This window comes from Schistocerca piceifrons, chromosome 1, assembly GCF_021461385.2.
Source record: "Schistocerca piceifrons isolate TAMUIC-IGC-003096 chromosome 1, iqSchPice1.1, whole genome shotgun sequence".
Classification (NCBI taxonomy): domain Eukaryota; kingdom Metazoa; phylum Arthropoda; class Insecta; order Orthoptera; family Acrididae; genus Schistocerca; species Schistocerca piceifrons.
The window spans coordinates 753,715,775-753,959,567 of record NC_060138.1 but is presented as its reverse complement, the minus strand read 5'-3'; the positions used below and the strand labels follow the sequence as shown (position 1 = coordinate 753,959,567).

Here is a 243,793-nt window from a genome sequence, read left to right as displayed (position 1 = left end):
AACGAAGTCCACTGGGTGAATTTTGTTTACCCACGAAAATTCTTTGTTTTATACTATTCCAAGTACTACCATGTTACTACAAAAATTTCTACTGGCATTTTCTTCAAACTCGTTTACTTTTTCCATAATATTTGAAATATTACTAGCCAAGTTTATGTACCAACTAGCTCTGCAGATGACGAAGAAATTGAAGAAATGTATGATGAGATAAAAGAAATTATTCAGGTAGTGAAGGGAGACGAAAATTTAATAGTCATGGGTGACTGGAATTCGACAGTAGAAAAAGGGAGAGAAGGAAACATAGTAGGTGAATATGGATTGGGGCTAAGAAATGAAAGAGGAAGCCGTCTGTTAGAATTTTGCACAGAGCATAACTTAATCATAGCTAACACTTGGTTCAAGAATCATAAAAGAAGGTTGTATACATGGAAAAATCATGGAGATACTAAAAGGTATTATATAATGGTAAAACAGAGATTTAGGAACCAGGTTTTAAATTGTAAGACATTTCCAGGGGCAGATGTGGACTCTGACCACAATCTATTGGTTATGAACTGCAGATTAAAACTGAAGAAATTGCAAAAGGGTGGGAATTTAAGGAGATGGGATCTGGATAAACTGAAAGAACCAGAGGTTGTACAGAGTTTCAGGGAGAGCATAAGAGAACACTTGACAGGAATAGGGGAAAGAAATACAGTAGAAGACGAATGGGTAGCTTTGAGGGATGAAGTAGTGAACGCAGCAGAGGATCAAGTAGGTAAAAAGATGAGGGCCAGTAGAAATCCTTGGGTAACAGAAGAAATATTGAATTTAATTGATGAAAGGAGAAAATATAAAAATGCAATAAATCAAGCAGGCAAAAAGGAATACAAACGTCTCAAAAATGAGATCGACAGGAAGTGCAAAATGGCTAAGCAGGGATGGCTAGAGGACAAATGTAAGGATGTGGAGGCTTATCTCACTAGGGGTAAGATAGATACAGCCTACAGGAAAATTAAAGAGACCTTTGGAGATAAGAGAACCACTTGTATGAATATCAAGAGCTCAGATGGAAACCGAGTTCTAAGCAAAGAGAGGAAAGCAGAAAGGTGGAAGGAGTATATAGAGGGTCTATACAAGGGCGATGTACTTGAGGACAATATTATGGAAATGGAAGAGGATGTAGATGAAGATGAAATGGGAGATACGATACTGCGTGAAGAGTTTGACAGAGCACTGAAAGACCTGAGTCGAAACAAGGCCCGGGAGTAGACAACATTCCATTAGAACTACTGACGGCCTTGGGAGAGCCAGTCCTGACAAAACTCTACCATCTGGTGAGCAAGATGTGCGAGACAGGTGAAATACCCTCAGACTTCAAGAAGAATATAATAATTCCAATCCCAAAGAAAGCAGGTATTGACAGATGTGAAAATTACCGAACTATCAATTTAATAAGTCACAGCTGCAAAATACTAACACGAATTATTCACAGATGAATGGAAAACCTGGTAGAAGCTGACCTCGAGGAAGATCAGTTTGGATTCCATAGACATGTTGGAACACGTGAGGCAATACTGACCTTACAACTTATCTTAGAAGAAAGATTAAGGAAAGGCAAACCTACATTTCTAGCATTTGTAGACTTAGAGAAAGCTTTTGACAATGTTGACTGGAATACTCTCTTTCAAATTCTAAAGGTGGCAGGGGTAAAATACAGGGAACGAAAGGCTATTTACAATTTGTACAGAAACCAGATGGCAGTTATAAGAGTCGAGGGACATGAAAGGGAAGCACTGGTTGGGAAGGGAGTGAGACAGGGTTGTAGCCTCTCCCCGATGTTATTCAATCTGTATATTGAGCAAGCAGTAAAGGAAACAAAAGAAAAATTTGGAGTAGGTATTAAAATCCAGGGAGAAGAAATAAAAACTTTGAGGTTTGCCGATGACATTGTAATTCTGTCAGAGACAGCAAAGGACTTGGAAGAGCAGTTGAATGGAATGGATAGTGTCTTGAAAGGAGGATATAAGATGAACATCAACAAAAGCAAAACAAGGATAATGGAATGTAGTCTAATTAAGTCGGGTGATGCTGAGGGAATTAGATTAGGAAATGAGACACTTAAAGTAGTAAAGGAGTTTTGCTATTTAGGGAGAAAAATAACTGATGATGGTCGAAGTAGAGAGGATATAAAATGTAGACTGGCAATGGCAAGGAAAGCGTTTTTGAAGAAGAGAAATTTGTTAACATCGAGTATAGATTTAAGTGTCAGGAACTCGTTTCTGAAAGTATTTGTATGGAGTGTAGCCATGTATGGAAGTGAAACATGGACAATAAATAGTTTGGACAAGAAGAGAATAGAAGCTTTCGAAATGTGGTGCTACAGAAGAATGTTGAAGATTAGGTGGGGTAGATCACGTAACTAATGAGGAGGTATTTAATAGGATTGGGGAGAAGAGAAGTTTGTGGCACAACTTGACTAGAAGAAGGGATCGGTTGGTAGGACATGTCCTGAGGCATCAAGGGATCACAAATTTAGCATTGGAGGGCAGCGTGGAGGGTAAAAATCATAGAGGAGACGAAGAGATGAATACACTAAGCAGATTCAGAAGGATGTAGGTTGCAGTAGGTACTGGGAGATGAAGGAGCTTGCACAGGATAGATTAGCATGGAGAGCTGCATCAAACCAGTCTGAGGACTGAAGATCACAACAACAACAACAATAACTAGCGCATGTACCAACATCCCCTTTTACATCTGACAGTTCTTTGTTAAATATTCTATTTGTTTCACTCAATTTCAAATTAATGCCATCATCTTCATTTTTAATCATAGAATATAATATTTTTAAGCTCCTGTCATTGCTCTCTGCCTCACTGATCAATTTGCTTTCAACCTTCTCATTTTGTGTTCAACTTAAGTAATAAGTGTTTCAAATTTGGAATGCTTTGTGGTCACATGTGTTTTCAAATCATTCAAATCTACTTCCAGACCCTCAGTTGTCTGCAGTTTTCTCTACCTAAATTTTGATATCATCTAAATCTTTCATGATGCATTTTAATGCTTGTCTTTGCCTTGACTCTACAAGTTTTTATGCAAATTATCTAATTTTTTCACCTGTTGATCCAACTTTCTGTCTAATTTCTGACTCTGTTTTTAAAGTTTTTTTCTCAGTCCTGCTGTCTAGTATCTGAGTTTGTTTATTTAATTTCTCCCCAATGAGTTTTGCAAGCATATTAAAAAGTTCGGCACTATTTCCAAGTATGTCTTCATGACTGAAACTTTGAATCAGTGAACAAATACTGTCTGAATCTCCACCTACTTCTTCCCCTTCTGGTTCCATATCACTAACATTATTTTCAGCTGTCTCCTTATTATCTTGTGTCAAATTTTCTACTCTCAAGTGCCAACCCTACTGTCATCACACATCATGGAAACATTATATTCAAAACACACACAAAAAAGAAAAACACTCCCTAAATAGAAAGTTCTTCACATGGCCTACTGAATTGATGACATTGTATAAAATATGAGATAATTGTAGATGGTGTACCGTGGTTTTTATGATTTTGTGGTGGTTCACCTGCTTTTATTTCTTCATCCATTGTCCTCGGTGTCGACGTACTGACTGAAAAAATAGAGGGTGGAAGTGCAAGTACTGTCTACTGTAAATGATGTAGCTGACAGACGCACAGTTGTGCTTCACAGTCTTTTACTTCACTGTTCACAACTCCCCAATATTACACAGTTATATGGCCAGTGCACTTTTGTTTAACATTCAATAAGCCTCATTAATAGGTTGCAGGTTAACACCACATACTGCTGTAATAGTTTACTATTGAACATCTATGAGCAATAAAAACCTAACCACAAAGTTCACAGTTCTTGAAGAATAGAAACGTACATATGGAGCAGACACTGTCATTGATTTAACACATTGTCTATTGGTGTAACACTTATTTTACTGTTAAGTTGAGGCATTGTTGTCGTTCTAACCAACACAGGTTCCTCGTCTACAACTCGGCCATGGACTGACTGTCTTGAGACCAAAAATCAGGCCCTTATATATCCTCACAATAATAGGTACTGAAACTACACATTGTTTGAAGTTTAATTTACAGAAATTAAAATGAAAACTTAACTCATTAAATTAACTGAATACATCAAAAATTTCTGTCTCTTTAACAGTTTCTCCTAATACAAGGTTTAGGCCGAATTATTTGGTTAAATGATGAAATTAACATATATGGTTATGCAAACAATACTTTTGATGAAATTGGAAATTACTTTGGAATTAATTAAGGGCAGCTTCATTAACATGTATTCAAATAGAGCCAAAGAGATCCTTTAAGGATACTATTAGTTGTTCCTCCAAATATTTATAATTAGTACAGAATTTATATTTGTTTACACATCAACCTTAGAATTTAAGTTACAAAACAATTACTGATTTCACCCTATAATGAAAGATACCAACTAGGAATAGCCAAAATAAATTATAAAATCACTTACACACATAAAACTAAGCACAAAATTAGATCTGGTGTTCCCTCTCTTAAAACTAAGGGTCAGCTCTCCTCTTTTATGAAAATGCAGATTATACTCAAGTATGTTAATGGTAATCAGTTAAAATTGGGAGGGGGGGGGGGGGGGGGGACGAATTTAAGAAGGCACGTGGCAGAACAAGAGGAGAAGTTGATTGTAGCCGCTGGTATTCACAGTTCCACAGTCCAATTTCTTTATCCTCATATTTTTTGGTTTTAGAATGTTTCAGTGCCCTATCCAAAATTTTACTTCCAAATAAAATGGTCTTTTCAGTCTTGATGCTGAAAATGGTACACCTGAAAAATCATGAGCGACTTTAGCACTTTGACCCAAATTAAATCACTGTCCCAGCCCTTTCCACCATATTGTGGTGCAACTGCCTTGCTGGAGATACATGTTATCAACAGAAAATAATTCAAAACAAATGTCTTTATAAAATATTAATTTTGTCAATGGTAGCTGAAATAAATGTTCTTGAAATATGGTGGGTGTAACTCCGTTTGTTCAAAATAATAGAAGATGACCAGAACTTATTTTCATCTCATTGTTTCATTGCACCTAATGTTTCCTGTTGAGTGTCTTAAGTGAAAATTGGCCAGAGACCGCCATGGTTCTCAAATGACACATTCCAGATGCACAATTTATTATGTCACAGAGAGCTGCTCAAGGACTCACATCATAATGGGCCTCCTACAAGATTTCTCACAGGTCTTATATAATCTTGGTAGCAATCAATGTATTGTTGTGTATACTAAATTCACTAATAACAACTACAGAAGCTGTTGATAATTACAAAAAATGTTATAATCCCAGTGGTTAAAACTGAAATGCGTGGAATGTGATACAATGACAATTAAATATCTCTTGTTTTCATGGAAAAATAAGTGAAACAATGTGAATAAACAATGTTGATTTCATTTTTGTTAGTTGCACTGAAACTACATCATCTCAAGTATTCCTACCAAGTTTCCTGTTTCAAATATGAATACATTATTTTTTAGTGTGAACAGAATTTCAATACACAATACAGCAGCCCATATAAACACTTTGTTTACATTGTTAATCTGGTTTTATTTTATGGATTACAGTAATTATGAGGTAAGTAGATGTTGCTGTGTTAGCCAACAGCATAGCAAGCTGCCAATATGACAAACAGAGTTGTTCCAGTTTTCAAACATTATAATTACATTATATATGACATCTGTTCTGTTACTCAATTGCTCATAAATGGAAAGCCCTAATTGCAATTAAACTAATAGACTGTACGTGTTCCTACCAATTGATGGAAGTAATATTAGTGACTATTTTGACACGAAGTTGTTGAAAATTATGTTACAGAGCTCAGAAGGCGAAATTATTTATATGGATTTTACATAATGACATAACAGTTAATTATATGATCCAGTTAGCTTCAAAATCATATGGAAAGTAAACTGTTTTGTTTTGGGATCAGTCAGGACCAGGAAAACATTCGAAAATTTATGTGGGTAAAGGGAACCAGTGGGACCAATGTGTAGATGCGACAGTAATTTTATCAGCAGAGAGAATGTGGATAGAATTCACTGCATCTAAAGTTTGCATGGGCACATAGCCATGTGATATGTGCGGACAAGATCATTAATGATACAGGTTGTCTCAGAAGTCAGAGCTTCACTGGGTATGTGATAAATTGACGGAAAGGGTGTGCAGTTTTTAAGATGACAAGGAAATGTAGGAAAGTAGGGAATCAAAGGGATGAACACTGAGTAATGTAATGTGATAGAGAATAGGAACAAATGGAAGCAGAACTGGCTTGAAGGAGGAAGAGAAGCTGTTCGGTTAAATCAAACAATGTAAAATCTGGTACAGAATAACAACAATAAGAAAGGATGGATGCTACTCACCACACAGAGGAGATGTGGCACAATGAAAAAGACAGCTACAGATTCTTTAACTATCAGATCAAGTCCATCAGACATAGGCAACAAAACTCAAACACACAAGCATAACTCACACACATGGTCACTCTTGTTACTGGACACTAAGGCCTGAGCATTTTGCCTTGGCTTCTCTACATTTCCTATTTATTTTATTTCTAAGCAATTTATATTGTCGTATTCCTGCCTTCCCCTGCATAGTTTAGTACTTCCCTCTTTCTTTGATGAGTTTAAGTGTTTCTTCCTTTACACAAGGTTCTCGACAGTTACTTTTCTTTAACCTACATTTCTCTGTCCTGCTTCTATGACTGTCCATTTTAGAGATATCCATTCCTCTTCTACAGTGGTACTCATCATCACAGTATACACAGCCTCAGAGAACTTCAAATACACCTTGTTATTCCTCAGTACTTAAGTATCCCACTGCTCTCCACATTTATTCTTCTGGAGATTCTGTTAGGCTTCAGTCTACACTTAATCAGTACTTAATTCTGATCTGAGTTTGTATCTGTTCCTGGGTATGCCTCACACTCCAACACTCAATTTCTGAATCTCTATCTGACCATTATGTAAGCCAGCTGGAGTCTTCTCAATTCTCTGTCCCATTTGTAATTTTTTGAAAGCATATCCACTATTATTAGCCGAAATTGGTTGCATAACTTGATCACTCTTCCTGCTTTCACATTTGTGCTATCAGACCAATATTCTCCCACAACTCTGTCTTCTGTTTCTGCCCCTACTACTGCCTGGAAACCCTTGAGATTTTTAGGTATCATGATGAGGGGCTATTGAAAAGTTCTCGGCTCACCCAGGAAGTATTTGTCCTAGCCAAATGTCAGTTCAGCAACCAATAGTACATTCCTTTGCTAGATTACATACCACAATCTTCATTACTATCTTGCTTTTTGTTTCAGATATTGGGGTTTGAAGTGTCAAACATGTATGAATTTTGAAAAAAGAGAGCACGCATTTGGTCATCCAGTGTCCGCCAAAAAAGGGCTTGAATGCATAGGAGTTTGATGAAAACATTAGGGGAGGAGTCCCCTTCCTATTTCACTTGAAAAGAAAGTGGCGGAATTCAAGTGGGGCAACACCTCTGTCCAAGATGCAACTCACAGTGGAAGACCAATGATAGCCAGTATGGAGGAAAATATCACTGAAATCCAGGATATCATCATGGTAGACCAGCGCCTGACAGAATGCTACATTGCTGAGAGCATGGGTCCATCTAAGGAATGCTTTGGACACATAATAAGAGTTGTACTTGATGTACACAAGGTCTCAAGTCAGAGGTTCCAAAGAATGTTGACAGCAGAAAACAAATGCCAGAGACACATCATGTCTGACGAAAACTTGACCTTTCTGAGGTACTGTTCATCTAGAGACATTTCTCAAACGATTTGTGACAATGGCTGAAGCATTGATTCACCACTTTCAACTTGACTCTCTCAAAGTTCAATCAAAACAGCAGAAACACCCGGGTTGACGGAGAAGATAGAGAAGATCCAAAGAAGAGCGGCGCGTTTCGTCACTGGGTTATTTGGTAACCGTGATAGCGTTACGGAGATGTTTAGCAAACTCAAGTGGCAGACTCTGCAAGAGAGGCGCTCTGCATCGCGGTGTAGCTTGCTCGCCAGGTTTCGAGAGGGTGGGTTTCTGGATGAGGTATCGAATATATTGCTTCCCCCTACTTATACTTCCCGAGGAGATCACGAATGTAAAATTAGAGAGATTAGAGCGCGCACGGAGGCTTTCAGACAGTCGTTCTTCCCGCGAACCATACGCGACTGGAACAGGAAAGGGAGGTAATGACAGTGGCACGTAAAGTGCCCTCCGCCACACACCGTTGGGTGGCTTGCGGAGTATCAATGTAGAATGTAGAATGATCACCCACTGCCAAGAAATTCAAGACAGTCGCATCAGCTGGCAAGGCGATGGTTTGTGTGTTTTTTTTTTTTTTTTTATCCAAAGGGTGTTATCTTGGCTGAATACTTTAAAAAAGGTGAAACAGTGAATGGAGCCTATTACTTTGCTCAAATAATGTGTTTTGGAGGAGGCCATCAAATTGAAACTGTCAGGATGTTAACAAAGCGAGTGCACTTTCACCAGGACAATGTGCCCATGCATCTACTGTGATGTCTACCCAGTGTGTATACGTAGCCAAGGGAAAAAAATTCCCGGATTTTTCCCCGATTTCCCAGTTAAAAATACACTTTCTTCAGGATGAAACCACACTTTTTCCGTGTTATTAAATGACAGTATATTTTCCCTCGGAACTGTAAAACTAATCAATTCTTTGCACAATTATGTTTTTATACACGGGAATAGAATTTCCCAGCACTTTAGAAAATAAAACTCAGAGAAGAAAACTCCTTTTGGAAAGATTTTTGATATGCAGCAAAATGTATGCTGCATATTTTCGTATTATGAAAGTATAAATTTGAATGCAACCAAAACCCCGCATGTTACTTTTCAAACCGTTATAATCAAGATTGCGATGCGCTTTTGTAAGCCAGTCATAGCTCATGTCATGTGATTCCGTGTCCGCCCCGGTAGCTGAGTGGTCAGCGTGACAGACTGTCAATCCTAAGGGCCCGGGTTCGATTCCCGGCTGGGTCGGAAATTTTCTCCGCTCAGGGACTGGGTGTTGTGTTGTCCTAATCATCATCATTTCATCCACATCGACGCGCAGGTCGCCGAAGTGGCGTCAAATCGAAAGACCTGCACCAGGCGAATGGTCTACCCGACGGGAGGCCCTAGCCACACGACATTTCCATTTATTTATGTGATTCCGTCAGCTGATGACTGCGAATATTCAGACCACAGGATACATGACGTAGTCAGCTAATAGCAACATCACTGTGAAGAAGCATGGATACACAAACACGAAAAGTTAATGTTTTAAATTAATATACATGGTGTTGCTACAAGAAAAGAAAAGCTTTCACATATAATATTGGTCTCTAAGATTAATAAGCTGCAAGAGAAGCTAAGCTTTCACTTATAATGTTGATATTTTTTGCATGTGTTACACTTTAAGATATATCACACAAATTTATTTATTTATTTATTCATCCATAAACAAATTTCTTTGTATGGATGTAATCATTATTCATACATATGTACATTATTTTGTCATATAAGGTAATGTTATACAAGCTATATATAATAAATTCATATTATATATATAAATATAATAGAGGTAGAATGTCCACTTTATAATTGATTAACCTGATTATTTATTTATGCCAATTTTATGCTGCATGAATTCTCTAATCGAGTAAAAACTATTTTTTAATAAATTTTCTTTAAGGAATGCTTTAAATTTACATAGTTCCTTTATGCTTTTGATTTCTTTTGGCAATTTATTGTATATCTTGACACCTTGGTAAAACATAGTGATTTGGGTTTTAGTTTTATTCATTTTGTCTGGGAGCAAGCAGTTACTGTTTCTGGTTTGGTGACCATGTATGCAGCTGTTTGCTAAGCATTGCTCAATATTTTTGTGAATAAAAACTGTAGTTTTCAAGATATATTCACTTGGGATAGTCAGAATACCTCACTTTTTAAATAGCTCACTGCAGTGTGTTCTTTTGTGACTCTTGCTCATTATTCTGATAGCTCGTTTTTGCAATCTGAACACATGTTTCATATTTTGGGCATTTGCACCCCAGAATGTTATGCTGTAACTTATTATAGAATGTATGTGTGCAAACTATGTCATTCTCTGGCATGAACTATTGCACACAGTGACTAATATTCGTAAGGCATAGCATGCTGTGCTAATTTTTTTCCCAAGCATCCTAATATGTTCATCCCATTTTAATTGTTGATCAACATACATACCCAAAAAATTTGTGCTGACTACACACCCTACAGTTTCATTTTGAACTTTAAGTTTTGTCATATTTGGTTTTTTCTTTATATAGAAGTTTATGTTATTAGTCTTCTTCACATTAAGGATTACTTTGTCGTTATTTGACCAGTTGTGAACTTCCTTAAGTACCTTTTCAGCTTTTACATTTAACATTTCTGGTGTCCTATCTGTAAATATTATATTGCTGTCATCAGCAAACAACACTGTTTCTCCTTGCGTTACCCACTGTGGGAAGTCATTAATATAAATAAGAAATAGTATTGGGCCTAACACACTCCCTTGAGGTACTCCAATGTTAAAATATTCTTCATCTGAAAGCTGGGATGGATGCTACTCACCACACAGAGGAGATGTGGCACAATGAAAAAGACAGCTACAGATTCTTTAACTATCAGATCAAGTCCATCAGACATAGGCAACAAAACTCAAACACACAAGCATAACTCACACACATGGTCACTCTTGTTACTGGACACTAAGGCCTGAGCATTTTGCCTTGGCTTCTCTACATTTCCTATTTATTTTATTTCTAAGCAATTTATATTGTCGTATTCCTGCCTTCCCCTGCATAGTTTAGTACTTCCCTCTTTCTTTGATGAGTTTAAGTGTTTCTTCCTTTACACAAGGTTCTCGACAGTTACTTTTCTTTAACCTACATTTCTCTGTCCTGCTTCTATGACTGTCCATTTTAGAGATATCCATTCCTCTTCTACAGTGGTACTCATCATCACAGTATACACAGCCTCAGAGAACTTCAAATACACCTTGTTATTCCTCAGTACTTAAGTATCCCACTGCTCTCCACATTTATTCTTCTGGAGATTCTGTTAGGCTTCAGTCTACACTTAATCAGTACTTAATTCTGATCTGAGTTTGTATCTGTTCCTGGAACTTCATCTAAACCTGTGGATGATTTACTCTTGAATTTATGTACAATGCTACTGGTTTCATCTTCATTGGTGGGTAGTAGTAGCATTGAGTGAGATACAGAGTTCTTTGCCATTGTGTGTTGTGTTTTAGGAAGCTTTTCTTGCAGTTTTATTGCTATATTACTAAAGTAGTTATTTATAAAGTTAGCCAGGCCCTTAGGATTATCTATTAAACTACCTTTATTTCTAATTTTTATGTCCATCTGCTTTGATTTTGAGTTACCAGTTTCTTGTTTTAATATATTCCAAATGGCTCTGCTTTTATTGTTTGAGTTCTGTATGGTCTTTTCATTTTGGATTCTCTTTGCTTCCTGCAACAGTTTTCTGTATGTCCTCTTGTACCTAAGAAAAAACTGTATTAAGGCTGGGTCACTCTTATCATTTTTGATAGATCTCAGATATTTGAGTGTTTCAGAGGATTTACTGATACCTTTGTTACCCAAGTCTTCCTACTAGATCCCCCAACAGAAAGTACTATTTTAGGAAATGTTTCCTCAAATTTTAACTTGAATATATTCATGAATTCAAGTGACAGTAAAATTTTTAGCCGAGTCCAGTGACTTGTCCTCAAAGTTTTCCACAAATAAATCAGCTACCGCAGAGGAGTTGCTCATAATAACAACATGAATGTCTGATCTTCTGGGCTCGAAATACTTCTAAATGGCTCATCATCAAACGCTCTGTGATTTAAGAAATTCATCGTACATTCTCACACATTGTTCAACTTGCATAAAAGGAAATTTACTTTGAAAGTAACGCTTTTCAAACCACCATTCACAATATTTTCCTGTGACCTGTTAGAAATAGGTTTGTTTCAGTAGTTGTCAGAGCGCCAGATAATAGGCGACACCGCGCTTTGGCAGCTGCTATGACACAGGAAGTCCATATGTTCATACATGTAAAAAATTACAAGATCTTACATTATGTCATAAAAGAAAAAAGATATCAGATGATACTCCAAGAGCATCGGAATTTCATGAACCACACTACAATGGCACATTTAAAGTGCATACTTAAAGAACACATTCATATGTCCAGATTCCCAATGAAGCAGGCCTCGACTTGATATTAAGCATTTCAGTATGGGTTTCGGGATGTAAATTTTCTTGGAGTAGCCTACCAGTAATGTATTAACTCATTTTTGATTCTTTATTATGGCATAATGCCATACGTGCTAGAAGATGAAAACGTGCACTTGAAATGCAGCGAGCAGTTGAAATTAGCCAATAGTGTGTAATTAAACACTTTCTTTCAAACACATTGACTGCCTCAGCATAAAAGATTAATGAACACCAAATTTCTTTAGCAAACCGACAAAAAAACTTAATTGTTCTACAAGATGATTAATGCATGGCTGTCAGGAAATTGGAAATAAAATGAAATCTGAAACTAATAATGTATATTAGCCTTCCATAATTATGTGAATTTATTTTGTATGGAGTGTAGCCATGTATGGAAGTGAAACATGGACGGTAAATAGTTTGGACAAGAAGAGAATAGAAGCTTTTGAAATGTGGTGCTACAGAAGAATGCTGAAGATTAGATGGGTAGATCACATAACTAATGAGGAAGTATTGAATAGGATTGGGGAGAAGAGAAGTTTGTGGCACAACTTGACCAGAAGAAGGGATCGGTTGGTAGGACATGTTCTGAGGCATCAAGGGATCACCAATTTAGTATTGGAGGGCAGTGTGGAGGGTAAAAATCATAGAGGGAGACCAAGGGATGAATACACTAAGCAGATTCAGAAGGATGTAGGTTGCAGTAGGTACTGGGAGATGAAGAAGCTTGCACAGGATAGAGTAGCATGGAGAGCTGCATCAAACCAGTCTCAGGACTGAAGACCACAACAACAACAACAACAACATTTTAATTCACTTGATAGCTCTGGGTCACAGAAATTCATTTTATTTTCATTTGATGTGAGAGCAGTAAACGAAGAGGAAACAGCAAAATCACTAAATGTAAACATGGGTCATGTGGAGACTAAACACTTCCCCACTATAACTCGGACTGCTCTGTGCTTCAGCCCCAGATTACGATATTTCTGAACCGGGGCAATACTAAAAAAATAGTAGCGCTCCCCCCCCCCCCCTCCCCCTGCCACTCTCCCTCAAGTGTTAGAGACATGATGTCAAAAATTTTAAAAAATCGAATTTTCAAAATATGTTCATTTCGTAGTGCACATCTTTCTGAAGAGTCTGATACATAAAACATATATATGTTCGAGGAAATGTAAGACATGTTATTTGGTCTTAAGTGTGCCAGAGTGCAGTGCCACCCCTCTTCACACAGCATTCTTCTATCACAAATCACTGTATTTCGCTCCGTGGAGCTGAAATGTGTACATTTTGTACTGGATGTCATCAAACTATATTCAGTACAGTGGAAATTAAAATGTCCTGTGATGCCTCTCCTGCTCTCAGTCACCACGTTTGACATCCTGCCCCTCTTTTTTTAAAAAACAAATACTCACAGTTAATACTGGATGGGATTATTTGTAATCGAGAGAACAAGAACTCTTCAGAAAATTTGCACTCTTTATTGCCTGTTAGCTAATAATTTTCTGTTTTGGGTGACATAAAATTAAATATAGGATACTTAAAACCAGTAAAGACAAGAGACAAGCAATACAGTACACATTTATTCAATCCTTACTTCCTAGCATTGTGTTCTTTCTAATCTTGCTACAGCTTTACACGGCATGGTTTACTTTTTGCGAAAGAATCTATTACCTCATCAAAGTTTGTCAAATGTTTTGCTACATGAAAATTTGAAATATTGTTGTCTAATGCTGTGTAAGCTGTTAGTACAAATAGTACCCAAGACTGGTGTGGTTTCTGGATTTGATTTTGTCTATTTTGTCACTGTCTGCTAGATAAAACAAAATAGGCCTTTCTAATACTGCAGATATTGTAACACACAGCAAATAAACGAGACTGTTTTGGCACAAATGGTCATTTTTATAACACGACAGAATATAATTCATTAAGACCAACACAAAATGCCTATTAGGCCTACTACAAGCAAAAAGATTTATGTTAGAAAATAGTTTCACGTTCCATTCATACCCTCCAGTTTCTCGAGTATGAGACTGAAAAGTAGTAGTATGAGATTTTTATATAAATTTGGAGTCATGATATTCTTCCCTAATTTGTGTGATTGCCCCATTTCATCTCATTCCTCTTTCTAACAAACAATCTTCTCATGACCAATTCTGGAACTATTCCTGCCTTTGTCAAAACTTATTTGCTGGTTAACTTCACTAACCCTGCCAGAATCACCGGTTTAGTTATCCCTGATTATTCTCCATTTAGGTGTTGTTATTTTCATACAAACCATTTTCCGCACTACTTCCAGAATAGAACTTAAGCGGCTGCTAGACGGGGACTGTACAACTGGCCCTTACTAGTGTAACGATCTGGCCAAAAATTTTCTGACAAAATTTCATTTTGCTGGATACACTGAGAAGAAAATAAGTCATCTTTCTTACCTGTTATTCCTGTTAGTCGTTTATTTCCATTCTAGTAATCTGAATCTATGGATTTCCTTAGTAATTACAACAACTCTGATCATTTGCAAACCCAATCAACAGTATAATCAGACAGCGATTGGCGTTCACTCATTTGGTTTTACTCCACTCAGTTTGTATAGCCCAGTCCTCTTTTGCCTGCAGGAAAGTTTATTTCTACATGCAACGAGGATTCCCCTGACAGAGACATCATGTACACTATGCACGCATTCAAAAATCAACTTATGATTTTTTTTTTTTTTTTTTTTTTACTATGGCACCAGACTGCTGATGTCATCAGTCCCTAGGCTTACACACCACTTAATCTAACTTAAACTAACTTACACTAAGGACAACACATACACCCATGCCTGAGGGAGGATTGGAACCTCGAACGGGAGGAGCTGCATGAACCGTGACAAGACCAGATGGCTACCCCGCACAGCTTATGATTCATTCAGAAATCAACTTACAGAGTGTGTTCAAAAACCAACAGGGATGCACATCAAAATCATATGAGTAATCGATAGACCAATGTGCGCTGGATGTGAGGCGCTTTGTGAAACAAGTTTTTTTCTCCTCAAGAATATGAATTTGGCGCCGCACCCCACACCCCCCACCCTTACAGATCCGGGCTGCTGTGCATGCGTGAATCTGGCAGCTTGGGTGCAGCAGTAAAATTTTTCCTGGTTGCATCTAGCTGCTTACCGCAACTGTTTACACAGCCAACGGCCACATTTCTGTAGCCAGAAATGGGAGAAGGTACTACTCATACGCCACTCAACTGTGCATGTAAATGCGCATGAGCCCTCTCGTAACTGCTAAAACGAATCTAATGTAAACAGTTGTGACGTCATGCTATTGGAGGCAATTTGTTGTTATGAAGCATTGCATAGTCTTCCTAAAGCCTTTGACATGTTTGCTGTTGGTAAATGCTTGTATGAGCACTGTGTTTTTTTTGTTGTATATGGCACATTTCCTTTGCAATTTATGTTTTATTTTTGTTTTTTTTTCTCATTCACGTTTTATTATTGCAGTATTGTTTTGCAGTAGTTGGATACAGTAATGTCCTTTGTTAGAGTATCGATTCTTACCAGTCAAAATTACAAAAATTTAACTGAAAACTAAAACAACGAAAAATTCCCAGAATTCTAAAAAATTTCCGGGTTTTCTCCCAGATGAAAAAGTTCCCGGGTTTTTCCCGGACCTCCCGGTTGTCCTGGGTCATATACACCTTGCTACCATTGACTCCTGTGGCTTCAAACTGCTTCAGAACCCTCATTATTCATCCAATTTGGCCCCCTCTGACTTTCATCTCCTCCCTAAGCTCAAGGAACATCTAGCTGGAACCAAATTTTGACCGGACTATATCATGGCTGTAGTGGAGGGCTTTTTTGTCATGCAAGAAGAAACATTCTACAAGAAAGGTATAATAAGCCTGCAAAACTGATGGCAAAAGTGTGTGTCCCTAAAAGGGAACTATGTTGAAAAATAACCATAAACATTTGGTCTGCTGACAAACTTTATCGGGTGGGCTGAGCACTTTTCATTCACCCCTCATACATTGTCAATATCCTCATACACTTTCTCTGTCTCTTCATCTTCTGCTTGCGAAATCAGCATGTACACCTGACCAATTGCTGTTCTCATTGATTTACATAGATTCTGACGAGAGCAGCTCTATCACTGAGCTGTTCACAATAAACTCACTTTGTCCTATAATCCTATTTATAATGAATATTATGCATGCTATACCATGGCCTCATACCATATTAATCCTGCTTCACTCACCAGTTTCTTCCTGCATCCAGTTCCCCCTGACACCACACCTAACTGCCTCTCCTGATGCCACACCTAATTGCCTCTCCTCCATAGATACCAAGGCAATCACACATTTCCTTATTTGTTGGTAAATGGTGAAAGCTAGGTACTTATAGCTACCATTTTACAAAAGAAGCCAAGCTATGTTTGTCTCTCCTAAGATACCTACTCACAGTGTGGAAAAACCTAAGTAGTTTCATTTTATGTAGGTTAGAGTCCAAATGAGCATTATTGTGATCAGTAAGTGGAAATAGTTACTATACAATGACAGGTTGGTTCCCATTGTATCCATTAACCTCCATCGGCACCATCAAATCATCTGAGCCCAAGAAGAGGACAACTGAGATGTGGCATATGACAATCAATTTTTCATGTTGACAGACCTCTCATTACTTCCTTGTATGATCTCCAGGGACATCACCAAATCATTCGAGCCCAAGAAGAAGACCCCTGAGATGTGGCATATGACAATCAATTGTTCATGTTGGCAAACCTCTCATTACTTCCCTATATGATCTCATTGGCCTTTCCTGTCATTACTGTTTGAAAGATCCATTGCAGTTCAGTTACACCTTTGGTGATAAATTACTGAGAACAATAACAAATGTAAAATATCTGGGAGTAACCATTTGGACCTAAAGTGGAACAACCACATAAAACTGGTTATAGGAAGAGCAGTCACCAAGTAAGATCCACATTTTTTATACTTCTTCTTGAGTACAGCTCATCAGTCTGAGACCCTTACCAAGTAGAGGAGAGAGAGAAGATTTTATGAAGAGCAGCTTGTTTCACCAGGAATTAATTTAGGAAGCACAAGAGTGTGATGGAAATGCTCATCAAACCTCAGTAGCAAATACTACATATGAAGTGTTCTGCACCATCAGTGAGAGGGTTATTGTTAAAATTCTTGGAGTTCACATTCCAGGACAAATTGAGTGTCATGTTACTGTCTCCCACATATAGCAGAATGACCATGATGGAACAATAAGAGCAATTAGAGCTCACATGGATGCTTACTGAAAATTGTTATTTCCACACACTTTTCATGAATGAAACAGGAAGGGGGAAAATTATAACAATACCCACTGTTTTCATCACAGTCATCTACATCTACATGACTACTCTGCAATTCACATTTAAGTGCTTGGCAGAGGGTTCATCGAACCACAATCATACTATCTCTCTACCATTCCACTCCCGAACAGCGCGCGGGAAAAACAAACTCCTAAACCTTTCTGTTCGAGCTCTGATTTCTCTTATTTTATTTTGATGATCATTCCTACCTATTTAGGTTGGGCTCAACAAAATATTTTCGCATTCGGAAGAAAAAGTTGGTGACTGAAATTTCGTAAATAGCTCTCACCGCGACGAAAAACGTCTTTGCTTTAATGACTTCCATTCCAATTCGCGTATCATATCTGCCACACTCTCTCCCCTATTATGTGATAATACAAAACGAGCTGCCCTTTTTTGCACCCTTTCAATGTCTTCCATCAATCCCACCTGGTAAGGATCCCACACCGTGCAGCAATATTCTAACAGAGGACGAACGAGTGTAGTGTAAGCTGTTTCTTTAGTGGTATTGTTGCATCTTCTAAGTGTCCTGCCAATGAAACGCAACCTTTGGCTCACCTTCCCCACAATATTATCTATGTGGTCTTTCCAACTGAAGTTGTTCGTAATTTTAACACCCAGGTACTTAGTTGAATTGACAGCCTTGAGAATTGTACTATTTATCGAGAAATCGAATTCCAACGGATTTCTTTTGGAACTCATGTGGATCACCTCACACTTTTCGTTATTTAGCTTCAACTGCCACCTGCCACACCATACAGCAATCTTTTCTAAATCGCTTTGCAACTGATACTGGTCTTCGGATGACCTTACTAGACGGTAAATTACAGCATCATCTGCGAACAACCTAAGAGAACTGCTCAGATTGTCGCCCAGGTCATTTATATAGATCAGGAACAGCAAAGGTCCCAGGACTCTAAGAGAGCTTATAAAGTAAATGCATATATTTATTTATTTTATGTATTTATTTATTTATCCATCTGTAGACAATAAATATTGTATGGTTTAGATCAGGGCTTCACAACATACGTGCTCACGGAGCAAGCTGTGAGCAGCAAGGCGCGAGCACGGAGCAGCGTGAGCACGCTATCCCCACTATCGGACCAGAGCGGAGAGTGGGGAGAGTCACGTGGGGCACACAACAGCTGCCGCCAGTCAATGTAAATCCGCGGCCACCTGCAGGGATATCACTCACGAATTATTACTGCGACAAATGAAACAAATAAAGGAGAATGTACACGTGCCACATAATTTTATTAGCTTAGTGTATGCCTCTACATTCGTATTAATTTGTGAACTGTTACACAATAAAAGGTGTCACTGAAGTTTGGGGTTCTCGGTTATCTTGTACTTTTTGCCCTTTACAATTGCGTCTATGTTCGGAGTAATTGTTCTTGTGCATTGTAGGCGCAGCATGCAGTTTAAATTTCGATCAGACAATGCGTTTCTCAGGCGCGTCTTGTTACATTTCATTGCAGAGAACAGTTGTTCACAAACATACGTGGAACCGATCACTGATGTTATTGTAGCCGCCAGTTTGTGCAAACGAGGAAATCTATCCTGAGGGAAGCCTCTGTAGAATTCCAAAATGTTTTTCTTGTTCTGAAATTTGTCTCTGTATTCTCTGTCACACTGCAGGTCAATAATTTCTAGTTGCAGCTCAGGACGAATCTCTTCAATATTCGCTGAATATGGAGAGGAGAACAGAACAAAATCACTGTCTAATGCTGTCAGATCTTGAAAGTGTTGATCAAATTCTTCCTTAAGGGCATGTGTGAATAACGTTCACAGTCTTTGTGAACATCTTGCATGCATGATAATGTAGGAAAATGAGCTAGATTTCCTGTTTCCAGCTGACTCACCCAAAGTGTCAAATCCATTTTAAAAGCTCGTATTCGATCTATGAAATGAGTAATTAGCAGATCTTTAGTTTGTAGTGAAATGTTCAAAGCATTCAGATGGCTAATTAAATCTGCTAAGAACGCGAGATCACATTTCCATGAAGGCTCTTTCAGTTCAGGAACACGCAAATTATTTATTTCCATGAACATATTTATTTCATCTAATAGGCAAAAAAATCGATTTAATAATTCGCCTCGACTAAGCCAGCGGAACTCGCTGTAATAAGGCAGGCTACCATACTGGCTTTCTACATACTGAACAAAGCTTTTAAATTGCCTGTGTTGTAGCCCATGCTTCCTTATATAATTGGTTGTACGAAAAACAACACTCATCACATTTTTTGGAGTGATACTCTTTGCACATAAGTTTTCCTGGTGGATCAGCCAGTGAACGCCCCTTGTTTCATTCGGCACTGTCAGTTTTTGCATTTTCTCCTTCAACAGCGCGACGAAACCTGATTTTTTCCCTGTCATCGCTGGTGCACCGTCTGTAGACACTGAAACTAAAGAATTCCACGACAATCCTATATTTTCAACACTTTCTTCAACACTACTTAAAATATCACTTCCGGTTGTAGTTTTCTTCATGGCTACTACATCGAGGAGCTCCTCCCTCACCTGAAGATCTCTATTAACACCTCTAATAAATATGGTAAGCTGCGCTGTTCCTGTGATATCAACACTTTCGTCCAGAGATAGAGAATACGCCAAAAAATCTTTATAGATATTTGCAAGCTGGCTCTGGACGTCGTCTGCCATGTCCTGTATGCGACGCATAATGGTCATGTTAGATAATGGCACAATCCGAAACTGTTCAACTTGAGATGGACACAAATGTTCTGTGGCAACTACCAAACATTCTTTTACTAAATCGCCATCAGTGATGGGGAGCAGGGATTTTGCTAAAAGCAAAGCAATTTTGTAACTCATTCTGAGAGCTGCCTCAGTTGATTTTTCTTCGTCGTCCAGATCTTCTTCGGATAGCTTCCTTTTAAGTTTAATAACTTCCTGTGCACGATTTGGTCCATCACATTTTCCACTTCCGTAGTCTTTCACGTGGTATGACATATAATGTCGCTGAAAATTAAATTTCCTAAAAGAATTCAGCGTTTTGTGACACACTAAACATTTTGCAACATCATCTTTTTCTGTAAACAGATACAATTCCTCCCAATGGGGGTTGAACTGCGAAATCGTGGTTGGGGTTACACAACGGCGAAGTGACTGTTAGAGCTGATCGTAGTACTTTTAACGTTACACAGTCGGCGCGAATTCAATAGGCACGCTGCGGTCCTATTCATACGTGCGCGCGCTTTCCCCTCCCTCCCTACTCCTCGACCGTGCAGCTGCTCGCGAGCACGTGCCTGAGCAGACGCGAGTACTCGCGCTCAAAACCGGCCAGTTGTTAAGCCCTGGTTTAGATATAGACAAAACTAAGATTTTTCAGTAACGATTCAGCAGTGCTATGATTCAAAGAATGCTCTGTAGAGGGCATAACTAATCACTGAACTTTAGCATTGGTGGAAGTTGAGAACGGTCGCACTTATTGAAAAATCCCGGGACTAGCGTAGCAGGGGATACAACCCGTCGGCTTTGGACAATGACGTCACAAGTGGCCAATCGAGAAGCGATTCTTCTTAGTGTTGTAGCTCCCTTCAGTGGCTGATAAGTGTTTTTTGGCTTTAAAAAAAAAAAATCTCACGAGATAGAATAAACAGATCCACTTTATTAAGCAATCAGTAAAAAAACGAAACTGAAACATAACAGCAAAAGCGAAAATGGTAAACTGCTCTCTGGCGACTTGTGACGTCATTGTCCAAAGCCGACGGGATGTATCCCCTGCTGCACTAGACCCAAAATCCCTTATTGAAAAATCCGTATGTTCTCTGCTGAAGTGGTTCATGATGTTAATTCAGAATCACATGTTATGTGTTGATGTCTTTTTTAAATTATTGACAATAAGAGCTAGTGATGGTAATATTTCTGTGACCGATGTGGTACATAATTTTATCTCTCACAATCAGATTTTCTCAGTATGTTTCATTAATGCTGTGCTTCCAGGTTTTCAATGAAGTTGTTTGCATTTTACGCACATATTTTGGCAAACTACTCAGTCATCTCCTTAAGGTGCTGTGAGTTGTACTGTTACGTGTACTTGCTGCCCATGTGGACCAAGTAGTGAATGTATTCAACAACACAACTCACAGCACGTGAAGGAGACAAATGTCTGAGTCATTGAAATATTGTGCGTAAAATGGAAACAACAATGTGGCTGAACACCTGGAAGCACACTATTAGTGGTACTTAATCTGTTAGAATATCCATCCAGTTTCTGATAGCCCTGTGATATTTCCCCTCTCAAATGAGGCTATCTAATCATATACATAGCCGAGTATAAAAATTTAATCACTGGCTATTCTTTTGATACAATAATTATCTATCAAATTTCAATCATATTGCCTGGTTCCTTCAGGGTGCAACTGTTTCCAAGCTGGTAAGTGATTTGCAAACCACCATTAAAACAACCGTAAAGCTCCAAAATCTGAAGCTGGTGAAAATATTCGTGACACACTTCAATTGTAGTTCAGCTGTACATGGTAATACGCATTAGGGATCCTCTGAATACTGTCAGAAGTCAGATGGCCATATATTTTAAACTTTACTGATGAAATGTATAATCTAACGATCAGTACATGGTTTCAGTGCATTTAATTATGAGTTCCATGAAACTGATGTTTAAGACCGACGTAAAATGTTCAGAAATGAATGTTCAAAATTTAGAATGCTACTGGAGAGAAGTGCTACTGGAATTAGTCCACCCAGTTGAATGTGGAAGGAGCAAGAGCAAGAGCGGGTGTAGGGGGAGGGGGGTGTTTCATGATAGCAGAGACTGAGAGAATAAAGATTATAGAATTAAAGGTTGTACTGCAAGGACAATTGCTATCTACACAAATGAGACAAACTGGTATTTGGGGCAAGGCAGTGGTGTCCATATTCCATGGTCTGTAAAGCAGACACTGGTGTTGACAGTGCTGGGCCCAATGAAATACACTGCCACTGAAAGATCAAATTCACTCTTGTCCACAGTTTGAGGAAGTATAGGTGGCAAAATTTACACAAAAAGCTGAATAGAAATTGTATGATTATTCATAGGAAATTTTACCCCAACATTATCTCATGAGAAATTTGAGATTCACACTCTCACAGAGGCTTCATGGCAATCATTATTCCTGCAAACCATTTGTGACTGGAGTAGGGAAGAAAGGAAGTGACAGTGGTACACAAATTTTCTCTACTACAAAATGCAAGGTGGCTTGCAGAGTACAGATGTAGATGTCTTTAGAATTCTCACCAAATTTTTATGGTGTGTTTATATCAAAGTCAAAATAGTCCCATACTCTGGGACTTTGAATGTAGGGGAGCAGATCTAGCAACATTGCATCACTGTCAAGGTAATGTCATAGCAGATATGGCTTGCAATTGCCTTCCTCCAAGCTGCTATGGAGTGTCAAGCATGTATCTGTGTCATATGCATGACTGTGATGAGTGATTGTACAGTGCTGTGTTGGAGTACTGTTGTGGATGAAGAGAAGGGGAGGCTGGAACCCACTGCTGTTACATAGCCTATTCCTATCAAACAGCACCAAGGGAGTCATCAAGAATAATGTCCCCATCCAATGGACAGATTGCCAACAATAGCATCACATGCTGTCACTTCGTGTGATACTATTGAGAGGTTTGGAATCTAATCCAGGGCACTGGTGCAAAGACTGGACACCAGAAACTTTACACACCATTATCTGTCCTCCTCTTTCTGGCCAAATACTGGTGGTGAAAATGTTGCATCACCAGGATTCAAACCGGGTTATCTCTAAGTCAAGCACCATCTAAGAATCATGCATTAGTGACCTCAGTTACAGACTTGGGTGAATGTTTATATGCAAACAATAAATATTTTCTTTCAGACCAGTGCCCCAGAGTAAACAATTTTTGTTTGTTATGAGGAAAACAGAAATATTTAGGCATTGTTTGCTTCTGAACAAGAAATGTGCCTTGTCCTGGAGACAACACTCAGCTATCGAGAATCTGCAAAAAATATTCTGTCCTTATTCATACTTGGAAATATACTTTAGTATCATAACAAGACTAAAAGTTAGTACCAGTTAACTACATCAGTAACGAAAGTAAGAGTTTCAGATAGTTTTTTGTTAATTTTCTGGTACTTATTGAAATTATTCATGATATCAGTGACATGGAAAAACTTGAAGATGAATGAATAAATAATTTTTATACGTTTGGCTTGTCATATTAGAAAATATGAATACATACTGTGTAGTACTAACTAAAAATATACATGTTAAATGATACAAATAATATACAAAGGCACGCTGAAACTAGACATGTAATTATAAACATTTTGATAAATAAGTATTATGAAACCACTCGTGTATTATTTATTATTTGACCCATCAGTCACTCTGTAATACGAAGATACCATACGCTACCAGATAATATAGTTCCTTTTAAAATGTGTCTTAGAATGTTACATACTGTGACAGGTCACTTGCTAACTACTTCAAAAGAAATCTGTATAGAGGAGGCACTTATTTTTAAAAATTCAAGGACTGCCGTATCTACTGAATGACAAATAGTTACCCCTGCATTCATGAAACTCTGATGACCTTTAAGATATGGGGTCATCTGCAAATGCTTTTCTGTTTACAGAAGCGTTCTGACAAGAATACTTACTAAATATTTCCACATGACAGATATGATAAGTCAACTCAAAGAACAGTGTGTTTTTCATTACACCTCACTTATGGAGACCTCTTATATGTTTGTTCACTCAAGAAACTGATTCAGTTCTGTTCAGAAGGAGCAGCGATGTACATAATTTACTTGGGTATAGTTATTGCATTAGCAGTTTTAATATATTTTGATACCTTCAAACCACACAGATTTCCACCAGGTATACTGTTTCACTTGTCTTCACATTGTTTTGTAGATGATATGTGATGTGTTTCTTTTAGAGAGATACAAATGTTCTTTTTAGCATAGATATGCCCAGAAATAACTTTCATGAGCTGTTATATGAGTAGGTTTGTATTTTATAGAAAACTAATAGAACAGAATAGAATAGAATTTTTTATTTGCCTTTCAGTATTTTTCATACAACTGGCTTCATCAAAGTTTACAATGGAGTACAGTTAAGCACAATAACCACTTACATACACAGAATTGTTTAGCTTATTTAAGAATTGAAAATATTTCTTTATCACTTATTGAAAGCTTATATTATAATGAGTATTTCCTAGGAATTCTTCAATTGTATAGAATTCACTGCATTTTAACCAATTTTGCAATACACTCTTGAATTTATTAAATGGAGGTATATGAGCTGAGTATGGTAACTTCTTAAAAAATTTTATGCCCAAATGTTTATAGTTATTATGGACAACAGCTAGCCTCAAGAAAGGAAAATCCAACAAGCGACTATTTCTGGTATTGTGTGTGTGTACATCACACCTCGTGCTGAATTTGTCCAGATTTTCTATAGCATACATTAAACAGTTATATATGTACATGCTAGGTACCGTCATTACACTGAGATATTTAAAGTGGTTTCTGTAGGAATCTCTGGGTGCTAATCCTAGTATACATCTGATGGCCTTCTTTTGCCATCTGAAAATACATTTAGCCCCTGACGAATTGCCCCAGAGCAAAATTCCATACTCCAGATGGGAATGGAAGAAAGCAAAATATGGAGTAGCAGCTGTTTGCTCACACTGTTTCTCAGTTTGTACAGTAAAAAAAGTACATGGGCTAGTTTGCTGCACAGGGGATTGGTGTGTTCTTCCCAGGAGAGTTTTTGGTCTATGTGCAATCCAAGTAGTTTCACTGCTTAGTTTTTACTTTTTGTAGCTTTTAGATTAAAAATTATTTCTTCTGTTTTTGTGTTGTTTATGCACAGTTGATTGGCCTGACACCAGTGACTAGTCATTTGCATTATTTCTCTGTTGTTGACCAGCACAGTAAATTGTCACCTGAGGTTATCAGTGTTATATCATCAGTGTATAGTGTATTCTTACATGGTACATAATTCTAGAAATCGTTAATATAGACAATGAACGGGAAGGCCCAAAAACCGAGCCTTGGGGTATTCCTCTTTTTACAGGGAGTATTTCTGATCTCTGTTTATTTGCATATACTAGCTGTAACCTATTGCTTAAATAAGATTTGAGTAAGGTGAGTGGTATATCTTCAATGCCATAGTATTCTAACATTTTAATGATTATTTCATGAGGCACTGAATCAAATGCTTTGCTTAAATCAATAAGTGTTCCAGATATATGCAGCCTCTTTTCATATGCTTCATATACATTGTTCACCAAAGCTTCAATTGCTTTTACAGTTGATAGGTGAGATCTGAATCCGAATCACTGTTCATTTAATAGTTTGCTGCTTTCAAAATAGCTGTATAGCTGCATACGCATGCAATTTTCTATTATTTTGGATATGACTGGTACTATTGATATGGGTCTGTAGTTGTTTGGGAGGTTTTTATCACCTTTTTTATACATAGGTAGTGTAACTGTGACCTTAAGACATTCTGGAAAAATTCCTTCATCTAGTACTCTGTTTGACAGTGAGAGAAGAGGAATTTCGATTTCCTTTGCTATATGCTTTATGATGAAATTACAGAGTCCATAATAGTCTTCTGCTTTGGAATCACTTAGTTTGTTTATTGATTTGCAAATGTCATTTAGGGTGGTAGGGGTCCAAGTAAACTTCTCACTAGTCTCTTTTGTATGGATGAGTAGTGCTTCTGCATCTATGGTAGAATTATTGAGTGGAGTGGTACTGGCACTATTTACAAAATAATCATTGAGTGTATCACAGTCTATAGGGATATTGTTTTCTTTATTGATGTTATTAATTTCCTTATTTTATGATGTTCCAGGCTGCTTTACATTTATCTTTGGAATTCAAAATGAATTCTTCATTTGCATTGCACTTAGCCCCTTTTATTTCTGATTTGTAAAGTTTTCTAATATTTATGTAATTTGCCTTATCTTGATCACTTTTATTAGACTTATCCTTCAGAATTAGAAATAGTATCCTAAGTTTGTTAAGTTTTGAAGTGTACCACTTGTTAGTAGGACATCGCTTATGTGTATTATTAGGACGTTGTCTTTTGGTTACAGTGGGGCACGTCTTTTCTACAATGTGCTTAATTTCTGTGAGGAAAATAATAAATCATTTATCAATTGCCTTATTATTATTAATTTTATGAGACCAATCAATTTCCTGTAACTCATTAATCATGTTGTTTACACTGGATTCTCCTAGAAGTCTATATGTCACTTGTCTTTCTTTAGTGTTGAGTTTTGAATTTTCTATTTGAAGCCATATTCCTGCATGATCTGATATTCCTAATTCTATTACATCACATTCAAGAGTACCTTTATATACATTACTAATTATGTTATCAAGACATGCATTCTGTCTGGTGGGCTTTTCATTAAGACAATAATAGTTCCATGACTTCAAAGAATTGACCATATAGATAATATTTTTCTTCTTTGCCCTTAAATCTATGTTAATATCACCTAGAATTATAATTTTATGTTGTTTATATTTGGACAACTGCAAAATTAGTGTGTTAATTTTTTCTATAATTATATTAAATATCCCCCCCACCCCCCCCATGAATCATGGACCTTGCCGTTGGTGGGGGAGGCTTGCGTGCCTCAGCGATACAGATGGCCGTACCGCAGGTGCAACCATGATGGAGGGGTATCTGTTGAGAGGCTAGACAAATGTGTGGTTCCTGAAGAGGGGCAGCAGCCTTTTCAGTAGTTGCAGGGGCAACAGTCTGGATGATTGACTGATCTGGCCTTGTAACACTAACCAAAACAGCCTTGCTGTGCTGGTACTGTGAACGGATGAAAGAAAGGGGAAACTACAGCCGTAATTTTTCCCGAGGGCATGCAGCTTTACTGTATGGTTAAATTATGATGGCGTCCTCTTGGCTAAAATATTCCGGAGGTAAAATAGTCCCCCATTCAGATCTCCGGGCGGGGACTACTCAGGGGGACGTCGTTATCAGGAGAAAGAAAATTGGCGTTCTACGGATCGGAGCGTGGAATGTCAGATCCCTTAATCAGGCAGGTAGGTTAGAAAATTTAAAAAGGGAAATGGATAGGTTGTAGTTAGATATAGTGGGAATTAGTGAAGTTCGGTGGCAGGAGGAACAAGACTTCTGGTCAGGTGAATACAGGGTGGTTGTTGTGGTCTTCAGTCCTGAGACTGGTTTGATGCAGCTCTCCATGCTGCTCTATCCTGTGTAAGCTTCTTCATCTCCCAGTACCTACTGCAACCTACATCCTTCTGAATCTGCTTAGTGTATTCATCTCTTGGTCTCCCTCTATGATTTTTACCCTCCATGCTGCCCTTCAATGCTAAATTTGTGATCCCTTGATGCCTCAAAACATGTCCTACCAACTGATCCCTTCTCCTAGTCAAGTTGCGCCACAAACTTCTCTTCTCCCCAATCCTATTCAATACCTCCTCATTAGTTACGTGATCTACCCACCTTATATTCAGCATTCTTCTGTAGCACCACATTTCGAAAGCTTCTATTCTCTTCTTGTCCAAACTAGTTATCGTCCATGTTTCACTTCCATACATGGCTACACTCCATACAAATACTTCCAGAAACGACTTCCTGACACTTAAATCTATACTCGATGTTAACAAATTTCTCTTCTTGAGAAACGCTTTCCTTGCCATTGCCAGTCTACATTTTATATCCTCTCTACTTCGACCATCATCAGTTATTTTACTCCCTAAATAGCAAAACTCCTTTACTACTTTAAGTGTCTCATTTCCTAATCTAATTCCCTCAGCATCACCCGATTTAATTTGACTACATTCCATTATCCTCGTTTTGCTTTTGTTGATGTTCATCTTATATCCTCGTTTCAAGACACTGTCCATTCCGTTCAACTGCTCTTCCAAGTCCTTTGCTGTCTCTGACAGAATTACAATGTCATCGGCGAACCTCAAAGTTTTTACTTCTTCTCCATGAATTTTAATACCTACTCCGAATTTTTCTTTTGTTTCCTTTACTGCTTGCTCAATATACAGATTGAATAACATCGGGGAGAGGCTACAACCCTGTCTCACTCCTTTCCCAACCACTGCTTCCCTTTCATGCCCCTCGACTCTTATAACTGCCATCTGGTTTCTGTACAAATTGTAAATAGCCTTTCGCTCCCTGTATTTTACCCCTGCCACCTTTAGAATTTGAAAGAGAGTATTCCAGTCAGCATTGTCAAAAGCTTTCTCTAAGTCTACAAATGCTAGAAACGTAGGTTTGCCTTTCCTTAATCTTTCTTCTAAGATAAGCCGTAAGGTTAGTATTGCCTCACGTGTTCCAACATTTTTACGGAATCCAAACTGATCTTCCCCGAGGTCCGCTTCTACCAGTTTTTCCATTCGTCTGTAAACAATTCGCATTAGTATTTTGCAGCTGTGATTTATTAAACTGATAGTTCGGTAATTTTCACATCTGTCCTGCTTTCTTTGGGATTGGAATTACTATATTCTTCTTGAAGTCTGAGGGTATTTCGCCTGTATCATACATCTTGCTCACCAGATGGTAGAGTTTTGTCATGACTGGCTCTTCTAAGGCCATCAGTAGTTCTAATGGAATGTTGTCTACTCCCGGGGCCTTGTTTCGACTCAGGTCTTTCAATGCTCTGTCAAACTCTTCACGCAGTATCTTATCTCCCATTTTGTCTTCATCTACATCCTCTTCCTTTTCCATAATATTGTCCTCAAGCACATTGCCCTTGTATAAACCCTCTATATACTCCTTCCACCTTTCTGCCATCCCTTCTTTGCTTAGAATTGGGTTGCCATCTGAGTTCTTGATATTCATACAAGTGGTTCTCTTCTCTCCAAAGGTCTCTTTAATTTTCCTGTAGGCAGTATCTATCTTACCCCTAGTGAGACAAGCCTCTACATCCTTACATTTGTCCTCTAGCCATCCCTGCTTAGCCATTTTGCACTTCCTGTCGATCTCATTTTTGAGACGTTTGTATTCCTTTTTGCCTGCTTCATTTACTGCATTTTTATATTTTCTCCTTTCATCAATTAAATTCAATATTTCTTCTTTTACCCAAGGATTTCTATTAGCCCTCGTCTTTTTGCCTACTGGATCGTCTGCTGCCCTCACTACTTCATCCCTCAGAGCTACCCATTCTTCTTCTACTGTATTTCTTTCCCCCATTCCTGTCAATTGTTCCCTTATGCTCTCCCTGACACTCTGTATGACCTCTGGTTTAGTCAGTTTATCCAGGTCCCATCTCCTTAAATTCCCACCCTTTTGCAATTTCTTCAGTTTCAATCTGCAGTTCATAACCAATAGATTGTGGTCAGAATCCACATCTGCCCCTGGAAATGTCTTACAATTTAAAACCTGGTTCCTAAATCTCTGTCTTATCATTATATAATCTATCTGATACCTTTTAGTATCTCCAGGATTCTTCCATGTATACAACCTTCTTTCATGATTCTTGAACCAAGTGTTAGCTATGATTAAGTCATGCTCTGTGCAAAATTCTACAAGGCGGCTTCCTCTTTCATTTCTTCCCCCCAATCCATATTCACCTACTATGTTTCCTTCTCTCCCTTTTCCTACTGACGAATTCCAGTCACCCATGACTATTAAATTTTCGTCTCCCTTCACTACCTGAATAATTTCTTTTATCTCGTCATACATTTCATCTATTTCTTCATCATCTGCAGAGCTAGTTGGCATATAAACTTGTACTACTGTAGTAGGCATGGGCTTGTGTCTATCTTGGCCACAATAATGCATTCACTATGCTGTTTGCAGTAGCTAACCCGCACTCCTATTTTTTAATTCATTATTAAACCTACTCCTGCATTACCCCTATTTGATTTTGTATTTATAACCCTGTAATCACCTGACCAAAAGTCTTGTTCCTCCAGCCACCGAACTTCACTAATTCCCACTATATCTAACTTTAATCTATCCATTTCCCTTTTTAAATTTTCTAACCTACCTGCCCGATTAAGGGATCTGACATTCCTCGCTCCGATCCGTAGAACAGCAGTTTTCTTTCTCCTGATAACGACGTCCTCCTGAGTAGTCCCCGCCTGGAGATCCGAATGGGGGACTATTTTACCTTCGGAATATTTTACCCAAGAGGACGCCATCATCATTTAATCATACAGTAAAGCTGCGTGTCCTCGGGAAAAATTACGACTGTAGTTTCCCCTTGCTTTCAGCCGTTCACAGTACCAGCACAGCAAGGCCGTTTTGGTTAAAGTTACAAGGCCAGATCAGTCAATCATCCAGACTGTTGCCCCTGCAACTACTGAAAAGGCTGCTGCCCCTCTTCAGGAACCACATGTTTGTCTGGCCTCTCAACAGATACCTCTCCGTTGTGGTTGCACCTACGGTACGGCCATCTGTATCGCCGAGGCACGCAAGCCTCCCCACCAACGGCAAGGTCCACGGTTCATGTATGAGACAGGTGAAATACCCTCAGACTTCAAGAAGAATATAATAATTCCAATCCCAAAGAAAGCAGGTGTTGACAGATGTGAAAATTATCGAACTATCAGTTTAATAAGTCACAGCTGCAAAATACTAATGCGAATTCTTTACAGGTGAATGGAAAAACTGGTAGAAGCCGACCTCGGCAAAGATCAGTTTGGATTCCGTAGAAATGTTGGAACACGTGAGGCAATACTGACCCTACGACTTATCTTAGAAAATAGATTAAGGAAAGGCAAACCTACATTTCTAGCATTTGTAGACTTAGAGAAAGCTATTGACAATGTTGACTGGAATACTCTCTTTCAAATTCTAAAGGTGGCAGGGGTAAAATACAGGGAGCGAAAGGCTATTTACAATTTGTACAGAAACCAGATGGCAGTTATAAGAGTCGAGGGGCATGAAAGGGAAGCAGCAGTTGAGGAGGGAGTGAGACAGGGTTGTAGCCTGTCCTCGATGTTATTCAATCTGTGTATTGAGCAAGCAGTAAAGGAAACAAAAGAAAAATTTGGAGTAGGTATTAAAGTCCATGGAGAAGAAATAAAAACAGTGAGGTTCACTGATGACATTGTAATTCTGTCAGAGACAGCAAAGGACTTGGAAGAGCAGTTGAATGGAATGGACAGTGTCTTGAAAGGAGGATATAAGATGAACATAAACAAAAGCAAAACAAGGATAATGGAATGTAGTCAAATTAAGTCGGGTGATGCTGAGGGAATTAGATTACCAAATGAGACACTTAAAGTAGTAAAGGAGTTTTGCTATTTGGAGAGCAAAATAACTGATGATGGTCGAAGTAGAGAGGATATATGTAGACTGGCAATGGCAAGGAAAGCAATTCTGAAGAAGAGAAATTTGTTAACATCGAGTATAGATTTAAGTGTCAGGAAGTCGTTTCTGAAAGTATTTGTATGGAGTGGAGCCATGTATGGAAGTGAAACGTGGACTATAAATAGTTTAGACAAGAAGAGAATAGAAGCTTTCGAAATGTGGTGCTACAGAAGAATGCTGAAGATTAGATGGGTAGATCACATAACTAATGAGGAGGTGTTGAATAGAATTGGGGAGAAGAGTAATTTGTGGTACAACTTGACAAGAAGAAGCGACTGGTTGGTAGGACATGTTCTGAGGCATCAAGGCATCACAAATTTAGCATTGGAGGGCAGCGTGGAGGGTAAAAATCGTAGAGGGAGACCAAGAGATGAATACACTAAGCAGATTCAGAAGGATGTAGGTTGCAGCAAGTACTGGAAGATGAAGAAGCTTGCACAGGATAGAGTGGCATGGACAGCTGCATCAAACCAGTCTCAGGACTGAAGATGACAACAACAACAACAACAACAACATGTTAAATATGTGTATATAATCGAGGGAAACATTCCACGTGGAAAAAAATATATCTAAAAACAAAGATGATGTAACTTACCAAATAAAAGCATTGGTATGTTGATAGAGACACTAACAAACACAAACACACACACAAAATTCAAGCTTTTGCAACCCACAGTTGCTTCATCAGGAAAGAGGGTTGGAGAGGGATAGACGAAAGGATGTGGGTTTTAAGGGAGAGGGTAAGGAGTCATTCCAATCCCGGGAGTGTAAAGACTTACCTTACATCTGTCTGCTTGTGACTGTATATGTGTGGCTGGATACGTGTGTGTGTGCGAGTGTATACCTGTCCCCTTTTCCCCCTAAGGTAAGTCTTCCCACTGCCGGGATTGGAATGACTCCTTACCCTCTCCCTTAAAACCCACATCCTTTCGTCTTTCCCTCTCCTTCTTTCCTGATGAAGCAACCGTGGGTTGCAAAAGCTTGAATTTTGTGTGTGTGTTTGTGTTTGTTAGTGTCTCTATCAACATACCAATGCTTTCATTTGGTAAGTTACATCATCTTTGTTTTTAGATATATTAAATATGTGTGACATAATTGATGCCCTGCCTCAGGAAACTGTGATCTCAGTTGTTATAGTGAACAAAAACAACTGTTTGGAACACTATTTCTTTTAATATGATAATAATGACCAGTTTTGATCTGACTAGTGGATCATCTTTAGACCTGGTATGCAAAGTGTAGTTTGTCAGTAGTGATAAGAGTCTTTCTTACAAACTGCACCTTGCAGCACCAGATCTAAAGATGGTCAGCTGGTCCAGTTGAAATTGGTTATCCTTAATAAAAGAAATAGTGATCTAGGTGGTGTTTCTCATTCATTATAAATACTTGTGAGTCACACCATTACATTTTACAATCACATCTCACAATTATAATGATCTCATTATTTGGAATTCTCTCCATATATCTACAATTAAATATGGGAGATGTTAAATAGAACATTAGCAGCATTAATATTTTATTAGTTGACATGTTTTTTATAACAAGTGGTTAGTTAAATAACTGTTGGAAAACTTTGTATTGTTAGCCATATCAATATTGGAAGATGATCCTTGAAAAATTTCAATTTCAGTATCAGATCACCAATAATGGTTTCAATTTCTTAGAAAGTCATTATACAGTTTGTTTAAAAATGAAGAAAAAAGAGAATAGTAAAATGCTAGGAAACAAAATTACATAATCAAATTAACCCCTGTACACCTAAATGTACTACATAGTAACTGAACAAAGTACAGCTTAACAGGCCAAGAGAAATTTTTGCAAAGTAAATACATCTCTGCTCTGATTGTTTCAACTGAAGGCTACAGTTAACTGTGTCGGAGTATAAAGATGGGCACTTTTAAATTGCAAGTATAAGATTAAAATATTAACTAAATAAAGTTCTTTTGTTGAAGTGAGGCATAAGTGCATAATAAAAAATTTTTACTCAGGTTTTACTTCCTGTGTGTAAGAAATGCAAAACAAGTGACAGTACTTTTTTATATACTGATAGTCCCAGAACTTCTAAAACTACTTTTTATCAAAACAGCACATCCAAGGTATTTTCATTTTCAAAATGACTTTAAAAAATTGAGGGACAAATTCCATGCTGAATATCACACTGTAAGGAATCTGGCATGATTCTTGAAGTTTTCCCAGTGTAAAGAGTATTCAGTGATGTTTCTGGATAGCAGGTAGATGATGTTGACATCTTGCCACAATATTTCAGCTGACAATCATTCAGCCATTTTCAGGCAAAAGTTTTAGACTCGAGATTAAAGTGAATGTAGCTAACTTTAACCAAAAATTGTTGCAGAGACACAATCACATTGACAGCTGCTACAACATGACACCCTACTCCCCCTCTGTCAAGTTTACTGTCCTTTTTCAAATATGGCTCCATTTATCGTGTGCAGGCACATGGGTAAAGGTAAATGTAAATGCCGTGTGACTAGGGCCTCCTGTCGGGTAAACTGTTTACCAGGTGCAAGTCTTTCGATTTGACACCACTTCGGCAACTTGTGCGCTGATGGGGTTAAAATGATGATGATAAGGGCAACACAACACCCAGTCCCTGAGAGGAGAAAATCTCTGACCCAGCCGGGAATTGGAACCTGGGCCCTTAAGATCGACATTCTGTTGCGCTGCTCACTCAGCTATGGCGGCAGACATGGGTTAAGGTGATATTACAGGTACAATCTCTGTCAAAATGCAAGCTTGTGGAGTTAAAATTCAGATGGCAAATTAATAAAATTAATTTTCATTAGATGTGGTATTAGGCATAAAATATTTTTCTTCCACAGATATTAAAGAAATCACCAAGTCTCATGGCTTACCCAATCAAAAGCTGATATCACAATTAATAAGATCTTCTGCCAAACGTATTTCAATAGATTCCTTAATAATTGATTTCCAGAAGGATCTCATAGGGGTACAGATTTCCATGGCAGAATAATGTCCTGCTCTGTCCTGTGGAGATACAGTGATCAGCAGTAGCTGACTTGCTTGGCCATGGAAGGCAAGTGTGGCAATTGCGATCAGTGCAACTTTCATGTACATGTGTGTGCGGTCTGACAGCTGTAGGATCTACATCTAATCTACGTCTATACTCTACAAACCACTGTGGAGTGCACGGCAGAGGGTACGTCCCATTGTACCAGTTATTAGGGTTTCTTCCTATTCCACTCATGTGTAGGGCACAGCAAGAATGATTGTTTGAATGTTTCTTTGTGTGCAGTAATTATTCTAATCTTATTCTCACAATCCCTATGTGAGCAATACATACAGGATTATAGTATGTTTCTAGAGACACCATTTAAAACCGGTTCTTGAAACTTAGTTAATACACTTTCTCAGAATAGTTTATGTCTATCTTCAAGAATCCTCCAGTTCAGTTCCTTCAGTATCTCTGTGACATTCTCCCATGGATTTAACAAACCTGTGACCATTTGTGACCGAGCGAGGTGGCGCAGTGGTTAGCACACTGGACTCGCATTCGAGAGGACGACGGTTCAATCCCGTCTCCGGCCATCCCGATTTAGGTTTTCCGTGATTTCCCTAAATGCAGCTTCTTTCAAATACTAAATCATTATAGACAACTGTATCATCTGCAGTAAGTCTGATGTTACTATTAATATTGTCTGCAATGTCATTAATATACAACCTGAACAGCAAGGGTCCCAACACACTACCCTGGAGTACACCCAAAGTTACTTCTACATCTCCCAATGACTCTCCATCCAAAATAACGTGCTATGTCCTCCCTACCAAGAAGTGCTCACTTGATACCCATACGAGTGAACTTTTGACAATTGGCATAGATGTGGTACTGACTCAAAAAGATTTGCCACACTGCAGGGTATTCTGTAAATCCAGCCTTCCACAATCTCAGATCATCTTTTACTGCACCAAGAGGAGCATCTTTGTAAGGGCTGCAAGATTACTTTAATATAATCTTTTTTGAAGGATTCTAATTAATTTTGGTGAAATATTGCTGACATATAAGAGGAATGACTGCTTGTCCTCTTGATATCATTATTGGTCAAGTTTCTTCCTCCTTAAAGCTGTGCTGATGTGATGTAGAGAATATCCATTATATTTTAACACAGATTTCCAATTCCTTTGCAATGAAATTTCCTTTGCTGCTGGAAGAGCCACTATGTCAGCATCTTCCCACTCCTTGTGTAGTTCAGTCCTTTCCATGGAGCAAATATTGCTCTTGTAAGGCAGAGCTCTCATAAGTGCATGTCATGTTTTATGCCTTAGTTGTTCTTCTGCATCACTTGGAAGAGGTCTAATAGCTTCTTCAACAACACTAATCAGCTAAAGACAAGGTTTTAGGTGTTGGTGCAAGGTTCATGGCTTTCCCAAGCACTGACAGTGTCATATTGTCCAAAATCTTACCTGTAAAATTGACCCTTGAGCTTGAAAAAGCAGTATTTGCTGTGACATTGCTGACAGGTGGGTGAACTTTGTTGATTGTCTTGAAGCAGACTCACTATGGTTACAATCTGACCTGGCCCAGGTTACACTGCTGGCCCTCACCCATGAAAGGGATGAGAGATTTGATGCAATCACCACGTGCAGATAAAACAGCTGTTTTGGAATGACGTTCAGTTCATGGCAAATATAATGAATGCTCTCCTTCATGAGTGCTAGGCTTACCGTACATGTGATAAACTTCACAGTGGTTTTGATAATATGTGTCACTATGGAAAACTTCACAATGAGGTCACTGTCAAGGCACTTCAGTAAAAACACATCAAATTTAATGATGTGGGTTAGCAGTCACTAGTCTAAAACACTCACCTGAAGATGGCTGATTGGTTGACAGCCAAAATATTGACCTCATAAAGCTGCATTCTGAAATATCATACAATACTTTTTATGCTGGAAAAACGTTTTCCTCTTTGCAGAGAAGATAGCATCACACATCAAGAGGTTGGACAAGTTATGCAATAAATGAGCATGACTGTTAAAAGTTCTTTGGGTATTTTATTGAAGTGGTGGAACAATGGCCTCAGTTAAAAGTTTGCCAGAATGACACATTTTGTCAAGACCACTGCTATGAAGTTTATCACAAATTAGGTAAGCCTAGTGCCCATGAAGGATGTAACAATCTTTCAAATGTTACTACTTAACTTGCATTGGCCTGTTGTTCATCGATGTTGTGGATGCTGCGAATAATGAGAATATCACAAAAATTTCAAGCTTGACAAATTATTTATTGACATCAGCTGATTGACAGACTTGACATAAGTGCTAAACAACTGACAAAACTGGGTTAAGCCGAACTGAGCTGCACTGACTCAAAAAGTAAACAAAACTTGACTGACTGCCTACGCAGCCTTTCCACATCTCTTTAAATACAATTTTAACAATCACTACAGTTGTTAATTTATTACAAAATATAACTTGCAATTAAGAATAATTTCATATAACTTAACTGCTGTTACATTTGTACAGGCTATAAAATATAATGTCAAAAAACATAATATTTTTATCATCATCTCGGTTTAATGTGTGAAGATTAATTCACAACCTGATTTCAACAATTTTTTTGATTTAACTTTAATTTTGTAATTAGTGATTGTATGGACTTTATTGCTAATGTTTATTTGAAGTATACACATCGTGCTTCACCAGATTACATAAATTAAATACATACATGTTTTCTCAAATACCAGAATGAATGAAATTACATCACTGGATAATGATTGTTGTTTTCATTTGAATCATAATGAGGTTTTTGTGTTAACGAATTGACAAATTGCAATTATGGTAGTTAGAGTTGTTAGTTATTTATGCTAACATTTCCACAGCCTCTTAATATTTGTTGCTAAGCATTTATTACTTCAGTTTCATGATCTGATATTTAATTTGGCATATGTACATATTTTTGTTAATGACAACAATCTATTAACAATCACGAGAATGTATGTCATTCCAGAATATTCTATATGTATTTACAAAGAAGAATAAGTTTTTTTGGGCAAACTGAACGATACCTATAAAAATACACATAAAAGGCCCTAGGAAGCACTGAATCATATGATAAATACACATATGCGTATAAAACAGGTAGTATTGGACAGTTCATAATGATCTTGGGGGAGGCTATTGCATAATACGGAGAACGCTTGTTTTGCACAGCATGAACTGGACGCCATTTCAAAACAGCTGTTTCATCTTTACATGGAGGTTGCATCCAATCTCCCATCCCTCTTATGGGAATGGGACAATGGTGTGATCTGGGCCAAGTCAGACTGTGTCCATAATGAGTCTGCTTCAAGTCAATCAATAAAATTCACCCACCTGTCAGCAATGTCACCAGTGCCTTTTGATGCTCCGTGGTCTATTTTACGGACAAATTTTTGAATAATGTGTTGCTGACAGTGCCTGGGAAAGGCTTGAACATCACATCTATATCTAGAACCTTATCTTTAACTAGTTTTATTTAGTGCTGTTAGATCCCTTCTCTGTGACACAGCAGGGGGAATATGGCGAAACATGTCTCACACTTCAGAGATCTCTGCCTCAGAAGAGTAAAATTTCCTCCATGGGAAGGGCCACACAGCACAGGTAATGATAAGATCCTCATACTGTGGACCATTGAGTGGATAAGGGAATTGCCACTGTGAAGTTGCTGCATGAGATGTATGGCCAGAAGATTTATAGCTTGTTGAGTGAATCAATGTGCTGGGAAATTGATAGAGACCCAGCAGGGAGAGTAAAAGACAAATGTCAGCCTTGTTGAATTCTTCTTCTCTTCTACAAGTAGTTCCAAAAAGATTAAGCCATAATGGCTTGGTTCCATCAAGTTTATGTGATCTCCCAAAACTTCACAAAGAAGGTCCACAATTGCATCCTATTTTGAACCATATCATCAGTCTGACATATGAGTTAGCTAGACATCTTGCTTCTTTTCTGAGACCTTTGTGGGAAAATGCTTGCACTATATTCACAACTTTGGTGACTGTCAAAAGACTGAAATCACTATGACACGATGAATCAGACCTTTTACTAAGTTTTGATGTCACCTCATTCTTCATTCATGGATTCATTGTCGGTCATCAGCAGTAAGTTCAAAGTCAATATAACAATGCCATTTCATTATGCCCTTTCCTCAATCTATTTTTTATCCAACAATGAATGTCTTCAGAAAATTGACAGTGTTGTCACGGGTACTCCTCTTACTTTTCTGGTAGTCAACTTTTATTTTTGAAAACTTTGAGGAGAGGGCACTTGATTTGGCAGAGCTTAAACCAAAAGTATTCTGGCAATATGTTGATGATACTTTTGTAGTGTGTTTTCATGGAGAAGAAGAAGTGTCATGATTTTTGTAGCATCTGAATTCAATTCAAGAGAATATCCAATTTACAATGGAAATGGGGAAGGATGGCTGTTTGCCATTTCTGGATGGCTTGGTCAATCAGAAAGTGGATGGGTCACTGGGGCATCCCATTTTCCATAAGCTCACATGTACAAGTCTGTATTTGCAGGCATTACCAACTAAGGGCATCCTTGATGCACTGGGTACATGTGGCTGATAGAGACATCCTTGCAAAGGAGCTGGAACATCTACAAAGTGTGTTCAAAGATGTAGGAAATTCTCCATATCAGATTAGCACAGCTTTAAGGAGGAAGAGGCATGACCACTCACGAGATCAAGAGGAAAAGGAGCTGTTTAAGTCTAGGGCATTCCTCCCATATTTTGGCAATATTTTATCAAAATTATTTAGAATCCTAAGAAAACATTACTTTAAAGTAATTGTCTGGCTATATATGAAGACTAGCATTCTTCTCGGCTAAGATTACAGAAGGTTGAAATCTACAGAATACCTTGCTAGTGTGGCAAAGGCTACAATGATAAGACCAAACCCACAGTATTTGAAAAGTGCGTTGAACGTGATCACCACACTCACTTTTCACAATCCAGTACATCAGCCACTGCTGGGCATTGTATCTCCACAGGTCATTCTATGGATTATTCGCTGTTGAAATCTTGGCCCCTACACGATCTTCATGGGATTCAAGTCTTAAGAAATCTCTATAAATACATTTGGCAGAAGATCTTATTAATCATGATGGTGGCTTTCAGCTGAATAAGGCCTGGAACCCAACATTTTCTTTAGTACAGGGCCTCCCAACCTTTTCAGCTGGCAGACCCCTTCTTCAGTCGAAAATCCGTGGCAGTCCCCTAGTCAGTCAAGAGCACAGTAACTTTAAATTTCAGAGCGAAACCATGGGAACTGAAAACTTCTAAATGCAAGTGCCATGTTTCCAATGACCCCCCCCCCCCCCCCCCGGCCCAAAGTATTAATAGTCTTTGGCTTAGAGCTGAATGAAAACAACTTGAAATTAACGATCCAATTTGAATTCCCACTGTATCCAGAAACTTACTAGTGGATTTACCCCCTTTGTTCAACACATTATAGCCTGATTAAAATTGCTTGGTAATTGACATTTCACACGTTGGAGCTGCCTTCCTCCAAGAGCAAATGTCACGTCCAAACTGTTCGTTGTTGACAAGCTGTCACTTGTGGTCTGTTCACTTGCACTTTTTGGCTACTGTTGTGTAAGGAGCAAGCATATTTCGTAGGCTGTGAAGAAAAGAGGCAGACCCATGATTCGGGATACACACACATCACGAAAGAAAAGAGGCCAAGGAATTGCCTTGAAAGGACTATTGTGACATCTGTTGTGCAATGTGTGGGAATACATTCACCCAGTTTACATGCGTTTCCAAAACCGGATTTTACAAGCCGATGTCCCACTTCTGTTTTTGGTTGGTCAGGTAAACACTTCAAAATCGATTCTGGAAATCTGCTTTTATAAAGCCGTTTTCCAGTTCCACAATTGATTTTCATGCCAGTGTAAACAGCTCGGAAAGTCTAGTTATTTTTACGTCTTTGCGTATCTACTGAACGGCAGCTGTCGGTCCATAGCTGGCAGCTAGCAGGCGGCATTGCAACAGTATACTGTCAGTTGGTAGCTGGTAACTGGCAGGCAGCGTGGCAACAGTTTGGCCACAGCTGACAACTTCAACTACTACTTGGACACTATATCGTGGCAGCCAGCCTCGACTGTAAACAAATTAGGAAAACAAACAAACAGACTCTCTTATTTCTATATAAGAAGAAAAAAGCATTTCACAGAATGTAAGACTTTTTTTCTCAAAGGAAACAATTCTGGCAGAGGAGGTTTACCTTTTACAAGGTGGCATGTGAAAAGTCCTCATTTGTTTACACTCGCAGCCAGTTGCCACAATATAGTGTCAGAGTAATAGCAAGTAATTGTAATTGAAGTATAGGCAGGCCATATCTTTAACTGAGAAGATGGTATATATTATAAAGAAAAGAAATTAGCTTTAGAGATAATTTTAATTTTTGCAACAAAAATATCAATGCCAACAGAATTCACTTAATAATTATTTTGTAAATGATAGAAGACAGAAACAAAATTCCTACAGAGTTATAGTTCAGGTACATTCACTGAGCATCTATGAAGAAAAATGCTTTCTTCTTTACTATAATTGAGTCTGTAGGAATAATAATGGAATCCTAATGTGATGGTTGAGGATGCTTCAGCTGACACAATTTTGAAAAGTTGGGTCCAATTCTTGGCAACTGGAGACAGATGTCTGGTTCTGCATCTGCGTCGGTACTTAGTTTTGTGGGCAGCATAGATCAAGAATCCAGATTCACACATGTATGTTGCGGCAAACAGGAGAAGTACACATTTTGTCTTTCCAACAAGGGGGTAGTATTTCTTGTTATCCATATGGATCCAAAAGTGTGAGTAACTGTCAATGCCAAAAACTTGATTTCAAGGTAGGGTCTGTGGCGATTTCTGTCAACAACTCATATTCATATGATGATAGAATATTGGGCTTTTTGGGTACAGTGAATGCATTGACCACCCATTCGTATTTCTGCAGCTCCTCATCTTCAGCTGTTGGGAAATACTGCTCCAACAATCACATCAAGCTTCAGAGATGTTCCAGGATTTGATTAAACAAATTCTTCCCAAGCGCCAATGTTTTGTTTTTCAAAAACTCCTTGAGAAGAGGAAAACACTCAATCTCCCCCTCCTCGACACTCTCTGCCCAAAAACTGATTTTCTTCTTGAATGCTCGAACTTTGTTGATAGCAGTGACCTTTGTTTCACTTTGCTCTTGGAGTGAAATATTCATTTCGTTCATTTTGGAGAGAATATCTGACAATTTTATTGTTGTTAAACAACTTAGTGTTGTAATAGACAGCATCAAAAAATACAAGGAAAGGTACCAAAACACAATACAATACATACATACAGGTTTTTTTAAAGGTACCAATTAGTTTTTTAAAAAATATACAGAAAAGAAAAGTATTTACAGTTATACATCTCCTTGGATCAAATTTGTCACAGAATATGATACCGCTTATATTTTCACTAACTGCTATAATCATCATTCATTCTGGAGGCATCTCAAGTTTTCTTCTAATTCCAGAATGTTGTCGGTTGTATTCAGAATCAGCCAATTTTTTTAGTTTTTCCCTAGTTGCTGTACTCACATTTCCCTCGGTGTTATAGGCAGTTTGTTGAATAGCTCAATCCCCATGTAGCTATGGCAGTTTTGAATTTTCTTTAGCCTTACCTGGGGCATGTCAATGCAATGTTTATTTCTTGTGTTGTGTGAATGTACCTCCCCCCTTACTGTGAAGTTACTCTGGTTTTCTTTGATGTCTGTCAAACAGTGGTATATGAATATTGCAGAGAGAGTCATTATTTTCAGCTCCCTGAATACTGGTCTGCATGATTCATTGTCGGGTAAGCCCTTTATACTCCTAACTGTCCTCTTCTGACACTTAAAAACTTCCTGAGCCCCTGAAAAGTTCCCCCAAAGTATTATGCCATAGACCAGGTGCGAGTGGAAAAAGGCATAGTATGCTCTCACTGACACAAGTCCATTAATAAGGTCTGCTAATTTGGTGTTATGCTCCAAAAGGAAAGCTAAGACTTCCAATCTTAATTTGTACAACCGAGAGAGTGCATTCCCACATGAGAGCCACCTCACTTCTGTGTGGAGAAGCAGGGAACGATGAAGACTTCCCACATCTTCACACAGTATTGTGAAAATTCTTGACTTCAACGGCCTTGATTTTATGTAGTTAATGATTTGAATAGATTCATCAAAAACTTTCTTGAACAAAACAAGCATTTGTTTTGTAACTAAAGTGTATCTGTGGAGAGTACAATGACTACTGCTGCAATTCTTGTCGTTTTCTTTTATTTTCGTTACTGCTCCGACTGTAAGACCCATCATAGCGTTCGCACCGTCTATGCACACATCTATGCAATTAGACCATGAAAGTTCATTAGTCCTTAAAAAATCATCCAATAGACAGAATATTTCAGCACCTGTTGTGTTGGCAGGTAGTGGTCTGCACAATAAGAGGTCCTCCTCAAAACATCCAGAATATTCATAATGGACAAAAGCCAATAAAATCGCTAATCCTGCAACATCAGTGGATTCATCTATCTGCAGAGAAAATGAATTGTGTTGGATGCAAGAAACAAGAGTGTCTTTCACATCATTTGACATGTCAACAATGCGTCTCTTGACAGTATTGTTTGATAGATAATGGCACTGAAGATACAAGCTTGCTGCCTTTTCGTCTAGCATGCAAGAAACAATATCATTAACACATGGCTTTATGAGATTTTCTGCAATGGTATGAGCTTTGCTTGTTTTTGGCACTCGATAACTAACCAAGAAAGAAGCTTTTAATGAATTTTCATTGTTTTTGTATGAGTTTTCATGCAACGCTGAGAAGCAGCTAGTTCAGCACTCTTCCTTTTGAAAAGATCAATGTCTTTAACCTGGTTATCCAGGTGAATATCTTCAAAATGATGGCGCAATTTAACTGGAACCACTGAACTGTTCAGAAGGACTCGCGCACAAATTACACACTGAGATTTAGCCTCCTTTGTCTTCATAAAGCCCATTTCTAAATAGCTTTTGTTGTACTTACACTTCTTGGTTATTCCACTTCCACAGGATATTGCAACCAATGGAATACTTGCAGCATTATCACATAATAAATCCGGCTGTGGAGCTCCTTGTGATTGTTCTTCTTTTGGTCGTCCTCCCTCCTCATTCATTTCAACTGGAAACTTACCTTGTTGTGAAGGCAATGAGAAACTGCACCCTTCTTCAGTGATCCTGACTTCAGCCACCGATCCATGTTAGAAGTAATAAACTGGTCAACGACTTATGAAATAGGTAGTGCACTGACAAAGCAAGTTTAACATTTAATGATGCCTGGGGCCGCATACATGCCAATGAGCACTGTGATTGGTCAACAAAGCTCGCTCCACACATGCGTAAAAGGTTTCAGCACATCTAGCACCGTGAGTGGGCGTTCAAACGACCCCTGTATTGTTGCGAAACAGTCGATCAGAGAGGCAGCATTCTCCGGCACTATACTGTGTATGCGTTCTCACTTCGGAACCACAAAGGCTGCTTGGGAATACTACCTGAAGTAAAAGTACACGTTTTTCATATGGAAAAAAATAGTGATGAATTTGGTTTTCACATTTTTATTCAGTAATTGTACTCACTATTTTACATGATTTGGTGAAAGGTGGCCGCGGACCCCCTACAAAGAGCCGGCGGACCGCTAAGGGGTCTGCAGACCACACGTTGGGAAGCCCTGCTTAAGTATCTTCAGAAAGAAAATATTTTATGCCTAATGACATGCTTAGCAACAATTAACTTTATTAAGTGGACATCTGAATTTTAGCTCTGCAAGTCCACATTCTGACAGAGAAGCTGCATGTAATATCACACATGTACCTGTACACCACAGATGGGGCAATATTCAAAGAGGAACCAAAATCTGCTGAAAGGGGTCGTGTAGTGGCTACTATGTACGTGCATCTCTGCAGCAATTTTTGGCATAACATTAATTATGTGCACTAGCAATCTCCAGTCTAAAACACTCACCTGAAGATAACAGAAAGGTTGCAGTCTGAAATATCATGGCAAGTTGTCAACCTCATCTGGCTACAAATCCTAAAACATCAAGGAATGCCTAGAATCTGCAGGAAACTTGAGAAAATGAGGCCAAATTCTGAGTTTTAAATAGAGAAATGCCACAAAATTAATTTAATTGAACAGAGCTCTGAAAACATTTTAAACTTCGAAAGAATGGAAAATCTGGGATGGACTAATGACAACATTGTGAAAAGGACAGATAGCTTCTTACAATATAGGGGAGACATTGAGTCACAGACAGGCACAACAAAAAGACTGCTATACATTTATGCATTCAGCCATAAGACCTTCCTCTTTACTATCTTGCATTAATTTGATAATATCATTATTATAATCCTCATGGCATTGACAGACTGAATAGTGATAATGAAAGAGTCAAAATTTTTGTTGCATAATGGATGTGCTTAAATATTTTTTATGTTGTAGTGAAAAAAAAACATTTTAGTATACTTGCTATTTTAGTAAACACAGTTTCTTCTATTTTCCCAAAAGAAGTTTATTTACTCCAAAATCACAAAGAATATTTTCATTTGGAAACCACTGCAAAAGAACAAGAGAACAAAGTGCTATTGGGTCATTTGTTTTTCATAATTCAAATAAATTTTTTCCTAGTCAGTGGATTGGGAGAGGTGCTTGATTTGCATTAATGATTTTTTGAGGAGATATACTGAGACCTACTAAAGAGTCAACTGTGTCCTGCAGTAAGAGATGAGATGGTTGACCAAATCTGGGAAAGACGTCGATCACTGACAGTTAGCTATAGAGATAGACATTTTGAACCTTTTTTGAAATCAAAATGATTAAATCTGTTACACTGCAATCACTGCTGAGTTTGTTTTTAATCATCATTTTGGAGGGAAACACGTTTATGAAGATTGCACCCAATTTTATTTATCTGCACAAGCTGATATGCTATAAAACACCAGACTTTTCTTCAAACTGATGTGGCAGAGAGCAAAGAAGAAATAGTAGAGTTTAATATTCTCACAACTCAGAGGTGGAGCACAAGCATGTACTAGAGTAGTGTGAAGAATGAAATGGTCATTGCCTTTTGAGGGTGTCATCATGACACTCACACTACTTAATTAATTTAGAAGAAACATGGAAAACTTAAATCTGAATGCCTGGAAAAAGGTTTAAGCTCCACTCCTCCCAAATATGAGTCAAAATAGAGAGCAGCACAAACAAAATATAAATATTCCATTGCGAAGATTGTAAATCAACTCAACAATGATTATTAATGATGTTTTGTTTGTGTATAAAATATTATAAATCATAAGTCATGAAAGCAGCCTGCCCATGTAAATGTTTACAGCAAACATCTTCTGTGACTTTTCTGACTTTCCCAATGGGTCTGATACAAATACACTTCTCATGTTTGCTGCCAGGTAATACTTTGCAAGTCCCACAATATTTCATTGAAACAACTTTTCAACATCTTCAGGTGTTGGTAGTTGGTACCATTATTGCTGCAAGAAAGGCTGGTGATAATCAAGTAGCATCATTGAAATTCAGGTCAGGAACAGGAATTACGCATGTTCAGGAAGCAGCTCACAATTGAATGCAAGTGGCACTCACAGTATCCCCTACAAGGAGCTGAAGAGAAGCATTCCATGCATGCACAATGGGCAATGACTGTGCTGTTGGGTGCTCTTGTGGTTGAAAGATAAATTAACTCTCTGCATTGTAATACACCTGGTCATAAATTGAAGGCCCTTTCTTCTCCTATTTTAATCTAATGGCAGCCAGTGTTGGATTCCAGGCAGTGCTTGCAATTAATTGAAATCCCACATTCCTGTTGATAAGATTGTCCACCATATGGATATGTACAGTGTCTTTAAAAACACGGTCCTAGAATATTGATGCTGCAGAAAAAATTCAGTTATCTTGCAAAAATACAATGTCCCATGTACAGTCAATGCTCTGCTGATTTATCAAGATGGCCCAGGCATGTATATGAATGGTGTTCAACACAACATTCTTTCACAGTGTGACATGTCTGTCCAGTATAAGATTTCAGTGTAAGATTTCTCACCCTTGCATGGGATCTCATACAGGGTGGTCAGAAATAGTCTGAAAAGTCTGTAAGGGTGTTGCAGTGTAGATTGTGCTGTGAAGGGGATGAAATAGGGAATGAGAGGGTTTTTGGAAAATGTTGTTGTTAAGGAAGTTTTGAAGCTAACTCTGGAAATCAGTATTTGGTTTGTTGATTAGAAACAAAAAGACACATGTTCCAGAATTTTCAGAAATTAAACACCTAAGGAGGTGAAACAGTGGCTGGAAGTCTTTTATTAAATAAATCATTATTAAAGAACTACTAAAGTATTTTAAAGCTAAATCTATGAAAACTGCTATTTCACTTCTCAGTTATAAATAAAGAAATATGTGTTAGTGGACGAAAGTTTCAATGGAAATATCACCAAAAGAACTCAGAAGGTGGGATTAATGACAACCTTCAACTCCAGCTACCAGAATTGCTTTTTGGTTAGAAGCACATTCAGAAACGACCTAGCTTCTATGGGCTTAATTAGTATGAAACTTTCATAAAGTGTTGCAAACTGTCTACAACAAGTTATAAGCTATTAGCAATCAACATGACTAATTGACTTCATCAGAATTGCATAGAAAAAGAAACAAACGTTTCATACATTAATTTTTCAGTGGGCCTTATACATGTTTACAAAATTATTCTTGATATAATTACTACACAAACTATCATTAATGATGACAAAATAGATACTATGTTTAAACGGGTAGACCTACAGGAATATCTGTTTGAGATGAGAAAATTCAGTGCCAGTTGTGAAACTGACATAAATAATTGTAGAACTACTTCTCTGATTTGTCTCTTTCTTTTTTTTAACTTGTTACATGAAATTGAGTTAAATCCATTGGGACACTTTAATTATCTAAAGACTGGCAGCCATATAAAGGTCACTAATTCTTTTATTAAATTTTAATACCTTGTCTGAGCTTAGTTTGCATACACTATATACACTGTTTGCACAGTGTGTAGATTCAGGCATGAGCAATGGACATAACAACATACAAATTTGATTACAGAAAAAAAAAAATATCTGTGCAGTCTGCATGAACAAAGCAGTGGGTGCTAAACAAGTGTTCTCAAAATCAATAAATTTAATAAATGAAGTATAACAAAAACAGCAGCTGAGTAGCATAAGAGGAGGAGCAGTGCTGTCTTTCAAAGTGGCTGCTTTCCTCCCACTATATACAAATTGGTATCCAAAGCTTAAGGACAAAAGTAATTTTCACGTGATGTGTTATTACCAAGTAACATAGCTCAATGAAACTTGAGACATACACTAAGAGAAACCTATAGTATAGTACAGAGGTAACTGACTGAAATATGTAATGAGATGAACAGAAATGACATTTTTATCCAAAGACAATAATTAAACTGAAGTCAGACAGAAAGCAATACTAAAGAAAAGGTATTGAACTAGTATTTTTGGCAGCAACTGTATCAGATGCTCATTAAATGCCTCCAATTTATTGAAACCATTCTACACCAGAATAGTGTTCCACTTTTCAGAACTTATTGAACAAAAGCTCAGTTCCTCTTGCAAAAAGAATTCTCTATAGAGATAGACATATATCATCTAATAAATAAAGTCCTCGCATTGCTAAATAACAAAAATTATTCTGTGTAAGCTCAACAAGGATATTGAGTTTGTAGATTAGAAAATAATATTTGGGAAACAAAATTTTACATTATTAAAATTGGTACTGACATCCTCTTAGGTAAAATATTCTGGAGTTAAATCCCCAATTCAGATCACCAGGCGGGGTATACTCAGGATGATGATGTCATCAGGAGTAACAAAACTGGTGCTCTATGGATCAGAGTGTGTAATGTTAGAGCCCTTAATTGGGCACATAGGTTAAAAAATTTAAAAAGAAAAATGGATAGTTTGAAGTTAGATATTGTGGGAATTAATGAAGTTCAGTCCTCCTCAAGGGGACACCGCTTTAATGTAGCATGACCATTCCTATGACTTGTTCCTCTATTCTGTCTTGTGTGCTTGAGACATATCTTGGTGCTCTGCCTGTCCCCAAAATCAATTGTTGCAATTTGAGAATGTTTCCTTGTTCTTACGAAAAACAAAGTGCTGGTTTCCACATCTCACTGGGACCGATGACCATCGCAGTATGGTCCCTTTAATCCCAAAAACCAACCAACTCCTCACTAAGGTTGTAATTGAAGTAATGTTTGTCTAATTGGTCCCTTACTTGAATCTTGATGACTTCTGCAGTGTTACGTAACTTTATGCTTAATTATAGACTTACTATTTTATCAGTTGATTTGTTTTCACCACGTAATGCCCGCTCTTTACGTCCTTCTTCGTTGCTGAGCAATGTATCACTTTTTGTTCTGACGCCGCAACTCTTCCTTTCCTATATCTTTACTACTTTTTATCTATATAAATGATGAACTGTTGGTTTTGCCGTTTAACAACTTTTTAATAACTGTGGAAGTATTACAGGCATCGGGTCCCACCTAATGTGTCACCCGCCTATACATTTTACATGAACCTTTCAAGAATCGATCGATCTGTTTACAAAGAGAAAGCAGAATATCTCTTCCTTTGACGTTGTCCAACAATGACCTAGGAAGCTCGACGTCCTCGTGGCCCAGGCTCTTCCATGGCTCATGGTAGTTTGCAGCATTCATTTTATTCCTTGCCCTCTTACCGCTATGTCGAACATTCGTGGTGATTGTTGGGCAACATCTTCCACGTTATCTGCAACATAAATAAACCCTCTTCCCACAGTATTTCTGAAAACCCAAAAACAAACTTAAAGACCATAATAACAAAAACTGTTCTTACAATTATTTGTATAAGTCTTGGTCAATTTAATGAGAGTTGGGACAGGCCTACGCCTTGTGACACCACACTTCTTTAATCACTCAGTACCAGAATTTTGATATCTATGGCAGAACGTCAGTGTGATAATAATCCACCGCATATACTCCTGACAGTCACTGCTCTGTGGCAGACAGTTTGTCAGATTTATTGACCAGAAACAGGTCTTGCCAACCTCTAACTTGTTAAAGGATCTCTTAATGTTGACATATTTCTTTTTGGCAGCATTTATTGTGAGCAGAGAGAATGAATTCCTTACATATTTCAGTTCCATACATACAAACATCAACTTTACCCTAGAAGTTAAAGTGGTTAGAATGCTCTTCTTTCTGGATGACCTGTTAAAAAGAAGAGCATATGGTACAATGAGCCACACTGTATACTGCAAGAAGACACATACTGATTAGGCATGCAACGCATTGGTACATAGGGCTAAATACCCATTCAGAAACAGTATTATTCAAAAACTAGAAAATCTGGAGACAGTTCCTCACAAGAAAGGGTACAGAGAGTGGTAGCTTCAGTGATATCTACAACCTACACTGACAATACAACTAGCAAAAACAAAACAGGAGCTGAGAAGTTCTGAGTGATCAAAAAGTCAGTATAAATTTGAAAACTGAATAAATCATGGAATAATGTAGATAGAGAGGTACAAATGGACACATATGCTTGGAATAACATGGGGTTTTATTAGAACCAAAAAAATACAAACGTTCAAAAAATTTCCGACAGATGGCGCTTCATCTGATCACAATAGCAATAATTAGCATAACAAAGTAAGACAAAGCAAAGATGATATTCTTTACAGGAAATAATCAATATGTCCACCTTCATTCCTCAACAATAGCTGTAGTCGATGAATAATGTTGTGAACAGCACTGTAAAGCATGTCCGGAGTTATGGTGAGGCATTGGCATCGGATGTTGTCTTTCAGCATCCCTAGAGATGTTGGTCAATCATGATACACTTGCGACTTAAGGTAACCCCAAAGCCAATAATCGCACGAACTGAGGTCTGGGGACCTGGGAGGCCACGCATGATGAAAGTGGAGGCTGAGCAAATGATCATCACCAAACGACACGCGCAAGAGATCTGTCATGCATCTAGGAATATGGGGTGGAGTGCCATCCTGCATAAACATCATACGTTCCAGCAGGTGTTTATCAGCCAGGCTGGGGATGATGTGATTCTGTAACATATCGTCGTACCTCTCACCCATCACGGTAGCAGTTTTGCTGTCCAGCGCCATCTGTCAGACATTTTGTGAACTTTTTTTTTTTTTTTTTTTTTGTTTGTTCTAATAAAGCCCCATGTCATTCCAAGCATGTGTGTCAATTTTTACCTCTCTATCTACATTATTCTGTGGTTTATTAAGTTTTCAAATTTATACTGACTTTTTGATCTCCCTGTATGTAGCTATTGCATTTACTTCCTACAGTGGTGCATTTTCTGGGAATGTAGGATGCACTGACAGGAAATGCCATGTAAAGACAGTTTTCTGCCTATAGGCTAAAACTTGCGCTCTCGCCTTTGTAGCTGAGGTCACTAACATGTGCCTATGAGGTGACTCTCGACTCAGAGATATGTCATTTAGAATCCTGGTGGTGGATGAAACTTTCAGTGCCAATTTTTGGCCAGAAAGAGGAGGAAAGGTGGTAGCATTAGAATGCTGATCATCAGCCTTTGTGCCAACGTCCTGGATTAAATTTCAAACCTCTCCACAGAGACTCTTGAAATAAGGACATGTGACACTGTTGATGGTGATCCATTTGTCAGATGGGGACATTAAGCCTGGCTGCCTCCTTGGTGTTGTTTAAGAAAAGTATGTTATGTGGTAGGACTGAGTTTCACCCTTTCTGTTCTCTCAACATCATCATACAAAACAAACATAACATTATACTACACATGTACCCATTACACTAACCTACACTCCACAAATACACATCCAACACCCTTTCACTTATACAGAAGAAAAGTGGCCATATGCATGCAGGAAGAACATCTTTTCTGTTAGGTGAATCCATCCTATGGGATTTCATTGCCAATAATGCCATACAGCTTTTACATTTACATGTACATCGCTTGGCAGTGTCTATCAGATCATCTGGTAATGTGACATGTCATACTTTGCCAGATGGTGGGAACTGTTAATGATCACTTCCATGAAAATCAGCAATTGACCCAAGTACTACTGCCTAACAAGTTTTCAAATGCAGAGCACTGTCTATGGAATGGAACGGATTATGGCCACACTAAAGGTTATGGCAAATATGTCAAAATGCTGAGACTTAGTCATTAAAGAATCCACAGAGACTCAAGTAGGGGACTGGCTGATTGATTGTGACTGTGGCTGCAACTTTAGTAATCCATGGGAACCTGCACTTTATTTTATTAAGAAGCAGGAAGTAACCTGTGGTTACAACTTCACTGATTTTGGGGGCACATAGAGTACCAGTGGACATGTCTTGAGCATATGTCCCAGAGTGGAAACTGAGGACAGAGCAGAGAGTCAGAGTGATCATAGGGAAAGACATTTGCTGCATGCTAGCACCAAGGCAGTCAGTCCATTGGTGCAGCGGATGATGGCAACATGCTCATTTGCTGAAATAATGTTCTAAATCTACATCCACACTATGCAAATCACCATGAGGTGCATCTCATTCTACCAGTTATTAAGATTTCTTCCTGCTCCATTCACATACAGGGTGTGGTAAGAATAATTGTTTGAATGCCTCTGTGCATGCAGTAATTATTCTACTTTCTTATTCTATCTTTCCCTCATGATCCCTATGTGAGCAATACACAGGGTAGTGTAGTATATTCCTACCATGTAAAGTCAATTCTTCAAACTTTGTTAATAGATTTTCTTGTGATAGTTTTCGTCTATCTTCAAGAGTCCTCCATTTCAGTTCCTTCAGTATCTCTGTGGCATTCTCCAATGGATTAAATAAACCTGTAACCATTTGTGCTGCCCTTCTCTGCATACTTTCAATATCCCCTGTTATTCCTATTAGGTACATGTCCTACACGCTTGAACAATATTCTAGAACCAGTCACACGAGTGATTTGTAAGCAGCCTTCTTTACAGACTGACTGCACTTCTCCAGTATTTTACCAATAAACTGAAGTCTACTACCTGCTTTACCCATGACTAAGACTATGTCATCACTCCATTTCATACCTTTACAAGTATTTGTTTGAGTTGGCTGACTTCAACAGTGACTCATTGATATTATACTAGTAGACTACGATATTTTTTCTTTTTGTGAAGTGCACAATTTTACATTTCTGAACATTTAAAGCAAGTTACCAATCTTTGCACCACTTTGAAACCTTATCAAGATCTGACTGAACGTTTATGCACTTCTTTCAAATACTACTTCATTATAGACAACTGTCTGCAGAAAGCCTGATGTTACTATTAATATTGTCTCCAAGGTCATTAATATACAACATGAACAGCAAGGGTCCCAACACACTTCCCTGGGGTACACCCAAAGTTACTTCTACATCTGATGGTGACTCTCCATCCAAGATAACATGCTATGTCTTTTCTACCAGAATTTCACTTGACACCCCGTACGATTGAACCTTTGACAATAAGCATAGATGTGGTACTCAGTCAAATGTTTCTTGCAAATCAAGAACTACTGCATGTATCTGATTGCCTTCATCTATAGCTTTCAGTATGTCATGTGGGAAAAGTGCAAGTTGGGTTTCACATGATCGATGTTTTTGGAATTAATGCCGGCTGGCATTGAGGAGGTCATTATGTTCAAGATGCCTCATTATGTTTGAGCTCAGAATATGTTCTAAGATTCTACTACTAGTTGATGCCAAGGATATTGGATGGTAGTTTTGTGGATCACTTCTACTACCCTTCTTGTAGATGGGTGCGACCTATGATTTTTCCCAAGAACTGGGCACCGTTTTTTATTCAAGTAATCTACGACAGATTGCAGTTAGAAGAGGGGCTAACTCAGCAGCAAATTCAGTATGGAATCTGACAGGGATTCCGTAAGGACCTGGAGCTTTGTTCAGTTTTAACAATTACCACTGTTTCTCAACACCACTGACGCTAATACTTATTTCATTCATCTCTTCAGTGGTATGAGAATTAAACTGTGGCAGTTCTCCTGGGTTTTGCTTTGCAAAGGAACATTTGAAAACTGAGTTGGACGCTAAAATCTGGCTGTATGGCCATTAATTGTTTTGTTATACAACAAGGTATCTCACAGGATTCAATTGTGGGACTATTCCTGTTCTTGACAGTACTAGGTCTACTCCTGTTCTTCATTGACACAACTCGCCTATCAGAGAACATAAAACACTACTAAAATCTGTAATTCATGCTGATGATACATATGCACTTATCAGTAGTCCAATCTCAATCACACCAGAAGCATCCAAGATGATTGATGAATGATATTCTTGAGCACAAGATGAGTTAGTAGCAGTTTCAGATGGAAGTTGCTCTGAGTGCTGCAAAGGGACTGGAAGCTGCTGTAAATGTGTGTGTTGGGTCACCTAAAGAGAGCGACATACCAGATATACCAAAGATATTTCAAGTATTACATTGTTCTATGGATACTGTCTCCTACACAGGTAGCACAGGATCTATTGATGGGTTTTGAAGCAGTACTAAAGACTAAAGAGCAGTGGAGTTCACATGATACTAAGTATAGAAACTTGAAAATCTCAAAACTGATCATAGAGAAATTCCTGTAGTAAATTTAAGAGTGTAACAAAAAGAAAAGTTAATAGGAAACAAAGGTGGTGTACAATTAATTAGGATAAGTGATAGAGGTGACAAGATGTCATGCAAAATATTATTAAACATCTTCTCTGAAAACTACTTAGAACATATGGTTTGGAAGCTCGTTTGTGATGTAAATTTATTAGATTGAATGGCATCAAATAAACCTGACATTTTTGCGGATGACAATAGTACAAAGGGCAACTAAAACAATTTCAAATTGAATGTTCAGCAAACTCGATAGCAAGGTAGTCACACTATGTGTCAGGGAAGACTCTTGAATTTTTAGCTCTGGGCAAGGTCATGTAGAGGAACTGTGGCTGAAGTTTAGAAGAACAGCTAATTTAGTAGAAAATAAGTCTAATCCTAACTTTTAAAACTTCAGCTGTAGGAAAAGTTTTCTATCCTCAATCCCCAAACAGTTTTTGATGAGAATGACTGTCCACAATACACAGTTTCTGTAAAGGAACTGCAAAAGAAGCCAGTGTAACTAAAAGAACAGGGCTATAGGTACAGAGATCCTGAATGAAATATGCAGCTGTCAATGGGATGACGGGTGAAGCCTTCAACAACTACCATACCAGAATCTTATTGAAAGCTTGATCATATGATAAGGCTATCACTGGCACCAAAGTTAGTGTTCAGGCACAAATGAATGACATATGAATTGCAAGTTTTTCTTTTCAAAGGAGGATCCAGGAATATTGCCTTAATTGGATTCTCATGCCACTGCAGAGATGAGTGAGACAAGTAGTAGTATAAGTGGCATTGTGGAGCAGATAAAATTGCCAAAATTGATCAAGAACCCAGGACCTGATTTTATCTCTACCAGATTATACATGGAATTTGTGGCTGAGTTTCCCTCTTTTAACTATAATGTATGGTGTGATTACAGTTAAAGTTCTAGTTTTGAAATGATGTAAAAAATGAACATCTCCTCAGAATGACATCGAATTTAAGTAGAATATTATCAGAGAAGGGGGAAACACTATGGGAAAAATATAACGAAAATTTTACTACTAGATGGTACTCTAAGCAAAATAAAAGACGTGGGTTACATAGTTGTTAGTCAGTTTGCTTCTGAGATGCTTGGTGTGACTGTCTCAATGCAGGATCACACACTGCTGCTAAAGCTCTTTTACAAGAATGGTGACTGTGTGCCAGTAGCTCTGCAGAAGTTTTGGACATTCAAGGGTATGAAAACCGACACAGGTCCAATGTCTGCCAAGGGTCTGGAGAAAATGAATACGAATTTTGAAAAGACGGTTTGTTTTGAAGTGCAGTGTGACAGAGGAAGGAAAACAATTGATCTGTTGTCAGTAGAAGATGTGGCCACAGCATTGCAGGAGGGGTTGAGTGGTGGTGTGCAAACATGCAGTGTATGCGGAATTGCCTGAACATTGAATATGCCTGTGAGTACAGTGCATAGAATTCTATGAAACATATTGCATTACTACCCATACAAAATGACCAATGTTTAGGAATTGATTCATGCTGACCTGCCAGTAACACAGACATTTGATACAGAATTTCTTACTCATGTGGAAGTGAACAATGAATGGCCATGAAACATTCTGTGGACAGATAAATCCCATTTCTAATTCCAAGGACAATTCAGCACACAGAATTGCAAAACATGGTCAATGGAAAATCCACTTGGATTTCAACTGGTATCACTTCATTCTGCGAGAGTAACAGTGTGAAGGCATCATTTATCCTAGGGCCATATTTTGCCCCAAAGATGGGTCCTGGGGATCCTGTTATCTGTGTCATCATTTCTTCACTGGTAAATGCTACAAGAGTCTTTTGTGCATCAATGTCATTCCAGCCCTTCAACAGCATGGACGTATGGGCAGGATCAGTTTCACGCACGATGGGGCTCTTCTGCACATTTTACAGCCAGTGAAACAGCTGTTGAGACATTTTGGAAATACTTAAATTGTCAGCCACCATTTCCCTATGCCTCACCATCCACATCACCTAATCTTAATGTGTATTCACTTCTGCCTGGGTGGTTATCTGAGAGATGCTGTGTTCAGTGCTCTGATTAAATCAGAGAAGGGGGAAACACTATGGGAAAAAATAACAAAAGCTGAACTGAAGGCTCTGAGTGTGCAGCACATTCAGAAAATGACCCACAAGATACTCCAGTCTGTTGTGGGATGTGCTGTTTCTTGATTTCAACTTGTGGCAGAAAATAGTCGATAGAATACTGAACATAATATTAATTATAATAATAATAATAATAATAATAATAATAATAGTATTTATTTAACATCAAATAATCAAATACAATCCTCAGAAATAATACAGTTTCAGGACATCATACCGATTATTCTTCTGAATATGTCAATAAGTTTCAAACTAAAGATTTGTTTGTGTTGATAAATTTTACATTTTGCTGCATTTTGTTATTATCAAAACATTAGATCAGTTGTGAGTTATTTAAAACTATGAGCTTGACACACAAGATAAAGTACTCATCTAGAGAATAAAAAGGGTTTTAATTATAATTCTTTTTAGCTGCCTTTGTTAGTAACAAGGGCTGTGAAACTTTTCAGTACGGCATTGGCTAGCTTCATCCCAGCAGAAGTGCATTTGTTTTTTCACATAAAGCTGTTCTGTGAGCTGCACCAGTATGATACAAGACAAAAATTCAGGTACCATGTATGGTATCTGAATTTTTGTCTTGTATCATACTGGTACAGCTCACAGCTGGAATTTGGATTTACTGTTTTCACAATCAATATAACTTTCAATATTTATACACCTGTAGTGGTATGCATACCTAATTTTGAGAACAGGTTCTGACATGTTTCCCTAGGTGTGGCACCACAAATAATTCTGATAACTTATTCTTGTAGTTTTTATAATGTGCTTAGGGTGGTTTGAGTTGTTGCACCCCAAATTTCTACAGCATAGTTTAAATTTGATGAGAATAGAGTGTGATAATCAGTTTTTAGTACACACATATCCTTACAATATTTGCTAATCATGTTTATAGCAAATATATTCTTCAACAGCTTTGAGGCTAAGAAATCTATATGCATGTTCCATTTGAGGTTAACCTGGATTGTGATTCCCAAGAATTTTATGCAGTTTTCCTGTTTTACAATGTCATTTCCTATGAATAATTTCACGTCAAATTCTATTTATGTCCTTGTGTTAAATTCCATTATTGCAGACCCTGAAGCACTTACAGTGCCACTTACGGAAAAATTTTCATTTTTTTTTTCCATAACATTTCTGTCTTCTTCGATAATATTTCATTCAAGTTTGATCTCATTATGAGCAGCAGTTCTTTTTTTACAGGGTTTTGAAACTGGGACTTTAATTATAATCACCCCTTATTGTTTCCAGAATGAGATTTTCACTCTGCAGCGGAGTGTGCGCTGATATGAAACTTCCTGGCAGATTAAAACTGTGTGCCCGACCGAGACTCGAACTCGGGACCTTTGCCTTTCGCGGGCAAGTGCTCTACCAACTGAGCTACCGAAGCACGACTCACGCCCGGTACTCACAGCTTTACTTCTGCCAGTACCTCGTCCCCTACCTTCCAAACTTTACAGAAGCTCTTCTGCGAACCTTGCAGAACTAGCACTCCTGAAGAGCTTCTGTAAAGTTTGGAAGGTAGGAGACGAGGTACTGGCAGAAGTAAAGCTGTGAGTACTGGGCGTGAGTCGTGCTTCGGTAGCTCAGTTGGTAGAGCACTTGCCCGCGAAAGGCAAAGGTCCCGAGTTCGAGTCTCGGTCGGGCACACAGTTTTAATCTGCCAGGAAGTTTCACCCCTTATTGTTGATTCTTTGGAAAAAACTGTGACCTGTAGCTGGAAGAAAGCAAAGAACACATTCATCCACAAGATGGGTAACAGAAGTGATCCACAAAACTGCCATCCTATTAATTGATGTCCATCCATTGTAGAATCTTAGAACATATTCTGAACTAAAACATAATGAAGTATCTCAGACAGAATGATGTCCTCTTATGTGAACATCTTGAATTCTGAAAAAATCAGCAGTACAAAATGCAGAATGAGATTTTCACTCTGCAGCAGAGCGTGCGCTGATATGAAACTCCCTGGCGGATTAAAACTGTGTGCTGGACCTAGACTTGAACTAAGGACCTTTGCCTTTCAAGGGCAAGTGCTCTACCTCTGTTGGTAGAACATTTGCCCACAAAAGGCAAAGGTCCCGAGTTTGAGTCTCGGTCTGGCACACAGTTTTAATCTGCCAGGAAGTTTCATATCAGTGCACACTCCACTGCAGAGTGAAAATCTCATTCTGGAAACATCCCGCAGGCTGTGGCAAAGCCATGTCTCTGCAGAATACTTTCTTACAGGAGTGCTAGTTCTGCAAGTTTCACAGGATAGCTTTTGTGAAGTTTGGAAGGTAGGAGACAAGGTACTGGCAGAAGTAGAGCTGTGAGGATGGGTCATGACTCATGCTCGGATAGCTCCATTGGTAGAGCACTTGCCCACAAAAGGCAAAGGTCCCAAGTTCAATATAAAATTCAATTCACAATTTTCTCACATGACTTTCTGATATCCATGATCAAGGCAGTCAGGTTGATGTAGTATTTCTTGATTTCCAAAAAATATTTGACTTAGTGCCACACCACCAAAACGTATTAACAAATGTACTATCATATAGTGTATCAGATTAGATTCAATTTTTTTCCATAGACCCAAAAATGAGATGATTCTCATGGGTGTGGACCATGTCACTAAATATAACAAGGATATAGCATGTTATCTTGGATGGAGAGACATTAGCTGATGCAGGGAAGAATATTACAATTGTTGCTATTCACGTTGTATATTATCAATCTGGCAATCAATATTAATAACAATGACAGACTTCTTTAATGAAGTACCATCTGCACAAATATTCAGTCAGATCTTGACAAGACTTCAGAGTGGCGCAAATATTAGCAGCTTGCTTTCAATGAACAAAAATATGAAATTGTGCACTTCAGAATACAAAAAATGGAATATCATATGACTACAATATCCAAGAGTCACAAATGAAATCAGTCAACTCATTTGAATACCTCAGTGAAAAAATTAACAGGGATAGGAGAATTATAAGTTTAAATATCTGAGTTATTATCAATAGGAAACAAAAACATTTTAAGTTTACCTTTATTAACACAATATATACATGTTCAAAAGACAACAGCAGTAGAGTAGTAATACTTTTATTGAGCTTTTAAAAATACAGAAAATGAGAAATGCACACACTTTCGTTCCGCTGCACTTAAGAGCATGCAAACATGCCCAAAGAGTATCCATTTAGCAAATTTCACAAAGAAATGCAATACCAATCTCAAATGAAAAACATTGTTCATGCCATCGTCTCTCAACTTAATGCACTGGATCCAGTCTTCTGGATTGGCTTCTCATATTTCTTGTCACTCACTGGACAGAAAATAGCTGATCTGTCTGCTGTCTCTTCATGTGCAGTAGGTCTATTCTGTTTGGAACAGGATATGTCCTCAGAAGCAATGTTCCTTATGTAGCAGAATGTCTCCCCAGTATTAGGTCCATAAGATGGTATGTATTTTTGTATGTAGAGGATGTCATGACCTCTGATCCATCTGGCTTGTCATTTTCTCTTTCTTGTTTGCTTAGCTTTCGGTACAGGCAAGATTTCTGCTGGAGACACTGACGTTTTCTCACTTCCCACAAATGGAGAATTTCTACCTAGGTCACCATTGGAGGTGCTCTTCAAATCTACTACTTTAGGTGGAAGTTGTTCTGTTCATCGAGAATTCTGTATTAGATCTTCCTGGGGTCAATCACTTACATTTGATGGAAGGAGTACCTTATCTGCAAGCACATTGGGGTTAAGTGGGTGTTTACTTGTTGCATGGAAGGAGTGCTTTGTCTTCTGCAGAGTGATAACTCTTTCATAGGCATTAAGAAATACCAGGCAGATGTCACTTAACATAATTGCAGTCCCTGGCTTGTCATGTAGCCATTTGTCAGCTTCAGCTGCATAAGCAGTTTTCAGTGGTCCAAAGAAACAATTATCTAGGGGCTGAAGTTTAGGGCTGGTGAGTGGTGGCGTGGATAACAAAGTTATGATAATCTTGACAATAGAGAACAGCTTGAAGACTGCAATGCGACTTACGATTCTTAAGTATCAAGAAGAATGGATCATCTTTAGTTGGGATGGATAGCCACTGAAGTGCTTTAGGTAGTCAATGAAGAAACCAGAGTTTATGAAACCACTGTCTGAGATCGTGGGGAGAGTTCCTTTAGGTGCGTCTTTGAAGAGTGCAGGCTCCATCCTCTTTCATGGAAAGATTATGGCTGGCAGTAGGAAGAAACTGGTAGGGTTCATTGCACAGGCAACTGTGATGGTTTGCCCTCTTTTTGCTGACACAACCTTCACAACCAAATGTTTTCCTTTTGGAGTTATGATGTTTTGGATCTTGTTAGAGCAGAAAGTATTCCTGTCAAATCCATGTTACAGATGTGATGAGCAAGAAACTTTTCCTCTTCCGCTCCCTGCTTCAAATTTTTTAAAAATATCTCAGTTTGAGGTTTACTGAAACCAGTACACCTCCCTACATTTCATCTCTCTGGAGTCCGAAGTGTAAGGCAGTGGATTTTGCAGAAATCTTGAATCCAGTGCTGTCCAGCTGCCTTTGCATCCTTACTGAAGTAGGGATCCACCTTGTTAGCCTCTGTGTGCTCAAACGCTAATTGCATGAGCTGCAGTCTGCTGAGACCATAGAACAGAGCATAAAGATCCCTGACATGGGTTGCTAATTCCTTTTCCAATTCATCTGAGAAATTTTTTTTTTAAAACATCCCAGTGGTGATGGTCCAGTTCCCTAAAAGAAAACACTATCTGTAATCAGAATATTTTGAACATAGCCTATGCATTTGTATATTGGATGCTTAATAAGGGAATACCATAAACTATGTTCCCTACTCATTGCTACCAGTCTTTTGCTTAAAGTAAATTCCTATGTACCAAGAGCGGCGGCAATCTTTCATTTGCTTACCCCATTTTTGATTCATTTTCTGGCCTCATTGAGCAGCTCTTCAGTAAAGATGAACTTCCTGTCCAATTTTTGTACTTAATTTAAAGTCAGTCTGAAACAAAACCTATCCTTCAGACTCCACAACATATGAAAAATGGTATAAATTTGCAGTTGCGCCCTAAAGAGTAAGCACTCACTCTTTGGGGATGTAATTGTATTGCATACTCTTTCATACATTAACAATGATTCTACCCAAAGTCAAGAGATGGTAGCACATGGCACATTTGCAAAATATGTGGATGCATTATAGTAGACTGAAAGCCAACCTCTCAAAATGCAATCTAGAACTGAGGGCTATTGCTCATGTATTCTGTGAATACCTTTTGCAACACAGAAACAGAATTACACTAAGAAAGCTGAAAAGTGGTTCTTACCGGTTTCACTTCAGAAATACAGGGTTCCTTCACGCAACTTCTATGAGGAGTTTCTGATACCACTCCGGACACTACTACATAAGTGGCAAGCTGATCAGTTTAATCAGCTGTCAGCAATACAAGCTGCACTCTCTTTGAGACTGTGCATTCTTTGCTATATTTACCCTATGAAGCATTTTGATCACATTGTTTGTTAGTTACATGTTCCAAGGATAACTTTGCTTGATAGATCATAATGATGTGGAATGAGACATTTTACATTCACATTGCAAATTAATTTGTACATAGGCTCAACTATAGGTAAAGCAGGAATGTGACTTAGTTTCATTGGTAGGGTACTGACAAAATGCAGTCTATGAACTAGACTGCCTACGCGACACTAAGGTGATCCAACGTAGAACATTACCCAAGTTTATAATCAAATAAGACCAACAGGGGATATTTAATGTATACAAAAAAGGACAGTACAAATTGTGACAGGTTTTTCTATACCATGGGAGAGCATCATGGAAATGCTGATTCAGCTGAACTGGCCAACTCTCAGCTCTTAACAACAGATATCAAGTGTCTGACAAAACCTTCCCTATGAAATTTAAAGAACCAGTATTAAGTGAGCAACTTAGAACTATACTACAATCAACTATGTATAACTTCCACAGGGATGACAAAAACTACATTAGAGTGTTTCACAATGCATACAGTGGCTTAAAAGCAGTGATTCCTCTTGCACTCCACACATGCATGGAATGGGAGGAAAACATAATAATTGATACAGCGTGAAGTATCCTCTGCCACACTTCTCAGGAGTTTGCACAGTTTGGATGTTGATGTGTGTAGTAACACTGTTCACGTTTACGTCGCACTTCACTTAGCATAGTCCGGGACTGTGTCCTAGGCATGCCCGATGTTAACTGACTGGGCACAGCCCGTGCTGCCGGAGTTGTTGTTGTTGTTATGCCGGCAGAGGTCGCGTCTGAATTCTCGCGTGCCCTCTGGTGGATGAGACTCTACTTGCGGCAACTACCCTCCGTGACGCGCTGTGCTGATGTGCGCCTCCCGCGATCTTTCTGGTGGCTACTGCACTTCACCTCCTTCGGGGGGTGAAGCCACTGTGATCCACTGCATCGGAAGGTGGAGCGTCGGGCAGGAGCGATGACCTCCACATCCATTGGAAGGCCGGAGTTGAGGGGATCTGCCAACCCTCAAGCCGGAACCTTCGAATACGGCTGGAAGTGACCCACACAAAGAGGCCCCCGTCGTCCCACAACCGGAGCCCGGGACAGAACGGGCGACAAGCTGTCAAACTCCGGATCCTGTTCCACCTCAGGAGGGGCAAGACCCAGTGGCAAGGACGATGGGGAAGGGATGACCACAGGTGAACCAGTCTCCTAAGAAGCCGGGCCTGCGAGGGGGGCTGGCTCTCACTGGGTCATCTCGAATGATGGCGATGCCGGTGCTGGAGCTACTGGAGGCTGCCAAGGCTGAGAACCAGCACGGTGCGGCAGAGTCACAGCGGGGAGAGTCCTAGGTTGACGCCCATGGAGGAGCTCTGCGGGGCTGCGTTCTCCCATTGGTGTGGTCCGGTATGCCGTCAGGAAAAACGTCAATGCTTCCTCCGCAGGAAATTCGTGCACATACTTTTTCATCTGTGTCTTAAATGTGTGCACCATGCGCTCGGCTTCCCCATTCGATTGTGGATGGAAGGGGGAGAGCAAATGTGCCGAATACCGAAGCGCCTACAAAAATCCTGGAAGGTCTGCGAAATAAACTGTGGTCCATTGTCTGAGACCAGGGTGATTGGCAGACCTTCCACAGAAAAGATTTTTGCTAGTGCCTGGATTGCAACTTCTGAAGTGGTTGAGGAGCAGTGAACCACATATGGGAATCGGGAATAAGCATCAATCACAATGAGCCAAAAGCCATTGAGAAACGGGCCCGCAAAATCGATGTGAACACGTTCCCATGCTTGGGTTGCCGGCGGCCATGAAGAGAATGCTGCCCTGGGAGATGCCTGTTGGCTCGCACACTGGGAACAGGCGGCCACCAAGTGCTCAATTTCTCTGTCAATACCGGGCCAGTACACATGTCTGTGAGCCAAGGTTTTAGTACGGGAAACGCCCCAGTGCCCTGCATGTAATAATGTGAGGACCTCCCTTCGTAAACTTGCAGGAACAACCATGTGAGGAGCTGTATCATCGGTAGCCAGAAGGAGAACTCATTCCAAGACCGAGAGGCGGTCTCGTAGAATAAAATAATTATGAAGAGGGTCCAAGGCCCGGCCCGGAGGGCGGGGTGACCACCCCTGCTGAATGAGGTGAACTACTTGCCGGAGAACCGGGTCAGCTGCCGTTTCCCGAGCAACTCGAGAACTAGTGATTGGGAAGCCATCAACCGCTTGGTGGGACGCCACATCCAAATGAAAACACATAATCTCCTCTCGATCGAACGTAGGATCCGGGCCCACCGGGAGACGGGAAAGAGCGTCGGCATTGGCATACTGTCCGGTAGGGCGAAAATGATTGTCATAATGGTACTTAGAGAGGAAGAAGGCCCAGTGCTGTAGTCTGTGGGCCGCCCTAACCAGAATCTGAGAGGCGGGGCCAAATAACGATATTAACGGCTTATGGTCAGTGATTAACTGAAACTTCGTGTCATACAAGAAAGGGTGAAACTTGGTAACAGCGTAGACAATGGCCAAAGCCTCTTTTTCCACCTGGGAGTAATGGGCCTGCGCGGGACTAAGAGTTTTAGACAAAAACGCCAGTGGTTGCTCGGAACCATCTGCATTGCGATGGGCCAGGACCACCACCACCCCATACTGTGAAGCATCTGTAGCCAGGACCAACGACTTATGGGGATCAAAAGTAGCCAAACAAGGCGCTGACGTGAGGAGGCCCTTCAACGAGGTGAACGCTCGCTCGCATGTAGGCGACCAATCAAAAGGAACACCCTTGCGCAGAAGGCAGTACAGGGGGCGGGCTATGGTGGAAGCCCTGGGAATGAGCTGGTGGTAATAGGCTATCTTGCCTAAAAAAGCTTGTAACTCTTTCAGCGAAGGGGGTTGAGGAAGGTCGACGATACCTTGGACCAAACTTCCTAGTGGCTGGATGCCGTGCCGAGAGATGGTGTAGCCCACATACTCAATGGATGGTTGGAAGAAGTTTGACTTATGCAGGTTGCAACGCAAGCCAACAGACCTGAATCTGAGAAAGAGGGTGCGAAGGTTGTGCAAGTGTTCCTTCGTGCTGCGGCCTGTGACAATTATGTCATCCAGGTAATTAATACAATGAGGGATTGGCGACGTGACGTGCTCAAGATAACGCTGGAATATCGCCGGGGCGCTGGAGATTCCGAAGGCCAACCGTTGGTATTGGTAAAGGCCAAACAGGGTGTTGACGACCGCCAGCCATTTGGAGTCCTCATCAAGTGGTATCTGATGATAAGCCTCCAAAAGATCGATTTTCGAGAAATATTGGCCTCCCGCCATGGCGGAGAACAATTGATCAGCACGAGGCAAAGGATAGATGTCCACCACCAATTGGGAATTAATGGTGGCCTTGAAATCGCCACAAAGACGTAATTTTCCTGAGGGCTTCCTTACAATAACGAGGGGCGAAGCCCACTCACTAGAAGAAATGGGAAGAACGACTCCTAGGGATGTCAGCTGGTCTAGCTCTTCCTTTACCTGAGGGCGGAGAGCCAAGGGAATCTGCCTCGCACGTAGAAAACGCGGGCGAGCCGACGCCTTCAACGTTAAGTGAGCTTCAAAATCTGAAACACGCCCCAGGCCTTCCTCAAAAATATCTGGAAAGTCTGAGATCAAAGATTCCAATGATTGATAGGGAACGTCTTCGGAGACCAACTGTATGGTGTCAGCGATAGAAAAACCGAAAGCTTGAAAGGCATCCAGGCCAAAAAGGTTAGCGGAGCTTGCATCACTGACAACAATAAAAGTAATAAGCCGATTGACTGATTTGTAAGTCACGTCGGTAGTGAATTGACCCAGTAGGGGAATGAACTGTTTACCATAACTGCGTAGACGCTGGTAAACTGGCGCCAATGGGGGCGATCCAAGGTCTGAATAAGTTTGTGCATTCAACAACGAAACTGCCGTGCCCGTATCTACTTGCAGTTGTAACCGGCGCGACCGAACCGACACCTTGATAAAGAGTTTGCGTGCCGATGCGTCGGGAGCCTGGCCCGATGAAACTTCCTGAATGTCAACGTCCATGTCCTCTGTACCTGCTTCCTTCGATTCTTTTGCGGCTGAGCGGCAAACTTTAGCAATGTGACCTTTTTTATTACATTTGCGACAAACGGCCCAACGCTGGGGGCACTCTGACCGATCATGATGTATATAGCACGACGCACAGGACGGCAACAGGGGCCGGTGGCCAGAATTCTGTTTACGCGCCGTGCGGGAGCAGCCATAACGGCTGGATTGTACCGCTTGCACGTCGTCCACCCCGGACACAGTGGACGCGGCCGCGCCGCCCTGAACCGCCACGACGTCGCACCATGCTTCCAGCTGTTGACCTGCGGCATGAGAGACTTCATACGATTGAGCAATGGACAGGACTTCCTCGAGGGAAGGGTCTTCTAACTGCAGGGCCCATTGCCGGACCTCCCTATCAGGGGCCGAACGAACAATGATGTCGCGTACCATAAAGTGGGCATACGACTCTCGCGACTGCTCCGTGACAAAATGACACTTGCGACTAAGACCGTGCAGGGTAGCGGCCCACGCCCGGTAAGACTGATGGGGCTGTTTCTTGCATTGATAGAACTCGACCCTAGCCGCCACAACATGCGTGCGGTGGCGATAATATGAAGACAGCAATGAACACAATGCGTCAAAAGACAAGGACGAGGGTTCCTGCAACGACGCTAGCTACTGCAAAACTTGATACAGCGAGGGAGATATCCAAGACAAGAAGAGAGCACGACATACCTCCGCATCGGCAACATGAAATGCCTGGAAATGCTGCCAAAGGCGATGTTCATATGCGTCCCAATCCTCCGCCGTCTCATCATTCGGGGGAAAGGGAGGAGGGAACGGCGCTGGAACAGACGGCGTGGAGAGCAACGCCGGAAGCACTTGTTTCATGGTGGCCATGAGCTCTGTCTGCTGCTCAACCAAAACCCGCACTAAATCCTCCATGCCGTGGAGAAGCTACGAAACCAGAACAACTACGCAACACGCAAAAGAACGACCCTACTCGTCACCAATTGTGTAGTAACACTGTTCACGTTTACGTCGCACTTCACTTAGCGTAGACCGGGACTGTGACCTAGGCATGCCCGATGTTGACTGACTGGGCACGGCCCGTGCTGCCGGAGTTGTTGTTGTTGTTATGCCGGCAGAGGTCGCATCCGAATTCTCGCGTGCCCTCTGGTGGACGGAACTCTACTTGTGGCAACTACCGTCCGTGACGCGCCGTGTCGATGTGCGAATCCCGCGATCTTTCTGGTGGCTACTGCAATGTGGGTGTAACTAGTTTGAGGAGACATAGTGGTTCATAGGACCTAAATGGAGAATGGAAGGTAAGGTTTTGGAACAGAAGGATGATTCATTACTTCCTCAAAATGTTCAGACTGCCAATCATGTTCATTTTACAGCATAAAAAATGACTAGAGCCTACATTTGAACTATCAGGCATTTTACATGGGAGCCAATCACATTAGAGGATGTAGAGTAATGCTTGTAAAAATAAAGAACACTTTCTCTTGTGAGCATGACTGAAGAATTAATTGTAATAGCTTTACAGCCAGTTCTGGCTATATAAGGATTAACTCTCACTAGCTCCATCCAGTCCTGTTTTAGGAGCCTCAATGAAATGTTGACTCCCAGCATGTTTCGATGCAGCCACAGAATGGGCAGCATTTATGGTATCATTTTTAAATTATACAGTGTAGTTAGATATTTTTTTATTTGTAAATGTAATATTAATCTAGATGTTTTGTACAACGTTTCTTATTTTTTTAGGGCTACTGATCATGACGCTACAGTTGAAACTGTTATAGCCACTAAATAATTTTGTGAGCATTAACAGAAATAAACTATAGAAATTTTGAAGCAAATTTTCTTATTCCATGTGTTTCCAGTGTAAATAGAAAAACTGACTTGTTGTATTTCATTCATGTCAGTAATGCACAGATATTTAAATCTGGATGCACAGGCCAATGGCCAATTTTTGTGCTATTAAGTATACATTTGTATATGAAATGGCTGCTGTTAACTACTCTTGATCTTGTAGTCAAGAAGTATAGAACTTTCTATATTCTGAATCTAGTTCATAACTTTCTGTGACTTTTGTTCTAGTATTTTTATGTTTATGGAGTCCATTTTGTACACTTTATAGGGCCAAAATGGTTGCCACTCGTTGGAAATTATTTGCAGCTTCAGAAATTAAGACACCGCCTGGGTTATCTTCACCTTGTATGGGATGATTTGGCACTTTCTTATGGACCAATCATTGGTCTTAGACTTGGAAATAATCTCATTGCAGTTATCTGTGGGAAGGAAGCAGCTTCTACTGTTCTCTCTACAGATGCTTTTGATGGTCGTCCTGATGGTTTCTTCTTCCAGACAAGAACATTTAACAAACGATTAGGTAAGAAAATGTTTACATCACTTGCCAGATATTCAGTTTATAGAGTTTAATTATTTATTACAACAATTACTCTGATATTCTGTAAACTGAGCAAGCTTGGGCCTACTTTTTCTAGTTTTTCAAGATTTGTCCTCCATTTTTGTTCCTAAAGTGCAAAAACATTTTGTGGAAAAAGTGGTGATTTTGTATGTACATTTTGACACAGAGTGCATAACTAATCATTCTTGTGTGGAAAAAAAAAACTTTTTTTCCTAAACGGGCTAATGTTGACCCACTATAGGAAAACTTCAATTTTTAATTTTGGGAAAAAAGTTTTTGATCAGATGGCCAATATTGCTCATGATTTATGAAGAAATAATGTTAATGCAGGTTCTGTAAAGTAAAGTAAGGCAGAGAAAAGGCAGTTAAAAGTTATGTACTGGTACTTTACTAAATATTTTACTGAGTGAAAATGTTATAGATGGGAGTGTAACACAAGCAGAGGAAGTATCATTATGAGATTAGAAAAGAATTTAGTGACCCAGTTCCAAAACAGAGTAATATCCTCTCCTAATTGCTCTGGGCTCATTTTCCTTATTTTTATATCCGAAAAATTATAGGTAATTACATCTTCTTTCCCTTCAGCTGGCTTCTTCCAAAACTTCATAGTTTCCTCCGCGCATGACACTTTAACTTTCTTGGCACATTATGACTGACTACAATATAGTTATTTTCTTTCAGGTTCTTGTTCCATGATACATTATCTTTTTAAGTAGTGTTTTTATAAGTGTTACAGTCCTCCTGCCCACACTCCAGTTCATCACTTGCAGAATAATCAGCAATGAAGTCAGACTTGTTAGTAGAAGAGGTTACACAGCAGTAATTTTTTCTCTCGTTCCCATTTGCAGGTGATCCAAGCATTTGCACTTTCAAGTCTACAGGGATGACTCATTTTCCAGGCCTCACATTTATTAATTATCTTTTTCTTCTTAAAACATGCGCAGACTCTGCTCTCTTACCAATTGCTGCTTTAAGAAATGATTCACTGACACATTCAACTTTCATAGACCTTTCAACATCTGACAGCCTTTTCAGAACTGCATTTGCCTTAAAACTTCTAAAACCTGAAACCATGTTTTCTTCTTTGCCTTGAAGAGTCACTATTTTTTAAGCTATCTTGGAAATGCTTCCTTAGACAGATCTTAAATTTTTCTCCATTTGTGTTTTGCACCATTCATGTAGGATACTGTATAGAATAATTATGTAGGTGTATTTAAGTGAAACTGGAGCAACTTTGTGCTAAGACAAAGTTGTCCTAGGTAACCTATATTGCAACACCAAGCATAGTTTCCAAATTATATAAAAAAGTAAACAGAAATTAAGCTTTATTAAAAGGACAATGTAATTTTATACTACTTAATGTAAAGAAACTGATACTTATTTGAATTTTAAGGTTGAAATTAATGTTGTTACACTACTTTACCATGACCAAAGAGGGGAATTCTTGTAACAATGCTTCCAATAAGGAAAAAACATTTGGAAACCAGTGCAACCAACTTAGACTGAGACTATACATACTACCAAAGAGTATAGTGTTATAACCTTTAATCATCAATAATTGCGTGGATATTCAAACACACTCACTTAGAAACAATAGCTCATTACATGATAACAACTCAGTATCTCTTATTCGACTACCGTGCCTTGACATGCGGCCGGCGTTGTTCATAGCTAGGTGGCACTCCCACGCTCAGCCGAGTTGCGGAGCGCCTCTATCGCCGTTTGCGAGTACTGTCGTGGCGGCACTGTTAAATGTCGTAGCACTGTCACAACACTTTTCCCCCCTTGGAAAAAAAAACACTCACTTCCTTGGAGACATGGACAGTGTGGAGACATCCATGGCCTCTTGTGAGGCCCTGAGAAGATCCCGCGAAGAGACACGAGAGTATGGTCGAAAATGTACAGGACGGAAGCTCGTGCGTGGAATGTGCCTCCTGGACGAGATGATGGGTGAAAACTCCGGAGTAGCATCCATATGTGTCATGGACCTGGGGGTGTGCTCCAGCGAGATGGGTCCCAGAGAAGGCGGCGTTGAGACTGGGGCCAGTTCCGGCATACTCAGAAGCGGTAGCAACGTCGGCTGCATCAACACGTACGGTAGATCAGCAGCAGCGACAGGACTGGCTTCTCGGGCTGGTGGAGGCAAAGGAAGGGGCGGTGGCACCAGCGTGGCCACCACTCGTGGGCACATCTGCTCATAATGGCGAACAACCATTCCGTCGTCCGTACGTATTTCACAAAGCCAGCGGCCGCGAAGAGCCTTGACCACCCCTGGAATCCATTTAGGGCGAGATCCATATCCTCGTGCCCACACGTTGGCGCCCCCCAAGTATTTTCCCGCACTAGGGGACACAGCACAAGGCCTGAAAGGGTGAAGCAGGTGCAGTAGAGTGCGTGGTTGGCAGCCATGCAAGAGTTCAGCAGGGCTGCAATCACCCAGAGGCGTGAAGCGATAAGAACTCAGAAATTGCAGCAGAGCGTCATCTGTGGAAAAATCACTAAGGAATTTTTTCATCTGGCTTTTGAAAGTGCGGACAAGGCGCTCAACCTCCCCATTCGATTGCGGATGGAAGGGCGGTGCTGTAACATGATGAATCCCTTGTCCAGTACAGAAATCACGGAAGGCCTGCGAAGAGAACTGAGGGCCATTGTCCGTAACGATCGTGGATGGAAGACCTTCTAGCGCAAAGATTTTGGACAAAGCCAGCGTCGTAGCCGCAGTGGTGGGCGACGGACATCGAACAACAAACGGAAACTTCGAGAAGGCGTCAATCAACAGCAGCCAATAAGTACCGAGGAAGGGGCCGGCAAAGTCAGTGTGCACCCGTTCCCATGGCTGTGCCGGATCAGGCCACGGAGAGGGCATTGTACAAAGTGCAGCCAGTTGTTGAGCACACTGACCACATGCAGCAACCATGTGGGCCATGTCTGAATCAATACCGGGCCAATAAACATGCCTGCGGGCCAGGGTCTTAGTCCGAGAAATACCCCAATGGCCTTCATGCAACAGTTTGAGAACATCTTTGCAAAGAGAGGCTGGCACCATGACCCGTGGAGATGTGCCATCCATGGCCAGAAGAACAACACCATCACGAACAGACAGATGAAGGCACAAGGCACGGTAGTTGCGAAGGGGATCCGATGCCCGGCCTTTGGTCCCGGGTCCCGCGCAGTAGCCGATGTGACCTGCGAACCTGTAAGTGGAAAACCCTCGACCACACGACGTTCTTTCTCATCAATGTGGAAACAGAGTAGTTCATCACAATCAAAAACCGGGTCGGGGCCCATCGGCAATCGCGACAATGCGTCAGCGTTGGCGTGCTGGGCCGTGGGGCGATAGTGAATCTCATAGTGAAAACAAGACAAGTATAAGGCCCAACGTTGCAGGCGGTGAGCTGCCTTATCCGGAAGCGACGCCAATGGGCTGAACAGAGAGACCAGCGGCTTGTGGTCGGTGATGAGGTGAAACTTAGAACCATACAAAAAAACGCTGAACTTTTTTAGAGCATAAATGATAGCGAGCACCTCCTTTTCGATTTGAGAGTAACGCTGCTGCGCATCGTTGAGGGTCTTGGAAGCATAGGCGATGGGTCGTTCCGATCCATCCTCATACCGATGGGCAAGAACAGCCCCTAGGCCATACTGTGACGCGTCAGTCACCAGAACCAAGTGCTGACCCGGACGGAATGTGGCAAGACAAGGCGCCGACTGAAAATGAGCCTTCAGGTGGACAAAAGCCTGCTCACACTCATCGGACTAACAGAAAGGGACGTTTTTGCGTAACAGCTGATGCAGAGGATGAGCTACCGCTGCCGCAGATGGAATGCATTTGTGATAATAAGCAATCTTGCCTAGAAACACCTGAAGTTTTTTGACCATAGACGGCCGGGGTAGAGCGTTAATGGCCGAAACGTGCTGACATAGAGGTCGTATACCCTCACGGGACAAGTGGAAACCAAGATACACAATGGAGGGTTGGAAGAACTGTGACTTGTCCAGATTGCACCTCAACCCAGCCGAATGCAAAACCCGAAACAGTGAACGCAAATTGCGAAGGTGCTCCTCAGTGGAGGCCCCCGTAACAACAATGTCATCCAGATAGTTTATGCAGCCGGGAACGAAAGCCGTGAGCTGTTCCAAAAACCGCTGAAAAATGGCCGGCGCGCTAGCGACGCCAAATGGTAACCGCTGGTACTGATACAACCCACAAGGAGTGTTGATGACGAGAAATTCCTTGGAAGAAGCATCCAACGGCAACTGATGGTACGCCTCCGATAAGTCAAGTTTGGAAAAGAACTGGCCCCCAGCGAGCTTGGTAAATAACTCCTCAGGACGGGGAAGAGGATAAGTGTCAATGAGGCCCTGAGCGTTGACAGTGGCTTTAAAATCACCACACAATCGCAGACTCCCGTTTGGTTTAGAAACCACCACGATTGGCGATGCCCATTCACTGGAGGTAACAGGAAGGAGAATCCCTGAAGCTGTTAACCCGTCTATCTCAGCCTTGACAGGTGCACGCAATGCCACCGGAATAAGGCTTGCCCAGAAAAACTTAGGGCGAGCCGTAGGTTTAAGAGTAATGTGGGCTTCAAAATCCTTGGCACGACCCAGACCAGCAGAGAACAAGGACGAAAATTCAGAACACAATCCATCCAGCTGTTGATATGGAATATCCTCAGATATGAGGTGCACATCATCATCAATGGGGAACCCGAAGAACTGGAAAGCATCATAACCAAACAGGTTTTCAGTGCCCGCATGATCCATGACATAAAACGTGAGGGGCCTAACAACAGACTTGTAGGCAGTGGAAGCATCAAACTGGCCAATGATAGGAATTTTCTGTTTATTATAAGTTCTCAGATTTCGTGTAACTGGAGACAAGGGAGGGGAGCCCAACTCCAAGTACGTGCAAGAATTAATGAGAGTTACTGCAGAGCCAGTGTCCACTCGCATGCGAATGTCTTTATCCAGAACATGAACAGTAACAAACAACTTATTTGTTTGAGAAAGCACACAGTTAATATCCATGTCCGATGTCTCATCCTCGTCAACAGGAACTTTAGGGGACTGACACACAGAAGCAATGTGGCCTTTTTTCCTACATGAATTACATGGGGCCCAACGTTTTGGACACGCGGACCTGTCATGCTGTACAAAACAACGTGGACAAGAAGGAAGTGTGGAACGAACCTGCTTCTGTGGTTCCTGTTTTCGCTGCGAGCGTTGCGGCCCAACGTGACGTTGTTTATGCGAGTGAACTACCACCACATCTTCGTTCTCCTGTGAAACAGGCAAATTGTCCGTGTCGAAAGTTGACTGTACAGCGCCTACATCACACCATGCGTATATTTGTGCGCCGGCAGTGTGAGACACTTCAACGGATTGAGCGATGCTTAGAACTTCCGACAACGACGGGTTTGGCAGTTGTAGGGCACGTTGCCGAACTTCTTTATCAGGAGCAAGCCGTAGAATAGCATCCCTAACCATTGAATCAGCATAAGACTCATGATGAGTGTCCATGAAAAACTGACATTTCCTACTCAGACTGTGTAGTTCCGCCGCCCAAGCCCAGTAAGGTTGACGGGGCTGTTTACGACACCAGTAGAACGCCACGTGGGCGGCAACGACATGGGTGTTTTTTCGGTAATAGTTAGACAATAAGTCACACATTTCTTGGAAGGACAGAGAGGCAGGTTCCCACAGAGGGGCTAACTGAGATAGCAGCTGGTAGATCCGTGGGGAAATCCAAGATAGGAATAACGACTTACACATAGGAGCGTCGACAATGCCGAAAGCCAAGAAGTGTTGCCGCAAACGCTTCTCATAATCCTCCCAATCTTCAGTGGCCTCATCGTAAGGAGGGAATGGAGGCAGAGAAGAGGAAGACAGACGATGAGTAAGCAACATCGACAATGCCTGAATAGCAGCCGTCAGCTGTGTTTGTTGTTCAATGAGCGCTTGCATAAGCTGTTCCATGTCTGCCCCGTCACGAACACACAAATCCACAATGCAGTGAAAATATCCCATCCTCGTCGCCAAAAAGTATTATAACTTTTAATCACCAATAATTGCGTGGATATTCAAACACACACACTTAGAAACAATAGCTCGTTACATGATAACAACTCAGTATCTCTTACTCGAGTGCTGTGCTGTGACGTGGCCAGCACTGTTCGTAGCTAGGTGGCGCTCCCGCGCTCAGCCGAGTTGTGGAGCACCTCTATTGCCGTTTGCGCGTACTGTCGTGGCGGCACTGTTAAATGTCATGGCACTGTCACAACATACAGAACACCTATATTTCCAGAATCTTCAGGATAATCTCCAGAGGAAAATAATTTATCTTTTCCTTGTATGTGGGACAAAGTTGTTCCAAAGAGCCAAATCAGAATTATAATTCTGAATTATTAAGTCATGGGAGAACAGTACATGAAATAAGGATGATAGCAAACCAGCATATCAACAGTCTTGAGGAAAGATATACATCACTGTCACTTCTCAGTTCTACAAACTGATGATAAGGAATCAGCAAGGAAATAGAAACTCAGGATTTTGTCACAATGCTTGAATTTTATTCTTCTGTTTGTGAATTTACAAGTGGCTACCGTTAGAAATCCTATTGTAAGCATAGAAGAGCCAGTATAAAAACAAAGATAATAATGATACAAATTCCTCATTTTCATTCTCTAAAATGGAAATTGCTTTAATAAAATTTGGTAGAACAAAATATTTTTTTATTCTGTGTCCATGATAATCTGCTTGCCTTCATCACCAGAGATTGCTCCTTTCAAACAGTTGTAACAATAACATCAAAAAATCTTATTGTAGAATACTGTTTTAGATTATGATCAGAATCATTGGAATTTTAGAGACGAAGCTGTCTCACTCTTCTTTCAAAATAAATATTATGTTGTAATGAACATGTTCATAAGTGTTAGCTCTGGTAAAAGGGAGAGGGTGGGTGGCAGAGAGTGGGGATCAAAGGCTGAGTGTTCACAATGGATATTTTTTGCAATTTTGTGAAAGGAAGGCTCTGAACATGAACTCTGGACATGTTACACCATATTCTGTTGAAGGATATACAACACCTCACTATGGAACAAAACTAGCCTAATGTCTTTAAGTGTTTTATGAGTTATTTATACTTACCTTTTACTGAATGTAAGTGTAAGTACATTACCAGTAGACTGAACACAACTTTATTCCACATGAAAGCATTAACATCTTGAATACATACAATGTAGGCTTTCACGGCTGGCATTGTCTTCAGTTGAAACTTCCGGGCTGAGAGGCCATGGTCAGTGTATAAAATTTCTACCTAATGTTTCATCTCCATCTGCTGGTGCAATGTCAACTTTAGTTTTAAAGCTTGACAATCAATTACTCTTAATCGAGAATGATGACGGCTTCCAAAGATAGGCATACCGTCGGCATTGCGTGACGAATGGTGGTGTCCCCCATGCAGTCTATAAATGTGAGAGTACCTGGAGCCTCAGTTGCAGTAGCCAGATGTCTCAGAAGATGTCTCCCACAGATGGAGACAAAACGTTAGGTGAAAATTTTCACACACACACGTCTGAGGCGTTCTCTGTGGACAAGATAGCACTGTCACACACGCGGCCTTTGAATGTACATGGACACATAACTGCATCTTCAGGAGGTAAAGTTCACAGTGTAGCTGATAGAAACACATACAGGATGCTAGCTAGTCCTCAGGCAGGAGGCATGAGTTACAGGGAGCACAACTGCAGCTGTGTTAGTACTTTGTTTATGCTTTGTGCTCAATTTCCTTCACTAGACGTCAATAACAACCCTTTTTTTTTACTTATTTAGTACTTTTAATTGCTTTACTAATTTTTGTACTTGCAAAAATTAGCCTCATTTGTAGCTTTCAGTAGCAGATATGGCAAAGAACTGTGGTCCTTGAGAGAGCATGCTCATCACAAACACTTGGATTATATTCAATTACATTATATGTACTATTTTTTCCATAGACCAATAGTGATGACATTTTCTAGGCTGTGGGATGTGTTAAAACCTAAAATATGTAATACATATTTGCAGAGTAACTGTATTTGCTGAAGTTCCTTTCACAGATTCTAAGTGAGGTGGTCCACAACAATATGTAAACTCAAATATTTTACAAATGTTTCTTTTAAATCTTAATTAAGAAGTGCACTGGATATTACCAGTTCTGTTGTAGCTAAGCACTATCAAAACCAAAATCAATTTTCAAGGCTTACTTATACTGATTTGCATTACTGCATTGAAGTTGTATTGAAGCTAGATATTACATACACACATCACCCTGGTTCCCAGAACTCCTGAAGATAGATGTTGACTGTGGATATTGTATCACAGCCACAATCCCTTTGATGGTTCAGAGATGTCACTAAACCTGCCCTAAGATGTAAACAACCATGCATGAGCAGGGCCTAATAGACAGATGGGGTCGGACAATCAGTTCCAGTCATTCCACCAAGAAGGAGGTACACAGCTTGTGTTGTCTATAGTTATGCCTAGATGGTCAATACCACAGTTCAGTCATGTTCACATTGTTACTTTGTGCCAGGAAGGGCTCTCAACAAGGTAAGTGTCCAGGCGTCTCAAGAGTGAACCAAAGCAATGTTGTTCTGACATGGAGGAGATACAGAGAGACAGGGACTGGCAAGGACATGCCTCACTCAGGCCACCCAAGGGCTACTACTGTAGTGGCTGACCGCTACCTACAGTGGCTTGGAGGACCCCTGATAGCAATGCCACCATGCTGAATAATGCTTTTAATGCAGCCACAGGACATCATGTTACGACTCAAACTATGCACAATAGGCTGCATGATGTGCAACTTCACTCCCTATGCCCATGGTGAGGTCCACCTTTGCAACACCATGCAGCACTGTACAGATGGGATCAACAACATGCCGAACGGACCGCTCAGGAGTGGCATCAAGTTTGCTTCACCGATGAGTATTGCATATGGCTTCAAATCAAACAATCGTCAGAGAGACAGGCACTGTCAAGGACATGCCTCACTCAGGCCACCCAAGGGCTACTACTGTAGTGGCTGACCGCTACCTACAGTGGCTTGGAGGCAACCTGGTCAGGCTGAACGCCTAAGACACAATGTCCAGCATGTTCAGCAAGGTGGAGGTTCCCTGATGTTTCGGCATGACGCTATGTGGGGCCGATGTATGCCGCTGGTGGTCATGGAAGGAACCGCAATGGCTGTATGATACATGAATGCCATCCTCTAACCGATAGTACAACCATTTTGACAGCATATAGGTGAGGCATTTGTCTTCATGGATGGCAATTCGCACTCCCATTGTGCACATCTTGTGAATGACTTCCTTCAGGATAACAACATCGCTCGAGTAGAGAGGCCAGCACATTCTCCAGAAATGAGCCCTATCAACCATGCCTAGGATAGATTGAAGAAGGCTGTTTATGGACAATGTGACACACCAACCACTCTGAGGGATCTACACTGAATTGCCATTGATAAGTGGGACAATCTGGACCAACAATGCCTTGATGAACTTGTGGATAGTATGCCACGATAAATTCATTCTCTGAATTACTACAGAATTAAATAGTTTTCATAAATGCTTCCCTTTGTGGCCTTGGACACAAGTAGCTCCTACGGGGTTTCCCTATGATGTGTGTTCTCATCTGTCTCACTTGCATGCTACAGCAATTAGGCCTGATCAGCCTGGCCTTATTCAGCACAATAGATGCCTGTGAATTTCCCTATCTCATGGTGAATCTGCACTCTTTGTGGCACACTGTCCTGGACTGCAGGGTTTGTTTCACATTTCCTGGAAGGCTGTCTCTGTCGACCGTATACTTAAATGAGAGCAAAATGCTCGTTAACTCACAATGTGAAATGTGTGGTTTTCTTGAGCAATAAAAAGGGCGAAAATGATGTTTATGTTGATCTCTATTCCAATTTTCTGTACAAGTTCCATATCTCTCGGAACTGTGGTGATGCAAAACATTTTTTGATGTGTGTAGTATCATTTGTGTGATACAGTTAATAATAAGTACAGCTAATGGTTTTTCTAAGAAATCTATAAGTGGAGTAGAAGTTTGCCACTGCAATGGCTCGAAACTGTTTAGGGTTGCTTGCCAGTTATTGAAAAGAATGTGTTCCTCAAGGACGTAAAACTTTCTGGATGAAAGTGAGTGACCTTAAGCCCTTACAAGAATTGTGTTTAGTCCTGGTACTGCTTCAGTAAACTGACTTTTCATTGTATATGAAATATGTATTACTTATGACAAATTTTAGTAAAGAATAAATATGCTGAGAAACAATAGAAATTATACTCAATTCTTTGAACATGTTTCTCACAAACAGTTTTGCTTGACTTGATGAGTCCCCTCAAAATATGATACCATATGATATTATGGAGTGAAAATAAGCAAAATATGTCAGATGTTTCACTTTTACATCACATAAGTCTGATGGCACCCACACTGGACATAATGGTTTGTTTAAGTATTTTAGGAAATCTGTAATAGTCTCCTCTCAACTGAATTTGTTATCAGGTTATGATCCCAATAACTTAGCATCATCTTTTATTTATTTAGAAGTTTAAGCAATTCTTTTGTGTGTACCTTCTAACTAAATTTATTATTACATTTTAATCTCAAGAAGGCTGTTATCTCATTCTATTGCATGTCTTCATATTGTACATATATGTTGGGTGAAACTCTTTCAGATCTTGAAATGCACACAATTGGTTTTTTTCCAAAATTTAATATCAGTGACTTGGGTAACAACTTATCAATGTACATTAGCAGCTCTACATTTGACTTTCTATTGGCAATGTTTGTATCATCTGTGATCACAATGCAAAATAAATAGTAACAGCCCTTGGATGGAACCCTTTGAGATACCTCTTGTGATTAGTTCCCGTTTACATAAAGACTGATTACTTAATACAGGACACTTGCCTACTGATACCATTTGTTTCCTGTTAGACAGATACGATTCAACTATTTCAGAGAATTTTTTATGACATCACAATATCCTATCTTACTTAAAAGGATGCTGGGAGATTTAGTGACAACTGTTCAGTTGATGTCACAAATGCATCACGTAGCCTGCCAGGTTCTTGTACTACTCATGTGATCGACAGAGAAATCTGATCTGGCACCAATGACCTCTTGACAGTGGCTCAAAGATCATGCTCAGTTCTGGATCTGTGTGATAGAAAACCTTTTACATGGTAAATGGCCTAATGAGCAGTTTAGAGAGGTGATGATAAATGATAATAAGACAGAGCCAGAAGGCTTTGCCTCTGATGCTCGAACAGTGGCTTCTCTCTGACTGAGGCCCAAGTGGTAATAGGTACAATGTTAGACATGTGAAGGCATCTCTTAAGGAAAACTACATCACATAAGTTGAATAAAGCTAGCATTCAGTGAGTGTGCTTCCTGAGAGAAAATATTTGCCAGTTCAAAGAGGCTATCCTTGGAACAATTGAAGCCAAAGCATGAAGTCAGTTATATATCACTGCTCATGTCAGCGCCAGTGACATCTGACACATGAGATCATCCTTGGCTCCTTTCAGAAACTCACTGAAGTGGTGAAGAGAGCTTATTTCATCCTTGTGGACTTAGCACAGTTAGTGAAAAGAGGTATTTCACTCTTGTGGTCTCAGCACGGTTGTTGATATGCAGCATATTTCAAAGAAGTGATTTTAGCTCTCTGGAACTCAGTAGAAAGTCTGGTTAATTCATAAAGCATACTAGCAATGAATTATGGCTAGTGCCAATCCCATCATACTGATGTTTATCATAATTACTTCCACATTATACACATATATCAGTGTCAGTGTGGCGAATGTGATGGCGAATGTGATTCTTCAATTTCTCCAGGCATATTTTATGACAAAATAAATCTTGGGTGAACAGCCTGGTATGAGTGTGCACAGGACACAATATTTTGGCAATCGACCACGTTGCCATCATCAGGTTCACTGATGTACTGACCGGCGGCCAGCAACATATGCTGCAGCAACAGGCATGGTGATGGTGTGCACAGTAGGCCTTGCTTTATTCCATGGTGAGCCTGGTGCTCAGGTGACATGATGCCACGCCACCAGCCTTGGCGTTGTGTGCTATTGTACGTCAGTTTGCAGGCATAGTAGGGTGTGGTGTGGTGCAGCCCCTGTGGATGGTATACTGTGCACTGTCCTGTGTTGGTGTCATGGGCATCCACTGCAGGTATCCCTTGCTGGTTAGGCAGGGACATGCAACGCTACATGGGCATGCACCAGCACTGTAACAGTGGTGAATGACCTTTAGTGCCAGGGACATGATTTTTTGCCTGATGACTCGGGTGCGGTGGCTGGGGAAATGTATGGCTTTGGGGGCAGGGTGGCTGACATCATTGATGGCTCTGTCAGGTTGGTCAGTTGGGCAAACAGTAAGACAGTACCCACCCTGGAGTCCCATGGGCCACCATTCAAATCAGCAGTATTGGGTGAAGCACTGTCACCATTGCTTGGTACCACCTTGATCTCAGTGCCTGGTGGTACACACAGCCTCAGAAGGTCAAGTGTCTATGCCAACTTCAAGTGATCAATGGAGGACTTATGGGTGGTGCAGTGGAGCCACAGGGAAAATGTCTTTGTGCCATGTAAGAGGACAAGGTGTGTTCCTGAGTACTGTGGGTGGAGTAGTGGCTGACAGGCATCTACCTGGAGTATCACATGAGTACATGTGCTGAGATCTCGGTTCATGTAGGACTGGCAGTTGCTGTGTCACCTGGGAGGTACTGGGCACAGGCACTCCACTGAGTCATGTAGCTGCTGCATGAAGACAAGAATGCAGGGTGGCAGGAGGAGTGGCTTAATGAGTTTCTTTGGACAGATGATGTGCCCATATCCATCTTTCAGGCCACCCAAAAACCTAAGAGGAGTAGAGGCTGAGTGGAGGACCAAGTTGGACAGTGGCATATGAGGGCAGCTTTTAGAGACCTGTGTAATTGATCCACCATGCCATTAGCAGCAGAGAGGTAACTGGTCGTGAAGTGCATGAGTGTGCACGAGTTGCTTAGAGAGTCTTAAATAAACGAGACATGAATTGCCATCTATAGTCAGTGGTGACGTTGCAGAGGCAGGGGCACCCAAATCATGAGACCCATGTATCTATAAAGGCCTTTGCCACTGTGTCTGCAGTTATGTTAGGCAGAGATACTGTTTTAAGGCACCAGGTGAACTGATTGATAATAGTATGGAGATACTGGTGACTGTTGGATAACAGCAGGGGGTCTGTGATATCCATATATGTGTGGGAGAAGCAATGGTCCACCAGGGGAGGAGGGGGGGGGGGAGGGGGGGAAGAGGCGATGTGGGCATGCACATGTCTGCCAACTTTAGACCACTGGCACGGGATGCAGGCACTGGCCCAGTTGGTGCGGCCATGCTGAATCTTGGGCCATACTAAACTCTTATTCACAAGCATGGCAGATGCATGGATGCCAGGGTGGGCCACGCTGTGCAACTGCGTGAGGGCCACTTTGTGGACATCCAGGGGAAGTACAGACTATGTGCTCCGAGGGAGGGCCTGGGTGGTTGGTACTGGCATGGATGTTGCACCAGATGGGTTTGTGGGCACCTGGTTCCATGTGCAGTTGCAGACTGAGACCCATATTTATGTTGTTTTACAGCCATAAGAGCTCGGGATTGGCAACCTGCGCGTTGGCAAGGGGTGCATAGTAGAGGGGAGTGGTAAGGGCACATGATTGCCTAAGGCAATCGGTGATGCTATGTCCCTTCTGGCAAGGTGCCAGATGTCTGTGGTGAACTGCACAATATACTCCTTCTGTCAGTAATGGTGCAGCAAGATCTGTGTGTGCTGTTTGTGACAGAAACCCATTGTCAAGCGGCATTGGTTGGGTTGGTAAAAATCATGAAATGGCACTTCTCCACTGTGGGGTGGAAATACCTAACCACCTCATACATAGCAAGGAGCTCACACTCATATGTGGCCCAATGCAACTGCAGCACTGTAAGCTTCACTGAGAAAAATGTTAGAGCCTGCCAAGTCCCTTCAACATTTTGTTACAGGACTGCACCTCTGATAAACTGGCTGGTGTTGGTGACAACTGTGAGCAGAGCAGTCAGGGTGGACAGGGGGGTTGGAAGGGGGTGGGGTGGGGTGGGGAGTGGTTGCTGTGAGGGAAGCTTGCAAGAGGTTGCATTTTGTTCATTCAAAACTGATCGACATTTGTGTGATCCAGGGAACAGACCTTTTATCTTTTGTGAGCTCACCCTGAAGTGCCGTCATGAGCTGTGTTTGATTGCTCACAGCTTCCCATCCCAAGGAATCTGTGGAGTTCCTTGCATGCAGTGATATATGTAACTTGGGCCTTCATGTCAAGGGGTCGAGAGCCTGCAGATGATATCCATAACTGAGGAAGTTAATCTTCAGAATGCTGAAAACACCCTTCTCCAGTTTGATAATGAGACCAGCCTCCTGAAGGTGAAAGGATACATCTTGGGGATGGTGACGGTGCTCCACCAGATCACATGTATAAATTAGGATATTGTTCAAGCAGGCAAAGCACCCTGGACTGCTGTAAGGCAATGTCTGCAGAGAGAGATTCCACTACTTTGGTCCACTATGCTAACAGCTGATCTGCTATCACATGAATAAATCATGATGTTATTCAACTTGGTAAAGCAAACCAGGACTGCTGCAAGGAAGTGAACGTTGCAGAGAGATTCCACTACTTCAGTCCACTTTACTCATAGCATATCCAAGTTGTCTGCTGTTTTCATCTGCTGAAGCAGATGGCTCATGAGTGTGCATGCACTGTAGCATGTCTCCACATTAAAAGAAAAGCTATAACTTCACAGAAAGCCAATGTTTCTTCTCCTATGCTAGTCAGTTGCTGTTTTTATCCAACTCTTCAAACAAAGCACACAGACCACTGTCAACTGGCTGCACAACTGCAAAGTCAGGATTTATCTAACACAGGTATTAGAGTTACCAAGAGATCAGTCCTTTGTAAATATGTAAACAAGCAGAAGCAATATACTGAGACTTTTAAATATTGGACTTTTAAATATTGGTCTAGGGGATATTTTGTATTTCGCTTATTTTACTATCTTGACAATATTTTTCTGTAGTCTGCTGTATCAACTATCACTTCTACAACAAAGGGATGCTCAATAGCTAGGAAAAATACCAAGTCAAACTGAAGAAAGCTTTTGGTAACACAATCAGCAACAATTCTGTTTAGCAGAAGAAGAATCGAAAAACAGTACCTAGAGTAATGGCGAAATGACACAGTCTTACAGAATGTTTTGGCCCTGTGCCACATTGTGAACCTAAACATCAGAGAAGATCAGGAGTTCCATACTGTTCTGTACGTAGATAGGTATTAATAATAAATGTGCCAAGTGTCGTACTTCAGTGATGAGCCTGCTTTCATACTTGAACTTGATTGTGATTACTAAATGATATTGCTTGGTGGAATCACTATGGCTCCAATTAAGCATGTAAAAGTCATCTATGTATTCAAGAAATGAATTTATTGCAAAACAGTAGCAAGTTAGCTGCACATCAGGCATCCAGCAGTGTTCTCTAGAGACACTGGTCAGGACCTGGTGAAATGGCAGAAAGGATTTGACTGTGTTGCTTGAAACAACATGTGGGATCAGAATGAGATTTTCACTCTGCAGCGGAGTGTGTGCTGATATGAAACTTCCTGGCAGATTAAAACTGTGTGCCCGACCGAGACTCAAACTCGGGACCTTTGCCTTTCGCGGGCAAGTGCTCTACCATCTGAGCTACCGAAGCACAACTCACGCCCGGTCCTCACAGCTTTACTTCTGCCAGTATCTCATCTCCTACCTTCCAAACTTTACAGAAGCTCTCCTGCGAACCTTGCAGAACTGGCACTCCTGAAAGAAAGGATACTGCAGAGACATGGCTTAGCCACAGCCTGGGGGATGTTTCCAGAATGAGATTTTCACTCTGCAGTGGAGTGTGCACTGATATGAAACTTCCTGGCAGCTTAAAACTGTGTGCACTGACCGAGACTCAAACTCGGGACCTTTGCCTTTCGCGGGCAAGTGCTCTACCATTTTAGCTACCAAAGCACGACTCACGCCCGGTATGTGGGATGACATGAAGTGTTGTATGGAAAATGTGAACTTCTACTTTCATAGCATATCCCAGCAGTGGTTTGAAAACAACACCACCTGCAGCAGGTTTTGAATCAGTGTAATATCCAAATTTAACAGCTCGCGCAATTTTTTGTAATGTCATGTTTTCAGTGTTGTTAACTCTCCTAAAAATAAATGTTCAAGCAGTCACAATGATATCAGTAGAAAAATAATTAAGTATTGTTCAGCTGTACTTTGCAGTATATTAAGTTACTTAATGAATCATTTTGTAGTGATATTTCCCAGAGGAACTTGAATATACTTTTGTCAAGCCACTTCACAAAAAATGAAACCTTAAGAATGACGTACGGCTTGTGTTCCAATTCCTGCCCTTGCAGGCAAGACTCGTCATATTACTGCCAGTACTTACAAAATATTTTCAGAAGTTCCTGTAAAATAGAATTTTTAAGCAGTCATTACAGGAAATAATATCAGTTTTGGATATAAAAAAGGACCAGCATCTGAACAGGCAATATCTCAAACTTCATCTACATATAGATAGGTGTAGGCATAGATGTAGATGTAGATCTAAAACTTCGAAGAACATTAAAACTGTGTGCAATTGGAAATTTGTAGTAAGGTCTTATGGGACCAAACTACTAAGGTCATCGGTCCCTAAGCTTATGCACTACTTAATCTAACTTAGACTAACTTACACAAAGGACAACACACACACCCATGCCTGAGGGAGGACTCGAACCTCTGACGGGGGGGCAGCCCGGACCGTGACAAGATGCCTCAACTGTGTGCCTGACTAGATCTCAAACCCAGAACCTTGCCTTTTGCAGGCAAGTGTTCTTAATGACTGAGGTATTGGGTGCAGTTAATGAACCATCCTCACAGCTTAACTTCTGCCAGTATTTCCTACTTTCCAAACTTCACAGAAGTTCTTCTGGATACCTTACAGGTATACCACTGCTTGAAGTGTTAGTGCTGCAAGGTGTCCAGGAGGCCTGTGTGACGTTTGGGAAGGGGAGAGTATTAGTCGTGCAAGGTACTTAGAAGAATTTCTGTGAAAAAATTGAATGTGAGATGAAGGAGAGTGTGAAAGTGAAATTTATTTTGAATGAATATATACTGAGTGTGAAAGACACTGGACATAACAGTGTCTGGGAAATATTTTCGCCAGTGATTGATAAGGACGGAAGTCATACCTGCTTCTTGTCAGGTGCTCTGCTCTCCTGTATTACAGATCTAGCAACATAGATCTGAAAGCACCTTTTTGCAAAACAGAACAAAATTTGAGTTTCAAAAATTGAAGCGTGTGCATGAATTACACTGTATGGCACATTCTGACATTTCGTAGACTCACACGGAATAATGTCATATACAGTGGGCTGTATTTTCTGCTGTAATAGTTAACCCATTTTCTGTTCAAGGGCAGCAGTAAACAGCAAGGAGACTCATGCAGTTTTCACACCTCTGCACAAATAGTGCTGTATGTTACAAGAATGGCGGAGTGCAGCAAGGTGACATAAAATGTGCCACACAGCATTATTCATGCACACACATTCAATTTCCAGTTTAAGCTAAAGCTTCGGTAACTAAAAAGTGTGTAGAAATCTGTGTCTGAGATTTTTGTTCATTTGCATCAAAATCAGATGGAGAATTTTGCACTTTATGTCAGGAGGATGCAAATGTAGGTTCAGAATTGGGACATGTTGACACTTCCAAAATGTTGCCTAATCCTACAAAAGTAGCATGAAACATTAAAAAAGATAAGCCAAAGGAATACAGATGAGTATGATGCCAGCATTGTCCAGGCTATAGGCTTATATGCGTGTGCATGTACAGTGGACATGTGGACTAACTATTGTGTCTCACTGTTTAGAGGCACAAAATGTGTGGGTGTTTTCAGCTTGTTACTAAATGCAAATAAGTAGGAGGCTGAGTTGATAGGAGCTGAAGGAGTCCAGGTTGCAATAATATGCAGTATGGCACACTGTTAGAGAGAAGGATTATTATTCAAGAAACACATAGTACAATGAAAATTACTTATCTTCAGTAGTTTGTAGGACTGCAGCTACTGCTATAACTAATACAACATATTCTCAGGGACTAAGCCTGATGGGCCCTCCTCAGAGAATCAATGCAAACAGAACTGGCTGAGGGCCGATTATGAAAGTGCATCTGCTTAGGTTGAAATCTAGCTAAAAGGTGAATGAGGTACACTCCAGTTCCGTTGAGCTGCACAGCCCGCTAGAGTGCGCTGTGCTCGGCAGATGACAGGCTGCCAACCTTGTGTTGGCAAGGTGTTGTAGTAGTATCTGTGGCAATGATACTACACCCCTCCCCCCCCCCCCAAAACGTCGCGGCATTGTGCAATAAGGGTTGCGACGTCAGGAGGAGGGACCCAGGGGTGGCAGAACTGAGGGGGTGGACAGAGGAACTGCCTGGGATGACTGCCCACCCACGGTCCCGCATTCATGCGAGGGAGCAAGAGAAAAACCCAGTACAAAAACCTCCTCAGACCACACACAACCCCCAGGTAGGCCTGAACGGGACAGGGAGAGCTCAACATCCATGGGTGATGGGGGTGACGCTGTGGCGGTGGTGTGCAGCGGAATGACCGGCAAGGCGGAAGCCTCAGCCAGCAGCGGACCCAGCGCTGCTGGCGGAGGCAGTGAGGGCGGTGTTGGAGGTGGTGTCTGGTGGCTTGCCGATGTAGAGGTCGCAGCGGAAGGCCGACGGGTGGTGGCGGCTGCAGGCAGCAACAGCGGCTGAGGTGCATGCGCAGGAGGGGCACACTGGCCATGCGCCGAGGGTGACGGCGCATGTGCAGTGGGCACGCCAGGGGAGCGCACCATCTGTGGCAGCAGTGCGGGCTCTGATGGGGACTGCGAGATGTCAGCATCTGCCGACAAAGAGGGGGCAGCAGAAACCAGACGGCGGCACAACCGTAGCTGGTTCCTGTGCCGCTTGACCATGCCGGACGGACCAGATACAAGATATAGAGGTTGGCTCATCAAGTGAACGATGCGCCCCTGCTGCCAATGCCACCTGCCCATAAAAACTCTGTAGAAGACCATAGCATGCGGCATGAAACCGGAAGGAAGCGATGCAGTGGAAGTGAGTGGCAAAGGAGGCCGCACTAACTGCCAAAGTGACCTGTTGGCGTGACCATGATGCAATTCAGCCGGGGAGTGAGTACCATGCGGCTGGGAGCGGTAGGACGACAAAAAGGTCCGAAGAGCATACTCGCGAGAATGCATAGCACGCAATTTAGTCATCTGTGACTTGAACATTCGGACGAACCGTTCAGCCTCGCTGTTCGACTGCGGGTGGAACGGGGCGGTAGTCAGATGGCGAATGCCACTGGCAATACAAAATGTTTCAAATTCCTTGGAGACAAACTGGGGCCCATTGTCGGAGACAAGCACTTCCAGCAGACCCTCCAGACAGAAAAGCGACATCAACGTCAGAATGGTACTCGCCGAGGTAATGGAAACCACCGGGACAACAAAGGGGAAGTTGCTGTAAGCATTGATAACAATCAACCAGCGGGCGTCCCAGAACAGACCCGCGAAATCAGCACGGACACACTGCCAAGGCACATTAGGAGTCAGCCACACAAAGAACTGTTGGTGGGGAGCAGATTGATGCTCCACACAAGACTGACAAGTAGCGAGCAAAAAATGTCGCGATCAATACCAGTCCAGGTGCAATGCCGTCGAGCGAGCTGTTTCATCCGCACAATACCCCAGAGACCAACATGGAGAAGGCGAAGAATTTCCAACCACAAAGAACGAGGTACTATGACACGGGATTGATCATTTTCCGTTCGGAGTAATAGAATACCGTAGTAAACTCACAAACTATGGCGTTGTGCAAAATAACGCCGAACCAGGGGGTCAGGAATTTGTGAAGCAGACGGCGGCCATTGCATATGGGTGTACTGCAAAATGAAGCATCGGCGGCCGTCGCGGAAGCAATACGATGGAAGTCGACCGGAAAACCATTGGCAAACTCCTCGTCTTGAGACTCAACGTAGAGGCACGACACTTCAGAGGAGTCAAAAGCGTCGTCCGGACCAATAGGAAGACAAGACAATGTGTCAGCATTTCCATGCTGAGCCGTAGGCCGGTACCAAATTTCATAATTGTAGTCAGACAGAAACACTGCCCAACGTTGCAATTTCTGCACCGTACGGCCTGGAACGGGCATGGATGGATGGAACAACGATGTCAAAGGCTTGTGGTCGGTAACCAGATAGAACTTCCGACCGTACAAAATATTGTGGAACTTGGTGGCTCCATAGACAATAGCTAAAGCTTCCTTTTCTATCTGAGAGTAGTTTTGTTGCACTGAATTGAGCAATTTGGAGGCAAATGCGATCGGGAGATCGACCGAATGTACGCGATGTGAGAGAACCGCGCCGATGCCATGCAAAGACACATCAACAGCCAAAACCACAGGCCGGGAGGGATCAAAAGGAACCAAACAACGATCACTGAGCAACGCAGATTTGAGCTGGCAGAAAGCAGCGTCACAATCCGGAGACCACACAAAAGGCACATTTTTACTCCAGAGGCGATGCAAAGGCCCTGCTATCTGAGCGGCGTTAGGAATGAAGCGTATATAATAAGTAATTTTTCCCGACACAGATTGGAGTCCCTTCAAGTTCGTAGGTGCTGGCAAGTCTCTGATCGCATGGAGATGCGACAGTGAGGGGTGGATACCCTGTCCATTAATCACATGGCCTAAGTATTCTATCTCAGTCAGAAAAAACTTGCACTTGTTCTTGTTACATTTGAGACCAGCCTGAGAAAGGACACTAAACAAAGTTTTCAAGTTCTGCAAATGTTCTTCAGGGGTGTGACCTGACACTACAATATCGTCCAGATAATTAGAGCACCCTGGAACCGTAGCACACAATTGCTGCAAACATGACTGAAAAATAGCTGGCGCCAAAGCACAACCGAAAGGAAGTCGGTGAAACTTGAACAGTCCCAAGTGTGTGTTTGTGACAAAGTGGCACTGCGACGAGTTGTTGAGAGGAATCTGGAAGTACGCATCTCTCAAATCAGTCATAGAAAAATACTTTCCTGCACCCAACTTATTAAATATGTCCTCAGGGCATGGCAAAGGAAAAGTAGCAACAACAGTCTGGGGATTCACTGTGGACTTAAAATTTGCACAAATGCGGAGTTGACCATTAGGTTTCTTAACACACACTATATGTGATGCCCAGGGTGAGGCAGACACAGGTTCTAGGACCCCAACATCTTTCAAATGCATGAGTTCCACAGCTACTACGTTGCATTGCACATGTGGGACCGGGTGAGCGCCCCAGTACACTGGTATAGCATCATCTCTAACTACAACATGCGCAGCAAAATTAGAAGAGCAGCCCAAGCTGTCGGAGAAAAGTTCACTAAACGATGCACAAAGGGAGCCAGCACTGTCATTATGGTCACTAACTGAGATGGACAGGACATTGTCTTGCACCAAGAGTTCAAATGCATCCAATCCGAAAATGTTTGTAGCATCACACGATTGAACGACGTGGAAATTCACTGTTCTGGTGGTGGCACTGTAGGTGGCCTGTACACTACACACACCAAGCACCGAAATTTCTTGTCCTGTGAAAGCAGTCAGCTTGGAAAGCGAGCGGCAGAGCGGTGGTGAGCCAAGCAATGCGTATGTCTTGTGATTCAATAAAGAAACCGAAGCACCAGTATCTAACTGCAAAGACACAGCACGTCCATCAATGCAGAGAGTCACAAACAGTTTGTGTGCACCACGCTTAATGCAATTGAGAGTGTCTGAGGAAGTGTGGCTAGGCACCTGACTTGTGGGAGACGCACGTGGCATAGAAGCCCATTCAAAAATAGCATGAACATCCATAGCTTGCTCAAAATCAGTTCCACGGCGACAGCCATTGCAGTGATGCCGCTGCGAATTACGTGAACCTGACACATGTTTGGGGTGAGAGTTCCGTTTAGAACACATGGCTTGAACATGACCTGTTTTGTTACAGAGAAAACACAGAGCCTGATGGGAAGAGCACTTGTCCCGGGGGTGAGCACTAAAACACTTAGGGCAAGATTTGAGTCTAGGCGTGGAAGCATTGTTAGCAAATTGTTTACACGCCTGCTTGTGGTGCTGTGGAGCCGGCTGCCACGAAGCGGAGTGCGTGGGTCTGTTGTGAGAAGCTCTAACCGTGCACACACCTGGCATTGCCTTCAATACAGAATTTGCCCTGTCCAATGTGTCCTGGCAATCCAGCAAATATAACACTTCTTGCAAAGTAGGGTTCTTAAATTTGAGGATCTGTTCCCGGAGGCAATGATCCGCCACATTTTGCATGATAACGTCTCTGACCATGACATCTGCATAGGACAGTCTGCAGGTACACGGAAAGTCACAGTTGGATGTAAGCCCTTGGAAGTCTGCAATCCAGGAGCGGTTAGTCTGACCAGGTTCACGCCACAGGTGAAAAAAACTTAAAGTACAGTGATGACATTAACACTGTCCTTGTAATGTGCATCCAACTTGCGGAGCACGTCGTCATACAACTGTTCTTCTGGGCGGGAGGCGGGGAAGAGTTTCACTAACACGCGGTACAGTTCCACACCAGCATGGGCAATAAGGAAAGACAGCCACGCATTACCTGCAATTTTGTAGGCCTCGTAGTGTTCTTCAAGCTGCACCCAGTACTCGTCCCGATGTTTCGTGTCAGGGATGAAGCGTCGGAACGGCAGTGCTGGTGTTGATGGTATAGGTGCCAGGGGTGCTGGTGGTGGCGGCGTGTTTGCTTGTGCCACTGTAGTCTGCATGGCCACAAGTCCTTGTACCGCTGCAAGCAACTGCGTCATCTGCTGCATCTGAAATTGTAAAAGCTCGGGCAGTGAATGTTGTTCTCTTTGCGAAGCTGTGGTGCAACAAACAGGAAGCAAGCAAATCCGTGAAGCGGGTAGCAACTACCGTACCACAGACAAGGGCAAATCAGAAAAGTGAGCAAGTAAGTGTCCGCAGGGTGAAAGCACGTCGCCAACCTAGGCGAAACTAAATGGACAAACGTGAAAGCAAAGAACCAGAATCACAGCTAGTTTAATGAACTCAGAAATAAGGGACCAGACTTGTCACCATTTTATTTATTGTGTCTCACTGTTTAGAGGCACAAAACGTATAGGTGTTTTCAGCTTGTTACTAAATGCAAATAAGTAGGAGGCTGAGTTGATAGGAGCTGAAGGAGTCCAGGTTGCAATAATATGCGGTACGGCACACTGTTAGAGAGAAGGATTATTATTCAAGAAACACATAGTACATTGAAAATTACTTATCTTCAGTAGTTTGTAGGACTGCAGCTTTGCCTATAACTAATACAACATATTCTCAGGGTCTAAGCCTGATGGGCCCTCCTCAGAGAATCAATGCAAACAGAACTGGCTGAGGGCCGATTAAGAAAGTGCGTCTGCCTAGGTTGAAATCTAGTTAAGAGGTGAATGAGGCACCCTCCAGTTCTGTCGAGCTGCACAGCCCACTAGAGTGCGCTGTGCTCAGCAGACAATGGGCTGCCAACCTTGTGTTGGCACGGAATTTTAGTAGTATCTGTGGCAATGATACTACACAAACATTTTGGGAAAGGTGTTACCTGTCTGTTACTGCACACTTTGCTTATTGAGAATAGCCACAGTGACGTATGGTATTGGTGACCACTCACTTAACCAACAAGTAAAAAATCTGGTGAATTTATTAAGAAGGACATTGAGGAAATATTATTTAATCAGCATCTTAATAAGATTTCATTTGTCACTGACTGAGGTGCAAATTTATGCAAGGCATTGCAATTCTTTCACCATTACTCAAATTATGAACACAAGTGTGAAACACACTTTTGACAATGATTATTTGAAAAATGAAGTTGCAGTGGTTTCTTCCATGATTTATACTGCCAAATATACTAACTTTTCCATGAAGAAAACCAGTGATGTGACATACGTATAGATAAGCTTGAAGTCAGAAACTGACAAGGTGAAGTGCTTATCTAGAATACTACAGTCTGTAGTTAGCAGTATGATAAAATCATGGAATTGCTTGTGGAGAAGGGGGTCTCTGAAGAACTTGCTGCTTATGACAACAACACTGCAAAAGAACTTGAGCTATCTCTAGAGTCACTCCAAGATGCAACAGAATGGCTGGAAGGCAAGAAGTATCCTACAATTCAGTTTGTTTTGTTATAGGTGCACAAACCGAAAAGTCATTGTAATACATGTTCTGAAGACACAGAGTTGCAGTTTCCTGTTTAATATGCATGCTGCATGTCCAGTAAATAAAAGTCTTACTTAATTGCTAAATGACATTTTCAGTATCACGCATATTTCAGCAGTATAGTTTAATTGCCATATTATTGGTTACAAACTGTAAATACTATAAGAATTGAAAGAGGGCTTTCGCTGCCTTATAGAGGTGAAAGTCAACATTTTGATTTTATGCAGGATAGTAACATATCTGATCCTGCCTTTCTGATTAGCAAAATTTGTGTCTGTTTTTGATAGAGATGAATAGTTAAATATGGTGCAACAAATTTATGACAGTACATGAATTCCAGGTAAGCTGGGACAAAATTATAACATGATGGTAATATCTGTTTTTGTGACATATATAAATATTTATTTTATGTCATCCATGCTTACCAGCTAAAAAAAGGTAGTGTTTTCAGAGTCAATACACAGTGTGTCATGTTATACTCGATCTGCCCATGAGGTTAAATGGATAGTGGCAATCTCAGCGATCTGCTTGTGAGGTGGAAGCATAACAGTAAAATCTTTCCTAAGCTATCTAATTTAGTGAGAAGAAATTTTTGTGGTCCAGCTTCAAATGTGGCTAGTAAATATATTACAGTAGAGAGAGAACCTTATTTTGGACACATTAAGCAGACTTGATACAAAATGGGTTTGATGATATTCTAACAGTTCATTGTAATTATAATGCTAACAGAAGAATTTAGAAATGATTTTGTTCCTCCTAGATTTCTGATTTCTTATGTGATCGAGTTTACATATGAAAATCTGAATCAATAATGCAGATGATGTTATAAAAAGAGAACATTTTTATTTTTCACTCTTACACCAGCCATCATTGCAAAAATTGGTATCTAGTTAGTTACTTAATTATACTGTGAGACTTTAAACTGTTTCAGAATTTTTGTTATTGTGTAAAGCAAGCTATTTTCACTTATGGGTCATAAATACATCACAATTAGACATTACCATTCATGTTGAAATTAGACGCTACTATCCAGGAATATTCGTCTACAGTGTAACTAATTTGATCTGAATGTAGTTCCATATGGTGGTGGGACTGTATCAGAAGCAACCTGCAGACTACTACTACTACTACTACTGGTATTACATTCACAACAGCACTGCAGTGGGCGCACCAGGCCCAGCAGCCTCTGCCCTCCTCATCCCTTGGTGCCTCATTCAACTATAGCCTGCTCAGTCCAAGCATTCACACATGTGAACACCATGCCCGAGTATGGTGTGCTTGATTGAGTGTGAGTGAGCAAGATGCCAACTTGCAGACCTCTAGCAGGCAAAAGCATGACTCACAATCTGTCCTCACAGCTTTACATCCACCATTTCCTCATCTCCTACCTTCCAAACTTCTCACTAGCTCTCCATCACAAGTTTGGAAGGTAAGAGATGAGGCAAAGTTGGATAGAAAGCTGTGAGGACTGGTCCTGAGTCATGCTAACACAGCTCAATTGCTCTGTCACTTGCCCGTGAAAGGCAAAGGGCCAAGGTTTCAGTCCCAGTCTGGTACACAGTTTTAATCTGCCAGGAAGTTTCAAATCAGTACACACTATGCAGCAGAGTGAAATTTCATTCTGGAAGTCTGCAATATCATAATATTACCCAGTATTAAGTTAATACATTTTACTGAAATTCACCAAGACATAAACCAATCATTCATCACTGGATGAAGTTTATATTTTTCTGTCCTGCATTGTCTTCAGGTAAATAACAATTTAACTAAATCTACTTTGTACTACTAACAATAAATATCATTAAGAAATGAATATAGTGGGAACTATTGACTCCAGTTTAGCTCATTATTCACGTGGACTCAAGAATTTTTAAGCACAGAGTTTCATTTAAAATGTGATCATTGATGCCTATTTCCAGTACCAGGAGCTCATTTTGTGTGTTTTAAATTGCACAACATGAGTCTTTACGAGATTGGAGCTTATAGAATCTGCTGTGGAACAGTTGCAGGCCTATTTGACTATCATCTGTGCTTTGTATAGTATGATTCAGTTTGAGTCCTTTACAATGATTGGAATATGATTGGTGTAGGGTATCGACAGGAGTGGATCCAATACTGAAGACTATTTTTCAAGCCTGAAGGATTTCACTAACACCATAATAATTTAGTATTTAGTTAACCAAGTAGAATTACACACAGTTAAAGGCCCTGTTGGGGCCACAGAACATGTCTCCAGCACAGTTTATGTTGTTTATCTCTGTCAGAAATTCATTTGTAATATCATATATTGCCTTCTCTGCAGATGATCATTTACTAAATCCAGAGTTAGAGAGAGCAAGCTACTGTATGCCGTGAACAATGTGTCAGTTTTCTAATGGAGGAGACACTCTAAGAAATATTTTACATGTCAGAAAAACTTAAATGGATCTGTAATTGGATGTGATTTGCTTATCTACAATTTTATAGCATGTTTAAGTCCATCAGTAAATATTCCTTGAGTCATTGACTGATTACAAAGATAGCTCAAGGGTGGTTCTATCAAATCAGCACAATATTTTAATACTCTGATAGAAATGGCATTAAAGACAAATTACCACCATTCATCAGTACAACAAAAATTTCATTTAGGGTTGTATTTTTGAAATAATGTCTGTTGGTAGTGTAAATAGTGTTAGCTAGAAAAAAACTAATGCACCTCTATTTGATTGTTTATTAGCAGATAAAACATTTGCTATAATGATAAGAAGTAATTGTTGAGCAATGGTTTAACTGTATCATCAGTCTAGGAAATCAGTTTTATTTACCTTGACATGTTTGTTGTTGTTTAATAATGCTCCAGATTATTTTTAATGTAAGGAAAAGACAGACTGCTACTTACCATAAAGATGACACATTAAGTTACAGACAGGCACAATTAAAAGACACTTACACATTAGCTTTCAGCCACAGCCACCATCAGAAAAAGAAAAAGAAATACACACACATTCATTCACACAAGCAAGCACACCACATGCACACATGATGGCTGCCATCTCCGGCAGCTTGGACTAGAAATCCAACCTGGAATTTCCAGATTATTTTTGCTTTTTTCCTTAGAGAGGTTTCCTTGTGTACAGCTCGTGTATTTTGATGATAAATTTTTGTTGCTGGAGTTGAAGTCTAGCCACTCCTTCTCTTCATCTTCTTTCTTTCTCTCTCTCTCTCTCTCTCTCTCTCTCTCTCTCTCTCTCTCTCTCTCTCTCTGTGTGTGTGAATGCGCTTTAATGTTGTTGTGTGGTATAACAGCTTTCAAAAATTCTTCAAGCTGGTAACATTCATCAAAACAAATTTGTTGCTCATAGGTTGAATGTCATGAGAGAATCTGTTGTCTGTCAGTGGTGTCATTGGCTTAAATGTGGAAGGACATATGTTCATTATGATGAGAGAAGTGGCCACTACCCTGTAATCATAAGATAAATAGCACAGGAAATTGGCAAATAAAATTGTGAATATGGCCACTTCAAGATATTTCACAAGGTGGACAACTTTCTACAGTTTTCTTTCGGTGTTTAGTTGAAATCTAGACTAAACAGTTAGGGTGCCACCAGTTCTGTGTTGGTTGGACTCCAGAACTTCTTTCAGAGAAACATAAAACTCAATAAAAGATAGCTTTTATAGACTTTCTTTGTCTTTGCAATGTGGAAGGAGCTGGTGTCAAATTGTGACCAATGATGATATATGGATTTCCTAAACTAACACAGAAACAAAGTAGTCACAATGGTCTAAGGTCATACTACCTCACAAAACAAACCAAAAAAAGCATGTCATATTCTGTCAGCCAGAAAGAGTATGGCAACAATTTTTTAGGAAACTAAAGTAATGTTGTTTGTGGATTTTATGGACTGTGGAAGGACAATCAATTCTGAAATCTATTGTGAAGCATTAAGAAAATTGAGAAAATCCATTCCAAAGAAGCTATGTGTCCTCCTGTCTACCAGTGTCATGTTTTGAACAATGGTCCCCAGTCACCATCTCCACAGCATACAGAAGAATGAAAATGAAAAAGTGGCTTAGCTCCCAATGCTTTGACTCTGATGAAGAAATTCAGGATGCTGTCAAGGACTAACTGCAACCTCAGGTGTAAGAAAATTATGTAGAGGGTATTTATCAGCTTGTTCAGAAATTATGTAAATACTCAAATATGGATGGTGATTATGCAGGAAAGCAATACAAAGTTGTTAAGATTTTTCTAGTAGATTTACTTTAATTATTCCTGTATCTTACTTATTGTCTAATGAAAATTACTTCCCAGATAGCTTTCATATAATGTTGGAACAAATGATGCTGCCCCCTGGGCTTCCCAGTCATCCTTAGATCATTCTAGTGACTGACAGAGAAGGTTGAGAAGACTAGCTGTGCGCATGGAAATTCACCAAAGCTCTAAATTTGTGGCATTATCCACAGAACTGATCTTGGCCTTTTGGTTCTGAGTGGAGTGGAAGGTCTGAACCAGAGACTATGAAGGTTCTGTGACAGGCTAGGCTGGACTTGCACTATAGGGCTGAGACCTGTAGAGCCCCCTAAATGGGTCAGGTATACACTACACGTCAGAGGCTGCTAGTCTGTGTGTGAGGTGCATGCAAGGGTTTTTTAGATTAGGCTACACATCATCTTATCCTGATAACTGTAGCTGTGGGAAACAGTGTACTGTTGTTGTTGTTGTTGTGGTCTTCAGTCCTGAGACTGGTTTGATGCAGCTCTCCATGCTACTCTATCCTGTGCAAGCTTTTTCATCTCCCAGTACCTACTGCAACCTACATCCTTCTGAATCTGCTTAGTGTATTCATCTCTTGGTCTCCCCCTACGATTTTTACCCTCCACGCTGCCCTCCAATACTAAATTGGTGATCCCTTGCTGCCTCAGAACATGTCCTACCAACCGATCCCTTCTTCTGGTCAAGTTGTGCCACAAACTTCTCTTCTCCCCAATCCTATTCAATACTTCCTCATTAGTTATGTGATCTACCCATCTAATCTTCAGCATTCTTCTGTAGCACCACATTTCGAAAGCTTCTATTCTCTTCTTGTCCAAACTATTTATCGTCCATGTTTCACTTCCATACATGGCTACACTCCATACGAATACTTTCAGAAATGACTTCCAGACACTTAAATCAATACTGGATGTTAACAAATTTCTCTTCTTCAGAAACGCTTTCCTTGCCATTGCCAGCCTACATTTTATATCCTCTCTACTTCGACCATCATCAGTTATTTTGCTCCCCAAATAGCAAAACTCCTTTACTACTTTAAGTGCCTCATTTCCTAATCTAATTCCCTCAGCATCACCCGACTTAATTAGACTACATTCCATTATCCTTGTTTTGCTTTTGTTGATGTTCATCTTATATCCTCCTTTCAAGACACTGTCCATTCCATTCAACTGCTCTTCCAAGTCCTTTGCTATCTCTGACAGAATTACAATGTCATCGGCGAACCTCAAAGTTTTTATTTCTTCTCCATGAATTTTAATACCCACTCTGAATTTTTCTTTTGTTTCCTTTACTGCTTGCTCAATATACAGATTGAACAACATCGGGGAGAGGCTACAACCCTGTCTTACTCCCTTCCCAACCACTGCTTCCCTTTCATGTCCCTCGACTCTTATAACTGCCATCTGGTTTCTGTACTATCTGGTTTCTGTACTATCAAATGAAATGCCACCCGTATGTGAGAATATTAAAATCCTAAGGGTAAACTGCTGAAGCTTTTGTAACAAAGTGCCAGAGTTTGAAGCATTCACGAAAAGCAACAAATCTCACACATTATGAAGCAGAGAAAGCTGGTTGTAAACTGAAATTAATAGCAGAGAGATTTTTGGGGAAAACAGGCAAATGAGAAATGAAGGTGGTGTACTTGGCACAGTGGACAAGAACTCACATCCACCAAGATAGAAACTGAAGCTGCATGTGAGATTGTTTGGGCAAGACTCAGTATCAGAGATGGGTGTAAAATAATAGTTGCATACTTCTATTGCCCACCAGACTCATCTGCTGATGTAACCAAAAACTTTAAAGAATACCTCAGTTCACTCATATCTAAGTTCCCCAATCATACTGTAATCACTGGTGGACACTTCAATCATCCAACAATTAATTGGGAAAATTTCAGTTTTGTTAGTGGTGGGCATGGTAAGACATCCTGTGAAACATTACTAAATTCTTTATCTGAAAGCTACATAGAGCAGATAGTTAGGTACCCCAATTACGATGGAAGTACAGTATATTGGATCTGATGGATGCAACTACTCCTCGCGCAATGATCTCTATCTATTCGAATTCCGTCAGTCCATAGCCATCACCGACCTAGTCCTGTGAAACCATGTAAATCAGCCTAAATCTCATTGCATTATCTCTTCTCCATCCATAAATTTCTCCTGCTCTGCAGTCCCAAATTCCTGCAACTCACTCTTACACTGAAACTCCCTCCCACCACCAAACAGAATCCAGAGTCTAAACTGGTCCAAAATACTGTCAGGAACCTTTCCTCCAAAAGCCTCAGTCTAACAGAGTATCAGCTCATTTCAAAGGCCTTACCTTTTGCCCAACTTCCAAATTTATTCATGCTGGACTTGTTAAAGATCTTCTCTCCTTCCCCCAACCCCTACAGTGGATACACTTATTTGCCATCAACCCTGCCAATCAGAATTGGCCAAAGCCAATGTTGAGCACTGAATGACTCAGTTCACTCCTCCACCCAACTACAATCCATCTGCACTGTCCCTAAATCACTTGTTGTTATCGTTCCAGAATTTCTTGGCCTCAAAGCATGCCTCACCATCATTCCCCAAATCCCTCAACATGGAAGCTGTCATTACAACTGCAGAATGAACTGCAACCCATCACCTAAAAACTGTTCCTGGTCTTATAATCCTACCTGACGATAAAGGCTCTACCATTCTGGGTTTGAACTGTAGGTATTACCTGGCAAAGAGACTCCAGCAGCTGTCAAATCCTCCCATAGTGACCTAATTCCAGAAATCCAACATAATCTCCAGTCTCTCCAGAATCCTTATGCCCACCCCAGAACCTCTTCCTTAAGTCCATGTCTCTCCTCACTACTACCACTCCCTGCACTCCTGACTTCTATATGTTTCTTAAAGTCCAGAAACCCAATGACCCAGGATGACCCATTGTGGCTGGTTACTGTTCATCCATGGAGAGAATCTCTGCTTTCTTTGACCAACACCGTCAGGCTATTACCATAGCCTTCCCTTCTCAACAAAAGAAGCCAACCATTTTCTCCACCTACTCTTCACGCTTACTGTTCCTTTACCACATGGTGCCCTTCTCATTAATGTTGTTACAATCTCCCTCTACATCCCTAATGCCCATGGCCTTGCCACTATTGAACACTACTTTTGCCAACACCCAACTTACTCCAAATGTAGGACCTGATCTCTTTAAGAATGATCACATCAAAATTGGTATCAGTGACCATGATGTATAGTGGCAACAGTGATTACCAAAGTACAAAGGGCAATTATAACAAGCACAAAAATATACATGCTCAGCAAATGAGATAAAAAAATTGGTAGCGTTATATCTCAATCAAAAACTTGAAACTTTCAGCAGAGGGCAGGAGCACATGGAGGAACTATGGCTCAAGTTTAAAAGAATAGTTGACCATGCACATGATAGTTTTGTACCCAGCAGAACAATTCATAGTGCGATGTTATCTCCATGGTATACAATCGTTGTAAAGAAACTTCTGAAGAAACAGAGACTACTGCATAATAGATGTAAAACAATGCACATGACTGTAGATAGGGAGATGCTGAACAAAACACATTTGGCTGCCAAGAGAGAAACGAATGACAACTTCAATGAATATGGTAGGAGAATACTGTCAAATGATATTTTGTAAAGTGCAAAGAAATTCTGGTTGTATGTAAAGACTGTTAGCAGCACCAAAGTTAGTGTCCAGTCCCTGAACAAAGCTCCTGGGTGTGATGGAATCCCTGACAGATTTTATACTGAATTTGCAGCTGAGCTGGACCCTCTTCTAATTATAATATATCATAGATCTCTTGAAGAAGAACCCATGCCCAGTTCTTGAAAAAAGAGTGTAGGTCACACCTGTCTACCAGAAGGGAAGCAGAAGTGATCCACAAAACTACCATCCAGTATCCTTGACATCAATCTGTTGTAGAATCTTAAAATATAATCTGAGCTCAAGCATAATAAGGAATCTTAAACAGAATGAACTCCTTGATGCCAGTCAGCCTGAATTCCAAAAATGCCGATCATGTGAAACCCAACTCACGTTTTTCTCACATGAGTACTGAAAGGTTTGGATCAAGGCAGTAAGGTAGATGCAGCATTTCTTGATTTCCAAAAAACATTTGACTTGGTACCACACCTATGCTTATTGTCAAAAGTTCAATCATATGGGCTATCAAGCAAAATTTGTGAGTGGACTGAGGAGTTGCTGCTGGTAGGAAGGATGCAGCATGTTACCTTGTATGGAGAGTCATTGTCGGATCTAGAAGTAACTTCAGGTGTGCTCCAGGGAAAGGTGTTGAGACCCTTGCTATTCATGTTATAAATTAATGAACTTGCAGACAATATAATAGTAACCTCAGACCTTTTGCAGGTGATGCATTTATCTATAATGAAGTACTATCTGAAAGAAGCTGCATAAATATTCACTAAGATCTTGATAAAATTTCAAATGGTGCAAAGATTGTCAACTTGCTTTAAATGTTCAGAAATGTAAAACTGTGCACTTAACAAAATGAAAAAATTGTAGTATCCTATGACTATAACACTGTTGGAATCAGCCAAGTCATACAGATATTCGGATTTAACACTTTGTAGGTATATATAGATCACATAGTCTCAGTCATGGGAAAAACAGGTGGTAAAATTCAGTGTACTGGTAGAATATTGGGTAAGTGCAATCAGTCTGCAAAGGAGATTGCTTACAAATCACTCATGTGACTGGTTCTAGAATATTGCTCAAGCGTGTGGGACCCATACCAGATAGAACTATCAGGAAATATTGTACACACACAGAGAAGGGCGGTACAAATGATCACAGGTTTGTTTGACCTGTGGGAGAGTGTAAGAGAGATACTGAAGGAATTGAACTGGAAGACTCTTGAAGGTAGATGTGAACTATACCGAGAAAGTCTATTAACAAAATTTCAAGAAATGGCTTTAAATGATGACTTTAGGAATATAGTACAAACCTCTGCATATTGGTCACATAGGGATCCATCTGTAAATGGAATGGGAAGAAACCTTAATAACTGGTACAATAGGATGTACCGTCTGCCATGCACCTCACTTTGGTTTGCAGAGTGTAGCTGTATATGTAAACATAAGAATTCTTCATTTTTGGGTTAGGTATGGTAGATCAGTTCATTATAGAAAAGGAAACCAGGCTACGTACAGAAAATTTGTTTAAAAATATTCTAATACACAAAACACAATGCTGTCAGTAATAAAAGGATATATTGCAAGGAGAGATCTTATCTGTAGAATTCAGAAAAGCTGGAATTTGTAGGAAGGATCTACATGGTGCAGGCTCTGAAGAAGTCACTGGAATGAAGTGCATTCTGCTGAGCAGCATGTTAGCACCTGTGTGGTCCAGCTGTCTCTTCGATACAGTTTATCTTAGCTATACAAGTTGACTGACAGCTTGTTGGTTGTCATATCCATTAGAAAGCAGTACAGTGGTTGCAACTTAGTTTATAAATCACTTGACTGCTTTCAGAGAGAGTACTGCCTTTGGTGGGATAAGTGATGCTGGTGACTGGACTGGAATAGGTGACAGTTGGGGGATGTGTGGGACAGGTCTTACATCTAAATCTATTACAGGATTATATGACATGATACAGGGATGGAAAACAATACTGTGTAGGTTCCATGGGTGGTGGAATAATACTGTGGGTGGTGTGGGAAATGTAGTAGGTAGGCTATTCCTCATTTCAAGACATCATGAGAGGTAGTCAAAATGCTGGTGGGAATGTAATTCAGATGCTCCAGTCCTGTGTGGTACAGAGTCATGAGGAGAATTCTCCTTTGTGGCTGGACAGTGCAAATGTGGGAGGTGATAAGTAACTGGGAATACAAAAGACAAGGCACAGGGTATCTGTTTCTGTATGAGGTTTGGAGGGTAATTTCAGACTGTGAAGGCCTCAGTAAGTCCCTTGGTATATATGGAGAGGGATTGCTCATCATTACAGATGTGACAGCAATGGGTGGCTAAGCTGCATGAGAGAAACTTCTTGGCATGGAATGGGTGACAGCTGTTGAATTGGAGATGTTCTGGTGGTTGATAGATTTTATATGAACAAAGGTACTGCTGTAGCCATTCTTGTGAAGGAGGTCAACATCATGGAAGATAACTTATAGGGTTGAGGAAGACCAGATGAGATTAATTGGGGTGGAGATGTTTAGATGTTTAGGTTATGGAGGAAAATGGGTAGGGTGTTCTCCCTCTCAGTGCAGATCATGAAAATGTCATTAAAGAATGTGAGCCAGGTGGGGCTTGAGATTCTGGGAGGTTAGGAAGGACTCCCCTAGATGGCCCATGAATTGGGTGATATAGAACGGCACCTTGTGAGTCTCCATTAATCTGCCATGGATTTGTTAGGTGATGCCTTAAAATGAGGTCCTACATTTGGAGTCAGTTGGGTGTTGGCAAAAGTAGTGTTCAATAGTGGCAAGGCCATGGGCATTAGGGATGTAGAGGGAGGTTGCAACAACATTAATGAGAAGGGCATCATGTGATAAAGGAACAGGAAGTGTGAAGAGTAAGTGGAGAAAATGGTTGGCTTCTTTTGTTGAGAAGGGAAGGCTATGGTAATAGCCTGAAGGTGTTGGTCCAAGAGAGTAGAGTTTCTCTCCATGGATGAACAGTAACCAGCCACAATGAGTCATCCTGGGTCATTGGGTTTCTGGACTTTAAGAAACATATAGAAGTCAGGAGTTCAGGGAGTGGTAATAGTGAGGAGAGACATGGACTTAAGGAAGAGGTTCTGGGTTGGGGGTAAGGATTCTGGAGAGACTGGAGATTATGTTGGATTTCTGGAATTAGGTCACTATGGGAGGATTTGACAGCTGCTGGAGTCTCTTTGCCAGGTAACACCTACAGTTCAAACCCAGAATGGTAGAGTCTTTGTCATCAGGTAGGATTATATGGTAAGGAACAGTTTTTAGGTGATAGGTTGCAGTTCATTCTGCAGTTGTAATGGCAGCTTCCATGTTGAGGGATTTGGGGAATGATGGTGAGGCATGCTTTGAGGTCAAGAAATTCTGGAACTATAACAACAAGTGATTTAGGGACAGTGCAGATGGATTGTAGTTGGATGGAGGAGTGAACTGAGTCATTCAGTGCTCAACATTGGCTTTGGTCAATTCTGATTGGCAGGGTTGATGGCAAATAAGTGTATCCACTGTAGGGGTTGGGGGAAGGAGAGAAGATCTTTAACAAGTCCAGCATGAATAAATTTGGAAGTTGGGCAAAAGGTAAGGCCTTTGAAATGAGCTGATACTCTGTTAGACTGAGGCTTTTGGAGGAAAGGTTCCTGACAGTATTTTGGACCAGTTTAGACTCTGGATTCTGTTTGGTGGTGGGAGGGAGTTTCAGTGTAAGAGTGAGTTGCAGGAATTTGGGACTGCAGAGCAGGAGAAATTTATGGATGGAGAAGAGATAATGCAATGAGATTTAGGCTGATTTACATGGTTTCACAGGACTAGGTCGGTGATGGCTATGGACTGATGGAATTCGAATAGATAGAGATCATTGTGCAAGGAGTAGTTGCAACCATATATGAGTAATTTAATGGTAGAGACATTTGGCAGGGTCCCATGAGCATTACAAGAATGCAAGTACAGTATTTGGGGCTAGGTTAAGGCCAGGGATAAGGAAACTTTTCTATCGTGGTGATGACGGAAGAAGCAAGGATCCATGGTGGAGTATAAAAAACGCATAAAAATTTGTAAATTATGTAGCAACATGTGCAAAAGAACTCATAAAAATCCACAAAATATGTAAAAATACGTGTGAAAAATTGCAAATAGGACTGAGTGAATGAACCATGGCAAAAAGTGAAAGGTGAAAATGAACTAAAATTGACTTGATAAGATTAATGAGAAAAATAAATAAAAGATTGATAATGTGGAATCCATGTTGGTGGTTGAATATGTGTGAAGAGAGGGGACAGCAGATGTAAAAGGATGGATTGTGGTACGTATGTGCATGCTGGAATAAGGAAAGAGAAAGAGGGTGAGGTGGGGTTGGTTTGGCAGATTATAGTTCAACAAATTCATGTGGTACAGGAAAGTGCAGAAAATAAAATGTGAAAATTCAAGAGAATTAGGATGAAAGAATGATAATTTTGAAGTCTAGCGTCAGTTATACTGGTGGGACTAATGTGGCACATAAGATGTTGCATCAACAATCAGTGTGGTCAAGTAGCCATGTGTTGTGCACAGACAAGATGATTTATACAGTGGGAATCACAAGTCAGAGCTTGTGCTGTTTGGAAGGCAACATGTAAAACACAGGAATGACGAGAAAGAAAAGGATGGATACTGAGTAAAGTACTGTGTTAGAGGGTAGTACCAAAGAAAAACAGTGCAGGTTAGCAGGATGGAAGAAAAGCCACTAGGAAACATCACACAATGGGAAATCCAGGATGGAATAATGATAGTGTTAAGAAAAGGGCAGATTGCTACTCACCATATAGAGGAAAGATTTGAGTGACAGGCAGATGTGACAAAGCTTGCTATTCATTTGAGCTTTTGGCCAAAAGGCCTTCTTCTAAAGTAAAAAATACACACACATTCAGACAAGCACAACTCACACACCCACATGACCACTGGCTCTGGTCACCGAGGGCAGACTGTATACAGCAAATGTGCCTGATGGGAGAAGCAATCTGTGGGTGGTGGGGGTAAGGAAGAGGCTGGTACAAGGAGGTGGGGCGATAGCAGGGTAGTATGTCTGTTCTTTCTGAAGGCCTTAGTATTTTCTGCACTCCCAAATACAGTCATGCTGGACTTATTAAAGATTTTCTCTCCTTCAGCCGGTCCCTACAGCGCAAACAGTTTTTCACCACCAACCGCATGAATCCGATTAGCCCAAAGCCAATGTTGAATCCTGAATGACTCAGTTCACTCCTCCATCCAGCTGTGATCCATCCCTGTTAACATTCCAGAATCACCCATGTTAACATTCCGGAATTTCTTGACCTCAAACCTTGCCTCACCATCATTTCCGAAATCCTTGAACATGGAAACTAATCTTATATGTGCAGAAAGAGCTGCAATCCCCCACTTAAAAACTGATGTCGACCTTATAATACTATCTGCCAACAAAGGCTTGACCACTGCGGTTTTGAATGCTGTGATTACCTGGCAAAAGGGCTCCACCAGCTGTTGGATTCATCCACTTATGTACCCTGCCTCAGTAGCCCCATTCCAGAAATCTGAGAGGATCTCTATCTAGTCTCTCCTCAAATACTGAGGCCCATCCCAAAACCTTTTCAATGAGTCTCTCTCCTCAGACCTAGCACTTCCCACACTTCTACCTCCTATATGCTTCCTAAAATCCATAAACCCTCTCACAGCAGTAGTCCAAGGCCCACTGGATCTATACAATATCCTTGTCCATCTTTATCCCACATCTGCTCCCAAATCCTTGCCCTGTATCCCTGTAATAGACCTAGATGCAAGACCTGTCCCATGCATTCTCCCAACACTACTCACTCCAGTCAGGTGACAGGCAGGGCTGCCTGTGAAAGCAGTTGTGTGATGTACAAACTAAGCTGCAACCACTTTGCTGCTTTCTATGGTCCTCAATCTTCCTTAGTCCCTGTCCTTCACCTACCTGTCCCCTTCCCTGCTCCCACTCTTGCATTAAACAGCCTTCTATTCCACAAACGCACCCAGTAGTCTTTTTCCACTTCTCTACTTCTTTTCTACTCCCCTCCCCTCCCCTCAAACCTCCCAATTACACCTAACAGTCCTACAATGTCCCCATCATATCACTGTGCACTTCCACGAGCAACAGTACACCTTCCCCCACTCCTATCCTGTTATCCCTCTGCCTACCTGCTCCAGGCTCCCCTTAACCATCTTCACCCACATATTGGACAGCTGCTGTATGAGATAGTGGTCATGAGTGTGTGTTTGGCCAAAATTGCAAATGTATAGCAGTCTCTGTGTTGTGTCTGTCTGCGACTCATGCTCTCCTCTATACGGTGAGTAGCAGTCTATGCTTATCATAATATTGTCATTACTCCATCCTAGATTTTCCATTGATTGATTTTAAAAATTTTATATTGTGAATAATTTTTTTTATGTGTACTGTAAAATTCTCAAGGCCATTACAACTAGAGCAAAAGAACACTTTTACAAGGTTGGGGAAGGAATTGGACTTTGTTGTTTGAAGTATATCTGCGTATTCACTTAAAATTTTTTAAGAACTTCATGATGAACTTTAGGCATGGTACCTTCCAATAATTAATCACTATGGTATCTCATGCAGGTAAAACTTAATAACTTGTAACACAAGTCATATATTAACAATGAAAATATTATTGATAATATAATGTAAATGGACAGATAAAAAAAATATACATTGAGGATACTGTAGTGAACTGAAATTATATATTAGTTCATAAAGCAAAGACCTAATTTCCACTCTGCTGTGTCACCACAGGAGTGGTTTTTACAGATGGTACACACTGGCTTGAGCAACGTCGATTCCTGCAAAGGCGACTACGTGATCCAGATATTGCAGCTGAGGCCTGTGACCTTGTTGATGACTTGGCTAAGCGCTGCCAGCATCCTGTACCAATGCACACAGCTTTTGATATATGTGTCCTCAATTCACTTTGGGCAATGCTGGCTGGTAAACGTTTTGCATTGAATGATCATCGTCTCTCCGAGCTACTAAACATTGTCCACTCAAGGTACAAGCTATTAGTATTCAGCTTAAGAGCTGTCATTATTATTATTTAAAAGTACTTTTGTACTCAAGAGAACCAGTACAGTAAAGTTTATATTATGCAGTACAGTACAGTAAAGTTTATATTACACGCCACAATCATAATTGCAGCAAGAGTATCTGGCCCTTTAGTCTACCTACTTCCTTATATGTGCTTTGTTTGTTTATTTTTCTCTCTTTGTTATTTTTCTTTTTTCCATTGTCCCTTCCTCTGTACCCTCTACTACCCCAAGCTTCCTCAGTATAGCCCCACTCAGAATGTTTTATCTGATTTTATCGTGTTGGAACTTCCAGGAATGTGTAATTCACATATTATATAGATTTCCCAGTGATCATAATTACAAGCTAATACTAACCAGGCACATCCCATAATTAAGAGCAGGCAACTCACAGCTGAAATGGCTCACAGCAAGTATGGAGATGCCATTTTCACAAAACCTGAAACCCTGCTCCTGTCAACAGCATATACATTGAAGAATGAGATCAAAATTTTAACAACTGAACTTTCCAACTGCACAGTTACATCAGTCTATAAGCTACCAAACTCTGTTTTTCCTTTGATGAAACAGTGAACTTAAGGAATGAGAAAGTAAACTTTGTGGTGGGAGATTTTAATTGCCACAGCACTGAATGGTGATATGAACACAGTGGCAATAAATGGGAGCTGCTACAACATTGGGCAGGTGTTAGTGAACTGTCTCTTATTCATGACAATAAACTGCACCTTCCTTCAACAGTGGCCATTGGCAAAAAGGATACAATCCAGATTTGATTTTCATCACTAATAGTGTAGCACAACAGTGCTTTAAAACAGAATGCAGCCTGATGCCAAAGTCTCTCTACAGATCAATCCTGCGTCAGATTAATCCAGCTAACCAACCACAGTGTGTTCCCTTTCATTCTAAATATAACTTCAAAAAAGCAGACTGGTCAAAATTCTCTTCTGTACTGGATGTCATGGTCCAAAACATCAAACTAGTTCTGAAGGCATATGATCAGTTTACTAACAATGTCAAGAAGAGTTCCTGTAAGTGTTTTCTGCATAGATCAGGTTCATCTGAACTGTGCCCCTGGGGCATGAGCAGCTGCAATTGCTCAAGGTCACCACCCCAGGCAAATTCGTATGTTACTGTAGAGGCTGAGCTGTGTTGCTTAGCTGACCGTGTGGTCCGCCTCGTTGTGCCACTGTACGCGCACTTCGTACAAAGCAATGATACGACACAAAGTCATTAGTCAACAAACATAAAACTACAGTGGATCAAGATGGATGGTCAACAGCAACAGACAAAAAAAAGGAGTGGTGGCGCATCTGCACTACTTAAACCTGAGTGGGAAATTAATTTCTTTTTTATTGCTGTTGAAAGTCATGTCAAATGTTTAGTATGTCATTGGAGTCTCATGTATTTAAAAAAAGTACTTGACTGAATGGCACTTTAATAGCAGTTTAAAAATTTGTAGCAAGAGGAATGCCAGTCAAAGCTTGAAGAACTAAAAGAAAATTTCAAACAGTATTACAGTGAAGTAAGTGTTTCCTATTGTATGACTCTTTATTATTTATAGATATGATAAATAAAACTTTATTTTATAATGTGATGTCTCACTTAGCCATATGCCAATTATCGAATATCAGATTATCAGCAACAAGGAACATTTCTTTCATGTTAATTTTTATATTTGAGTTGCATTTCAGTTTCAGGTGCATTATTTTTGCCACTTTCTGAAAAGCCATCACTCACACTCCCTCAGGCAGCAAAGTGTCATTAAGAGTCATTCTTTGTTTTTGTGTATTTGTGTTTTGACAGATGGGAAAACATATATTGCAGTTTGATCTACATTTTCAATGAATTAAAATGCAAATATTCCAAGAGATTAAAACTTATTTTGCAATCACATTTAGCTATCCTCGCTAGCATCTACGACTGCTTTTCAGGGGAACAGGAGGAAAATGCACCTGAAACCAATCTTCCTTTGTTAGTTTTTTATTTGGGTTTCAATGAATGAAACAATTAATTGTTTAAATGATAAACATGTTTTAAAAACAGGATTGTACAAAATTAATTGTAAGTGTATGGCAGGAAAAGTTTGCATACAAGTTACAAATGCTAGCTGAGAATTGTGGAAGCAGCAAAACCCTTTGCGATTGGGATTCTCATCAAGGATCGCCTGGTTGACTCAGCAGCTCATATTTGTCCAGCAGACCTCATGGAAAAATTTGAAAAAATAGCTCTTTCACCTCAAACTGTTGCTCGCCAAGCCAAAGATATGGCCTCAGATATGGAGCAGCAATTAATGGAGAGAGCAGCAAACTCCATTTCATTTTCTGTCACTCTTGATGAGTCCACAGACATTGCAGACATATTTTAGCTCATCATATATATCTGGGGCACCAACAACAGTCTGCGTGTCATGAAAGAATTTCTCGACCTTATACCATTAAAAGACACAACCACAGGTTTGGATATCTTTCTAGCCTTGGAAAACACGTTTTAGTCAATGGGTTTAAAATGGGAATGCCTGACCAGTATAACAACAGATGGAGCCCCCGTGCTACAAGGGATACGCACTGGATTCCCGGGTTAGGTCAGGTGACAAATGGCAGAAGTCAGTTGTTCCTTGTTCATGGTAGTCCATTGCCTGATACACCAGGATGCACTTTGTGTGAAGATTGTCAACATAAGAAAACGTTATGGCCACAGGTGTTCGAAAGGTTAATTACCTTTGCTTGAATGGGCTCACATATTGCTAATTTAAAGAATATCAGGCTGATATTGAAGCGGAATACCCAGACATCCCCTACCATGCCAAAGTAAGATGACTGAGCAGAGGGAAGGTGCTTCATCAGTTTTTCTCCTTGAGGGATGGGATCAATACCTTTTTGGAAATGATAGAACATCCAGAAGAATTACTTTGTGATCCTAAGTAGGTGGCAAATTTGGATTCTTTTAGTGACCTAACTGGTCATTAAATACTTTAAATATTTCACTCCAAGGCGAAAATCACTCTGTTGTTGGTTTAGTGCAGACAATTCAAGCATTCCAAAAAAAAAAAAAATCTTATTTTGTGGGAAAAGAGTTGTGCGAGAAGCACTGTGGACACTTCCCTGCATTAGACAGTGTTAAGGAATGCTATTGTCATTTTCTAGAGTTTTGATTATTTGTTCATTGTAACACATTACTGCTGTTTCTGTAATTTTACCTGTCTAGACATCATGTTTTCTGTTTAGTAACTTATTATCATGTAGATATTTCTTGATCCTGCGCTTCATAAATTTTTCTAATATTCTGAAAAAGTAAGAAGGAGTGATACTGGCTGATTGTTTCCTACCTTATACTTGTTGCCATTTTTAAATAATGCCTTCATTGATGAGATTTTCAGTTTTTCCAGAAACACTCCTTCACTACATGTAAGTTGCCCTTGTAATCTGGGAAACTTTAATTTTATGATAGAAATAGGCGCCTCGTCTAATCCTGCCAATGTTTTAAGTTTCAAGCTTTTTATCAGTTTTAACACTTTGTGTTCCTTTGTTGGCTCCACCACATGCTACATGCAGCTTTTGAACATACTGGTTTTTCTTGATTTGTAAATTTACAGCTTCATGAGGTTGTTGAATTGATGAAGCAACTGTTTATAAAATTTGGCAATTTGTTTTTTAATACTGATATTTGTTACATTTTTAGAATGATATCCTTGTCTTCTCATTTCTTCCCTGTTATAGTCTTCACAACATCCTTATAGCTTTTGATTTGTTTTTGACTGTCTTATTAAGCTATCATTAATGATAAATTTTGCCTTGGCAAGTGTGAGTGTGTCCAAGAACAAATAGACAGTCGTATGTATCAATGCCCTCTCTGTACTTTTTTGTGCTCAGAACAAGATTTATTGCTTGCCAATGACAATGCCCCAGATTATCTGAATGAAGATTTTGTATTGTATTTTATTGTATTTAATTGAGCCAAGTAATCATAATATTGTACAATTTGCACATATGATATTGGACAAGTCAGTATATATTTTTACAAGTAATTTTTATAAGTTATTTTTACAATTATATTATTGCAATTTTAATTGTTTCATGAAAGTTTGTTCAGTATTACAAGAAGGTAATAGACATTACATTGTACTTTCACTTGTTCATACTTGAAGAGAACATGCTCTATAATAAGGCCTATGTGATCAATTATTAAGAAATCTGTTAACATTTATTACCTTTTGCAAAAATTCATTTACTGTGTAAAAGTTTTGTTCAAAAAGAATTTTTTTTAATTTATATATGAAAGCTATTGATATTTCTGTCTTCTTTTTGGTGCATTATTATACCTCAGTATCCCAACATGTAAGACACTTTTTCGGTAACAAATTGTTGTGGACTGAAACATATGTAAGTCAGACTGCTGTCTTGCTTTGTAGCTATTAATGTTCATTTAACATTAATGAGCCGTCATTGCTTAATGGGTAGGCTTTAACAAACTATATAATGCTATAAATGTAGACAGATGACAGTGTCATAATGCTACATTTCTTGAAATGTTGCCTGCATGATTAATTATATCTCAGATTGCATATTATGTGTACTGCCCAACCCTCCCCCCTTTTTTTTCATTTTAAAGATATTCTGTTTCAGGGTAAGTTCCCCCAGAGTATGATACCATACTGTAGTATGGAGTGAAAGTAAGAATAATATACTTGTGTGAGGACTAATTTGGTGATTGACTTGCTTAGTACCCTTGGAATATAACCCACAGTGGACAGCTTATTTGAAATATAACTTATGTGTGTGTTCCATTTTCTTTCTTCAAGCCATATACCAAGAAACTTAATGGAGCTCGCACTGGAGAGCTCTTAGTTGATTAGGAACAAGTTGAATTTTTCTTTTTTCTTTTTTTTTTCTTGAGATCAGATGCTGAAGTTTATGTAGGTTGTTTTTGCACATTTATGATGAGCTTGTTCTCACTGAACCACTCGCTCAATTGTGACATAAGTGGTTTAACCTTATGATCATGGTCAACTTTGTCTGTGCCTGTCATCAGAGTACTTGTGTCACCTGAAAACAGAGTAGTATGCCCTGATGTAAGCTTTGCGTTAGTGTCATCATTATATAACAGAGACAGTACACCATATTTAACAGGTGTTTTCTCAGAGGAGTGCACAGTTCACTGATGAACATTAGTATTCTCTTTTTTTTTTCAAATTTCATTTCAACTTTTTGCACTCTATTTGATAGATATGATTCTAACCATTTGTTTGCGGTTCCTCTCACATCTTTATTAGTTAACTTTCCAAGCAGTATGATGTACTCAATAATATCAAAACCTTTAGGCAAATTTTAAAAAATAGCAGTAATTTCCTTACTATCCAAAGATTTTAAGGTTGTGTCAAGATATTCATATACTGCTGTGGTTGTTGTTTTAGCTTTTATAAGTCCATGCTGGTGCTTCAATATCAAAGAGAATCTGTTAATAAAACTTTCTAATCTGGTGTACAGCAATTTCTCAAATATTTTTAAAATGTGCTGAGTTGTACTACTGGCCTGTAACTAGGTACATCATTTTTTCTTTTTGTGGAGTGAGATAACTTAAGTGATCTTAAGAAGGCCAGGGAAAAATCCATTACAAAAAGATGCATTAATTACAACTGTTAATGGTTCTATGATGTATTCCCACAATTATTTGCAATAAAATCTGGTATGTTGTCACTGCAACTAGAGTATTTATTTTTTTAGTGTTTTTATAACTGTGAGCACTTCAGTGTTCGAGGCTTTGTGAAGAAACATTGATGCTTTAATGGTTTCCACACAGTTTCAAAGTTTAGTTTACAGCACGATGTTTGTTGTTACTTTCAGTTTTTACATCTTTGCAAATGCCTTTCATTTTATTTTTAGGTGCTGTCATTAACTTATCATTATATAACTTTTTTGCTTCCTGAATTACTTTTCAGTAGACAGCACAGCCAGACTTACAGTATGTTCTAAACTTATCACAACATGGCAGACAGTGTAAATAACAAGTATGTTAGCTCTGGAAACATAAACGTAAATTGAGCAAAAAATGTATGACATACATAAAAATCAGTTTTTATTATTTTAAGTGCATCTTGGGTAACATTATCATTCAAGTGTCAGGAACAGGGCTCTAGAAATAGTGAACTACCGGCACTTATGTGAACCCAAATGAAATGGTTCCTGAGTGTGATGTGCATGTTGTTCCCCCAAATGGAATTACATCCATTGAAAATGAAAATATGCCATGTACTAAATGTGAAGCTGATATTGAACATTTGAAAGAGTGCATTGTAAATATGCAATCAACTCCTTTGCCTTGTTAATTTATGTATTTTTTGTAATCTATGTACATATAACTATGATTGTTATACAATCATATATGTGTTTAATTGTATGTATTTCGAATACTTCTGGGATGAGAAATAAATAAATAAATAAATAAATAAATAAATAACCCTTAAAAAGTGTGTCTACATGTGATCTGTAATTCTGACTGTAGCTGCTAATATCTACTTGTTTTTGACTACAAGTGAGACTTGCATTACTGCTAATGATTGTTATGCATAAATCTATGTGGTGTGAGTGACTCAGTACACCTCTTTTCCCTCCATGATGAGGAAGCTAATACTGCTGAAAGCTAGGATAGTTTCTTGTACTTTAGGATGTGTCTGTCAGCAGTTCTAAGAATTTCACCACCTGAAGGCAAGAAATGGCTCTGAGTACTATGGGACTTAACATCTATGGTCATCAGTCGGCAAGAAACAGCAAGCCATTCTGTCTATAATTTTGTAGTTTTCTCACATGAATTTTTATTTTCATGTTGTTATCATATTGCATATATACCCTGTTTTTTCCATTTAATTATATCTGAAATAGATAGAAAGGATTTATTTTCCTTCATTTGCTATATTTTACAACATAAGCCATCCAATATTATTTTCATAAACATAACAAGTCCAATATCATGAATGTGATAATATTTGTGCTAAATAAATAAATAAAAATAAAATCTGTACCAGTCACAGCCAGGAGAATAATCGAACAAGCTTGCAGTAGGTTTATGGCCAACAGCTTGCCCATTAATCTTACAAAGCTCATATTACAGGACTGTAAATGAATCAAAATGATTCACAGTTGTCAGAAGTAGAGATTAATGGGAATACAATGCATGTGTGAAGTTTATGGGTACCCTGATGGATAATGAACTGAGGTGGCACCAGCTAAGTTAACCACATAGCTAGATTCTGCCTGCTTTGCACATGGAAATATTACTCACAGTGTTGAACGTGCAGACAGAATTCTTTGCTTACTTTTATTCAAACTGCACTGTGGCATAATATTCTGGGGAAATGTAACTAAGGAGAAAAATTATTTATTCTACAGAGTCACACAAAAGAAAATTGTGTAACATTGATAGCCTAACATCTTATAGAAGCCTCTCCAGGGACCTAAGAATTCTTGCACTTACATGTCAATATACATTCTCCCTAGCTGTATTTGTGGTTAGAACCAATAGTGAACTTGGAATGAACTTTGCAATCCACAACTACAATACAAGAGGTAAAAGCAATTTTCATAAACAGAGTAAAAGAATACCTGATTTTGAACTCCTTCTGAATTTAACAGAAAATTTGTATTAGATAGTTCCTGACAGTTTATAGGCAGCAGACAGTGGTCTGCATAAAGTTATATACAGGCTTTCTTTGAGAATTTAGATAAAAACAGTGGATAAGTAGTAAAGAAGGAGCAGTGTTTTTTCCCCCAAAGCCAGTGCTTTTCTACACATATAAAGTAATCTATAAGAAATTACAATAACCAAACAACAGAAAATCAAGAATGGAATGTAACAATATTCCGAGATGGAAAGTTGCTACTCACCATATAGTGGAGATGATGACTTGCAGATAGGCTCATGGAATCCCCCCTAATGACCTTACCATCAAATTATCCATCTCTGGCTGCCACCCCTCCTTCCACAATGACATCCACCTGTTCAAATTGTGCCAATCCTTAGCCCTCACCAAAAAAGTCTGGCAAAACCATATCAACCAAGCCCAAGCCTCCTTGCAGTACCTTCTCTCCATCCGCAAGATTCCCCTACTATGCAATCCCAAATTCCTGAACCCATAACACACATTGAAACTCTTGCCCTACAGGAACTTGAGCAACGTGCACAATGCAACCTCAAAAAGCTCTCCATCCTGCTCACTTCCTGCTCCCGCCTTGGAGTGCCACTGTCCATCACCTTCATAACAACCGCCCCCACACTCCAACATAGCTGACAAACCATGTCTTGCAGACTACTACACTTACCCCACCCTCCAAAACTCCCTCCCACCACCACACAGAATCCAGAACCTAAATAAACCCACAACACAGTCATGAACCTTTCCTCCAGAAGCCTTAGCCCCACAGAAATATCAGTCCTTTCCCCAAGGCCTCAACTTTTGCCCCACTGCCAGATTCAATCATGCAGGACTTGTTACAGACCTTTTCTCCTTCTCCCATTCCCTAGTGGAAACACTTTTTCGCCACCAACCCTACCAATCTGACTCAACCAAAGACCAATATTAAACCTTGCCTAACTCAGTTCATTCCTCCATCCAACCGTGATCCACCACCACTGCCCCCAAACCACCCCCTGTTAACTTTCCAGAGTTTCTTAACATCAAATCTTACCTCACCATCATTCCCAAATCCCTTAACATGCAGACTAACCTTACATCCACAGAAAGCACTGCAGTCCACCATCTAAAAACTGATCATGACATTATAATCCTGCCTGTGGATGAAGGATCCACCACTGTTGTTCTGAACCGCAAGGATTACCTGGCGGAAGGATTCTGCCAGTTGTCAGATACTTCCACCTACAAGCCTTGCCACATTCCAGGAATCCAGCAGGATCTCCAGTCATTACTCAAATCCTTAGGCCCATCCCAGAATATCTCCCTGGAGTCCATCTCTCTATTCACCCCTACCACTCCCCGCACTCCTATCTTCTACATGCTTCCTAAAGTCCATAAAACTAACCACTCAGGAAACCCCTTTGGGTCAGTTACTGTGCCCTCACTGACAGAATCTCTGCTCTCATAGACTGACACCTTCAACCTATTACCTGGAACCTACCCTGCTATATAAAAGATACCAACCATTTCTTCCACTGACTCTCCACAGTTCCTGTCCCTTTACCACAGGGCGCCCTGCATGTCACTATTGATACCACCTCCCTGTACACTAACATTCCTAATGTCCATGGCCTTACCAGTATTGGACACTACCTTTCCCAATGCCCGACAGATTCCAAACCAACAACCTCCTTCCTAGTTGCCATGACCAACTACACACATCAAAAAATATTTTGCATCATCTCAGTTCTGAGAGTTCCGGAACCTGTACAGAATATTGGAATAGAGATCAACATAAACATAATTTCTGGCCTTTTAATTGCTCATAAATACCACACATTGCATGTTGCACCACCATATGGTGAGACCTTCAGAGGTGGGGGTCCAGATTGCTGTACACACCAGTACCACATCCTTCTGCATTGATGCATGACTGTATTCGATGTGGCATACTATCCGCAAGTTCATCAAGGCACTGTTGGTCCAGATTGTTTCACTCCTCAACAGCAATTCAGCATAGATCCCTCAGAGTGGTTGGTGGGTCACATCATCCATAAACAGCCCTTTTCAATCTATCCAAGGGATATTCAATAGGGTACATTTCTGGAGAACATCCTGTCCACTCTAACCGAGCAAAGTCGTTATTCTGAAGGAAGTCATTCATAAGATGTGCACAATGGGGGCATGAATCATCATCTATGAAGATGAATGCCTCGCCAATATGCTGCCGATATGATTGTGCTATTGGTCGGACGATGGCATTCACATATCATACAGCGATTACAGCGCCTTCCATGACCACCAGTGATGTACATCGGCGCCACATAATGCCACCCCAAAACAGCAGGGAACCTCCACTCTGCTGCACTCCCTGGACAGTGTGTCTAAGGCATTCAGAATGACTGGGTTGCCTCCAAACACGTCTCCAATGATTGTCTGGTTGAAGGCATATGTGACACTCATTGGTGAAGAGAACATCATGCCAGCCCTGAACGGTCCATTTGGCATGTTGTTGGGCCCATCTGTACCATTCTGCATGGTGTCATGGTTGCAAAGATAGACTCACCATGGACGTTGGGAGTGAAGTTGCGCATCATGTTGCCTATTGCCCACAGTTTCAGTCATAACACGATGTCCTGTGGCTGTACGAGAAGCATTATTCAACATGGTGGCATTGTTGTTAGGTTTCCTCCAAGCCATAAGCCATAAGTAGTGGTCATCCACTGCAGTAGTAGCCCTTGGGCAGCCTGAGTGAGGCATGTCATTGACAGTTCCTGTCTCCCTTTATCTCCTCCAAGTCTGAACAACATTGCTTTGATTCGTACTGAGACGCCTGGGCACTTCCTTCGTTGAGAGCCCTTCCTGGCAGCAAGTAACAATGCGGACATGATCAAACCGTGGTATTGACCATCTAGGCATGGTTGAACTACAGACAACATGAGTCGTGTACCTCCTTCCTGGTGAAATGACTGGAACTGAACAGCTGTTGGAGCCCCTCCGTCTAATAGGCACTGCTCATGTGTCGTTGTTTACATCTTTGGGTATGTTTGGTGACATCTTTGAACAGTCAAAGTGACTGTGTCTCTGATACAATATCCACAATCAATGTCTATTTTCAGGAGTTCCGGTTGGTTGGTTTTGGGGGATAAACGGACCAGACTAGGAGTTCTGGGAACCAGGGTGATGCAAAACTTTTTTTGATGTGTATATATCCTCATCCACAATTACTTCTTCTTTACTTACCTACAAACAAATCCAGGGTACGGCTATGGGCACCCACATGGCACCATCCTATGCCAACCTATTCATGGGCCATCTAGAGGAATCCTTTCTAAACACCCAGAATCCTAAACCCCTCACCGATTCAGATTTATTGATGACATCTTTGCTATCTGGATCAAAGGTGAGGCCACCCTATCCACATTCCTCCAGAACCACAACAACTTCTGCCCCATTTGCTTCACCTGGTTCTACTCAACCCAACAAGCCACCTTCCTAGATGTTGACCTCCACCTCAAAGATGGCTACATCAGTACCTCCATTTCAACAGCTGCGACCCTTTCCATACCAAGAAGTCCCTCTGTACAGCCTATCCACCTGTGCTCATCACATCTGCAGTGATGAGCAGTCCCTCTTGAAATACACTGAGGGTCTCACTGAAGCCTCCACTGACCATAATTATCCTCCCAACCTTGTACAAAAACAGATCTCCTGTGCCTTATCTTTCCAGTCTCTCACCACCTCCCAGAGCCCCACCGTCTGGTCACAGAGGAGCATTCCCCTCATAACTCAATACCACACAGGGCTGGAGCAACTGAATTACATTCTGTCCCAGGGTTTCAATTACCTGTCATTGTGCCCTGAAATGAGAAATCTCGTGCCCACTACCCTTCCCACCTATCCCACAGTGGTATTCTGCCATCCACTGAACCTAGACAATATACTCGTCCAACCTTACACGACCCCTGCTCCCAATCCCTTACCTCAAGGCTCATACCCCTGAAATAGACCTAGATGCAAGACCTGTCCCATACATCCTCCCACCACCACCTACTCCAGTCCGGTCACTAACATCACCTATCCCATCAAAGGCAGTGCTACCTGTGAAACCAGTCATGTGGTCTACAAGCTAAGCTCCAACCACTGTACTGTATTCTGTGTAGGCTTGACAACCAATAAGCTGTCTGTCTGCATGAATGGCCACCGACAAGCTGTGGCCAAGAAACAAGTGGACCAGCCAGTTGCTGAACATGCTGCCAAACATGATATCCTTCATTTCAATGACTGCTTCACAGCCTGTACCATATTGATCCTTCCCACCAACACCAGCTTTTCTGAATTGCGCAGGTGGGACCTTTCCCTGCAATACATCCTATGTTCCTATAACTCTCCTGTCCTCAACCTACGTTAGTCACTGTCCTCACCCATCCAGCCCCTACCCTGCTCCCATTCCAGCACTACACACTTGTCATTCCATCCCCACACCCAGCCTTTTTTTATTTATTTAATTTAATTTTTTTATTCATTTCTATTTCTCTCCTTTTCTGCTCCTCCCCCCCCCCCCCCCCCCCTCCCCGCCTCTCCCCTGCCTTCCTCCTAACCTCCAGCACTTCACTGTCTGCCATTCCCACCATACTATCACTCCCCCTCCCCACCCCAGCCTCCTCCTTTTCCCCACCCAGTCACCACTCCCCACTGCTGCTCACAGTGTGGTTTCCGTTGCCTGAGACTGCAGTTGTGTGAGTGAGTTGTGTTTGCGCATGCACGTGTGTTTGTGGCCTGTGTGTGTGTGTGTGTGTGTGTGTGTGTGTGTGTGTGTGTGTGTAGTGTGAAAATATTTTTGCTGTGCCTATCTGCAAAACAGCATCTCTGCTATATGGTGAGTAGCAACTTTCCTTCTCAGAAATTACAATAAATTTCAGTGCTAGTATACATACGTAAACAGCAGTTGTTGATGTATAATGTGAGTCAGTCTACAACCCTGAAGATTCTCCTTCATGTTGGGATTTGTAGAGCATGATGAGTGAATGAATTAAATAGTACTATGACATTATTCAGGATATATTTCTGTACAGCAAAATATACAGGGTGATTAGTAATCAACACACTATTGAAGAAATCATATAACTCTTTCAGTTCTTAATCAGTTTCCATGAAACAAAAAGCATAGCATACCTTAAAATGGCAGAATCACCTTAAAATGGCAGAATACATTTTAATAGCTTCACATAAAAAGCAAAACTGTTCATCAGTTCTTTCAAATGTTTAGAACAGACTTCTACAAATAATTCATTTTTAATTTAATTTGGGGTGTGGCACCTCCAGCACTAACAGATTCTGATGAACACAGAAATTGTAGTTCAAAAATTGATGGTAGCAGTTAAGAGGTCTTCAAAGACCCAAACAGTATTCTGGAAAATGGGCATTAAGCCACGCATAGACAGAAGTGCAAAATGAAGTGCAGTGCCAACTTGCATAAAGATTAGATTGTTCAGCTGGTCCCATGAGAATAAAATACCAATTATAATGAACCATAATAAGCTAATTCTTTTCATTCATTAAGTCACAAAAAAATATATCGACCTATGATTATCATCTGTGTCGAGACACTTTATATTGTTGCTTCAGAGTATAGGCGACTTCCCCAGTAATTATCCTCAAATAATATAGTGTGCAATAAAAACATGTGCATTGATTAACAACCTCCTTGGCACAAAATACAGCACACAGCATTTCTCAACACTCCAGACAATGGATTTATATTGATAAAGCCTACCAACAACAGTGTTACCACAGAAGAAATTTTAACAGAACAATTTAGATAATGTATTTTGAGACACTACAATCATGAAATTCTTGCAATGGCATAATGATTAACCCTCAAGCAGGTGTGCCTATATATACTGTAAAGAATGCCAATCTCGAATAACATAATACCATTCCACTGTTTTACAATTGTCAGCTCTTATCTACTCTTTCATTATTGCTTCAGCTAACACAGTGATAAATTGTTTAGTCATACATTCAAGTGTGCAGCAGTAATATAAAATAAACAGTGAGCTAGGTAAGAAAAAATTTGCAATTTGTGCAAAAAAGAAAAAGAAAAAAGACCCATGTTAGGAGCTAGTACCACAATCCAACAATGAAATAGTTGTCTACAAGGTAACTAATAACTGAATAAATGGTTGGCTTTGATCTTATGCAACTGTGCTGTTAAATGCTTTGAGTGAGTCATTTCTGGGGGGTAACATTATATGCAGCAACAGATTGATATAATGAAAGTTTATTGTTATTTAATTGAATGGTGCTTTCACTCTTATAACATAAGCTTATTTTATCACTGTTTAATTAAACTGTGATTTTGCTCATACAAGTTTACATTGGTAACCTAAAGAGAGCCATTCTTTACATGTATACAAAGTAAGCCACATGCCCGCTCCTGTTATGAAAAACAAAGTGCCCAGTGGAGAATAAAAACAATCTGCAAAGCCCTATAAAGTAAGCAGTTATATGCTTAGCATAGGACTTGGTTTAAAATACATTTCAGGTGTCAGTTCCAAATATTTGACCACAAATTTTTTTGAGTCACTATGCTCTTAAGTTAAGGTAAAGTTTGTTGTGTGTTATAAATATATTTGATCTTGTTTTTCTTCTAATGAATTTTCTGTACCACTAAAAACAGTGATTAATTTCAAATAAATTAAGATGAAAATAGAGCATGAAGCAATGTTTGTTACTGTTTTCATTCTTTCAGTTTTCGTGCTACTGATATGTCTGGTGGGCTGCTAAACCAAATGCCTTACCTCAGGTTTATTGCTCCCAGAGCCTCAGGATATGTTACCCTTGTGAATAATTTACAGCGAATGTGGAACTTCATGAAGGTTAGTTGTAACATTGGAAGAGCTGTGTAGTGTTATAGTTCAGTACCTAAGCCTCTATGTTCTTAGATTTAATTGCCCTCTGAATTATTTCTGCACAATTTGTTCACATTATCTTTTATAGGATAAATATATTGATATACGGACCATGTTAAGTACATGCTATGAGGGGTGGTGACATGACATGTTGTGCTTCCAGGTTTTGTCATATATGAAGCAAAATAATAAGCTGTTGTTTCAAAGTTATTAGAAGATAGTGCTGATCATAATTTCATATTCCTTTGGGGCAGATAGACAGACAGACAGACACTCTCTCTCTCTCTCTCTCTCTCTCTCTCTCTCTCTCTCACACACACACAAACACACACACACACACACACACACACACACACACACACACACACACACACAGTATACAGATTTTCACTTTTTCAGTTTGTGTGTGTACATATAAACTGTTTTAGAAAGGTGAAATAAATGTAATCTATGTACAGAAATTACAGGGTCCTACAAAACAGTAATAATTACTTAATGTTGGCGAATTATATTCACAGGCTTTTGTTAATTTAAAATATAGTGACTGAAGGTAGACACTGAAGGCAGATCTTTGTACTGCTTACGTGAAGACAATAAGAATGAATTTTTGTACTATGTAGACGGATGTACAGCTTTACAGAGGATGTAAGATCCTTGTGCAAGGGCTTTACAAAGCAGGATAACGTTGTGATAGTGTGTGGAGCAGAAAAAAATATTGATAGGGATCAGGGCTACAATAGTGAGTGACCTGGTAAAAATAGCTTCTGCAATGAACCCTACAAATGTTGGGTTGGTGCCTGCTTTCAAGTGATATTATCAGCTCCAATGAAATAGTTCTGTAAGAAGGGTCAATATGGAGTTGAACTGGCTGCTTCAAGTGGCTACTAGGGCAGATATGGGTGTGGTTCCTGTCGATGGTGTTGGTAGCTGGAAATTCAGTAGGCATGGCCTGCATCTCAGTAGGAAATGGAAGGGTAAATTGACTGGGTTGATAGCAGAATCTTTGGGGGGGGGGGGGGGGTGTACCTCTTTTTTAAGCTAAGGTTAGTGTCCAGTGATACAACACTGAAAGGAATCAAGCATAATGAGATCATATGAGAACAGTGAAAAATAATGTTTGTATATTGCCTCAGAATATCAGGGGATTAAAAACAATGCAGATGAACTTATTGTTTGTTTGGAAAATTTAGAAACTGAGAATGCAATAGATGTATTATGCCTATCTGAACATAATATAGTCACAGATATGGAAAGGGTAAATGTGAGTGCATATTAGCTTTCTGCACATGTGATTAGAGAGAATATGGAAAAATGAGGAGTTGTAGTATATGTTAAAAGTTATAATAGCATGAAAAATTTAGAAACTAAAAATAATTGTGTAGAGCGACATATACAAGTGCGTGCCTGTGAGCTTAAACTAAATAATGGTAACTATGTGTCCACTGAAAAATTTTCAACTATTTCTGAAAAACTTGGACTCCTTGTTGTGCTTTCTCTAAGACAGAGGGTAGCAAATTATTATTTGTGGGGATTTCAGTGTAGATTTTCTGAAAGAATCTGAGTGGGAGAATGATCTCGAAGTATTAATCAGTTCTTTCAATTTGACATCAGTTATTAACAATGTAGGAAAATGCAGATTGCTACTTAAAGTAAAGATGATAGGACAGACAGGATGGAAATTGTTGGATGGAGGGTGTGAGGATGGTAGTTTGAGGCCAGGATATTTATGGGAGCAGAGAATGTTTTATAAGGATAACTCCCATCTGTGCAGTTCTGAAAAGCTGTTGGTGGATGGAAGGATCCAGGAGGTTCAGGTAGTAAAGCAGCCATTGAAATCAAGTGTGTTATATTCAGCTGCATGTTGTGCCACAGGGTAGTCTACTTTCTACATCTACATATATACTTCACTAGCCACCAAACAGTGTGTGGTGGAAGGCACTATTTGCGCCAAAGTCATATTTCCCCCCTCTGTTCCACTCGTGTACCACGTGAGGGAAAAATGACTGTCTGAACGCTTCAGTATGATCTCTAATTTCCCTTATATGTAAATGGTGATCATAGCGTGATTTGAAAGTTGGTGGTAATAATATATGCTCTACATCCTTGGTCAAGATCGGATTTTGGAATTTAGTGAGCAGCCCCTTCCATTTAGTGCGTTGTCTACCTGTAAGTGTGTCCCACTTCAAAATTTCTATGAGATTTATAACACTCTGGCAATGGCTAAATGTACCAGTCACAAATCTTGCCACTCTTCTTTGGACCTTCTCAATCTCTTGAACCAGACCCAACTGGCAAGGGTCCCATACAGATGTACAATACTCTAAGACTGGACAAACTAACGTAATGTAAGCAATTTACTTTGTTGAAGGACACCATCGCTTCAGGATTCTACCAATACACCACAATCTAGAGTTCACCTTACTTGTGTAGTCTGATCTTTCCATTTGAGATCATTTCAAGTAATCACACCCAGATACTTGACGGATGCTACTGCTTTTTTCTATGCAGTAGGCTACACTTACTAATATTGAGAGATAACTGCCAGTCATTACACCACACATTTATTTTCTGCAAATCCTCAATGATTTGTTCACAACTTTCATGTAATACTACTTTCCTGTAGACTACAGTATCATTGGCAAACAGTCTAATGCCGCTGTCAATACGATCAACCAGACTGTTTATGTAAATTGCAAAAGCAGTGGACTTATTACGCTGCCCCGGGGCACACCTGATGTTGCGCTTGTTTCTGTTGAAGTCCCCCCATTCAGGATGACATACTGCTCTCTGATGTTAGAAAAATTTCTATCTAACCACGTATGTCACTGGAAAGGTCATAATAATGCTCTTTTTGGAGCAAGTGACAGTGCGGAACTGAGTCAAATGCCTTTCGAAAGTTGAGGAATATGGCATCAACCTGGGAGCCGGTATCTAGAGACTGTTGTATATCATGCACAAAGAGGGCCGGCTGTGTCTCTCATGACCGCTGTTTCTTAAAACCACGCTGGTTTCTGCAGATGAGCTTCTCAGAGTCTAGACACATCATTATATGTGAACGCAAAATATGTTCTATGATTCTACAACAAATCAATGTCAGTGAAATTGGCCGGTAATTATGTGCATCCAATTTTCTACCCTTTTCATAGATTGCTATGACCTTGGACTTCTTCCAGCCCCATGGAACTTTCTGCTCCTCCAATGATCTCTGATAGATGACGGATAAGAAGTGTGCTATATTTGTAGAATAGTCAACATAGAATCTTACGGGGATATCGTCTGGGCCAGATGCCTTCCTAGCATCTGAGGATCTTAACTGTTTTGCAATCCCAGATTCACTAAACACTATGTCAGCCATCCTTGAGTTTGTTCAATAATTGAAAGGGGAATAGTGCTGCAGACCTCTAGCATAAATGACTTTTTGAAAGCTCTTGACCACAGATTGGCAGTGGGCAATCATCCTGGTGGACAGTTGGTCAGTACTCATACCAATATAAAAACCTATGCAATGATTGCAGCAGAGCTGGTAAATGATATGGCTGGTTTCACAGGTGGCCCAGCCCCTGACAGAATAGGATAAACCTGTGACAGGACTGGAGAAGGAACTGCTGGGTGGGTGGATTGGGCAGGTTTTGCACCTGGGTGTTCCACAGGAATATGATCCTTGTGGCAAAGGTTGGAACTGGGAATGGCATAGGGATGGACTAGGATGTTGTGGGATTTGGGTGGGTGATGGAACACTACTTTCTGAGGAGTGGGAAGAATCTCAGGTAGGATGTCCCTGATTTCAGGACATGATAGATAATTAAAGCCTTGGCAAAGGATGTGGTTCAGCTGTTCCAGTCTGGGGTGGTACTGGGAGATGAAGGGGACACTCCTTTGTGGTTGGTTCTTTGGGTTGGTGGGAGGATTAGGGGTGTGAGGGGAAATGGCGTGGGAGATGTATTTGGACATTAAGTCTGGGTGTGGCACCTGTCAGTGAAGACCTTAGTGAGACCCTCAGCATACTGAGCAAGGGAGTCTGATCACTGTAGATACATCATCCCCAGGTGGCCAGGCTATATCTGACGGATTTTTTTTATGTGAAAGGGAGGACAGCTGTCAAAATGCGGGCACTGTTGGTGGTTGGTGGGTTTAATGTGGACAGAGGTGTGGATGGAGCCATCAGAGAGGAGAAGGTCAACATATAGGAAGATGGCACCCTCAGTTGAGGAGGATTACATAAAGTGGATGGGAGAGAAGGTGTTGAGTTTGTGAAGGAACAAAGAAGCCAACAGATTGGACCCTCTCTGTCCTATCATCTCCTACCCATTCTCATCTCCCATCCTGTTTATTTGCAGACCTCTGTCATTGCATCTACCTGTCTTTCCCTGCTCCTCTCCTTTTTTCTCCACCTCCTTGGCCCACAACCGCCTGTTGCCAGTCTACCCCCTGCCAACTCCATCAGACAATGTTTGTCTCTCTCCCCACCCAGGGACTACTATCCCCTTCTGCACCCCCTCCAGATTGCTGCTTGCATCCCATTTGATGGTTGCATTCCAGCCCGAGATGCTGGAGTTGGTGGTCTAGTGTGTGAGAGGTGTGCTTGCTTGTGAGTGTGAATGAAGTGTGTCTCTCTTTTTCTAATGAAGTCTGTGGCCGAAAGCCTTATGTAAGTATCTTTTAAATGTGCCTGTCTGCAACCTGATGTGTCTTCTTCACGGTAAATAGCAATCTGTCTTTTCCTACATTGCTGACATTCGTACCTGGAGTTTTCATTGTTTGACATCAGTTATTGATTTTCCTACTTGAATATTTCAGGAAAGGAGCACACTGATAGATAATATTTTCACAAATCAAGGTAAATTTAACCAAATAAACATTTATCCTGTTAAGAATAGTCTTTCTGAGCATGATGCTCAGCTAGTTACAGTATATGACGTAGCTCCATATAGTAATGCAAAACAGTACTCCAAAATGGTGCATTCAATTAATCAATTAATGATTTAATGATTCCAAATTTTAGGGATAGACTGCAGCTGTTAGACTGTAATGAGGTGTACCAGGAACCTGATGCTAATTTAAACTATAACTTATTTCCTGAAAAGCTTGTATTTTTGAAAACAGTTGCCCTAAGAAAACAGTGAAATATTACTGTAAGAAACTATGTAAAAAGACAATGACTTACTAAAAGGATAAAAATATCTTATAACCAGAAAAGGGAAATAAATCTAATAGCAAGAAAAGCAAAAACCAAGAAACATTTAAATATTATAAAAACTACTGTACTATATTAAGGAAAGTTATTAAAAAGTCCAGAAATATGTGTATTATGCCTGAGATTAACAATGCTGATAATAAAATTAAAACAATTTGGAATATTGCTGAAAGGGAAACAGGGCAACTAAGAGCACAGGAAGACTGTAAGAGGTCTGTCTAAAAAGTATCCAGCCTTTGATTTTCCTGTGCAAAATAGAGACAATAGCATAGCGCCACTGGACACAGTAAAGGAAGAGACCTTTATGTGCTTGCGTGAATTTTGTCCCTGCCTTCCAGCATGTCAGTCGCTCCCTGTCAGTTGCTGAGTGAGGTGCTACATAACGTGATCGTTGGGTTAAACAATGGTAGTGCATCAAATTTTGTCAAAAGCTTTGTGATTATCAAAGCAAAACAATTTTTAAGATTCAACAGATGTTTGGAGAAGATGCGATGGGTATAACATAAATTAAGGAGTGGTTCAGCTGAATCAAAAATGGCCGCACGTCAGCAGAGAGGGACCATTGTTCTGGCAGGATCCAAACTACTCAGAGTGCAGCTGTTGTTGAGATGGTGCAAAATTTGGTGATGGCAGATCATCATTTGACGATGTGGGAGATTGCCCAAGAGGTTGGAGTGAGTAAAGATGCTGCATATGCAATTTTGCGAGATGATTTGAACATGTATTGAGGGGCTGTGAAATTTGTGCCAAAGTTGTTAGCACTGGAACAAAAAGACCTCTGTTTTGACATTGCACAGGATCTTCTGGACACCACCAACACTTATCCCAGGTTTCTGAACACCATGATAACTGGAGATGAGTCATGGATGTATGGGTTCAACTCAGAAACAAAAAGATAGTCATCGCAATCGAAGAATCCCGAGTCTCCAAGGCTAAAGAAAGTGCAGCAATTGCGAAGCAAAATCAGGTGATGCTCACTGATGTCCGTGGAATTGTGCATCATGAATATGCACTGGAAGGACAAACAGTGATAAAGGAGTGCTATCAAGATGTTCTCTGGTGACCCCATGACATAGTTCGCCGTGAAAGACCAGATATGTGGTCGGCGAAAAAGTGGCAACTGCATCACGACAACACCCCCACACATTCATCCTACCTGATCCAAAATTTCTTGGCCAAACTTGGAATTACAGCTGTTCACCAACCTCCCTACTCTTCAGACATGGAACCTTGTGACTTCTGGTTGTTTCCAAAATTGAAGATGCCACTGAAAGGATCCCATTTTGAGAGTACAGAAAACATAATGTAGAACATGCTGACAGAGCTGAACACCATTCCAAAAGAAGACTTCCAGAAGTATTCCAGCAGTGGAAGGATTGGTGGGCTAAGTGTGCGCAAGCACAAGGGGCCTACTTTGAAGGAGATTAGGGTCTCAACCCTGTCAGGTATTCGAAATATTTTTTCTGGCCAGAGGTCGAATACTTTTTAGATAGGCCTCGTATTACCATAAAACTGAATGAAAAGTTTATTAACAAAAAGTCAGAGTTTGAAAATATTTTTAATAATCATTTTTATATGTTGTGGAGAAAATATGATCCAGATGTTCATTAGAAAAGGCAAAGATATATATGGAAGAGGCAATAACTATTCAATTTGATAAAATTGAAATTCCACCCACCTCTCCTTCAGAAGTTAGGATAATAATAAACTCACTCAAAAGTAAAAGGTTACATAGAATTTATGGTATCCCCAACAAAGTACTAAAAGCTTGTTCCCAACAGGTAAGTGGGATTCTTAACAACATATGTACTAGCTCAGTGAAACTGGGCATTTTTCCTGATAGTTTGAAAATGCTATTGTTAAGAAATTGCATAAAAAGGAGGATAGGTCTGATGCTAGCTTCTGACAGCTTTTTCCAAAATTCTTGAAAAAGTAATGTATTCTAGAATATATATGAAGATAGTAACTGTTCTCGAAAGAACAGATACCACTCATGACAGAGCAGCTTCTCTAGAATAAATGATAATTAACTGAAACCCTCAGCTGCTGATAGATGTTGCTGATATATCTCGATGGGGACAGCGGAAAATGTGTGCCCCAACTGAGACTCAAACCCGGGATTTCCTGCTTACATGGCAGGCGCTCTATCCATCTGAGCCACCAAGGACACAGATGAATAGTGTGACTGCATGGACTTATTCTTTTACGCTTCCCATGAGACCCACATTCCCAACTGTCCACAATCTACATACGTAATGTACCTAATAGATATTTGCCTATCCACTCATTACTCGTGCGCACTAAGGTGATGATTCCCGTAAGAGTTCGGGCAACCTGTGCACATTTGCACAGACAAAGGTCAATGGCTGAGTAGCCTTTAATTATATATATGAAGATAGTAACTGTTATCGAAAGGTATCAACTGTCAGCTGGAATAGCTGAACACAAACTGTAGGTCCTCTGGTAAGAGTTTGTGGGATACAACTTCAAAAGCTATTGTTAGATCCACAACGATGTCAACTAATATCTGCAGGATTTCTTTTCCCAAGAGCATTCATGTACTTTAAAAGGCTTTTACATAGTAGGTATGGTAGCTTCATAAAATTACACTGAGTTAAAGAAAACTGCCTTAATTTTCACAATGAAAAAGAAAAGGGCACAATCAAATGAACATTTTCAGAAACTAGTTACAGCATTGTGAAATGCTTACATGATTGTGCCTCCAAGACAGTTTTAATTTTTCTGAAGTCAACAATAACAGGCCTTTCTTGAAAAGTAGACCTATTTTTATTACAACGAAAATTCCAGAAGACAGTAAACAAAAATAAGAAAAAAGCAGACATTCAGATGCAACTGATAAATGCAATGCACACGTAATACAAATAAAATTTCATTATTTTTAGCATATTCAGAGAACAGGTCAATGGATACAAATTGTAAACATTATTCTATGGGAAGTTTACATCAGTTATACACTATTCAGTTATAAAATGAAGAAATATGATAACAGTTGATTTACAATATTTGTATAATTATGAGTGGATGCATTTGCAACTTCTTGTGTTTCATTGACTTTTGAATTTTTAGATATCTGCTGCATGGTTTTGTGTTCAAAGAGTACTTGTTTTGTTTTTAACTTTTTATTTCTTTGTATTTTTCATAAGTTGCTATAAAATACTTTTTATTCAGTCTTTTGACTTGCTGTGAAATTATCTTGTGGGTTTAGAGACATGTTTAACATGCTTTCTTGAGGAGGAGAACAATTATTTTTATGTGACTGAGTAGAAATTACCTTACTTTCACAGGAACTTTTTACATAAATGGTTTTGTTATGCATTATTGGTCAAATACTTTAACATAATAGGATATGTAGTATCATAGTATTACAGCAGCAAAGAAATGTATTTAAGAAAAATATTAAAACTTTTTGGCATCACCAGACTAGAATATTTCCTTTATTTTAGAATGCTTTTGGATCTTGTGAGGAATGTTACCAATTTTTTCAGACAGTTACATAGCGATTTCTTCATCTTTCCTGATCTATGTAGGACACCATTAAATCCACCATATAGATCATAGTTTTATTTGTAACTATTTAATGATTATCATATTTAACACTTCTGTTTTAGAAATAATAAAGATAACCAGTATTTTATTGATATTTACAGTTTCAACAGTTGCTAGCCTAAGTTTTTGATCTAAGTGGCATAGGGCACTATTATATAAGATTTCTGTAGAGTGTGGCAGCTATTCCCACATGAGTTGTGTAGCCAGGTGGCCTAACGAAATAAATTTGGTCCGCTTTCTGACAATGTTCAATAATACATAGGACGTCATGTAGCCTAGGTCAGTGTCAAACTAAGTTACAATAATTGAAAGTTTGTTAGTGGTTGGTTGAACATTTTTATGACATATAGGGAGTTTTTCCACTTATTACCGGATACATCTATATCTGTTTACATACTCTGCAAGCCATCACATAATACATGGTGGAGTGTACGTTGTGCCACTGTTAGTCATTCCCTTTCCTGTTCCACTTGCAAATGGACCAAGGAAAAAACGACTGTCTATATACTGTTGTATAAGCTCTGATTCCTCTTATTTTGTCTTCATGTGCTTCTGCAAGATATATACTGGTGACAGTCCATGCAGTGCTATGATTTTTTTACTAATTTATTTTGCATTATGTATCAGCATGTATTTGGTAGGGAGTTAGATCCGGTGATTATTAGTTACGTATAGACACTTTAATTAAAAAAAAAGAAAAATGTTGCACACCATGAAGGAATTACCTAACTGGGATGGAAATCAGTAGATGTTATGTACATGTATAGACAAACAAATGATCATAATTTCAGAAAAATTAGATGAGTTATTCAAGAGAAAGAGGTTCACAAACTGAGCAAGCCAGTAATACATTGGTCTACCACTTGTTCTTTTACATGTTGTTATTCATCTTGGCATTGACTGACAGAATGGTCCTCCTGAGGGATATCATGCCAAATTTTGTCCATTTGGTATGTTAGATCAGCAAACTGCTGACCTGATTGGAGGGCCCTGCTGCTAATGCTCCAAATTTTCTCAGCCTGGAAGAGATCCAGTGACCTCGCTGGTAAAGTCGGGGTTTGATGAGCGGGAAGACAAGCAGTAGAAACTCTTCCCATGTGCACGTGGACATTATCTTGCTGGAATGAAAGACTAGGATGGATTGCCATGAATAGCAACAAAACACAGCTTAGAATATCTTTGATATACTGCTGTGCTGTAAGGGTGCCACAGACAATAGTAAAGGAGTCCTGCTATGAAAAGAAATGGCACCCCAGACCATCACTCCTGGTTTTGGGTCTTGTAGCAGGTGACAGTCAAGTTGGTATCCCACCAATGTCTGCTGCACCTCCAGACTTGTCTTCAGCCTGGAACCTCATTGATTGGAGTAGAATTACCTGCAGTGATGAGCACTGCTTTCAATTGAGCCCTGATGACCAGTGAAGACATGTCTGAAGATACCCCAGATAGCGGTGGAATACCATCCTGACTGTCGTCTGCCATACGGCTCAATAACCAGGAGTGATGGTCTGAGGTGCCATTTCTTTTCATAGCAAGACCCCTACAGTTGTCACCTATCATGCCCTTAAGCACAGAGGTACATTGACAAGATTCTATGCTCCATTTTGTTGGCCTTCATTGCAAGGCATCCTGGGATTACATTTCAGCAATATAATGCCCACCCATACACAGGGACAGTTTCTGCTGCTTGTCTTCATGCTTGCCAAACTCTACCTTGGCCACCAAGGCCAAGGTCTCCCCACATGAGAACATTTGGAACATTATGAGTAGGGCCCTACAATCATCCTGGGATTTTGATGTTCTAACACACCAATTGGAAAGAATTTATTATGATACCCCTCTCAGGAGGACATCTAACAACTCTGTCAATCAATATCAAGCTGAGTAACTGCTTGTATAAGGGCCACATATGGACCAAGGGGTTATTGACTTGCTCAGTTTGTGAAGCTCTTTCTCCTTAATAAATCATCCAGTTTTTCTGAAACTGTAATCATTTGTTTGTCTGTACATCTCTCGCTTTCCATCGCTTTTAGAAAATTCCTTTAGGATGCATCATTTTTTCTTACAGTGCAATAGAAAGATAATTTTCATAAAACTACAGAACTTGTTTGAAGAATGGGAACATTCAACCAATGCACACTTAAAGTAAAGGAACTGTACATTTTAAAGAGTAGGACATTTGAATTAATTATCCTGACTCTCATAAGATTGACAAATGGTGTCCCTTATGTTTAATGGCATTGACCAATGGATGAACTGATAGTACTAGTTTATTTTCATCAGTGTTAATTTATTTTGAATGCATTCATGTCATTTTCATAATATCTGAGTAATATCTGATATGGCTCTGTCAGAATATCTCCTTTGGTATGTATAAGGCTTTGAATGCTATACCCACTAACAGATATTAATGTAATTCCTTCAATATGTTTTGAGTCTTCCTATATCAGAGTACACAAAGCACTATTAACTATTAGCAATGCAGGATCTAAAATTGGTCTCTTATTTGCAGGAAACTATACATGAACATGAGACAACATTAAGTGCAGGATGCCCAAGGGACTTAATTGATTCTTTTCTTCTGGAAAAAGAAGAAGATAAAAACAAAGCAACTTCATCATTCACAGGTTACAACATATGGCATTCTATGTTAAAAAAAAACCACTTCAACACTTTAAGTATAGCTATCTCTAGAGCTCAGTTGAATTTCATTCTTATCACATAGCACAAGGCCATTTCCAGCATCTGTATTCATGTGGTAAAAATAATAGTAATGCAGAATATTTAAGGGTTAGTAAGAAAACAAAAGTGAGAAAATAACATGCCAAAATAGTAATCTTGTCAGGTGTAGTCCCCAACAACCAGTCTTTCCAACTCATCCCATCCAGTAAGTCTCCCGTGACCTGGGACTCTGGGCAACTTTTACAAACCCTCCCCATCTCCTAGATCTCATGAGTCTTCCTCCTCCACACCTTCCCCTTTCCCTTCAACCCCTCTGCCAGAAGGAGCAACGGGCTTCAAAAGCTTGCAAATTAAAATACTTTTATGAGTGTGATCTGCTGCCTCAGTTTGATGAGTAGACTTTTTATCTATCCAGTAAAATTAAAAAAAACTGATTAAGTAGTTCATTTTCAAACTACTTGTTCTTACAGAATTCATCAAAACAATACAAAGATTTTCTGAATTAAAATTTTCAGCTTGACAAGATACAATGTATAAAACCACTTACATAAATTATTTTTTTAATTTAACTTTTATATAGAACTTCTCAAAACTGAGATGATCAATAATCAATAATAAAGGTACTCATTTTAAAAAGAACACACACTCACATGCTATAACTCACTTATGAATAACCAATGTCAATTACAATAGAATATTTACTCCCCCTTAAACACAATTACATACAATCGCAGTTGCGATAAAAAATTTATACAAATATATAGTTACTACATTAAGGTATTCTTACATGGATCCTTGCCTTATTATGTAAGTTATTACTTTAGTAAAGTACATTGTTATGAATAGAGATGTGGAAATGGATTAATAGTTGCTTGAATAATTGGAAAAATTGATTGGAAAGAATAGTTGAGTGAAAATTTTGAAGGTAATTTATGAATCTGTGCACAATCTTGGGTGAACTTTGACTGATACAAATATCAACAATCCTTTAATATCATTACATTCAAGGTCAATAAACATAATTTACATTACGTACTACTGCTTCCAGTAGTATGCGGTACCAAATAATCGCCGCAACCTTTGAAACTATCAATCTGTCACACAAAACACAATATTTTTAGTATAAATACAGAAAATTCTCCCAAAGAAAGCAGGTGTTGACAGATGTGAAAATTACCGAAGTATCAGTTTAATAAGTCACAGCTGCAAAATACTAACGTGAATTCTTTACAGACGAATGGAAAAACTGGTAGAAGCCGACCTCGGGGAAGATCAGTTTGGATTCAGTAGAAATGTTGGAACACGTGAGGCAATACTGACCTTACGACTTATCTTAGAAGAAAGATTAAGAAAAGGCAAACCTACGTTTCTAGCATTTGTAGACTTAGAGAAAGCTTTTGACAATGTTAACTGGAATACTCTCTTTCAAATTCTGAAGGTGGCAGGGGTAAAATACAGGGAGCGAAAGGCTATTTACAACTTGTACAGAAACCAGATGGCAATTATAAGAGTCGAGGGGCATGAAAGGGAAGCAGTGGTTGGGAAAGGAGTGAGACAGGGTTGTAGCCTTTCCCCGATGTTATTCAATCTGTATATTGAGCAAGCAGTAAAGGAAACAAAAGAAAAATTTGGAGTAGGTATTAAAATTCATGGAGAAGAAGTAAAAACTTTGAGGTTCGCCGATGACATTGTAATTCTGTCAGAGACAGCAAAGGACTTGGAAGAGCAGTTGAACGGAATGGACAGTGTCTTGAAAGGAGGATATAAGATGAACATCAACAAAAGCAAAACGAGGATAATGGAATGTAGTCAAATTAAGTCGGGTGATGCTGGGGGAATTAGATTAGGAAATGAGACACTTAGAGTAGTAAAGGAGTTTTGCTATTTAGGGAGTAAAATAACCGATGATGGTCGAAGCAGAGAGGATATAAAATGTAGACTGGCAATGGCAAGGAAAGCGTTTCTCAAGAAGAGAAACTTGTTAACATCAAGTATAGATTTAAGTGTCAGGAAGTCGTTTCTGAAAGTATTTGTATGGAGTGTAGCCATGTACGGAAGTGAAACATGGACGATAACTAGTTTGGACAAGAAGAGAATAGAAGCTTTCGAAATGTGGTGCTACAGAAGAATGCTGAAGATAAGGTGGGTAGATCACGTAACTAATGAGGAGGTATTGAGTAGGATTGGGGAGAAGAGGAGTTTGTGGCACAACTTGACTAGAAGAAGGGATCGGTTGGTAGGACATGTTTTGAGGCATCGAGGGATTACAAATTTAGCATTGGAGGACCGTGGAGGGTAAAAATCGTAGAGGGAGACCAAGAGATGAATACACTAAGCAGATTCAGAAGGATGTAGGTTGCATTAGGTACTGGGAGATGAAGAAGCTTGCACAGGATAGAGTAGCATGGAGAGCTGCATCAAACCAGTCTCAGGACTGAAGACCACAACAACAACAACAACAACACGAAATTCAATAGGTGCCTATCAAGTCTAAGTCATTACCTTCACATTAATTCCATTGTGTTTAGTCTTGAGTGTCACAATGTCAACATAGGCAGTGCCTTTGGTTTAAGCTCATTCTGTTTACATATAGTTTATGTATAAGAAAAGGAAAGAAAGAGAAATATTATGATTCAATACAATTGCTCCAGCCCGTGTGCACTGACATCATATGGAGGTGCACAGTGGCTGAGATTATTTCCCAGTTTATAAAGTTAGTACTGCAACCATAAAGACAATTTTAAATATACAATTTAAGAATGAATTTTCTTTTTCAATTACAGATGAACAGTTACTATCTGTATGTCTTGATTTGTTCATGGCTGGCTCTGAAACAACAAGCAACACTCTCAGTTTTGCTATTTTATACATGATGAGATATCCAGAAATACAACAAAAAGTGCAAGCAGAACTTGACTCTGTTGTTGGAAGGACCAGACTGCCATCTCTTGCTGATCGCTCAATGTAAGTTGGAAAAATTACACACCTGATGCAAGCATAAACAAAACACAGTCAAGCATCTATAAAGGACTAACAGAACTACGTTACTGTTCAATACTAGTAGTTTTATTTCATAAAACATACTACAAAGCTATGGTTGCAACATCCTTTGTCAGACAGTTAAGATGAAATATTTATCCAAAGTGGTAAAATTGCTTAATCGAATAGCTACATGTCTCACACAAAGTTCTATAGAACTTGGTGTGTATGAGGCTGAGTGGAGGTACAGTATTTTGTCAGTGTATGAAAATAGTAATAGCATGATAAGAAATACATGTATGTATGTTATACACATTCATGCTGTTATACAAAATTAATAAAACAGAAGGATAAAATTATATTTCAATTAATTTGATTTTGTGTGAACCACTGATGCACATGCTTGAAAACAATGAAGATCAAAACTAGTATAGTACGAAAAGTTCTGGCATAATGTAAATAATTTAAAATCAAAAGAGATCACTCTCTAGACAGTAGAAGTACTGAGTCGTTGACAGGTCCACAAAATGCTGCTTTAATCTGGGGTGATACTAAGTGATGAGTGGTGTGGTCATCTGTAACTGGTTCACGAGTATGATGGGAGAATTAGTGATGTGTGCGGATAAGGCTTGGAAAATCTGTTTGCAGACAAGGTATGTGAGGTAGTACCTGTCTGTGATTGCCTCTGTGAAACCTTCAGCATACTGGACAAGGGAATTCTTGTTACTGCAGATATGCCACCTGTGAGCGGGCAGGCTAAACCAGTTCAATTCTTTGGTATGTAAAGGATGACAGCTGTTGACATGCAGGTGGTTGGCAGGCTTGATACAGCTGGAGGTATGAGAGAGGTGGAAGTGAAATACCAGGAAAGCGGCTTTTTGCGCTGAGGAGGACTAGTTGAAGTGGATGGGAGAGTGGGTGTAAAGTTATGGAGGAATGGGGTAGTACATCTTGACCCTGAGTTCTGATCATGACAATATCATCAATGAAACTGAACCACACAAAAGGGTGCTGTTTTGGGAGGCTGGGAATGTTTCCTCTAGATGGCCCATAAACAGATTGGCTTAGGAGTGTGTCATTCAGGTGCCTATGGCCTTGTCACAGATTTCTTTATATTTCTTTCTGTCAAATGAGAAGCAGTTTTATGTGGGGATATAATTGGTAATCTGCATAAGGAACGAAGTAGTGGGTTAGGAATCAGAAGGATGTTGGGAGAGGTAGTGTTTGGTAGCAGCAAGGTCATGGGCATGAGGGATGTCAGCGTGTAGGGAGGAGCTGTCAACAGTGACAAGTAGGGATCTAGGCAGCAATGACACGTAGATGATCAAGAAATGGTGAAGGAAGTGTTATGTGTCTCTGATATGAAAGCACATAAACAGCAACAATGGGGCTTCCAGGATTGTTGGGTTTATAGAATTTGGAAAGCATGTAGAAGATGAGTGTGATAGGGGTCATTCAGGTGAGGAGGGAGGTGAAATTGGGAGAAATTCTGAGATGGGCTAAGGATTTGGGTAAAGGCTGGAGGTTGCGTTGGGGTTCTAACAAGGGGAAGACCTCAGACACGGCCAACCGATTCAGCTCAAATTTGGCTGGTCACTTGTGTACAATCAAAAACTATGGACTCTACAATATTTTGGGTCAACACCCCCACAATTTTGAGAAAATCACCCCTAAAGATTATAATGAGCAATCGACTCAAAACTGGAGTGATCGACAGATAATTGTACACAGAGCATTTTTCATCATCAGGTATGGGTTCCACAAATGCAAACTTTTCCAGAAATTGAGGAAAGAAACTTTTACAACTGCTGCTTCTGTAGCCACATGGTAAACGCTTTTCGCCGACAACGCCAACAGCGCTGATAGTGCAATGGCCAAGGTAACTGGCTGGGAATCGGAAAACCCAGGTTCGAATCTCAAAGAAACCTAGCAGATGTTATTCTTTTCATTTGTATTTTTCCATATCTCAGTTGATAGGGATGGGAGGGTTAATAAGGTAAGTAAATCAATAAGGGATGATAATAATAAGGTAGGCAAAATAATTATTCAAACGCTGTGAGTTAGTGAAGTATTAAACTTTTAAGCCTTGTCACATGATAACAACTCTGCGTTAGAGTGCTGCGAATTCCTCATGAGGGATCACAGATAGCCAACTGTGTGACACTTGTTTACAGTGAGGCATGGGACAGAATCCACGTGGGGAGAGTTATGTTGTCCCAGTTGCCTCTTCGTCATATCATAGTTGTGAACCTGGAAGAGAAATGTGTCCAGCATGAGCCTTACAGAAGTCAATCAGAAAGAGTTGTTTTCCATCATTAGGCTGTCGTGAACCTCACAGATACATGTAGTGATTTTTCCATCATTAATGCGCCCAATGAAAGACGTTTTGTGAATGAATACGGTGGTCTTCCATAAGTAACATATGACAAGTAACGTATGTAGTTTGTAGTAATTAATTCCTCTGTTTATGCCATAATAACTATTTATTGTTTGTTGTGTCATAGCTTTCAGGTGCATAATCTGAATAATGGAGGATGTACACCCTTCGACTAGTGCTGTAATATATGGTTGGGAGCCCGTCACAGACGATGGCAAGCGGGAAGTTACCAACGCTGTGTTTTGGTTTGTAGAAGTGCTGCAAGACAGATGCATTATCAGTGCACTACCAGAAGCAGGCAGTTCTGTTTCTTGGTGTTTCAGATTGATAGGAGTGGCTATCATCGAGCAATTTTTGGAGCTGATAAACGAAATAACTTTTGTTGATACTGAAGTACTATACCATGAAGACGAAGCAGAAAGGGATTCAGTGGAAGATATCCCAACTAGTGAATCTAAAAATGGTCATAACACTTTGGAAATCTCCACATCACTGGGAATATGTGCTTCATCTGTTCCCAATTAGAATTATGAACTGGTTACTAAGCGATTGAACTACGGTGCTATACTCCTTGAAGTAAAAGTAAAGGCAGTAGTGCTAGCCAGGAATCACCCAATTTGGAACTTACAAACACTGCAAAAGAATGGAGCAAGAACAGCCCTGAAAATAAAGGACTTGAAATTGTGGGAAAGTGATATCACTGAAGGAGGGACAAGATACGACAAATACCAGGTGATAAATAAGTGGACATAGGACCGATTTGTCGAATCACATTGTTGTAACGAGAATGTAACAACGAGAATACTTCAGGAGTGGGCTGCAGGTGCAGCATTTCAATATATGGCCAACAAAGATTTTATGTTTGCTGCATCATTATCTTGGGCAAGAAATTTCAAATCAGAGTATAAAATTTGTCAATGGCACATCACTAAATACATCTCTCATAAGGAGGTATAAAATATAGAAGATATACAGAAAGTGGCAGCTCTTTTCAGCATGCAAATGGCGTCACTTATGACCAGTTTTAATTGTGATTACGTGATCAACACTGATCAAACAGGATGTGAGTATTGGGTGAACATTCGATGTACATTATTGCATAAGGGAGAAAAACGAACCCTTGTTGCAGTTGGTAGTAAAAACAAACTAACACATTTGTACACGGCGCAATATGCCATCACAGCCGCTGGAAAAGTGTTGCTTAAGGTTTTCCTGTGTTTACAAGAAACGAATGTTACATTTGGTCCTCGGGTTATAGAAGAAGTCAATCGTTTGACTGATTGAAAAATGTTTGCATTACATGCTCCAAATCCGGGAAACTGACGAATGCTCTTTACAGAACATTTCTTGAGAATGCTTTAAAACCATACGTTTCTGATAAAAAGTTTTGTCTAATATTGGATTCTTGGAGTAGACGAATTAATACTACAATATATGACACAATGTTTATAGATGGCGAGGGTCAGCCGACATGCACAGTGAAAGTAATACCACCAAACTGCATACCTGTGTGCCAGCCATGTGATGTTTATTTCTATTGCCAGGTTAAAAACTTTATTTCCAGGCTTCAGAATTGCAGTGTGCTTCTGGAAACCCAGCAGGAATTGCACTCATTAGATGTTCTTGGTTCTGTGCGTATATTTGTTTCAAATGTTTATATGACAGGTAACATTCATCTAGTTGTTCAAAGAAAAGTGAGGACATGTAACAGTGACTGAAAGAGCCATTGTAAAGTGACCTGGAGTAACATTTTAGTTGTTTACTATCCCAAGAGGTTTGAGAAATTTGTTTGCCTACCTTATTTTTATCATTTGTTATTGATTTACTTACCTTATTAACCCTTCTATTCCTACTAATTGAGATATGGAAAAATACAAACGAAAAGAAGAACATCCACTAGGGTTCTCCAATTCCCAGCCAGTTACCTTGGCCGTTGCACTATCGGTGCTGTCGGCAAAAAGCGTTTACCATATGGGTACAGAAGCGGAAGTTGTAAAAGTTTCTTACCTCGATTTCTGGAAAAGTAGGCATTTTCGTACCCCATACCTGATGATGAAAAATGCTCTACTTACAATTATCTATTGATCCTGCCAATTTTAAGTCAAGTGCTTGTCATAACCTTTAGGGGTGAGTTTCTCAAAAACATGGGGGTATTGACCCAAAATATCTTAGATTCCTTCGTTTTAGGTTGTACACAAGCGACCTGCCAAATCTGACCCAATTCGGTTGGCCATGTCTGAGGCCTTCCCTTTGTAAGATAGGATCACTATAGCAGAGATTGTAGGTGGAAGAGTCAAGACAATTGGTGGAAGCCTTTTGTCAGATAGTTACTGAGATTCACGATGACAGTGTTGGAACCTTTGTTTTCAATGATGGTTTGTGTTCTTGAGAAGGGATCTGGGCTAGGATGGTGAGGTTAAGTTTGAGGTAAGGAATTCTTCGATGGTGACCAGGTGGCAGGTAGGTAGGGGGTCACAGGTGGATGGATGTATGAACTGAGAAAGCCAGAAGAACAGACACTTGCAATCAAATACACAAACACATAACTACAGTCTCATTGTGTTGTGGCCAAGGTGGACAAGTGGTAGTCTTGAGAATAGCTCGTAGGAACAGAGAAGAATATAGGGATGTGTGGTTGAGATAACAGTAAAAATAGTGTGCATGAGAGTCTACAGACTCAGAAGCCAAGCTAAACGTGGGAGGTAGAGTGAAGTAAGAAGTAAGTTGGGTGTTGGGAACAGGAAATGTCATGAGAATAGAGTAGAGGTAATTTTAGGACAAGAAGCAGCAAATATCTACATCTACATCTATACTTTGCAAACCACCATGAGGTGCATGGCAGAGGGTACATCCCATGTACCAGTTATTAGGGTTTATTTCTGCCCCATTCTCACATAGAGCATGGGCAGAATGGTTGTTTGAACACTTCTGTGTGTGCAGTAATTATTCTAATCCTATACTCACAATCTCTATGGGAGTGATACATAGGGGATTGTAGTATATTCCTAGAGTAATCATTTAAAACTGGTTCTTGAAACTTTGTTGATAGACTTTCTCAGGATAGCTTACATCTATCTTCAAGAGTCTTACATTTCAGTTCCTTTTGTATCTCTGTGACAGTCTCCCATGGATTAAACAAATGTGTGACCATTTGTGCTGCCCTTCTCTGTATATAATCAATATCTCCTGTTAGTACTATCTGGTATGGGGCCCACACACTTGAGCAGTATTCAAGAACTGATCACATGAGAGATTTGTGAACAGTCTCTTTTGTAGACTGATTGAACTTCCCCAGTATTCTACCAATAAACCAAAGTCAACCATCTACGTTACCCACAATTGAAGATATCATTTGGTCCTACACATCTCCTGACTTCAATCAGCTTATCTGCATGTCAATTACATTTTAAGTTATTATCCATTTGGACTCCAAGAAATTTTATGACAATTTTCTCCTAACAAGCTGACAAGTAAGCAATAATACATATTTCTGGGCTTTTTAACCATACCTTACAATAATAATCCCGAGGTGGAAATAAATAAGTGATAATGAAGCTTTGTAAATGATCACCTGCTAGTTAATGGTGGATATCTCATAGACACATTCAAAAATTGTAGAAACACACAAATTTCTGATCTTCCACTCTTCTAATTTTGCAAGTACATGCACACTCACACACTTCCACAGCCATGCCAATGATTTTATGATTGATGTACGTGGATGGATATCTTAAGCTAAAACTGCCTGACCAACATAAGCCTGTTACATAAGCCTGTTATTGTGACTGAAATATCAATGATTCACAATCAGAATTGGTCAAATCAGACAAATATCTGGATATAATGGTTTGTAGGGATATGAAATGCAATGATCACATATGCTCAGTCATAGGTTTAAAGGCCAGTGACAGACTTAGATTCATTGGCAAGATACTGGGAGAATGCAGTCAGTCTGCAAAGGAGACTGCTCATAAATTTCCTGCACATCCCATCTTAGAATATTACTCAAGTGTATGGGACCCAACTGAATATGACCAACACAGGATACTGGATGTACATATAAAAAGAAGGGCATTGTGAATAGTCACAGGTTTGTTTGACTCAAGGTAAGTGCCAAAGAAATGTTGAAGAACTCAAATTGGCAGACTCTTGAAGAAAGAAGCAAACTGTCCTGCAAAAGCCTACTTACAAATTTTCAGGAACCAACATTAAGTGAAGAATCAAAGAATATACTACAAGAGAACAATCTGATTCAATATTTTTCAGGAAGCTCAATCTGCAGAACTGATCAACTATAAACAGGAACTCTTGAACATAGATTTACCTTTGTAATATTATCATGAACTTTTTTAAAAATATGACAATGAAATCAGTATTTGAATAAAAGAATAAATAACGCATAGCTCAATAACAAAAAAATAGTCAATTATGGTAGTTTCCTTAAGTTAACTTATTTATCATGTAGCATAACATAAAAGAGAACTGTTATTCCATAATCACTTTTAAAGGCATTAATTTTTTTAAACTCCGTTATCTACAATCTGTATTTCTTAGTTTCAGCCTTCTTACTTTCATATAATCAGTTGGTCATTAGGATGCTGGAGGAATGGATAGTGTACATTAGTTCCTAGTTTTCCAATAAGAAATACCTATCCATTCAACGGCACCACTGAAGGTGCATATTTAGTCCATATGAACTATTTATGACAGTCACTGCTCTGAATGTGAACGGGTGACTGAGCTACCAGTACTTCATTTTTGACAATAAGCTCTGTGGTTATGACAGCTGGAGTTTCTGAAGGCACAATTCTGCAAGGCGCTTAATTTTGTAAGCGCCTTAGTCGCCAAGTGTTGGTGAACAAACAGAGAACATTTTCTACAGCTTTATGATGTATTCATGGGACCTCAACTCTGTTATGGGTGCCAGGTGTACAAAATAACCAAGACCTAAAGATCTGTAAATTTTAATACTATGCACTAGATTACACCAAGCTCAGAAAACCTGAAAACAGCTGGGTTAGTGGTGTACTGACACCACATCCCTCCATACCACATCCAGGGATGCAATTGGCAGAGAATTATGCAGTGGTTGCAGCACCAAAGGTCTGCCAGTGCCTGTGGATAGAGTTTACATTTTACTAGATTAGACCTAGTACAGCAGCTTATATGACTAGTTCTATACCTAGTTCCCACAAGCCACCTGATAACAAAGCAAAATGTACAAAAAATTTACTGGTTCTTGCTTGATCTGAACTCTAAGGCATTCCATCTGATTCTCCCCAAAACCAGATATATGGCTTTTGTAAATGACACACATACTACAAAGCAATTGAGGGCCTGTAAGAAAAACTTTCAGTTCTAAAATGACGTGCACTGCCACCCAGCAGTGTTAAGAGATTCATAGTTATTTTTGATATTGTGGAACCACATAGTGAAAGTACACCAGTTCATATTTTTAAGTTAACTTCTTTTACAGTAACAGCAGCACCACTGATCAACAAATTTTATGTTGGGGATAGCCTTTGTTGTTCCATGGTTTTTCCATAATCATATTGCCAATATCAACTTACTGAACACTTTCAGTGTTTATGACATGGAGTTTTGATGCTCTAAAATGTATGTGATGTATTCAAGCTACACAACTGCTCATTTGCTCCATCTTCATGAGTGCACTTTAAGCCATACATTGTATGTATCCAACACAGAAACTAGGTTAGTCCAACTGTTTGCTTACAACTGCTAGCAAAGGATGTGATTTTGTGCTTGGAACTAGGTTAGAGGAATTCTAACTAATAAAGTGGTTGATGTATTACCGAGAAAGTCCTAAACAGCACTTACTTCAGCACATTATAACATTCCCTTAAAGGTTTCCCAGTCAAGGCACAGGAAACAATTATGGCCAGAAATATAGGACACTATGCTATAGCTGGTAAGCCAACTACCTTAGTGCACTTCTTATTTCTCAGAAGTTTCTGAGTTTTTTATTTATTCATCTTTTTGATGAATTTGAATTCACTTTAACAATCTATTAATAAAGCTTGAGCATTAATGACCCTAATGTTGTGCTCTTCTAACCACAACAACAACAATCTTGGATCACTACATGCCATTAGAGATGACTGCCATTGCTGCAGTATTTTCAGATCTTCTAAAAACCGCCTTCTACATCAGTCAAATCATGATAACTTATAGTGGTATTTGTAAATGTCCTTTTGTAATTTATCAAGCATAATCCAAACACTTTGTACAAGAGTCACAACATTTATAGAACTGAAGTCCAAACGTCTTTAACATTCACAAAAGTCACTAGATGTAAACCTGAATGATTTGTCGGTGTTTTGATTACTCAAAGAAGCAGCAAATAGAAAATTTCCATTGTGATAAAAACATACAACACATAGTACATAGGTAGTTGTTCATCTTATCACTTCCTGAATAACATTTATAATATTTCTTGATATTCACATATTTTGTTTGATTTGCTCTTATGTATAAATTTTAACCAATACCAAGGAAATTTATGAATGCTTCATGATTGAACATAACATTGTATAGATCACAATTTAATTATTGCATATTTAAGAGTCATGAAAGAAGGATGTAGACATAGAAGAGACCATAAAATTTCAGAGTGATAGTATAATGGTAAGACAGAGATTGAAACCAGTTTTTAAACAGCAAAGCATTTCGCTCTCAGGACTGAAGACCACAACAACAACAACAACAACAACAACAAGCATTTCCCATGGCAGACGTGGAACTGGACATAATTTATTTGCTAAGAACTGCAGATTAAAACTGATTAAGGAGTTGTAAGTTGGATAAATAAAAATAATCAGAAGTTTTTGAGTTTGAAAGGGTTCATTAGACAACCATCAACACAAACAAGGGAAAAGAATAAAACAGAAGATGATGGGTAACTTTGAGAGATGATATTATACTGAAGACAACCAAATCTCAAACGGACAAAAAGACAAGGCCTAATAGATAATTTTGATAAGACATAGATACTGAATTTGACTGATGAAAGGAGAAAATATAGAAATGTAGCCTATGGAGAAGGCAAAAGCGAAGGGAAATAACTAAAAATGAGATTGACAGAGTGCAAAATGGCAAAGCATGAATGGGTTGAGAAGACATGCAAAACTGTAAATGATGCGTAACTATGGAACAGACAGATGTTGTGTATATGAAAAGTAAAGCAAGTTTTGGAGAAAAGAAGAACAGGTGACAATATCAAGAGCTCTGATGGCAATCCACTGCTAAGTAGAGAAGGGGAGTCTGAAAGGTTGAAATAATATTACACAAAGAAAGAAACTTGAAAATTATATTATGAAAAAGGAAGGAAGTAAATGAAGATGAGAAAGGAGATACAACACTTCATGCAGAATTTGACAGCACTAAAAGACTTAAATTGAAACAAAGTCCCTGAGATAGAGGTCATTTCCTCACAATTTTTGAGATCCTTTGGAGAACCTATCATAACAAAATTATTCCACCAGCTATACAACAAATATGTCACAGGCAAAATACATCAGACTTCAAAGAGATATGTAATAACCTCAATACCAATTAAAGCAGGTGCAGACAGATGTGAATATTATCAAATCATCTGTTTAATAAGCTATCGTTGCAAAATCCTATCATTAACTATTCACCAAAGAATGGAAAGACTTGTAGAATCTGACTTCAAGAAAGATCAATATCCTTTTCAGAGAAGTTTGGGAACATATGAGGCAATACTGATGCTACAGCTTAACTGAGAAGATCTACATCTACATCTACATTTATACTCCGCAAGCCACCCAACGGTGTGTGGCGGAGGGCACTTTACGTGCCACTGTCATTACCTCCCTTTCCTGTTCCAGTCGCGTATGGTTCGCGGGAAGAACGACTGTCTGAAAGCCTCCGTGCGCGCTCTAATCTCTCTAATTTTACATTCGTGATCTCCTCGGGAGGTATAAGTAGGGGGAAGCAATATATTCGATACCTCATCCAGAAACGCACCCTCCCGAAACCTGGCGAGCAAGCTACACCGCGATGCAGAGTGCCTCACTTGCAGAGTCTGCCACTTGAGTTTGTTAAACAGCTCTGTAACGCTATCACGGTTACCAAATAACCCTGTGACGAAACACGCCGCTCTTCTTTGGATCTTCTCTATCTCCTCCGTCAACCCGATCTGGTACGGATCCCACACTGATGAGCAATACTCAAGTATAGGTCGAACGAGTGTTTTGTAAGCCACCTCCTTTGTTGATGGACTACATTTTCTAAGGACTCTCCCAATGAATCTCAACCTGGTACCTGCCTTACCAACAATTAATTTTATATGATCATTCCACTTCAAATCGTTCCGCACGCATACTCCCAGATATTTTACAGAAGTAACTGCTACCAGTGTTTGTTCCGCTATCATATAATCATACAGTAAAGGATCCTTCTTTCTATGTATTCGCAATACATTACATTTGTCTATGTTAAGGGTCAGTTGCCACTCCCTGCACCAAGTGCCTATCCACTGCAGATCTTCCTGCATTTCACTACAATTTTCTAATGCTGCAATTTCTCTGTATACTACAGCATCATCCACGAATAGCCGCATGGAACTTCCGACACTATCTACTAGGTCATTTATATATATTGTGAAAAGCAATGGTCCCATAACACTCCCCTGTGGCATGCCAGAGGTTACTTTAACGTCTGTAGACATCTCTCCATTGATAACAACATGCTGTGTTCTGTTTGCTAAAAACTCTTCAATCCAGCCACACAGCTGGTCTGATATTCTGGAGGCTCTTACTTTGTTTATCAGGCGACAGTGCGGAACTGTATCGAATGCCTTCCGGAAGTCAAGAAAAATAGCATCTACCTGGAAGCCTGTATCTAATATTTTCTGGGTCTCATGAACAAATAAAGCGAGTTGGGTCTCACATGATCGCTGTTTCCAGAATCCATGTTGATTCCTACATAGTAGATTCTGGGTTTCCAAAAATGACATGATACTCAAGCAAAAAACATGTTCTAAAATTCTACAACAGATCGACGTCAGAGATATAGGTCTATAGTTTTGCGCATATGCTCGATGACCCTTCTTGAAGACTGGGACTACCTGTGCTCTTTTCCAATCATTTGGAACCTTCCGTTCCTCTAGAGACTTGCGGTACATGGCTGTTAGAAGGGGGGCAAGTTCTTTCGCGTGCTCTGTGTAGAATCGAATTGGTATCCCGCCAGGTCTGGTGGACTTTCCTCTGTTGAGTGATTCCAGTTGCTTTTCTATTCCTTGGTCACTTATTTCGATGTCAGCCATTTTTTCATTTGTGCGAGGATTTAGAGAAGGAACTGGAGTGCGGTCTTCCTCTGTGAAACAGCTTTGGAAAAAGGTGTTTAGTATTTCAGCTTTACGCGTGTCATCCTCTGTTTCAATGCCATCATCATCCCGGAGTGTCTGGATATGCTGTTTTGAGCCACTTACTGATTTAACGTAAGACCAGAACTTCCTAGGATTTCCTGTCAAGTCGGTACATAGAATTTTACTTTTGAATTCACTGAACGCTTCATGCATAGCCCTCCTTACACTAACTTTGACATCGTTTAGCTTCTGTTTGTCTGAGAGATTTTGGCTGCATTTAAACTTAGAGTGAAGCTCTCTTTGCTTTCGCAGTAGTTTCCTAACTTTGTTGTTGTACCACGGTGGGTTTTTCCCATCCCTCACAGTTTTACTCAGCACGTACCTGTCTAAAACGCATTTTACGATTGCCTTGAACTTTTTCCATAAACACTCAACATTGTCAGTGTCGGAACAGAAATTTTCATTTTGATCTGTTAGGTAGTCTGAAATCTGCCTTCTATTACTCTTGCTAAACAGATAAACCTTCCTCCCTTTTTTTTATATTCCTACTAACTTCCATATTCAGGGATGCTGCAACGGCCTTATGATCACTGATTCCCTGTTCTGTACATACAGAGTCGAAAAGTTCGGGTCTGTTTGTTATCAGTAGGTCCAAGACGTTTTCTCCACGAGTCGGTTCTCTGTTTAATTGCTTGAGGTAATTTTCGGATAGTGCACTCAGTATAATGTCACTCGATGCTCTGTCCCTACCACCCGTCCTAAACATCTGAGAGTCCCAGTCTATATCTGGTAAATTGAAATCTCCACCTAAGACTATAACATGCTGAGAAAATTTATGTGAAATGTATTCCAAATTTTCTCTCAGTTGTTCTGCCACTAATGCTGCTGAGTCGGGAGGTCGGTAAAAGGAGCCAATTATTAACCTAGCTCGGTTGTTGAGTGTAACCTCCACCCATAATAATTCACAGGAACTATCCACTTCTATTTCACTACAGGATAAACTACTACTAACAGCGATGAACACTCCACCACCGGTTGCATGCAATCTATCCTTTCTAAACACCATCTGTACCTTTGTAAAAATTTCGGCAGAATTTATCTCTGGCTTCAACCAGCTTTCTGTACCTATAACGATTTCGGCTTCGGTGCTTTCTATCAGCGCTTGAAGTTCCGGTACTTTACCAACGCAGCTTCGACAGTTTACAATTACAATACCGATTGCTGCTTGGTCCCCGCATCTCCTGACTTTGCCCTGCACCCGTTGAGGCTGTTGCCCTTTCTGTACTTGCCCAAGGCCATCTAACCTAAAAAACCGCCCAGCCCACGCCACACAACCCCTGCTACCCGTGTAGCCGCTTGTTGCATGTAGTGGACTCCTGACCTATCCAGCGGAACCCAAAACCCCACCACCCTATGGCGCAAGTCGAGGAATCTGCAGCCCACACGGTCGCAGAACCGTCTCAGCCTCTGATTCAGACCCTCCACTCGGCTCTGTACCAAAGGTCCGCAGTCATTCCTGTCGACGATGCTGCAGATGGTGAGCTCTGCTTTCATCCCGCTAGTGAGACTGGCAGTCTTCATCAAATCAGATAGCCGCCGGAAGCCAGAGAGGATTTCCTCGGATCCATAGCGACACACATCATTGGTGCCAACATGAGCGACCACCTGCAGATGGGTACACCCTGTACCCTTCATGGCATCTGGAAGGACCCTTTCCACATCTGGAATGACTCCCCCCGGTATGCACACGGAGTACATAGAGTAAAGAAAGGAAAATTTAAGTTTATAGCATTTGTGAATTTACAGAAAGCTTTTGACAATGTTGACTAAAATACACTTCAAAATTCTGAAGTTATCAAGGATAAAATTACTTTGGTGTAACACTTTGTAGGGATATGAAATGGAACAATCACATAGGCTCAGTCATGGGTAAAGTAAGTGGCAGTCTTCCGCTTATTGGTAGAATACTAGTGAAATGCAATCAGTGTACAAAGGAGACTACACACAAATCATTCATGTGGCCCATCATCGAATATTGCTCAAATGTGTGAGACCTGTACCAGATAGGACTCTCTGGGGATATTGAATGTGAACACAGAAAGGCAGCATATATGCTCAAAGATTTATTTGACACATGGGGGAGTATCACAGAGGTGCTCAAAGAACTGAACTGGCAGGCTCTTTAAGACAGAGATAAAATATCCCAAGAAAGCCTACTTACAAAATTTCGAGAACCAGCTTTAATTGGAGACTCTAGGAATATACTACAAGCCCTTACTTATCACTCCTGTAGGGATCATAAGGACAAGAGATATTCAAACAGTCGTTCTTCCCAAGCTGCATACAAGAAACGTATGTCCTATTACAGATCAGATTTGCCAAGCTGGAAATCCGCATGAATTGGGTACAGGAAGGTTTTTCATTTTCCCATTACATTACACTATGGGTCCTGATTTTTTCTCTGTCACAACAGGTGCTCTCTCTGTAGACACAGACTCAAAAATTCCACAATAAACCTACATTTTCTACACTAAGAGAGACACATCCTCTGTGTGCCTGCAATATCTACACTTTCATAGAGTGATAAAGAATGGGAAACAATGTGTTTACAAAGCTTTTGCAAGCTGGTTCTGAATAACTTTGGCCATAACTTGTACAAGAAGTATGATTGTCATGTTTGATAACAGAACCACATGAAATTTTTCTAGCTGAATGCACATAAATGTTCAATGCAAAAAGACAGTATTCTTTTATTAAAGCACCAACTGTGAAAGGGCCCCATGAAATTGCTAAATGTAGTGCAATATTGTAGCTCATCTAAAAGGCACAACCACTTGATTCTTCTTATTCTTGTTCTTCTGCAGAGAGCTTCCTCTAAGTTTTAAAAACCCTTGCACATGCTCAGGTCCTTCAAATTTCTGTTTCCATATTTTTTGATGTTACAAGGCATGTAGTGCCTTTGTAAATTGAATGTCCTGAGAGTTTGTAGCATCTTGTGATATGACAAACATTTTGTGAACCTGTATTTTTGTGTACAGTGATAAGATTCCTCACACTGTGGACTGCTACTGTTACACAATGCTGATTCATCATTTCTTCTTCTGGATGGTACCACTGTCAAAACTTACCCTCCTCCATTTCACAGTTGGCGCTCTTCCCATGTTGTCATGACCACATTATGCATGCTCATTTCCTTCACTCTCCTCCATGCCATAACTGCTCTGCTTATGAGCAAGAGTTTGATCTTCCAAATTGAAACTCTTGCCCTCCAACACTTGCAAGAGCACTCCAGACATCACCTCCATAATTTCTCAAACTTATTGACTTTCTTCTCCCACACTGGAGTACCACTACCTGTCAAAATATATCTTATACTTCAGTGAACCCCCTTGTCAGCAGGACTTAGGACCCACACCAAGCCTTGCTAACTTTTTCCATTTACGACATTCTCCAGAACTCTGTCCCAACATTCTGTAAAATCCACTAGGACCTAAATAAACCCAGAACACTGTTGTCAATATATATCCACCAGAAGTCTCATTCCTACAGAACTGTCAGTCCTATCCACAGACCTCACCATCAGCCCAACTCAAGTTCAGTCATGCTGGACTCGTACATACATACATTAATCCTTGTTCCATAGATCATGAATATGACATTTTGTAATGATGTCGAATGTGTCACTCTGTCAGACTTTTAATACTATTTGGCAAATGACCAAAGATTTTTGTGGTAGCATAATTCACCCCTTTCTGTGCCAAAGTGAGATTTAATCCAGAATAGTGAATATCATCCTTTCTTCTAGTGTTGTAACCATGCACTTTGCTGTTATTTTGGAATTGGGATGAGTTACTAATGACATATATCATAAGCGAATATATGTATTGCAAAGGTACTGTGAATATCCCGAGTTTCTTAAATAAATGTCTGCAAGGTGATCTTGGGTGGGCTCCAGCTATTATCCTGATTACACACTTTTGTGCATGAATACTTTCTCTCTTAATGACAAATTACCCCAAAATATGACGCCTATGAAATCAATGAATGAAAATAGGCCTAGTAGGCTAATTTCTGATATGTTTATCACCAAAATTTGCAATAACCCTAATAGCATAAGTAGCAGAACATAACCATTTCAACACATCATCGATGTGTTTCTTCCAATTCAATTTCTCATCAATGCACACACCCAGAAATTTTGAGTATGCTACCTTAGTCTATATTTATCAGTGGTGTTATGCCATTTACTGTACAGAATTGTATAAACTGTGTTTTCTCAAAATTTAGTGAGAGTCCATTTCCAGAGAACCACTTAATAATTTTCTGAAAGACATTATTTGCAATTTCCTCAGATGATTCTTGCTTCTTGGGTGTGATTACTAAACTTGTATCATCAGCAAAAATAACTAACTTTGAATCTTCATGAATACAGAGTGGCAAGTCATTAATATATATTAAGAACAATAAGGGACCCAAGACTGAACCCTGTGGGACACCATTCTTGGTACCTCCCCAGTTAGAGGACTCAGCTGGTTTTTGTAGACCATCTGTACTGTTAATTTCAACCTTCTGCATTCTTCCAGTTAAGTATGAATTAAACCATTTGTGCACTGTCCCACTCATACCACAATACTTAAGCTTATCTAGAAGAATTTCATGATTCACACAATCAAAAGCCTTTGAGAGATCACAAAATATCCCAATGGTTGATGGTCAGTTATTCATTGCATTTAATATTTGATCAGTGAAAGTATATGTAGCATTCTCTGTTGAAAACCCTTTCTGAAAACCCAACTGACATATTGTTAGTACTTCATTTTTACAAATATGTGATGCTACTCTTGAATACATTACTTTTTCCAGAATTTTGGATAAAACTGCAAGAAGTGAGATTGGGCGGTAGTTGTTAGCATCACATCTATCCCATTTTTTATGCAGTGGGTTAACAATAGCATATTTCAGTTTATCTGGAAAAATTCCCTGTTTCAGTGAGTTACTACATATGTGACTGAGAATCTCACTTATTTGTTGGGAATAAGCTTTTAGTACTCTGATGGAAATGCCATCAATTCCATGTGAGCTTTCACATTTGAGTGAATTTATTATTTTCCTAATTTCAGTAGGAGAGGTGGGTTGAATTTCAGTTTTATCAAATTGTGTAGGTACTGCCTCTTCCATATACTGCCTTGCATTTTCTAATGGACAGCTGGAACCTATTTTCTCTACAACACTTAAAAAATGATTATTAAAAATTTTTTCTACTTCTGACTTCTTGTTAACAAACTTTTCATTGTGTATGATAGAAATACAGTCTTCCTGTGCTCTCGGTTGCCCTGTTTCCCTTTTCACAATATTCCAAATCATTTTAATTTTATTATCAGATGTGCTAAGCTCAGACATAATGCACATACTTCTGGACTTTTTAATAACTTTTCTTAATACAGTGCAGTAGTTTTTATAATGGTTCATTTATTTATTTATTCATTCTTTGCCCGTGGACTCCAGCTGAAAATCCAGCTGATAGTATTGGGTGTGTCATACAATAGCCTATTAACATCAAACTTGATTTCAATATATATATATATATATATATATATATATATATATATATATATATATATATATATATATATATATATATATATATAAATGAAACTATATATAAAAACAAAGATGAGGTGACTTACCGAACGAAAGCGCTGCCAGCGTTTTCGTTCGGTAAGTCACCTCATCTTTGTTTTTATATATAATTTTTCCCATCTTAGTATTCACTCAAACTGTATATACATTTCTCTGTGAGATATAGTTTCAAATGATTTTTAAAACATTTTAGATCTGTTTCTTTTTTAATGATTTTGGGGAGTTTATTAAAAAACCTTTTGCCTGCTTCTTCTGGGGCAGTCATAGACAGTTTTAGATTTCTGTTTATCATGTAGTAATTTTCATTTCCTCTTGTACCGTGTTTGTGTACATCTTTATTTAGGAGGTGTTTATCACTTGACCTTACCACCATTATGCTTTGGTATATATACAGTGAATATACTGTCATAATATTATAGTGTACAAAAGCTTGCCTACAGGTCTGTCTTGGTGGTATTTTTGCAATGCATCTCACTGCCCTTTTCTGAATTGTGAATATTCTTTTTAGGTAGCCAGCTTGTGCATTTCCCCATATATGAACTGAATAAGACAAATGTAGGAAGACAAGTCCATAATACATTGATCTGAGGACTTTATCATCCACAGTCTTAGCTGTTTTATGCATGATGAAGATCTGTTTGTTTATCTTTTTACACAGTGCATCTATGTGCTCCCCCCATGCCAAATGTTTGTCTATTATAGTTCCTAGAAAATTTTTGCTGGTTACTTCTTTAATAGTCTTTCCATTTATATTAACATTTATATTATAATTTTCACTATGCTTGGTCTGAAATACTACATTCATTGTTTTAGACTGATTCATAAACAGGTTATTTTGTGTTAAATATTTATTTGCATTTTCAATAGTCAGGAGTGCTTCCTTCTCAAGCTCCTCCTTTGCATCAGCTGTGCAAATGATTGTTGTGTCATCAGCATACATTATAAGTTTCTGATTTATATAGCTAAGGAAGTCATTTACGTAGAGTATAAATAGTATTGGCCCAAGCACAGACTCTTGCGGCACACCGTGTTTAACTGTTTGTAATTCTGATATGTAGTTTGTTATATTTCCCCCACTAGTATGTCTGATTTCTGTGCATTGTTTCCTATTTGTAATGTATGATTTAAGTATGTCATAACATTTTCCTCTAATTCCATACTGATATAATTTCATCATTGATTTTGAGTGGTTCACACAATCAAATGCCTTAGATAGATCCATAAAAATTCCACAAGTCTTTTGTTGCCTGTCAAGTAAATTAAGAATGTGCTCAATTATATCTGTTGATGCTGTTTTTGTTGACTTCCCTTCTCTGAAACCATGTTGTGATGAATGCAGTATACTGTACTTTGTTATAAAACTTACAATTCTATTCTTTATTATCATTTCATAGATTTTAGCAAATGTTGAGATCAATGATATTGGCCTGTAATTTCCTAATTCATCCCTGTTCCCTTTCTTAAATATTGGCTTCACTTTACTTACTTTCAGCGAATCTGGAAATATACCTTCTTCTATCGCAGCATTCAGCATGTGTGTCAATGGTTTTAATATACATTCTCTGCATTCCTTTATGAGATGTGATGTGACACCATCCAAGCCAGAAGAATGTTTAATTTTAAGTTGTCTTATTAGGTTTGACACTTCTGCATCTGTTGTAGGTATGAAAACCATAATATGATTTGTATGTGCGGGGTGTAACAATTTACTTACTGCATTTGTTTTATTTTGACTTATTAATTCGTCTGCTACAGTAATATAATATCTGTTAAAAGTATTGGCTACTTCTAGAGGGTTTGTGTTGCTTTTCCCACTCATCAGTGGGCAGATGTCCTCTGCCTGATTTGTTACTTTTCCTCTCTCTCCATTAATGAACGACCATAAACCTTTTGAGTAGTTCTTTCCCTTATCTATAGACATCCTGAAGAATGATGCTTTAGTTTCTCTGATAAAACTACAGTACTCTTTCTTTTTTATTTTATACAGTGTGTTGAAGGCCTCTTTATTTTTTTGTTTGGAGAGGTCATAATACACTCTCAGATTATTTCTGGCATGGATTACTTCTCCAGTCACCCAGCTTTTCTTTTTTTGTTGCTGTTTGAAGCCTTTTACTAACAGGACATGTAATATCATAATAATAATTGAATAAAGAATAAAACTGGTTCCATTTGGTGTTTGCATCTTTAGCTGCATATATTGTTTCCCAGTTTTCTGCCTCTAACATCTTTTTTAGCAGATTTATGTTATGTGGGTAGTTCTGTCTTCTCATCTCCCGTATCTTCTGCACTGAATCACTAGTCTTTATATTTATGTCTATCATGATTGCAAAATGGTCTGCTAATGTGGAGTTTATTATCTGTGTGTCACAATAGCATGTAGGAATATTTGTTATTACATGATCAATAATAGTTTCACTATGCTTTGTTACTCTGGTTGGTTTATCTATTTTTATTTTTAGATTGTATATGCACAATAAGTCCAGTAGGGTCTTAGTATTGTCTGTATTTTTACTCGTGTCTATGTTCAGATCTCCTATTATGATCAAATAAGCATATGTTTTTGAGAGGTGTTGGATTATATCTTCCAGCTGTTCAAAGAAGGTTTTAATTATACCATTTGGTGATCGATACAAACCTAATACACAACATAAATTCCCAGCAATTTTAGTTTCCAGTGCTGTAGCTTCAAAGCTCAATTCTATAGCATATTTTGTTATATTTATGGCTTTAGTTGACTTATAGTTAGAAAAAATGGCAACCCCACCACCTTTATAGGAAGTTCTGCAAAAACTGGCTACTTTCACATAATTCTTCAAGTTGTACATTACTATGTGATTTTCTTTTAGCCCATGTTCTGTAACTACTAGAATGTTTGGCCTATACTCCTGTAATATTACCTCTAGTTCCTCTGTTTTATTGTTTATGTATTGAACATTTTGGTGAAGTATTCTAACAGTTGGCTTTAAATGTAATAGTTCCCCTTCCTGTAATATACTAAGCACTTCACTTGCTCCCTTTGCTTGTGGTACTATGCATTGATTTTTTTCAGTTTGTGTCATTAAACCTGGATCGTATCTTTGTCCGTTGTTTATATTCCTCTCACTATTGTCACACTGGTATTTAAGATGGACATCTTTTTCCATGTTCTCTTTCTGCTTACTCAGTACCATAAAAAATCCTCACTTAGTGTAGCAGGTCTCCTAGTTCTCAGGCATCTGTCTTGATTGGAAGCTGCTTCTGCTGTTGATCTCCCAGGCCTCAGGCACCTCTTCTGTGTGGTTGCTGTTGCTGGTGGCTCCTGTGCTCCCTGACTTGGTGACTGCCCTTCTTTGTTAGCTGCTGCGGCTAATGACCTTTGTATGTTTTCCTCACATGCTTTTTCATTGCCTTGGGGTAGTATTATGGGGTCTGCTGTTCTGGATGCTGTTGCTGATGACGACAGCTCTGCTGATGATTGTGGTGATTCTGCCGCTATTGGTTTATCTGACACTGCTGCTGAGAATATCTGAGCCTTTGCTGCTGCTACTGGTGTTTGTTGTAGCTCTACTACAGATAATGATGGTTCCACTGTTACAGACAACTCTTGTTTTGGCGGAATTGGGATTGGAGACACTTCCATTACAGATGACTCATTAATAAATTTAAGTATTTCGGCACTAATAATCTTTTTCCCTTTTACGTTCATGTGGAGACCATGTCTTGTGAGGTGCTCTCTTTGAACACTGTTTATCTCTACGAAAGTCGTATTCTGGAAACCTCTACATATTTTCTCAAATAGCCTGTTTGCTGTAACAATCTCGATGTTTACGCACGAGTTTTCCATCAGATCGTGCCTCCTGGGGATACTAACAATGTAGAAATGCACTCGAGGCATCCTTTTGATTGTTTCCTTTAGGATTCTCGTTGCACGCCAAGTTTCATTACAGTAAACATCATTTGCGCCTCCTATTATGATGCAGCTGTTACCCGTCGTTAATATGTTGTCACTGTTTTTCAGAATTTCGCGCAATGGCGCGCCTGGTTTGATGATGCCTGTTACATTAAGGTCTGGGTGATTTCTTCTCATAATTTCAGTAACTCCTCTCCCATGACTATCTGCAAAAATACATGTCTGTTGCTTGTATCCTTGCTTATGCATAACGTGGTTGTTTACTTTTTTTTCCTTACGAATATTTACCTTGCGTTTTTCTCCGTTTAATCCACTTGTATATTTTTGTGTGGATAGTTTGTTCATATTTTTATCCATAGACGCACTATTAACACTTAATTTTCTTGCGTTTAATTCACTTGTGTCTTTTAGAGTGATCAGTTCGTTCATATTTCTAGTTACAGTCGTACTGTTTACACTTTGTACATTTGGTTGTGCATACCTACGAATTTTATGGCTAGCATTAATGAGATCTTGTTGCCTTGACGATTCAGACAATTCCCGTATGGTTAGTACCAAATTTTCCATTGTTTTTATATATTTTTTTATAATGTCAAGTTCTTTTTGAAGTTCGTCATGCACGCTGTCTTCTATTCCCGCGTAGCACTTTTCACTCGCGATCTCGCGGCCGTTACACTCTATGTCACATTTACACTGTATTTGTAAATATTCTTGAGCATAACAGCGTGAATGGCACCATTTATGTTTAAACACGCATATTCTAACTCCATTTAGCACTGTTTCGTCACAAACAATACACTTGATTGAAATTAAGTCCTCAAAAACTGCAGAGCGGTTTAAAGTTACGTGTACACTTGCCGCCATATTGATACCCCCTCATTGTTTTGGGATCATTACTCCTCCTAGCTATAAGATACATTTCCCTTTTCTGTTTATCCCTTTAGTAAGCCATGGCTTTTTACGTGGTTTCTTACAATTGTATTTCACTGTTTGCTTATTAGGGAAACTGTTTTCAAATATACTCGCAAAGGTATCATGAAATAGGTTAAAATTTAAATTAGCATCATGTTCCCTGTACACCTAATCCCATTCTAAATTAGCATCATGTTCCCTGTACACCTCATCCCAGTCTAAGCGTTGCAAGCTTTCCCTAAAATTTGTGTTAAATCATTAATGGAACTCACTATTCCGGAGGACTGTTTTGCATTACTGTATGGAGCTATATCATTTACTGTAACTAGCTGTGCATCACAATCAGACAGACCATTCTTAATAGGAAACGTTTTTATTTGATTAAATTTATGTTGGTCTATGGAAACATTATCTATCAGGGTGCTGTTTTACTGTACCATCCAAGTAGAAAAATCAATAACTGATGTCAAATTAAAAGAACCAAGTAATACTACAAGGTCAAGCTTTCTATTGGACTCTTTCAGAAAATCCATGTTGAAATCTCCAAAAACAGTAATTTGCTTTCCTTTGTCTTACAGGTAGCACAACAAAGAATTCAAGTTTTTCAAGAATAGTTGAAAATTTCCCAATGGGGACCTATACATGGCTACAATTATAAAAGTGGATTTATTTAGTTTAAGCTCACATGCACATGCTTCTATGTGTTGCTCTACACAAAATTTTTTAGTTTTCAAATTTTTCACACTATGAGTGATTTTAACATATATGGCAACTCCTCCTCTCTCCATAGTGTCTCTCCTTACATGAGCTGAAAGCTTATATCCACCTTCATTTACCATTTCCATACCAGTGACTATATGATGTTCAGACAGGCATAGTACAGCTGTTCCATCCTCAGTTTCTAAATCTTCTATACAAACAGGAAGTTCATCTCTTTTGTTTTTTAATCCCCTGATATTCTGATGCAACATATTAACATTAATTTTTTACCATGCTTTTATGTGAATCTTGTGACATACTAACATTATTTTTCACTATACTGTTATGAGAATCTTGTGATATTTTCACATCTCTAGTACCTGCCTGCCTGAACTTTTCGTGAAGCTTAACTTCAATTGATTTAGGATGATTGGATACTAATCTTAGCCTAAAAAGTACTCCCATGAGCTACAGTGCCCCCCCCCCCCCCCCCCCTGCCTTAAAGATTCTGCTATCATCCCAGCCAGTTTACCCTTCCATTTCCTATTGAGATGCCATGTCTTGTGAAGTCCCACCTACCAATACCATCAACAGGAACCAAACCCATGCTTGACAAAGTAACTGTCCGAAGCACCTGATCTAGCTCTATATTGACCTTCCTGACAGAGCTGTTCAATTTGGGCCAGTCATACTGCATGAAAGCAGGAACCAAGCCAACATTTGTATGGTTCATTGCAGATGCTATTTTTACCGGGTCACACTCAATATTGTAGCCATGATCCCTGTCAATACTGTTTCCCGCTCCACCCACTACCACAACATGATCCTGCTTTGTAAAACCTTTGCACAATGATCCTACATCCTCTATCACTTGGCTAAGACACGCACTGGGCTTGAAAATACTTGTGACCTGTCACCTAATTTTTCCTGCAAAATCTGGCCCACACCTCTTCCATGGCTACTACCCGACAACAGAACTTTCCTCCTACTTTCTACTTTTTTTGCAAACAGTTGGTTTCCTAGTGAAAGTCTGTTGAGTGCTGACTACACTTACATCTACTTGAGCCTCTTCCTTAGCTGATTCAGATAGCAAGGCAAATCTATTGTTTGTGCCTATGATGAAACTGTCTGATACTGTTCTCTTTCTGTGGCCCCTGTTCTTTGCTACAACTTCCCACCTGTCTTCACCCTCCTACCTGCTTAACCTCATCAGTTCCTCCCTAGCACTATCCAGTTCAGCCTGAAGGGCTCTAATCTTCCCTTCCTGTTCCACTATTTTCCTACCCCTTGAACAAAATCTGCAATATCATGGAAGGAACCCATTTACTTCCCCAATTCCCATGCCACTACATTCACCCCAATGTAACCATCTGTCACAACAGCTGCACAAAACCCCAGAACTGCCTTTCCTACAGCAGCTCGAATACTTCTTGCTCATGGTTGTTTACAATATTTTTTACAAAATTTATCTAGGCAATAACAATAATATTCTATTAACTATAGATCACAAAAGCCACTAAAGTTATGTGGAACACTAATATATGCGTATATGTCAAAGACTGCTCTACTTCTACCAATTTCTGTAGTGGAAACACTTCTTTGCTACCAATCCCTGGTACCAAAAAGGAACTAGTTCCACCATTAAGTCTTGGCTTTCTCAGTTCGTACACCCACCCAGTTGTGAGCCCCCCTCCCCTCCCACCTACCCACCACCTGGTCAACTTGAGGTATTCCTTAGCTCAAATTTGGCCTCACCTTGCTTCCCCAGGTCCTTTCTCAAAAATATAAACCATCATTGCAGACAAAGGCTCCAACATTATCATGATGAATCTTAGTAAGTACCTGACAAAAGGCCTCCACCAACTATTTGACTTCAAAATCTTAAGATGTGATGTTAGCAGCTCCATGATAATCTACCTGAGTGTGCATAAGGGTGTAATTATTATAAAGAACAAAATCTCTTTAGCTGAATTACAATGTTCAGCTCTTTATTTATGTGTATATCCACTGTCTAACAAATAAAACTATATGATTAGCACTTGTCTTCATTTATTCTTTTGTTTGTATTCCATCCAACATTTCCCCCCGTCGTATATATATTTAGAAATTTTAAATAGTTTTGTAAATTCTTGTTTCCTTTTTGTGTTTCAATTTACTGAAAGTATATATGTGTTAATTTTCTTGTGTTTTAGGATGCCATATACTGAAGCAGTTCTAATGGAGATACAGAGAAGAGTAAACACTGCTCCTACCTCTGTTGCCCATCGAGCTGTTTTTGATACAGAACTCTTTGGATACAAAATACCAAAGGTAACAGAGCCTGATAGAAGGAATGGTTTTGGTAATAGTTTTATACCTAACATTTAGATACCATTCACAATATTTCTGAATGAACTGATGCCTTTGCACTCATGTTTCAGCCAGACTGAATGACGCTTGTATTTCACAACAGTTAATTTAAGGTCTACAGCTCACTGTCTAGTGGTTAGCATCACTGTCTCTAGATTTTGGGGACCCAGGTTTGATTACAAGCTGCCTCAGAGATTTTCTTTGCTTGAGGGTTGCATGTTTGTGTTGCAATAATAGTTTTATCTCATTATCGTGAACATGTACAGGTCACCGAAGTTGCGTCAAATAGAAAGACTTGCACAAGGCAGTTGAACAATCCTAGACATGGTCTCTCGGACAATAAAGCCATTCAATAATTTAATTTATGGAATTGTGGCCAACTGACTGACTCTCTCTGTCTCTCTGTCTCTCTCTCTCTCTCTCTCTCTCTCTCTCTCTCTCTCTCTCTCTTTCTGTGTCTCTCTCTCTCTGTCTCTCTCTCTCTCTCTCTCTCTTTCTGTGTCTCTCTCTCTCTCTCTCTCTCTCTCTCTCTCTCTCTGTCTCTCTTAAATGCTTTTCACTGACATGTCAATGAGTAACAAGTTATTTTTCAATTAGCTCTCCAAGTGGTGTTATCTATCAGTGAATATGAATAATATTTTTGCTTTTTCTTATTGCAAAGGCTAAGCTGCATTGCTAAAACCATTATTCAGTCTTCAGCTCATAATTTTGTTAAATCACTACCCTCTTCATGGCTTGAGAGATTTGTTCCCTATGTTTACCTGGTCACCTTTTACCAAGTAATTTGCCTTCAAAAATGCTTTTCACACACGTTACATCCAGGCATATGGCTAGAAAATTTTGTCAGTCTCTCATCTCTTTCCTTACAGCCTTCTTCATTTATTTTTGTTAGGACTTCTTGATTTGCTTCTCTATGGGTCCATTGAATTCTAAGTACTCTCATCCATATTCACACTTTCATTGCTAATTACCTTTTTACTTACTGTCCAGTTCTCACCATCACAGAGTAGCACACCACAGACAAAATATTTTGCAAATACCTTTCTTAGTCATGGATCAGCTCATTGAGAGACTTATCTTGACCTGGAACACTGATTCAGAAAACGCTGCTCACTTTGTAGTTTTCCATAGTGTGCTTGTTATGTCCAACACTGATTGCTTGCTAAATAGCAAAACTGTTTTATCTGTTCCATGTAACATATTCCAATTGTCATATAAGTGATGATATGCTGACCACTCTTGCCTGTTAGTAACAGTTTTGTTGTTTAAGCATTTACATTAACTTTACACTATTATGATGTGACTGCCATCACTTTTTGTATTATGTTCACATTCTTTTCTGTGGCCACCACTACAGCATTACAACGAATCATTTGCAATGGACTGTTCCTCAGTTTAACTGATTCTTTGTTGTTCTCTTTTTTAAGATGTTAGGCCTTTTCTCAATTAACATGCAATATATCACTTCTGGCTGCAACAGTCAGTGATTGCTGGTCATTATTGTGAGCAACTGCATTGATTCCCTGCCTTTGGGGGTCAGGAACTGTTCTCACACCTATAGATAAGTGTCTAGTTTTTGCTTAATCTAGCTGAAGGATGGTGGCCTGGCCTGACCTGACAATTTTCAAAGGTGAGTGTTTCCTACAGAAGGCTATTATTTCCTAATACCCTTTGGAAAACAAACTTCTGAACATGTCAGTAGGCAGCAGCACTTTACAGCAGTACTATGAATGTTAAAAGGGAATGGCCAACTGCAGTGCCTACTTGCTGCTCTGGAGGCTAATTGGCCCAAGGGCCTGCATATTAAAATAATTTTATGGAGCAGGTGGGAGTTGGAAAATTAAAGGAGTCAGTTGGAAGTGCTTTTGGAGGAAATTTGGAGCCCTCTGAGGTAGAGGTGGTGTGACTGTGTGTGTTTTGGAAGTCTGTAGTCAGGGATCAGTAAAGTTCTCTCAGTGTGGAAAGTTTAGAAAGTGTAGACAGATGGTTAAGGAAAAAGCCATCTAACAGAGTTCTGAGCATCTTGTTATCTGGGAGTGTTATCTAATGAATGACATGGATCTGACTTTCGAAAATCCTTATTAGCTTGTACGCCAACATGATAGGTACAATAAGCTGTAACATCACATTCAGAAAAGTCCCAAGACCAGGAAGATTACTTACACCACTATGTCCCCTAACTACAGCTACTGTAAACCAATCATTTAATGTATGTAGTTCTTGTATATGTCCATGCAATTTTTTACTTTAGACTGTTTTCCTGTGTTCTTTACAGAAAAGATTGTAGATATCAGTTGGTGACAGTTTAGCAACTGAGTGCAGTGTCTGTTGTCCAATCCAGTGGTCAGAAGTGGGAGCTTTTGAAAAGCAGTCAGACTGCTACAGGGTATTAGTTAGTGGTACAGCAGAAGCAACTATTTTAACCCCATCTTTTGTGTCAAGGCAAGGCAGGTAACCCTTATTTAGCTGGACAGCACATGTGTGACAGTGCACAGAAATTATTCAAGTCTGTCAACAAAATTTTCAAGATAAGTCTATGGAATAACACATTGTGTGATATGTCTTGCACACCACATAGCACTAAGAGTCTGTTGACTCTGGCCATGGCTGCAAATGGAACTTCACCAGGTGATATGGAAGGTCCAAGATCACAAAAAGCAGGAACATTTCGAACACACTGAACAACTGTGGTAAAAACAGACAGCCCTACTTCACACATTTCTTAATTTTAGTTTCCTTGCAATATCATGGGCGCTTGTATAGCTCCCACCTTTCCATTCCATTCCATTCCAGTTTTAAAAAATCCAATTTTCTGTGTTGAATGCATTTTTTACACCGATATAAGTTACAAACTCAGAGAGTTCACTTTCATTATTCTTTCTGTGTCATCTGTAATGTTAAAACTGTTTGCCTAGTTGCCTTCATCAGCATACTATACTCATGGCTCGCATTAGCATATGCATAACAATAATAATAATTATTATTATTATCATTTTGTTTTAATTTGGAGCATGCAATTATTGTTATTGCTATCATCTGATGTGTCAACAGCCTGTCAGTATTTTGCTGGCCTGTGTGTCATTTAAAGAGCCTCTGTGAGCTCGTAACATACGTCAAAAGCTACCTCTGGTCGCAACAGTTGGTGGGGGGGAGGGGGGGGGGGAAATCAAGAACACTGTTAGCTGTTGCTGGGAATGCCACTTCTTAACTCTCTCTCACTGAGCCTAGCTTGTGTTTTGGCAAGCTCTGTGGCTTGCATTTGTTACCATCTGTGGGATTCATTAGAATGAACAAAAATGGAAGTTCCTGGATGCAGCAACATGTAAAATATGGAAAAGGCAACCACTCACCTATAGTGGATCAAGTGGATTGATGTGTGGTGCACAGAAACACAAGTATTCACACTAGCTTTCAAGCACTAGCTCTTTCTCTAGCAGAAGTATATACACTCACACACACACAACTACACAGGCACCCAAACACACACTTAGTGGCCATGGCAAGACCGGTTATCAATACTCTATTACTGAAAGCAGTGCCTGAGCTGATGGAAGTGGGGAGGGGCAGTGAAAGACACACCGTTGGGTGGCTTGCGGAGTATCAATGTAGATGTAGATGTAGGGGGTAGTGGGAAAGAGACAAGTCTTAGGACAGATGACTCTGTGGATGCACAACAAGTCAAATGGAGTACATGGGAGGGGAAAGGAAGAGGGGTAAAGAGAGAGAGAAGTGATGATGAAGAGGGAGAAAGGGAGGTGATAGTGAAGGGCAAGGGGTTGAAAAGGGGAGAGAGGGTGGGGGGAAAGGAAAAGAGAGGGAGGGGGGGAGAATGTGTGTGTGTGTGTGTGTGTGTGTGTGTGTGTGTGTGTGTGTGTGTGTGAGAGAGAGAGAGAGAGAGAGAGAGAGAGAGAGAGAGAGAGAGAGAGAGAGAATAAGAATGAGAATTCCTGCATGGGTTGGGGAGGAAGAGTGGTGGGAGAAGGCAGTGCTTGATCTGCATGGAGAAGGAGTGGTTTGGACAGAAGAGAGAAGGGGAAAAGATAAGGGGAAGTGATGGGAACAAATTAGTGGAGGTTGGGGCATTGCAGGAGTGCAGGATGTATGTATGTTGGAAAGACAGTTCCCATCTGCATAATTCATAAAAAGTTGTGTTGTAAGGAGGTATCATAATGGCCTGCAGAGTGAAGCAGCTGTTGATGTCATTTCGTGTTTAGGTGTGCAGCATATTTAGCAACTGGATGGTCAGACTTGTGGTCCGGCCAGAGTTTGGTGATGGCTATTCATGTAAGTAGACAGCTGGTTGTTTGTCATGCTCACTTAGAATGGGGTACTGTAATTGCAGCATAGCTCACACATAACATGGCTGCTTTCTCATGTGGCCCTGCCTTTCATTGAGTAGGAAATGCCTGTGACTGACTGTGGTTGAAAGTGGTGGGCAGGTGTATGAGACAGATCTTGCACCAGGGCTGACCACAAGGGAATGACCCACAGGGTGGCAGTATTGGAAATAGGATTGGAATAGGGATGAGCATAGGCAAGCATAAACTGAGCGGGTGGCAGAACACTATTTTGGGAGATGTGGAAAAGATTTTGAGTAGGATATCCCTCATTTCATGGCAAGAGATAGTCAAAGTGTTGGTGGAGGATGTGGTTGAGCTTTTTAATGTCAGGATGACACTGGGTGATCAGAGGAGTGGCTGGTTAACAGGTTTACTAGTGTTACAGGAGCAGAATGGGTGATTTGTTTTTGATAAGCCGGATAGGGTCTGTAGGTAAAGGCTCTGGTAAGGTTATCAGTTAATTTTGATAACTGCCTTCCACTGAAGTTGCAGTATCTGTGGATGGAAAGGCTGTAAGAAAGAGGCTTTTGATGTGGGATGAATGACAGCTGTCAAAGTGGAGGTACTGTTGGCGATTGGTGCACTTGATGTGGACACATGTATTTGTGGAGCCATCCGAGAGGTGGAGATCAATTCAATAGATTTATATAACAGTCTGCGCCCAACTGTCAGATATGTCCAGTCTTGCTGTAAGAATCTTAATCCAGAAATATAGTATGACCTCCAATGTCTGCTAAAATCTGTGGGCCAATCAAAATACTTCACTTGTGAATCAAGTCTCCCTTCTTCAACATCACAGGTTTTAATGAACATAAAGTAAATACAAATAAACCACAGAAAAAATTGAGTCTGGAATTAGATTTCTAGAACTGGATATCTCTTGGCAGTTAAAGTACTCAAGAGATTTACTGAATAACTCAAATGTTATTGTTGTGAGAACACTGCAACTTTGTCAGCCTGGGTAAGCACTCTAACATGAACCACTCTCTCTGTCTAGTATGTGCTGTTGGTTCAAACACACAGCAGGCACAACATGTAGTTGCATAAAGACCACACTATCACACTATGTTAGGAAAATAGACAGGTCCATGTGCAAGCCAAATGTCAACATCTAGGAATAACAGAGTCCAAATCAATGTCAAAAATACTAAGTAGACCAAGGTCATCATAAATAAGCCCACTGTAAAGCATGTAGCACATGTCAGTGAGCTTAGACAAATTATGAAGCTAAAATGGTCTGGTTTGTTGGAATCCTTACAGTTGCTGGTGTTGTTACCCATAATGAGTTTGTGCCAGTGAATGTATCACTCTGTAATGTGCCTGGTGACCTCATGTGATGCATAATCCATTGATATATCCACTGGATTACAAGACCATCTCTTCTTTTTGTTTCACCCTCTTCTTTGCATACTCACCTACTTCTTAGTATCAATAAATGCAATCATCCAGGTGCCCAACTGCAATTGGCTGCCATGTTTCAATGGAGAGGGATTTCTGCTGTAGTGAACAACCACTGCCAACCCACTACCCTACAATGTTTCTTTACACATCAACAATAATAACTATAGCAACCTACACAACAACATCTTCCAGGCTTCCCCCCTCTCATGATTACCCCCTATATCTAAACATAAACAAAGCTTCCTGATTCACTGTGATTTTTATGGCAATATTTTATAAATTGTGCATGTCTTTAAAAAAGAACTAGCACATTAAACTGTTACAGAATTTTAACTGCAAATTAATATAACTACAATGTTTCATCTTATATAACTGTATATGAATTCACTCACCATTTTAATCATTACACTTCTTAACACTATTCACGACTTTCATTCTTCTAAATTCTAGACTAATATGAACAATACTTTGCGTCAGATACTCCAGTGACAAAGGAAAAATAAACGCACTGAAAATTACATTCATTAGTATGTGGAAGGTAGTGAAGATGTGTAACTTTATATATGGAGCTTCTTTTTCTTAGAAGATACTGCCTAAGCATTGTAAGAGTGAACATGTTTCATATTTTCCTTCAGAAATGTCATGTAAATACTACATTCAGTGCATGGTTGGAATGATTTTTCAATTTTTATTCATGGTTTACTATTCAAATTGCTCTATATTTATGCTTCCAAAAAATAATCATCATTTTCTTTTAATTCTTGTGTGTGTGTGTGTGTGTGTGTGTGTGTGTGTGTGTGTGAGAGAGAGAGACAGAGAGAGAGAGAGAGAGAGAGAGAGAGAGAGAGAGAGAGAGAGACTTGACACAGGAAATTTATTTTGAAATCAAGTAATATGTCCTGTATATTTCAGGGAACAACAATTCTAGTTAGCATATGGAGTGTACACATGGATAAACAACACTGGGGAGATCCCGAAAACTTCAGACCAGACAGATTCATTGGAAAAGATGGAAAGATAAAACACGATACCTGGTTTCTTCCTTTTGGATTAGGTATGAGGAAAAATATTAAACTACTTGTAGAAGCACTTTGAAGGCAGTTTGTTTATTGCCATATGTGGTTTGCTTCTTTTATTTGTGATGATGCTTCACGAGTTTAAATAAAACTAGTTTGTAGCTTTTATTCGTTATAGTTTTCCAGTTCTATTTATGAAATTTTGCTTACATTAAACAGCATTGCACATTCTGCAGAATTTTATAAAATGTGACCCATTTATTCCTTGTATCTGTACATCAATGGGCAAAGGGCATTTTTAAAGGAAGGAATGGATGTCGGTGTTGCTTCCTGTTTCTGTAATGGAAGGCTGCTTAACCTCACATTTAAGCTTATACAGGGTGCTTTTTCTAAATGGAGACAAACTGGAAGAAATTATCCCTGAGAGGATTAGGAGCAAAAAAGGTCATAAGGACATTTGACCAAAAATGTGTTACAAGGAAAGTACATGCACTACGAAGGTGGAGATCAAAGATCTTTGATAGTGGCTCTGGTATCAGGACCAGACATGTGGTCCACTAGTGTGAGGCAAGCCAAGCAACCATGTGGAACATTCACCACAGAACCTGCCACTATCAGGGAATTACCTCCATGGCAACAATTTTGTCACTGGTTTGTCTCATAGGCCACTACACTGCTGGGATTTCTGTCATCCATTCTATTCACAGATGAGGCTATCTTTATGAAGGACAGCATTGTGAACCTTCACAACAACCACCTGTGTGCATCAGAGAATACCCACAGTATAATGGTGGTGAACCATCAATACTGGCACAGCCTCAATGTGTGGGTGGGGATTGTTAACAGCCATCTTGACGGCTCAGTCATCCTTTCACAAAGCCTTACCAGCAAGGGCATATCTGGACTTCCTGTTGGTGAGTCTGCCTCCCTCACTAGAAGACATGCTTGTGGTGGCGCAAAAGGTAATGTGGCTACTAATTATGGTGCTTCAGCTAACTGTCCTCTGGAATGTGGACTTAAAACACTAGTAAAGACAAACATTATCACTTGCACCGTGTGTTCATATATGTGCTATCAATCACTGAAATACACACTGTCAAAGATCTTTTATCCCTACCTTCAAGTGGATGTACCTCCCTTTGAACACATTTTCAGCCATATGTCCATATGACCTTTTTCTCCTTATCCTTTCAGGGATTTTTCCTGCAGTTTGTACTCATTTAGCAGAATCAACCTGCTTAAGCATTAACACAGAGTAACAATAAAAATTGGCAATTCTGATTAGTGTTTGCAAGGTTTCTCATTTTGGGACATTAAATTCTAATCTCTCTTCCTTTCTTTCTAAATGACTAATGCAATTTAAGAGGCTGAATTTTGTCTTTTTCTATTTTGATTTTGTTCTAACTAGGAGCACAAAGAAACACACCATAAGGGAGATACAATTTATTGGGTTACAAAGTGACAACAGCAAGAAAACAGTGTAGATAAAGTCCAGAGTGGCAACAATAACAATACAGTGAAGGTGGTTAAATGTCTTAAAAATATTAACAACTGAAGGCCTGGGGGCCTGTGATTTTCTTTGTAAAGATCCTGTCCCAATCAGGCATCATTGGTGTAATGCATTGCATGCATGGCAGGCCAGGTGATGGCAGTCAGCGACTGTGCTGTCCCTGGCAGCCACCTTATGTAGTTACAGGCATGTCACTTGAATTTCAGTGAGAACTACACTTGCTGTAGTGGCTCGTCTTATACCCACTGTGGGCAGCAGGTGTAATAACCAGAGAGTTATTACAAAAAGATCAGGCATCACCATCCAGTGACTGGAGAGACATCCATGGCATCCAGTGACTGGAGAGACATCCATGGCATCTGTCCAGATGAAGACAAAGCAGGTCCTCCTGGTCGAATGAGGGGTCAGGGCTCATGGGGAGCCAGGACTAGGCATCTATATTTGCATGATGTGACATGGGATGAAAATGGGTCTCACAATTGTACAGAACAAAGCCCAACACTGAAGATGATGAGTGGCTTTGTCTGATAAGGACACGGAGAGGCTGAACAGGAAAACCGAGGGCTTATAATTTACAACTAAATGAAATTTTCACTATAATAGAACACATGAATTTTTTTAAGCTGTAGACAATAGCAAGAGCTTTTTTTTCTAACTCAGAATAATGTTGCTGAGCTGAGTTGAGTGTTTTTGAGTCAGAGGCAGTAGGCTCTTTGGAGCTATCTGATTGACGATGGGCCAGGACGACTCTGACCTCGTACCCAGATGCATCCATAGCCAGGACCAGATGCTTGTCAGGTTGAAATGTTCCAAAACACGGAGCAGAGTGAAGATGATACTTAAGCTGTACAAAAGTATGCTCACAAGCTGGAGACCAAATAAAAGGAGAACATTTCTGAAGCAACAGGAGCAAGGGGTGGGCAGTAAAAGTCAGTCTGGAAACAAACTTGTGATAGTATGCCACTTAGCCGAGTTCCCTTAGATTAGACAGATAAGGCAAAGCAATAATGGCAGCCACATATTGCTTCATGGGACACATGCCTCAGTGAGATTACATTTGAGGTGCACAGCCTGTAGAACAGTAAACAAAGAATGGAAATCATGTAGCTGATCCTCTGTGGTAGCACCTGCCACAACGATATAATCAAGATAGTTAATGCAACGAGGGACAACAGTCATAACCTGTTCTAAAAAATGTTGAAAGGTGGCAGGTGCGCCAGTGACCCTAAACATTAGCTGTTGATACTGATAGTGGCTGAAAGGCGTATTAACTGCAAGCAACTATTTTGATGCCTCATTCGTTGGTCTGGCTTTGGCCAAGTTGATATTTGGAAAGAATTTAACCCCAGACAACTTTGCATACAAGTGCTCCAGGCATGGCAGAGGGTACACACCTGCAACTGACTGTGCATAAATAGTGACCTTGAAGTTGCCACAGAGCCAAAGCTGACTTGATGGCTTTTTACAACCACTAAGGATGTAGGCCATTTGCTTGAAGAAATTAGTCTAATCCCAACCAATGTCAAGCAATCAAGCTCCATCTTAACATGGTTGCATAAAGCTACTGGCAGTGGCTGTACCCAAGAAAAGCAAGGGCAGGTGGAGGGTCTGAGAGTGTTGTGTGCAAAGAAATTGTTTGCACAACCTAATCCTGGGGGAAACAGATCCAAAAACTAAGAACACAAAGAATCCAATTCATGATAAAGCACTTGATCTGACATCAGATGCACAGCATCCATAAAAGAAAAACCAAAATCAGCAAAGGCTTCTAACACAAAAAAAATTTCGGCACTCACGTCGTTAACCACTAAGCATGTAATGGAACAGACAGCTGATTTGTAAACTGTGTGGGCCATGAGCTGGCTGACAATAGGGATCTGCTGTTTGTTGTAGCTTACCAATCGATGCTCGACTGTGCCAGTGGCAGGGACCTAAGCCTGTTGTATGTCTGTGAGTTGAGCAGGGACATGGCAGCCCCTTGTCAACTTGTAGAATTAATAACTGATCCATCACTTGTGCTTCAATGAAAAGTTTGTTCTGGCCTAGAGGTACAGAAAACACAATGATAAAACAGTGTGAATATTGATATTTATTGTATCCCGCAATGACTCCTGGGGAGGCAGAGATTGACATATTCCTGCTATGTGATCTTTTTACATTTATGGCAAGAAGCCCACTTCTTGGGGCAGGCTGCCCACTGATGCTGTACAAAACAACAGAGACATGAAGGAAGTGGTGATCACTGTTCCTGCTGCTGGCAACACGTTTGTCTGAGTCAGCCCAGGTGGTTTGTTTGTACTGTGGTGACCAACTCTTCCCACAGCATGCTAGACTCCATGCACTGGGCAGCAAGTTCTTAACAACATGGGCCCATGGTGTGGAAGACCTGAAACAACTGTGCAGTATTCCTCCAGTGTGAGGTCCTCAAACTGAAGGACCTGATGCACCTAATTATCATAGCTCTGACCATGGTGTCCACAAGAAACCCCCGAGACTTAGCTGTGATGAATTATGATTGAGGTTGTCATGCAAGCTCAATACAATAGTTGTGGCTGTATCTGATATTGGTAGAATTCAACATGCACAGTGACCACATGTGTACAATTACACTGATTGGGGAAATTAAACTATACGTATCATGAAAAGAAAGTTATTCTGGTTCTTGTAGAGGAACTAACTGGTACAATAAGTGATACATACAAGATTGTATCCATAATAAGAGAAGAGCTTGACAGACTTTTTCATTGATCACTCAGAACAGCACAAATGTTGGCGAAGCCGCTTCTTGTAAGCATCCACAGATTGATCACGGGGGGAGGGGGGGGGGGGGGTTGCTTGCACCTGGGTTAATATAGCTATCAACCATTGCAACTTAACCATATGCACCTACTGATGTTGAAGAAGTGACTTGAGTAAAGCTTCCATGGAAGAGCCAAATAGTTGAAAATAACAGAACACAGAAGCCAAAACGCAAGAAAAGTTCACCCTCACTCATCACCACTTGGATTCTAACTAGAAATGCAATGAAACACATAGCCATAAAAAAGGTACAGTCTATTGGGTAATTGAGTAAATACACAAAAAATACAGTGTAGACAGAGTCATGGAGTTATAACAACAACAATATAGTGAAGGCAGTTACACCTCTTGAAAACATTAACAACTGCGTGCACAAAGGCCTGTGGTTGTCCATCAGATGTCACTGGTGTAGTGCTACGTGCACATGGTAGACCAGGTGACGGTGGTCAGTGGGGGTGCAGATTGAATGCTGGCATCCACTATGCTTGCTATACCAATAGCACCACATTGCTACATTTTTCTACTATTTTCTTTTGTTCCCTAAATGTGAAATTTCATTTTCTTCTTGCTTATTATATGAGAATTACTGTGCTGGAGAAGCCGCTGTGTATATTCTAGACAAGCATTATGAATTTTCTTGGGTTATCAGCCAATTCAAGGCAGCATTCTGCAGCAATGTTTCAATAAGTTTTCTACATGTTATCTTCAGGCGAAGATGACAGGTCTGAAGATAAGTTGTTGAAACATTACTGCAGAATCATGCCTTGACTCAGCTGATAACCCCAGAAGACTTCATCACTGAGATTCACCGAGAAAGTCTTAATTTGTGTGAAGCATTATGAGTCACTTATACTTTTTTCCTTGTTAAAGTTCTGTGAATATTACATTATATTATGTGAATAATATTCTATGGATCCCAAGGAGGTTAACATTCTGGGATACAGAAAAATATCAGTGACGTATATTTTATTGAAGTGAAACACAAAATAATAATTTAACTATGTTCAGCATTATAGTATTACAGTGCTAATTCTAAGTATACTCTAATATAACTACTTAACTCCGAGTTCCTGTGATGACACACTTCGATTGAATACAAGAGGTTGCCCAACAGAAAACTAATTTCCACTTAAACTCTACTATTTACCCACATGACCTATATTCTGACACACTGTTGTATACATATGTACCCATGAATTGTACTCATTTTTGTACTTAAGTTAAACTGTTGCACTCTTTGTAGGGACAGACGCATGTCACAAGGACCACATGCTGGTGACCGTCTCCCTGGAGGAGGAAACAGTGTGCTTTATACAGAGCCACATTAGCATTCTACATCAGTAGCTGATAAGCTTGTCTTCCCTCACATATAGTCACCTGTGCCCTCAGTGATTCATGACGCTGCTCATACAGGGGATTTAAACATTTGTCACTGTAGGTATTGCACAGGACTCTTGACTGCAGCATTCAACATTTCGTTGCCCCATATTACTGCCTTACTTGAGTAACTAGTAGGATATCACCTCCTTCCCTAGATTTTGTAAGTAAAGAAGGGTGTCCTGGATGGACTGAACCAGCTTTTCTGTTGTGTACATGCAATGGACTACTTTAATGCCCACCTTAAGAATTCCCTACTCGTATGGCATGTGACTCTCAATTATACCAACAGGTCAAACTGTCAGGTGGCCAAGGTAGTCCTCTTCTGCATTAACTCATTCATAAAAAGATATATGTAATTGCTGACATAATATTTTCTGAAAAGATAATTTATAAGTGAGATCTGGGGCAATCTTCATCTTGTATTGCAGAAATGTGAAACATGACTGAGCTTTTTGAGCATCCTAGGTATGAGATAGATCTATGTCTGAGCAAGAACTGGAATCAATGCCAGACGTGGATCTTTGGTGGCTTTGTGTCATGTAGTTGATTTACTAAAACTGTCCACATGCTGGGTTAAGCAATCAGATGGAATGACTGGGGATTAGACTTGAACCTATAGATTTGGTACACCTTGAGGCTCACTATTAGATGCACAGTGGTGGTTTACAAACCTCTGCACAGAGGCTGGCGATGGGACTGTACAGAACTGTTGTGTGTGTAACACCCTCATGATCAATACTTCTAAGATCTCTAGACATTTGGTCCATGATGATCCATGTAACTGACACTCATAATAGAGCCAAGATAAACCACTTAATAAAAACTCTTTGAGACATGTGGCTAAGGCAATTTATGACATTCACATTAAAAATTGTGTAACTCATGACCCTTTTGGTGGACTGTAAATGTGCTTCATATTGTGTAAATGTATGCATAAAGTTTTGTAAGATAAAACTAGTTCAGATAAGTAGCAAAACATAATATAATGAAATTGTCCATGATATGAATTCAGTAAGCCGAAGATGCTGTTAATTGCAATAGCTGTGCTGATCACCATGGTTTTGGGATTAGTGGCTTTGAAAACCAATCCAACAACTAAGAATTATGTAGCATGGGGATGCAGTCTTTCTTATCAAGTTTTAAATCTGTATATCAAAGCAGTAATGAAGAAGTTAAGACAAAAGTTCAGAAGTGGGACTAAAACTGAATGTGAAAGGATATCAATGATAAGATTAATGATGACACTGACAGCCTCTGAGAAATGAGCAAGAATTGTTGGACTCACTGAATGGAATGAACATTATACTGAGCACAGAACATGAATTGATAGTAAACCAAAGACATACTGATGTACTAAGTGAGCAGCAGAAACAAGATTAGTAGTAATCTTAACATGAAAATTGGCAACCATGTAGTACACAAAGTGAAGGAATTCTACCTTGGAAGTACAATAAAATGACAGATGAAGCAAGAGGATGTAAGAAGCCAGGCTACCACAGGCAAAGAGCTTTTTGACCAAAAGAAGTATGCTAGGATCAGATATAGACCTTAAATTGAAAAAGAAATTTTTGAGAATGTTTACTGAGAATGCTTTGTATGAAAGTGTATAGTGGACTGTTGGAAAATCAGAAATGAAAGCAATCAAAATATTTGAAATGTGGTGTTACAGAAAGATGTCGAAATTTAAGAGAATTGGTAAATCAAGAGGACTTCCACACTTTCCTCTGCTGCCACCTTGTACAGTAGTTTGTTGGATTTTCATGTTTGCTCTTTTGTAAATATATCAATGAATAAGTACGGGGTACGGGGTGTTCAAAGAGTCTCTCCGCAGTGCTGTATGATTGTTAGCTGCACATGCCGTATGCCACAGTGAATATACAAAAATGAAACTCACTGCAGTATCATTGTGCATTTATTGTTTCATTGAAAAATATGGGACTCACAATCCAGCGTCTAGAAATTGCAATCCAAACTTCTATTTTCACAGAATGAAGTGGTTCCTCATGACTACACAGTGGATTTGCAGTACTCCACATGCGAGAATTTGTGAGTTCATGTGTCCAGACAAATGAAATGATGCCTCATCAGTGAAAAATGTTTCATTTTGTTGAACGAAATTTTTGAACCATTGACAATAACGCAGTTTCTTGCCATGATCAGTATTTTTCAGTTCTTGCATGACTGTCACTTTGTATGGGAAAAGCTCTAATTTTTTCCTTACAGCTGTGTGGGCCATTCCGACACTAACATCAATTTCCTGGGTGATATTTCTTACTGACTTGTTTGGATTCATGGACATTTTATCAGAAATATTGAGTAGTTTATCCTCAGACAAAATTCTAGGATGACCACTTCTCGGTGCATCTGTCACTGAACCCGTACTTTGAAATTTGTTAATCAAATCTCGCACAGTATCGCGATGTGGGAGTGTTGTTTGTGCCAACTTTGAACACTTGTTCGACTAAAAGCACACGTTCTTTAATGGTTAGCATTTTAACACTGACAAAAACGAAACAAATGAACAGAGGAACTAAACTCAAACGTTCACGTCAACACGTATCGCCACACACCAATGATACTACTGACGCTGGCTGAGATAAATGAAACAATGGAATGTTGGGAGAGTCCACTTGAAGGGAAGTAACCCAGGCAGGTGAACAATCATACGGCACATGCGGCTAACAATCATACGGCACTGCAGAGAGACCTTTTGAACATCCTGTAGTATGGCGTATGTGAATTTCATTCATCACAGTCATCATTGCATTGTCTTAGAGTGCTTACTGGAGTCAATATCCAGTAGGTTGTGGACCCAAGAAGAGATTAGTGAAGTTTCGACATTGATAAAGTACTGTTTGTTCAAAAACTGATAAATTAATATTGCTCGTAGCTGTGTGAAATCAATTGTCATGATCGATATTGTGATTTTTACTTGCAAAGTTATCATATTTTGCATATGTTCAATGTGGTGCTGTCGTATTTTTGTTAATAAACTTTTGAGATTTATTTGTTGAACTACCTGAACGTATTTATGATGGTTTTCGGTGAACAATTAATGTTTAATTTTGAAAAGTTGACAGGCATGGCTATCTTCAATAACTGGAAGTATACAAAGGAAATGTACTGAAACACAATGGACTGTGAGAAACAACTGCTGGTGCTAATGAAAATCCAAAGAATGTACAGAAAGCATTATCCAAAATATATTTAACTGTAAATTCACCTATATATTCGAAACTTCATGAAGCAATTACTGCTACAGAAGCATGGCAAAATTTACAATCAGCATTCAAAGATAAGAGTTTATCTACTTACTTTTGGCTGTTACAATACTCAATGAATGCACAATTGGCTTCTGGGATGTATTTGTCAAAAATTATATCACTTTCTCAACAAATTCAGAGCACTGGTAATAAAATGAGTGATGATTATATAGGCCTAGCTGTGATCATGCTAAGTGAACTTATCTGAAGATTTCCAGTGCTTGATCATAGCAACTGAGAATTTGGGCTTCAATTTAGTGAGTTATTGGTTATTGTAGAATCAATGAAACACAAATTGGCTTTGACAGATGAGATTATAGATTTGGCACTGGCAGCTAGTAAAGAAAACAGTAAACACCATAAGTTGAAAATCAACTGCAATATATGAAAACCCAAGTCGTTTAAATGTTATAAATATCAGAAAGTTAGACATAAAATGGGTGAGTTTAGAACTAAGAAGAAACCAAATAAATCTTCAGATTGTGGTCATACCACGAAAGCTGAAAATGAAAATGCATTAATGGCTCTAACTGCATCTTCACATGATGGAGATGGCTGATATGTAGATTCCAGGGGTAAAAGAGACTCATTTAACAATTTCCAATTGGCCACAATTGCAAAAGTTACAGTAGCAGATAACTGCAATCTTGAGCCAAGTGCAGGGGGCAAAATTCATCTTGAAGTTACTTATGATGATAAAAATAAGCAGATAACCATTAATGATGTAGCTTGTGTTCCAGGCCTTGGATGTAACTTGCTGTCAATTAGTCAAATGACAAGATATACATTGCGCACAACCTATTCCTAAACCACCATGCAGAAGAACAGGAACTCTACTTGGCACACTGCACATTGATCCTTATGGCTCTGTGGAAGGAGCACACTATTTCTTACTTTTACCGACAAAAAAGTCAATTGATTATGGGCTAAACTCAGCAAAAGAAGTCTCTGATGCTTTCATTGAGTTTAAAGCATGAGTAGAAAATGAAATTGGTTGAAAAATTAAAATAGTTCAAACAGATAATGGAAAAGAATTTGTTAATCAGCATATGAAGTCATTCTTAAAGGAGAATGAAATCTAATATGGACTAACAATTCCTTACACACCAGGACAAAATGAAGTTTCAGAATGCCTGAACCAGTTTATCATTGAAACGGCATGACTGATGTTGACAGACGCAGGACTATGCAATCATATTTTGGGCTGAACCCATTAACAGTAGTGCTTGTGTCGTCATAATTGCTGTCTGCTTCACATCTGCTGTGCAGCAAACTACGTTAATTTAAGTATTAACTGTGTTTTTCTTACTTGTCATTTTTTTTCTGTGTGTTTTTGCTTTTAGGAAGCTTTAATTTTTGAGTACTAGTAATAGTGTTCCATAGATTTCGTGTTTGTTTTGAATACAGTCCAGAGACAGGTAGCGCTTATTTTCTTTGTTTCCAACAAGAAGTGTCTAGTAACCACAGTTCAGTCAGCTTTCAGCTGCCTTTAGCGAATTAGCAGTATAGTTAAAAGTTGATTAACTCTCTACAGCAAATTGTTGATTTCTTAGGATGGATAGGACGTGTGACTGCTGTGTATGGATGCAGGAGGAGCTGGCCACTGTTCACGATGACTGAACGTGTTGATGGCCGCGGTCAGCTGTCTTCAGGCTGCTGCCTCAGAGTGTAGAGGCAGTGGGGAGTCTGGTGCGTCGCATGGTACACCCCAGGTGTTACATGTTTCACCCATGGTCCCTGCTGTCGAGACATCTTCACGGGTACCGGGCGCGGTTGGGCCACTCTCTCCCCAAGGGGAGTGGTGTGTTCAGTGGCATTCGCATCGCACAAGGCAGAGGGTCAATGTGGAGGCTGGCTGTGATTGGGAGCTCCAATGTTAGGCGGGTGATGGAGCCCCTTAGGAAATAGTGGAAAGGTCAGGGAAGAAGACCAGTGTTCACTCTGTCTGCTTGCCGGGGGGTCTCATCCGAGATGTGGAGGAGGCCCTGCCGGTGGTGATAGAGAGCACTGGATGCACCCGACTGCTACTTGTTGCTCATGTCACCACCAATGACTCCTGCCGTCTGTGTTCAGAGGTCATCCTCAGTTCATACAGGCAGTTGGCGGAGTTGGCGAAGGCAGAAAGCCTCGCTCGCGGGGTGGAATCTGAGCTAACTATTTGTAGTATCATTCCCAGGACCGATCGCGGCCCTGGTTTGGAGCCGAAAGGAAGGCTAAACCAGAGGCTCAGACGATTCTGCGGAGGTGTAGGGTGCAAATTTCTTGGCCTGACAAGACGCCTCCTGAGATGCGACAAGGTAGTAGTAAGCAAAATGCAACAGGGAATAACAATATTAATGTGGTAATAGTAAACTGCAGGGGCATCTATAGAAAGGTACCAGAACTGCTCTCATTAATAAACAGTCACAATGCCCACATAGTACTAGGGCCAGAAAGTTGGCTGAAAACAGATGTAAACAGTAATGAAACTCTGAATGTATACCGCAGGGACAGGCTGGACAGTGAAGGGGAGGCGTGTTTATAGTGATAAAAAGAGCAATAGTATTGAAGGAAATTGACGGAGATCTGACATGTGAAATAATTTGGGTGAAGGTCATGGTTAAAGCAGGCTCAAACATGGTAATTGGTTGTCTATATAGGACCCCTGGCTCAACAGCTGTTGTGGCAGAGCAACTAAAGGAAAATTTGGAAAATATTTCAAGTGGATTTCCTGACCATGTTATAGTTCTGGGTGGAGATCTTAATTTGCCAGATATAGACTGGCAGACTCAAACGTTTATAATGGGTGGCAGGGACAAAGAATCCAGTGAATTTTTTTTAAGTGTGTTATCTGAAAACTACCTTGAGCAGTTAAACAGAGAACCGACTCGTGACAATAACATATTAGACCTTCTGGTGACAAACAGACTCAAACTATCTGAAAAAGTTAATGCAGAACAGGGAATCAGCAATCATAAAGTGGTTACTGCATTGACAATTTCAGCGGTAAATAGAAATATTAAAAAAGGTAGGAAGATTTTTCTGTTTAGCAAAAGTGACAAAAAGCAGATTTCAGAATACTTGATGGCTCAACACAAAAGTTTTATCTCAAGTACAGATAGTGTTGAGGATCAGTGGACAAAGTTCAAAACCATCGTACAATATGCATTAGATGAGTATGTGCCAAGCAAGATCATAAGAGATGGAAAGGAGCCAACGTGGTACAACAACCGAGTTAGAAAACTGCTGTGGAAGCAAAGGGAACTTCACGGCAAACATAAACATAGCCAAAGCCTTGCAGACAAACAAAAATTACACGAAGCGAAATGTAGTGTGAGGAGGGCTATGTGAGAGGTGTTCAATGAATTCGAAAGTAAAGTTCTATGTACTGACTTGGCAGAAAATTCTAAGAAATTTTGGTCTTATGTCAAAGCGGTAGGTGGATCAAAACAAAATGTCCAGACACACTGTGAGCAAAATGGTACTGAAACAGAGGATGACATACTAAAGGCCGAAATACTAAATGTCTTTTTCCAAAGCTGTTTCACAGAGGAAGACTTTACTGTAGTTCCTTCTCTAGATTGTCGCACAGATGACAAAATGGTAGATATCAAAATAGATAGAGTGTGCTCCCTGCCGCCGTTGGATAAGCAGCTGCAGCAGCAAGTCGTATACCCCTAGCTTACTTATTTGTTACATAGTTTAATTCTTAATTTCTTTGCGTGTTTTTGGGTACTTGCATTGTTTAATTCATAAATTTTGGGCGTATTATAGTATTTGAAAGTTGTAGCATCGTGCTTTAGTGTTTACTACGTAGATTCTTACTTAAATTGCATGTGAGTTTCGTATAGGAGGTGCAGTTTCGAGTTTTAGTTACTGTAACCGTAAATTCAGGCAGATTGTAGCACAGTTGTTAGACATTTGTACAGGTTAGTTAATACATTCTTTGCGTGTTTCTTTGTGTTATCTAGGCACGGACTCGTGTTTCAGTAACTGTTGTTCAACATCGATTAGAATGGACAGGGACTGTGATTGCTGTGTTCGGATGAGGGCTGAGTTGGCATCCCTTCGCTCACAGCTGCAAGCGGCGCTGACTTCGGTCACGCAGCTTGAGGCTGTTGCCAATGGGCACCACTGTGGGGAGCCGGACTTGGGTATCACGGGGATGTCAACCTCGTCCCGTCTGTCCCCAGATCGGTCTGCCGCTGTGGTTGCCCCGGTTGCTGCCTGCAGTGGGGCTGAGCCCTTGCCTGTGGTTGATTGGGAGGTCGTCCAAGGTGTGGCAGGCAGCGAAAGACGTCCCCGGAGGCTGATCAGAAAGCCTCCCCGGTGCGTCTGACAAACAGGTTTCAGGCACTGTCTCTGTCTCAGCCAGATGCAGCTGCCTGCCCTGTTTCAGAGGATGATTCTCAGCCTTCAAGGTCCGGGCAATCACAGAGGGTGGGCTTATTGGTAGTTGGGAGCTCCAATGTTAGGCGCGTAATGGGGCCCCTTAGGGATATGGCGGCTAAGGAGGGGAAGAAATCCAGTGTGCACTCCGTGTGCATTCCGGGTGGAGTCATTCCTGACGTGGAAAGGGTCCTTCCGGATGCCATGAAGAGCACAGGGTGCAGCCAGCTGCAGCTGGTGGCACATGTCGGCACAAATGATGTGTGTCGCTTTGGATCTGAGGAAATTCTCTCTGGATTCCAGCGGCTATCTGATTTGGTGAAGGCTGCCAGTCTTGCTTACAAGATGAAGGCAGAGGTCACCATCTGCAGCATCGTTGACAGAACTGACTGCGGACCTTTGGTGCAGAGCCGGGTGTAGGGTCTGAATCAGAGGCTCAGACGGTTTTGCGACCGTGTTGGCTGCAGATTCCTTGACTTGCGCCATAGGGTGGTGGGGTTTCGGGTTCCGCTGAATAGGTCAGGAGTCCACTACACTCAGCTGGTGGCTACACGGGTAGCGGAGGCTGTGTGGCGTGGACTGGGCGGTTTTTTAGGTTAGAAGGCCTCGAGAAAGTACGGGGTGGGCTGCAATCTCAAAGGGTGCATGGAAAATACAGGACGTGCTTGGATCAAGGAACAGTCGGAATTGTAGTTATAAATTGTTGTAGTTGTGCTGGGAAAGTCCCTGAGCTTCAAGTGCTAATAGAAAGCACAGAAGCTGAAATTGTTATAGGTACAGAAAGCTGGCTAAAGCCTGAAATAAGTTCTGCAGAAATTTTTACAAAGTCTCAGATGGTGTTCAGGAAAGATAGATTAGGCAGAATTGGTGGTGGAGTGTTTGTGTCTGTCAGTAATGGTTTATCTTGTAGTGAAGTCGAAGTAGATACTCCATGCAAATTGGTATGGGTGGAGGTTATACTTAACAGCCGAACTAAGTTAATAATTTGCTCCTTCTACCAACCCCCAGACTCCGCTGATATAGTTGCTGAACAGTTCAGAGAAAATTTGAGTCTCGTAACAAATAAATACCCCACTCATACGGTTATAGTTGGTGGGGACTTCAACCTTCCCTCGATATGTTGGCAAAAATACTTGTTCAAAACCAGTGGTAGGCAGAAAACATCTTCTGAGATTGTCCTAAATGCTTTCTCCGAAAATTATTTCGAGCAGTTAGTCCACGAACGTGAATTGTAAATTGTTGCGAAAACACACTTGACCTCTTAGCCATTAACAATCCAGAGCTGACAGAGAGCATCATGACTGATACAGGGATTAGTGATCACAAGGTCATTGTAGCTAGGCTCAATACCGTTTCTTCCAAATCCACCAGAAACAAACGCAAAATAATTTTATTTAAAAGAGTGGATAAAGTGTCACTAGAAGCCTTCCTAAGATACAATCTCCATTCCTTCCGAACTGACTATGCAAATGTAGAAGAGATATGGCTCAAATTCAAAGATATAGTAGCAACAGCAATTAAGAGATTCATACCTCATAAATTGGTAAGAGATGGAACTGATCCCCCGTGGTACACAAAACAGGTCCGAACGCCGTTGCAGAGGCAACGAAAAAAGCATGCAAAGTTCAGAAGAATGCGAAATCCCGAAGATTGGCTAAAATTTACAGACGCGCAAAATTTGGCACAGACTTCAATGCGAGATGCCTTTCATAGGTTCCACAACGAAACATTGTCTCGAAATTTGGTAGAAAATCTGAAGAAATTCTGATCATATGTAAAGTACACAAGCGGCAAGATGCAGTCCATACCTTTGCTGCGCAGTGCCGATGGTACTGTTACCGGCGACTGTGCCACTAAAGCGGAGTTACTGAACGCAGTTTTCCGAAATTCCTTCACCAGGGAAGACGAATGGAATATTCCAGAATTTGAAACACGAACAGCTGCTAGCATGAGTTTCTTAGAAGTAGATACCTTAGGGGTTGTGAAGCAACTCAAGTCGCTTGATACGGGCAAGTCTTCAGGTCCAGATTGTATACCGATTAGGTTCCTTTCAGATTACGCTGATACAATAGCTCCCTACTTAGCAATCATATACAACCGCTCACTCACTGACAGATCTGTACCTACAGATTGGAAAATTGCGCAGGTCACACCAGTGTTTAAGAAGGGTAGTAGGAGTAATCCATCGAACTACAGACCTATATATTGATGTCGGTTTGCAGTAGGGTTTTGGAACATATACTGTATTCAAACATTATGAATCACTTCGAAGGGAACGATCTATTGATATGTAATCAGCATGGTTTCAGAAAACATTGTTCTTGTGCAACGCAGCTAGCTCTTTATTCGCACGAACTAATGGCCGCTATCGACAGGGGATCTCAAGTTGATTCCGTATTTCTAGATTTCTGGAAAGCTTTTGACACCGTTCCTCACAAGCGACTTCTAATCAAGCTGCGGGCCTATGGGGTATCGTCTCAGTTGTGCGACTGGATTCATGATTTCCTGTCAGGAAGGTCGCAGTTCATAGTAATAGACGGCAAATCATCGAGTAAAACTGAAGTGATATCAGGTGTTCCCCAGGGAAGCGTCCTGGGACCTCTGCTGTACCTGATTCCTGATCTATAAAAATGACCTGGGTGACAATCTGAGCAGTTCTCTTAGGTTGTTCACAGATGATGCTGTAATTTACCGTCTAGTAAGGTCATCCGAAGACCAGTATCAGTCGCAAAGCGATTTAGAAAAGATTGCTGTATGGTGTGGCAGGTGGCTGTTGACGCTAAATAACGAAAAGTGTGAGGTGATCCACATGAGTTCCAAAAGAAATCCGTTGGAATTCGATTACTCAATAAATAGTACAATTCTCAAGGCTGTCAATTCAACTAAGTACCTGGGTGTTAAAATTAGGAACAGCTTCAGTTGGAAAGACCACATAGATAATATTGTGGGGAAGGCGAGCCAAAGGTTGCATTTCATTGGCAGGACACTTAGAAGATGCAACAAGTCCACCAAAGAGACAGCTTACACTACACTCGTTCGTCCTCTGTTAGAATATTGCTGCGCGGTGTGGGATCCTTACCAGGTGGGATTGACGGAGGACATCGAAAGGGCAGCTCGTTTTGTATTATCACGTAATAGGGGAGAGAGCATGGCAGATATGATATGCGAATTGGGATGGAAGTCATTAAAGCAAAGACATCTTTCGTCACGGCGAGATCTATTTACGAAATTTCAGTCACCAACTATCTCTTCCGAATGCAAAAATATTTTGTTGAGCCCAACCTACATAGGTAGGAATGATCATCAAAATAAAATAAGAGAAATCAGAGCTCAAACAGAAACGTTTAGGTGTTCATTTTTCCCACGCGCTGTTCGGGAGTGGAATGGTAGAGAGATAGTATGATTGTGGTTCGATGAACCCTCTGCGAAGCACTTAAATGTGAATTGCAGAGTAGTCATGTAGATGTAGATGACAGAGGGATTGAGAAACAATTAAAATCGCTCAAAAGAGGAAACGCCACTGGACCTCATGGGATACCAGTTTGATTTTACACAGAGTACGCAAAGGAACTTGCCCTCCTCCTTGGAGCAGTGTACCGTAGGTCTCTAGAAGAGCGTAGCATTCCAAAGGATTGGAAAAGGGCACAGGTCATCCCTGTTTTCAAGAAGGGACATCGAACAGATGTGCAGAACTATAGACCTATATCTCTAACGTCGATCAGTTGTAGAATTTTGGAGCACGTATTATGTTCGAGTATAATGGCTTTTCTGGAGACTAGAAATCTACTCTGTAGGAATCAGCATGGGTTTCGAAAAAGATGATCGTGTGAAACCCAGCTTACGTTATTCATCCACGAGACCCAGAGGGCCATAGACACGGGTTTTCAGGTAGATGCCATGTTTTTTGACTTCTGCAAGGCGTTTGATACAGTTCCCCACAGTCATTTAATGAACAAAGTAAGAGCATATGGACTATCAGACCAATTGTGTGATTGGATTGAAGAGTTCCTAGATAACAAAACGCAGCATGTCATTCTCAATGGAAAGAAGTCTTCCGAAGTAAGAGTGATTTCAGGTGTGCCGCAGGGGAGTGTCGTAGGACTGTTGCTATTCACAATATACATAAATGACGTTGTGGATAACATCGGAAGTTCACTGAGGCTTTTTGTGGATGATGCTGTGGTATATCGAGAGGTTGTAACAATGGAAAATTGTACTGAAATTCAGGAGGATCTGCAACATATTGACACATGGTGCAGGGAATGGCAACTGAATCTCAATGTAGACAAGTGTAATGTGCTGCGAATACATAGAAAGAAAGATCCTTTACCATTTAGCTACAGTACAGCAGGTCAGCAACTGGAAGCAGTTAATTTCATAAATTATCTGGCAGTAGGCATTCGAAGTGATTTAAAATGGAATGACCATATAAAATTAATGGTCATTAAAGCAGATGCCAGACTGAGATTCATTGGAAGAATCCTAAGGAAATGCAATCTGAAAATGAAGGAAGTAGGTTGCAGCACACTTGTTTGCCCACTGCTTGAATACTGCTCACTGGTGTTGGATCCGCACCAGATAGGGTTGATAGAAGAGATAGAGAAGATCCAACAGAGAGCAGCGCGCTTCATTGCAGGATCACTTAGTAATCGTGAAAGTGTTACGGAGATGATAGATAAACTCCAGTGTAAGACTCTGCAAGAGAGACGCTCAGTAGCTCGGTATGGGCTTTCGTTGAAGTATCGAGAACATACCTTCACCGAGGAGTCAAGCAGTATATTGCTCCCTCCTACATATATCTCGTGAAGAGTCCATGAGGATAAAATCAGAGAGATTAGAGCCCACACAGAGGCATACTAACAATCTTTCTTTCCACAAACAATAAGAGACTGGAATAGAAGGGAGAACCAATAGAGGTACTCAAGGTACCCTCCACCACACACTGTCAGGTGGCTCGCAGAGTATGGATGTAGATGTAGATGTTGAACACAGCGATTTATCAGAAGACATTATCTCCAACAAAAGTTATTCAGAATGCTACTCCTGAAGAATTATGGAGGAGCCATTAAATAAATCTGAGTCACTTACGAATCTTTGGATGTTGAGCATTTGTATGTATACCAAAAAATAAACAAATAAAATTAGAAGACAAGTCCAAGGAACGACCCTTTGTTGGATATTGCACAGATTCTAAAGCATACTCTCTGACTGATTCAAATTCACCAAAGACAATAGTGAAAGCACACAATGTGCAATTCATTGAAAATTCAAAATGAAACTATGGAAATGAACAGTAATCTGATTGATGATAGTAGTATGGGAAACATTCAGGCAGCAGCAGCACATATCAGCATCAAAGAGACAACAGAACAAACACAATCTGCTGATGTTGATAGGAATGCAGTTTACCTTGGACTGGCACAAAGTGACATGGAATGGACAGTGAATGGCAATGTACAAGGGACATTCAATAAGTAATGCAATACACTTTTTCTGAAAGCAGGTTGGTTTTAGTCAGGATTCAAGTACACCATATTATTCTCTACTCTTTTAGCTACAGAACCCTGTTTCTCAACATAATCTCCATTCAGTGTGATGGTCTTGCACCACCTTATGGGGAGGGCCTGTATGCCCACATGGTGCCACTCTACTGGTTGATGTCAGAGCCAACATCTTGCTGCATCCAGAACCTTCCCATCGTCATCATTGATCATCCACACAGTCCTACAATTCAGGAGTCACAGCTGTGTGTGGCTGGCCGGCACGCGGAAGATCGGACAGGTTTGCGCAATCTTGTTGCAATGACGACAGACTTTATCATGCTAAACTTGTTTGAATTAAAATTATTACCTTAAAAACTGTAGTGACCCATGTCAGATTCCACACCCATGATCTGGGCACGCAGCTGTACAGTGCGTCACAGAAATCACAAGATGCCAGCATTGGCAGAGGCCCCCACTTTCAGATGTGCGCCGGCTGGCAGTTTATAGAGTCAAGCCTGGCCAGCCTTACTCTCAGCCAGATGTTTACTTCAGCCAGTGTGACTAGGACTAGTGGGGCCGCCACTCCACAGCCAGTGTTTTTTTCTTTACCAACATTCTTGAGGTAATAGAGTGTTGTGTTCAAGGTAATAAAGTGTAGTGTTCATTATTATCTGTGTGTTCTTGTAGTTAGAACAAAAATCAGATTATATTTAACTGTGTACACATTTAAAATTAATAAAATGTCAACAAATAATAAGTTACCATCTAAAAAGAGTCATTGTGGTAAACAAAAATTATGTAGAATTGTGCATATTGCAAATAGAAACAATAGCAAAAAGAACCAGTTTCAGACACCTATTTCCAGCCAGTTTTTGAGATGTTGTATTTGGAGTTTCACATGTTTTACCATCTTATTCTCCTCCACCCCCCTCCCCCCATACCATGTCCCTCCATCCACCTCCTTGCTTCCTTCTCTCTACCCCCATTCCTCTCCCCTTTCCGTACCTCCATCGACCTCACACACCTCAACCTGGTTCTTTTTGCTATTTTTCTATTTGCACTATTCAGTATTACATAATTTGTTTTTACCACAATGATCTTTTTCAGATAGTGGCTTACTATTTGTTGCCATTTTATTAATTTTAAATACATACACAGCTAAATGTTATCTGGTTTTTAATGCCCAATTTTAATTTTAACATTTTAAACAAATTTAGCATGATAAGTTTCATTTGTATTGCACACCCTCCTTGTACATACTACTACTGTCCTCTCTTGCCAGAAGGTTTCTTCTGCCCACCTATTCTGTACATGATGCTTGTACACTAGCTGTACATTGGTGAGGAAATACCAGATGACAATAACCACGTTGTGCAAGTTTTACTTATTACTGTAGTGGCACTACTGTTTGGGATAGGGAAAGTCAGTTTTGGTGTTATATTTCTAAGCGTGCAAGCTACAGCCAGGCACGGGCCTGTTTACAGTGAGTTATGCTCACCAGCAGCTGCGAAGTAAAATAGAGGCCACAGGGGCGTAGAACCGCTGGAAAAAGTACACGCAACAGTTTGCATGGTGCAAGTCACAGGCAGAAGGGGCCTACTGGCCAACCTGTGTTATGAGTATGTAATGCAGAGCAGCGGGTTTAGCAAAACAGAGGCACAGAGCTGCATATAAATAGGTGCTGGTTCACTAACAAAGCATTCAAGAGTGGCAGCTCTCCTGGACAGCGGGGAGTGTCACACCACCGGCTACACACAGCAGCAGATGGGGCGCCAGTGTTCCAGTCGCTGGTTTGACCCTCTGAGGCCAATGCAGGATTCTTAGCCAGCCAGTGGTGGGCCACTCCATGGCTTGCTACTGTGAGCAGTCGTCTTGGCTCCCAAAACGCACCAGAGATATCCAGGACGAGGCCTGCAGATTGAGCTGCCGGATCGCAGGCGCTTGTTGTCTCTGAGACCCAAGCCATGCCAGCGGGGATGCATGGCGTGGGCCAGCTTGCAGTTGTCAGTGGGGGGGTGCTGAGGCAGTGCAGGAAGAAGGTCGCTGAGTCGGCTGCCGGTGCAGCCCTGACGTCGCCAAAACTCTGCAGCCGTACAAGGCCGACACACCATAGGGCATTGCATGGGTCGCTGGGGCAGCCATTCCACACCAAACCATTTTTCAGACAGCAAAGTGGTGTCCTCAGCATTACGGGACCTGGTGATGCAGACTGAGAGGAATGAGGGCACTGTAGCTGGAAATAATAAATCACTTGGAAAGCTCGGACGAGTCTTTATAAGTTGCCATCTACCTCCTCCCACTACATTTGGTGTTGCTGTTACATTCAGAGTCAGAAGTTGCCACTACATCACAGAGGTGAAATTTTATATCTGACTGATGCCTCTGGGCTACATTTTAATGCACCTCTGGCACAACATGTAATTCACTAAGTCTGAATAACTTTTGTGTTCATAATGAGATGCATTGTACCTGTGTGTGTGTGTGTGTGTGTGTGTGTGTGTGTGTGTGTGTATTTCATGTTTTCACTGTTACCTTGTTTAGGTGGTCAGCATTTCCTTCTGAATAAGACATTTTTGTAAACGTTGAAACCCTGGTAAAGGGGTTTTAATTCAGCTTGTGGCACACTGTGCCATCTTGAAGTGTCACCTGAGACAGGTCCCACCACAGAAGATTGGAAATGACCATGGGAAATGAATGGTGGTGACCTCTTGTGAAGACAAGGATCCATGCAGTATCTTGCAGAGAGAAACAATGGTGGCTGGGGGCTGGTGGAATGTATGAGAGATAACTGTGACTGATGTGGTTGGTCATAGAGTTTTGCTGATGGGGTTGACCTGACCTGTGGAGTGGAATGATACGAAGTCAGAAGAGCATAAGGGCCTCATCCAAACAAGGATGGTGGTGAAGCTTGGACAGCTCAGATTTAAAGGAAAAGATTAAGCATTCAGCTAGATCATCACAGTCAGGGTGGAAGGGCTCAGTACACATCAGAATAGGGCCATCTGCTTCACAGGAAGTGGAGAATCGTACATAAACAAACTGAGGCCCACTATTTGTGACAATAGTTTCTGGAAACCCATCAAATGATACAATAAGGGACAGAATTTGAATGGTCTGCCGAAAAAGACATCAGCATACTGCAGTTACTACTGTCAGCCATGTGGCCCACAGAGGAAGAAAGACCCACAGCCATTGACCTCTGGCAGCACTCAGGTTGCCACATGGTAGCCAGAACAAGGAAGGCCATCCTTTGTCCACCATCTGAAGAGCTGGCCTGTGAAATCCATGCTTGCATAACTCGTCTGTGTTGTTGGTTGCTGGCTGAGCAGGTGAAAAGCCTTGGCATAGCAGTTGTCACATATGCATGTCCTGGTTGCAATGCTGAAACCATAAATTCTGGTGTATCATCAATTGGTTCTAATATTTTGGCAACAAATGACATGAAATTACATTGCAACCTTTACACTTGAATTGGTCTCAAATAAGTTGGAGTAAACTGGAGAATTTATTTTTTTCCTGCAACTCTTGAAGCCAAATAAAACCTTTCTTCCAAGAGGTTCTGGCTGATTCTATTTGAGACTTACCAACAAAAATGAATTCAATGTTTCATAAATATTCACAATTTTTATGCTGCACATGGAACACACTGGAAAATAGAACAACCAGAAATAAGTATAATTAGCCACCTGCAAAAATAGTTAATGCTCCATGCATTTTTGCATAGCTTGTAATTAAAAACTTTCCTCCTCAGTATTCCTGCCAATATTCAAAAATTTCTTTAATTTCTTTGCAAACTGTATGGATCATATCTGCCAAGCTATAGTCCTGAAAATTCCTGTTTCTGGGAGAAATTGCTAGCAAAACAGTAAAATGTAGAACTTTAGTGTTGATTAGATGTGAGAGGACTAAGTTTGGTAAAAATAATTTTTTTATCTTTATGTCCATATCCCTCTGGAATGACTGAACAGTAGTTTGCACAAGAAACTTTAGTGCATAACTGTAGACTTTGGAGGAAAAGAAAAAAACATTTGCAGAAATTTGATATTTTATGGAGAAAAAGATTCTGTTTCAAATGGTAGTTAACTCAAGTATGGATCAGGTATCATTTCTTTGTCAGAACATATGTTTATAGACAACCTCACCTTGGCTACCTCAAAAACCTATGAACATAGACATGATAAAACTTACAGGCTTCACTCCCTATGTCAGAAAAGTTCCAGAACAGGTTCTTTTAAGAACAGAAAATTGTTCTTACCAAGTAATGATCCTAGCTCCTATCAAAGAAGTCCCCTTGGCTATTTATATATAATTGCCAATGTTTCTGGAGGTCTTGGAAGCAAATACGGAGATTTTCAACTGTGATGCTTGTAACCTTATTTGTCACAGCACGTTTGATGTGTCTCATTCACAGAAAGAAGAAAAAATCACAATTGAAGGGTCAGGTGAAGGTAGAGGGTGTGAGATGGCAATAACAGAACTTCTGGCCTTATATTTGATAACAGATAAAGTTGTAAGGGGTCTTGCATTGTCAAGCAGTACGAACCAGTACTGAGAAGGCCACAAAACAGGATGGCCACATCGAACTGCTTGCTGCAAACATTTCAAGACTTAGATGTACAGAGTTTGGTTCACTGTTTGACCTGAGGAACATACTAATGGTGAACTTCACTATTGAAGAATATGATCAACATTGTCATTGTTCTCGAAGGTCGTTGTTTGACTTTTTACAAGGCTGGTAAACCAGGACTCCAACATACAACACTCTGATGCTGTGGTGTGTGTGTGTGTGTGTGTGTGTATGTGTGTGTCATCCTCAGCAATAAATCTTTGACAGAAATATGGGATCGCATCGAGCTCCATCTACTAGTTCAGGAGAAATGCTTTGTCTTTCCTCTTTCTGTTAGTGTGTGAGGAACAAGTTTTGCATTAAGTTACTGTTTCACTGAATCTTCACATAAAATCTTATGACTCACATCACAATTCAAATTAAGTTCTTCTGATATTGTACACACAGCTACACAACAGTCTTCTTGCAATAACTGCCTTACACACTACATGTTTGCGTCGGTATGTGCTGTAGACAGGTGACCAACTCTAGAATTGTCTTTCACTGAATCTCTGCCTTCACAAAACCTTTTGCACCACTCAAAATATGACTTCTTGAAAGTGCCTCGCCTTAATATGCTTGCTTAATCATTATACACATTTCACTTGGGGTTTTCTCAAGCTTAATGCAGAACTTAAAGCTCACTCTTTGCTCTCAATCAGCGTCCATTGTGACACCGTAACCAATGCACCAAGAACCCAAACAGTGTGTTACTAAACACAACCCTGCCACCAAATGAGTTTGCGAGGCAACGTGTTCGAGGTCATTTCAAGGATGCACACATACCAGGTAACATAAAATCAATATTTGTTCCATTTAAGTATTGTAAACTCAGAAATAAAAAAAACTGTCCTGGAACTTTTCTGACAAAGGGTACATAAAAAAGCTACTACAAAATAAGATGAACTACAGAAAAGAGATCAAGTTGCTTCAGCTTGAGAGAAATTTTGTTGTGTCAAAATTTATTGTCAAGTTTGAATGCCATTTATGCCAAAAATAGAGAGCCAAATGACATAAAACTTACAGAATATGCATAATGAAAGTATTCCAACTATCTTGGGACATTCTGCAGCATTACCACAATTAGCCAATGAATCATAGCACTTCAAACATGGCTTAATTTTTTGAAATGCTGCCATGACAACTATGCAGCCTTCACTTAAGAGGCCTGTGCCCACAGAGTATTAAAATTTGGAAGCTACAAATTTGTAAATCTTCCATTAGTTGTTTAGAAAACCTGCACTCCAAATTTGTCAAAATCGAACATTTGAAGTGGGGACCCATACACCACTTGACAAGGAATCATCCTGCTTACTAACACGTCATGTAAATTTGCTTCAAGCCCAAGGTTATGAAGTACTATGACAAAACTTTACCAATGTTAGATATGGCACAGACTGGGGAAAGTTGACTAAATTTTATGACAGTAATCCTATTTTAGAGCATATTCAATTTTTGAAAAATCTAATATTCTATCAAATAGCTTTGTGATAAAGTGATTGACAATTTTGTTTGCACTGTGATGTGCATCTGGAATGAAGTATTTTTTAATTTATTTTAATCTTTATGATTCTACAGGTAGACGCAGGTGTCTGGGAGAAGGTCTTGCAAGGAGCACTATGTTTCTGTTTTTCTCAACAGTGTTACATAGCTTCAACATCAGTGTGCCAGCAGCCCATCCTGTCCCTTCACTTGATGGTTATGATGGTGTCACTCTGTCACCTAAGCCTTTCTATGCAACCCTCACACCAAGATTATAGCACAACTGATGTGCTTGATCTTGATTTTACATGTTTATTCCATAATGTTTAGTATGTGTGCAGGAAATTTAGACTTGCGTGTTTTGATATATTCATGAGATGATATTTAAAATTAATTACCAGTATTAGAATAATGCTTATCAGTTGAGAGTAGTGGAATTTACACTCATTTACATAATACTAATCACACACACACAAGAGGGATTGGGGTGGCAACTGAATAGCATTAATTACTGTTTTTCTTGTGCAGTATGGGACAAGTGAGCCTATATTTTCATCCTTTTTATGATTTTACGCTTCATTGTATTCTTAAGTAGCTATCCGATATTGCATACAGAAAAGACAGTATTCCTTAACACTTGCCACTTCATACTGCAGCATGTGTGTCTAAGTTTATACACATGGGAAGAATTTAAACAATTACTCATATTATGAACAAAGGCATTTTACTAGACGTATTACAACATAATGTACTAACTAAGACTTGAAATGTCATATCTGAATTATTGATATAAATTATAAAGGTGGTAAGAAAGGTGTATATCTAATTTTATTTAATTATCTGCTCATGTGCTGTCTCTAATTTTATTTAATTACCTGCTTGTATGCCATATTTAATTTTATTTAACTATCTGCTTGTATGCTGTATACCACTTGTATTAACAGGGACCTCATTTCAGATTTTTGTATTAGAATATAGAATTCCATTCTCAATTTTAGATGAGCACAAACTCTTTGTTGAAAATCTTCTGTTATATATTAGACAATATTATGAAAAGGATAATTTCTACTTACCATATAGCAGATAGACACAACAAAAAGACTGTCAAACAAGTAAGCTTTAGGCCAAAAAGGCCTTCATCAGGATTGCTGCATACTGTTGAAAATACCACTATGTGGTGAACAGAAAGTATAAAAATTCCTTACTGAGCAAAGAGTTCCATTAAATATAACATCTTTTTCTTGTTTTACTTACAAATAAACACTAATGACTTTTTTTTCAAATTCAGCTTAACCCACAGGTCATTACTACTTTCACATTATTTAAGCTTCTTTGCATTTTAAATTTATGTAAACACTTGCCAATTTGTTTCACAACGGAAAAAGTTATTTCATTATTACTGCTCTCCACCTCCTCTTCCCTTGACCCCCTTCACTCACTCTTCCAAACACATTTTCATCTTTATGAATTTTGCATTCTCCAAATTTGGCTGCCTATGTGTTACTGTGGTCTTGGTGCAAATGATTATTTGCTGCATGCATTATTTGTAATCTGAGAAGTTTAAGATGCCTACAACAAAACTTTAAATCTTAAAGTGTGATATGATATCTCATCTGATTTGTAATAGTAAAGTGTTGTCCTGTACACAGTAACATACTGATCTGTGAAAACTTCAGCACTTATGGGGAGGCAGATTATCTATCCAATTATTTTCAAAAATTGATTATTTTGTTGATATATTAGTCCTCACTATGCCACAAAATAATATTTCTCATTTATGAATTCACTTGATCATTCATTTATTTTGTCCCATTGATATGAGGAATATCTTAGGGATTTCAGATGAGCACTGCAAAAGAAAGTTAGCTGTTATAAACTAACTATGGATCTTGTAATAATAGCACAATAGTTAATGATATTACAAAGATGCCATATTTAATTGGGCCATATATTATTTATCATATACAAAACTGATTGAAATTTGCCGAAGCATCTTTATTCTGTTACAAGCTGCTCCACATTCAGTTACATTAACATGAATTCTGAGTTATTGCTTGTGACTGAACAGTTGTACCAGCCAGGAAATAAATGACATTGCTGTTGTGTAAAGTATATTCATCTGTATTTAGCTGAATGAGAAACCGTTGAGTCCTCTCATTCCGTGGAAGATTGAGATTTGCTAAGTCATTGGTCATTAAGGAACACTTGCACTCTTTGAATCATTTCTGTACAAGACAAACATTAACTTATGTGCATTTCTGTATATAAAGATGCCACACACTGGGGAGGGGTGGGGGGGGGGAGGGCAGGAAAAACAGTCAGGTGCAATCAGTTCATAAGGAGATTGTAATGCTGCAGATCAATTATATTTTTCTCTATGGGCTTCAGAGATCCAAATTACTGCCATGTAAAGCTGCCTCATAGCAAACAGCCAATGCTTAAGAATTATATTTTTTGTACTTTGCATTATAAATCTAGTCATGTTTGTGGAAGCAAAACCAGACAATAGCATTGTCAGCAGAGTTGTGTATTAACTGTGACTTTGACCAACAGAGCTTGTGATAGCCAGTTATCTGTTGTCAATTTATACAATTGTTGCAGTAAGCCAATAGTTCAATTTGTGTGTGTGTGTGTGTGTGTGTGTGTGTGTGTGTGTGTGTGTGTGTGTTTAGACCATCCTCGATACAGTTTAACAGCAGGAAGTCTCAAATGGCCCAAAAGTGCAGCCATGTCTGAGCTCTAAGCTTGGTTATGATTCAAGGCCATGTGTCTAAATATTGTGAAAAAAACTTAATTTGCTATAAATATTATTCCTTGAAACACTAATTGAGATTAGTGTTAACAAATTTCACATTTTCAGGTAATTTCTAGAAGTGCCCGTAGACATCTTCCCTTTATACTGTCGTTTTTGGGGATGTTTCCTTCAAGGTTAAGGAATTATTTCTTTTGGTGAAACAGAGGTACTTGGACCTAATTGTGGTTCATTTGCACATGCCCATTACCTTTGGCTCTTGAGAGATGCAGCTGCAAGTACCATTCTGTCCTATAACAAAGGCAACAAATTTGCCTTAGTGAATAACTGAGGACTTGGTGAAATGCTGCATCTATTGAATGATATTGTTGCCTTCACTATTGGGGCTATCCTTTGCTGCATAATTTCAAACAATCAGGAAATAAATTCTTGCATAATTAAATATTGTGGGTGGTTAATGCACCACTGGTTGCATTCTTGAGTATAAAAGTCCTCTAATGGCTTGAAAAAGCAGCCATTCAGTAGCTGAATTTTATGGCTCTAGTTTGAAGGAATTTTAAGCTGAATGTACTGGTCTTTCCAATAAGCAATAGCATCCAGACTTGTCCAAAATTAACAAAACTAGATTTTCTTCTGTTGACTGTGATGTTTTTTAGAAAAGTATCTATGTGAAATACAGATAATTAGTAAGACTGCTCATTTTTCTGCTTTGAGCATTTCTGAAATGCATGCTTTAAATTCAGTTTTTATTTTGTATGGTACTTGCTAAAATATTAGTTATGTCTCTTAGAGTATAATGTCGATTTGCAATGTTCACAAATATTTCTAGCATTATATCAACAAAAGCAGATAATGGTGACACTTGGGATAAGATTACGCGCTGGCGCTGGCAATATGTAAACTTTTCACATACAAACCAACTGCTGTTTTTGTCTACATATGGGAATGCTTCATAGGAATGTCTGTGTTAACCCTTGATTACCAATGAAATCACCAATGCTGCTGCAAGACAGAAACATTCAGTGGTACACTGAGTTACTTCTATGAATTTAGTGCATTGTAGCAGCAATTCGCAGTATTCAAAGCAACTGTCAGCATGGAGATTATGACATGCGGGTCTTTTTTATACTGGCCACATTGAAGAGATCATTGAAAGTAAACGTAAATCTGTCTAAAGTTACTGTTATGTAAACTTGAGTTTGTAGTACTGCTTCTATGTGTGGTTTCTGATTGAAATCTCTTGAGAAGTATATAGTTGTGATGTAAAATTAATTAAAAATTAAGCAAATTTTTATTTGTTATTTAGGACCATAAGTTATAGGTGTTATCAGTTCTTGAGAGATTTGAGATGCTGGATTATGTCTAGAAAGAAGCGAATTCACTTTCAAATATATCACAGGAAATGATGGGTGGTTGAAGAGTATGTCTGGTGGTTCCAAAGTGAAACTATCTCCTTAAAAACAACTGATTGTTCACTTTTTGCCAATTCCTTCTTGTATTCATTTCATTCTATGATAATAAAAGCTAATTTTCTGCAAAACTTTAAAATTGATGATTTCTTCTTTTATTTATTGCTCACTTTGATAAAGGTTAATCATATGAAACACTTTAAAATTATATTTTTTCATATCGATGAGGCTCAGATGGCTAACAAATCACAATACTGGTAATAATACAAAATTTTACATGAAAGTAACGTAAAACTGTTCCTGCCACTCTGAGCAGCAGTCAACTTCAGGATGACAACCAAATTATTACAACAGAGACTAACTCACAGAAATTGTTTTGTTAGTGTACAGATTGTTCATTGGAACAGATACAGAGTTGCACAGTCTTACATGCCACATAGACTTCCCCACAGTACTGACACCCAAATTTTGGGGAAAACAATATTTCAGCAGTTTTCTCCAAGAAAATGAGGTTTCCTGAATTTACTTAATTTTCAGAAATACAAAATTTGCTCACAAAAATGAAATCCTCACAGTACCTAAAATATAACCTCATTTATTTGTAAATAAAAATAAATATGTCTGTATATGTTCTTTACAAGTGAAGTGACAAAACCTGCACACAAGTCTCCCCTTGTTCATAGTTAACCCAACAAAAACAAAAAGCGCATGCTGTAGGATTTTGTTATTTTAGGCCGAAAGGCCCAAGAAAAAGAGAGAAAAAATTCATACTAATATGATACACTTTCTGACATTACCAGTACATCATAAACAAAATTCCATAACAAAGGTATCACTATCTTCTTGACTCATAATAGCAGAACATGTGCTGTATACATGGTCACAGGAGAAGTTATTTTAACATTCCTGGAATTGTGATGAAGTCTTTGTAGCATCAGTTTGAAAGCAGAAATGGGCCATCATCCCACTAACAGCATCAAGATGATACAGCTGAATCTTATTTGTCACATTTCTCCTAAAAGAGGAAACAACAGAAAACATTATTCTGCTACACCATTGCTAACAGGAGCTATCAGAATGAACAATGATAGAGCTTGTGACAAAGCAGGTTGATGCCCACCACTCTACTTGAAAGTTTTGCTAAATTTCTATTCAAAGTTCCAATGTTAAAGCTGCTATATTAACCACATAATATGCATATTATTCGAATGGTAGAAACAAATTCCCTCAACAAAAATATTATTCAAATCATTCACTTTGTTGTCCTGGTTACAATGAGTTAATTAGTTTCAGGAGCAATAATGGTCATCAAAAGTTCTTACAGTTATAAGATTTGGTACTTTAGTCATAGATAAATTCTTGTGAGCTAATAGGTAAATTCAGGACAGACCACTTCCAATTTAAAGAACTATTTTTCCTCTTTTCAGTGAAGTGTTTATAATAACCAAAATGTAATTGGTTTAAAAGATATTGTTAATGAAAGATTTCACCTGGTCCTAACATTCAGTGTAAATTATAGCCAAATTATGGCAAGTATCTAGGATTTATTAATATACTTTTGACTGTCCGATCTTTCTGAATCCTGTGACACCCATATTAAGGAGCAAGAGTCCCTATCTGAAATTACTACATTTTCAGAAACTAAGTTTTAACATGGTCATAAACCCAGGATTCCCACTGCATAGGCAACATTTGATAAATTATATACAAACAAAATACAATGACCAACAGTCAAAAGAAAGTTTCTGTTCCTTCAGTAAAACCCTGAACCGAGTCTTTATAGGGCCGACACTCATGCCATTTTAGTCAGTCTTTCTTTAGTTTTAATTCAGGCTTGTAACCCACTTGAACTTATAAAGAAGTGTCTCACAATTCATTTTAAGGATAAGTCCTACTAGAGCACTTTGAGGTGGCAATCGGGCAAAACTGCACACCTACCATGGCTTATTCCATAACAGGTATGAGTAGTTTCTGTGACAAGCTTCTTAAAAATCTCTGTTATTGATGAACACTTATACAAAAGTTTTCAGAGTCTGCTTTAACCTCTTGGTTCTTAAAGATAGCTTTATCTTTCCAGTTAACAAAATGCAGTATTCTGTCTATAACATTCTTCAATTGTACTAATAGCAATAATAACAATTCCTATAGTTTTATTTCTCTGTGAACCGTTCTGAGCAGTGGTACTGGACAAGTTATGTTTATGTGGAGTTCAGAATCATACAGTTACACAAATTTATTAATAAAATGAATTATGGTATTGTCTTAACATAAGTACCAGCACCTAAAATCACAGACTTTTTAGCATCTTCCATGGAAACAACCAGAAAACATAGTCAGACATCAGTATACATGTACAGTGTTTGTCATTAGCTGCCCCTCTTATTCCTACTGCTTCTATCTTATTTACTAGAATCTTATGATCAATAGTACCTTCATTAGTCTTTAGGAAGTGTGCATGCTGTGTGGATGCAGGAGGAGCCAGACACATTCGCAAACAGCTGAATGTCCTCTTTGCTATGGTCAGCTGCCTTCAGACTGTTGCCTTGGGGAGTAGCAGAGGCAGAGAATCTGACACTCCTCATGTGGGAACTCAGGTGTCACTTGTTTTGCCCATGGGCTCTGCCGCTGAGGCACCTCATAGCATATACGAAGTGGTGGATCTGCCCTCACAGCAGGGTGAGTGGTGGATGGTAACACATTCACATCACTTAACTGGGAGGGCTAATGTGGAGGCTGGCCATCTGGCCTCACCTATTTGCTCTGTGAGTAAGCAGGTGGCCGTTCCTTCAGCAGGGTCTGAGCAGACACATGTGGGCAGGGATTTGTTAATGACTGGGAGCTCAAATGTTAGGTGCGTTATGGAGAGCCTTAGAGAGAGAGCATCCAAGATCGGGAAGAAAGCCAACGTGCACTTGGGTATGTTTGCTGGGATGCCTTATCAGAGATGTGGAGGAGGCCTTGCCTGAGGCTATTGGGCATGCAGGGTGTAGTCATCTGCAAGTTGCAGGTCACGTTTGCACCAACAATGCCTGTCGCAAGGGTTCTGAGAGTTCTGGGAAGCACCAGGGAGGGATGGTGAAGGCCATTAACCTCATGTGGAGTGCAAGCAGAGCTCACAATATTCAGCATTCTACCCAGAGCTGGTTGGGGTCCTTTGGTTTGTAGCCAAGTGGAGCGTCTCAACCAAAGGCTTCATAGATTCTGTGATGGTCTTGGCTGTAGATTTAAGCGATAGTTTGATATACTCTGATGGACTCTTACCAGTCAATACACAGATAGTGAAATCAGACCACATTCAGAGTAATGACACTTTGCTGTTAAAAATTTATCAGTAAATTGTCAATGTATTTGTAACAAAGACCCTTAATGTACTGCTCTCCAGGAAAGCTCTCATGCTCAAATTATTCTTTGGACTGAGAGTTGGTTGAAACCTGAAGTAGATAACTCTGAGATATAAAGCGAGTTGGAAAGGCAGATTAGATGCCATAAGAGGGCGCTGTATTCATTTCAATCAACAAAAATATTGCCACTATTGAGTTCAAAGTTGAATGTGACAGTGAAGTTATCTGATCACATATAACAGGTGCAGGTGAAACCAAGTTAATTACTGGATGTTTTTACTAGCCACCCAATTCCACTGACAGTTCTAGAGTCTAAGATCAGTAACATATAAATACCCAGATCATGCAATACTAATTGCAGGTGACTTTAATCTACCGAGTATAGACTGGGACATATATGGATTTATTGCAGGGGCTACAGACAGGTAGTCTTGTGAAGTACTTTTGACAATCTAGTTTGGCAGCTCCCACACACAATGGAAATATCTTAAACCTTGTAGCTACAGACAGGCTGGATCTTATCGTCAGCATCAGTATACAGATAAGGATTAGTTAGCATGATGTCATCACAGCAACTACGGTTACAAAAGTTAATAAATCAGTAAAAAAGGCTAGGAGAGAGTTTCTGCTAGCAAGATCAGAAAAGCAGTTGTTAGTGTCTCACTTAGATAATGAACTTAAATCATTTAGTTTCATTATAATGGACAGAGGGTTTATGAGCAAAGCTTAAACAGATTGTATGATGGAAAAGACTCACCATGGTTTAACAATGAAATTCGGAAAATGTTGAGAAAGCAAAAGCTATTGCACTGTCTGTTCAAATGCAAACATACAAATGATGACAGACAAAGGTTAGTAGGGATTCATTTGTCTGTCAAAAGATCTACAACCACCACAATAATTCCTTAACAAAAGCTTTGGCTGAGAACCCAAGAAAATTCTGATCCTATGTAAAATTGGTAAGTGGGTATAAGGCTTCCATCTAGTCAGTCACTAACCAGTCTGTTGTGGCAAAAGAAAGCTGTAGTTTAAGAAATTGTTCACATAGGAGAATCATTCAAACACACCATTATTTTACTTTCAAACTGACCCCTGTATGGGCAACATAGTAATAAGCACCCCTGGCATACAAAAACAACGGAAAGAGTTGAAAACAAATAAGTTACGAAATCAGGATGGAATCCCAATTCAATTTTACAAAGAATACACTATGGCACTGGCCCCTTATTTACCTTGCATTCATCATGAATCTCTCTCATCCAGAGCAATGTCCCAAGTGACTGGAAAAAAGCCCAGGTGACCCCTGTATATAAGAAGGGTAAAAGTTGTCTGGGATTCATAATCAAAAACCATTCTCTCTAAAATGTTCACTATGTTCTGAAAGTCACAGACCAAAGAGAATCCACACAATCCAACTACCAGAGCAGTTCAGAGTCCAATGCGGTGATGCAACTATAACTGTTCAAATTAAATGTTTAAGTGAATGCTCGCCATAATTTGATGATAATGTTCATCAAACGCCACACTAATAATGGTAGAATGTATGTCCTGCGGCGGCACATGAAAATACGACATACACAAACTAAAGATAGATCATTAACGTCATCCCAAAATTAACACTTCACACGGAAATGACTTCATGGTTACGCGTATCCCGAGTAACTTATTATTGCATCCGAGGCTGTTTATATCAACGATACCGACGTGACGCGACTCCTGGCACAGGTGGTGCGCTAATCAGCGTCTGGAGAGAACTGGGGCCTTTTTTCTCATGCAGCGTTCTTACATATAAAGCCGCGGTGCGGACGGCTAAGGGAACGCCTGATCAAATCTGCTCTCCCAACTAGCCACTGGGCTAGTAATGCACCACTTTAAGTTATCGAATAAATCATTGCTTCCTTTGCTGATGGCTGATGAAGTTCTCAATTTAAATGTGCAATCAGCACACAGGTAAGTAATCATTATAAAAGTCTGATGTGGCTAAGTCAAATATTTTGGGCGAGATAATTAATTTAATTACACTACACGCAGTAGACGAGCTCTGAACTTGCTCTTTGGAGATACGCTATAGCTATAGTTTTATAGTTATTCTGTTGAAACCTTTCACAATTTTATGATTATAGCGGATCTCCCTTCTACTTAAATTTAAACATCCTGCTTTATTTATTCGCCTACTTAATCTATCTTGCTTCCTTAATTTCTAAGACAAAAACCAGAAAATCATGAATTTCAACTAAAATTTTAATTTGTGAGATCCAGAATACTGTTTCTACTAAATTATTATGCAAAAGGAATCTAAATATAAATTTTTAAGTTTCTAGCTCTTTTCTGTTGCGCCAATGATTTTTACAGAAAATATCCAAATTTCGAAAATGGTTAAAGTTATTGAACTGATATCCAACACATATTGATTTTGTATTACTCCTGACATGCTAGAAACGTTTCAGGTTATATACTTCATTTTAAAGTATTGCGCAATATTTATGATGTCAGAGCTAGTTACAGCGGACTAGGCTGGCACACAATGGAAAGACTTATGTGAATTTTATAAGGCGTGAGTATGCTGCTTCCCTACAATACGCACAAAATTACAAACCAATGTACAGGGTGTTTCAAAATGAATGTACAGGTTCTAAGGCTTTGTAGCATTTATTACATTCAACTTACAGTTATAAATAATACATCAAATGAAAAAGCAGCTCAAACAGTTTTTCTTACAAGTGTTCACTTAGGTGAAATGTAAAGTCATCACCGAAGGTGACACAACCCAGAATATCTTCATCATAAAGCAGCAATGCTTCCTTTGCAAAGTTGACACATAAACTGTATGCCGTAGGCTTTTCTCAGCTTGTAACAACTGCAGATCATAAGGATGTAGTTGTAAGCATCTCCTTAAAGCTCTCCACAGAGACATCACTGGAAATGCTAAATCATGACTAGCCATCCAAACTCATTTCTTGGTGCTGTGTGTAAAAGGTTCTCACTCATCCAGCACATTTTTCAGTCATTATGGTTTGTTTCACTCTCTTCCCTTTGCGTACAGGTATACAAACAAAACTGTTTGGGTTGCTCTTTCATTTGATGTGTTTTTTATATTTGTAAGGTGAACATAATAAATGCCACAAAGCCTCAAAACCTGTATATTCATTTTGAAACACCCTGTACTTAACATCAGTTTTCTGCAGAATTCAACATATTGTGAGTTTGAATATAATATATTTCCTTGAGACTGAGAAGCTTATGTGCATGAATAGTGCAGTTTTAGAAAGCATCATTTGTGGGAAAACTCAACTCACTCTTTTCTCACATTACATACTGCAAACTACGGATGAAGGGCAACAGGCAGTTCCCACATTTCTAGGTTCCCAAAAAGCATTTGGCACAGTACACCACAGCAGACTGTTAACGAAAGTCTTTTGACAAAAAATAATTGTACAGATGGATGTATGTGTGTCTGGATTAGGTAATGTGTTATCGCAGTAAGGAATCAATGTGAACAACCAATGCATACACATTGATGGGATTATCTGATGTGTGAACAAATATTCTATTTATGAGCTCAAGGCCTTGTAAGTTATTTTTGCTTTGGAAATGTTTCATTACTACACTGAACACACCACCTTTCGCCTTGTGCCTGATAACCAGGCACGAGCCGTGTCGTGGGCAGGACTCCTAAGACCAGGCAAATAATGCAATGGGCTACCCGAATACTGGAATTAAGATTTTAGGTTGTGCACATTAAGAGCACTGAAAATTGAATTGCCAGTGGTCTTATTAGACTAGTCAACCAGCAAAATACTACAGATCAGGATATATTACTAAGCACGCCTGTGCAAGTTCATTAAATTTTAACAATCTTCCCATCACTGTACAAGGGGATTAGGCACAATCTAGAATAAGATGTAATCATTGAGGTCATTAAGGACTGACTAAATAGAGGCAAGTTGGTGGCCCCATATTCACTTAAGGAATAACTGTTGGGCTCTACAGCAAAAGATGACCAAAAGCCTAAAGTGATGACACCAACATTATAACTAATGATAGCAGAGCTGCATCAAACTAGACTCTGGACCGAAGACCACAACAACAACAGCATTACTAGGCCCAAATACAGCAAATATTTGTTGTAAACAATGCACTGCTGCTTGTGTGGTAGCACTTCTAGTTGGAAACAACCAAGCGAATTTGGGAAACACACTGACATGGACCAAAATGTTCTTGTGACCATTCTGAGTTCTAGTCAGTGCTCCTACAAAGCCCACATATAATTTTTCAAAGAGGGTCTCAACTAGGGTGGATGCCAAGATCTTAGTGTTTCTCACTCACTTACTTACAGCACAAATTTGACAACGCTTTACTCTATCCTTAATGTGCCCACTCATACCCTTCCACATAAACTTCCTGCAAATTTTCCCCAGATTATTAAATAATCAAGATGTCCACCCATTGAGCACTCGTGAAAATATTTAACCCTTTCAAGGGCACATTTTTGTAGCAATCCAGTGAAGATTATTTTTGCTGTCCTACTACAATTACCCATGGTCTAGGGTTAGCGTCTTTGATTCATAATCAAAACGTCTTCTGTCCTGGGTTCGATCCCCGCCACTGCCTAAATTTTGATAAACAATCAGCATTGGTGGCCGAAGACTTCCGGCATAAGAAGTCAGCCTCATTCTGCCAACGGCCTTGTCAAAGAGGGCGGAGGAGCGGATAGAGGTTCAGGGCACTCTCTTGTCCTAGGGGTGGGAAATTGCCCCTAAAGGCGGAAGAATCAGCAATGATCAACGACATGAGGATGCAGGAGGCAATGGAAACCACTGCATTAAAGACACGTAACGTGTATCCATGGGACATGTGGCCTGTAATTGAAGAAGTGTCATGATGATCTCTCCATTGGCAAAAGATTCCGGAATAGTCCCCCATTCGGATCTCCTGGAGGGGACTGCCAAGGGGGAGGTTACCATGAGAAAAAGATTGAATAATCAACGAAAGGATAACGTTCTATGAGTCGGGGCATGGAATGTCAGAAGCTTAAACGTGGTAGGGAAACTAGAAAATCTGAAAAGGGAAATGCAAATTCTCAATCTAGATATAGTAGGGGTCAATGAAGTGAAGTGGAAGGAAACAAGGATTTCTGGTCAGACGAGTATCGGGTAATATCAACAGCAGCAGAAAATGGTATAACAGGTGTAGGATTCTGTTATGAACAGGAAGGTAGGGCAGAGGGTGTGTTACTGTGAACAGCTCAGTGAGCGGGTTGTTCTAATCAGAATCGACAGCAGACCAACACCGACAACGATAGTTCAGGTATACATGCCGACGTCGCAAGCTGAAGATGAACAGATAGAGAAAGTGTATGAGGATATTGAAAGGGTAATGCAGTATGTAAAGTGGGACAAAAATCTAATAGTCATGGGCGACTGGAATGCAGTTGTAGGGGAAGGAGTAGAAGAAAAAGCTACAGGAGAATATGGGCTTGGGACGAGGAATGAAAGAGGAGAAAGACTAATTGTGTTCTGTAACAAGTTTCAGCTAGTAATAGCGAATACCCTGTTCAAGAATCACAAGAGGAGGAGGTATACTTGGAAAAGGCCGGGAGATATGGGAATATTTCAATTAGATTACATCATGGTCAGACAGAGATTCTGAAATCAGATACTGGATTGTAAGGCGTACCCAGGAGCAGATATAGACTCAGATCACAATATAGTAGTGATGAAGAGTAGGCTGAAGTTCAAGACATTAGTCAGGAAGAATCAATATGCAAAGAAGTGGGATACGGAAGTACTAAGGAATGACGAGATACGTTTGAAGTTCTCTAATGCTATAGATACAGCAATAAGGAATAGCGCAGTAGGCAGTACAGTTGAAGAGAAATGGACATCTCTAAAAAGGGCCATCACAGAAGTTGGAAAGGAAAACATAGGTACAAGGAAGGTAGCTGCGAAGAAACCATGGGTAACAGAAGAAATACTTCAGTTGATTGATGAAAGGAGGAAGTACAAACATGTTCCGGGAAAATCAGGAATACAGAAATATAAGTCGCTGAGGAATGAAATAAATAGGAAATGCAGGGAAGCTAAGACGAAATGGCTGCAGGAAAAATGTGAAGACATTGAAAAAGATATGATTGTCGGAAGGACAGACTCAGCATACAGGAAAGTCAAAACAACCTTTGGTGACATTAAAAGCAACGGTGGTAACATTAAGAGTGCAACAGGAATTCCACTGTTAAATGCAGAGGAGAGAGCAGATAGGTGGAAAGAATACATTGAAAGCCTCTATGAGGGTGAAGATTTGTCTGATGTGATAGAAGAAGAAACAGGAGTCGATTTAGAAGAGATAGGGGATCCAGTATTAGAAACGTAATTTAAAAGAGCTTTGGAGGACTTACGGTCAAATAAGGCAGAAGGGATAGATAATATTCCATCAGAATTTCTAAAATCATTGGGGGAAGTGGCAAAAAAACGACTATTCACGTTGGTGTGTAGAATATATGAGTCTGGCGACATACCATCTGACTTTCGGAAAAGCATCATCCACACAATTCCGAAGACGGCAAGAGCTGACAAGTGCGAGAATTATCGCACAATCAGCTTAACAGCTCATGCATCGAAGATGCTTACAAGAATAATATACAGAAGAATGGAAAAGAAAATTGAGAATGTGCTAGGTGACGATCAGTTTGGCTTTAGGAAAAGTAAAGGGACAAGAGAGGCAATTCTGACGTTACGGCTAATAATGGAAGCAAGGCTAAAGAAAAATCAAGACACTTTCATAGGATTTGTCGACCTGGAAAAAGCGTTCGACAATATAAAATGGTGCAAGCTGTTCGAGATTCTGAAAAAAGTAGGGGTAAGCTATAGGGAGAGACAGGTCATATACAATATGTATAACAACCAAGAGGGAATAATAAGAGCGGACGATCAAGAACGAAGTGCTCGTATTAAGAAGAGTGTAAGACAAGGCTGTAGCCTTTCGCCTCTACTCTTCAATCTGTACATCGAGGAAGCAATGATGGAAATAAAAGAAAGGTTCAGGAGTGGAATGAAAATACAAGGTGAAAGGATATCAATGATACGATTCGCTGATGACATTGCTATCCTGAGTGAAAGTGAAGAAGAATTAAATGATCTGCTGAACGGAATGAACAGTCTAATGAGTACACAGCATGGTTTGAGAGTAAATCGGAGAAAGACGAAGGTAATGAGAAGTAGTAGAAATGAGAACAGCGAGAAACTTAACATCAGGATTGATGGTCACGAAGTCAGTGAAGTTAAGGAATTCTGCTAGTTAGGCAGTAAAATAACCAATGATGGATGGAGCAAGGAGGACATCAAAAGCAGACTCGCTATGGCAAAAAAGGCATTTCTGGCCAAGAGAAGTCTACTAATATCAAATACCGGCCTTAATTTGAGGAAGAAATTTCTGAGGATGTACGTCTGGAGTACAGCATTGTATGGTAGTGAAACATGGACTGTTGGAAAACTGGAACAGAAGAGAATCGAAGCATTTGAGATGTGGTGCTTTAGACGAATGTTGAAAATTAGGAGGACTGATAAGGTAAGGAATGAGGAGGTTCCACGCAGAATCGGAGAGGAAAGGAATATGTGGAAAACACTGATAAGGAGAAGGGACAGGATGATAGGACATCTGCTAAAACATGAGGGAATGACTTCCATGGTACTAGAGGGAGCTGTAGAGGGCAAAAACTGTAGAGGAAGACAGAGATTGGAATACGTCAAGCAAATAATTGAGGACGTAGGTTGCAAGTGCTACTCTGAGATGAAGAGGTTAGCACAGGAAAGGAATTCGTGGCGGGCCACATCAAACCAGTCAGCAGACTGCTGACAAAAAAAAAAATTACAATTGTGATCAACTGACGATATTTATTTTTTGATAATTTTATTTTTGTGATTTAATACCGAAAACTATAGGCGGTGCCTATATCACCAAGGCACCTTTGTAAGGTATTAAAACTTTGGCGGTAAATGGATTTACCTCTTCCCTTTTGTGAGCTGTTATGTGTTGCCATTACACATAAATAATGAACAGTGTTTTCTGTTTTTATTTTGTGTTTTCATTTACTTTATTTAAAAAATAAAATGAATCTCTCATTTCATTCTGTACATATACTGAAACTTGTCTATCTTTGTTTAAATCTGCAGAAGAGAGACACTTTTTTATAGCCATGTATGTTGTAAACATTAATTTCATTTTCCTTTATGTTCTGTCATAATAAAAATACATGGTACCAGTAGCTTTGTTGCTACTAGTACAACTATTTCACCTCATTTGCTTGATATGTACCATACACTCTGTTAAAAATTCTTATAGTAGAAACGTCTATATTTTTATCTAAAACTTTGTATGTCACTTTTTCTCCAGATGACGCCATTAGCAAAACATATAAATGGTAATGCAGTAAAAATGAGCCCTCAAACTTGATTTAAAATTAAGTCAGGATTTAATTTCAATAAATTTTCAGAAGTTACGCCAACGCAGGTAACTTCATTGAGAGCATGTTGTATCTAGCATATTATGTTTACATGGACTCGTGTTCATGAAGACAAAAAGGGAATTTTGGAAACCGTTTCTTGCTGTTGCATTTACATGTTAACTCTGAAGTGAAGTAGCTAGCCCATTTAAATACTGCACTTGGAAAATGGCTGTTCCTGTTCCTGATTTAGTCAGCACAACCTCTATTTGGAAATGAATTGTGGAAACTGTTTCTCGCCGTTGCATTTACATGTTAAGGTCTGAAGTGAATTTGCTAGCCCATTTAAATATGGCGTTTGGAAAACAGCTGTTCCTGTTCCTGATTTAGTCAGCACAACCACTGTTTGTCTTAATTTAAATATTACAGGTACACAGCTAGATGATCAGTCTAATATTTCTGCTTGTCCTTCACTGCACAGTAAGTCACTCTGCAGAATAATTTGAAAACAAGACATAACCTGAATACCCAAGCACATTTCAAAAATGGTTCTGCACTTACGTGGGAGCAAAAATTGATAGTGGAAGTGAAAAACTGGTATCTAGAAACGGATTTTTCTAGAAAAGGACTTCCAGAATAGATTTTGGAGTGTTTACATGTTGTTGTTGTGGTCTTCAGTCCTGAGACTGGTTTGATGCAGCTCTCCATACTACTCTATCCTGTGCAAGCTGCTTCATCTCCCAGTAAGTACTGCAGCTTACATCCTTCTGAATCTGCTTAGTGTCTTCATCCTAGGTCTCCCTCTATGATTTTTACCCTCCACGCTGCCCTCCAATGCTAAATTGGTGATCCCTTGATGCCTCAGAATATGTCCTACCAACCGATCCCTTCTGCTAGTCAGGTTGTGCCCCAATTATATTCAGTACCTCCTCATAGTTATGTGAACTACCGATCTAATCTTCAGCATTCTTTGTGCACCACATTTCAAAAGCTTCTATTCTCTTCCTGTCCAAACTATTTATCGTCCATGTTTCACTTCCATACATGGCTACACTCCATACAAATACTTTCAGAAATGACTTCTTGACACTTGATGTTAACAAATCTCTCTTCTTCAGAAACGCTTTCCTTGTCATTGCCAGTCTACATTTTATATCCTCTCTACTTCGACCATCATCAGTTATTTTGCTTCCCAAATAGCAAAACTTCTTTACTACTTTAAGTGTCTCATTTCCTAATATAATTCCCTCAGCATTACCCAATTTAAATCGACTACATTCCATTATCCTCATTTTACTTTTGTTGATGTTCATCATATACCCTCCTTTCAAGACACTGTCCATTCCGTTCAACAGCTCTTCCAAGTCCTTTGCTGTCTCTGAAAGAATTACAATGTCATCGGCGAACCTCAAAGTTTTTATTACTTCTCCATGGATTTTAATACCTACTCTGAATTTTTCTTTTGTTTCCTTTACTGCTTGCTCAATATACAGATTGAATAACATCGGGGAGAGGCTACAACCCTGTCTCACTCCCTTCCCAACCACAGCTTCCCTTTCGTGCCCCTCGAGTCTTATAACTGCCATCTGCTTTCTGTACAAATTGTAAATAGCCTTTTGCTCCCTTTACCCCTGCCACCTTCAGAATTTGAAAGAGAATATTCCAGTCAACATTGTCAAAAGCTTTCTCTAAGTTTACAAATGCTATAAATGTAAGTTTCTCTTTTCTTAATCTAGCTTCTAAGATAAATCATAGGGCCAGTATTGCCTCACGTGTTCCAATATTTCTACAGAATCCAAACTGATCTTCCCCGAGGTCCACTTCTACCAGTTTTTCCATTCGTCTGTAAAGAATTCATATTAGTATTTTGCAGCCATGACTTATTATACTGATAGTTCAGTAATTTTCACATCTGTCAACACCTGCTTTCTTTGAGATTGGAATTATTATATTCTTCTTGAAGTCTGAGGGTATTTCGCCTGTCTCATACATTTTGCTCACCAGATGGTAGAGTTTTGTCAGGATTGGCTCTCCCAAGGCTGTCAGTAGTTCTAATGGAATGTTGTCTACTCCCGGGGCCTTGTTTCGACTTAGGTCTTTCAGTGCTCTGTCAAACTCTTCATGCAGTATCGTATCTCCCATTTCATCTTTATCTACATCCTCTTCCATTTCCATAATATTGCCCTGAAGTACATCACCCTTGTATAGACATTCTATATACCCCTTCCACCTTTCAGCTTTCCCTTCTTTGCTTAGAACTGGGTTTCCATCTGAGCTCTTGATATTCATGCAAGTGGTTCTCTTTTTTCCAAAGGTCTCTTAAATTTTCCTGTAGGCAGTATATATCTTACCCCTAGTAAGATAAGCCTCTACATCCTTACATTTGTCCTCTAGCCATCCCTGCTTAGCCATTTTGCACTTCCTGTCGATCTCATTTTTGAGACGTTTGTATTCCTTTTTGCCTGCTTCATTTACTGCATTTTTATATTTTCTTCTTTCATCAATTAAACTCAATATTTCTTCTGTCACCCAAGGATTCCTACTAGCCCTCGTCTTTCTACCTACTTGGTCCTCTGCTGCCTTCACTACTTCATCCCTCAAAGCTACCCGTTCTTCTTCTACTGTATTTCTTTCCCCCATTCTTGTCAATTGTTCCCTAATGCTCTCCCTGAAACTCTGTACAACGTCTGGTTTAGTCAGTTTACCCAGGTCCCATCTCCTTAAATTCGCACCTTTTTGCAGTTTCTTCAGTTTTAATCTACAGTTCATTGTGGTCAGGGTCCACATCTGCCCCTGGAAACGTCTTACAGTTTAATACCTGGCTCCTAAATCTCTGCCTTACCATTATATAATCTATCTGAAACCTGTCAGTATCTCCAGGCTTCTTCCATGTATACAATCTTCTTTTATGATTCTTGAAACAAGTGTTAGCTATGATTAAGTTATGCTCTGTGCAAAATTCTACTCTCGAATTCCAGTCACCTATGACTATTAAATTTTCGTCTCCCTTCACTGCCTGAATAATTTCTTTTATCTCATCATACATTTCATCAATTTCTTCATCATCTGGAGAGCTAGTTGGCATATAAACTTGAACTACTGTAGTAGGCGTGGGCTTTGTGTCTATCTTGGCCACAATAATGCGTCCACTATGCTGTTTGTAGTAGCTTACACTCACTCCTATTTTTTTATTCATTATTAAACCTACTCCAGCATTACCCGTATCTGATTTTGTATTTATAACCCTGTATTCACCTGACCAGAAGTCTTGTTCCTCCTGCCACCGAACTTCACTAATTTCCACTGTCTAACTTTAACCTATCCATTTCCCTTTTAAAATTTTCAAACCTACCTGCCCGATTAAGGGATCTTACATTCCATGCTCCGATCCGTAGAACGCCAGTTTTCTTTCTCCTGTTAAGGATGTCTTCTTGAGTAGTCTCCGCCTGGAGATCCGAATGGGGGACTATTTTAGCTCCGGAATATGTTACCCAAAAGGACGCCATCATCATTTAACCATACAGTAAAGCTAAAGTGTTTACGTAACCAACCCGAAATGGTATTGTGAAACTGGATTATGAAATCTGGTTTTTGGGACCCTCATGTGAACACAGAAGTGTAAATTTGTTTGATGCCACTGACTTTCTTTGTGAGTCTTAAATTCCATGTCAGGTTGGAAGGCGACCAAATTATCAGCTGTTCTGCGCATTCCCCTCCACTAGCCACTAGCAGCCAATAATATTCGTTCTCTTTCCGAGCGACTGGCAGCGAGTTACAGCTAGACAGCGAGAATCTCGCTCCTACATGCTGCACTGTTGCCGTACTTCGCGAAAACCGCATTATTCATTCAACTGTCAGTTTTTTTTTTTTTCTTGTAGCAGTATAGGTGTGAATGTGTGAATATATATGTGTAACATGTTTAAGGGCGATTAAAAGAAAACCAGGCGACGGCAATAAATGTGAAGTGCTTCACAAGCAGGCAAACGGAATTATTTATCGCATTTATAACTTTTTCAAACGTGAATTTGAAACCAGGTCTCCTACTGCTGACAGTTGGAGACACAAGAACGGACTCCAGAACCATGTGGTGTCAGCAGGAGGTATGTAACAAGGATTGTAAACGAAAGTGTCAGAGCTGTAGGAACCATAGGAAAACTTGGTTTCGGGTCATCTGGAAAGCATCGAAATCGCAAGGAACCTATAACACAAATGGATGGTTTTAACAACGATGTTTTAAAGAGCTCCATGTGAATGATGACTGCCCGACATCACAAAAACGTGTTACAGCTGTGGAGGAGAAAAATACCTTCGATGGTAAATGCTTCGTCAATATAAAGAATTTTAAAAGAGGTTGGTTCCTGATATGTTAAGAACAGAGCTTTTAGTTCAAAATAGTGCCATAGGTGATTCACGAACTGCATCCCATGTAATTCACGGTACAAGAGAAGGAGGTAGTTCAAAAATGTATTACCTTGATGAAACGATCAGCCAATTAGAAACATTCAAGAAACATCTGCTGAAGATTTTAAAGTTTTCATAGTAATAGGTTCTCGGATAATTATTCTGTATGTTGACTCTTCTTTTGGTTTTGTTTCTGGGAGTAAACTTGTATTTACATGTTAAGAAAAACAGCAGTGACTACCATTCGGAAATGAACGCTGTCAGTTTCGTGATGTGTTTCAAAATTCTTGTCAGGGCACCCATCAAATGGCGTAGTATTTGTTGGATAGTCCCACATCGACAATCAATGTGTACACAGTCTCAGGCTGCAGTATGGCAGGGAGATGATTCCTACCAGACTCTCTGCAGTGGAGAGCCATAGGAAGAATGGAAGCTTCGAAGTTGGTCACTGCCAGTTATAATTCAACTGTTACAGAGAAAATACCAAGTGTAAATACCAGAAAAGCGGATTTTTTTCCCTGGCTTAAAAATAAATATATTAAGCACAGTATAAACCAGACTCGTGCCACTCTGCAGCTTGTTACTTTATACAAGCCATATGACAGAACATACAAGCTTGACTTCCTTACATATGAATGGGGTAACACAGTTTTGCGTTAGTAGTGAGAGAAAGAGGGCATCACCCCACTCTGCATAACTATCAAATTTATTCAAGATGGCGGATCCAATGGGCGGCGATAAATGTGGCAATGTGGCAATCATGTCATGGTGGGAAGTTCAAATTTTGGCGGGAAAATAGGTCAATTGGGCTACCTCCACTAACCTAACCCCCTCCCCCTGCCCTCCCCTAGAGGGTGGCGGGGTGTTCAAATTTCGCTGGAAAAAAGGTTGCTTTACTTCCTCCACTTACCTAAGAAAATGGCGGGAAAATTGGACACTTGGGCTACCTCCACTCACTTAAGTCATCTGATCGCCACACCTTCCTTAGTATTGGCGGAAAAACGACTCAGCCTGTGCTGGATAAAATGGATGTAAGTCTTTATTTTGCATGCAGTGTTTATTCAAACAATCTGAGGCAGTAGCTCTATCCAGTGTGTTCACCATGAGGTCCGGAGTGCAACTGACCTACTATACAGTACTGCCACCAGAGGGTGCTATCGTTCCATGGCGGTCTGGGGGGAAAAATGGCAGGAAAAAACTCAGCCTGTGTTGGGCTGCTGGAGAGAAAGGAGTGAACTTTATTTATTTTTGGAATAATTTATTTAGGGACTGATTTCACGTAGTTTATTTAATTCACCAATATAAAAAACACTCGCCCTGACATTCTTGAGGTCACAGTAAATAGTCTACAAACCTACAAACTACTCGTAAATCAACGATATAATGCAGTATACTGATGTACAGACATGAAAACAACTCAAAATTGTCAAAATAACGCATGTATAATGCTCTGCAAACACGATTGCTAATTGTAAACTGTCGAAATAATGCACTGCACAGCCTACAGACCTGCAAACTAGTCGTAAATCACCGAAATAATGCAATTCACTGATGGGCAGACACACAAACAACTCGTAAATTGTCAAAATAATGTATGTAAAATGCTCTGCACACACTTTCACTTATTATAAACTGTAAAAATAATGCATACAATTTATTTACAGACGGATTTCACATAGTTTATTTACTACACTGATACAAAACACTCGCTCTGGCGTGCTTGGGGTCACAACAAATAGTCTACAGACCTGCAAACTACTCGTAAATCACCGAAATAATGCAGTACACTGATGCGCAGAGACGCAAACAATTCGTAAATTGTGAAAATAATGCAGGTAAAAGGCTCTGCAAACACGCTTGCTAATTGTCAACTGTAGAAGTAACGCATTGCACACCGAACTGCCCCTCCCCCTACAGAACTCAAAGGCGCGCTTGTCGGGCTTTGCACTCACACCAGTCCCATACGTGAGATGCCTCTGAGCCGCGCGTTCATGTTTACCATTGTTGGCACGATGCCTCTCTACCTGCAGTCCAGCAAAGACCTAATTGCTGAGCGACTCACCATTGTAGGCGCAGATAGAAGGTTCTCAATGTTAAACTGATGTCATATGTTTATGTAAATAACAGACAAGTCTCTCTCTCTGTACACGCTATAGAAATGTGTTGCAATGCTTCCCAGAATAGCACAGGGTGCACTGTTCGTAGCGATCCTAACGGGACATGCGAGACGCGTCTAGCCGTGCACGTTTTTACCTTCCTAGTGTGGCTGATGCATTGAGGCAAAATACTGATTTCACGTGGCTATGTAAATAAGAGCCTAGTCTACCTCTCAGAAATAGTAAAATGCCACAGAAATAGTTAATAGTCACTTTCATAGGAGCTTTCGTGATGTCTCAGCTTGTCTGCATGTAAATTCTTGTCCTAACAGAACCTGTTTGCGGAAATAGCTCTGAATAACGCTGAATGCATCCCTCCCGATAGTCCTAACGTGGCACCCCCTCCATCACGTGTTATCTTTCCTGGAAGTCGTTATGTCCTGCTTTCAATGAACATCTTCAAAACGCAAACTTTCTCATTGCTATGTAGAGGCTCCTATGTCCCAGCACAAACGATGTCTTGTGAATGAACAGTGCATTCTGCTCGGCTCTTACTGAATTTACCTGTCAAATTACTGATGCTGCCAGTGTGGAAGCACTGTCTGCCTTTTTGTTTCAGCAGACAAGACTTTCTGCAGCAAAACTATTTTGTACAGATCACCATATTGCACTGACAGTTAAACCCTGAAAAGTAGCCTACAGATCATCAAATATGGAAAGACTCTTGCTCAATTACACTGCTCTGCCACTGAGTACGGAAGCTTGAATATCTCCACATACCATATCAATGTAGGAAACACACAATTCGTATCCTGTACCATACAAAATCGCCCCCTTTTGCATTATGCCACACACGTATACATCGGTGAAGACAAACAGCATAAGTGTTGTAACTGCGACCGGAATGGTCCCGGGGTTGAAGTGACAGAATGCGCTACGGCACCAGCGGAGCGGCCCGCAAACAACAACACAACGGGAGAGAACGGACACGACCAATGAAGGACAGAACGAATAACAGCAAGATCGAAACAACGGAGTCACAAGGAAATCTAACAACCACGTCCACTCGTACACTGAACAAGGAAGTAAGTAAGCCGTCTAACACTAGGCGATGTGTCCAAAGACGTAAGCTAGATTAGACTTGCTGGCTGAGTAAGAGGCAGTCGCTTAAATATCGTGGGCGCCGCTGTTGGCAGCTGGAACCACGTGTGCCACTGTGGCGCCCTCACACTAAATGCAGGCCAGGAGGCGCGCGCTGTCACAGCTTACGGCGAGATGGTCCAGAGACCTCTAGGGGTCTTCAATGTCCACGATGTCTCGCGTGAATTCAAATTCCGCAGCGCGCGGTACCAGAATAAGCGCATGCACCATATATACTCCTCGCAGCACTAGATATTTCCCAGGAGGAATGCTGTTGCATCATTGGTCAGTGTTGATATTACTGTAAAATTGCCAAAATTGTTTGCACTACCAACACTGATGTTAGAATTACAGTACATCGGTGGAGTCTTTTCCATCCCATCAGTCCACTGGTATGCTGTTGATTACCACATAATGATTGACTGACATCGCTTGCTTGAGATGGAGGAAGAGTCTTGGTGGAGGGGCAACACCTTCTGGGGGGCAGCTAGCACCGAAACAGTGAGCACGTACATGACTGCAATATGGAGAATCAATTGAAACAGAACACAGAGTCATCAGCTATCCTGTCACTATGACAGATGAGTTTAAATGTAGAGGTCATCAGTCCCTTCGGACGGCAGTTTGAAAACGCTCTACAACACTGCAAAACTCTTCCAGTTTCCTTATGCTGCGACTGTCTTTTATTTAAAATCATCCAGTGTGTGTATGTTTATTATGGCACCAGCAGCAGCAACATGATTTGCACTGTGTGACATCTAGTTTTCTGTGAAAGGCAATGGATCACAATGTGTTAGTGATATTTTAGAACCTGACACCGACCTGGAAGTCGTGGCAGAAAAACAAAATGTATGGCAGTGTACAAAGCGTGTTACAGCAGAGAAAAGTAGTGTTTCAAACAACAACACAGGGTCACTGGGAGCACCTCTTGCGACTTACAGTATAGCCTGTGCGATACAGTCATCGTCCTACAATACAGGTGTTGCAAATTTAAACTGGTCTGTGCCGTGGATCAATAGCTGTATATTTAATAGGATCACCACATGTGCTTGGTGCCAGCATGCAGACGGTATTTGTTTTCGATATATGGGAAGAGAGAGATGTGTTAAAAACTTATCGAGTTCTCTATCGATTGAAGTTAGTGGAGCCTTTATGGTTCGTAATTTTTCTCTGGTGGATGGTACAGTATAAAGATGATAGCATGTTGAGGCAATAAACGTGAAAGGGCCCTGAGGTACGTGAATCTGCTTCGAATTGCAGTACTCGTATGTAGTTTGGACACGCACCACAATGCAGTAACAAAATCCTTGTTCTTCTCCCAGTTCCCGTACTATCTTTTATACTACTTCGTCTTGCAGCAGCAGGCTTTATTTGGCGCTGACCTTACACATCATACACTGTTAGCGGAGCTACGACAACGTCCTCATCTTCACGATGGTCAAAACACAGTCCTGTCGCATAAACTCAGGTCACTCTGTTTCTGCACGGGTTGTAAAAGGTTGTAGATATAGCTCTCTCCAACTTCTGCTCAATTCCGACTTAAATTGGAGCGATCACACATGTAAAACTGCACGAATGGCAGCAGTTCCAAGAGATATAGCTACTGACAAAAAGCCACGTTGGATTTTACTGTAACAGCCATGTTCGATAAAAGGTGACTCGTTTTGAGATATGAGAGTGCGACAAATATGATCCACTAGTGGCTGAGGATCCGACGAAGGTATGTGTTTGAATGCAAAGACTTGATTCCAAATTGTGGACAGCATTTCTACCAGAGAGCGTGACAATAGTGACAGCCTAAGTGCATTTCTTACAACCTCAATCAGCACATCATCTAGTGTTTGTTATCCTTCTCAATCAACCATCGCCTAGAACCTAGAGGATACGTTGCAGAAACTGTGCATGACATCGAGACAGAATGTGTTACAAAAACTGGAGAAATATTTAGCGGTGGTGTGAGGGAGTCGCAAATACTGGCTTCATACTGCATTCCTTAGCCAAATCACTTTCTAAATTCGATTATTTTATTACGAGGGTGCACCATCGGCGACATGTAACCCCACTGTTGGTCTGATAATATACACTCCTACGACCACCGTCTATATTCAGTGTCACGGTATTTGCCTGGAAAAAACACATCATTCGGAAGCAATGCTATACCTCGATTTATACAGCCGGTATAGCTTTCAACACAGATACTTGTGTGCGTCGAAGACTCAAAACTGACTGTCGTTGTGATCGTGTTTTTTAGCATCTGGCGGCTTGTAAGACGATTACACCTCTCTTTCAAAGACACAGTGGTATCACTCACAGGAAAAACGTATGAGACATGTCACGCAATCGCTGATTTTTGGTCAGTGTTATTTCGTATCGCTGGCAGTTATTGGCGAAGTATTATACTTAGTAGTAGGGGAAGCGTGATAGGTGCGCCTTGAGCAACAAGCTTATAAAGAATGTGTGTGTGTGTGTGTTCTAACATGTGCAGCGGAAATGACTAAGACCAGTCGTAAGGAAGGTATGGATTTGAGGTGGAATTCTGTGATAGCAGAGGGAAAAGTACGTCAAGTAATAAGAATGGTACAGATATTTCAATTTCCGGGGCCACAGCCATCAGCAGAGTGAATTTCCGATACATCACTCATTGTCGAATGTCGTCCAATTGAGATCGCAATCATAATATTAAATTGTAGGTACAGTGATAAAATATATATGTGGACGGTTTCCGAGGATGATTCTGTCTGCACTGGTGGCCTGTGGCTGGAATGATTCACATTTCCGGCTGACGGTAGGAGCTGTCCGAATAGAGAGGCCTGTTGGCGTGCAGGAATGTAGCTGACTTAATAGTGTCATCCTCTAGACGACCGAATAACGAAATAATGCTTAGTATGTGTTGGACAGCTTTCATGATCGTGTGGAAATTTGAGAAGATTCAATATGGACATGTATTTGCGCTGGACCATTATTCGCTCCCAATTACATTGTCCAGTTGACTGCTTCTTCACATTTCGCGCCTTTATTTAGTTGAGGGAACATTGATTGTGCTGACATAGAAAAACAAGACATAATGATGGAGAAAAAACAGTAGACACACGAGTAGAAAACACAGAGCCGTTCACAGGTGTAGTAAAATAAAAAACGTTCAGCAATTGTACACGAACACTGATGACTGAAATGACACATGTGAGCGATGGAACGTGGGTGGTGAAACACTAAAGCACTAACACGATGGCACACACAAAGAACCGATGGCGATGATCTCTGGCGCGCTAATGTTCACTGTACGTGTATGAGCCCAGGGACCTGCCAAAGGGGAAAAGGTGCGGGAAGAGGGAGGGGGAGGGGGGAGATACCATTGGCAGAGAAGATGGGAGGGGGAGGAAAGAAGGTAGGGGGGTAGGGGAAGCCCAGGGGGGGGGGGGAAGGGAGGAAGGGAGGAGGGAGAGAAGGGAGAGAGGGTGCCCTTGGGAAAAAACAAAGGGTGTGGTAGGGGAGGATCAAAGTCAGTAGGAGGGGTAGATGTAGGGGATGAGGGCATCATTGGGGAGAGGAAGTTGGTGGAAGCCACCCTGGGCTAGGGTATGGAGAGTGGAGAGCAGGTGGGACATGGGAATACAGGCACGGCAGCGGACGAGGGTGGGAGAGTATGGGAGAGACAAGCAGGTGAGGGGGATCAAGTTTACAGGAGGTGTAGAGGATCTGTATCCATTTGAGGAAAAGGAGGAGGTGCGGGAACGGAATAAGGTCCTACAGGATCTGCGTGGGGGAGGGGATTCAAATGGCTCTGAGCACTATGGGACTTAACATCTTTGGTCATCAGTCCCCAAGAACTTAGAACTACTTAAACCTAACTAACCTAAGGACATCACACACATCCATGCCCGAGGCAGGATTTGAACCTGTGACCGTAGCAGTCGCGTGGTTCCGGACTGAGTGCCTAGAACTGCTAGACCACCGCGGCCGGCGGGGGAGGGGAGCCAGATGCGATAAGCGAGGCGGAGCACATGGCATTCGAGGATTGGAAGGGATTTGTAAAAGGTAGGAGGGATGGAGATCCAGGCAGGGTGGGCGTAGCAAAGGACAGGGCGGATGAGGGATTTATAGGTGTGGAGGATGGTGGAGGGGTCCAGACCCCATGTGTGGCCGGAAAGGAGCTTGAGGAGACAGAATTGGGAGCATGCCTTGGCTAGCATTGTCCAGAGATGGGGGGTCCAGGAGAGGCGATGGTCAAGGGTGACACAAAGGTACTTGAGGGTGGGGGTGAGGGCGATAGGACAGCCATAAATGGTGATATAGAAATCGAGGAGATGGAAGGAAGGGGTGGTTTTGCCTACAATGATCGCCTGGGTCTTGGAAGGATTGACCTTGAGCAACCACTGGTTGCACCAAGTGGTGAACTGGTCAAGATGAGATTGAAGAAGGTGTTGGGAGCGTTGCAGGTTGGGGGCGAGGGCAAGGAAGGCAGTGTCATCGGCGTACTGGAGAAGGTGGATGGGGGGTGAAGGCAGTGGCATGTTCAATGTATACAGAAGGTAGAGAAGAGGGGAAAGGATGGAACCTTGGGGCACACCGGCGGAGGGGTAGAAGGTGTAGGAATCCGTGTTATGGATGGTGACATAGGAAGGACGTTGGGTAAGAAAGGACCCGATCAGATGGACGTAGTTGATAGGAAGGGCGAAGGTTTGGAGCTTGAAGAGGAGACCGGAATGCCATACTCGGTCGTAAGCACGCTCAAGGTCGAGGGAGAGGAAGATGGTGGATCAACAGGAGTTGAGCTGTTCAGAGAGGAGATGAGTGAGGTGAAGGAGAAGGTCATCGGCAGAGAAGGATGGTCGAAAGCCATACTGGGTAGCGGGAAGGAGGCGGTGCTGGCGGAGATGCTGGTGGATGCTTTGAGTAAGGCTGGATTCCAGGACCTTGCTGAAGACCGAGGTAAGGTTGATGGGATGGTAGGAGGAGACAGTGGACTGCGGTTTGTCGGGTTTGAGGAACATCAGGATACAGGAGGTTTTCCACAGGTCGGGGTAGTAGCCAGGGGACAAGACCACATTATATAGCCTGCCCAGGGTGAAGAGGAAGGAGGCGGGAGCTTCATGGAGGTAGCGATAGGTAACACGATCGTGACCAGGAGCGGTGTTGCGTTTCGTGTGGAGTGTAGTGATGATATCCTGAGTAGTGATGGGGGCATTGAGATCATTGTGTGCAATGTTGTCAAATTACTGGAAGCCAGGGGCAAGGGGTGGGACAGAGGTGTCAGTTCGATCGTGGACATCCAGGAAGAGGGAGTAATCGAACTGGGGATCGTCAGGGAGGGTAAAGATATCAGAGAGGTAGGAGGCAAAGTGATTGGCCTTGCTAAGGTTGTCAGGGAAGGGTTGGTCATCATGAAGGAGAGGGTAGTAGGGGGGATTTGGATCCGGTAAGGCGGTGGAAGGCTGATGAGTACTTGGACGAGTTGATAGGAAGGATAGCATTAAGACGGGTGCATGTCTGTCGCCAGTCCTGTCGTTTTTTAGCTGCGAGCAAGTTTCTGACGTGTTGTTGTAGTTGCTGGTGGCGTCATAGTGTGTCGCGGTCATGCGTGTGAAGGAAGGCACGGTATAGATGGCGGGATTCACGGAGAAGGAGGATGGCCTATGGGGGGTAAAGTGGGACGGTAGGGGTGGATGGCGACTGTAGCGGAATGGGCCTGCACAGCCTCAGACAAGGTCTGCTGGAGAAAGGAGGTGGCATAGGTAACGTCATCAGGGTGGTGATAGGCAAGGGGGTGGCTTTCGGCCTGGGTAAAAAGGGTATCCCGGTAGGCATTCCAGTTGACACGGGAATAATCACGGACATATTTCGGGAGAGGGTCAATGCGAGGATCGGGACAGCGGCGACGACCGTGTGAAACGGTGAGGGGGACATCGAGATGGTCATTGCCACTGCTATGTGGCCAAGGAGGTTAGGGGAGGAGAGGATGACATCGGGAGTGGTATTGGATTTGGGGTGGGTGTATTGGGTAATGGGAATGAGGTCACCTTGGAGGGTGGAGCAGAACCGATGCCACCGCCATAACTGGGTGTCGGAACGACTATGGATGTTGAGGTCAGCGGCGATCACGTAGGAGGAGAAGGTACGGTCGATGTGGGAAAGGAAGTCAAAAGGAATAGGGGCAGTAGGGCGGACATAGATGGTGGAGCAGGTAATGGTAAGGCCGGGGAAGAAGAGACAGGATCAGATGTTCTGTGGGGTCAGGAAGGAGGGGTTGTAGCTGAACAGGGATCTGGCGGTGGTGGCCGATGGCCACTCTGCCACGCGCTATCACGAGGGGATTATTGGAGCGGTGGAGGAGTTAGTGTACAGTATACTATACAGTATACTGGGGCTGAAGAAATGTTTCGTTGAGGAGGAAGGCATCCACGTGGTGGGTCATGAGGGTGTGTAGCAGTAGGTTCTTATTTGCGGGAAGGAACAGATGTTATTGAACAAGATACAGTGTTGTCGCGCCATGGCAGGGCTTTAGACAAGGGTGTCAAGACGGGAGAAGGTGAAGTGGGCTTGGTTATGGGAATAGGTGGCATAGGTGTTGAGATGAAAGACGGATCGGGCAGCGAGGGATATGTGCTGGAGGGTGTGTGGGTGCTGGAACAGGTGGACGTTCTAGAGGACGATGGTACAAACCTGATGATTTCCTCAGCAGTGGGGGAGGGGGGGGGGGCGAAGGGAATTGCCAGGAGGGGTGGGGGCGTCAAAATCGATCTATGAGTTCAATATTTGAATAAAACATATAAGCGTTTCTGAGTGTAAATATCACTAGAGTCTTCCACAAAAAGAGCGTATGAAAATTAAGGAAATAAGCATGGGGTTTTGTAGATTGAAGATCAGTGGTCAAATTTTTAATTGCTGTTACTAAATATAGTACATGCAGAGTATTTGCGCCTCCATCCGCCGGATAGGGAAATGTAAAGTCACGGACAGAATTTACGAGCCGCTTGCCTTATCGTTATTTTGAACTGTACAACTTAACTGTCTCTTACACAGCATAACATGCAAGGAGAAGAACTATTACCAAGATATCGTCAACAGGCGTGAAGTCAAAGAACTATCCGAGCACTATCAGGTTGTTTCAGATAATGGAGGAGATTATACTGCTGCTAATTCATTTCTCTCTTATATTTCTATATTGTCAGTGAAGCGGAAGAGACAGCGGTCTTAATGTGGTGTATTAAATAACAAATTTTTAAAAGTAAAAACTAGGCCTAGGCATCAAAAGCTTTTACTTTTAATTAATACCTAGACCAAGTTTTTACTCTTAAAAATTTGTTTTCTATATTGTGTTCGATAAACTAACGAAAAAATGCTATTTAGTATGCATTGTACTAATATAAATCAATTAGAACTTGCCATGATAATATTACGAAAATGGTCTTCTTTAATACTACAAAGTATATGAAACTGTCACGAATTAGCAGGATAATACACAATTTCGGCTTCAGAACTGTCTGTCTCTGCGTTCAGTCCACAGTCATATTGAAGTAGCGTTACAGGGACTACCACGAAAGTATGCACACGTAGCAGTAGAGGTAGATACGTGACGAAGCCCAGATAACATATCATTTCGCGCTACGATTAAATCAATATAATTGACGGAAGCAGCAAAAGCAGGTAGTTCCTAGTTTGCAGTTTTATAAGTTTTTCATCTTTAGATCTTGAGAGTACAGAATGAAGGTGGCGACAAAAGGTATTGAGGATGAAGTTGTCTTGAGATTTGTTTATGGATTGTCGATCTGCCAGCTAGTGGGTCTTTCAAAGAAGAGGTAAAAATCTTGACTCCCGCGAGATTGGAGCCGAAAACCAACACGGTTCTCCCCTTGAAGTGTGAACAATTTTCTGCTAAGCTAACATACAACTACAGGGTGAAAAGTATTTAAACAGACAAACTCTGGGTGGTTGTAGGGGACATCAAAACAAATATTTTTCCCTAATGTCATTTTTTTCCTATGAGGATTATTTAAACCGGTGGAGGCCGTGTTATGCTCTTCAGTTGTTAGAGGCCGTATTACGATCTTCAGTTGTTAGAGCGCGTATTACGCTCTTCAGTTGTAGGCAACTGCTGTACACCAATGTAGTAGTGCATTGTTTCTGTTTCCTAATGGAGCGATACACCTGGAGTGAGTACACTGATATGTTTGGCGTGTACTACGTAGCGCACCACAACTGACGAGCTGCACAGCGGGTTTATCAACAACAATATCCTAATCGCTGTATCCCGCATCATACGACCTTTGCTGCTGTGTACCAACGTTTGCGTGAGACCGGGTCGTTTAGCAGATTGCCTGGACAGGGACGCCTTCGCACGGTAAGAACGCTGCAATTTGAGGAAGCTGTCTTGCAGCATGTGGAGTGGGATACTTCAATCAGGACTCGTGCAATTGCACGTAACATGGAGACGAATCAGACGAATGTAAGGACAGTCCTTCGAATGCAATTGTTACGTCCATTTCACTTACAGTGTGTCCACAACCTCGAACCAGTTGATTATCCACCCAGAGCACAGTTTTCGCAGTGGTACCTGGAACAGTGTGAAATGCATCCTACATTTCCATCCTCTGTGTTGTTTACCGATGAAGCAACGTTCGGGCGTGATGGAGTCTTCAACATGCACAATTGGTTCAAATGGCTCTGAGCACTATGGGACTTAACATCTATGGTCATCAGTCCCCTAGAACTAAGAACTACTTAAACCTAACCAACCTAAGGACAGCACACAACACCCAGTCATCACGAGGCAGAGAAAATCCTTGACCCCGCCGGGAATCGAACCCGGGAACCCGGGCGCGGGAAGCGAGAACGCTACCGTGCGACCACGAGCTGCGGACAACATGCACAATTCGCATGTTTGGAGTGAGGATAAGCCACATGCCACAGTTACTAGCGCTCATCAAGTGCGGTTCTTCGTTAATGTGTGGATCGGTGTTGTTGGGGACTGTTTAATTGGGCCGTATCTGCTACCTAGGCCATTAAACGGCAGGCACTATTACAATTTTCTCGCCAGAGCATTGCCAGATATGCTGGAAGACATCCCGCTCCCTACAAGACAACGCATGTGGTTCCAACATGACGGGGCGCCGGCACATTTCAGTCGTCGTGTGCGTCGATTCCTGGACCGACGGTTCCCAGAAACATGGATTGGCAGAGGTGGTCCTGTACCATGGCCTGCTCGATCCCCAGATATGTCCCCTCTGGACTTTTTTGTGTGGGGAGAGATGCACAACCTTGTTTACGCAACTCTTGTTGCATCAGAAGAGTATCTGGTTGCCCGGATAGTAGCAGCAGCAGGAACAATTCAGACAGAACATGATCCGTCGGTGTAACCTTTGTTTACGTGTCAATGGAGGCATTTTTGAAAATCTACTGTAATTGAAATTGGGTTGTGTTAATGTGTTGTCTCTTGGTCATAAAAAAATGGGAAAGTGTTTGTTGGTTTAATTAATTTGCCACCAGAGAAACCTTCCTCTACCGGTTTAAATACACCTCATAGGAAAAAAAGACATTAGGGAAAAAATATTTGTTTTGATGTCCCCTACAACCTCCCAGAATTTGTCGGTTTAAATACTTTTCACCCTGTATAGCAGACGCACGCCCTCTTTGTCCCAGTGACTGCTAAGACAGACAATTCGCAATGTATGTGGTGAAGTAACCGGCAATTTCTGTTGCAAAGCTTTGTGCACTCAAAAATATAAATTTGCGACCTCTATGTCATCCCGTAAGTGTGAAGAATTCGTACTACTTAATTTAAAGGAGAAGAAAACATCGAGTGAATTTACCAGGTCCATGAACCATGGACCTTGCCGTTGGTGGGGAGGCTTGCGTGCCTCAGCGATACAGATGGCCGTACCGTAGGTGCAACCACAACGGAGGGGTATCTGTTGAGAGGCCAGACAAACATGTGGTTCCTGAAGAGGGGCAGCAGCCTTTTCAGTAGTTGCAGGGGCAACAGTCTGGATGATTTACTGATCTGGCCTTGTAACATTAACCAAAACGGCCTTGCTGTGCTGGTACTGCGAACGGCTGAAAGCAAGGGGAAACTACAGCCGTAATTTTTCCCGAGGACATGCAGCTTTACTGTATGATTAAATGATGATGGCGTCCTCTTGGGTAAAATATTCCGGAGGTAAAATAGTCCCCCATTCGGATCTCCGGGCGGGGACTACTCAAGAGGACGTCGTTATCAGGAGAAAGAAAACTGGCGTTCTACGGATCGGAGTGTGGAATGTCAGATCCCTTAATCGGGCAGGTAGGTTAGAAAATTTAAAAAGGGAAATGGATAGGTTAAAGTTAGATATAGTGGGAATTAGTGAAGTTCGGTGGCAGGAGGAACAAGACTTTTGGTCTGGTGATTACAGGGTTATAAATACAAAATCAAATAGGGGTAATGCAGGAGTAGGTTTAATAATGAATAAAAAAATAGGAGTGCGGGTTAGCTACTACAAACAGCATAGTGAACGCGTTATTGTGGCCAAGATAGACACAAAGCCCATGCCTACTACAGTAGTACAAGTTTATATGCCAACTAGCTCTGCAGATGATGAAGAAATTGATGAAATGTATGACGAGATAAAAGAAATTATTCAGGTAGTGAAGGGAGACGAAAATTTAATAGTCATGGGTGACTGGAATTCGTCAGTAGGAAAAGGGAGAGAAGGAAACATAGTAGGTGAATATGGATTGGGGGGAAGAAATGAAAGAGGAAGCCGCCTTGTAGAATTTTGCACAGAGCATAACTTAATCATAGCTAACACTAGGTTTAAGAATCATGAAAGAAGGTTGTATACCTGGAAGAATCCTGGAGATACTAAAAGGTATCAGATAGATTACATAATGGTAAGAGAGAGATTTAGGAACCAGGTTTTAAATTGTAAGACATTTCCAGGGGCAGATGTGGATTCTGACCACAATCTATTGGTTATGAACTGCAGATTGAAACTGAAGAAACTGCAAAAATACGGGAATTTAAGGCGATGGGACCTGGATAAACTGAAAGAACCAGAGGTTGTTCAGAGTTTCAGGGAGAGCATAAGGGAACAATTGACAGGAATGGGGGAAAGAAATACAGTAGAAGAAGAATGGGTAGCTCTGAGGGATGAAGTAGTGAAGGCAGCAGAGGATCAAGTAGGTAAAAAGACGAGGGCTAATAGAAATCCTTGGGTAACAGAAGAAATATTGAATTTAATTTATGAAAGGAGAAAATATAAAAATGCAGTAAATGAAGCAGGCAAAAAGGAATACAAACGTCTCAAAAATGAGATCGACAGGAAGTGCAAAATGGCTAAGCAGGGATGGCTAGAGAACAAATGTAAGGATGTAGAGGCTTATCTTACTAGGGGTAAGATATATACTGCCTACAGGAAAATTAAAGAGACCTTTGGAAAAAAGAGAACCACTTGCATGAATATCAAGAGCTCAGATGGAAACCCAGTTCTAAGCAAAGAAGGGAAAGCTGAAAGGTGGAAGGGGTATATAGAATGTCTATACAAGGGTGATGTACTTCAGGGCAATATTATGGAAATGGAAGAGGATGTAGATAAAGATGAAATGGGAGATACGATACTGCATGAAGAGTTTGACAGAGTACTGAAAGACCTAAGTCGAAACAAGGCCCCGGGAGTAGACAACATTCCATTAGAACTACTGATGGCCTTGGGAGAGCCAGTCATGACAAAACTCTACCATCTGGTGAGCAAGATGTATGAGACAGGCGAAATACCCACAGACTTCAAGAAGAGTATAATAATTCCAATCCCAAAGAAAGCAGGTGTTGACAGATGTGAAAATTACCGAACTATCAGTTTAATAAGTCACAGCTGCAAAATACTAACGCGAACTCTTTACAGACGAATGGAAAAACTGGTAGAAGCGGACCTCGGGGAAGATCAGTTTGGATTCCGTAGAAATGTTGGAACACGTGAGGCAATACTAACCTTACGACTTATCTTAGAAGAAAGATTAAGAAAAGGCAAACCTACGTTTCTAGCATTTGTAGACTTAGAGGAAGCTTTTGACAACGTTAACTGGAATACTCTCTTTCAAATTCTGAAGGTGGCAGGGGTCAAATACAAGGAGCGAAAGGCTATTTACAATTTGTACAGAAACCAGATGGCAGTTGTAAGAGCCGAGGGGCATGAAAGGGAAGCAGTGGTTGGAAAAGGAGTGAGACAGGGTTGTAGCCTCTCCCCGATGTTATTCAATCTGTATATTGAGCAAGCAGTAAAGGAAACAAAAGAAAAATTCGGAGTAGGTATTAAAATCCATGGAGAAGAAATAAAAACTATGAGGTTCGCCGATGACATTGTAATTCTGTCAGAGACAGCAAAGGACTTGGAAGAGCAGTTGAACGGAATGGACAGTATCTTGAAAGGAGGATATAAGATGAACATCAACAAAAGCAAAGCGAGGATAATGGAATATAGTCAAATTAAATCGGGTGATGCTGAGGGGATTAGATTAGGAAATGAGACACTTAAAGTAGTAAAGGAGTTTTGCTATTTAGGGAGTAAAATAACTGATGATGGTCGAAGTAGAGAGGATATAAAATGTAGACTGGCAATGGCAAGGAAATCGTTTCTGAAGAAGAGAAATTTGTTAACATCGAGTATAGATTTAAGTGTCAGGAAGTCGTTTCTGAAAGTATTTGTATGGAGTGTAGCCATGTATGGAAGTGAAACATGGACGATAACCAGTTTGGACAAGAAGAGAATAGAAGCTTTCGAAATGTGGTGCTACAGAAGAATGCTGAAAATAAGGTGGGTAGATCACGTAACTAATGAGGAGGCATTGAATAGGATTGGGGAGAAGAGAAGTTTGTGGCACAACTTGACTAGAAGAAGGGATCGATTGGTAGGACATGTTCTGAGGCATCAAGGGATCACAAATTTAGCATTGGAGGGCAGCGTGGAAGGTAAAAATCGTAGAGGGAGACCAAGAGATGAATACACTAAGCAGATTCAGAAGGATGTAGGTTGCAGTAGGTACTGGGAGATGAAGAAGCTTGCACAGGATAGAGTAGCATGGAGGGCTGCATCAAACCAGTCTCAGGACTGAAGACCACAACAACAACAACAATTCTGAGCCTCTCCAAGAATTTAATCAACGGACACTTTTTTTCCAGAAGCGTATTCTACCGTGTTGCCGATTCTTCGTTGGACTAGCGAGCACAGCAGAATACATTTACTCAGCCGACGCGTTCCTTAAGCTGGCAGCACTGGGTGGGGGGCGGGGGTCTTCAAAGACGTCGTGGTGCTGGCTGCAGTGCATTGACTGGGAGCAGAAATATCTAGTATGGTCAATGAGTGTTATTCACATTTCTGTAACTATGATTTGGAGCTAAAGCGTGGTTACGAATTATATCTAGATGCACCAACTAAAATTCAAACATCATAAATAAAGAGCAGGGAGAATTATTTCGTCAGATATCCTCTTCTGTAGCTGTTAGTATTATTTTATGTTTTTCTGTCGTACACTAACGACGCCCCTAGGTTATCACAACATTCATATGAGAATTATCGAAGTGTAGTTGTTAAAACGGTCTGCTACGTTAAATATTACTGAACGTGTAGCCGAATCTGACTCAGTGGACGACGCTAATTGTAATTTCATTTCATCTTTGAGACTACTGGAAATAAATTTCATTTATTTCACGTCTATGCCACAGACTTGTAGGTCCTCAGACTACCGGTTTCGGTCAGCAGTGACCGTCTTCAGTCTGAGGACCTACAAGTTTGTGACCACAGATGTGAAATAAGAGAAATTTATTCTACATTTTCGGGTCACTATTTCATTCGCGATCATGTCACAGCTTGTGAGACTATTGGAACTGCTTGGTAATTCTTTGTCTCATAAACTGTTTATCGGCTCGTGCTTGATTAAAAAGTTGAGGATCAGATAAACAGCACAAAACCAGAAGGACTAATAGGAATGGAGTCTAAAGATCTCATTCTTTACATCACTGCGGAATAACCCGAAAAAGTTGAATGCTGATAATTCAAAGAATTTGTATGAAATTAAAGTGATGAAATAAATTAAACATTTCGAGATCAAACTTAAATAATTGCTTCAATAAGTGCTCATGAGTCAAAAAAGAAAGATACACCACGCAGGAATTATTCGAATAGCACAGAAATCGATAGATGTAATGTACATGTGCAGACAAACAAATTATCACAATTTCGGAATAATTGGATGATTTATTCGAGAGAAAGATGTTCACAAACTGAGCAAGTCAATAATTTATTGGTCCATCTCTGGCCCTTATTCTACTTGGCACTGATTGACAGAGTTGCTGTATGTCCAGTTGAGGGAAATCGTGCCAAATTCTGTCCAGTTGGTGCGTTAGACCATCAAAACCCGAGCTGGTTGGAGGGCCCAGCCCAAAATGCTCCATAGCTTCTCCACTGGGGAGAGATCCGGCGACCTTGCTGGCCAAGGTACGGTTTGGTAAGCTCGAAGACAAGCAATGGAAACTCCCGCCATGTGCGAGCTTCAGTGCAAGCCCAGGACTGGAATGAGATTTTCACTCTGCAGCGGAGTGTGCGCTGATATGAAACTTCCTGGCAGGTTAAAACTGTGTGCCGGAACGAGACTCGAACTCGGGACCTTTGCCTTTCGCCGGCAAGTGCTCTACCAACTGAGCTACCCAAGCACGACTCATGCCCCGTCCTAATTATGTATTAGATATAGTATTACTAAGTTACATTAAATGGAACTTTAAGTTATTCTAATGTATTAAAAGCCATCAATGTTTTTCATAATCACGCTTTAGCTATGTAGTTTCTATTTTAAAAATCATACACAGTCACAGTATCTGCACTGTTGTGGTCTGTGGCGCTGTTGATACGCAGTATGAAAATGGCTGAGGGTGCTTCCTTTTCCGTAAAGAAACACGCGTGTGGAACACGGTTAAAAATACCGAGAAATAAGTTGTCCTTAATTTTTTTTCATAAATTTACAGAAATAATCGGCTCTGAAGCTTTCCGACGGACTGTATTACATACAGTTAACAGATTCATGCACGATAGATGTATGGCGGTATCGGCAGTGTATAATCCGTTCATCATAAGAGTAAACCTGATGTAAACAAACACAAACGCGATGATAGCTCAGAAGCCGTATCACACGTACCCTGGTGTTGTTACGCTGTTGGAAGTGGGTCCTGCTTATGCATTAGATATCTTATTACTAAGTTACGTTAAATGAAACTTTAAGATATTTAATGTATTATCAGCTATCAACGTTTTTCTTAATCACTCTTCAGCTACTTTGTTTTTATTTCAAAAATCGTGTACAGTCACAGGCTTTGCAGCGTTGTACTCTGTTAAGCTGTTGTTGCACAGTACGAAAATGGCTGAGGCTGCTTTCTGTTCCGTAGTGAAACACCTGCGTGGAAAACGGTTAAAAAGTGCCAAGAAATAGACTGTCCTTAATGACCGGCGCGCAGGTCGCCCAATGTGGCGTCGAGTGTAATAAGACCTGCACCAAGGCGGCCGGACCTGCCGCCCCGTAAAGGGCCTCCCGGCCAATGACGCCAAACGCTCATTTCATTTCCAACGTTTTTCATAAATTTAAGGAGATAATCGGCTGTGAAGTTTTCCCAGCGTTATATATACACTCCTGGAAATGGAAAAAAGAACACATTGACACCGGTGTGTCAGACCCACCATACTTGCTCCGGACACTGCGAGAGGGCTGTACAAGCAATGATCACACGCACGGCACAGCGGACACACCAGGAACCGCGGTGTTGGCCGTCGAATGGCGCTAGCTGCGCAGCATTTGTGCACCGCCGCCGTCAGTGTCAGCCAGTTTGCCGTGGCATACGGATCTCCATCGCAGTCTTTAACACTGGTAGCATGCCGCGACAGCGTGGACGTGAACCGTATGTGCAGTTGACGGACTTTGAGCGAGGGCGTATAGTGGGCATGCGGGAGGCCGGGTGGACGTACCGCCGAATTGCTCAACACGTGGGGCGTGAGGTCTCCACAGTACATCGATGTTGTCGCCAGTGGTCGGCGGAAGGTGCACGTGCCCGTCGACCTGGTACCGGACCGCAGCGCCGCACGGATGCACGCCAAGACCGTAGGATCCTACGCAGTGCCGTAGGGGACCGCACCGCCACTTCCCAGCAAATTAGGGACACTGTTGCTCCTGGGGTATCGGCGAGGACCATTCGCAACCGTCTCCATGAAGCTGGGCTACGGTCCCGCACACCGTTAGGCCGTCTTCTGCTCACGCCCCAACATCGTGCAGCCCGCCTCCAGTGGTGTCGCGACAGGCGTGAATGGAGGGACGAATGGAGACGTGTCGTCTTCAGCGATGAGAGTCGCTTCTGCCTTGGTGCCAATGATGGTCGTACGCGTGTTTGGCGCCGTGCAGGTGAGCGCCACAATCAGGACTGCGTACGACCGAGGCACACAGGGCCAACACCCGGCATCATGGTGTGGGGAGCGATCTCCTACACTGGCCGTACACCACTGGTGATCGTCGAGGGGACACTGAATAGTGCACGGTACATCCAAACCGTCATCGAACCCATCGTTCTACCATTCCTAGACCGGCAAGGGAACTTGCTGTTCCAACAGGACAATGCACGTCCGCATGTATCCCGTGCCACCCAACGTGCTCTAGAAGGTGTAAGTCAACTACCCTGGCCAGCAAGATCTCCGGATCTGTCCCCCATTGAGCATGTTTGGGACTGGATGAAGCGTCGTCTCACGCGGTCTGCACGTCCAGCACGAACGCTGGTCCAACTGAGGCGCCAGGTGGAAATGGCATGGCAAGCCGTTCCACAGGACTACATCCAGCATCTCTACGATCGTCTCCATGGGAGAATAGCAGCCTGCATTGCTGCGAAAGGTGGACATACACTGTACTAGTGCTGACATTGTGCATGCTCTGTTGCCTGTGTCTATGTGCCTGTGGTTCTGTCAGTGTGATCATGTGATGTATCTGACCCCAGGAATGTGTCAATAAAGTTTCCCCTTCCTGGGACAATGAATTCACGGTGTTCTTATTTCAATTTCCAGGAGTGTATAATGCAGTTGAAAATGCTTCCTAGTCGAACGTATAGCGCAGTCGGTAGTCTAGAGGTACGTAAATCAAAAGCAGTTATTAGTGCATTGGTTCAGCTCTCCCCAATATTATTTTTTCTCGTTCAATTTGAAATATCTGTATTCTTAATTGTAAAGCTCATCATCATTTTTTATGAATAATGCACGTCTTCTTGTTTCTCATTACATATTGGACGCGAAATTCCTGTTTCCATTCCAAATACAAATTCTTAATTATCGGCGTTTTATGAGAGACTGTTCATAAAAGTTGTTTACATTAAGAAAACATAAGAATTTAATTTTTTAAGGCAAAAATGAAAAACCAAATCCTCTTTATTTGGACTGTGTCCATAGTTTTATACCACAGATGTACGTAAGTGACGCAGAAACATAAAAAGACAATCATTTTCACAGCATCGAGCACACCATACAAATTCTGTAGTTTTACATTTGCCATTGAACCCTTACAATATGAAAGCAACAGAACTGATTTGGAGCCAAGTTATGGGATATGGCCGAGAAATGACAAGTGTGTTAATCTGCCAGACGTACTGGAAGTACGCATTGCCGAACGCGGGCGGGGCGGGGGGGGGGGGGGGGGGGGATGGGACGACACATCATAAAAGAAGAGTAGAAAATGGGGCGCCTGGTTCGCTTCGTGGATTCTGTGGTTGACTGAGTCGTTATAAACTTAGCATATGACTGTTTCAGAACCGAAATGTATTTCTCGGATTCGGATAAGGAAGGAGCTAAGAGAAATAAGTTCAGTGGTTTTAGTATTCATCAATACAGTGACATTCCTGCAGTATGCTTTTGCATCACACATAGCTCACTCAGAAAAATCTATGTTAGGAATTTTCACCATTTTCGTTTGTAATTAGAATACTACTTTAGGTGAAGACGGGAGCATTTTATGCTTTACATCTGGTCAGCTAGGAAGTGCGCGGTAGTGCTGGAGTTTTGCCGAATATTATTTCATTCTCTTTAAAAATTAAATGACATTCGAAGCTATATTGTTTGTTTGTTCGCCTCTTTTTACGTCTGAATTGCATGTGCTCACATGATTGCAGGTTACTTGAACCACTGGCTGGGCAGTGCTGTCCAAGTTTAATGCGCCGGTAAAGCTGTTGTCCCGCATTATCGCTTAGTCGATGTGCATAAAACATATCCTTATGATCGTACTAGACCTGTAGTGGTCATAGCATGGCTTCCGCGCCACGTGAAACGAAATCCAATGAGAGTCAAGCAAACGCGGCAGAATACATGGCTTAATGTTTACATCAGGTTTATCCTTATTATGAACAAAGTATAGTAACCAAATGCAAATTCTGGCATGTCTTCCCAGTTCCTGTCCGCACCTGAGGGCCATGGTACCAACTACCATCTATCAGCAAGAACCGTCGTTCTAGCAGTCCGTCGCAAGATCTTTCATCGCATCTACAAATCATTGTATTCGACGTTGTAAAAGTGAAAAATTCTTAGTCGAACTCAAATCTGTAAAGACTTACGATCTTGATTTGTGGGAAAGAACGTGTATGACGAACTCACATAACGAGACCTTTAACTGAAAAAACTAAATGATAACAGACTCTTACGCGAAATAATTGTTTAAAAACTGAACATTTTATCTAATAATCCTGTTTGACTTGTGATATCATGAATATTTTATGGGCTTCAGAATTTAACGTGTTTTCAAAATGACGTGACAAATGCCTATGAATTTCTGCAATATTTGTACTGCCTTGTAACATGTAAAATTTATTGTGCTTTGCTATCCAAATATTCAAATAATTTTCAATGAAGATACAGGATGAGGACAGTACGTCCATCCCTTGGTCTTTTACCCCGTTTTCCGTGGGACGGCGCCTGAATAGATGGGCTAATAATTACAGTCGAGGTACATGTTAGAACACAGACCTCAGACAAATAACAAGGGCAACAGTAACGTTTTCATGTAAATGTAAATGTAAACGTACTCAAATAATATTCCTTTTTCTGAAATGAAAGAAGAGGTATCCAAGTAATATGTAAAACTGTGAACTTATGACCATGATCTGTGAAAACAACAAATGGAGTGAAGTTAGTTAAACGTTAATCAAGAGTCAAAACAGTGTGATCTCATCATTTAGGGGGCATTTTATAACGTTCCCAACTTCTACACAAACTTCCCAAGTAATGTAACTATGCCAGACACATCTGAATAATATAATCGATACTCATGCAAAGGTCGTAATGTGTAATTAGTATAAAACAAGAGCACCACTCTCTTGTCTTTGTTGTGCTCTGTTCTTTTGCTCTTTACTTTTTGCCATTGTGCTTGTCCCTCTCGGTTAGATTGATTCATGTCACGCAGTTAATTCTGCGGTTTCGATGAAATGTCATTGATCTTTCTTGGATTATTATTTAATTATTTGCAACTCGACTGTTATTAGAAATCAGAATATCAAGCACATGCATTTGAATATCGCGCGTTTCATGTAGAGGATCTTTTGTTTAAAATATTTAGTTGTGTGAAATAGTGTAATATCACTTTCATTTCTTTAAAATATACTGTTAAAGTTTAACCATATTTCATTTATAAACCTGTCCTTCCTTTACAGATCCATAATTTTATGCTTCTTCTTAAGTATGAAAGCATTTCTTTTGGGTGCTACAATTTGCGTGCGCCATTTCATGCGCTGTAGTCTTTTGTTTGCGAAATACGATAGCACCTGCAATCATTTCAATAGTACGAAGTCCGATAGTCAGCTTAACACTAATTTCCGCAAGGAAACATATTTAAATTCACGGTCAGTAACAAATTTTACCAAAAGATTTGCTCTCCATGCACCAAAACCGTCTGTCGTTGCTACTTTCAGAAGAAATTGCATGTTTCCTAAAAGTTCTGTATTAAGTCAGCCATTTATTGAAGAGGCCCCAATTTCCTTTAACGTTGTCGCCATTGCTTTTCATTCTAATATAAAACTAGTTCACAGCCTGAAATTGCCTTTCGTATTAATTGCAAGTGAAATAATTGAATTCCAGTTAACGGGCGGAGACAGTAATAGTACGTCGACTTGGTGGCAATTTGCTGGTACGGTGCAATGACAATTTACGAATATTCTCATTTTCTGGAAAACTCAAAAACAACTTTTCAGGGACTTTTATAGATGTAATTGTGCAGTATGGTACCACAAACCATTTGTAGTCCATTTTCCGAAATGTGAATTCCAAAACAAGACATCACTGTGAATTAACATTATGACAGTAGGAGCAACGAACTAACCAGTGGCGTCACAGGCTTCACGTAACTTGAATGGAGCGTTTTAGTGGGCTTTCAAATTATTTATATTTAGTTTCTGTTTTTATAGTAGTATACTAAAATTCAAGGGGGGAAAAAGCATGTTAGGAGCATAACATGACATAATTAATCATTTAAGACAATATCCAGAAAACAGTCAAATACCCCTATTCTGTGTCTTTGAGCAAGAACTCTTTTGACATTAGAACAAACTTTGAAATACGCGAAGTTAAATATTCTTACTAGCTAGTCCTCTCGCAGTTACACAGTGCGGATCCCCCCAAAAATTATATTCTTTCATACAGAAATCATATACAGTATTAGTCATGACAAGGCTCAGGATTTTAGGTACCAATAATAAATAGAGAATTTTGCGATTATTAAGTTGAGTTCTAAATGAAGAAATGTCTCACAGTATAATATTACGTCTGTTACTACACCACTTTGCGCTGTACACTCGTGTTCAATATTTATGATAATTAGCGTGTGTAATCTGCGTAACAAAGTAAGAATAATCGTGCTCTCGTCCTGCTTCTTTGAATCCAAATGCTAGACAGGTGTAGATACAAGACTCCTCTCTCAGATAACGAAGTTAACGAAACATGACCGAAAATTACTCAACGATGTAGCATTATAAGTTCTGGCAGCTACTGAACTGCAAAGATTTACTCACTGAATGAAAAAAAAAACATATTAGGTAAAACAACCTAGAGAAATCGTGTTAGGATGTTACACTGCCCCCCGATGCCGACGTACATTTAATGTGTAACGTAATGGATGGGGACGTCGGTGATCAATTAACTGGATTTTTCTGAGGAACGTGTGTCCATCAGATAATTGTTACAAATGTTCAAAAGTTCTAGGCTGTAGATGTCAGTAGGTGACAGTGAATAGAGTATTTCTTTTTTGTTATGTAGCGTTAAGCTTAATCTCATTCACAGTGTACCATGGTTTTCACTTCACATTCATTTCTCCTGCAGACAAATCGATGAAATTACGTAAGTCCTAGGTAAACAGTAATGCAGCAAGTGTATGAACTTATGGTGTGCCTACGTGAATGGCTGCATAGATCAACAAGCATACCTACTCATACACTTCACTAGCGTGGTGTTAATTTACATCAACCTGTCCTACAGGCAAATCGACAACGTAACCTAAATATAAATCTCTGTAGCAAGTGTGTGTAGTTATAGAGTTCCTATCTTAATTGCTACACACAAGAGTAAAATACCTATACGCAGATATATACATATACACAGCATTTATTGGATAACAATAACCTACATATACGGGGTCGCGCGGTTCAAGACTGAAGCGCCTAGAACCGCTCGGCCACTCCGGCCGGCGAAACTTGTCTAGCTTGAAGGGGTAAACCAGATGGGGCTATGCTTGGCCCGCTAGATGGCGCTGCCATAGGTCAGACGGATATCAACTGCGTTTTTTAAAATAGGAACCCCCATTTTTTATTACATATTCGTGTAGAACGTAAAGAAATATGAATGTTTTAGTTGGACCACTTTTTTCGCTTTGTGATAAATGGAGCTGTAATAGTCACAAACATATGACTCACAATATTAGACGAACAGTTGGTAACAGGTAGGTTTTTTAAATTAAAATACAGAACGTAGGTACGTTGAACATTTTATTTCGGTTGTTCCATTGTGATTCATGTACCTTTGTAAACTTATCATTTCTAAGAATGCATGCTGTTACACCGTGATTACCTGTAAATACCACATTAATGCAATAAATGCTCAAAATGATGTCCGTCAACCTCAATGCATTTGGCAATACGTGTAACGACATTCATCTCAACATCGAGTAGTTCGCCTTCCGTAATGTTCGCACATGTACTGAAAATGCGCTGACGCATGTTGTCAGGCGTTGTCGGTGGATCACGATAGCAAATATCCTTCAACTTTCCCCACAGAAAGAAATCCGGGGACATCAGATCCGGTGAACGTGCGGGCCACGGTATGGTGCTTCGACGACCAATCCACCTGTCACGAAATATGCTATTTAACACCGCTTAAACCGCACGCAAGCTATGTGCCGGACATCCATCATGTTGGAAGTACATCGCCATTCTGTCATGCAGTGAAACATCTTGTAGCAACATCGGTAGAACATTACGTAGGGAATCAGCATACATAGCACCATTTAGACTGCCATCGATAAAATGGGGGCCAATTATCCTTCCTCCCATAATGCCGCACCGTACATTAACCCGCCAAGGTCGCTGATGTTCCACTTGTCGCAGCCATCGTGGATTTTCCGTTACCCAATAGTGCATATCATTCCGGTTTACGTTACCGCTGTTGGTGAATGACGCTTCATCGCTAAATAGAACGCGTACAAAAAATCTGTCGTCGTCCCGTAATTTCTCTTGTGCCCAGTGGCAGAACTGGACACGACGTTCAAAGTTGTCACCATGCAATTCCTGGTGCATAGAAATATGGTACGGGTGCAATCGATGTTGATGTAGCATTCTCAACACCGACGTTTTGAGATTCCCGTTTCTCGCGCAATTTGTCTGCTACTGATGTGCGGATTAGCCGCGACAGCAGCTAAAACACCTACTTGGGCATCGTCATTTGTTGCATGCCGTGGTTGACGTTTCACATGTGTCTGAAAACTTCTGTTTCCTTAAATAACGTAACTGCCCGGCGAACGGTCCGGACACTTGGATGATGTCGTCCAGGATACCGAGCAGCATACATAGCACACGCCCGTTGGACATTTTGATCACAATAGCCATACATCAACACGATATCTATCTTTTACGCAATTGGTAAACGGTCCATTTTAACACGGGTAATGTATCACGAAGCAAATACCGTCCTCACTGGCGGAAAGTTACGTGATACCACGTACTTATACGTTTGTGACTATTACAGCGCCGTCTATCACAAAGCGAAAGAAGAGGTCCAACTAAAACATCCATATTTCTTCATGTATTGCACGAATATGTAATAAAAATGGGGTTCCTATTTTAAAAAACGCAGTTGATATCTGTTTGACCTATGGCAGCACCATCTAGCGGGCCAACCATAGCGCCATCTGGTTTCCCCCTTCAAGCTGGACGAGTTTCATTCTTTGTAGTTTTTTCTTTTGATGCTTATTTCGTGAGATATTTGGCCCAGTCACTATCAATGGACCACTCTGTAAATGTGTACAATATAATAATTTGAAATGAACTGTGGCATACAAACACATTGTTCAGTGATGTAGCAGAAATTTTGGTCTGATCCATCTCTGCCACCTCATATTTTTCGGAAATGAAACAAAGTCAAAATGTGAAAAATGCAATTGACCAAGGATACACCTGTATCAGTGGCTCACATAATGGGTAGGAATGCACAATCGCTACAAGTAAACAAACATCACATCCAACACAATGGTAATTTTTTTAAATTATATATATAAGATTTTACCATCTAAATGATAACTAGAGGAATGATGGCATACTCGGTTTCACTGCTCCAAACCTTATATCTCCTACGATACTTAGATTGTAAATAATGGAACTGAAGAAAGTTTTTCGTTGTTTACGTTATTGTTACTCTGATGTGTGCAAAGGAAACATAGACAATGCATTTCAGCTGCTGATAAATGCTTCTTCCAATGAACGCAATCAATCGTCATAATTTTCTGTTCGAAATGAATATGGCATTTGCTTGTTGCATTTTCTTCAAGTTTTGTCTTTAAATTGCGTTGCACTCAGGGCACAGGTAAACATTCCAACAGTCACAGTAAAGATTATTGCTCATGACTTTTTGTATGTATAGCATTTGCGAAGTGAGCTGTATGTGAGTTTAGCACTATCAGTTGTCTGTGTTAAACAATACATAGTTTGTATTCTAACCACTTCAATGCTATGACGCTGGCATTGCGTTGCAGAATCACTTAGCATCTACACACCCAATACTAGTGTGCATATTTTCCACTCAGCAACACCGCACTGATGTTGCTGTCACACTGAACTCAAACATCTGATAATGACTGGCAATCTTAATATTCACTTTAGTTTGTTGTGCATGTGGCCTGCATTAATCAATATCTGTCTGAGTGGCTATCACACAGAATGTTGGAAAGTGTTCACCTTCAACCAACTGCACCGACCTGGATAACACTGCTCTCAGTTCTCTTCGAAATATGCAGGGTTCGAGTTTGGGTAAGTATTATCAGATGTTTTTCGCTGTGCAGTATAGAGTTAGCGCCTCATGAATTTGTGGAGCAGTGTAGGCACTCTTTCACACTGTCCGCACTCCAACATGCAAGGAGTCATAGTATCATGAGTAGGGAGTCAAGCGTCCCTAAAATCACTTCACAAGCTGACTATTCACAGGTTGTTTACCATGAACTACCAAGATTTAAGTGATTACCCCAAATGATTGTTACTAATGCCATTAAGGTTACACGAGTAAACATGAAACATTACAAAATACAGAGAATCATTTAAACCAAATATATGCAACTCTGTGTGCATACATGTAAATAATTGAATCAAAGTTCCTCTTGCTCGATCTTAGCTGACAGGTTTACGTACAAGAATTGTATGTGAACTGAATCACAGCAAAAACACAGTGTTTCCCTCCACCAAAATGTTGAATGTTTATTTATTTATTTTGCTGCACAGAGTGCATATCACCTGGCAGAGCGGTAACATGTCGTCGTGGCTGAGGAATAATTCGTAGCATTTAGAACAGGAGAGTGTTCATATACGTGTATTTCAATGAATCAACTACCCTGCTTTAAGTAATATAAATAGAATTCCCAAAATCTTGACAAACATATCAATTGATGCTACCAGTTTTAGCAATGAAATGAAATACATCGCCGGCCGGTGTGGCTGAGCGGTTCTAGGCGCTTCAGTCTGGAACCACGCGACCGCTACGGTCGCAGGTTCGAATCCTGCCTCGGGCATGGATGTGTGTGCTGTCCTTAGGTTAGTTAGGTTTAGGTAGTTCTAACTTCTAGGGGACTGATGACCTCAGAAGTTAAGTCCCACAGTGCTCAGAGCTATTTGAACCATTTTTTTAAAATACATCACAATGCATATCATTAAATTGAAGGCAAGGGGAGGGGGGAGAAAAAGAAAGGAATGCGAAGAAACTGATGAATCAGCTGCATTGGGACGTTATGTGGGACTGACAGAGATGAGTGAAAATGTGTACTAGACCAGGACTCAAACCCAGATTTCCTGCTTACTAGGCAGTGGTGTTAACCACCTCACCATCCAGACACAGTGCTGATCACAAATGCATGGACTATCTCGGCATACTGCCTGGCCGACCCACATTCCTACCTACAGACATCTACCTGCAGTCTCTGTCCAAGTCCTTCATGCTCACTAATTTTAAATCCTAGTCCTCCATACTCACTAATTTTAAATTCCCACTGGAGATGAGACAATATTGTGCATCCGTAATGAAGGTTGTGGATTTGCTATCCATCAAGGCGAATCTATTGTATGAATGAATGAATGATGAATGCTGGTGGAATGCTTAACATGTACTCACAGTTGATTGCGACTGCACTCTTCTCACATACACCCAAATTTTCCCACAAATCTTGAATCTCTTAGGAACAGAATCCACGGCTTTTCTTAGCATCTCATCTGGAACATTTGCAAACACTTCATGGATATTTTGTTCAAGACTGTTAATATCCTTACGTTTTAACTTGTAGGCTTGTTTCATAACCCAACCCCAAAGGAAGAAGACCCAAGGGGTTAGATCAGGGCTGCTTGCTGGCCATTATTTCGGTCGCCCATGCCACTCCATCTGCCAGGGTAATAGTCATCAAGTCATTCGTTTTGGTATTGCTTTGTGGGGTGGAACCCTATCTTGCA

General features: G+C 40.3%; 1 protein-coding gene across 1 annotated transcript; it reads left to right on the top strand.

Moving 5' to 3' along the window:
- The first annotated feature begins 24,436 nt into the window (after positions 1 to 24,436).
- Positions 24,437 to 194,680, top strand: LOC124803315 (methyl farnesoate epoxidase-like). Its single transcript, XM_047264502.1, has 9 exons — positions 24,437 to 24,522; positions 68,490 to 68,741; positions 107,893 to 108,145; positions 122,558 to 122,684; positions 133,991 to 134,105; positions 136,944 to 137,124; positions 162,198 to 162,315; positions 169,008 to 169,149; positions 194,099 to 194,680. The coding sequence occupies exons 1-9, from the start codon at positions 24,438 to 24,440 to the stop codon at positions 194,278 to 194,280; spliced, it is 1,455 nt and encodes a 484-aa protein (XP_047120458.1). The 5' UTR covers position 24,437; the 3' UTR covers positions 194,281 to 194,680.
- Positions 194,681 to 243,793: the final 49,113 nt, after the last annotated feature.

Coding starts and splice junctions, on each gene's coding strand:
- LOC124803315 (XM_047264502.1), top strand. CDS start 24,438: ATGTACATAATTTACTTGGGTATAGTTATTGCATTAGCAGTTTTAATA. Junction 24,523..68,489: donor ACCACACAGATTTCCACCAG/GTATACTGTTTC, acceptor TACACTTTATAG/GGCCAAAATGGTTGCCACTC. Junction 162,316..169,007: donor TTGGATACAAAATACCAAAG/GTAACAGAGCCT, acceptor TGTATATTTCAG/GGAACAACAATTCTAGTTAG.